General features: G+C 52.1%; 7 protein-coding genes, 2 long non-coding RNA genes and 2 other non-coding genes across 51 annotated transcripts in view; 4 read left to right on the forward strand and 7 right to left on the reverse strand.

Annotated features, from left to right (window-relative positions):
• LOC138436099 (uncharacterized) overlaps nucleotides 1-3271 on the forward strand; it is a 4636-nt gene extending 1365 nt beyond the window's left edge. The window contains exon 3 of the long non-coding RNA XR_011255332.1: nucleotides 3145-3271. This is a non-coding gene — a long non-coding RNA (uncharacterized lncRNA). The remainder of the gene's footprint in view (nucleotides 1-3144) is intronic.
• Nucleotides 3272-14903: 11632 nt separating this feature from the next.
• Nucleotides 14904-31835, forward strand: PICK1 (protein interacting with PRKCA 1). Of its 3 annotated transcripts, none has more exons than XM_069581621.1 (13): nucleotides 14904-15324; nucleotides 15477-15574; nucleotides 16945-17056; nucleotides 21282-21410; nucleotides 23472-23538; nucleotides 24526-24615; nucleotides 27079-27132; nucleotides 27513-27575; nucleotides 28320-28453; nucleotides 28845-28937; nucleotides 29728-29778; nucleotides 30419-30563; nucleotides 30982-31835. In XM_069581621.1, exons 2-13 carry the CDS (start codon nucleotides 15534-15536, stop codon nucleotides 31254-31256), a joined length of 1254 nt encoding a protein of 417 aa, XP_069437722.1. In that variant the 5' UTR covers nucleotides 14904-15324; nucleotides 15477-15533; the 3' UTR covers nucleotides 31257-31835. The 3 variants fall into 3 exon arrangements, with proteins under 3 accessions (XP_069437722.1, XP_069437723.1, XP_069437724.1); XM_069581622.1 differs by having other exon boundaries at nucleotides 14994-15173; XM_069581623.1 differs by having other exon boundaries at nucleotides 14998-15226.
• LOC138436101 (uncharacterized) lies at nucleotides 18775-25331 on the reverse strand. Of its 2 annotated transcripts, none has more exons than XR_011255334.1 (3): nucleotides 24516-25331; nucleotides 22292-22380; nucleotides 18775-20279 (listed from the first exon to the last, which is right to left on the reverse strand). It is a non-coding gene; the product is annotated as an uncharacterized lncRNA (long non-coding RNA). The 2 variants fall into 2 exon arrangements; XR_011255333.1 differs by having other exon boundaries at nucleotides 25057-25330.
• Nucleotides 31836-34232: 2397 nt separating the features above from the next.
• On the reverse strand, nucleotides 34233-38908 carry SLC16A8 (solute carrier family 16 member 8). Its single transcript, XM_069582011.1, has 4 exons — nucleotides 38695-38908; nucleotides 37856-37999; nucleotides 36774-37601; nucleotides 34233-34540 (listed from the first exon to the last, which is right to left on the reverse strand). Exons 1-4 carry the CDS (start codon nucleotides 38906-38908, stop codon nucleotides 34233-34235), a joined length of 1494 nt encoding a protein of 497 aa, XP_069438112.1.
• A 2751-nt stretch (nucleotides 38909-41659) lies between these two features.
• Nucleotides 41660-71302, reverse strand: BAIAP2L2 (BAR/IMD domain containing adaptor protein 2 like 2). Its single transcript, XM_069585977.1, has 14 exons — nucleotides 71075-71302; nucleotides 69877-69952; nucleotides 68913-68999; nucleotides 68417-68478; nucleotides 59336-59407; nucleotides 58996-59112; nucleotides 58035-58181; nucleotides 46798-46950; nucleotides 46371-46512; nucleotides 45974-46208; nucleotides 43394-43516; nucleotides 42858-43065; nucleotides 42346-42389; nucleotides 41660-42141 (listed from the first exon to the last, which is right to left on the reverse strand). The coding sequence occupies exons 1-14, from the start codon at nucleotides 71123-71125 to the stop codon at nucleotides 42066-42068; spliced, it is 1593 nt and encodes a 530-aa protein (XP_069442078.1). The 5' UTR covers nucleotides 71126-71302; the 3' UTR covers nucleotides 41660-42065.
• A 744-nt stretch (nucleotides 71303-72046) lies between these two features.
• PLA2G6 (phospholipase A2 group VI) lies at nucleotides 72047-132689 on the reverse strand. 11 transcript variants are annotated; one of them, XR_011255337.1, is made up of 18 exons: nucleotides 126762-127122; nucleotides 120480-120733; nucleotides 108515-108730; nucleotides 103119-103302; nucleotides 101377-101564; nucleotides 98766-98862; nucleotides 97437-97619; nucleotides 92884-92992; nucleotides 91704-91862; nucleotides 89867-89945; nucleotides 87902-88065; nucleotides 86173-86323; nucleotides 77132-77198; nucleotides 75393-75529; nucleotides 74874-75023; nucleotides 73585-73752; nucleotides 72982-73055; nucleotides 72047-72822 (listed from the first exon to the last, which is right to left on the reverse strand). XR_011255337.1 is itself a non-coding variant. In XM_069581626.1 (17 exons), the coding sequence occupies exons 2-17, from the start codon at nucleotides 120686-120688 to the stop codon at nucleotides 72678-72680; spliced, it is 2418 nt and encodes an 805-aa protein (XP_069437727.1). In that variant the 5' UTR covers nucleotides 120689-120733; nucleotides 132615-132689; the 3' UTR covers nucleotides 72047-72677. The 11 variants fall into 11 exon arrangements, 6 of the variants coding, with proteins under 6 accessions (XP_069437727.1, XP_069437726.1, XP_069437725.1 ...); XR_011255336.1 differs by having other exon boundaries at nucleotides 74874-75028; XR_011255335.1 differs by lacking the exon at nucleotides 77132-77198.
• On the forward strand, nucleotides 94982-95055 carry TRNAG-CCC (transfer RNA glycine (anticodon CCC)). The gene has a single exon. It is a non-coding gene; the product is annotated as a tRNA-Gly (tRNA).
• A 10921-nt stretch (nucleotides 132690-143610) lies between the features above and the next one.
• On the forward strand, nucleotides 143611-152855 carry MAFF (MAF bZIP transcription factor F). Its single transcript, XM_069585983.1, has 3 exons — nucleotides 143611-143935; nucleotides 150371-150436; nucleotides 151027-152855. The coding sequence occupies exons 2-3, from the start codon at nucleotides 150401-150403 to the stop codon at nucleotides 151489-151491; spliced, it is 501 nt and encodes a 166-aa protein (XP_069442084.1). The 5' UTR covers nucleotides 143611-143935; nucleotides 150371-150400; the 3' UTR covers nucleotides 151492-152855.
• A 1652-nt stretch (nucleotides 152856-154507) lies between these two features.
• TMEM184B (transmembrane protein 184B) lies at nucleotides 154508-209392 on the reverse strand. Of its 5 annotated transcripts, XM_069585979.1 has the most exons (11): nucleotides 209174-209392; nucleotides 205428-205468; nucleotides 178594-178843; nucleotides 176896-177061; nucleotides 165143-165233; nucleotides 164594-164669; nucleotides 161603-161694; nucleotides 160637-160806; nucleotides 159985-160179; nucleotides 157912-157932; nucleotides 154508-156877 (listed from the first exon to the last, which is right to left on the reverse strand). In XM_069585979.1, exons 3-11 carry the CDS (start codon nucleotides 178783-178785, stop codon nucleotides 156636-156638), a joined length of 1245 nt encoding a protein of 414 aa, XP_069442080.1. In that variant the 5' UTR covers nucleotides 178786-178843; nucleotides 205428-205468; nucleotides 209174-209392; the 3' UTR covers nucleotides 154508-156635. The 5 variants fall into 5 exon arrangements, with proteins under 5 accessions (XP_069442080.1, XP_069442082.1, XP_069442079.1 ...); XM_069585981.1 differs by lacking the exon at nucleotides 157912-157932; XM_069585978.1 differs by lacking the exons at nucleotides 205428-205468; nucleotides 209174-209392 and adding an exon at nucleotides 204763-204914.
• Nucleotides 209393-222295: 12903 nt separating this feature from the next.
• Nucleotides 222296-260530, reverse strand: CSNK1E (casein kinase 1 epsilon). 24 transcript variants are annotated; one of them, XM_069585992.1, is made up of 12 exons: nucleotides 260441-260507; nucleotides 245196-245280; nucleotides 235516-235626; nucleotides 235236-235384; nucleotides 233585-233813; nucleotides 232801-232971; nucleotides 231509-231657; nucleotides 228257-228317; nucleotides 227302-227494; nucleotides 227031-227170; nucleotides 226407-226472; nucleotides 222296-225283 (listed from the first exon to the last, which is right to left on the reverse strand). In XM_069585992.1, the coding sequence occupies exons 2-11, from the start codon at nucleotides 245269-245271 to the stop codon at nucleotides 226456-226458; spliced, it is 1296 nt and encodes a 431-aa protein (XP_069442093.1). In that variant the 5' UTR covers nucleotides 245272-245280; nucleotides 260441-260507; the 3' UTR covers nucleotides 222296-225283; nucleotides 226407-226455. The 24 variants fall into 24 exon arrangements, with proteins under 24 accessions (XP_069442093.1, XP_069442095.1, XP_069442090.1 ...); XM_069585994.1 differs by lacking the exon at nucleotides 260441-260507 and adding an exon at nucleotides 248757-249086 and having other exon boundaries at nucleotides 222296-225115; XM_069585989.1 differs by lacking the exon at nucleotides 260441-260507 and adding an exon at nucleotides 248757-249086.
• A 2822-nt stretch (nucleotides 260531-263352) lies between these two features.
• On the reverse strand, nucleotides 263353-263424 carry TRNAW-CCA (transfer RNA tryptophan (anticodon CCA)). The gene has a single exon. It is a non-coding gene; the product is annotated as a tRNA-Trp (tRNA).
• Nucleotides 263425-281954: the final 18530 nt, after the last annotated feature.

Below are 281954 nucleotides of genomic sequence, written 5' to 3' on the forward strand. Positions count from 1 at the left end.
TCCCTGGAGGAGGGTATGGCAATCCACTCCAGTATTCTTGTCTGGAGAGTCCCATGGACAGAGGAGCCTGGAGTGCTATAGTCCATAGGGTAGCAAAGAGTCAGACATGACTAAAGTGACTTAGCAAGGTAAGTCACTAACGTGACTCAGCTCAGTAACTGATCCACAGTAGGGTCTCGATAAATGTTTTCCATCAATATATGATTACCAACGTGATTGCCACTGGAGGCAGTGGTTGACCCCAGCTGTGGGACCTTGGGCCTCAGTTTCCTTATTTGTAAAATGAGGGTAACAGCATCTGCCTCCTGGGAATGTCGTGATGGTTAAAGAAAGCAGGGCATGCGAGGGCTCCCTCGGTGTCCTGCACATGGTCAGCCTGTCATGACTGGCACAGGAGGTGCTGTGGGCAAGGTGGAGGTGGGGACCGGGCTCAGGAGCAGTGGAGTCACCTAGGGGAGAGAGTAATATTAACAGCAACAATAATGCTTATATATTAGACACAGTCTTCATATATTTTATTCATACAGTCCTCAAGACAAGCGATTGGCGAAGGCATTCTTTTATAGGACATTTTTATTTTATCATCTACCGAGGGACAGTGAGGCCTGGCGTGCTGCAGTCTACAGGGTTGCAAAGAGTCGGACATAACTTGGTGACTGAACAACAACGATTTTATTGTCCAGGAATCTGAGGCTTAGACAGGTGAGGTGACTTGCCTGAGGCTCCTTGGCCAGTGAGTGGGGGACAGAACTGCATTGGACACAAAAGCCCAGCATTAGACATCAGAGCCCAGCTCGTGACCACTAAGCTGGAGATGGAGGCAGGTCGGGGTGACCACCAGGGGAGGGAGAGTGGGGAGGACACAGTCGGACTGATGGGCCAGGTGGGGAGGGGTGCCCCTTGTGTCTGGTCTGACTAGGTGGACGGTCATTCCATTTCCTGAGTGAGGGGCACGGCATGGGAAGGACAGGCTGGCTTGGGGAGGAAGGAAATGCTCAGTCTGAGAGGCTGTTGGGATGTCTGGGTGGGGATGCCAGGGAGGTCTGGCGTCTAGGCTGGGGGTCTGGATGAGGGGGAAATGAGCTCACAGGGCAAGTGGAAGGCATGTGGGTGGGCGGAGGAGCCCAGGCCCTGGAGATGATGTCGATAGCAGACTTTATACAGCGTCTACTCTGCATCAAACATGATCCTAAGTCCAGGTGTTATTTAAATTCTCACCAAACCCCGTGAGGAGGAACCATCACCGCCCCTGCTTTATAGAGGGGGAAACAGGGCAAGAGTTTGGTCTAGAATGTCCAGAGCAGGTACCTCTGTAGAGACAGAAAGTAAACTATGGTTACCTAGGGCTAGGGAATTGAAAAATGATGGCTGAAGGGTACAGGGTTTCCTTCTGGGGGTGATGAAAATGTTCTGAAATGATAGCGCTGATGATGGTTGTACAGCTCTATAAATACACTAAAAAACACTGAATTGTGCACTTTAAAAATGTGACTTGTGCAGGACGTGAGTTACACATCAATAGAGCGGGCTTCCTGGTGGCTCAGTCGGTAACGAATCCGCCTGCAACACAGGAGATCTGGGTGCGATCTCTGGGTTGGGGAGATCCCCTGGAGAAGGAAATGGCAACCAATTCCAGTATGCTTGCCTGGGAAATCCCATGGACAGAGGTGCCTGGAGGGCTACAGTCCATGGGGTCACAAGAGCTGGACACGACTGAGCAACTAAACCACCGCCAAAGCTGAGGGAACCAGCTGTGTAGCACAGAGAGCTCAGCTTGGTGTGGGAGGGAGGGGATGTACGTATACATAGAGCTTTGTTACGCAGCAGAAACTCACATAACCCTGCAAAACAATTATACTCCAGAAGGAGAATCCGGTGATACACACAAAAAAAGCTGAGAGAGAAAAAGACACTCAGCAGGAGGAGGAGGCAGGGCTTGGAGGGGCAGGGGAGCTTCGGGAGCTGGAAGGAGGACAGAGGGGCAGGGAAGCCCGGGCGTGGGGCAGAGGCAGTTTGGGTGAGAAGTTTGGACGAGAAGCTGGAGAAGGATGCCGTCTGCAGCACTGATTTACTCCCAGTGGTCCGGGGCTGACACCTGGACATTCTTTGGCGTTAGTCAGTCCAGGTTCCCTGGTGACCTGGTCCACACTTGCGGGGGACCCAGCCCTGTGGGTGGATGGGCCCTTTTGGGAGAGATCTCAGAGAAGCAAGGAGTGTTTTTAGACCTGGACATCCAGGCCCCTGGATGGAGATTTCTCCACCTCAGGAAGCAGCTGACCTTCCACCAGCAGGTTTTGGAGGCTCGCTGCCCTTGACTTTGGGGGTGGAGGTTGGGGAGGGCTGAGGGTGGGAAAATGCCTCGGTTGGGTCTTCCTGGAGGAGTGAGAGCCCCAATCAACAGCTCACCTGGAAGCCTCATACCTCAGCCTTTCCCATAAGAGGGCTCCAGTGTCTGCTGGGAGACCAGGAGGCCGAGAGGGTGCGAAGTGAAGGCTGGGGTGCAGTGGTACCCCTCCCTTTCGACACTGATGGTGGTCACCAGCAGGAAGACACTCAGGCCTCCTGACTGAGAAGGGGGGATCCAAACGGCCCCAGTGCCCAGAGCTGCGACTGGCCCGTGGTCCCAGCCATGGGTGGAGGTGCCTGGAGAGGCTCCGGGGTCCCCTGGGTGTGAGCGGGGCGTGGGGTATCTGAAGAGCAGGCGAGGCAGTGGCTGTGGGCAGGCCACCGCGCCCCTTCTGTGTTGGGGTCCATTCAGCACTGCTGCATCCCCACCCCCGACTCTAGACCTCAGGCCTTGTCTCTCTGATGCAGGAGGCCGGCAGGGAGACCAGGCCAGCCCTGCGTTCGGGACCTCCGTGGGGCCTGGCTCCCATGAGGGAGGCGGAGCGCCTGTCATTGTCTCAGGAGACTGAGGCTCGGAGGGGCCTTGCTGGAGTCCTCCCACCCCCATCAGGCACTTCTCCTTGGGGAGCCCCTCACGGGCCCACTCGGTGTCTATTTCTTCTCCTTTTTGATGTGACTGTGATACCTTAGAGCTTTGATTTCCTAGATCAGAGCAGAATAAGAGAAGATCATTAGAAACATGCAGGGGCAGGAATTCCCTAGTGGCCCAGTGACTAAGACTCTGTGCTTTCAATGCAGGGGGCCCAGGTTCGATCCCTGGTCAAGGAAGTAGATGCCATGTGCCACAACTAAAGCTCCCGCGCGCTGCAATGAAGATCAAAGATCCTGTGTGGGGCAACTGAGACCCAGTGCAGTCAAAAATAAATATTTAAAAAGAAGAAATATACAGGGAGAAAGAGAAATGGTTGCAAAAATCTAAACATTTGCTAAGAGGGTTTGTGGTAAAGACTACGGACTTCCCTCATAGCTCAGTTGGTAAAGAATCTGCCTGCAGTGCAGGAGACCCGTGTTTGATTCCTGGGTTGGGAAGAGGGGGAGGCTGAATTTGTAGGACATTTTGTTAAAGCAAACTAGGTATAAATAAGGACTTATGCCCACAGATGTCTACTGCAACTGGCCACCACCTCAGTGCTCAGCAGTCCCTTGGAGCTTGTTGAAATGAATTATAGCACTTCCTATGACAGAATATGATGTAGCCAGTAAATATGACACTTAGCAAAAAATTGTAATTACATAGGAAACACTTCGGTATAACATAAAATCAGGATATAAAATACGTGCCTGTATGTTACATCAATAAAAAGAAAAAAGAAAAAACTAAATGCCGTGAGCTTGACTTCATTTAAAGACATATAAGGAGAAAGTAGAAAGAAAACACCCCCAAATTCTAACCTTATTTATTTCTGGCTGGTGATTTTTAAATTTTTAGTACTTGTTCTTTATTTTATTTCCAAATTTCTACACTAAATACGTTCAAGTTTTAAAGTTATTTGAAATGAAAGCAAAAAGTGTATCTTGTATTTAAGAGAAAGTCTCATTTCTCTGAAAAAATGTTTATGTGGATGTGTAAGTTCTTCGAGTGTATTTTATACTCTCTGTTCTTCAGTTTGAGGCATCAAAACGCAGAGACATCACTTTGCCGACAATGGTCTGTATAGTCAAAGCTATGGTTTTTCCAGTAGTCATGTACGGATGTGAGAGTTGAACCATAAAGAGAATTGAGTGCCGAAAAATTGATGCTTTCAAACATCAAGAGTGGTGCTGAAGAGTCCCTTGGACAGTAAGGAGATCAAACCAGTCAATCTGAAAGGAAATCAACTCTGAATATTCATTGGAAGGACTGATGCTGAAGCTGAAGCTCCAATAATTTGGGCACCTGATATGAAGAAAGACTCATTGGAAAAGACCCCGATGCTGGGAAAGATTGAGGGCAGGAGGAAAAGAGGGAACCGGGGATGAGATGGTTGGATGGCATCACCGACTCAATGGACACGAGTGTGAGCAACCTCAGGGAGATAGTGAGGGACAGGGAAGCCTGATGCGCTGCAGTCCATGGGGTTGCAAAGAGTCGGACATGACTTAGTGACTGAGCAACAAAAGGAGCTTGAACCAGGAGAGCATTTGACAACAAGTAACAGAAGATCCCACTAACAGAGACAGGGTTACTTTTTTCCTGTAACAGGAAGTCCCCGTTAGGCCAGCCGGGACTGATGTGGTCCAGTGATGCTGCGGCAGAAACAGACCTCCTGTTGTCCACCCTGAAATTGATGCTGGATAACCTCAGGCAGACGGGGCAGCCCAGGGCAGAGTGTGTTTGTGGGAGGCTATGCCAGAGGAAGAGATCTGCCCAAGGTCACACTGCTGCTCAGTGAGCTGAATGACCAAAGGATGGATGGTTGCCAAGAAGGCAGGATTAGAACCTGGCTGTTAGCTTCTCCACACTGCCAAGTCTAGCCATCTGGGCATGTGAGGCCCCAGAAAATCCGGCCCTGCTGACCCTCCTGCTTAGCACCGAACTGCTGCGGCTCACACGCCCCTACCCGTTTACTCTGTGCTTTTGCTCACGCTCTTCCCTCTGCCTGGATGCCTTTCCCCGCTGTCCTTGCCTTCCTTGGTGTAACTTCTACTCACTCTTTGAAAATCAGCCTCCAGCATCATTTCCTCCTGGAGGCCTTCCTGACTGCCTGGCTGGGCTAGTGGTCCCTTTTCTGCACCCACAGGGTTCTGTGCTTGCTGCATTTACCACACTTATATTTCTCTGTACCCGTGATGACTCCCCTCTTCTCAGCCTCTGAGCCCCTTGAGGGCAGACTGTCTAATTAATCTCAGCATCAACCTGGCCCCAGTCCAGGCACATTTGAGCAGAAAGTCCTAGGACCGGTTATCTCTCTGCTCCCACGGGAGCCTTGACAAGTCATAACCTCATTTCCCTGCCCCAGATGTCAAGGAGCTGGATTTCACCAGATCCCTTCTGAGACACAGTCATCCACAAGACAGGCAGGGCTGGCACGGGATGGCCTGTGTTGGGTGCCTGAGATCCAGTGAAGCAAAGGGCCCTGGGACAGGACGCCCACTCTGGCCACCTGCAGCGCCTGATGGGCAGGCCAGAGTGGAGAGTGCATTCTGGGCCTCCACAGACCAGGCCCCACCAAAGAGAATGGCCCAGTGACCCCACAGCAGGGAAGGCGGCCCCCAGCCATTATCAAAGGCCAGCAGGGCCCTCTCCCTCAGAGGATGACTGGGAGGGGGAGGGGATCTCCCTGGGGCTGCTAAGGCTGGGCCACTGCCACTGACAGGCCAGCCATCCGTCAGCCCTGAGCACAATGCCACCATTAACCCCTGCCCCCTGCCCCCTTCCAGCCACTTCCTCTGGAGGGCTTTCTCCCTCCCCATGGAGAAAGGGATGGAAGATTTCCCTTAAGCCTTCTTCTTCAATGAGGGGCCCAGGCGCGTAGACCCCTTGGCTGGATTCCCCTTGGGGAATCTCAGCTCCATGTCCCTCCCAAAGCTTGAGGCCCCAGGTTTCCAGGCTGTCTCGTTCAAGTGGCGCCTCTGTCTTCTGCCCCCCGCGGGAGCACTCCCCGAGCTAAAGCAGTGTGTCTGGGGAGGGACAGAGGGGGACCCTGAGAGAGTGACAGGGACAGGGTCCGAGATTCTGAGAGACACACATTAGACTTGGGGATGGTTCCTTTCTATTTACACAGAACATTCAAAGGAAACGTTACAGACCATTTCCCGCTTGTGAAATTCAATGCGAGAGCCCTAAGTAAGATATTAGCAAAACAAATCTGGCAAGGAGTAAAAAGGATATATACCGCATAACAGAATTTGGTTTATCCTAGAAAGGTAATGCTGGTTTTACATTTTAAAGTCTATAATTTCATTCATCACACTAATAAGGGAGAAAACTCATGATCGTCTCAGCACTGGCACTAAATCTCAACATCGACTTTCAATAAAAATGTCTTTGCAAACTCGGGATAGAAAGGAACTTCCTTAAACTGATAAAAAAATTACCTGCAAAAGCAGCACAAGCATTGTTCTTAAAGGGGCAATAGATACACTCACTAAGTCAGGGACAAGTTGGCTCATCCATACATCTAGTCAACACTGTACTTGAGGTCCTAGCTGGGGCAGTAAGACATGAAAAAGCAAAAACAACAAGATACAAGGATTGGATAAGAAAAGTAAAACTGGGATTTTTTTCAGGTGATATGATTGTCTATATAGAGAATCCAAAATAATCCAGAGGCAAATTATTAGAACTATGAAGGAAATTTCACAGCTAGAAATAGGGTATTCCTATATCAAATCAATATCAAAAAACAACTGAAGCTACAACATGTGGATGGATGAACCCTGAAAACACGAAGCTAAATGAAAGAAGCCAGACACAAAAGGCCAATGATTCCATTGATATGAAATGCCTGGAGTAGGCACACCCATAGCAACAGAAAGTAGATTAAGTTGCCAGGGACGGGAGATGAGGAGTGACTGCTAACAGATATAGGTTTCATGAAAATATTCAGGAATTTGATAGAGGTGATGGTTGTGCAACCTCGTGACTACATACTGACTTATACACTTCAAAATGGTGAATTTTTTGGTGTGTAAATCATATCAACAAAAATAATTGCTTTATAAACAACAGAGCAAAGAAAATATAATTTTAAAAAATCCTCCATTTAACGATAATTAACAAAGATGAAATATAACAAAATATTTACAGAGATGAGCATAAAATATTACCGAGGTATAACCACCCTGGAAAATAGTTTGGTAGTTTTTTAAAAAACAAGATGTCCATCAATCATATAACCCCACTTCTGGGCATTTATTATAAAGAAACAAAAACTCATATCCATGGGACTTCCCTGGTGGTCCAGTGGTTAAGACTCCATACTTCCAACGCAGGGGGGACAGGTTTGATCCCTGATCAGGAAACTAAGTTCTCACATGCTACATGGCACAGTCAAAACAAACAAAGACAATGCCACCCCAAAACTCACATCCTCAATAACATGTGTACATGACTGTACACAGCCACTTTGTTGGTAGTAGCTAAAAACTGGAAGCAACCGAAGTGCCTTTCAGTAAGTGAATGGTTAAACAGACTGGTACGTCCATATCACAGAATACTACTTGGCAACAAAAAGGAATTAACAGCCAATACATGTGATGATCTGGATGGTGCTCGAGGGAATTACATTGAGTGAAAGGAATCTGTCTCGAAAGGTTGTGGTTTCATTACTGTGATGTTCTCAAAATGACCACAGCATAGAGATGGAGCACAGATTAGTGGCTGGAGGAGATGGGCAGGGATATAAGGGTTGCTATAAACGAGTAACATGAGGGGTCTTGTGGGACAGTATTCTGTATCTTGATCATGGTGGTGACTATATGAATCCATACAGGTGATGAAACTGCATGGACCTACACACACATGCACACGCACACTCACACACAAGAATACAAGGAAAATTAGTGAAATTTTAACAAGGTCTGTGGATGGTACCAGCGTCAATTTCCTGCTTTGATAAAGTGTCATGGTTATATAAGATGTCACCATGGGGGGGAACTATACTATTTTTGCAACTTCTTGTCAATCTATAATTATTTAAAAAGGAAAAGAGACCAAAAAAACCATTACGGGAAGACATTCATGAAGACCCCTAAAGAGTAGCTGGAAAAAAAATGAATAGAGGGATGGGAGTGGACAGGGTTATGGCTGGAGATACAGCAGTTGCAAGATTTAACTGATAAAGCTTGGTGCTGGATGCAAAAGAGCTTCATCATTCTTTTTTCTCTAATCTTGTGCATTTGAAATTTTACTTAATAAAAAGTAAAATAAAGAAACTGAAATAAACGCAGAGAGACAGCCACAAACTTGCATAAGGAGGTTCAATGTCTTAAGACTGTCAGCTCTTCCCAAATTAATGTCTAGATTCAATTCAGTCTGGATCAAACCCCGACAGGGTTTTGGTGGTGCCTGTCAAGAGGATTCTAAAAGCTGTAAGAAAAAAGAAAATGAAAGCAGTAAGAAAGGGCAAAGCACTCAGAATAGCTGAGATACTCCTGAAGAATAAGGTAGGGGTGCTTGCTGACTGCTGCTGCTGCTGCTAAGTCGCTTCAGTCGTGTCCAACTCTGTGAGAGCCCAGAGACGGCAGCCCACCAGGCTCCCTCGTCCCTGGGATTCTCCAGACAAGAACACTGGAGTGGGTTGCCATTTCCTTCTCCAATGCATGAAAGTGAATTTGCTCAGTCGTGTCCGACTCCTAGTGACCCCATGGACTGCAGCCTACCAGGCTCCTCCGTCCATGGGATTTGCCAGGCAAGAGTACTGGAGTGGGTTGCCACTGCCTTCTCCGGCTTGCTGACTAGCCAGGCTTATTAGAAAAGCTCTAGCAATTTGGCCAGTGTGGTATTTATTGGTGCAAGACAGACAGCTAGACTGATGGGAGAGAACAGAGAGCCTGACACAGACCTGACATGTATGGAGATGGAGGGCGGGGTTGGGGGAGGGCAGGTCAGAGGGGCAAGCAGGGAGAAGACAGTCACAGCTGAGTCACGTGCCGTCCCCACACCTTCCCGTGGCGCTGGCTTTGCTCTTAGCATCCTGAGATGCCATTTCACACCTGGTGGAACTCCACGAGGGCCAGGGATGCCTAAGGTCCCACGCTCTTCCCAAAGCGGGGTCCTACCTGGCCTCCCAGCCCTGTATCTGAACCCTGCGCCCTCATGCAGGAACTGGTAATCTATATCACCTCTAGAGGTGTTTTTGGATCTGCATGGGAATTAACTTCCCACTTGTTGAGTCTGAGAACCCCTGGCCTGGTGAAAGAGAGAAACAGAGCAAAAGTCAGTCCCTTGGCAGCCAGCGTGCCGAGCTACCAGGGGTGGAGAACAATCAGGCACTGTCTGCCCCCCGCCGCCCCCTCAGGGCTCCCACCAGCTTTCATCACTGACCTAACCCGGGAGGCAGAGCACTAGGTGGGGGGAGACAGCAGGGAGGTCAGGGGTCGGCCCATTACATGCCAAGAAGAGCCAGGAAGAGAGCTGCTTTGCTGGGAGAACTCAGGGCCCCGTGGCAGCCCACATCCTACCACTAGCCAACTGGAGGAGGCAGCTGAGAAGAGAGGAGAGAGGTGCCCAAGGAATGGAGGCCATGGTGCCATCAAAGCTGGAGAAAGTCCTCTGGAAGGATGCAAATGCCTGGAGCAGGCTGACTCCCTCCTCACCCATGGCTGCCCTGATGGGAGAGGGTTTCCTGTCCCTGGGGGGATCTGGCCCCCAGCAGATGGCTTCCCAGTAAAGCAGCCCCTGCACCCTGTTCCCCACCCCCACGTGCTTCAGACTCAAGGAGGGGAAGGCAATGCCACCCCTCCCATCTCCCCACCAATGCCAGGACTCCCTGGTTCCCTCAATCTGCTGCAGCTGGCAGCCCATGCCCTCCAGCACACAGATCTAACTGCTCTGTCCCTCCTTGGCTAGGTTCCCATGGCCCCCCAGTGCTAGGCTGATAGGGTCTGGGGTCCTGACTCTAAAATTGGAGGCCTCTATGATCTCTGACCACTGCCTGGTCTCTGGGTTCCTGCTCTGGGTGACACAGCGATTCATTCCTTCACCGGGTCTTCACTGAATGTACTACATGCTGGGTGCTGATGATAGAGGCGTGGCCTAAACAGGCCAGGTTCCTGCCCTCCAGGAACTTGCAGCTTGGGAAAAAAAGACAAGAAGCCAGTTGACAAGCAAACACATGGGTAAACCAAAGTGTGCTATGGGTCCAGGCGGGAGACGAGCTGGTGTTCTGAAAGAGACGAGCAGAGGGCTGTGGCTTAGTTGGCGCCCCTGGAGGGCTTCCTGGAGAAACTAACAGGGACATAGAGATACGGATGAAATGAGGGAGTGAGCATACCTGGGGGAAGAATGTTCCAGACAGAGGGAACTACAGGAGTAAAGGCCCTGAGGTGGAAACATTCCAGCACGTTCCAGAACACAAGCCGCCAGAGGCTCTGGAACAGAATGTGAAAAGGGAGAAGCAGCCAGACCCAGCTCTCTAGGTAAGGACCGGAGGTTTATTCTGTGATGGGAACACCTTGGAGGGGTGTGGGCAAGGAGAGTTCTGGTCATGGACTGAAATTTGAAATCAACACTTGGGCTCTTATGATACACATTTTACCCTTTTTAAGACTCAGAGAGGTCAAGGGACATTTCCAGGGTTACACAGCTGCCGTGGAGCCAGTGCTCTGTCCTGCCCACCCATCAGCTCCCACGAGTCTGCAGTCAAGCCCTTCCTACTGGGCTCTCCTTTTATTTTGGGGACCCATTCCGCGCTCTGAAGTAGGTGATGTCACTGGGACCAATGCCTGCCTCTCCCACTCATGTGAGCTCTGGCAGGGCAGGACCTTGCTGTTCTTGTCCCCTGATGTGGAGATGCCCAATATATGTTGGCTATTAGTAATACTGCAATCATCTGTTTGCTTTTAAAACCCATCCTCTAAATCTCTATGCTGCTGATGAACGGAATCCAATTCCACCCACCCCTGGTTCCCTGACCTTTCCACGGGCCCGTGATGCCAGCGGTGAGTCAGTGAGGAGTCAGGCCTTGGAGCTGGGGCCATGGCAACACTGAGGAGTGGGCACGTCGGGCACAGCTCAGCACCCATCCCCCACAGACTACAACGACTGCCCAGCCAGCCCTGAGCCAGGCGGGGCAGTGATACTGACAGGGGTGGCAGAATGGGGGTTCTGGTTCCCCAGGAAGTTTTTCTCCAAATGGCCACTGGGTGACAGCACTTCCCCAGGAATATGAGGTGGTTCAGTTCAGTTCAGTTCAGTTGCTCAATCGTGTCCCACTCTTTGAGACTCCACGGACTGCAGTACGCCAGGCCTCCCTGTCCATCACCAACTCCCGGAGCTTGTTCAAACTCTTGTCCATCAAGTTGGTGATGCCATCCAACCATTTCCTCCTCTGTTGTCCCTTTCTCCTCCTCCAATGGGGTTGTTGGGGGTAGGCTTTTCCCCGATTGAATCTGAGGCTCAGAACTTGAAAAACAGAATCATGGAGGAGATCTAGGCCCAGAGAGGACTTGCCTTGAGTCACACCGCTTTCAGTGGCCGGGCTGGGCCAGGGGTCACCCACCTACCTGGATGATCTCTGGAATAGCAGGAGAGGGACAGGGAGTTCCCGTCCTCTTGGCAGGACTTGGCGGTGGTCTCATCACGCCTGTCACTGCGCTCACTTGCCTGTCTCCCCCGCCACACTGTGATTCTCTGAGAGTGGGGGACTGTGCCTTGCACCCCCTGCCGCCTGCACCAGCTATGTCCTCTGCCTGGGTCACTCTCCCGCTTTTCTCCACCTGGGTCCCGCCAGCATCTCCTTCAGCACTCAGCTGTCAGTTCCTCCAGGAACCCTTCACTGGCCTTTGGCCAGGGCAGAAGCCCCTCTAGATGGCGAGGCCCGCAGGGTAGGGATTGGTGGTGTAGCTGAATAGACCCACCCTAAGGATGTACAGACAGTCCATTCTGAGCCTGTGACATGGTGGTCCTCAAACTGCAGGAGGCACTGAAGCCACCCACAGAGCTTTGTGAAATGCAGCCTTCAGGGTCCCCTCTTCCCTGGGGACAGAGCCTGGGAGCCTGTATATGACATATTTCCCAGGCGAGTCTGATGCAGGGGTCTGAGCAACCTTCTGAAGGAGTTGGGCAAAATGATCATGAGGAAAAACAATAAAAACCTCTGATGTCTGTGCCAAGTGAATCACTCCTAAGGCATTTTCAAGCTCGTTTCTTGCTTTTTCATCTTCATTGCTTCTATCTCGGGTGGGGGGGTCATCATCCCCATTCCCCAGGCATCGTCTCAGAGCCAAAGGTTGGTGTGCCTGAGAACTCCAAGCTCAGAAACCACAGACTCAGATCTGAGTTGGGACCATCTTGGGCTGGGAGAGCTGTGGTCTGTGGTAAAGCTTCTGTGTGTGGATGCTGCTGCTTGTTAAAAACACACATTTCAAATGCAGGACCTAGACTCAATCTGGCGATTCCAGCCCTGTGGAGGAAGCTTGGCCACTGCCACCATCCAGGTTCAGGCCCTTCTCATCGCTCTCCCTCTCTGCCCATCCCAGCCTTCTCCTACAGGGCCCAAAGAACACCCCATCTCATAGGAAAAACCACAGCTACGATTATGGCACGTCGCCTGCAGCCAAGTGCTGTGCCAGGCTCTGCGGGAGATACAGAGAAGGACAAGATCTGCCCCCAGGGACTTCCTGTCCAGCTGGAAAGACAAGAAGTGCTTACTATGGCGATGGAACAAGGTACTCACACTTTCTTTCCGTTCAAATGAATTCGTGGTCCCACCCTGACCCCATGGATTGGCTGGAACAGGTTCCCAAGCTGTATGGTCAGACCCAGGAGAGCCATCCACTGATAAATAAAAAGTGAATCATTGTATTTTCACAGGAACATGTATTACAAATCACCCTGATTTTCTTTTTCAAGTTTGTCACAGTGACACCTGTTGTTGGCCTCTTGGCATCCTATGGAAGGGGGGATGTGCCAGGGACAATAAAGTCAGGACAGAAAAGGAACTCAGGAAGAAGAGACATAGGGAGAAGAAGTTTATGGTTTGTCAAGACAGGAACCCTAAGCCCCAATTTTAAAGGAGAATAGAACTCCCCAGGCAAAATTCAAACATGTGATAAGTGAATCAACACAGAATTGACTCAGGGAAGCCATGAAGGGATTTCACAAGATGACACACAGTTAATTGCCAAGTGAATGATCCAAATAACAACTGTTTCAGGGGCTCAGAAAAAGAGACAAGATCTGTGAGCCAGGACTGTCTGGTAAGGCTGTCTGCGACAGGTGGATTAGAGCTGGGCCTGGGAGACAGGGAAGTCGAGGAAGAAAAGAGAGGAGGCTAGGCATTTTGTCCTCCCTTGGGAAGAGGGACTGGAGTGGGCTGGCCAGGGGCGGGGTGGGGGCTCAAGAGACTTGAGTGACATCTGTGTCATGCGAATTGCTTCCAAAGCACTCACATCGGTTTCTCCTTTAAAAATATATTTATTTTTCTCTATTTGGCTGCGTACGGTCTTAGTTGTGGCACATGGGATCTAGTTCCCTGACCAGGGATTGAACTCAGGCCCCCTGTATTGGGAGTGCAGAGTCTTAGCCACTGGACCACCAGGGTATTCCCTGTTTCTCCTTTTTATCTTGACCTTACAAGCACTTTTGGGAGAACCACTGTCCCCAGTCTACAGATATCTGAACTCAGACTCAGGCAGTGACTTGCCCAAGATCCCCCAGCTTCAAGATGGCAGCATCTGGGAATGAGCTAGGGCTACTGTGAGGTGGAAGAGCCACAATCCACATTAAATAATCTGGCTTTGGAGACTGCTCATTTTTAGAATAGAAATTCTGGCCTGCAAATAGGACTTGGAAATACCAGCCCTAGCTCTGCTACCAACCACCTGGGAGACAAGGGGCAGTGTCTCTCTGAGCCTCAGTTTCCTTACCTACACAATGTAGCTGACAGTACTTGCTCTTCTCTCATAGGATCAAGGTGAACTTTGAAATCCTGTGAAAGTAATCTTAATGGCGGAGCCAAGGGTACATGGAAAAGTTGTTGCTATTGTGGTACTCTGCACAACTGCCAACACTCATAGCTCCTGAAGGAGAGGGTGGGGCTCCCATCAGGGCATAGGATATGTGGATAATCATTTCTGCATCTCTCCTTCCTCCACTGCCCCTGGAGGAATCTGGACTGGCCTGGTCCCATGCTTCCTGGATGAGGCAGATGCTAGGGCTGGGGCTCTGGGAGTCCCAACCCCTCCAGGGAACTTACTATACACAATACTGCAGCAGAGGTTGGTGGGGAGAGGAGATTTGGACTTGTAGGCTGCGAAGCACTGATGGCATTTTCAGAACCTCAGGTACACAAGGGCTGTGACCTTCAGTGTGATCCCAAGGGGGCAGCTCCTCAGGACTAAGGAAGGAGAGGGAGTGTGAGGCGTCTTTTACTAAATATCATAGAAAGCATCTGGCCCGGTGCTTTTAGTTTGCATTTGGAGAAAGGAGGTTTGTAAAGGGAAAGGAAGGGAATCCAATCTGTCCGTAGCAGAGCCACTGACCAGAGGTGTGCAGGTGTTAGAAGGCGCTGGACTAGGTGGCAGGCGTCTCAGGGTTGAGATCTGGATCTTATTGCAACTGTAGAAGGCTCTGGACAAAATCTCTTCCCCTTACTGGCACTTAGTTTCCTGGCCTGCAAAACTCAGATTAGATTGGCATCTCGAAGGATCCTTCCAGCCAGGACAGTCATTCTAGTTGAGGAGTCACAGCACCCTAACACGGGGTGCTGAAAATGTCAAAGGGAACCTGTCGAGGTTTGTAGTCCACTGAATTTCACTGGAGGTCTCCCCGCCTGAGGATGCGGCCGTTGCCACGGCAACCAGCCAGGCGTCTTGGTCCCCTGCGTCCCGCTAAGGAAGCTGGGAAGAACCCTGCCCTTACCAAGATGGCGGCGGCCATAGGGCAAGGGGCGGGGTTGAGCGCCGTCGGCCTCTCCAGACCTTTACTCTGTTTCCGCTTTTTCATGCTAAGGGGGAGCTTCCGTCAATACTTATTCTCTTTCCTGGTTCTGGGAGCCCTGGGAGGCTGGGAGGGAAGGGTTGCTTGCAGGGATCGCGGCAAATACCCAGGGCAGGAAGGCGGGACTTCCGCGTCCCGTCGGAAGTGACGCGACAGTCGCGGCCGCGGACAGGTGGAACGGCAGGTGCGCTCAGGTGCCAGCCTGGCCCGGACCCGGCTGTGGGACTGACGCTTCCGGTGAGCTACAGAGGCAGCTCCTGAGGGCCTGGAGACCCGTGGGGCGGGCTCTGGGATCTGAGCCCCCAGCCCTGGCCTGGAGTCCCCCTCTGTACCTAGTAAGAATCACTTACCCACCCCCCACCGGGACAATCCCCCATCGTCCGGAGGGGAGGAGGAGGGCCTGGCTCTCGCTGATAGCCGGGGTTGGGGTTGGTATTTAGGCACTTTGGTTTCCTAAGCCCTGCCCTCTTTTCTCATCCCGATCCAGTTCCCCATTCCCCTGCCGAGCTGGGCAGTTAGCCAGCCCACTGAAACTCTCGGAACCATGTTTGCAGACTTGGATTATGACATCGAGGAGGATAAACTGTGAGTATGTTGTTACCCCAAGTCCCACGAGTGCAGGAACCCCAGATCCCCCTAAATCCCTAGACTTTCGAGTTCCACAGACCCTTGCTTCTCAGCGTAAGCTTAGAAGCTGCAGTGAATCCTGCCCTTCCAGAAGCTCACCATCTGTAGGAGGCTGTGGACATATTGAAGTATAATTGCAATTCAGGGCCACAAGGGCCCTGATGGAGAATGACATGGCTACAAGGAGAACCCAGCCAGCTGAGCAGTGCCTCTGCTAGGGTATTCAGGGAAGGCGTCACAGAAGAGGTGGCAATTGAGCTAGGTTTTGAAGGATGAATAAGAATTTCATAAATACACCTTCCTTCCCAGCATAAATGATTAGTAGGGCAGACTTTTTTAAAATTAAGTTAGTTTTCTTGTTAGAATTGGAGAAGGAAATGGCAGCCCACTCCAGTATTCTTGCCTGGAGAATCCCATAGACAGAGGAGCCTGGCAGGCTACAGTCCATGGGGTTGCAAAGAGTCGGACACGACTGAGCAACTTCACTTTCTTTCTTTCTGTCACAGAATTGAGCTAGGTTTTGAAGGATGGATAGGAATATCATAAACATACCTTCCTTCCCAACATAAATGATTAGTGGGAGAGATTTTCAAAAATTAAGTTAGTCTCCTTATTAGAATGTATCCTCCCTCAGAGCAAGGACTGAATGCAGTGCCTTTCTGTGTCCTCAGCACTGACGGTGCTCAACATCAGCAGGTTGTTAGCAAATGTTTGTCGAGTGAAGAAGAGAATAAATGAGAGTATTTGCCATAAAACATAAATAAGTGCTAATGTATAGTGAAAATTGAGAGGTAATTGAGTATAACAATTGAGAGATGGGTGATGCATAGGTTAACAGGAGAAGGCTTCCTGGAGGTGGTGGCCTGTGATTTATGTAGCTGAGAAGGTGACAAGAATAGTCTGACTCAACTCTTAGAGGGAGAATGAAGAACAGGGATAGGGACCTATTTTTTTGAGTACTTACTCTTGGCTGAGTTGGTGTTAAGTGGCTTCCATGTACTTTTAAAATGGCCATTTTTTTTTAATCAAATGATTTTATGAATGAGGAAACTGAGATGCAGAGAGGGTGACTTGCTTATTCGAGACACACAGCTGATAAATGGCCAAGTTGGGGTTTGATCCTCCATTAGCATGGATCCAAGAGCTCTGCGGTGTTCCAGCACAAAATGACAAAATGCTGTCTTTTTGGCCAAATGAGAAAGAGCTTCCCTCTGTAGCACGTGCAGCACTGGGAGGCTCTTGGGGGTTTTGGAGGGCCTGCCTCCACCCCCATCTCCTCCAGTCATTCTTTGTCCAGGACACTCAACTGCACGTGCTTCTCTTTCCAGCGGAATCCCTACTGTGCCTGGGAAGGTGACCCTGCAGAAGGATGCTCAGAACCTGATCGGGATCAGCATTGGAGGAGGAGCCCAGTACTGTCCCTGCCTGTATATTGTTCAGGTATTGAGTGCTTTGGAGGCAGGAGGGAGGTGCTGGAGGGGGCGAGCCACCTCCCTACTTGGACATGACAAAGGTTCATTCCTCCACTCTGTAAAGCTGGCTCTTTATTCTCTTCAGAGTGGCTTCCCTGAATACCCCCTCTCAGTAGGTCTGCCCTTGTTTTCCTGTCATTTCAATCTGTTTTTTTTCCTTCTCAGCAGTTACCACCATCTGTACTCTCATGGATTTGCTCACTAATTCTGTATCTAGCCACTTTTCCAGACTCTCTGCACTATGAAGGCAGGATCCCAGTTTGCTTGTTCACTGCAGTCAGCATCTCATACAATGCCTGGCAAATAGTGGACCTTCAGTAACAGTGTTGCCAATGAATCAACAAAACCATCAACCTTTAGTACTAACACAAGTGTGAAGCATAGTAGAAAGCCTAAAAGACTGTGAATGGCCTGAGTTTAAATGCAAGCTTCCCTGCTTATTAACTTGTTTACCTTTCTGGGCCTCAGTTTTGTTACCTGGAAATTGGGGATGTAAAATGCGTAGGTCTGAGGATCTTTGGGTTGCTGTGAAGAATGAACTCAACGATGACATCCCACAGTTTCTGGCCCTTAAGCAGCACTCCCTCAATGGCAGCTGTTACTATTTTTATGACAGTTCACTCTCCCAGATGATCTGCCAGCGGCACTTTACAAGTTTGTGGTCCTTATTGCACAGGAGCTGCCCTGGTGATGTTCTGTCATCTGTGACTCGCAAGTGGGGACTGGCCTCCTTTACTGTGGGGCTGGTCAGTCAGTGATCTCTCTAGTCTTGGAAGGAAGCTTGCTCCCCTAGACATCAACTTGACCTGGACTCTGCTCTGTTCTAACCTTCTCAGCTAAGTAGCCATTGGTGGCAGACGAGAAACATCAGTCTCTCTGAGGATCTTGCAAAAGAGTCACTTCTAAGGCCTTGAAGATGGAGATTCCCTGGATCTGGTCTTGCCCACTCAGAATGTGGCCTTTACAAGCCCTTTGGCCTCCTCTGACCCAGGAGGTGTTGGGGAGGCCTCCCCCAGGCCTGACCTCCTCGAAATCTGCCTGTTCGGCCTCCTGTGCCACCTCCCCCTCCATCCCCGCCCCCTGCTGAGGGCCAGGTTTGTCCTTAGTGTGAACTGTGATTATAAATAGTAGAATTGATTTTTTCAAAATTCAGTTTTATTTTTAATCAAAGACTCTCTGACTTGCTTTTAACAAGTCAAGAGTACTAAAAGGCCAATGTCAAATAAGCAATTCCCTGCTCTACCCCATCTTGCCGCCCTTCCCCCTCCCCAGGCCTGCCTCCACCCAATCCCAGAAGCAACACTGCTTCCCACCCTTTTAGCTGTAGATTCAGGTTGGAGGTCCCATTTTTTCTCAGTAAGATGCTTATCCTGTTACTTCTTGATCTGTCCCTTGTAAACATCTATCAGCTTCTCTCAGCCAAGGAGACAAGAATTTAACTTTCTTCCCAAACCACTGTTTCCTCCCACTCCATCTTCCTAGCACGGTGACCTTGTCAGTTTTGGTCCAGTCTGTGTCAGTGCAATAGGTATCATGTTTGGGGAATATTTCCTAAGGGCCTGGCCAGGGTATCTTGCAGACACTAGAGTTAAAGCAAGAAAACAGAGGCCCTCCTCTCCACCCCACCCAGAGAGCTCAGAGCACAGTAAGGTGCATTCTAGGTACCGAGCTTAATGGTCTTCTGTGTACTTTTTCAAAAAATATTTTTATTATGGTGAAATTCACGTAGCATACAATAGTGGTTTTAAAGTATAACCACTCAGTGCTATTTTAGTGCGCTCATGGAATACAGCTACCATCTCTGGTTTCAGAACTGTCTCATCACCCAGACAACCACCCGTGCCCTTGAGTGATCATGTCACATTGACGTTCATTCACGTTGCAGCCCATTTCAGTACTTCCTTCTTTTCAGGGCTGAATAGCATCCCACTGGATGGATAGACCACCATTTGTTTACCCATTCATCTGTTCATGGACATTTGTGTTGTTTGTACCTTTTGGATGTTGCGAATAACACTGCTATAAACATTCATGTCCAGTTTCTGTGTGGACATATGTTTCCATTTCTTTTGGATATAAATCTAGAGCGGAATTTCTAGGTCATATGCTAACTCTGTGTTTAATTTTTTGAGAAAGCCTGTGATTCTTTTCTTAACTCAATCTTCTTTTTTTAAAACAAGTAATTTCTTTTTTTTTCCTTTTTTTTCCATTTGCATTCTCCTTGTGTTTTCAGTACATTTACCGCAAACATTTCCCATCATCTTTCTGTCCTCCACCGCTGGTCTTTCCTCTTTGAACCACCCCTTCCCTCTCCTTTAGTGGACTGGATTCCCTCATCTCCAGGATCCCTCTTTCTTGGCTTACTTCCCCACATTGGTGGAGCATGTTTCCTGTAGCTTTCCGAGAAAGGCTGCTAGGGCGGTCAATTTTTTGAGAACTTGTGTCTCTGTAAGGGTCTCGTTCTGTTTTTTGTGGTTGTTATTCTCATATTCATTTCAGTTGACACGTGAGTGGGTCAAATTCAAGAATGAACATCAAGGTTGAAAATAATTTTCACTTAGAAATTGGCTGGTGTCATTTCATTGTCTTTTTGCCATCAGCATAGTTGTCCTGTCTAGTGATGCCAGTCTTACTTGTGAGCCTTTATTTGCAGTAACGTGTTTTACTGTTGGCCCATCAGAACTCCTGGGCACTTCTCTTCGTCCCTGGCATTCTGAAGCATCGTGACAACGGCTCTTGGCATGATCCTTTCTCTATCTGTCGAGCTGGAACCTCAAGGGGCAGGTTCATTGGAAACCCCATGTCTTTCTCTTCTGCATCTCACATATTATCCCTGATGCTGTCCTGCTTTCTGTTCTCGCTTTTGGACTCCTGTTGGTTAAACTCTGAGCTTCCTATTGGTTAAACACTGGGCTTCCTGTTGGTTAAACTCTGGGCTTCCTATTGGTTAGACTCTGGGCTTCCTCCATTGATCTTTTAGTATTCCTTTTCTTGTTTTCTGACCATCTCTTTTTTGCTTCCCACTGCTTGGTTTCCAAAGTTCCTTTGGCATTCTCCATTTCAATTATGTTTTGTGTTTTCCTGTTTCCGAAATGATCCTTTTACATCATCGTGTTCTTGTTTTTCAGGTCTCTGTGAGGATGTTAATTGCAGTTTTCTTTTTATTTTCATGTTATATAAGATGAATATATCTGAAATATGTTTATATTATATAAATATTTCATGTTACATAAATATTAGAATATTTCATATTATTCCATTTATTTTCATAATCTTTCATATGGTTGCCCCTGTTCTGTTCCTGTTTCCTGTGGTTCTTTTTTCTATTTAAATGTTTTGGTGTTTTTCACATGGGACACTTTTTCAAGGGCCCAGTACTCCCCGCCCGTCTTTGTATCTAAGAGCGAGCCCTCACAGTCACGACGGGTCTCACAGTTCTGTGTCGTGGCAGAGTCAGCTAGTGGGTTCCGCAGCGGGGCGTCAGCCAGTCTTCCAGCGCCCACAGAGAGAGGCCTTTCCTGCGGAGCTGTTGGGTGGGGGGGGGCCCTGGGGTGGGGCCCCCGCCAGGCTCCTGAGGCTCCAGGCTCCAGGTAAGCCTGGCTGCCGGTGTTTTGGGGCCCCACAGGGACTATGGGGCTGTGGGACTCAGCACACACTTTTGTCGCCTGCTCATCCTGAGTGTCTCCTCCTGTCTCTGTCCTTTTAACAGACACATTCAGCCACATTGAGCCAGTGAGCACAGAACCCCCTGGATGGGGTCACTTGGGGAGAAGGGGCTCGTGTGTGTGAGGGCCCTTGCTCCTTGGGGACTGCAGTGAGGTTGCAGGAATTGATCAGTGGTGCTCTGGCACCCAGTCAGCTCCGAGCAGCGTTGTTGGAAAATCTAAACAAATGACTTTGGAGGAACAAAGCCTCCAGTGGGTGTGTAAGGTTGGGTGCAGTTGATATCAGAAAAGGGACGTCTTATCAGTCACATTTACTTCCTGCCCTCCTTCCCTTTCCCCCAAGAAGGTGGGTCATTCATATCTGGCTGTTGGGGCTGTTCTCTCGCCTTGCCCTTCTCCTCGCCACGTAAGGGACAGAGTAGAGACCAGGACAGGGCTGGTGCTGGTTGGGGTGGAGGGCATACCCGCCTGCGCCAGCTTTCTTCCCAGCTTTCCTTTCCTCCCGTCCATCCCCTTCCACACCCACAGGTGTTTGACAACACACCCGCCGCACTGGATGGCACTGTGGCAGCTGGCGATGAGATCACAGGGGTCAATGGCAGGTCAATCAAAGGGAAAACTAAGGTGGAGGTGGCCAAGATGATTCAGGAAGTGAAGGTAAGGCTGCGGCGGCAGTGGGGACACTGGCCCTTTTGAGACCTCCAGCCTGCCCGAGGCCTCGGTGGGCCTGCAGGGGGCCTGGCCCTCACCTAGCTCCCTCCTCGGCACCTCGGGATCTGTCACATCCCAGCCCCTCCAGTTTCCCCCAGGTTCATTTGGGAGATGCTGACTACCTCCAGGACTTGTGCTGGGCCCTGGTGAGACAGCGGGCACCACGACTCAAAGGTCCTGCCCTCGAGCTCCCAGGGGAGCTGCCAGACTCAGAACCACACCTCGGGGTGAGCCAGCGTGTCCCCAGTCAGGGCTGGAGCTGAAGCTAGAAGTCCATGGTGCACCTGCCCGGGTCGGTAGATACCCAGAAAGCGTCCTCTGAGCCATGCTGGGCCCAAGAGGGTGTGAGAGGGAAAAAGGCACCCCACCTACCGTTCCCTGTAGGAATTTGCAGTCCTGTGGGTCCTCCTGGTCTTGCACATCACCCCGGGGACCCCTCTGGGCACCAGGGCAGCTCCGTGTCCAGCTGCTGGCGTCCTGTTCAGCAGGCCAGACTGCACTGCCTGTTTCCTGATTCCCCCATCCTGCTCTAGGCCAAGGCCTCTCCCTACAGAGCCCCTCTCTCCTGCCACGCCCAAAAGCATGCAGCCCTTCTGCCATGTTTTTGGAGATTTTTGCTGCTGGCAGCTATTGCAAAACCAAAACAGTGAAGGTGCAAAGCCGCAGGATGATCTAACGCTCTGAGAGTCAAGCATCCGGCTGCCCGCTGAGCTCGGTTGAGTGTTTGGGCTCCCTCACCCCATCCAGCCAGACCTCTCCTCACTTCCCTCCCATCCTCTGTGTCTTAAAGGCCTGGTACCAGCATCCCTGACAGTCCGTCTTCTTACCTTAGCCCCGGACCCACGGCTTCCACTCTCTCCCCTTTGTTCTCCTCTTCTGCTCCGCCTGGTGTGAAGTTTACTGCCTTGGGCATTTCCTGTTGGGCAGAGGAGCGCATCATGGGAGGTGGTGGGCCATGTTTCATTCTGATATGGAGCTGGGGTGCGTGTGCCCCCCTCTCTGGATCCCTTTTCTCATTTCCCCTGTCTCTACCCACCAGAACCCTCCTTGTCCTCCCGAGCCTGTCTCACGCCAGCCTCTCACATTACCCATGAGAATAGGAGCTCTTGGCAGGTGCGCGTGGCCTTGCCATTGCCTGGGGACTCCCCAGCCCCCACGTTTGGCAGACATCTGGGCACCCATCTCACCAGTGCCCTGCAGGAGGGAAGGAGCTGCTTGTGGTCGCACGGCTGGAGCAGAGCCCAGATCTGGTCCCACCTTGGTGCTCCTTCCTCCCCTACAGCCGTGCTCCGTGGCGGCCCTGAGCACCCTGCCAGGCAGCCTTCTGCACGCTCCCACCCCCTGACTCATGGCCTCAGTTCACTCTGGTTTCCCTTCAGGATGCAGCTTTAAAATCCTGTTTTGTATCTGAATGAATTCAGCCCCCAGCTCAAGGGTCTTAGGATTTCAAGCATGAGACTGACCACGGTGGCCTCACGTGGTCAGGGCAGCCTTCTCTAGGGAGGCCGGCTATTTCTCGTCCAGTCACTGGACTGCGATTGGTGTAATTCCGCGAATTGCATCGGCCTCTCCTGCTGGCCTCGGGCTCTGGGGGGCTGCGGCCACCCTCGTACCTGCTCCCCAGCACCCCCAGCACCTGACACAGAGAAAATGCTCGGACGTGTTTGTGGGGCGAATGGCAGGACTCCTGAGAAGGGGGCTGGTTTAGAAGACCCTCTCAGAGGACAGGAAAGTGGCCTGGCAGAGGTCTGCACTGTGGCCGTGGCATGGGGGAGGGCAGGGGCACGCAGTGTCACAGACCGCCCGGCTGTGAGCTCTGTGACCCCAGGGACCCTGTCTGCCCTGTCCCTGCCGATTTTCTGGGGCCTGGTGGGTGGAGAGAGGAGGAGGAACCCTTTCCCCGTGCTCAGGATTCTTTGATGACCACAGATACCAGGGCAAACAGGCCTACTCAGAGAAGGGGCTGGGGCCCAGGGGCTCCGTCACAGCTCTGCTGTCCTCTTCCAGGGGGAGGTGACCATCCACTACAACAAGCTGCAGGCGGACCCCAAGCAGGGCATGTCCCTGGACATTGGTAAGCAGTGCTGGGGCAGTGGCGTCCAGGGGCTCTGCAAGCCCCCGTTCTGTCTCCTTGTGAAGTGCATCAGTGGTCACGTGGCTGTGCCCTCTGACCCTCCGACCAAGCCAATCCAAAGCAGCTGGGAGGACCCAGGGGTGCTCCCCGGAACCCGTCTCTGGTTTCTCCCTGCCTAATGGTTCACTCCCCTACCTCCCTCGACCGCCTGCTCTGGTGCCTTCATGCCGTAGGGCAGCCCTCCAGCTCACTAGGCCCAGTCCCTCACCACTCTGAAAGGGGAGGGCAGCCTAGCCCTGCCTGGTACCGCCTGCCCACCTGCACACCCCACTCAACCCTGGCCTCTTCTGCCCACCTGCTGCCAGAAAGCCTTAGGGTCTGGATAGGCCCTCAGGTTCGGGGCAGAGGGCAGTCCTGCTGCCCACAGCATACCCTGGGACATATTACCTCCTGCTCGGGGGCTGGGCCTTGGCTCTGTAGATGCTTCCAGGCTCAGGAGCCAGATGGTAGCTTCGAGGTCCTCTGGACCAGCCACCTCATTGCACATCAGAGCCCGGGACCCAGGGAGGCGCTGTGCCCCCAGGTGAAAGCCCACCCAGATCTCTTGGCTCTGGGGCCCAGCACCCTTTTCCTCCACCCTTGGGCCACAGTTGCCTTCTGGTTTTTAAGAAAAGAGGCCAGTGTCAGGCCTAGGCAGCTCTGGACTTCAGTGGGAGTCGATAGCCACTTTGAGTGCCAGACCCTCAATTAAGTGCCTTACATACTTATTGTTTCCAGGCTCCCAACACCTCTCTCAAGTAGAGAGTGAAAAGGGCAGGGAGCCCAGAAAGCCCATAACCCCCCGCCAGGACCCTCCCTACTTCATAGTCACCCCCACCCCAAACCCCAATTCCGGCCCTGCTGTTGCTCCCAGTGAGTCGTGATGGAGCAGGATTGGCCCTGGGGGCCCAGACTCCACCTCATGAGTCCTTTCTCACCTGGTCCCAGTGCTGAAGAAGGTGAAGCATCGGCTGGTCGAGAACATGAGCTCGGGGACGGCAGATGCTCTGGGTCTGAGCCGGGCCATCCTGTGCAATGGTGAGCCCCCTTCTCCCAGCCCCACCACTGGTCCCAGGGGACTCAGGCCCAGGCCTCCGGGGGTCGGGTGCCACGGCTGCCCACCAGACCTGTATGTGTCCCCCTGGCCTGGGCCGGGCCTCTGCTGGTGGGGCCAATACTCACCATCTCTCTGCCTCCCTGGAGGTCTCCCCAAGCTCCCACAGATCACCCACAGTGCACAGTGAAGGCCTCTTACAGCCCGTGTCCCCCCGCTTTCCAGCAGGGGTTCACAGACAGGCCCAAGTCACAGATGAGAGACTCCTGGTGGGGAGGTGCCTCCTGCCAAGCTCCCCAAGCTGGTGCCTTCGCCACTGCCCCCCAGCTGCTCTCACACAGCCAGGCCTCCCCCACCCCAGCCCCAGTTCTACCCTGTGCCCTCTCGTCACCCCAGCACGTCCTGGCTGCTCCCGGGCTGCTTACCCGGCCCCCCGCCTCTCTCCAGGAGGTGGTGCTGCTGCCCAGCAATTCCTGCTCAGACCTGGAGGTGGCTGCGCTCGCCTCCCGCAGCGGGAAAACTGAGTACATGCACATTCACACCCACACATGCCTGTGCACACACAACTCTCTCCCCACACGCTCACACCCACCCATGCGTGTGCACACGCGCTCTCCCCGGGGGGTGGGGGGGAACCAGTGAAACACTCAGTCCCGCTCCCGCCGTCACCAGCCCAAGTTTATAAATAGCAGCAGCTCTCTGTGTACGTGTGGGGACAGATATAAATACCCATATAAATTGTAGGCTCAGCTGGGCGCACTGGGCTTTATTGGCTGGGACATCGGGGGTGGGGTCTGAGCTTGTTCCAGAGGGTGTACAAAAGTGGCGGCTGCTATTTCCAGCTTCTTGGTGCCTATAAATCCCTGTTACTGTAGTTACCATGCGTCGAGATGAAATTAGAACTGGTTGTTGTGTTTTTTCCCCCCCAAACCTTGCAATTTCCCCAGCCTTAAATAGGGTTTCTAAAATTGAAGCTGTCATGATGTCCCATGACCCAGCTAAAAACAACAGCACGGCGCTTACGTGGCTCCTTCACTGCCAGGCTGGCCGGGCGCCAGGGTGCTGGGGCGCTGGGGCCTGGAGGCCAGCCCAGTGGCTGAAGCCTCTGAAGACCTCTAAGGAGCGCCCCACCAACCCCTAGAACCCAAACCCTCCTCCCTGACAGCCTGACACACGCTGCATTCTCTGCCCAGATTTAAGAATCCAGACCTGGCTTCTACAACCCTTCCTCTCCTCCCACTCAGAAAACCCTGGCCCAGGTCAGCACAGGAAACTGAGGGGGCAGAGGGCACTCTGGCCTGCACAGCCCTCGCTGCGCACCTTTAGGCAAGTTGCTTTACCTGTCTGAACCTTGGTTTTCCCTATAAGATGGGGGAAGTAATCTGCCCCAAAAAGCTCATGTGGAGAAAGGACTGAGCTGGGTGGAGGGCTCCAGTGAGGCCAGGCTCTGTCTTAGGAGGCCCTGGGCCAGGCAGCCACCAGCATGGACCCTGTCCCACACTTGCTGCCCGTGCTCCTGGTGGGGAGGTGGGTGTGGGCCTCACCCTTATCAGAGTGGAGGAGGGTGGTGATCACTGCTGGCCGGAGCCCCGCCCCACCCTGATCTGGAATGTAGCCCCGGCCCTGGTCATCCACTTGTTCCTATCTTGAGCCCTGGAGGTGAGGCAGCTGCCCCCATCCCTCACCTGGCAGCCCTTACTGCCCCTGCCAGCCGTGGCCTGGCCACTGTCACCGCTAGACCAGGAGCCTGGAAAGCACCACTCAGATTTCATTCACCAAGGTCATTCCCTGGCCCAACACAGGGTCTGGCACATAGTGGGTGCAGGATAAACACCTGTGAAGCCAGTGAAGACGATCGCCAAGGCCCACTCCAGTGCAAGCTCTTCCTCAAAGCCCTTCCTGCCTTTCTCTCCCCTCCCAGATTGCTGTCCCTTCTGAGCTGCCAGGTGGTGGCGGGCTGCCTTGAGCCTACCTTAAGAGTTACTGTCATGCATCCCATCTCTCCCACTTGTCTCTGACTGCCTTGCTTCCTGGCCGTTGGCAAGGCGTGTGTTGGAAGTTCTGGCCAGGTCCTTGACTGCTAGGCAGGGGCTTGCCTTCCACCGGCCTTGGGCAGCTACCCTTGGGCATGGCCTTGGGGAGGGCCCAATCCGGTTTTCACTCCTCACTTCTGGAAGCACCCGCATCCTTGTCACCATGTCCCAGCCTCCTGGGGTGGTGCTTATCACAGCCTCCTGAGGGTCGCCCTGCTGTCCCGCCTTGTCTGGGTATACTGGGCTCGTCATAAAACACCTGTGAGCCCAGCCGCCCTGAGGTGCCCAGTCCCCATCCCTGGGACCCTGTCCTGTGCTGTTCCTGGTTCTTTGGGGGCCACCTCGCCTCTCCCAAGCCTGGCTCCAGTGATCCCTGGGTCTCTCCCCTCACCCCTGGCTCTCTGATCCCCACAGATGGGCTCGTCAAGAGGCTGGAGGAGCTGGAGCGGACCGCCGAGCTGTATAAAGGTGGGCAGGCACACCCTCCCGCCAGCAGCCCTGGGTGGGTGGGGTACTGCACCAGAAGTGCCTGGCCCGGGTTCTCCCCGAGGTGGAGCTCTGGAGCCCTGCTCTAAACGTGATGGCAGTGAGGGGCAGGGTGCCAGCCACACAATTCTAGGACCGTAGTCATTAAAAATTCTTAAGAAAATCTAAAGACCTGCTTTTTCTGATTATAAAAGTAACATGTGCCCATAAAAAAGAACGGCACACGTAAACCGAGTGAGAAAAGCCTGAACCTCAAGGACAGTGTGGGCCTCGGGTGGGGTGGGGGTTTGGAGGCCGTGTCCTGGACCAGTGTCATCCCCACCGTGTGGTCCTGTCCCTCTCATTTTGGGTCTTTCCCACAGGGATGACAGAACACACCAAGAACCTTCTCCGGGCCTTTTACGAGCTGTCACAGACGCACCGGGGTAAGGACGCCCTGAACCTGCTGCATGACCCTGGAAAAAACCCTGCACTCTGGGCTCAGCACCTCCCTACACCCAACGGGGAGGGTGAGGGCGAACTTCTCTCTGGGGCTTTTCTGCTGCCCAAGCTCAAGCAGACCCTGCAGCATCTGACAGATGTCATGTCAGATTTGGGGGTGTGATGGTGATGGGGCCAGCGGGGAGCCTCTCGACCAGCTAAGCTTCTGTGGGGTGCAGAAGTTCCCCGTGCAGGCTCTGTCCTGTCTATACTGCTGCTTACAATGTACAAGGCCTTTTCTTATTCCCGATCATGTTTCCTACACGTTTGTTAGCTTCAGTTAATCCCATTTTACAGCTGGGAAGACAAAGCCCAGGTAGAAGAAGCAGTAACCCAGCTCCTTAGGTGCAGGGTTGGCCTTAGGACCAGATTCCTAGACCAGTACTCTGCTCCCAGACAGTTTCACCTACTCCACTTTGACCCTGTCTTCCTCGCATGGTCTGGTCACTTCAGGAACCAGGTCAGCTCCTTGGATGTAGACCCACCTTCCTTGGGGGTACAGGTCCAGCTCTTAGGGGTGTAGATCCACCTTTCTTGAGGTTTAGACCCACCTCCCTGGGATGTAGACCACCAGCAGACCTCAACCTCTGACCCGCCACGCCCCCCACCATGCTTCTCCCCCACAAATCCCTGGCTTCTCCGTTAAGGGGTCAAGTAGGGGCGGCCTTCAGAACAAACTTGTCACGCAGCCTTTGGGGACGTGTTCTCTGTGATCGGGGTGCGGGAGCCTCAGCCCGCTGCGAGTGAGGCTTTTGTGAAGTTCGCCGATGCCCACCGCAGCATCGAGAAGTTTGGCATCCGGCTCCTGAAGACGATTAAGCCGGTAGGTCACGTGGAGCGTGCGTGGGTCCGTAGGTGAGCGGGGAGGAGCAGTGTGGCCAGCGGAGAGTGTCTTGTTCTGGAGGCGGAGCACCTAGGGGCTGGTTTGGGGGTGGGCTGCTACAGCTGACCGTGGCTGAGTCCTTCTTCCTCCACGACCTCAGCACTGACCTCCAGGCTGGTTTCTGGCCCTGACCCCACCAGAGTTACAACTTGCCCTTGGCCTGGGCTGTCTCCTCCTCAGAATGGACAGGGCAGTCGGGGATCTCCCTTCGGCTCTGACATCTGAGTCCACTAGAAGGGTGGACGCACCAGTGCCATTCCTTGTCGCCCTCTCCAGCTTTCACCCGCCCTTGCCCAGGGGGCCTGAGCGTCCACCCCACCTCCTCTTCCAGATGCTGGCAGACCTGAACACGTACCTCAACAAAGCCATCCCGGACACTCGCCTCACCATCAAGAAGTACCTGGACGTGAAGTTCGAGTACCTGGTAAGTGGGCCCCGGCCTCCTGGGGGGGCGGTGGTGTGGGCCCGGCCTGCTGGGGTCAGAGCCCACCTGGAGGTTTGTTCCTCTTCAGTCGGCCGCTTGACGGCCAGCGGGTCAGGGCCGGGACCTTGGTGACACCTGACTGGGGACGTGGCGCCAGGGCCCTAGGGAGGTGTTCGGGGCTCAGGCAGCAGCCTAGGCCCTGCCTTGACTCTTCAGAGGAGCTCTGGGGTGGGTGGCGCCCTTGCTCGGGACCCACTCTGACCCCATGGGAATTTTCTTCAGTCACCCTTTAACAGTGGATCAGTCTAGCTCACTGGTTGTAACGTGGATTTTCATGAGTCTTATGATCAAATGGTAATTCTGCGGTCAAAGGAGTTGAGGAAAAATACTCCACTGAGCAGGCCCAGGTCCTTTGCTTCAGGACTTGTCAGAGCCTTCGATAGACCCATGTGTAACGTGGGTCTTCAGGGGCTTCCTCAAGTTCTTTGGATCCTGAATCCTTTAGCCCAGAGCATCTGTTGGGACTTGGGTGTAAACGCTGGGCTCTCGGGCCCTTTCCATTGTCCCTGATGAGTGCCCTCACCACCCTGAGCCTCCAGGGCAAGGGCCAGCCTCTCCCCACACGTCTCAGCTCTTTCCAGCTCAGGGTGTGCAGGGCCCACAAGGCCTGGCACGGCTGCTCCTCTGGGTGGCCGAGGGCTCCAGGGGGGCCTGGGAGGAACTGGGGCCATCAGGGTGCGCACCCAGGTGGTGCAGCCCCCCTGACAGCCTGGCCTCACCCGCCCCACAGTCCTACTGCCTGAAGGTCAAGGAGATGGACGACGAGGAGTACAGCTGCATTGTGAGTGGGGTGGGGGAGCACGGCCCTGGTCCTGGAGTGGCTCGGGGTGCACACACCTCTCCCTGCCCGCCTCACAGAGCCCCAAGAGCGTCCTGGGCCTGCCAGGGACTCGGGGTGGGGCGGGCCTGCCTAGGAGAGGCCTGGGGACTTGGCCAGGCTCCTGTTTGTGCAGATCTGGGGGCTGTCCTTCCGTCCCTCCCTGTGGCCTCTGCAGGCCTCCCAAGTGCTGGCCATTTTTGCCATGGAACCATCCCCACTGCCTGCTCCCAGACCAGCTGCCCTCTAGACTTGGTGAGGCTCCTGCAGGAAAAAAAAAAAAATGCCCTTCCTCTCACTCCTGAGAGCCGGGTTTTTTTCACTTGCTACTTTGTAATATTTTTGATAGCAGGGTCCATCTGTGACTCAACACTCATTTAACGTGGCAAGAGTCTGGGGTTTTTTTTTGTTTTTGTTTTCACAAAGCTATCCCTAAGCACTGCTAGCAACTGCAGGCGTCTCAGAAACGGGGAACGGTGGCAGCTTTGAAAAGTGCCGTGTGGTGTGGGGGTTGCGAACTGGCGGGTTCTCTGCAGCCTCTCTGCCGCCACCCCCGACCCCTGCCGCCTGCCCAGGGTCCCTGACGTGCTTCCCCCGGGCCCAGGCCCTCGGGGAACCCCTGTACCGCGTGAGCACAGGCAACTACGAGTACCGCCTGATCCTGCGCTGCCGTCAGGAGGCCCGCGCCCGCTTCTCCCAGATGCGCAAAGACGTGTTGGAAAAGATGGAGCTGCTCGACCAGAAGCATGGTGAGGGGCTGCGAGGCCCCCCGACACCATCCTCCTCCCCATTTCAGAGAGGTCCAGCACTCACCCAAGCTCCCAGGGACAGCCCATGGCAGACTGGCTCTGAGTCAGACCCGAGATGGGAGCGTCCCAGAGCCTGGCCAGGGTGGGACTGGCCGTGTCCCGTGGACTCCTTGGGGTGTAGTCCCACCATCCCCAAGCCCTACCCCACCCTGGCAGTTCTCTTCTACTCCCTGAACTGGGAGCGGGGAGGCCTGGGTACTGTGCAGGGCTGGGCAGCCCTGGCTGGCCTGGCCCCCTCCGAGGGTGCCAGGGGGCAGTGAGGTGCATGAAAGGGAAGCCCAAGGGTGGCGGAGTCGGTGGGGCCCTGTGTGCAGGCAGCCTGGCCCACCGGCGCTGTCTGCCGCCCCTTGCGCCCCAGTCCAGGACATCGTGTTCCAGCTGCAGCGCTTCGTGTCCACCATGTCCAAGTACTACAACGACTGCTACTCGGTGCTGCGTGGCGCCGACGTCTTCCCCATCGAGGTGGACCTGGCTCACACCACGCTGGCCTACGGCCTCAGCCAGGATGAGTTCACGGATGGCGAGGACGAGGAGGACGAAGACGAGGAGGACACGGCAGCCGGGGAGCCGCCCAGGGATTCGCGAGGGGCTGCCGGGCCCCTGGACAAGGGCGGGAGCTGGTGTAACTCCTGAGTGCCCCCTCGGGGTGTGGGTCCGGGGGGCAGGGTGAGCGGGAGGACGCAGCTCGGGAGCGGGGGCAGGGCCACCGCACGACAGGGTGTGCAGCGCATAAAGGCCTGCTGGCTTGGGGCGCGTGCCTCCCTGCTGCTCTGTCCTGCACGGCGAACCCGGGTTGCCCGCCCAGGATGAGCTCTGGGGCCGTGGCCTGGGCCCTCGGCCCTGGCCCCCTCCCTCTCCACCCCTCACCTCCACCCCCAGCTCCCCAGCCAGCCAGAGAGCTTAGTCTCCCGACCTGCCTTAGGAAGGAGAGAGAGGGCAGAAAGGAAGAGGGGTCGGAGGTGGCAGGATTCCAGGATTCGTTGCTCGTGGGCACCTCCGCCGGCCCCACCCCGAGCCTGCCAGGAGTCGGGGGGCCGCGGGTGGCCAGCCGAGCTGGGGCCCGCGTTGCACCCTCGCCTCTCTTTAGGCTGGCCCCACCCCCGTCCACACTCACCTCGGCAGCCTTTATTTATTTTATTCCCCTGGCTCAGCCACTTCCCTGGGGAGGCCTGGGCACTGGGCCTGTATTGAATAAACACAAACCCAGATGGAGCCAGGCTCTTTGCAGTGGCCTCAGACCCTCTCTCCCCTCGATGTCCCCTCTTCTGCTGCCCTGATCACGGAGAGGGGCAACACCATTGGAGAGGGGCTCACCAACATTGCCGTTATGGCACTGACTCCTCACAGCAGTTCTTTGGATGAACACTGCTGTCCCCATGTACAGATGGGAAACTGAGGCCGAGAAGAGACTTGCTCAAGGCCCCTTGGTGTATGGGGAAGAAGTGAGATTTGGACTCAGAGCTGTCAAGTTCAGAAGACTCCACTTTCCCCACTGCCTCCCAGGCTTTCTGCTCTGTGGAGCCTTTTATATCCTCTCTCCTCTGTGACCCTTGAACTAAACTTTTTTTGGGAAAAGACGGGACAGATACTGGGTCAGGCAGATCCAAGGCCCCAAATGAGGAGAGAGTTAAGGGTGCCTTGGCCATTCCAGGCCACCTGTTCTGCCAGGGCCAAAGGGGAGGGACCCAGTGGGTGGTGCCACGCTAGTACTCCATGTCTTTGCTTCTGGACAGCTCTGGCCCACACCTATGATCCTAGTGGGATTATTAATAGTGACCCTTGTCACCATCAGTGTGTCCCTGTTTGGAAAATGAAATTTGTGCTCATCCGGAGAACAGGAGGGGTGCAAGAGGCTGTGAGAGGTGGGTAGAGCCCACAGTGGCCAAGGAGGGGGTGGTTTCCTGCTTATTAGGTTTGCATGTGTGGGTCTCGGGCAGAGATGCCAATGGGATCCTCAGGCAGGATTGGGAGCTTGGAGAGGGGGACTAGCTGTCACTGTGTGTGCTCCCTTCGAGCCATCAGACTGCATCACCTCTCTGAAGGGTCAGCCAGCAGGGAGGCCAAGGGCACAGACGAGCTGGCAGCCTAGGTTTGAGGCACAGCTCCTGTGACCCTGAGCTACCTCCTAACCTCCTGGGCCTCAGTTTCCCTACCTGTGAGTGTGGCTAGTGAGGGTACCTTCCTCCTTGGGTCCTTAGGAGGATGAGTTAACCTTTGTGAAGAGCATAGCATGGTGCCTGGCACAGTCAGGGCTATATTCATTAAATAAGATGTAGTCACTGCTCTAGTGGCTCGGGGAAACCGCAGACACAGTGTCAGTCAGCCGGGTATGTGCTGGGGTTTTCCCGGGGCATGGATGGAAAATGAGACCAGTGGGGAGGGCTCACCAGGGGGATGGGTTCTCCTGCGGAGTGTGGATGAATGGAGTCATAGGCCCTGGTCACCTGATTTGGAGGGAGGGAAGCAAAAAAAGGGGTGTCCCATTTGTGGGAAGAGGGTGAACATGTAAGGGAAAATACATCCCTAAACCTTCCTAGTCAGGGTGAGACCTGGAGCTCCCCGCACTGGACTCCCTGTACCACTGACCGGGCGGATGGGGGGGACTTCCCTAGTGGTTCAGTGGTTAAGAATCCACCTTGCAATGCAGACGGCCATGGCCGGGGTTCAATCCCTGGTCAGGGAACTAAGATCCCACTGTGCTGTGGAACAACTAACCCCACAAGCCCGCAGCTGCTGAGCCCCTGCAGCACCACTGGAGAGCTGGTGCGCCACAACCAGCAAATTAAAGATCTGGCGCGATGCAAGGAAGACCACCACCTCCGACAACTAAGACCCAACCGCAGTCAAGTTAAAAAAAAGAGTGCCATTGAGGAGCTCTCTCTAGGACTCCTGGGAAGCTGGGGAAGGGAGGCCAGCAGCCATGTGTCCACAGGGACACGTGTCCAGAGCAAAGGCCCCAGGAAACCCGAGTTTATCCCCTAGAGAGAGGAGGCCGGGTCTCTAGAGAGAGGGTCCCTTTTAGAAAGGTGAGGGGGCAAGGTAGGTGCCATCCCTCGACCCTCAGCCCCAGCTCTCCCAGCCACAAGATGGAGTTATGGAGCCACATAAGCTTGCCTACACACAGGGGAGCCGGGATCCAGCCCCGGCCCACTGCTCTGGGACGTGTGCGCCCGTTCTCTGCCTTGGGCCCCTCCAGTGGCACTTGCTGGCCGGGCTTCAGTGCGCAGGGCCGGGATCGAGGACACCTTCCCCTGCCATCCTCCACCTCTGCCACTCCATCCCCAGTGCCCGCCAGCTCCCATCAGAGGCCCCCGGGGGAGAATCTCTCAGACTCCCTCCTGGCCCCCCGCCCCCCACCCCCAGGGAGCAGCCAGAGATGCAGAAACAGAACTCTTTGTCAGCTCAGTTTTATGAACTTCAGATTCACACAGGCCGTGCAACAGCAGCTTCACTGGCAGGACCAGGGCCACCCAGGGCAGTTGAGAGGGGCAGCTCCCCTCATGGACCCCCAGAGGTGACCCCCAGGAGCAGCCCCCCACCCCACCCGGTGTGGGGGCTGAGAGGGGAAGCCCCATTTCCGAAGTTCCTGCCACCCGGCGCTACACAGACTCAAGAGTCCAGCCCTGGCTCCGTCTTCACCTCGGGTTGCAAAGGCCCAGTGCCTGGGCTTGGCACCTCCACGGCCTCGAGGCCACCGGGCTCCTTGGTGCCGGCGGGCGGGAGGTCAGAGTCCACTTCGGCCTCAGCCTCCTCCTCGTCGCCGGCCCCGCCCTCGGTGCCTGGGCTGGGTGGGCCGTCCCTGGGGCGGCGCAGGCAACAGTAGGTGGCCACAGCCATGAAGATCCCCGCCAGGGCCACCTCGGAGCCTGCCAGGTAGAAGATGATCTCGTAGTTCTTGAGCGCGTCCACCAGGCGGCCTGCGGGGAGGGTGGATGGCAGGTGAGGGCAGGCAGGGGAGCCCACCCTTCACACACGCGCACACAGGCACGCACACACGCAGTGGTCTTGGTGGGGCTCACACACACACACGCCCCAGTCTTTGTTTCAGATGGCAGAAATCCATGACGGTTCTGCCATTTGAGACCTTAAAACTGTCACTTCACCTCCCTGGATCTCAATTTCTTAAGTGATACGGGGATTCTCCAGTGGCTCAGGGGTAAAGAATCTGCCTACAATGCAGGAAACAGGCAAGTAAAGAATCTGCCTGCAATGCAGGGTTCAAGCCCTGGGTCAGGAAGATCCCCTGGAGAAGGAAATGGCAACCCACTCCAGTACTGTTGCCTGGAGAATCCCATGGACAGAGAAGCCTGGTGGGCTACAGCGCATGGGATCGCGAAAGAGTCAGACATGACTGAAGTGACAGAGCACATGGGGCTTGAGGTGAGGCAGCACTGCATAAGGGCCCTCCTGTTCCCCAGATCCAAACTCCACATGTGCCCTGGAACTGGCCCAGCTGGGGATATTTGACCTAGGAGTTGGGAGAGTACAGGGCTCAGCCTGGGGGCCCCAACTATTGCTTTTCCCACCTAACTGCCTTGGTCTTCAGGGGCCAGGTTCAGCTCTCTCCCAACCTCCCAGGCCACCCCCCCCCCTCCCAGGGGGCCCCATGTAACTCAGACTGAGCTATCATCAGCATGGGACTGGAGGCAGAGTTTGTGGAGAGATTACTCCTATTCTCTGTATTTTTCCAAGCTATCACAGGTACATGTTACTTTCATACTTGACAAAATCTTTTTTATACCCCCAGACACACTGCATGGCTTGCAGCATGCTAGTTCCCTGACCAGGGTTCGAACCCAGATTCCCCACAGTGAAAGTGCAGAGTCCTAACCACCAGACTGCCAAGGAATTCCCTCAGGAAAATCTTTAAATTCCAAGTATTTCCCCTAAAGTGTGGCTCTTCAGATGCCTCGCTCTCTCAGGGGCCTCCTTGTGGCAGTCCACAGCAGGTTGTGACCCTCTCCGTATGCATCTCAGTGGCCTCAGGAGGTTCCCTGGCGGTCCTCAAGCCAGCTGCCCACCCTGTGCCCCTCTGAGCAGTACCCTAAACTTGCCTTCCTGACCCTAGCCCAGCAGCCAGTCCCACCCCACACGCAGTCCTCACCTTCTTCTCACCCCAAATACCTTCTCTACCTATTAGATCCACCCCAGCGTCACACAAGAAAATGAAAGATGAGTCTCTGAGCCTCTGGCTGGTTTTATAACTTTTGGTGGTGGGCTCGGGGGCTGTTCACATGGCTTCAGGAGCTTTGTGGTTCCCACTGGGTCAAGTGAATTGGCAAAATCTGATGAAGGTGCTTAGCTAGCCTGGGCCATCTCAGCTGCAGCCTGGGTCCCAGCAAAGGTGGCCCCTGTCGTGGCTCCATCCTGGAGCCTGTGACCTCAGCTCTCTCCTGCTCACGGGCAGGCTTCCTGACATTTCAGGGATAACCTGACCACCCAGGAAGACCCTAGGAACTCCCCCCTCCACCCTTCTGATCCTAGTTCCTGCCTTACTTGAATAGGGACAGTGTCCCCCAGACAAACCCTGTGTCCTCTCCTGTGGGGTCCTGCCCTGTCCTGAAAGGCCACGCTCATGCCCACCCTGCAGGAAGCCTTACCCTACCACCTCATCAGGATGACTTCCTATGTGAGTGTAGAGCACCCAGCAGGCAGTGTGCACAGTGGAAGACCCCAGCGCCCTGCCCGCTGTGAACTCTGCTCCTGGTCCCCCAAGGACACTCCCTATTCCAGTCACCCCTAGAGGCTGGGGAGACTAAACACTCAGATGTAGTATTTCAGAGGTGTGGGCGTTAAGCACTGGGCAGGCTCAGATCTGATTCTGGGACTGGCAACTTGAACTTGGCCTCTGTGCCTCTCTGCAGGAGAATAAGCACCTGCACTTCACAAGGCCTTTGTGCCATCTGCTGGAGACCACTCACATTGGGTTCTTCCTGGCACATTTCCTGGCTTTTCCGGCCCTACCCTGAGCGGGTGGTGCAGCTTGGAGGGGAGACTAGTTGGCCATGGGAAGGGGAGTGTAACCGGGCTGTCTCTCCGGAAGGGTCCCTTCCCCTGCCTCGTCCCAGGATGTTCTATCCAGGATAAGGGTGGGGGGGCTTCCCTCGGACCCCGGGGCACTAGGCCACCCTCTCCTCCGAAGGGGCGCACCGGCAGAGGGCGGTCCGATGAGCACAGCCACAGCCTCGAGGAGGAGGACCAGGCCCAGGGCACTGGGGAATCGGGGCGCGCCCACAGCCGCCATGAGCACCTCGAACTGCAGGGCGCCCACCATGCCGTAGGAGAGGCCGAAGGCGATGCAGAAGGCGACAAGGGCGCCGTAGCTGCGCGCCCGCGCGCTGCTCAGGTCCGTGAGCCCGTTGGCCATGAGGGCCAGGCTGAAGAGGTAGGCGACGTGTGGCCGCAGGCGCGCCAGGCCGGCTAGGGCGCCGCACGCCGGCCGCGCCACGATGTCGACGAAGCCCACGATGGAGAGCAGGAAGGCAGCTTCGGAGTCGGGCACGCCCGCGTCCTTGGCGTAGTTCACCAACAGGATGGCGGGCACGAAGAGCCCGAGCGCCATCAGGAACTTGGTGACGGCGTACACCGCGAAGGCGCGGTCGGCGCACACGGTCACGTCCAGCAGGCGCCGGCGGGTCCGACCGCCAGAGGGCGCCTCGCGCACGCGCGGCCCCGCGCGGTGCGCCTCCGCCTCACCCGGCGCGTCTCCTGCGCTGTCCCTGCGCGGCCGCGGGCCGGGCCCCGGGGGCGGCCGCATGACGGCGCCGCACGCGCAGCAGTTCAGCAGGAGGCCGCCCAGCAGCAGGAAGCCGCCGCGCCAGCCGAAGTGCTCGAGCAGCTGCTGGCCGAGCGGCGACAGCGCCGACAGGAACACCGGGCTGCCGGCCGCCGCCAGCCCGTTGGCCAGAGGCCGCCGCCGCTCGAAGTACAGCCCCAGCATGATGAGCGATGGCTGGAAGTTGAGGGCCAGGCCCAAGCCTGCGGGCGAGGCAGTGCTGTGCCGGTCTTTCCGAGGGCGCTCCCAGCCCAGCCCCCAGCGGGAAGCAGGCGCGAGCACCCCCCAGACACACACCCCTGCCCCAGGGCGGACAGACCAAGGGATGGGGTGAACTGAGCCGAGGGACAAGGACCGCTCCTCACGCGGAAACTGAGGACAAGAAAGTCTGGTGGCAAGGCCTCCTGATCCCACGCGCAACCCCATCCCCAAGGAGGGAAGCGGTGGGCACCCTCACCTGTGAGCACCCCAGCTGTCAGGTATAGCTCCAGGAGGCGCGTGGCGAAGGATGCTAGGATCATGCCGGCCGAGGCCAACAGCCCACCCACCAGCATCACCGGCCGACATCCAAAGCGGGTCACAAGGATGCTGGACACCGGGCCTATGGGCAAAGCAGGGTCACCAATCGGGCTGGACCCCTCTCTGGTAGACACTCCAGGCTTTGTACCTCCCAGCCTTAAGAGATGACTTGAAGGGATGAGGTCACTCGCCCCCAGTTCAGGGAGTGCAGGGGCTTAGCCAAAGTCACATAGCTTGGCTGGGACACACCAAAGAGATCCCTATGGGGGAACACAAAGGGTGGAGCCTATACGGGTCCCCTGCCCTCCTGACAACATGGACGGTAAATAGCAGAAGGGGCTTCATTCCCTTATGAGCTCCCTTCCTCCCCAGGCTTCCCCAACCCCTCACCTCCATCATCCACACGGCTTTGCTAGGATAACTCCAGCATCGCCCCCATCCCCACCCAGGTGGTTTAGGGCTTTGGGGTGGGAATCTTATTTAGATCTCAGGTTCCCCACCTGTAACATAGGCGGGTTTGGGTCTTTTGACAGAAATGGAGGGGCCCTTCCAGCTGGCCAAGCTTGCCAGATCAGCCACCTGGGGGTGGGCTCCACCGCCTGGAGCCCACCTCCTCCCCTCTCTGGTGCTAACGCTTCCACAGGAAGGCAGGGGTTTCCATGCCCTCCCCGAGAGGTCTGGGGGATGCTCAAGGGGTCAGATGTCTCCTGGTCCCTGATCCCGATCCTCAGTCCTGGGCTTGGGGGAGAGGGGAGGTGTCCGAAAGGGGGCGCGGACCTGTGCCATAGAGCATGGCGAGCATAATGGAGGACACCCAGGCTGTGTCGCTGTAGCCCGCGCCGAAGTCGCGCATAAGCGCGCGGAAGAAGACGCTCACGGCCTTGGGGAAGCCATAGGCGAAACCCGTGATCACGAAGCAGGCGCCCAGCACGGCCCAGCCCCAGCCCCCGTCTGGGGGGCCGGGGCCCCGCCGGGGACCGCTAGCGCCCATCGCTGCCGTCTCTGGTGGAAGAGAGGGGACAAGAGGGTGTGGCGAGGGTCTGTAGCCCAGACAAGAAAGGCGGATGGAGACCCAGGGTGGGGAAACTGAGGTACGGGAGGAACAGGTGAGCCCTGCTCAGAGAATGGAGCCAGGAGCGGAAACCGAGGTAGAACCTCATCCCAAGCCTCCCCTCCTTCAAGGGACGGGAAGAATGAGGGGAGGGTAATAGAGTCGTTCCCACCTGAGTCTTGACTTCAGGAAAACTCCCTCTGGAGGGCACTGCTTGTCCCTCAGGACCTAGCAATGTCAGAAAAAGGGGGTTCGGGTGAGTGGGAGAGGGCGACCACCAGTGTGTGACTGGAGGCATGTGTGGGGACCGAAGATGTCCCTAGTGTGCACATGTGAGGGTCTCAGGACAAAGGAACAGACACGGTGGAGCGGGAGACTAGTGCCAGCGGCAAAATGGGTGGAGCTCACTTTCCTCCTTGGCCAGGGGGTATGTTCTTAATTCCTCTCAGTGATCTGAATGTCTACTGTCGTTTAGAACATTATGGAGGAAAAATCAAAACACGCGGTAACAACATCAGCCTTGTCTCAGAAGCCAAGGGAGCGGAGTTCCAATTCATCCCAGCTTAGCCAGGGATTTGCTCTGTGATTTGGGCCAGTCCCCTCCCCTTGACTGAGGCCTCAGTTTTCCCACCTGTAAGATGGGTGACTGATCATCCCAGGTCAGCCGGGGATCTTGGTCGGGGAGGTGGTCAGATCTCTGGCTCCACTGGACAGATGGGAACCTTTGAGGAGGCACTGGAAGAGAGACCCTATCCCTCCAAACCCTTAGCAGCCCCCCATCCCCTCCACAATCCCCGAGCTCCACCCAAGGAGTCACACAGCAGCCCCAGGTGCCTATGTAACAGACCAGGAGGGGGCTCTGGATGGCCCAGTCCAAGCTGGGGGCAGAAGCCTCCCTCCCTTCTGCAACCCCTCTGTGTTGGGATCTCCTTCCTGACCTTGGGTAATGCCAAGGTGTCCAGGACTCTGCTCCCCACCCAGGACCAACTTCTGGCTTTTCCTGTGTCAGCTCCTCACCACAGGTGCAGCCACTTGAGCACCAAGACAAGAGGTGGTCCCGGGCAGCCCTCCCCCCACTCTTACCTGAGCTGTCCCTTGGGTTTGGGTATCCAGCCTCACATCTTCTGAGGCCTGCAGGAAGGGGCCAGCCCACCGGCTCCCCTGTGAAAGCCTAGCCAGGTGGGGGCTGCCTCCCAGGCTTCCTGCAGATCAGCGCTGGCTGGACTCTGGCAGCTCACTCCCCCAAGCCTGGGGCTTAGTGCTCCCCCACCCCCATCCCCTCTAAGAGGCTTTCTGCTGGGAGCTGGGAGGGGAGAAGGGACAGGGCAGCAGCCGACGTACAAGGCCAGGCTGCCCTCCATGGTGGGGCTCCCTGTCCCAGGCCCATCCAGGGAGAGCTAGATAGGTGGGTCCCCTCATCTCCTGGAGCCTTGGGCAGAAGACACACAGGGCCCTGCCCTGTGGGGTCCTTGTGGTACAAGGGGCACAGCCCTGCCCTGGAGAGGCCCCACCAGCCCTAATCACCTCAACTCCTTGCCTGCCCCCCACCCCCAGGCCACATTCCAGGAGGGGCCTCTGTGGCTTTCCCCTGGATAAGACTAATCTAGGCTGGATAGCCTGGGATGTGAGGGGGTGGGGGGTGGGGCCAGAACAAAGGGTGCTGTGTCCCAGGGTGCCAGAAGGTGACTTGCTGGTGGTCCCAGGCCTCAGTGACTGCCACCCCTCCCTCTCTGGGGGACTCACAGCAGAAATGAGCCTGGGCAGAGATGGGCGATATAGCCTGTAGGAGTTAGGGCAGAACTAAAGACTTGCTTGGGCTTCCCTGGTGGCTCAGCGGTAAAGAATCTGCCTGCCAAAGGAGGAGAAAGATTCGATCCCTGTTTCGGGAAGATCCCCTGGAGGAGGAAATGGCAACCCACTCCAATATTCTTGCCTGGGAAATCCCATAGACAGAGGAGCCAGGAGGGCTACAGGTCATGGGGTTGGAGTCGGACAGGACTGAGCAACTGAGCATGAGCTCAAGTCTTGCTTAAAAGGAGGGATGTGAGGGGCTGGGAGTGAGCGAGGGCTCCCCACCGTTAGGACCTTCTGGACTTCCCAGTGCGAGGTCTCCATCCCAACCTGCCCCTGTGCACTTCAGTCACTCAGTCGTGTCTGACTGTTTGTGACCCCATGTACCACAGCATGCCAGGCTTCCCTGTCCATCACCATCTCCCGCAGCTTGCTCAGACTAATGTCCATCAAGTCGATGGTGCCATCCAACCATCCCATCCTCTGTCATCCCCTTCTCCTCCAGCGTTCAATCTTTTCTAGCATCAGGGTCTTTTCAAGGAGTCAGTTCTTCACATCAGATGGCCAAAGTATTGGAGCTTCAGCTTCAGCATCAGTCCTTCCAGTGAACACCCAGGACTGATTTCCTTTAGGATGGACTGGTTGGATCTCCTTGCAGTCCGAGGGACTCTCAAGTGTGTTCTCCAACACCACAGTTCAAAAGCATCAATTCTTTGGTGCTCAGCTTTCTTTATGGTCCAACTCTCACATCCATACATGACCACAGGAAAAACTGTAGCTTTGACTAGATGGACCTTTGTTGGCAAAGTAATGTCTCAGCTTTTTGATATGCTGTCTAGGTTGGTCATGGTCAACCTGCCCCACCCTGTCCCCTAAATCAGACTCTGCCAGGCCAGCTGATGTGTTGTACTTGCTTTATTTCTCACCATTTACAAAAGTTAAACAGGGAGCTATGTGGGGTGGGAGAGGGGGTGTGCAAGGGGCTTCTCCCCACTGGGACAGAGCGGGGGGAGAGTTTGAGGGGGCACAAGGTAGGCCTCTGGGGAGAGTCCGGAGTCCCTAGAGGGGAAGAAATGGTTCTGTTCCCTAATTCCGCCTGCTTTCGTTTGAAGGGCCTAGACCCTAGGCCAGTGCCCTTGGAACTGCTCAGGCTGGGGTGTGGTTTGGGGAGGGGCAGTCACCCCCCGGTACCAGGGCCCCGGCTCCTTGGATCCACTGCTGCTGCTTCCGCTGCCGCCAGCTCCAGGCAAGCTGGGCAGGTGTGGGTGGCGGGGACGACCTCAGACTCCAGGTGGAGGAAGGCGCCTCAGCGGATGAGGGGCGCCGAGCGGTCATTGGTGATGGTAGGACGCAGTTTTACAGTAGCAAAGGGGTTCGTACCCCTAACAGGGGTGGGGGGAGAGGAGGGAGTGAGAAGGGCCAGGTGCCCAACTGGCTGGGGATCCAGGGGAGGCTTCTGGGCATCTGAGCCAGGCGTCCGCCCCTACCTCCTGTGCCCATGGGGTCACCTCCACTCAGGCCCACCGTGTCTCCCCCACAGCCCTCTGCCGAGCCCAGCCCCCTCTGACACTCGCTCGGGGACTCACCGAGGGAAGAGCTCTGGGGGTTGCTGCTCCCAGGACGCAAGTTTCTGCAGTGAGGGGGAGGGAGGATCGGGTTTGGTGGGGAAGGAGCAAGCGAGCCCCCCACCCAGCTCCCCACTCCAGCAGGGCAGAGGACTGGCCCAGAGGCCCCTCCAGTGCCAAGCTCCTGTGAGATGAGGTCAAGCATTTGAAAACACAAAATGCTGTGGGTGTTAGACTCAAGCAGCCTCTGGGCCAAGTGCCGTCTCCCAGAACTAACACTGCCCGAGAGTGGGGAGCTTCTCCAGTGCTCCCATCTGGACCCTGGGGCTCCCCTCTGCTAGATGAATCTTTCCCTGCCACCCTCCACCCCAGACTCAAGAAGCCCATTCTGTCCTTCCCTGCACAGATGGGCAGGCTGAGGCTGGGCTGGGAGGGCCCCTTCCAGCCAGCCAAGGGGTGGCAGGGAGGGTTGCCTGGTGTCCCTGCCCACTGGCCCACTGCCGGGTTGAGCGCAGGCTGCGAGAGGGGCCCACCTTGGCGTCACTGGCCACCCCCATGCTGCCCACACTACTCCGGCGGCTGCTGGACAAGGGTGTAGGCGCAGGGCTGGGGGTGCGACTCGGGACGCGGCTTGGGGTTCGGGAGCGGGACTGGCCATCCCAGTAGTCTGAAGATGCTGTGGAGTTGCCCGGCCGGTCCAGGAGGTCATCAAGACTGTGGCTACCCCGGAGCGGGTAGGACCTGAGTCCAGAGAAAGGAGGGAAGAGAAGGTGGTCAAGGGTTCAGGCCCTGCTGCATCCAATCCCATCTGCTGGGCCCCTGAGCACCCTACATCCTCTTCCCTTGCCCCTGGGTGAAAGGAGACTGTCGGCTTGGAGGCAGTCCTGAGAGGAGCCAGAGGGACGGACAATGAGCTCCAACCTGTAGCGAGATGGGGTCGCCCTTTCTCCAGGGGCCAAAGGAGGCTGGGCCCACTCAGGACCGCAGCTCAGAGATGCCCTCCCTGGTGGGTGGGGCCACTGCCCCCGCCACCCCCTGAAGCCCCTGCCCCACCTCTGACCAGCGGTACCTGGAAGGCAGCTCATTCACAGGGCTCCTGGGGTTCATGGAGGTCACTGGGTTCAAGGGGTTCATGGGATTCATGGGCAGCTCTTCCAAAGGCTTCACATAGGCCTCAGGGAACCAGCCGCTCCTGTGGGGTGGAAGCAAAAGGCCCAAGAGCAGTGATCAAAATATCACTTCTAAGAAGGGTCAACTGTTACTGGGCACTGCTGTGTGCCAGGCTTGGCTCAGAGTAACTCATTTCATTCTTTGAAGGAAGTCTTTGCCATCACTCAAAGCCACCCGTCCAGACTCATGGGTCCTACCAGGGGCTGGGGTGCCTTAGAGAGGGGAGCTGGAGATCTGAGAAGGAAAGCATTGTATCTGAGAACATGGAGCGACAGTTTCATTCCCTACTCACTGAGCACCCACTACACGAGGGCCCATGGAGAGCCAGACGCAGTCCCTGCTCCCCTGGGGCTCCCAGCCCAGCAGGAGACAGATCCACAAACAGATGATTACAAGGGTGATGCCCAGGGGAGAGGGTGGGCTGGGGTGGGGACCAGGCAGCTGTGGGAGCCCAGAGGAAGGAGCACCGGAGCCAGGGGTGCCTGACTGGTAACCCTCCACCCTGGGCCCCCTGGTTCCGGTGACTCCGGGCACCCTGCCCGTGGAGTCTTTGTCTGATTGGAAGCTCATTACTGCACCTTCAGAGCAGCCAGGGTCAAAGGAGAGACACTATGATCGATGTTCCCTAGCCTTTTCAGATTCCACGGAATCCATTAGATTTTTGCAGAACACCTGGGCAAGTGTTCTCCAAAGAGCCACTGTAGAAGCCCCACCTCAAACCTGATCAACAACATTCTCACCTAAAGGTAACCGGAAGCTATTTCAACTCAAACTGACAGAATAACACCATTTTCAGAACGTTTTAGTTCTCTTTTCACCATAATATGCCTACTGGTGAAACTTGCCATTGTTTTCCCTAACCTGAATCACAGAAAGAATAATGATGTCCCAGGACTGTGATTTGAGGCCTCTGATCTAAAAATCAGACCTCTGATTTTTTAATTAATTAATTTTAATTGGAGACTAATTACTTCACAATATTGCAGTGGTTTTTGCCATACATCGACATGAACCAGCCATGGGTGTACATGTGTCCCCCATCCTGAACCCCCCTCCCCATCCCATCCCTCAGGGTTGTCCCCGTGCACCAGCTTTGAGTGCCCTGTTTCACACATAGAACTCGGACTGGTGATCTGTTTCACATACGGTAATACACATGTTTCAATGCTATTCTCTCAAATCATCCCATCCCACAGAGTCCCAAAGTCTGTTCTTTATATCTGTGTCTCTTTTGTTGTCTCACATATAGGGTCATCGTTACCATCTTTCTCAATTCCATATATATGCGTTAATATACTGTTCTAGGTGGTTTTATAATCAGGTCTTTCCAGGAGGTTGGCTACATGCCTGTTTAGGGAACTTTCAGGGCGGCACCCTGCTGCCCTCTGATGTGGGTCTGCAAAGCAGGTGTCTTTTCCACCACCTGTGTTCTTGGTCACGTCTCTACCCATTGGCTCCTCCTTCTGTTCCTTATCCATGCAGTCATCTGCCATCCACCCATCTATCCACACAATCATGCTGTCCAAGCGTCACTCATCCATGAGGGCAACCAGCCCAGGACCGCCAATCCACTAACCCATCCATCAGCACTTGCCCACTGCCCACCTCTCTGTCAATCCACTCACACACCTCTCCAATTAGTCTAGACTTGTACCCCCCATCTGTTCATCTTCCCGTGCCCCCTTGCATCTGCCCATCTGCTCATAGGAACAAGCATCCACCTGCCCACAACACCCTCATCCAGTAACCATCTACTAACCCACGTGGTGAGCGCCCTCACACGCACCTGCTGACTCCTCTGTGGATGTTCCATTCATTCATCCCCTCTTCTTATCCTCACTTATTCCTCTCTCCTTAGCATGAGTGGGCCTGGGCACCACACAGTCTCGCTCATAACACCCTGTTGGTGGGGCACTGCATGGCTGCAGCGAGCTCCCACCTTCCCTCTTTTCTCTGGCAGAAACAGTGGTCCCTGCTCTCCTCCAGGCTTGCAGTGATTGCAGTGTACTCCCCCGACTCTACTGCGGGTGCCGAAAGCAGCCCCCGTTTATGCTCTCTAAGGATTTCCCCCCTGCCTGACTGCGAGGGGGTGAGCACACTCAGCTTGCAAGGTCCCAGCATCTCCCCTGCACCTGGCCCACCTCCCCGTCCAGTCTCTTCTCAGACCTTGGCTCACTTTGAGGTGCACGGTAGGTGCTCAAGCAGTAAGGTTTCGTAGTGTTCCCATTTGTGAGAGAACCTTCCCCTTCCCCATCCTCTACCATCCTCTCAAGGGCCACCACCCTGAACTTGGTAAAGAGGTTCTTTCTTCCCTGCCAGAAGGGATGAGGAAAATAGGGTGGGACGAGGAGAGGGATGGGAAAAGGGGAGAGCTGTCCGAGGCCTCAGGGACAGCCTCTATCCTGGAAGACTCGGAGCTGGAACCCAGGCCATCCAGTCCTCCTTCCAACCCACCCTGCGCCCCGGGGCTCCCACTCACGAGGATGAGCCCTCCAGCTTGCCATAGAGCCAGCCGTTCTGGGCTTCGGGCACCAGCACCTCCACGACGTCTCCGGCCGAGAAGCGCAGCAGCGTGTGGTTGGCGCCCTCCGAGTGCGAGACCAGGGCGCGGACTCTCCGGGCGCCACCGCCGCCGCCCCCACCGACCCCACCGCCCGGGCGCTCGCCGAAGGAGTTGGAGCGGGAGCGCTGGGTGCTGCTGCTGTAGAGCGAGGCTGCCGGAGGGGCGGGAGAGCGCCGCGCCACGTGGGTGGGAAGTCCTCCCTGGCGTCTACCCTCGATCCCTCCTGCTGCAGCGCAACCTCAGTTCCTCTTCCCGGCCCCAGGTCCCCAGCCCGGGACCCCGGCCCTCCCTCTGCGCTCCGGGGGCTACTCACAGGCGGACGGCGTCCGGGGCAGGGACCGGCGGTGGTCTGGCTCCAGCTGGGACGCGGACCTCGCCTCGGCGGGCTCGGGGCCGTAGGAGCCGGAGCCGTGCCGGCTGCGGGGGGAGCCGAACTCTCCCAGGGCCCTCTGGGGCTGCGAGGGGAGACGGGCAGGGGAGGGTGGGGCGGGGAGGGGCGGGGCCGCGGCGCCCTAGTCCAGCCCCCACCCCCAGTCCCAGGCGTCGGCGGCGTAGGGGTTGTCGGGCCGCCGGCCGAGCCACCACGGGGGCGCGGAGGCCGCGCCGGGGCGGAAGGAGCGGCGGAGGGGCGCTGCGTAGACCGGCCCCCTCGGGGGCGGGAGGAGGCTCCAGACGGCGGGCCTCGGGCCCCAGGGTCCCGCGGAGGGTGCCGGGGGCGGCGGGGGCGCCCAGGGCCTCACCATGTCCAGGCGGGTGGGCGTCAGGCGGCCCGAGGGGTAGGGCGGCCCCAGCACGGGGCCCAGCAGGCCCGGGGAGTGGGCGCGCGACGGGCTGCGGCTGGCCTCCGACTGCTCCTTCCACAGCAGCACGCGGTTCTGGAGCATCCCCCGGGCCTGGCCAGGGGGGGACGCGAGGGTCAGCGAGGTCTGAGCAGCCAGCCCCCAGACCGCCCAGGGGACCGAAGAGTGGCACCCTCGACCTGGAAACTCGGGCCCTGCAAGCTGAGGGTGGCCGGGATTTCTAGCTGGAAGGAACCAGAGATCGCAGTGGTCACTCTGGGGTCACACACCGTCCAGGCCTCCCGGTCCTTTGTCGAAGGCTCTTCAGTTTTCCTGGAGGAGCCTCCCCTGGCCCCTCTCTCAGTCTGTGTGCGTTGAGTGGGGCTCCGCCTCGATCTGATCCCGGGGTAGGGGTACAATACAGGTTTGACCACTTAGGTTGCACCAAGACTTCCCTGGTGGCTCAGACGGTTAAGTGTCTGCCTACAATGCGGGAGACCCAGGTTCCATCCCTGGGTTGGGAAGATCCCCTGGAGAATATGGCACCCCACCCCAGTATTCTTGCCTGGAAAATCCCATGGACCAGAGGAGCCTGGTAGGCTACAGTCCACCGGGTCGCAAACAGTCGGACACAACTGAGCGACTTCACTTTCACTTCATCCTCCTGGCTACGGAGATGGAGTCAGGGATGGGCACCTACCCAAAAACTGTGCCCGAACAACCAGTCCCAGGACTTGCCCTGGAATAATCTGGAAAATTTTATTCTCTCACCTGATGGAGTTTGCTATGTATCAAGAGAGGGTGAAGGCAGAGGAAATTTCAGCTAAGCAACAGAGAGGGGCAAATTTCTGATGACAGCTTGTGTACTCCTGGATCCAACTATACCTGAAAGGCTTGAACTTCCCAGTGACTAATAAACACTTTTGTGTAAGCCAGCTTGAGTAGTTGTCTAGAAGAAGCCTTTCAAACAGTTCTTCCAGTAAGCATCCCTTTTCTAGTATCCCAAATACATAGGCATCTAACTCTGTTTGAATACCTTCAAGGACAAGAAACTCAGCAGCTGACCACATAGTCCATAAAAACGTGGGATAGGGGAGGGCTTTAAATGTTAGACCTGCTGTGCTTATTAACCATGTTTTAAACTTTCTGTATTTTATGTTTTGACATCCTCTGTGTGTGTGTGTGTGTGTGTGTGTGTGCTCAATCACCCAGTCATGTCCGAATCTTTGCCACCCCATGGACTGTAGTGCGCTAGGCTCTCTGTCCATGGAATTTTCCAGTCAGGAATACTGGAACGAGTTGCCAGACAATGCTTTGACATCCTGGGCCTTGCTAATTCTGAAAAGACTGCACCTCACAAGGCTAGATAATTCCTAGAGATAGTAAACAATTTGAGGACTCTTTTCATCAGCCTATCAAAACTCCATATCCTGGGATTTCCCTTTGGTTAAGATGCCACACTTCCACTGCAGGGGGCACTGGTTACATTCCTGGTCCGGGGAACTAAAATCTCATGTGCTGGGTGGTGCAGTAAAAAAAAAAAAAAAAAAAAAACACAAAGAAATGAAAAAGCCTGCATCCTCAATTATCTCCTTCTAACACACAACAACCCAGAGAGCATATTCAAAAGCAGAGACATTACTTTGCCAACAAAGGTCCATCTAGTCAAGGTTATGGTTTTTCCAGTGGTCATGTATTGATGTGAGAGTTGGACTGTAAAGAAAGCTGAGCACCGAAGAATTGATGCTTTTGAATTGTGGTGTTGGAGAAGACTCTTGAGAGTCCCTTGGACTGCAAGGAGATCCAACCAGTCCATTCTAAAGGAGGATCAGCCCTGGGTGTTCTTTGGAAGGAATGATGCTAAAGCTGAAACTCCAGTACTTTGGCCACCTCATGCGAAGAGTTGACCTGTTAGAAAAGACTCTGATGCTGGGAGGGATTGGGGGCAAGAGGAGAAGGGGACGACAGAGGATGAGATGGCCGGATGGCATCACTGACTCGACGGACGCGAGTCTGAGTGAACTCTGGGAGTTGGTGATGGACAGGGAGGCCTGGCGTGCTGCGATTCATGGGGTCGCAAAGAGTCGGACACGACTGAGCAACTGAACTGAACTGAACTGAACTGAACACACACCAAGCCAGTATTTCGCCTGCCCTAAGTCATCCAAGCCAGGTACTGGACAACTAGAGACAACTCCTACAGCCCAGAGCTCACTGAAATCATTCAAATCATCTAGTCCTAAACCTGCTGACCCTGCTTTGCCCATCCCTTCTCACAGAAACCATAATCAAGGTTCTGAGCCATGCTTTCCCTTGGCTCCTTCTGCCTCTTGACCAAACCCTGGTGCTACCCCAACTTGGCCCTGCATGTCGTGGCATGGCCCTTTCCCTTGGGAAGTGTGATATGTAATAAAACTTCTCTCATTGGCATGGATCTCTCTGTGTGGTCACTCAGGTCATCCTAGGTACAATCAGAACCCCCTGCTCTCCAGTTATAAATGTCTCTCCAAACATTCGCTCCCACAAGGCCAAGTTCAGGACTGTCGCCTTAAGAAAAATAAAAGCTTCTCTTTGGGGACCTCCCTGGTGGTCCAGTGGCTAAGACTCTGTGCTTCCAATGCAAGGGGTCAGAGTTCAACTTTGGTCAGGGAACTAGATCCCACCAGTGGCAACCAAGGGCTTTCCCGGTGGCACTAGTGGTAAAGAACCCACTTGCCAATGCAGGAGATGTAAGAGACTTGGGTTTGATCCCTAGGTCTGGAAAAACCCCTGGAGGAGGGCACGGCAACACACTCCAGTATTCTTGTCTGGAGAATCCCATGGACCAAGGAGCCTGGTGGGCTTATAGTCCATAGGGTTGCAGAGTCGGAAACGAGTGAAGCGACTTAGCATGCACACCACAAACCGAGAGTTCGCATGCCAAAACTAAAGATCCCACGTGCCACAACTAAGACCTGGAATGGCCAAATTTTAAAAAATAAAAAACAAGCTTCCCTTTGTTGAGCATCAACTCTGTGCCAGGCCCAGGGTTAAAGGCTTTACCAAATGGCAACCCACTCCAGTATTCTTGCCTGGAGAATCCCAGGGACGGAGGAACCTGGTGGGCTACAGTCCAAGGGGTCGCAAAGAGTCGGACACGACTGAGCGACTTCACTTTCACTTCACTTTCCATTATCTTAGGACTTCCCTGGTGGCTCAGGCGGTAAAGCATCTGTCTACAAGGCAGGAGACCCAGGTTCGATCCCTGGGTCAGGAAGATCCCCTGGAGAAGGAAATGGCTATCCACTCCAGTACTATTGCCTGGAAAATCCCATGGACAGAGGAGCCTGGTAGGCTACAGTCCATGGAGTGGCAAAGAGTCAGACACGACTGAGTGACTTCACTTTCACTGTCCATTATCTTACTAGATTCTCCCAATGGCCTGAGGGGTAGGTGTCATTATTACAAAAGAAGATGCTGAGGGTCAGAGCACTTAATGACTGTCTCAAGGTCTCACATCCAGTAAGAAATGGAGTGGCTTGTACTTACTTGTCTATCCCGAGGAAGCTCCCTGTGACTGTACTTTTCAATGATTGTTCCCTTCAGTCTGGCCCAGTTGCTGAAAATCTGATCTCAGGCAGCAAAACAGAGCTCCCGTCACAGGCACAACTAGTTCAGTTGGTCACTAGGTGTCCACCCCCTCTTTGCCTTGCATAATTAATTAGCAAAACAACAGAAAGACAAATTGCCAAAGGCCTTTGTACACTTGTTTCGGAGGCAGTAAGCAAAGCAAGAGCATACAATTTTGCTTACCATAAGGAAGGGTTTTTGTCCAATCTGAGAGCACCTGCCAGGGTACTAGGGGAGTCTCAGAATCTTGGCCTGGACAAGACTCAACTTGACCGGCTCCCCTCAGCCCTGCATTTAGACAGTTTAGTCAGTGGTTGGGAAGAAACATAGAGGAGACCATGGGAGAATTAAAAAAATCATAACAGAGAGCAAAAGCCATTCTAAGTATGAGACAACTCCCCTAAACATAGAAGACGGGTAAATCGAACTAAAAATAATTTTTTAACATGGCAAAACTCACAATAAGCTAAATCAAGTGATCAATGACAAATTGGGAAAATGTCACCAAGAAAAGGTTACTTTCAGTAACATATCAAGAGTTCCTATAAATTCATGAGAAAAATGGAAGAGAAGATGCTGACCTGTCACAGTAAAGGAAATCAAATGGCTCTGAAACATGAAAAGATGTCAATCTCACTTATAAGACAAGTGTAATGTAAAGCTACACCGAGATACCATTTTAACCTTTCTGACTAGTGAAGACCACTGTTGTCAAGGAAATTGGGAATTTCCGCCCTTGCTGGTGGAAATATAAATTGGTATAGCCAATGTTTCCATTCCTGGACACACTAATCCCGTTTCTAGGTACTTATCCTAGAGATCTACTTGCACAATTGCGATAAACCCAGGGTATAAAGGCGTGTTATTGATTAGACTTGGGCTAAGCAAGGGCTGATCACTGGAGACAGGAGAAAGACCCCTTATTGAGCTTTGACACCTAGAGTTCTTTCAACTCTTGTGCATTCTGCATATAGAAATAGTTAGCAGGTACATATTTATATTTAACTGTCTTAGGAGTTAGATCTTGTATGTCCTAAAGCCCAGCTGGCTCAGAAAACATGCTACGTATTCCCCCATACCTACGGGAAGTCTGGTTCATTCAATCAACTGCTTCCTCCTGAGAGGTGATCACTCAGCAGGAAGCAGCCAATGGAGAGGTCAGCTCTCCTCTTAACGCTGGAGTTAACTGTTCAGAATACAGGCAGAAAGAGGAGTTTCCTTCCAAAGAAGATATATACACGGCCAACAAGTAGGTTGGATCATCGAAAAAGCAGGAGACTTACAGAAAAACATCGGCTTCATTGATTACGCCAAAGCTTTTGACTGTGTAGATCATAACAAACTGGAAAGTTCTTCAAGAGATGGGAAAACCAGACCACCTGACCTGCCTCCTGAGAAATCTGTATGCAGGCCAAGAAGCAACAGTTAGAACTGAACATGGAACAACAGACTGGTTCCAAATTGGGAAATGAGTATGTCAAGGCTGTATATTGTCACCCTGCTTATTTAACCTATATTCAGAGTACATCACGAGAAATGCGGGGCTGGATGAAGCACAAGCTGGAATCAAGATTGCAGGGAGAAATATCAATAACCTCAGATATGCAGATGACACCACCCTGATGGCAGAAAGCAAAGAAGAACTAAAGAGCCTCTTGATGAAGTGAAAAAGGAGAGTGAAAAAGCTGGGTTAAAACTCAACACCCCAAAAATGAAGATCATGGCATCTGGTCCCAACACTTCATGGCAGATAGATGAGGAAACAATAGAAACAGTGACAGACTTTATTTTTTTTTGGGGGGGGGAGGGGTGTGGGCTCCAAAATCGCTTCTTATGGTGACTGCAGCCATGAAACTAAAAGACACTTGCTCTTTGGAAGAAAAGCTATGACCAGCCTAGACAGCATATTCAAAAGCAGAGACATTACTTTGCCAACAAAGGTCCATCTAGTCAAATCTATGGTTTTTCCAGTAGTCATGTGTGGATGTGAGAGTTGGAATATAAAGACAGCTGAGTGCTGAAGAATTTATGCTTTTGAACTGTGGTGTTGGAGAAGACTCTTGAGAGTCCCTTGGACTGCAAGGAGATCAAACCAGTCCATCCTAAAGGAAATCAGTCCTGAATTTTCATTGGAAGGGACTGATGCTGAAGCTGAAACTCCAATACTTTGGCTAGCTTATGCAAAGAACTGACTCCTTGGAAAAGACCCCGAAGGCAGGAGGAGAAGGGGACTACAGGGGATGCGACGGTTGGACGGCACCACCAGCTTGATGGACATGAGTTTGAGCAAGCTCTGGGAGTTGGTGACAGACAGGGAAACCTGGCAGGCTGCAGTCCATGGGATCACAAAGAGTCAGACACGACTGAGCGACTGAACTGAACAAGTACGTGAAAGATACTCTGCATTGTCAGCCATCAGGGAAGTGCAGATCAAAACCACAGTGAGATACCACTCCACACTTACTAGGATGGCTATAATCAAAAAGCCCCAGGGGCTTCCCTGGTGGCCCACTGGTTAAGAATCTGCCTGCCAATGCAGTAGGACACAGGTTTGATCCCTGCTCTGGGAAGATCCCACATGCCATAGCGTCCATGCTCCGCAACAAGATAAACCACCCAAAGAGAAGCCCGTGCGCTGCGGTGAGGAGTAGCACCCACTCAATGTTACTAGAGAAAGCCAGCCTGCAGCAGCGAAGACCCAGAACAGTCCTAAATAAATAAATAAATAATTTTTTTTTAAAAAGTGCCAACAAGTGTTCGCAAGGATGTGGACAAATTAGAAACCTCATAAACTGCTGGTAAGAATATAAAATGGTAAGAGAATCTGGAAGTTCCTCTAGAGTTCCTTAAACAGAGTTACCATATGACCCAGAAATTCCATTCCTATATACCCATGAGAAATGAAAAACACACATCCACAGAAAAACTTTTACCTGGATACCCATAGCAGCATCATTCATAACAACCAAACGGCAGAAACAAGCCAGCTGTCCATCAACTGATGGATGGATAAATAAATGTGGTATATGCAGATGATGGGATCCTACTTGGCAGTGAAATGGACTGGTGTATGGATACAAGCTCCAACACCGATGGACTTGAAAACATGATGCTTGGTGACAGAAGCCAGCCGCAGAGGGCCAGATATTGCATGATTCCTTTCATATGATCTTCCCAACCCAGGAATCAAACCCGGGTCTCCAGCATTGCAGGCAGATTCTTTAGCAGCTGAGCTGCCAGGAAACCACGAAATGGCCAGAAGAGGTGAATCTATGGAGACAGAAGGTAGACTGATGGTTGCTTAAGGCAAGGGGAAATGGCAGGATTGAGAAACGACCAGGAAGGGGGACCGGGGTTCTTTAAGGCGTAATTAAATGCTCTGAACTTGAATGTGATGGGACTTCCCTGGTGGCCCAGTGGCTAAGACTCTGCACTCCCAAAGATACTGCATGCCACAAGCATGACCCGATGCAGCCAAATAAATAAATATTAAACCAAAAACCCTTGTGGCATGGATGCACAACTCTGTGAATATACTACACCATTGAACTATATGCATTAAATGGGTGACATGCATGGTGTGTGAATTATATCTCAATAAAACTGTTGAAAGGAAGAAGGGACTTCTTGGTGGTTCAGCAGCTAAGACTCTGCACTCCCAGTGTAGGGGGCCCAGGTTCAATCCTTGATCAGTTCAGTTCAGTCACTCAGTTGTGTCCAACTCTTTGCAACCCCATGGACTGCAGCACGCCAGGCCTCCCTGTCCATCGCCAGCTCCCAGAGTTTACTCAAACTCATGTCCATTGAGTTGGTGATGCCATCTAACCACCTTATCCTCTGTCATCCCCTTCTCCTCCCGCTTTCAATCTTTCTCAGCATCATGGTCTTTTCAAATGAGTCAGCTCTTCCCATCAGGTGGCCAAAGTGTTGGAGCTTCAGCTTTAGCATCAGTCCTTCCAATGAAAATTCAGGACTGATATCCCTTAGGATGGACTGGTTAGATCTCCTTGCAGTCCAAGGGACTCTCAAGAGTCTTCTCCAACACCACAGTTCAAAAGCATCAATTCTTCTGCACCCAGCTTTCTTTATAGTCCAACTCTCATATCCGTATGTGACTACTGGAAAAACCATAGCCTTGACTAGACAGACCTTTATTGGCAGAGTAATGTCTCTTCCTTTTAATATGCTGTCTATTTGGTCATAACTTTCCCTCCAAAGAGCAAGCGTCTTTTAATTTCATGGCCGCAGTCACCATCTGCAGTGATTTTGGAGCCTAAAAAACAAAGTCTGCCACTATTTCAACTGTTTTATCATCTATTTGCCATGAAGTGATGGGGCCAGATGCCATGATCTTCATTTTCTGAATGTTGAACTTTAAGCCAACTTTTTCACTCTCCTCTTTACTTTCATCAAGAGGCTCTTTAGTTCCTTACTTTTTGCCATAAGGGTGGTGTCATCTGCATATCTGAGGTTATCGATATTTCTCCCGGCAATCTTGATTCTAGCTTGTGTTTCTTCCAGTCCAGCGTTTCTCATGATGTACTCTGCATATAAGTTAAATAAGCAGGGTGACAATATACAGCCTTGACATACTCCTTTTCCTATTTGGAACTAGTCTGTTGTTCCATGTCCAGTTCTAACTGTTGCTTCCTGACCTGCATACAGATTTCTCAAGAGGCAGGTCAGGTGGTCTGGTATTCCCATCTCTTTCAGAAGTTTCCACCATTTATTGTGATCCACACAGTCAAAGGCTTTGGCATAGTCAATAAAGCAGAAATAGATGTTTTTCTGGAACTCTCTTGCTTTTTCGATGATCCAGCAGATGTTGGCAATTTGATCTCTGGTTCCTCTGCCTTTTCTAAAACCAGCTTGAACATCTGGTAGTTCATGGTTCACATATTGTCGAAGCCTGGCTTGGAGAATTTTGAGCATTACTTTACTAGCGTGTGAGATGAGTGCAATTGTGTGGTAGCTGGACATTCTTTGGCATTGCCTTTCTTTCAGATTAGAATGAAAACTGACCTTTTCCAGTCCTGTGGCCACTGCTGAGTTTTCCAAATTTGCTGGCGTATTGAGTGCAGCACTTTCATAGCATCATCTTTTAGGATTTGAAATAGCTCAGCTGGAATGCCATCACCTCCACTAGCTTTGTTGATAGTGATGTTTCCTAAGGCCCACTTGAGTTCACATTCCAAGATGTCTGGCTCTAGATTAGTGATCACACCATTGTGATTATCTAGGTCATGAAGATCTTTTTTGTACAGTTCTTCGGTGTATTCTTGCCAGCTCTTCTTAATATCTTCTGCTTCTGTTAGGTCCATACCATTTCTGTCCTTTATCGAGCCCATCTTTACATGAAATTTTCCCTTGGCATCTCTAATTTTCTTGAAGAGATCTCTAGTCTTTCCCATTCTGTTGTTTTCCTCTATTTCGTTGCATTGATCACTCAGGAAGTCTTTCTTATCTCTCCTTGCTATTCTTTGGAACTCTGCATTCAAATGAGTGTATCTTTCCTTTTCTCCTTTGCTTTTTGCTTCTCTTCTTTTCACAGCTATTTGTAAGGCCTCCTCAGACAGCCATTTTGCTTTTTTGCATTTCTTTTTCTTGGGGATGGTCTTGATCCCTGTCTCCTGTACAGTGTCAAGAACCTCCATCCATAGTTCATCAGACACTCTGCCTATCAGATCTAATCCCTTAAATCTATTTGTCACTTCCACTATATAATCATAAGGGATTTGATTTAGGTCATGCCTGAATGGTCTAGTGGTTTTCCCTACTTTCTTCAATTAAGTCTGAATTTGGCAATAAGGACTTCATGATCTGAGCCACAGTCAGCTCCTGGTCTTGTTTTTGATGACTGTATAGATCTTCTCCATCTTTTGGCTGCAAAGAATATAATCAATCTAATTTCAGTGTTGACCATCTGGTGATGTCCATGTGTAGAGTTTTCTCTTGTGTTGTTGGAAGAGGGTGTTTGCTATGACCAGTGTGTTCTCTTGGCAAAACACTGGTAGCCTTTGCCCTGCTTCATTCTGTACTCCAAGGCCAAATTTGCCTGTTACTCCAGGTATTTCTTGATTTCCTACTTTTGCATTCCAGTCCCCTGTAATGAAAAGGACATCTTTTTTGGGTGTTAGTTCTAGAAGGTCTTTTAGGTCTTCATAGAACTGTTCAACTTCAGCTCTTCAGCATTAGTGGTTGGGGCATAGACTTGGATTACCGTGAAATTGAATAGTTTGCCTTGGAAACGAACAGAGATCATTCTATCGTTTTTGAGACTGCATCCAAGTACTGCATTTCAGCCTCTTTTGTTGACTATGATGGCTACTCCATTTCTTCTAAGGGATTCCTGCCCACAGTAATAGATACAATGGTCATCTGAGTTAAATTCACCCATTCCAGTCCATTTTAGTTCGCTGATACCTAAAATGTCCACATTCACCCTTGCCATCTCCTGTTTGACCACTTCCAATTTGCCTTGATTCATGGACCTGACATTCCAGGTTCCTGTGCAATATTACTCTTTACAGCTTCGGATCTTGCTTCCATCGCCAGTCGTCTGTGATGGATGCACTGGCGAAGGAAGCAATCCTTGATCAGGGAACGATTAATAGATCTCACATGCTGCAACTAAGAGGTCACACGCCACAACTAAAGATTCCGCGGGCCCCAACTAAGACCCGGAGCAGCCAAATAAATACATAAACAAATATTTTTAAAAGAGGAGGAAGCAGCAGCTCATCCCCAGAGGATCACTCAATGAGAGGAGGGATATGGGAGAAGGCCCAGCCCTGAGTCGAGGGCTGGGTGTGGTGGTGACAGCTGAGGATGTCAGCCAGGGTGGGAATTAGTCACTGGATCCATTCACGCCTCCTACCTCCGCTCAGCGCCAGAGGGCCCCTGGGCTCAGAACCAGAGACTCAGAGAGGGCCTGGCAAGGTGAGGACGCTGAGGTGGAGAGGCGGGAAGTGGCTGCTGGCTGCTGGGGGCAGCTGACCGCAAGGAGTCGGGTCTCCTGAATGGTAGCCTTTGTTTTCATCTTTGGAGGGAAGAGAGCAGGGGCAGCAGGCCCTAATCCCACTGGGCTCCTGCCTATGCCAAGCTCCATCCTTGTGCCAACCTTCTGCAGGGGCAATTATTTCCCTTCTTTTCCAGATAAGAAAATAAGACTCAGGTCTGAAATCACTTGCCCGAATTGGCAGCCAGCGTGCAGTATTTGGGAGACTAAAGAAGAATACAGGGAAATGGAAAGAGAAATTAAACAAGGCCACAGAGAAATCGGGACTTCCCTGATGCCCTAGTGGCTGACTCTGAGCTTCCAATGCAGGGGGCACAGGTTCAATCCCTGGTCGGGGAACTAAGATTCTGCCATGCAGTGCGGCAAACAAACAAAAAGACAGTAAATGAGTGACCATCTGATGATACAAATAAAGAAAAAGAGTAAATAGATGAAATAAATATCTAATCTCTACATAGTGGAAGGAAAGAAGGGGACGGGGAGAGAGGGAGGGGAATTCCTGTGCACAGCCGGCTCACAGAGAGCACAGCCCCTAGAAGGTTCCATTAGTGCTTCCCCAGCCCCAGCTCACCCGGCCAAAAAACTGCAGGAAGGTGTTGGAAAGCAGCAGGTGCTTCTCGGCCAGGAAGCGGTAGCGCCGCTTCTCCTCCAGCTCGGCGGCCCGCTGACTCTCAGACACGAAGGCCTGCATCTGCGCGTGCAGCCGGTTCACGCTCTCCTGGGGGAAAGGGGATTCAGGGATGGGTCCCTCATCCAGCCCCGAGTGCCAGCTGTCTGAGGCCTCCCTCTCCGTTGTGAACCAGCCACCTCCTCCTGGAGGCCTTCCATGAGCACCCAGCCCCCACTCTCACTTCGGAGCCTGCCCTCTCCTGTGAGTCTGGGCTCTGCCTGCCCTCCAGCCCGAGGGCACTTCTCCCAGGTCAGGCTGGTGTCTGAGCCACCCCTCTGTCCCCAGAACCGAGCACAGGGCTGAGCCCAGAAGTGAGGCCTAGGAAAGCCAGTTTAATGAAAATGCACATTAATGGATTAATAACCCCCTGCTTGGGAGGAAAGATTCCAAAGAGGAGAGAGATGAGCTTAGTAAAGGAGCCAGGAGAGGAGGCAGGAGAGGAGATGAGGTCTTGGAGATGGAGGCCAGGCATGGGGCCCTGACCTAGGGAGGAGGGGCTGGGCTTAGCCTGGGGCAGGAGGTGCGTGTGCGGGGGAGAGTGACAGGGCTGCTGGTGGGTCACGCCTTTGCACCGTGATTAGGGGCGGCGTGACTGAGGACCTCAGGTTTTCCCAGTGAACTAGGAGAAGGCGGGGAAGCCGAGGGAATGCGAGGGGGGCCACACAGTGACTAGGCAAGGAGCGGTGCTGACAGTGTCCCTGGGACCAGGGATGCCCGCCAGGGGCCGGCTGGCCCCTCCAGCTATGCTCACCACTCAGGGTGGGGCAAACCACGCTCGTGGAGTAGGGCCGGTGCTGGTGGGGGAGCTCGGGTGGGTGTCGCGGATCCCCGAGAAGCCCAGGGTCGTCCCTAGCCCCTGCACCTTCATCTCCCGTGCGTTCTTGTCCCTCTTGCGCTCCATTCGCCACAGCTGGGACATGCTCTTCTCCAGGCTGGCGGCTCGGTGGCGGTACTCCATCTCGTAGTGCTGGCGGCTGTCCTTGGATGGGGTGGAGAGAGGAGGGAGACCCCCATGTCAAAGGGCTCAAGGCACCTGGCCTGTGGGCCAGAGCACTGGACAGGGGCAGGGCTCTCAGCTGGGAACGTGTACAACCTGGGGCCAGTCAGTGCCCAGCACTGGCTCAGTGTGCCCATCTGTCAAGCGGGGAGAGGCAGGCCTGCTGGCGATGGGCCGGGGGTGCCAGGGTGGGTGCCAGACTCACTCTGATGAACTGCATGTCCAGCTTGGTGTTCTTCTCTATGTGCTGCAGGAGGTCTCCATGGAAGGTCTGCACCTGTGTGGAGTGCAGGGTGGGGTTGATCAGGGCGACCCAATCATCCCCCGGCCCCTGTGTTCCACTGACCACTCTGCTCCTGACACACCGGGCTCCTGACGAACCATCAGAGAAACGGGTATAACAAGAAACCTGGTTGGATGCAGGATTAAACAATTAGACATACAAAATATTTAATGCAGTACCTGGCTTGAAACACACCCTCCATAAATGTGTGATACCTTCCGTTTCTCCGTGCCTTGATTACGCCTACCAATTTTCAAATACCAGCTTCCCTACCGCCTCTGCTGGGAGGCCCTCCTGACTCCTTAGGCAGAATCCACTACTCTTGCATTTTGTTTCTAAAATCTGTACAACTTCTTTGGTAATGACCAAATTTCATTCCTCCAGCTGTAGGATGGAATTTGTTGCTGGGCCCCTGGTCACAGCCCGATTTGTGGGAGCAGCAGGAACCAGGTATGTCCCGTCTCTGTATTCCTGGCACTGTGGGGTGAGCGTGGCCCAGCAAAAGTGCTCACAACTGTTCACAGGAGTGGCAGCTTCCCATGGCAGGTGACCAGGAGGACCAGGAGGGTTACTGGGCTCAGGCTCAGAAGAGCTTCATTCTAGAAGTTTTAGTTCTTCCTCCAATTTGCTCTGTAACTTTGGATGAGCTGCTGTCCCTCTCTGGGCCTCTGTTTCCCCACCTGTAATGGGAAATTTTGGCCAGATGCTCGCTAGGGTCCAGCTCTAGAACCCAATGAACTTGAATTCTGTGAGCCTTGGTGATCAGCTGGCATGTTCCCCTTTGTCCCTATCAGCGCTCCCTGGGTCACTCAGTGTTGTTGGGACATTGCACCTAAATCTTCCCAGCTGCTCCCTTTGTTCTCAGGTTCAGACTGACCACTGCCACCTCGGGGGACCCTTCCACCTCTGCTCAGCCTTCTCTGTCTTCCCGGCCTTTCCCTGGGGAACCCCTGCTCAGGAACCCTCGGTGGATCCTGCCTCCTGCCCCAGGGGTCCCCAGGCTATACTGTAGGAGCTCTGTCCCTCAGGAATGCTGATAATCAGAAAGGCCAGCAAATTATAAAAGTTATCAGTGTTTCTTCCACAATTGTTTCTGAAATCTTGTTAACCAGTCTTTAAGGGAGCTTGGGTGTGACCTCCTTGGGTCTGACCAGGCCTTACATCCCTGATTGTGGCTGTCAGTGTGTGTGCTGGGGGTGGGAGTATTTCAAGCTGCTCTGAGTCCCTGTTTCTGCCCCAGGGGGGCCCTTTTTTGCTGGATCCAGGCAATAAGGAAGGGAGACTTCCGATCTGTACCTGTGGGACGTCCCAGGTCAAGGTTTCTGCTCAAACACAAGATGTATGTTCCTGAAAATTCCCACATCTGGCAAAATCACCCAATATACAAACACGGCTTATGGAAGATGCAGGGTTGGGGCAGACCCTCGAAACCCTGGCAACCAGAGCACTAATAGAGACAGCGAATGGTACTGGAGGGATGAACTTGAACCACACCAAAGGCCATGGAAAAGATTAAAAATGCACGAAACCAACAGAAAGGACACACCGGCAACACCTTAATTACTGCAGAGCTGGCATGCTGAGGCAATACAGGAGGCGGTGGGTCTGCCACCATGGTGAGCATGGGAGGTGGTGACATCTGCTCCCAGCTTAGAGTCCCAGGAGGCTCGGAGCTCTTGCTCTCCCCAGGGAGGCCTGGGTTCAGGAGCTCTTTTACAATGTTCTTAAAATACAGCTTAAAGGGCTCTTGCTGTCACTGCAGTGACAAGTTGGGGGCTTTCCCCTTCTTATTTCTGTTAGCGCTGTTCCCTTCCTCAATGCTTAGGAGACATCACTTCTGAATAAGCCACTCCCATGTCATAGGATACAGCTCCTTCTGCTTCTAGTCATGTAGGAACTGAGTCACACCACAGAAATGAGTGTTAGGGCAGGACAGGTAGATTGCAATTCTTCCCATTACCAGGGCTTGGCTGTGATCACCGAGCGTGTAGAGGACACAGACCCAGGATGCCTCAGTCAGACAGGGCGCAGGCACCACTGGGTTAATGGAAAGTCATCATCAAGCTCCTAAAGAAATGGATCTAATAAGAAGTTTGATCCTTGAAGACACCTTTGAGCTCTTGCTCTTGGGGAACCAGAGGGCTGCCTATAATTAAGCAGGTGCCTTCTGAAACAAGGAAGTTGCCTACTCCAGCACGTGCTGAGAATTCCCAGCAAATCTAACAGAGACTGCGGTCCCTGCTCCCCTCCCCATGGGACACGCTCCATTAGCAGGTCCTGTGAGCTCCTCCGTACAGAAGATGAGAGCAGACCCGCTGTCATGAAAGTGCCCTGTAAGTTCCACGTGTCGAGGCAGTCCAGCAACTGAATCCATCGATACAGGAAAAACCCCTTTCAAAGAACTGTCTCTGTGGGCTGACCACAACTTTCCTCCTCCCATTTTCTCTTGAACACCCTCCATCAGGTTACGGCCCCACCAACTACACCCACAAGAGTGCTGTCAAAATCACCAGGATTCCATCCGCATCACTAAGTCCCATGATCAATTTTCAGGACTCACCCAACTTCTCCTGTCGTCATCATCAGACACGGCTGACCACTCCCTCTTCCTGAGACACCTTCCTCCCTCAGCTTGCAGTCCTCCCCCCTCCTTGTTTCCCTTGCATTGCCCCCTGACTGCTCTTCTCCATCTTTTTCTGATTCCCCCTCATCTCTCTGTTCCCCGAAGGTTGAGTTGCCCTGGGGCTCAGGCCGTGGGCCTCTTCCCTTCCCTGTCTACATGGTGACCTCATGCGGTCCCCAGGCTGCCGACTCCCAGATATATATCCCTGCTCAGACCTTCCCCAAAATTCCAGTCTCATCTGTATGTTATCTGGGCTCCATTCAGCCAAGAGGAAGAGACCAATACTGAAGATAAGCTACAAAGGTATTAACATGCTGCTGCTGCTAAGTCGCATAACATACAGATAAGAGTCCCTGAGAAAGAAATGCAAAGAAAGAGCAAAAAATTTTCCAAAAACCTGTAATTAAAGAAAAAAGATATCAAACTACATATTGAAAGAGTGCACATAACAAAGAATATTGTCCCAGACTGACCAATATCAAGATATATTCTGGAAAAATAACTAGACTTGAAGAAAAAGAAAAAAATTGGGGTCACCCTGCTTATTTAACTTATATTCAAAGTACATCATGAGAAACGCTGGGCTGGAAGAAACACAAGCTGGAATCAAGATTGCCAGGAGAAATATCAATAACCTCAGATATGCATTTGACACCACCCTTATGGCAGAAAGTGAAGAGGAACTAAAGAGCCTCTTGATTAAAGTGAAAAAGGAGAGTGAAAAAGTTGGCTTAAAGCTCAACATTCAGAAAACTAAGATCATGGCATCTGGTCCCATCACTTCATGGGAAATAGATGGGGAAACAGTGGAAACAGTGTCAGACTTTATTTTGGGGGGCTCCAAAATCACTGCAGATGGTGATTGCAGCCATGAAATTAAAAGACGCTTACTCTTTGGAAGGAAAGTTATGACCAACCTAGACAGCATGTTGAAAAGCAGAGACATTACTTTGCCAGCAAAGGTCCGCCTAGTCAAGGCTATGGTTTTTCCAGTGCATGTATTGATATGAGAGTTGGACTGTGAAGAAAGCTGAGCACCGAAGAATTGATGCTTTTGAACTGTGGTGCTGGAGAAGACTCTTGTGAGTCCCTTGGACTACAAGGAGATCAACCAGTCCATTCTAAAGATCAGTCCTGGGTGTTCTTTGGAAGGAAAGATGCTAAAGCTGAAACTCCAGTACTTTGGCCACCTCATGCAAAGAGTTGACTCATTGGAAAAGACTCTGATGCTGGGAGGGATTGGGGGCAGGAGGAGAAGGGGACGACCGAGGATGAGATGGCTGGATGGCATCACGGACTCGATGGACGTGAGTCTGACTGAACTCTGGGAGTTGGTGATGGACAGGGAGGCCTGGCGTGCTGCGATTCATGGGGTCGCAAAGAGTCGGACACGACTGAGCGACTGAACTGAACTGAACTGAAGGCAAAAAAGATGGTTGGATGGCATCACTCATGACTCATGACTCAGCGGACACAAGTTTGAGCAAACTACGGGAGATAGGAGAAGACAGGGAAGCCTGGTGGGCTGCAGTTCGTGGGTTTGCAAAGAGTCAGACACAGTTTAGCGACTGAACAACAACAACAAAGGTGAAAAAAGCAAATGATTTGCAATGGAGAATATAGATTATTAGACTTCTCAGTGGCAACATTCAAGATGCAAGATAAAGAAAGAAGGAGAAAGTAAGAAAGGGGAGGAGGAAGAGAGTGAGTGAAAGAGGAAAGAACGAAGGAAGGTGAGGCAAGGACTATATATCCAGCAAAACTGACTTCCCCCAGGACAAGGAGAGCAGCTGTTATCTTGGTGTCACAACTCAGAACATTGTTCACATGAGCCCTCCCCATGGGGACAATCAGAAAGCAAGACCAAAACACCAGTCAAAACATGGACATGGGGTTGGAGGTGAATATTAAAAGTATAGCTACTTGTAAACAAGGGTCAGTGAGGGTGAAAGGGGAGCAGGCATGGTGCAGCGGCTCTGGGTCCCGACAGTGTGGACAGAGCACGGCTGCAGATATGGCGCTTTTCACACGTTGAAGATTTATGGCAACTTTATGTCAAGCAAGTCTACTGGCGCCATCTTTCCAACAGCATCCACTCACTGCACGTCTCTGCGTCACACGTCAGTAATTCTCTCAATAGTTCAAACTTTTTTTTATTATTGTCACAATCTGTTAAGGTGATCTATGATCAGTGATCTTTGAGGTTACTCTCACAAAAAATTGTGACTTGCTGAAGGCTCAGATGATGGCTAACATTTTTAGCAACAAAGTACTTTTAAATTAAGGTATGTACATTGGGTTTTTTTTTTAACATAATACTATTGCACACTTAATAGACTACAGTGTTGTGCAAACATAATTTTTATATGCACTGGGAAACCAAAAAATGTGACTCACTTTATTGTGGCATTTGCTTTTTTGCAGTGGTCTGGAACAGAACCCACAATGTCGCCAGAGCATGCCTTTGAAAGTAGGGGACGGGGGAGGCTGCGGAGAGCAAATGTAAAACAGACTTTAACCGTTTTCAGAAATCATATTGGTGGTGGTAGAATTAGTTTCATTATTCAGCGACTGTTGTGTCTATGTAGCATGTGGTATAGCAAACGGTAACTGTGGGATATTCTTCTTCTTTCTTTTTCTGTGTGCTTGGGAATCGGGACTTTTGGAGGGAGGGCACACTGTCAGCCTGCAGGATCTTAGTTCTCTGACCAGGGATTGAATCTACACCCTCAGCAATGAAAGCATGGAGTGCTAACCAACGGATTGCGAGAGAATTCCTGAGTATCAGGACTCTTGATGTGGAACAAAAGAGATACCAGTGGAATAGAGAAGAGGTTAACTAAAACCCGGTGCTAAATCTGCATTGGAAGTGTCAGCATTAATTATGAAGATTTCTATCTTTATATATATACGTGTGTATATATATGTGGTTTGTACAAATGTATATATGTATCTATGTATGCATGCATCTGTGTATGTATCTAGGCGTATGTATCTTATCTATTATATACACATATGTTTTTATATATAGCATTGGCCACTGAAAAAGTCTAGGAACAGTGATGAACCCAGTAGCAATGGGTACCCCTAGTGAGCCGATAATGGTCTTGAATATCACTTTCCACTAAAAGCAGAAAAAATTTTAAAGAGGCTTCATGGAGAGATGACTGATTCCATTTGTAGAGCAGCAGAAGTACCAGATGAGAACTATCTTGTCAGGCTAGGCAGCGAGGAAACCGTCAGAACCGTGAGGGTTGTGCCAAAGAATTCACGTGCCAGACTAAAGAGGCTTCTGCTGGTCAAAGAGGGGACACTGTCAACTTCAATGAAATAATGATTGCAAAGGAGTAAAACACATCCCCTCCAGGCATGCCAGACGGATGGAACCTGAGTCTGAGCCATCCTCTGGATCCAGAGGACAAAGCAACAGCTGAGCTGCACCAGGAATGCCCAGAAAACCAAGTCAAAAGGCCCCAATGGATAAAATGGAAGGAAAAGAAAGGGATGGTGGAGGAAACACTGGATTAAAAGAGACTCAAGAACGTATTTTAAAAGAGAGAGAGCAAGACAAGTTCTCATGTCTGGGGACATAGGACTGGATGATCGGTTATGAAGAAACCCAAGGCAGTGTCAGACCAGCGGTCATTTTTGGAGGAAGAGAGGGTCTGCGATTTGATGGGGGCCCATGGAGGGGCTTCAGGGAGGCTGACAAAGTTCCCGACCAGGATGGGAGTTCCAAAGGCGGCCCGCTTGATAATGATTCACTGAGCTCGAATTTGTTCCGTGACATTTTTTGTGCCGGTATTTTATTTTATTTTATTTTCTGGCCACAAGCCATGTGGGATCTTAGTTCCCTGATCAGGGATCAAGCCCGTGCCCCCAGCATTGGAAGCAGAGTCTTACCCCTGGACCACCAGGGAAGTCCTGTGCCTGCATTTTAGTTTACAATAAAAAAAAGGTTTGGTTTTAAAATAAAAAACAGTCCTGTCATTCCTCTGCTCAGCACACTCAGAGGCATGGCCAGAGGTCCGACAAGGTCCACAGGGCCTGGCCCCTTTAGCCAGGGGTCATCTTGGCCCTGGCCCTTGATGCCTCCACTCCAGCCGTGCGGGCTTCGTCAAGCCTTCCTGTGTGCTGACCCCTCTGCCCAGAACACTTCCCGCAGTTGTCTCCCTGCTCACTCCCTACCTCCTTCAGGTCTCTTCACAACGTCAGCTCTCTAGTGCTGTTGTCTTGAATATCTGATAAAAATCACATCCCTCCAACACTTTCTACTCCCTATGGAGGTTCTCTTGTCCCCCATAGCGCATTTTGCATCTAACCCATCACACATATGCTCACTTATTTGTCCTGGGTTTTGTCTGGTTCCCCCTTGGGGAGAGCAGGGGGTTTTATCTGCTGTATCCCCCCCGCAGTGCCAGGCACAGGGCAATGAATTGCTGTCAAATGAATGAGCCCGAGGGGGAGACGGCCTCTGGTGTGCTGGGCCAATGTGGCTCTGGCCAGGGGCCCTGCCCTGTTGTCACAGCCAAGACACCGGTACCCAAAGAGGGCAGCTATCTTTACAGAGTGGGCCTGGGTGACGCTGGTCTCTATCCAGCCCAGGTGTGCCACGAGTGTCATGACAAGCCATCAGACACAAGGAGAGGAAGCCACAGGCTGCCAGGGTGGTCCGTGCTCTGTAACTCCCCACCCAAGCCCGGGAGATGACACAGGCTTAGCACTAAGCCTCAAGGTGTCCCGGAAATGGGCCAGGGATATGGTTTTATCGAGTGGAGGTGGGTGCTTGTTTTCTGCTGATGAAACTCTTCCCAATTTCGCCATGGCTATCAAACTGGTGAGTATTTTATGGTGTCCCCAAATTGCACCCAGACATCCAGCGTTTTCCCACGCACATGTTTGGGAGCCATGCAGTCACGGTTAGTTGAAATTTCCTTCTGAGCTTCCCAAGGCCCTTCACTGCCATCCCCAGCTCTCTTCTGCCGATGCCACGCTCTGTGCCATGCTCGGCCCACAGCGCCCCCAGAAGGCCCTCTCTTCTCCTCTCCCTCTGGCCCAGCTCTGCTCCCTTTTCAGAGCTTGTTCTCTCCTTCCCAGGCAGCGAAGCCCTGCTCGGTGCCAGGCCCCTGTCCCAGGCCTTGGAGCCACAGAGAAGACCACATTCCAGCCCTGGCACAACTCCCAGTCTTGGCAGGGGTAAAGACAGGGCATCAGTTGTGCTTCAAATCATAGCTAAGGTACATAGAGGGCTACAGGTGCCAGGGTCAGTAATTTATACTTATACTTAATCCTCATAAGAATACTATGAGGCAGTTTCGATTATCTCCATTTCACAGACAGATAAACTGAGGCACTGAGGTTAAGCAGCTTGTCCAAGGTCTCAAAGCCAGCAACTAGCAGAGCTGGGCTTTGAACCCAGGTGCTCTGGCGCAGAGCTGGTTTTCTTCACCACCACTTGCTAAGAACGGACGTGTGTGTTCTCGCTCAGTCATGTCTAACTGTTTGCAACCCCAAGGACTGTAGCCCGCCAGGCTCCTCTGTCCATGGGATTTCCCAGGCAAGAATACTGGAGTGGGTTGCCATTTCCTCCGCCAGGGGATCTTCCTGACTCAGGGATGGAACCTGCGTCTCCTGCCTTGAAGGCAGATTCTTTACTACTTGAGCCGTCAGGGAAGCATAAGAACAGATAGAAGCATCTGTTGGAGTCAGAGGAGAGGTATCAGGAAAGACTCCCTGGAGGAGGGGACGACGGTGCTGGCCGGCAAGGGTAGGGGTGAGTGAGTCCTCAGCTGGAGGACAGTGTCACAGCAGCCTGCGGTGGGAACACCAGGCTGTGTCTGCAAGAGGGCAGCTCTTCAGAGGGTCTGGGCTGTGACTGGGCTACCAGGGAGGCTGCCGGATCAGCAGGGCCAGGAATCCCTTACCAAGTGGCTGAGTTTAGTTCTGCGGGTGGCAGGGGTGCGGAAACGTTTTCTCCTGGGAGTGATAAGGTCAGATCACTGGCTGTTCCCTGGAACAGTGGAGGGAAGGGTTGGGGAGGGCGGTAGGGGCAGGGCCCTGGGCCTGACGCACCTGGGTGACTGGCCTCTCTCTTCCTGGCTCCTCCACTCACTCTGGAATCTCGAGTGAATGACTAGATCTGACTGAGTTTCCTCCTCTGTGAAATGGAGATGGAAATGCACCCGCCTCCTAGGTCACTGATGTGCAGGTGAACGTGCCCAGCAGAGCCTGGCCCTGGCAGGTGCGCCCAAGGGCAGCTGCAGTTGTCATGTTACCAGAGTCCTCTCTGAGAAACAGCGTGGAGGTTGGGCCCTTGTCCTCCATGGAACGCCGCCCACTCTCCCGAGTGACCCCTCTGGGCCGCGGAGTCTGAGACTCACCACCACCTCCAGGTCAGAGTTCAAGTGCCGCTGGGTGTCGGACATCTGCACCAAGATCTCACCTGGAGGCATGGAGGGCAGCGGCCTCAGCTGAGGGCTTGTCTCATCACCCTGCTTCCCACCAGAAGGGCCTGCCCAAGCTGGGTTTGGGACCAAAGTCCAGGGATTTCCCACACGACTCTGGGACTCTGGCAGCACCTGTCCTACCCTGGAGAACTCCTACAGGGAGGGGTGAGGAGGGGCATGGGTTCCAGAGGACAGTCTGGGAGCTGGGCCCTTGGGCCGCAAGGCCTGTGCCTTTGGGGAGGACTTCCTGGAAGAGCCAGGCTGTAAAAGGAACCCTCTCTGGGACCTGAGAATAGGGGGCAAGGCAGGCCCTCGGCCTGAGGGGAGGCGCCCAGGAGGCAGAGCCTGGGCAACAGGAGGAGGTGGGCGGTGAGGCGTGTCCCCCAGGCCCCAGAGGTCAGCACAGCATAGGGGAAGGGGCATGCCTCACCCAGAATCTGCGAGGTGGAGCTCTGCAGGGCCTGCTCCCCAATCTTCTGGATGGCGTTGAAGTACACCTCGGCCGCCTCGGACAGAGCTGCACGGAGACGGGGCGGCGTCCAGCCGCAGCCCTGCTCTGTGAGCTCCCACTCCCCATTCTGGAGGGCTCTCCTTTGGTCAGGAGAGTTGAGGGGGGGCTCTGGGTGGGGGGTGGGTGGAAGACGGAAGGGGTGCCTGGGCCATGTGTGTGTGTGTGTGTGTGTGTGTGTGTGTGTGTGTGTGTGTGGAGAAGTAGAGTTGGCCAGAGAAGCAGCGGGGCTGGGGGGGAGGGGGGGGCCTCTCCCTGGGGGGCAGGACCTGAGCCCGTCTGTCGTGGGTAGGGGTGCAGGCATCTGTGTGTGTCAGAAGGCGGGTGTGGGCAGGGGTGTTGGGAGGCTCAGGCGTAGAGGCTCAAAGTGGTGAGGTGGCATGGGTTCGGGTCGCTGGTGCAAGGACTTTGAAGTCTTAAAAAGCAGGGAGGGGTTGGGTGACCCTCAGCCCTGGGTGTGTCCCCGGCTTGTCCATCTGCTCCAGAGCTCAAAACCCTCTGCTGATTAGCACTGGGGGTGGGGGCGGGGATGTCGGGAAATGGTGGCGATGGGAGCTCTTTGTACAGGCGCTGAGTGAGGGGCGAGGTTTGGCTGTAGGTGAGTGGATGGGGGCTGGTCAGGGTGTCAGACTGGGGGTGCCAAGGTGGTCTGAGTATGGCAGTGGGCTCAACAGCTGAAGTGTGTGTGGTTGGGGTTCTGTGAGCCCGCAGGACTGGGCACTGCATCTCTGGGAGCATCTAGGGGGCACATGAAGGTGTGGGAGGGGTCTCCGGCCTCAGGGCATGAGGGTGACCGTGATGCACGGGAATGTGTAGGGACGACAATCGCGGGGGTGCGAAGGTTACAGTGGAGGGTGCGATCACGTGGGTGGGGCCGGGCACTCACCGTGGAAGGCCCGGAGGTAGTTGTTCCCCAGGTACACCAGGTTCTCCAGGGCGGGGTTGAACTGCTCCAGGATGCTCTGGAGTCCGAGGGCAGGGGGAGGGAGGGGAGGGGAGCAGAAGATGGAATGAAGGATGGGCCTCAGGATCAGGTGCCCCTTAGCCCCAGTGAGAAGCCTGACTTGGGGGAGCCCGCTTAGAACCCTGGAGTCACCCAGAATCCTAGCTCTCGGCTGCAAGGGCCTCAGAGGCCAGGATCCAGGCCAACGTCCCCTTGGTCATCTCCTGCTCACCACCTGCCCAGTGGGCCCTTGCGTCTAGAAGGTTCTCCTCCCACTGGGCTGAAGCCTACGGTCTGTCACTGTGCCCAGCTGGGCATGGCTCAAGCTGCCCTGAGTCCAGGACCTGTGGGCCGCTGACAGCTGTCTCTGGGGCAGAGGCAGAGCTCGCCCTGCTCAGAGTAGAGCCCCTCGGGGGCCAGGCTACAGCTGGGTCAAGTGGGCCACCACCTGGCCAGTGGAGAGCGCCCTGCGTGATGAATTTAAGACTTGGGTCTTGATTCCAATCCCAGCAGGCCCTCTTCCTCCCTTGATGACTTTGAGCAAGGTGTTTCACCTCTCTGGCCTCATTTTTCTTATCTGTCAAATGGAGTGATTATTTTCTACTCCACTGGTGGTGTGTTGTGAGGTTTACACATTGCAAGGGTCCCATACGCAAGAGGTGCTCAATAAATGTCTATGGAGACTGCAGCAACCTCTGTGGAGGGGGGTAGGAAGTTTGAGTGTGAGGCTCAGAAACCAGAGAGAGACAGAGAGGCAAAGAGAGGGAGACCTAGACAGAAAGAGACAAAGAGAGAGACTCCTCCACCCTGGGGGTCCAGGTGGCTCTTTGGGTCCCCTGCTTCCAGCTTAGGCCACCCTGGGTCCTGTCCTGCTGCGTCCAGTGTTTGGGAATTGGGGCTCCAGTTGAGTGCTATCTCAGCAGGCCTGTCACTCATGGGATGAACCCCTGTTCTGGGAGGCTCAGGTTGGGGCTAGAGTGGCCAACTGCCCTCAGGGGTCCCCACCCCCAGACCCACAGCTCAGCCCAGCCTGGTTCTGGGCCTTCTTCCCCAGAAAAAGCTGCTGCCCCGCTCACCCTGTCTTCCAGAGCCGGCTGAACTTCGAGCCCTGGGAGGGGGCCCGGACCGGGCACACACTCACCTTGTAGATGGCCATGGTGGACCTGTAGAACTGGTCCATCTCGGGGGCCATGGAGCAGGTGTGCCCGGGCACTGAGCAGGAGGCGTTGGCAGGGCTGGGAGTGCTGGGGGTCGGTACCCTCCGATGGCCACTGCTCGGCGGGCAGCGAAGGAGGCAGCAGAGTGGGACCCAGCGAGGGAGGGCCGGCCGAGGAGGAGGTGGCAGCTTAATTATTCACCAGCCAGGGATGTCAGAATGCGATCTGGGGTGTAACCAGACCCGGCGGGGAAGGCATCCTGTGACGCTGGTGGGTTCATGTGACCTGCCCTTCAATTATTTACCCCTGAGCCGCGGACCAGTGGGCACGCGTGGATGGTCACTCTCTCAGGTCACCGCCTCCAGGAAGAGCCTTGCCCGGGCCAGCAGGGACCCGTGCTCATGGGGGGCCCCCCTGCCCTACCACCCGTCTACCCTGGGCAGGGCTCACCCTACTGGGCTCGAGCTGTGCAGTGACCAGCCTGGACCCTCCCTGCAGGTGGAACACACCCACATCTCTTCACTGTTCTCAGCCCCTTCTCTTCCCCGAGTCCCCAAGGGCCCCGAGGCTCCCACCTGGGCTGCCGTCTGCACCTCCTTCCTCCACATGCTGGAGACAGGGCAGCACAGACCTGGGAGTCACATGGGCCCGAGGGCACAGCTGCTCCCTCGCTGTGTGACGATGCCCGAGCACCTTGCCCTCTCTGGGTCTCAGCCCCTCTTCTAGCAAGTGGGGCTCTCCCTTGCCTTCCACTGTGGGCCAGGCGGGCCTGGCTGCCGCCTCTGAACACCCTCAAGGCTGGTTTTGGGGAGACTTAAAGGGAAGAGGGGTCCCCGCCCTGGGGAGCCTGAGAAACAAAGCTTCTGTCCTGGCGTGGACCCAGGCGGACGATGGTCAAGGCCGAGGGGGGCTGGTGGGTGGGGGACACTCACACCACTCACACATACAACACAGGCCAACGGGAATCAAACCGTTTATTTCACAGTTAGGGGCTGTCCCCTGGAGCCCGCTCTACACATAAACCACTTCCTGGTGGGAGGAATAACTGAAGTCACAGGAGTGACCTTTGAGAGCCACAGAGAGCTCGTGGGTGGGGTGGATCTGAGCAGGAGGATGGCTGGGGTGTGCGGAGGGGCAAAGTTGACTGGGACACCCCACTCCAGGGTTCCCTCCTGAAGGGGTGGTGACGGCCCATTTCTCGAGCCCCACCCCAGGGGAGAGGGCCGAGGGTGGAAGGGGTCGTGCAGCCCCAGGGACCAGGAGGAGCCTGAGGCCCTCGGGGAGGCCAGGGTTGGGCACAGGCCCCGGCACCCTTAGTGTCTCACCCGCCAAGGCAAGGGGCCCGAGGGCCGTCCTTGGCAGTCAGGGAGTGGCCGGAGTGAGGCTCAAGGCTTTCTAAGCCTGGAGTGACACAAAGTGCCAGGAGGTAAGGACCGAGGGGAGAGAGGCCTGAGGACCTGCCTCAGGCTGGAAGCCCGGCACCCCCGGGCCGGGTCTGTGGACCCAGAGCTGCCTGGGCCCGGCTCTGCCCAGCGGCGGCGTGGTGGTGGTGGGGGAGCCGGAGGGGGGTTTGGGGGCCTGGCAGCCTCACGGCGAGAGCAGCAGCTGGACGAGCTTCTGGAACTGCTCCCGATGCTCGTAGATATAGACCTCAGTCTCCCAGAGGGCGTTGACCAGCACCGTGTCGTTGACCTCGTCTAGCATGATGTCCGTCCCCAGCTGGGGGTTCAATCTGTCCAGGGTAAGGAGGAGGGGTCACGACTCCAGGACACTCAGCCTGGGTCGAGGGACGAGAGGTAGGACTGGGGTGGGCTTGGGAAACAGAGCGGCCTCTCGGGGAAAGGGACAGTCCAGCCTGGGGGCTGGGGGCTGGGGCCAGCCGAGCCCTCACCTGAAGTACTGGATGCCGACCATCTCGCACCAGGCCCGGGCCCGGTCCACGGCCCGCCCATCTGGATCTGTGCACTGGTGAGAAGAGGCCCCTGTGAGTGTTCAGCCCACGCAGCACCCACAGCCCCTGCCCAGGCTCCCAGGTCCCAGGGCGGCTTAGCTGCCAATCAGCAGGGTGACTCTGGACAAATCCCACTGCTCTGTCTTGCAGTGCCTGTTCCAGCTACGCAATCAGAGTGGCACGGGCTGTGGCGGGACAGGGGCTCAGCAGGGTCTGGGGTCGGTGAGCGTGGAGGGGCTGAGTGGACAGGCCTCCATCTCCCGGCCCCAGTAGCTTTTGTCCATCTGACATTTTGGGCTTCCACATGGGCCGTGCGTGAAGGAAAGAATCCTCAGCTAAACAATAACTGAAAACCCCGCTGCAGGTGGTCACCGAGGGTCCTGCCAGCTCTGAGACTCTGTACTGGGGATCCCCCCTCCTCTGAGCTGGCTAAGGAGGGTCCACAGAGCCCTGCCATCTCCCTGACACCCAGGGTTCCCACAGGAAGCCTCATCCTGGGGCTGAGACCCCGAGGGGAGTGGGCTGGGGAGAGGCCATACTCACACAGTCCACCACCATCCTGCCCAGTTCCTTGGCCCCAAACACAGTCTTGGCCAGTTCCCAGGGGTTGCTGGGTCGGAAGACATCCACACAGGTCACAGGCACCTGCGGGGACCTCCCTGTCCCCAAGGAGACGACAACGGACAGCTTCTTCACCTTGTTGTCCTGACCCTGTGGGAGCAGGACAGGTCAGAGAGGGCCTTCCCCTTGGTGGACCTTTCCATGGATGGGGACACCCAGGGGTAGGGGATGGGGGACAGAACTCCGATGGCAGAAGCACAGCTTCTCCTTTGCTTTGCTTCTTCTTTGCTCCTCCTCTCCTTTGCTTCGGAACAAGTTCGGCTGCCAATCTTCTGGGCGACCTTGGTGACCCACCTACCCAAGCTCCTCATCCACCAAGACAGGTGATGTCTGAGGACCCTTCTCCATCTCACAGTCTCTCAGCGATTCCCTCTCTCTCCCTGCCCTTCTTCATCTGGCCTCTAGAGGGCACTCGTCTCTCTGCAGCGTGGGGCTGCCTCTGGGGCTTGGTGCTGACCGCAGTGACAACCACAGCCAGTAGGGATATAGGACACTCACGGTCAAGCACTGTGCTAAACCCTTTGCAGATAAGAGCCCGTGGAAGCCTCACAACAGTCCCAGGCAGTGGCTGAAGTGAAGCATGGGCAGAGCCAGGCCCCACGCTGCCTCTCCTAACATGCTGGGCCTTGCCTGCCTCTGCACTAAGCTCCTTGGGCTAAGGGCCGCTTCTTTTCCTCCGGATCACTTAATCTGCACTGTCCCCTCCCCAAAGGCCTTGGGATGGACTTCCTTTCTCCGTGAGCCCTTTCTGAGCCCCCAGGCCTCTGGGGGCGGGGGATGCTCCTGGGCCCTGCACCATTCTCTGTCATAAGCATTTGAAACACTTAGATGGACGTTTGCTTGTTTAGGGACTGTCTTCCCTAAATGTGAGCACCCCAAGGGCAAGTGTGTGTCTCCAGGCCGGGCAGTGTGGCTAGGCCTGTGACTGGCATGGACCGGTCCTCCCCACAAACAGCAGATGCTGTTAGCTGATCATTAACACCCTTCACCACCTGGTCTGGACTACACCTCAGAATCCCTCTTAGCACAGCGCTTTGGGCAGACACCAAGCAGGTTCAAGAGTGAGATAAAATTGCTGTCAAGGGCACGGATGAATGATCACATGAATAAAAGACATTTGCTCTCCCAGGAGTCAGTCCTTAGTAAGATTTGCAGAAACAAAGTGCCATGGGCAGTCACGTCCAGCTCCCCCAACCTATGGTGGCTCTCACCTTGCGGATCAAGTCCTGGTTGTACTCATGGATCTCAGTCATGGCGTCTAGCGTGGGGTTGTTGGCCAGCAGCCCACCATCCAGGAAGCGCCCGTTGGGCCGGAAGTAGGTGGGGGCTGCCCCACTGCTTCGGGCTGCCCGCCACACCAGCTGCTCTGGGGGTAGGGGAGGAGGGGGTTCAGTGGCACAAGAGATGCTGCATTTCAAATCTCAGGGGGTGTGTGTGTGTATGTGTGTGTGTGTACATGTCATGCTGTGTGAAGAGGAGAGGCTGGGGACGCTTCAGAAACAGGATGGACAGGCCATACTTGGTGGAAGGTGGGGTGCAGCCCGCCTGAAGCCTGATGGCTCCCCAGCTCTGCCTGCCCTCAGCTGATACACTCAGGAGGGCAAACCAGGGCAATGGGCGGGATGGTGGTGGGCTGGGGGTGCCTGGCAGCCAGGCTGTGTCTCCCACCCACCACCCTGCAGCCTCTCAGGCCAATCACTTCCCACAGATGCATCAAACATGGTTTTCACCTGAAGGATGCGTTGGAGGCTTGAGGTTAATGTTCTGGCTGAATCGAGGCTCCCGAACACACTCTGGAGCCTCATAATTCCGGAAGAGATGGAGTTCAGCCGGCTGCCGGTCGGACAGCGTCCCTGTGAGCATCACCCTGGAGAAACAAGGAGCAGGACGCTGAAGCCACCGACCCACCCATCCTTGACAATCCACCCTTGGCAATCCTTATCCAAACTGCCCATGTACTAATCCTTAAACCCAGCGTTTCAACTTCTGGAAACGCATCCTAAGATGCTCCCAGACATGTGGGAGACGGGCATACACTAGGCTATTAATGACCTTAAAGCAAATAGCTGGAAACAACCCAATGTCCATCAGCAGAAGGGTTCAATACACCGAGGTTCAGTGGGTCTGTGTTGCTGGAGAGCAGCTGAGGTAGTGCTGCATGACTAATGGGTGGTCAGCACCAAGATTTGTGTTTAAGTGGAAAAGCAAGGTTCAGGGCAGTGTGTATGTGTGTGTGTGTGTGTGTGTGTGTGTGTGTCTGTGTGCAATGGCTTCAGTTGTGTCCAACTCTGGATCCCCGTGGACTAGCCCGCCAGGCTCCTCTGTCCCTGGGATTCTCCAGGCAAGAATACTGGAGTGGGTTGCCATGCCCTCCTCCAGGGGACCTTCCCAACCCAGGGATCAAACCCGTGTCTCCTGCATTGGCAGGCAGGTTCTTTACAACTAGCACCACCTGTGAAGGCCACATGTAATATGCCACTACTTGTTTAAAAACAAACCCCAAAAGACCCCATGTACCTATTTGCTCCCTTCCCACCTCTAGAGGGTCAGACAGTAACTCTGGAAGGACCCGTGTAACAATGACCTGCCTCTGGGGCACGGGACTGCTTGGGGGCTGCAACTCCCAGACTGGAGTCAGGGGAGAATTTTCAGAGTGCCATCTCTGATACTTCATCAGTGTTCTACCATGCAAGTCTCCAGTCTATTAAAGAAGACTCCTAACTGTCTCAAGAGACAGACATTCTTAAGTACTGAGGGGAGAGCAGACTGACACAACCCCCTGGAAACTAGCATGTATTCAGACCTTTACAAATGTCCTGGCTCTTTGATTTGGGAATTCCATTCTCGAAAATTTAGCCTAAAAGAATAATCTTAGTTACCATGAAAGCTCTTTGTTTAAGGCTATTCAGGCAGTGTAATTTATTACAGTGAAAAATGAACAGTCTACATGGAAAGGATAGGAGGGAGTGTCTAAACAATGGAATGTTTTGCAGCCATTTCAAATGGCTACCAAGGAGTTCAGTCTAACACCGAAATGTATTTTTTACATTGAAAAATATAAAGAAAAGGGAACAAAAAAAAAACCTCTCTGCATAGGAAAATAAGATTCGTTTTACACTTTGAAGAATCTTGTGGAAAGGTTATTCGAAAATTTCTCCCACTGAACAAAAAAATAATGTTGGAAAAATTTTTTTTAAAATTAAATCTTAAAAGCATAGAAGATCTGACAAGACAGAAAGGAAAGACCAGGATAAACTAAGGATAAGCAAAAACCCAGAGAGGTGAAAGGAGCAGAAACCCAGCTTTGACCTGAAGGCAGACACCAAACTGTCCATCTGAACTTCAGTTGAACCGCTGATGGTCTCACTCGGCCAGGTGGACAGAAGTCAAAATCCAGGGTTCACCAAAGGTTAGGGATCTAATGGAAGACCCTCCCCACATTAGATTGCAACCCCAAAGGACTACCCACCTGGATGAGGGTAAACCAAAAATAAACCTGCCTCCTTCCCACTCCTGGAAGCTGTGAGTAAAGTTGCCTGGCATTGAACAAAGGAAGGAGAAAAAAAAAATCCCTGAAAATGTGTAACCACAAACGAATCCTCCTGCAGATCTGTAGATTAAATTCACACCACCTGGGGGAGGGGGCAGTTCCAAAACCTTCATGCCAAGGATTTAGTTACAGTGGCCCTAGATGGTACTGTACATGGGTACCTGGAAGATACCACATAAGAGAGAAGATACCTCATTCTAAGCTCCATAGAATCTGCACATATTATATCTCAACACTAAGGAATACCACACAGTTTCAAAAATGATGAAGAGGGGGAACATCATGAAATAAAACACCATGGATGAGAATAAGCATAAACCAACACAGACAGCAAAACATACCCATATAGACAGCAGTTATTTGAATCCTGAGACAAAGATTATAAATCAGCTATGCTTATAATATTGAAAGACATCAAAGACAAGCTTGATAATATTTTCAGAGAACAGAAAACTACAAGTAATGACCTACAAGATTTGAAGATAAACCAAACAGTACTTCTAGAAATTAAATAAACACTTGAATTATTAAATGGAAAATCAGATAATGTTAAAGAGAGAATTAGTGAACTGGAAAATAGGTAAGAAATTAACCAGAATCCAACACAGATAAAATGAAAGAATATAGAGAAGCAGTTAAAAGACATGAAAGAGAGAAAAGCTCTAACATGTTTTATTGGAGTTCCAGAAGGAGAGGCGAGAGAAATTTAGGCAGAGGCAAGGTTGAACAGAACTGGGGAAAGCCAGCAATCCAAAGATTCAAGAAGGCCAAGAAATCCAATGCAGGATAAATTAGAAGGAATTCATATCTAGATACAGCATAGTACAACTGTAGAGCACCAAAAACAAATAAACACATAAATAAAAGCACCCAAAGGAAAAAGACTACTTACTTTCAAAGGAGTAAGAGTTAAGCTGAAATTGACTTTACAAATGCAACAATGGATGCTAAAAGATATAGAATGCTATCTTGCATGTTCTTCAAGAAAATCACCAGCCTAGAATTCTATACTCAACAAGAATAAGAGAGAAAGGAAAGAATTATCAATTGATGAGGGTGAAATAAAATCAGTTTTAAATGATGAGGATGAAAAACACCCATTTTCAAACAACTCTGATGGTGGAGAATTCACTACCAGCGGACCATCTCTATGGGAAAACCAAAAGAAAGTACTTTAGGCAGAAGGAAGGTGGTTGCAGGAAAGACTGTAAAGCAAAGATGTGATACACATACATGCACACAGATATGCACACTCATATACAGACACACATACATACCCAGCGTGTGCTAAAGCCAGCTCATACCAGCTTGTGAGACCTATTGCTAAATCTCATGGGCTGGTTGTCAAACTGTTGGTAGCCTGAAATCAACCACAGTGGGAGTATCTTCACCATGGGAATTGGCAAACAATACAAACCAGGGCTTTCCCCTGCTAAGAGATCGAGTTTACCAGTGCACCACCGCTGCTGCTGCTGCTGCTGCTGAGTCGCTTCAGTCGTGTCCAACTCTGTGCGACCCCATAGATGGCAGCCCATTAGGCTCCCCCGTCCCTGGGGTTCTCCAGGCAAGAACACTGGAGTGGGTTGCCATTTCCTTCTCCAATGCATGAAAGTGAAAAGTGAAAGCGAAGTCGCTCAGTCATGTCCAACTCTTCGTGACCCCATGGACTGCAGCCCACCAGGCTCCCCCGTCCCTGGGATTCTTCAGGCAAGAACACTGGAGTGGGTTGCCATTTCCTTCTCCAATGCATGAAAGTGAAAAGGGAAAGTGAAGTCGCTCTGTCATGTCCGACTCTTCGTGACTCCATGGACTGCAGCCCACCAGGCTCCTCTGCCCATGGGATTTTCCAGGCAAGAGCACTGGAGTGGGGAGTGCACCACTAGATTAATATAAATAAACATCAACTTCAAAAAACAGTATCTTGTGAAATTTTTTTAAAAAGATAGATTTAAAATACAGAAAAGTCACTATAAATAAGATAGGGGAAAGAAAATAGAATTAAACATTTAAGAATCCTTCATTATCTGAGGGTGCGGGTAATGGTATCAATTAAATTTAGACTTTTATACTACACACTGAAAAAAAAAAAAGCAACCAGAAATGAGTGCATAAATTTCAAACTATTGAGGTTGGGGTACAGTGTAATGATTAAAACTATTCAGTAAATCCAAAAGAAGGCAAGAAACGTAGAACAAAATAGGATGGCATATGTCATCCCCAAAATATGAGTAATTATGTCAATATAAATGGATCAACCATATAAACTATTAGATTAACTATATGAAGGTTCTGATAGTCAAACCAAACAGCTAAATCAGACAACTAATTAGATAACTTAAATATACTACTATGCAATAAAATCTATAAATAGACAACGCACAGATAAGATAAAGAACAAATCCAACTATATAAGATACTTGCAAGAAAGACATCTAAAACCGAAGGATCAAGAAGGTTGAATTAAAGCATGAGCACAGATACACCATGCAAATATAACCATGAAAGTATAACTAATAGGCAAAATAAACTTTAAGGCGAAAAGCAGTCTTAGAGACAAAGAAAGCTACTTCCAATCACCGGAAAGAGTCATAAAATTTTAAATTTATATGTACTTAATCACACAGTCTTCCTAGTTCAAGCTGGTTTTAGAAAAGGCAGAGGAACCAGAGATCAAATTGCCAACATCCGCTGGATCATGGAAAAAGCAAGAGAGTTCCAGAAAAACATCTATTTCTGCTTTATTGACTATGCCAAAGCCTTTGACTGTGTGGATCACAATAAACTGTGGAAAATTCTGAAAGAGATGGGCATACCAGACCACCTGGCCTGCCTCTTGAGAAATGTGTATGCAGGTCAGGAAGCAACAGTTAGAACTGGACATGGAACAACAGACTGGTTCCAAATAGGAAAAGGAGTGCGTCAAGGCTGTATATTGTCACCCTGCTTATTTAACTTATATGCAGAGTACATCATGAGAAACGCTGGGCTGGAAGAAGCACAAGCTGGAATCAAAATTGCTGGGAGAAATATCAATAACCTCAGATATGCAGATGACACCACCCTTATGGCAGAAAGTGAAGAGGAACTCAAAAGCCTCTTGGTGAAAGTGAAAGAGGAGAGTGAAAAAGTTGGCCTAAGGCTCAACATTCAGAAAATGAAGATCATGGCATCTGGTCCCATTACTTCATGGGAAATAGATGGGGAAACAGTGGAAACAGGGGCAGACTTTATTTTGGGGGGCTCCAAAATCACTGCAGATGGTGACTGCAGTCATGAAATTAAAAGACGCTTACTCCTTGGAAGAAAAGTTATGACCAACCTAGATAGCATATTCAAAAGCAGAGACATTACTTTGCCGACTAAGGTCCGTCTAGTCAAGGCTATGGTTTTTCCAGTAGTCATGTACGGATGTGAGAGTTGGACTGTGAAGAAGGCTGAGCACAGAAGAATTGATGCTTTTGATCTGTGGTGTTGGAGAAGACTCTTGAGAGTCCCTTGGACTTCAAGGAGATCCAACCAGTCCATTCTGAAGGAGATCAGCCCTGGGATTTCTTTGGAAGGACTGATGCTAAAGCTGAAACTCCAGTACTTTGGCCACCTCATGCGAAGAGTTGACGCATTGGAAAAGACTCTGATGCTGGGAGGGATTGGGGGCAGGAGGAGAAGGGGATGACAGAGGATGAGATGGCTGGATGGCATCACGGACTCGATGGACGTGAGTCTGAGTGAACTCTGGGAGTTGGTGATGGACAGGGAGGCCTGTCGTGCTGCGATTCATGGGGTCGCAAAGAGTCGGACACGACTGAGCGACTGAACTGAACTGAACTGAATCACACAGTCTCAAAATATTAATGTAAAAGTTGACAGAAAAGTCAAAAGACAAATTCCCAGACTGGAAGATTTTATCTTTCTCAGTAACTGACAGAAGAAGTGGACAGAAACTTTAGTACAGATACAGAAGATTTGAAACTTTTAAATGAATGTTGCTAGCCAGCATGACTTAATCCACATGGATAGATACTGGCATTCAACAAATGAAAAATCCATATTCTTTTAAATTATTCATGGGGCATCTATAAAAGTTGAATGTAGAAGGCCAAGAATCAAGTCTCAATAATTTCAAAGGACCAAAATCAAACAGAGCATGTCCTCTGACTACAAAGCAATGAATAATAAAGAGATAACTTGTAAATTCCTAAGTTTATAAACTGAGAAATGCCATTTATTAATAATAATCACAATGCTTAAAGAACAATAGTAAAAATTAGAAAATATTTTGAACTGAATAATCATATTCTAAATGTGCCTATGGGATACAATTAAAGAAGGAAAATGTTTATTTCTCTTTTTTGGTTTTTGGCTGTGCAGCACAGCTTATGGGATCTTAGTTCCCCAACCGGGGATCGAACCCATGCCCCCTGCAGTGGAAGTGTATAGCCCTAACCACTGGATCGCCAGGGAATTCTACGGAGGAAAATGTTTAGATTTACAAACACGCACACGTATAATATGCATACTTATATAGTACAAGAGAAAAAAAGGCCAAAAAATCAATGAGTAAGACACTTATTTCAAGAAGTTCAAAAAAAAAGCCAAATAAACTTTAAAAAAGTACAAGAAGGAATAAATATACGTACAGAAATTAATGAAACAGAAAACGTATATATAATAGAGAACCAACAAATAGCCCAAAGTTACTTTTTTGAAATACTAATCCAATTGAAAAGCTTGTAGTAGCAAGACTGATAACAGGAAAAATGGAGGTGTAAATCATCAGGAATGAAGAGGGCCGTAACAACATGCTGCAGACATTAAAGATAATAAGAGAATTTTTGGACAACTCTATGCCAACAAATTTGAAGATGTATATGAAATGAACATATTCCTAGAAAAACGTAACTTAACCAAAACTAACTCAAAAAGACATTTGGAAACCCTGAATAGTCTTATAAACATTAAAGAAATTGAAAGCAGAGATGGATATGGTTATGACTGAGCGACTTTCACACACACACACATACACCCCCCCAGGTGTGCAGCAGCATTATTCACAGTAGCTAATAGATGGAAACAAACCAGATGTCCATCAAAAGATGAATGGATAAACAAAATGTGGTCTATAAATGCAACAAAATACTATTCAGTCTTTAAGGAAAAGGAAATTCTGTCACATGCTGTAATATGTATGAACCTTGAAGATATTATGCTAAGTGAAATAAGCCCGTTTTAAAAAGACAGACACTGTATGGTCCCAGTTACATGACATACTTAGAGGAGTCACCTTATGCAGACAGAAAATAGAATGGTAGATGACCGGGGCTGGGGAAGGGGAGGAATGGGGAGCTGCTCTTTAATGGGTACAGAGTTTCAGTTTTACAAAAAGAAAGAGTTCAGGAGATTAGCTGCAGGACAATGTGAATATACTTATCACTACTGAGCTGAAAAGTGGTTATAGGGGAAAAATGATTAAGAGTTAATTTTATGTTATATGTATCTCGCCACAATTAAAATTAAAAAAATAAACAAATGGTATTTCTAAGTACCAGTCACAATTAGAAAATGAAATGTTTAAAAATGCATAATTTACAGTAGCACAAAATATATGCAGGTACCTAAGAATAACACATGTGCCAAGATCGCTATAGATAAAATTTTAAAACTGTACTAAGAAACTAAAAATAAATGGAATGTTTTCCTATATTCTCTAATTGGAAGACTCAGCGTTTTAATGTGTCAATTCTCCCCTAAATAAGTTTACAACAAATTATTATATCTAAAATAAGCAACAGGATCCCACTGTATAGCGCAGGGAACTATATTCAATATCCTGAAATAAACCATAATGGCAAAGAATGTGTGGGGGTGGGCGTGTGTGGCTGAATCACTTTGCCGTGTGTCAGAAGCTAACGAGACGCTGTAGAGCAGTAGCAGCGCAGCCTTTCAGTCCTGACTCTGTGCAACCCCACGGACTGTGGCCCGCCAGGCTTCTCTGTCCGAGCGATTCTCCGGGCAAGAATACTGGAGTGGGCTGCCATTCCCTTCTCCAGGGGACCTTCCCGGCCCAGGGACTGAACCTGGATCTCCCGCATTGCAGGCAGATTCTTTACCATCTGAGAGAAGCCCCAACTATACTTCAGTAAAAAAGTAATCACACAGACTCAGTGTAAGCACAAGAAAAATCCCAACAGGATTTGCTTTCCTGTAGAATTTGACAGTCTGATTCCACTGATACAGTTTCTGTGGAAGTGCAAACAGCAACAAGTAAGCTGTATCCTACACAGCACTCCCACGTGCTAGGCGCTTTTCTTATAAACATAACGTTTTTACTTGTCATGAAAGCCCCAGGAAGCAGGTAGTATATTATTCCCATTTTTGAGAAAAGGAAACATCAGAGTCCATGCTCTTAACCACTTCTCTAAAGAGCCTCCAAGAAGAGCCCTGAAGAAGGACAAGGTGGGAAGCCCTGCTATAAACCTGCTGTAGAATTAGGACTCCCTGGTCAAAGACAGACCCAAGAAGGATCCTAGACCCTTGGTTCAGAAGCAAGGCCTTCAATATGGAGGGAAAGACAGACTTTTCACCAATGAGGCTGGGTAAACTGCTTGTTCATGTGGAAAACAAGAAATTGGATCTCTCCTGATATAAAAATCAATTCCAGGTTGCTAAAAGACCTAAATTAATAAAAGACTTTAATTGATAAAAGGCAGAATGAGGGAGCTTCATGACTGGACCCAGGAGACAAACTTCCTGCTTCCAGTTAGAAAGGGTTATTAAATGGACAGGAAAAGCACAAGCCATAAAAAGTAAAATATTTATAAATTCTACTGCATTAAGAACATCTGTTGATCAACAAAACATTGTAGGGAAAGTGAAAAGACAAGCCTAGAATGGGAGATTCCAAATCCATGTGTCCATCAAAGGCCTAGGTTTCAAAATATAAAAAAGATAATTAGGAAGCCTCACAACCCCCAAATCACCCAACTCAACTGTGCCAAAAATGAGTAAAACACTTGAACAGGAACTTTACAAAAGAAGAAATCCAGATGGCCTTTAAACACATGAAAAGGTGTTCAACATCACTAATCAGAAAAATGAAAATTCAAACCAACAGAGACAGCACCTCATACCCCTCCCCCAGTTTATAAAGATATAAACATTAACAAAGATAAATTGCTTTGACAATCATCATTGTTAGCAAGAATGCAGAGCACCATGCGTGCATGCTAAGTCACTTCAGTCGTGTCTGACTCTTTGCGACCCTATGGAGTAGCCCACCAGGCTCCTCTGTCCATGGTATTCTCCAGACAAGAATACTGGAGTGGGTTGCCATGCCCTCCTCCAGGGGATCTTCCCAACCCAGAATTTCGAACCCAAGTCTCTTACGTCTCCTGCATCGGCAAGCAGGTTCTTTACCCGTAGCGCCACCTGGCAAGCCCATGCAGAGCACCAGGAACTCTCAAACATGCCTAAGGGGAGTGGAAACAGAGACCGACACTTTGAAAAGCCACGGAGCAGAATCAAAGGGTTGAGGCCATGCCCCCTCCAAGACTTGGCAGCTCTACTCCTAGGCATGTGCCCCACAGGGTCAGAAAGCAAGGCCCAAAATGTCCACTGAAGACTCAAGAGGTCCTAACAGGAAAGAACCCAAGGGCCCATCAAAGGTGCCTGGAGAAATAAACCGTGGGGGTGTCGCCACATGAGCAGCAAGAATGAGTGAAGCGCAGAGCTTCCCCCATCAGCAGGCGCCAGGCTGGCCGCTGCGGCACTGAGGAAAGGAGGGATAAAACGCAAAACGGTTCCATCCAAACCCAGACAGGCAGGACTGAACCATGCTGGGGGCTGCACTCAGGTGCCGGACCTGGGGAGAAAATCCGGTAAATCCAGTTCACACCAGTTAAGATAGCGGTTACCCTCGTGGGGGGTGGGGAGAAGCAGCTGTGATGGGGCAGGGCACACATTTTGGGCTTGGCTGGTGGTCATACATGGGTGTCTGCTTTAGATTTATTTACAGAACTGTTTAATGTACTTTTCTAAATGTTCTATTTCACCATAAAACAGAAAAAAAATGTCTAGGATAAAATATACAAAAAACATTTTTCAAAACATTATCTTTCAGTTAATAAATCATGGATGATATATTTCCTCTTCTTTTTACTTTCTGTATCTTCCAAATTTTCTTAAAAGACTATGCATTATTCTTAAATAGAGGAAAAAAAACAGCTTTATTATGAAAAGAAATCCTCCTAACCCTCCAGAGCTTGCTCACACCTCACTTCCTCCAGGAAGCCCTCCCTGACCACTTTGTCCACAGTCTTTTCTCCCCCTCTTGGTCCCACAGAGACTCAGTTGCCGAACACTTTTCAGGGGTCCGCTCTGGGGCAGGCATTGTGCTAGATGCTGGGACTACGGAAAAACAAGACAGTCACATTCCTGCTTCAGGGAGCTCACAGTCTGGCAGGCAAACGTGGCATGAGGCAGAAAATCAAGTAATTCCAGGATGGAAATAAATACTACAAAGAAGTGGTACTGAAGGTTCTTCTGGAACCTCTTAAGCACATGGTACTTTGCGTGGTTGCCTTTTTTTTAGGTCAGTTATCTCCCAATCAGATCATAAGCCTTCCCACCTGATGGCTGCATCACCGCATCACACACACACACACACACACACACACGCGCACACACGCACACATGCACACACACGCACGCACACAGAGCCATGCTCAGCAAGTATGTGTGTGATGGACGAGAATCAACCGGCTCTGACGCAGGGATGTGCTGTGTGGATGGAAAAACATCAGACATGGGCGGAAGGTGTTCCCTACCTGTGTTCTCCAGGATCCCCCCACCCCTCCCTGCTCAGCTTTAATCAGACCAGGGCAGGGAGCCTTCTGCCCCAGGAAGGGCCAAAAGGGGTGCATGGCTGGCACCAAAGCCGCCCACGTCCCACCCAGGAGGCTTACTTGGGCTTCTTGACGTCCGTCATCTTGGTGTGCTCTCCAAACTCCCGCTTCAGGAACTCCTCCAGGGGCCCCGACTCGTAGGGCCGAGAGCCCCGGAAAACCTCATCCTTCATGCGAAAGTACACACCACGCATGTAGGCCATGGACTTGCCTAGGAACGAGCAGGGCGGAGGTGGGGAGAAGATGCAAGGGCTGCCCCGACAGAGGGCCTGGGCACAGGGACCGGGGGTGGGAGGGGGCACCGACTGAGCCGAGGCTGCTGGGACCCTCCTCTGCAACTTCCCACACAGGCAGAAATCCCCTTCAGCGGCCCCACAGCTCGGTACTTAATTTTATATTCATAACTTGTGTTTTTTTCTTTAATGATGGGCCCCAAAAGTGTAAAAGCTTATAAATCTAGATCCACCCCATTTGCCACAGAATAGAAGGACCGGCCCTGTCCCGTGAGAACAGACAGTGTCCTGGGGCAGGCTGCACCTCATGGGACAAGGAAACCGCTAAGCACCCCTCAGTTAGGCCAGGGGTGTGCAAGCAGGGGGCTACGGAGGTGGGGGCTTCTGCCCACTGGAGAGGATGACTGCCCACTGAGAGGCGACTTCTCAGATACCTCCCATAGCCCCTGGTAGCCCGAAGACCCTGGATGGGGGATAAACATCCCCTGAAGAAGGACGTGACCCTCTCTGGAGGAGAAGCAAGGACCTGCGCCCTCTGCCCCACCCCCAGACCTCATGACCCTCCTGCCTCAGGCAGAGGTCAGCCCTGAACTGGCCCTTATCTCAGGGAAAACCAGAGAAGGGACCTGGGGCCCCAGAGGTCAGGAAGAGAGGTCCCAGCAGCCGCTGCCTGACAACCCTCCTCTTCCTGGAGCTTCATGGACGCTGCTCTAGGCCACCTCCTGGGCTGGCCGTGTCCCCTGTCCCCCAACACCCTGGATGGCCGGGCCACAGCCTCCTCTCACAGTGAACGCCTAATGCCTGGGGGCTCCCTGAGGTGGGGCGTGCTCCGTCCTGACCCCTGGCACCAAGCACAGGCCTGGCCGATGTCAAGGAGGGGAGGGTCCTCTCCTGGTGCCTTCAGGTCTGGAGGATGAGTTGGAGGTCCTGGAACCCAACTCGGGCAGGGATGCTGAGATAATTCCCGAGGGGTGGTAGCTGGCTCCGAGAGGGCCCCCTATAGGCAGCATCGCGCAGCCAGACAGCAGCTCCATGAAGGAGACATAGTGTGAGTTGAGACAAGGCCGACCCCGAGGTCTGTCCAGCAAGCAAAGTGCCCCCGTGACCTCAGTGAAGCTACAGGGCGAGCAGATGGCCTGCAGCCTTGGGATGTGCTGGACTGGGAGCCCTAGGGACTCCTAGGCCAGCACCCCCTGGGGTGGGCCACGTGACTTAGGGCCACCCCTCTCCCAGCGCCTCCATGTCCCTGGGGTAAAGTGAAGTGTGCAGACCACGGCGCTGGTATTCGTGACTCAAGGTGGCTCCTAACACTGAAAGAGAGGAGAACCAGCTCTGTCCTCTGGGCTAGGCGGGCATCACTGTGGCCCACCCTCAGCCCTTCTCCTTCCAGCCTCAGACCCCAACACCCTCTGTGCAACCCCCTAACCTGAAAGAGGGCTCTCGGGTCCTCCCCACCTCCATGAACTCTGCAAAGCTCTGAAAACAAACTCAGCCAAATCCAAGGGCAGGTCTCAGCCCCACCCCATCCTGCCCCGCGGCCCAGGGGCGGCCCTCACTGTGCAGGATGGCCAGGGCCAGGATGCCCCCGGTGCTGGTCCCCGCCACCCAGTCGAAGAGGTCCTTGGTGGCGATGCCCGAGGCCTTCTCGATTGCGATGAGCAGCTGGATGATGACGAGGCCTTTCACGCCCCCTCCGTCCAGGCAGAGCAGGTGGTCGTGGCTGTGGTGGGAACAGCAGTGGGAGAGAAGAGGGTCCCATTACAGCCAGCACTTTGCAGGCCGTGTCCCTGAGCATCTGCCCGGTGGCAGCAGCTTGAGCCCTGGAGACCAAGCCCTGGAGCTCATGTGCTACTGGGGCTTGGGGGTGGGGGCCAGGGGTGGGCAGCACAGTCAGTCCAGGGACAAACACGGGACTTCAGGAGACCAGAGGTGCAACAAAGAAGAGGATCCAGGCAGGTAAGGGCAGGTAAGGGTGGGGGGACGGGTGGTGTAAGCCCTTCTGGCCAGGTACCACCTCAGCAGACACCTGGGTCTGTCTCCCCCACAGCTGGTAAATGTGGGAGCCTATGACCCCTGCCTCCGGGCTCCCTCATCTTTTCCTGGACAAGCTGCCCAGCTTTGCAGCAAGCCCGAAACGTGGCAGAACAAGCTGTGCTGTTGCTGGAGGCCTGTGGGGCCCTTGACTAGGGAGGCTGGAGAAAAAGGGCAAGAGACCCTTCTGAAGATGTAGGGTTGGCAACAGAGGGATCAACCGGGAGGAAACAGGGCTAAGCTGTGCGGCTCTCAGACCTTCGCGGGGAGGGCCCCACAGGCCTGTCCTGACTCTCTCCTCACTCCTCCTCTGGGGGAAGGGGAGGCTCTCAGGGCCGTGCAGACTCCCCTGGCCCTGCTGGAGCATCTGCACCCTCCCTCCTCTCACTGGAAGGGACCTGTTGGTCTTCCCTGGGGTACCCCTCAGCCCCTGCACTGGTGGGGGGGTGTGTGTGTAGGGGTGCAAGGAGGGAAGCGTGAGAAGGCTGCTAGAGCAGGCGCACTCCCAGGGTGCACGTTCCAGGGTGGCTGAGGAAACGAATGCACTACAGCTTGAGGGGAAGCCGACCATTCAGAGGTGAGGTGGAACCACCGATATGGCCCCCCGGTCCGGGAGCTGGGGCTGCCTCTGCTTCCAGGAGGGAAGGGCCTTCCCTGCAGGGGCGGGCACATGGGTGCGGCTAGGAGAGAGCCCGCAGGGAGCAGAAAGGGCATGGACTGCGGAAGCCCCGGCTGCTCTGACACTGACTCTGTGTAACCTTGAGCAAGTGACTTCCCCTCACATTCTGCATCTGCCAAGCAAGGTTACTAATGAGTGCCTCCCGAGGAAGGCAGTTAGGAACACAGGAAAGTAAAAAAAATAAAAACAAAAACAGAGAACAGAGAACAGATAAACCACCTCTGTTATTAAAGGGAAGGGTGGAGAGAGCACAGCCGAAAGGAGGCATGTTTGTCCTGGGAACTCGCTGAGCTGGCGGGCATGGGTTCTGACAACTGTGGTCACCAGGGACTGTCCGCGGGGACAGGGTCTGGGCCTCTCTTAGCACCCATCACCCCGGCCTGCCTCCTAGCATGGGCCTGGGTGGACAGCAGGGGCTTGGGATGCCAGCTGTACTCCTACTGGCTGTTGGAGGGAGGGAGGGTAGGGAGCAGGTGGAATCAGAAGGAAGCAGGCTCAGCACCGTGCCGCTAAGGGCTCTCTCCAGAGGAGATCTGGGCCAGCTCCCCCGACGACCCGGGACAGCGGCGGGGAGAGAAGGGACGGGGCCGCAGCCAGCTCCATCGAGTGACCGGCAGCCTGCAGGGCGATTGATGAAGTAGACCCAGGCTCTCTGAAGACTCAGTCTCTTTGCTGTGAACTGCAGAGGGCGCAAGCCACCTCACAGAGCCAGATGCAGACTAGACAACAGCCCCAAGCCCGCTGGGCGGCCCACCAGAGGCCTCGCACATGTGCACCGTCCCCCACGCCCCGCCCTGTCCCCAACACTCACGTCCGCTTCTCGTCCCTCATGGAGCTCAGGATGAAGGCTGGCTTCCGGGCCCGGGAGATCTGCGTGATGTCCTGCAGTTCTGCGGGGCACAGGGCAGGGTGGGCAGGGCCCAAGCAGGTGCTGGTCTCCCACCCCACCTCCCCTTTTGGGGGCAAACCTGGAGCTGTGCCCTCACCCCTCTGTCCCTGGCAGGAACATCTGCCTCCCACTCCCTGCAAGGGCTCTTCATCGCAGAATACAACTGGCCCCTTGGGGAGCAGTGGGCTTGGAACACGGAGGGGAGCCCACCGCTCTGGGCATGGCCCCCCACCCTGCCTGGCAAGCTCTCGATTTTCCTGTATTTTCCCCCCAGAGCCCCGAAGCACAAGCACCCCTGCCCTGTGTGCTGTGTGTCCACTTCACAGAGCGTTTCTTCATGCATGCCAGCCGGTGCTGCGGACAACCACCTTCTCCAGAATCCTTATCCCCGATTTACGGATGAGGCTCGTTTAGCCAAAAGGGCTGAGTCGGGACATTTCCCGGGGTTTGACTCCCTGAAGGAAGAGAGATAGCCCGACTGCTTCCCAGACACCTCTTGTTCTGATCCCAGGTCTGGAAACCCTCAGAGGCCTCAGAGCGGTGCCCTTACCCACAGCATGCATGTTTTGCCTGGGTCCAAGGCCCACCCCATGCCCAACAAATGCATTAGCTGCTCTTCTGACAAGCAGCCTGGCCCTGCAAGGCCTCATCATCCGGATTCTGACAGGCTGTCCCACCACTGTGCATGGAGTCTTAGAAGCAGCGAAGCAGGACAGCAGGCTTCCAGGCAATGTGTCTCCCCCTCACCAGGGCAAGGGGCCAGAGTGGACAAGATAAGCACAAGCCTAGCCAAGAGAGGTGGTGGACAGAGCGCCAGGGAGCGGGACGTGCGGCTGAGACAAAGGAGAAGAGGGGACTAGAGCTGCATCTAACTCAGGGCACAGCGGGCCCTGCGGCTCCTCTAGGCCCAGGGCATTACCCATCTGATGCCGCGCCCCAGGCCCACCATCCGGCCTGGCTTGGGTGACTGATTGCCTGTAAAATTGAGAGAGAATGATGGGGGGTGCGGGGCGGGGAGGAGGGGCCGTTGGGGAGAGAGGCAGAGCCAGAGGGACTAACTGTGGCTGCCCGCTCTGCCCTGTCCTGAGTTCAGGGTTGGCCAGGCTATCCTGTCTAAAGATGCTGGTGTCTGATTCCCCAAGAGTTTAAGAATAGTGCTGGCTTGTGAAGGATCGGTCCCTGGCTGCCTTGTTCAGGGAACCCCCACTCCTAAACAATCCAGGGTTCAGGGTGGGCCAGGCCCACAGGAAGCCCAGAGAAGGTCTCTGCCTCCTTGGGAGCCGTCTCCTTGGATACCGAGGATGCACAGGGGCAGATGCTAATTGCCTGGCCAGTAGGTCACTGAAGGGGCTGGAAGAGGAGCACGGAGGCCCCGGGCCTGATGGAGACGCAGCAGCATGGTAGAAAGGCTCCTGGTAGAAGCCAGAGAACCCCCAACAGCTCTGAGTCCCCAAGAGCACTCCTCGCTGCCCGCCTGAGCTCCCAGGACAGAGAGAGGTCAACAAAGCGCCCACCTTATAGGTGTCCAAGGAACCCTGTCAAGGAAGCGGACCACAGGCCATTAGCCAGGGACCCCACCAGTCTCCGGACTCTATGTGTTGCTGGCTGTCCCCCAAGGCTGACAAATGCTGCCCATTGCCCCTTGCTTCCTTTAATAACCTCTTCCCTGGGCCCCAGGGTTTCTTTCTTTCAGGACTGCCTGACCCAGGGACCTAGGAACCAGGTGGAGAGGAGGGGGCATGGGAGGGGCCAGGCCTACCTAGGTTGTTTAAGCTGATCGGTGGGGGATGAGATCTTTCCATGGAGAAGGAGGGAGCTGCCGCGGAGCACTGCTCCGTCGAGAACCCTTGCGTGAGTGGGAAGCGGTAGTCGGCCCCCACAGTTCTCAGCAGAGTGAGGAGCGCCTTCCTGGTGACGACTTGTCATGTGTGGGGAGGGGGAGATGGCACAGGATCAGAAACTGACCAGATGCAAATGAGAGGTCCGTTCTGCACCTGATCCCCTATCCCAGGCCACCTGGGGGGTAGGGGGTGCCCAAGAGCCCACCCCACCCTGACACAGTGTGCGCACTCTAATCTGTTATACTCAAAACAGCTTCTGGGGTCTCGAACTTGGAACATGGATGAGAAGGTTGGTGTTTGAGGAACCCCCTCTTTCCCTTCTACGCCAGTCAAGAAAGCAGGATTCCCACCTCCATATTGAGCAATTCTCAAGGCTTTTTGAGCTCAACAGGGATGAACCAGCCAGTGGGTGTCTACTCCCACCTACCGGACGGGGTCACTGAAAAGGCACATGCGCACGCATGCACGCTTGCTGGCACGCACTACGAGGTATCACCCACAGCAGCCTCCACAGCTCCCCAGAACCTTCCAGAGGGCTCCAGGCGGCTGGTAAGGAGGATCTGCTCTTTCCAGCCCAGCAGCCAAGGCTCGCCAAGTATGCAGGCAGTGCAAACACCGTGCCAGTGTGCAAGGGGGGCACACGTGTCATGCAGCACATGCCAGGGTGCAAGGGGGCACACATGTCATGCACATGCCTGTGCACAAGCAGGGGTGGGGGGCAAACGTGCCATATAGCAATGCACCAGCCTGAGGCTGTTCTTACAAGTGATCCCATCAGTGAATTCTCCAAGAGTGGGGAAGAGTAGGCTCCCACTGCCTTCCCCACCCCCACCCCAAGTCTCGGCACCCTGAGGTGGTGGGGGAGTCACAGGGAAGAGGACACTGGTTCGGCAAGCCCCTGGGGGCCTCAGTCAGGGCCCTTGTCCTTGGGAACTGGAAGCTTCCCCTCGGGGCCTCCCAGGTGCTCCTAGGTGCTCCCTGCAGGGAACAGTTGGGGGTGGGGGTGGACAGAATGCAGGCACCTGATGGCTAGGACCTCCCTCCTCCCTGCACACCCCTCCATCCCCCAACTCTGGTCCCAGAGTGCAGAGCACATACGTTTGCTGATCTTGGAGGCTATGAACGCAGGGGTTTCTCCAAAGTCGTTTGGGGTGTCCACCTCTGCACCAAACACGATGAGGGCCTTGATCATCTCTATGTTGTCTTTCTGTTGGGGATGGGGCGGGGGAGGTGAAATCAGCAACAGCCCAGGGACTCGTGGAGAGAAAGGACCTTGGCCTCTTCACCCCACAACCCATCACCTCGGGGGGCCTCTCACCAGGATGGGAAGAGACACTGAAACCCTTCTGACCACCCGCAGTCAATCCCATATTGCAAAGTCTACAGTTGGAAGGCCAGTGCCCTGACAAATAGGCTTATGAGTATCCCCGTAGGTGAGAATCTAAGAACCCAGGTAGAAACTGGAATGATATCCCCCTCCCCCAGCCTGCCAGCTCCTTCTCAAAGGAAGCAATGCATCTATGACCCCTGACCCCAGAGACATGGGGACACTGAAGGGTCAGCTGCTGATCGCTTGCAGGAATAGCAGGAAAGCGTGATCAAGGAAAGGCCCCCCACTCAGTCCAGGGGGGTGGGTTGAGTCAGGAAGAAACTGAGTACAAGTCTTCCCTGATGGCAGCCCCCTCCCCAGAGCACATGCAGTGAACGTCTGGAGGTGGGGCAGCGGGGCTAGCTGGGCACAGTTCCCAGGACACACCAACAGGCCGGCTGCCAGGAGACCTGAGCGCTGGACTTACGTCTCTCTCTTGGGGTGGATTCCCTTGCCTAAAGCATGAAGAGATGTGTCTATAATGCTGTTTTCCAAATGGCTGTTCACACCCCATTAGGAGGCATATGGGCACAGGTAAATGTGTGTTTCAACTATTAGTTATGTATTCCTTCTTTGGTTACCTTTTATTTGTGGCCCTGGTTTACCACTATCGGTTTGCTGCTGCTGCTAAGTCGCTTCCGTCGTGTCCGACTCTGTGAGACTCTATAGACAGCAGCCCACCAGGCTCCTCCATCCCTGGGATTCTCCAGGCAAGAATACTGGAGTGGGTTGCCATTTCCTTCTCCAATAAGTATAGGTTTAAGTAAGTTTGAAAGCAAGCCAGGGCTTCTCTGGTAGCTCAGTGGTAAAGTGTCTGCCTACAACGTGGGAGACCCGGGTTCGATTCCTGGGTCGGGAAGATCCCCTGGAGAAGGAAATGGCAACCAGTATTCTTGCCTGGAAAATCCCATAGACCAAGGAGCCTGGTAGGCTACAGTCCATGGGATCGCAAACAGTTGGACACGACTGAGGGACTTCATTTTCTTTCAAAGTGACTAAGCAGCAGCAGCAAAAGCAAGGCAACTTCAAGCAATGATTAAGTACATAACTGTAAAAGCGGTTCGTGGATCTGCCAGAAGCTGCACAGATGGAATGCAGGGGATGCAAGTATGGAAGCAGCAGCCTAGGTCAGCACTTCTCAAGGTAGGAACTGTGGACCCCCATGAACATGGAGACCCTTTAGAGGGTTCCAGAGCTTAGAACTATTTCATAGAAATATCAAGATGCTGTTTGACTTTATGCAGTGGCTGATTTTTATATAGTTGTTTGTTTTCTTTTTGGCTTAGCTGTGGCATGGGGGATCTTTCAGTGGTGATGAGCACACTCTTAGGCTTCCCAGGTGGCTCAGCTAAGAATCCATCTGCTAATGCAAGAGACGTGAGTTCAATCCCTAGACTGGGAAGATCCCCCGGAGAAGGAAAAGGCAATCCACTCCAGTATTCTCCCCTGGGAAATCCCAAGGACAAAGGAGCCTGGTGGGCTACAGTCCATGGGGTCACAAAAGAGTCAGACACGATTTAGCAACTAAACAACAAGAACAGCATGCAGACTGTTATTCGCATCATGTGGGATCTAGTTCCTTGGCCAGGGATCAAACCCCGGGCCCCCTGTATTGGGAACTCAGGCATCTTAGCCACTGGACCACCAGGGAAGTCCCACGGCTGACTTTTGTACCAATGGTGTAGAAACATCTAGGGATAAAACTCCTGGTGCCTTAAGCACGAAGCAAAGCAGTGCCCACAGACTAACTGTTGTCATGGTTTTCTTCTCTGCCACGTGCTCAAGTGAAAAGTGGATTCATTCATTAGAAAGCCAGCTTCGGGGGACTCCCTTGGTGGTCCAGTGGTTAAGACTCTGAACTCCCAATTCAGGGGACACAGGTTCAATCCCTGGTTAGGGAACTAAGATCCCACATGCTGCTAGGTATGGCCAAAAAAAAAAAAAAAAAAAGCCAGTCCCTTGATGAAGCACTAAGAAATGTTACTCTTACTACATTCCTACACTGGTGTTTTCAGTGTCATAAAATGGAGAGTGTGCACACAGCGTGTCTGTAGCATAACCAAGTATGATGGTTGTCTCGGGAAAATTCCCATGTGACTGACTGAGTCGTGAGCGGAACAAGCTGCTTGTTCTTCATGAAACACTTTTCACTTGAGAAACGACTGGCAGGCAAACCATGATTGTTCAGCTTGGGGTATCTAGGAGACATTTTCTCAAAAATGAATGCAGTGTGCTGTCACTTCAAGAAAAACAGCTGGCAGTATTTTGTGCCAGTGATAAAACTCAAGCTTTCAAACAAAAACTGGAATTCTAGAAAACTGGTATACACCATGATGGGCTCCAGTGGTTTCCCCAAATTTAGAAACTGTTCTGATGAAACCTTAGTGATATTTACAAATGTGGGGGGGTGTTGACTGTATGATGAATCGAGTCAACATTTGGAAGCTGGGCATACTCAGAGAACTAGTATTTTCCAAAGATGACACGGAATTGTGCATAGGTTAAAAGATCCACGCAAAGTGCAAGAGATGCCAATAGATTTGACTGTCACAAAGTGTGAAAAGTCTAAGGAGATGGCTTCAGAGTGTCCACTGTACTCAACTTGTCAGAAACTACCCCTTGTCAAGTTTTGGTGCAGACCATGAATCTGAGCAAACTGGGAGATAGTGAAGGACAGGGAAGCCTGGTGTGCTGCAGTCCATGGGGTCTCAAAGAGTCAGACACAACTTAGCGATTGAACAACAACAAAGAATATCCACAATTATCTGGAAAGGTACAGTTAACCTATATTTTCCAACTATAAACACATCTATGTGAGGCCAGACTTTCTTCATATTTTTAACACATTCAACAACATACCACAACAGAATAAATGCAGCAGAAGACAGGAAAATCCATGCCTTCTCTGAAGCCAGGCATTAAAAAGATTTACAAAAATATAAAACAATACCAACTGTTTTCTATTATTCTCTGTTTCAGAAAATAAAGTTGATTTTCCATAAATATGTTACTTACAATAGCATGGGCTTGGTAAATCATTCTTGTTGTTTTTTTTTTTAATTTAAAAAATTATTTTTCTTTCTTTTCTTCTTTGGCTGTACCAGGTCTTAGCTGCGGCATGCGGGACCTTTGATCCTTGTTGCAGCACACAGAATCTTTAGTTGCGGCATGTGGGATCTAGTTCCTTGACCAAGGGTCCTGCTTTGGCAGCACAGTCTCAGCTACTGGACGGCCAGGGCAGTCCTAATCATCGTTATTTTTAAATGAATTCATCAGTATCTTGAAAATCCCTCATTTGTAATTTTTAATATGGTCAATATGGATAGATCAAATTCAAATAAACAAAGTCTGTGAGATTCTCAATAGTTTTTAAGAGTATAAAAGACAGACCAAAAAGTTTGAGAACTGTTCAACTACATAATTCAAAGGGCCCATTCAGTGCTAAAAATGTTCACAGTTCTATTTATAGTTTCAGTCTTTTGGGCAACATCCCCTCTACAATTATGACCTTTGGTATAAAACAGGATGTCTTTGAATTTGTCCTAAATCTACTTCTTTTAGAGTCCCAGAGAGATTTCCTAGTTTATGACTCTAAGACAAGTTGAACAGAATTATGGGTACCTATGGTTTATGAATTACGGGTACAATCACACACACACACACGCACACACACACACATCTGTAACAAATAACACTCCCTCCCCTGCATTTAATATGTTCACGCTGTAGTTTTCTAACCTCACTGCAGGCGCTTTAAGGGCAGAAACTGTGCTCTATGATAAACCAACAAAGGTGACCAGTGCCTGCCATGGGCCACCAAGATGTGTAAGCAGGCCTGCCCTCCAGAAGCTTGGAGCCTTCCAGGGAAATAAGAGTAACATGCAGATGAAGTCTGCCCTGATGATGCCGGGATGAGGAAGAACATCCTGGGCGTGCTCACTCTGTGCCGGGTCTTACATGCGCTGCTTAGACATCCCTCATAGAGTCACAGGGTGTCTACCACTGAATCCACTCAACACCTCTGCCAGGCGGGTACAGACACCTCCATCCTCCAGATGAGGAAGTCAAGTCTGGCAGGGTTGATGTGAGTTGCCCAGGGCACAGTCAGTAGCCAGGGCTATATTTTCCCCTCTCACTGTGTCCAGATGTCACATGGAGGCATGGGAATGAGAGGTGCCGGAGCGCAGAGGAAGCAGTTTTTATTCTGGACTCAGAGGGGGACCTGCCCTGGCCTGGGTGGTCACCTGACCCCTGCCGCATGGGCAGCCAACCTGGGGCTCACCGACATGGCCAAGTGCAGCGGGGTGTTGCCGTGCTCGCCTCGGGCATCAGCGTTGGCCCCATGGGTCAGCAGCACCATGACACAGTCGAAGCGGTTGCGCATGACGGCCACGTGCAGGGCTGTGTTCCCTGCGGAGCTGGTGCCGTTCACGTCGCAACCCCGTTTCAGCAGCAGGCGGGCCATCTATGGAGAGAAGAGTCCCAGCCCCGGTCAGCTGGGCGGCTGGAGCGGCTGTGGCCTGTGGCACCTGATGGCACCTGGGCACAGCCACGTCCTCGGGCCTCTGGAAAGCTCCAGCAGCAGGAAGAGCCCAGGTGGCAGGAAGCCCCAGACCTTGCCTTCCACACCCCTCGGGAACTAGGGGACCAAAGACTGAAGACATGGTGACTTGAAAGGGGCTTCTGGGTCCTTTCCTGGAGCTCACAGGACCCCATCCTTCCCTGCAACGGTTCCTCTGTGCCCTGCCCCAGGGCTGCCCTGCTCACTATGACCCTGCCTGGGACCCTGCAGAGGTGTGACTCCCTCTCTCGGTGCCTTGGCAACGCGCACCCCTGCTCACCGACAGTCCTGTGGGGCCTGGTCTCTGGAACCTGACAGACCTGAGCCCAAAGCTCAGCCTTCTTCCTTCATCCCCACTGTCTAAGCTGGGAAAGGCCACTGCACCCCTCTGCACCTCAGCTTCCTCTGCTGTGAAAATGGGGGTGCGAGTTCCCACCTCACAGAGTGAACAAAAGCCCTACAGGAGGGCCTGGCTTGGTGTCTAGCTCCCGGCATGAAGGTGCCCACAGTGGCTGGCAGGCTCCTTCCTCCTGGCACGTCGCATTTGCAAGCAGGCCATGACCTTTGAGGGCACCCAGTGCACTGCTGGGCTGTGCTTCCTGGAGATGAGAGATCAGAGGCCTCCATCCTCTCAGGGGGTCAGAGTCTGGCTCAGGGACAGGCCTCAGAGGAGATGCTCGGCCAGGCTCTCTGAAGAAGTTAGAGGCACTGCCATCACCACCACCATCCACCATCTTTGATTTGCAAGGTACTTGACAATTTATGAAGAAATCTTCTCATGCACTGCTTTGCTGACTTCATGACACCTCCAAAGGCAGGCCATGGACTCCCAGTTCACACATGAGGAGACCACGGAGGGGATACTGCCACCATGCAAGGCCAGGATGTCACCTCTCCTTAGGCTTACCCGCCTGGTGGGCCCACTGCAAGATCAATCCCCTGAGTGTCATCCTCAGAGGCCTCTCAGGAACCCCTTCCTGTTGGCAGCCAAGGAACCAACCTTGGGACCCTCAACCCTGCCCACCCAGCTCATCCTTAGACCCTGCCTACCTCTGCATTCTTGGCCCAGTGGAGGGGGCTGGCTCCATAGCGGGGGTCTTTGCTGTGAATCTGGCTGCTGTCCATGCTGACAATCATTTCAGCACACCTGGGGAGAGAGAAGCCATGTGGGAATAAGAAGGCTGGCGGGGGCAACCTGATGTTGAAAGAGGTCATGACTTCATCAACTGGTGAGGGAAAGCTCCTGCAAACAGAGTTGCAACAAAACCAACCAGCATGCATGTTGTGGCATTTCAATGGTATCCTGAGTCCCTCAAGGCATATATCAGGCCCCCTCCTCCAGGAAGCCTTCCTTGATGACTTCAGTCAGCAATGATCTCTCTCATTGGTGCTGGCTGCAGTGTTAGACAGGCTTGAGGTTAAGCCCCAGCTTCCTGCTGGTGACCTCTGGAAAGTGGCCCAGCCTGTCTGCAACATGGGAATGGTCCTAACAGGATGGGATGAGGAATAAAGGAGGATAAAAGGGTAAAAGATATTCCAGCACCTGGGCCTGGGCCTGGCACACGGCGGCTCTCCATCCTCCCCCCGCCTCCCTGGTGTTTCAAGCAGGGACTGCACCCTGTAGGAGGCGGTAGGCAGGTGGTTAAGAGTACAGCTTTCCACTCCTAGACTCATCGGCAGAAGAACTGAAAACAGGGGCTTCAGTAGACACATGCCACTGCTGACCGCAGCACTATTCCCAATGGCAAAAAGGTGGAAACAGCCTAAGTCCCCACGGACAGACGAATGGCTAAGCAGAATGTGGGACAGATTAATACTATGGAGGACTACTCTGCCTGAAAAAGGAGGGGCGTTTTGATACCTGCGATGACACTAATGAAGCTTGAAAACATTAGGCAAAGTGGAACTGGAGCTTCACAGACCCAGCTCTCTACGAAGCTCAGCTGAGTTGATGCCAACAGCAGAGGGGCCTCCAGATTAGGGCTGGGATGGAATCAGTCCCAGTAACCCTAACACTTGTGATTCTCAGAGTGCAACTGCTGGGGCTGCCATGTGGTGGCAGAGGGATGTGCCTCCTGGGGGTCCTAGAGGCGTATGGCTGCGTGCAAGGCACACTGAGGGATGAGACAACTGGTTGTCTTATGTGCAACAATCCACGCTGGAGGCTTGGGATGTAGCTGCGGGTGTCAGAGGAGGAAGCAACCTGGACAGTGTCTTGGAAGTAACCTAGAACAAGCAGGTTCCTGGGGCCAGTAGGGTGGCTAAAGTCAAGCTGGAGTGGGGCTGCCATGCCAGCCCTTGGGTATGGGAGAGCAGCACCCGTCACATGTGCCCATTTGGATCAGCAACTTGGTAACCTGGTGACTAAGGGGAGGGTGTTAGGGTTGTCTCCAACCATCTGGTCAGGTCTTTCTGAAAGTACTAGTTTGTCTTGGCTGTGCAAGTTGAGAATCAAGGAAAGGAGGGTTTGCTGAGCTTGGACCAGACCTTCGAGGGGACAGCAAGGCCCTTCAGAGGCCAGCAAGGTGGGTGCAAACCCCAGAGGAAGGAAGACTCTGAAGGAGAATGAGAGTGCCTGCCTTCCACCCGAGGGGGGCCTCTCCCCGTTCTTTCTCAATGCTTATCTAGCACTGAGGTAGATGGAAGGTACTGGAAGGTACTGTGTGACTCCTGTGTACCCTTGTCTTGGACTTTCTCTCATCCATCTCTGTAAGGCCAGTGCTTAGCACAGTGCCTGGGACTGACTCATTCACTCGTTCATTCATTCCAGACACTGTACCTTCTTGGTAAGATTTTGAAACAGTCATCTCTCTTACCCCACCCCACCCCCCAACATGCACCCCCCACCACACACACACACACACCAACCATGGAGAATTCTCTTGAGACTGGGCTCTCTAGGGCTGGGGAGAAAGGAATGAATGAATGGTGTAGGGATTCCGCCGGCAGCTAAGACGCCATGTGTCCAGTGCAAGGGGCACAGGTTCAATCCCTGGTCGGGGAACTAAGGTCCTACAAGCCACATGGCACAATCATAAATAAATAAAACAGCTAAATTCTTTAAAAAAAAAAAAAGAGTGGTCCAGAGCTACCCAAGACAAGGGCCTGGCACCTGGGTCTCAGCCATGCCACCAGCCAGGAAGGAAGGATGCATGAGGCGGATGAGATCTGGGGCCACTATGCCAAACGTTCCTAGGCTTCCAGCTGGGAGCAGAAGCCGTAGCGCCCTGTAGTCGTGAAGGTGCTGTTCAGATCAGACTGAAGGGCTTGGATGGAAGAGGATCCATCCACCCTCCTTCAGGGCAGGGGGGCCTCCTACACTGGGGCATCCCCTGGAGAGCAGGAAAGGGGAACCCCCTGAAAAGTTTAAGATTGTTTTTCTCCAGTTTGGTAGAGGGAGGTACCTGTTCAGAAATTCAGGTGCATCACTGAACAACTGTGGAAGTCCTATTCCTGCAAGGTGGAGCTGCTGGACTGAGATTCACACACTCCCACCACTCCCCATTTATCAGATAGTCATACTTTCTTTGTGCCAGGGCAGCCCTTGGCACACGGCTCTGACACACATCTAAGGAGAGGGGGCCGCTGCTCGCCTGGGTGGGAGAACTGGCCGTGCAGACAAGAGGCCCAGTGGACCGTGCAGGGCAGGGCAGGGTCTTACCCTTTTTGGGAGAACTTCATGGCCGTGTGGATGGGGTAGCCGCCGGGTCCCATGATGTTGCAGCGAGCGTTGCACAACAGCAGCACACGGACCATCTCCTGCTTCCCCAGCTGGCAGGCCAGGTGCAGCGGGGTCAGCCCCTGGTTGTTCACCTGGTTCAGGCCACTGGACGCGTTCTTCCCTAGGAGCTGACGGCAAGACCGTGGGGTAGGCAGGAGAGTCAAACACAGCGAGGCCCCCAACCCGTCCCTCCCCTAACACCCACCACCGTGGCCGTCCCTCTCTGGGGCTTCAGGGGAAGGGAAGAACCCTGTGAGACTCGGTGAGAACTCAGCCAAGAACTTTGAGAGAAGCAACAGAGAAAGGAGGCTCCAGGGGCAGGAAGAAGCTGGCTGTGCCGGTGTTGGCTGAGGCGCTGGTCTGGCCCGACTGTGGCATGCATGAAAATTTTCTCAATCAGGAAACTTAAAAGCAGGTTGTATCTGGATGGGCACTAGGGGTCTGGGTGGGAGTAAAAGACTTGCTTTTCACTGCATATCCTTCTATCCTGCCTGAATATCGTTTTGCTCTGTGTAGGTATGATTTCTTTAAAAGAAAACAAAACAAGATAGCAGTATTCGTAAGACAACTGCAAGGCTTTTATTTCCTTGGTTGTGGCTGAAAGTTGTCTGCCTGAGGTTAATTATGACCCCTGTGGACCCTTGTGATTGGCTGGGTCTGAGAACAGGCTGGGGACCCAGCAGGGAAGCTGAGGTGCTGGCATCCAGGCCTGACTCAAGGGCAGTTCTGCCGCTCACAGCTCTGTGGTCCTCCCTGGGCACATTTCTTAACTTCAATGAACCTCGGTCTCCTTGGTGAGGAGAGGACAAGAGCCCCCATCCACAGAGAATTAACTAGAACACATATAACACTGAGTACAGGGCCAGATACAAGGCCAGCAATGAAGGACGGGCACTGATAAGAGTGTGTCCCACCCTCTGCTTGGAGCCCGGCTCCACGTGGCACTGTGCTGGGCCCACAGTGGGGTCCCTAAGGGTGAAGTTCAACAGTGGGTGAAGAATTCCCTTCCCTCTGAGCACTAATCATAAGACAGGAATCCACATTTTCTGGAATAATGTGGTTCCATTCTAATGCCAAGGGCAGAGAGAAGGATATAACTTTGGAAGAATCTTCTAATTCTGGGCAATAAAACATAGCCCAGTAGTCTGTCTCTTCTCTCTGATATAGCAGGTAGCTTTTTCGTCACTTGATCTACTCGCCCACAACTTTTATTTTTTATTTTTCTGCACAGCTAATCAAAACTTTAACAGAAGGAGTCTCTCTGGCACAAATGCCTACAGCAGCCTGAAGGAGTTTTATTTGCTTGAGTTCCTGTAAAAAGCTAAGCCCCAGGTCCTGCTGGAGCATAGGCACCTCGAGGCAGGAGCTGAAATGCATTCACCCAGCCCAGGGGTCAGGCCTATGGCGGGTGTTTGGGATAAACTGATGGGCGGGTCTGGACTTCGAGATCAGTTTGCTGGGCTGGAGGACTTTCCCTGGGTCATTGGACCAAAGGGGTCAAGAATGTGTCTCCGTGACAAGCTTGTAGAGGAAAGGTAGGGTGTGGGGTAGACCCACCACAGAGGAGCTCAGGCCTCAAGGATCAAGGTGGGAGCAGTGACACCTGAGCCCAGGGTCCCCAAGACAGCCGTGGGCCCCATAAGGTGGCCAGCGCCAGTCGCCCTGTCCCCACACCTGCTCACCTGCAGCACTTGGGAATTGTCACTCTGGACCGCGTAGTGGAACGCGGTCTCTCCGCTGTTGTCGGTGGCGTCCATGTTGGCGCGGCAGTGCTGCACAAGCTCCGCCAGGACCTCGGTGTCGCCCTTGCGGCAGGCCAGGTGCAGAGGCGTGCAGCCCTCCTCATTCTCCTTGTTATTTGCGCAGCTGCAGGGGAGGGAGGGCTGGGGCATGAGGGGTGTGGCGCCAAGTGGGTGGGGTGCTGAGGAAGCCAAGGGCACACTCAAAGGAGGTGGGCGAGGAGTCCAAGAGCGTGCATGCCCTGCTCGAGCTGTCTGGTTCAAACCCAGGGCTGAGTCACTGAGTTATTGTATCAGATGTCATTTTCTCCTCCATTTTTAGTTCCGTGTGCACACCTGTATGAGGGATGTGCCCGAAAGCCACCTCAGCCTGAAGTGAGCAGTGGGGTGGCGTAGAAAGAATCACAGAAGGCAGAAATCTCACCAACCTTGGGCAATTCACTTAAGCTTTTTCTAGGCATCAAAAACCTTATCTACAAAACTGTAAAAAAATAAAACCTGCCAGGCCTGCTGTAGGAAACGGATAGAACTATTATGAGATGAAACACCATGATGTCCGGGAACAGGCTGGTTAAGCTGTAAAGGACAGTGAAGGGTTTTGAGCTTTGGGGCTGGGAGCGGAAGCAAGCTGTCTGAGGCGGAAAACTGGAGGCATGGCCACCTCAGGGCAGGATGGCGAGCTGGAGTCCGCTGGCTGGCACGGGGCCCTCACCAGGGCTACCCACTGACACGTGTTGGCCGAATGGAGGTATGAACGAAAGTGTTGCAGCTTTAGAAGGGCAACCAGGCCTCTGGAAGGAGACACCAAGGAACTGGAGCCTCGTCAGCTGAGTGACCTTACAAGACACATAACCCCCGAACCCAAAACAATAAAGTAAATGGTAATGGGATCATACTTATCAATAATTACCTTAAACGTAAATGGGTTGAACGCCCCAACCAAAAGACAAAGACTGGCTGAATGGATACAAAAACAAGACCCCTCTATATGCTGCTTACAAGAGACCCACCTCAAAACAAGGGACACATACAGACTGAAAGTGAAGGGCTGGAAAAAGATATACCACGCAAATAGAGACCAAAAGAAAGCAGGAGTGACAATACTCATACCCAATAAAATAGACTTTAAAACAAAGGCTGTGAAAAGAGACAAAGAAGGCCACTACATAATGATCAAAGGAACAATCCAAGAAGAAGATATAACAATTATAAATATATATGCACCCACTATAGGAGCACCGCAATATGTAAGACAAATGCTAACAAGTATGAAAGGGGAAATCAACAATAACACAATAATAGTGGGAGACTTTAATACCCCACTCACACCTATGGACAGATCAACTAAACAGAAAATTAACAAAGAAACGCAAACTTTAAATGATACATTAGATCAGTTAGACCTAATTGATATCTATAGGACATTTCACCCCAAAACAATGAATTTCACCTTTTTCTCAAGTGCTCATGGAACCTTCTCCAGGATAGATCACATCCTGGGCCATAAATCTAAACTTGAAAAATTCAAAAAAATCGAAATCATTCCAAGCATCTTTTCTGACCATAATGCATTAAGATTAGATCTCAATTACAGGAGAAAAACTATTAAAAATTCCAACATATGGAGGATGAACAACACACTTCTGAATAACCAACAAATCACAGAAGAAATCAAAAAAGAAATCAAAATATGCATAGAAACTAATGAAAATGAAAACACAACAACCCAAAACCTGTGGGACACTATAAAAGCAGTGCTAAGAGGAAAGTTCATAGCAATACAGGCATACCTCAAGAAACAAGAAAAAAGTCAAATAAATAACCTAACTCTACAACTAAAGCAACTAGAAAAGGAAGAGTTAGAGAACCCCAGAGTTAGTAGAAGGAAAGAAATCTTAAAAATTAGGGCAGAAATAAATGCAAAAGAAACAAAAGAGACCATAGCAAAAATCAACAAAGCCAAAAGCTGGTTCTTTGAAAGGATAAATAAAATTGACAAACCATTAGCCAGACTCATCAAGAAGCAAAGAGAGAAAAATCAAATCAATAAAATTAGAAATGAAAATGGAGAGATCACAACAGACAACACAGAAATACAAAGGATCATAAGAGACTACTATCAGCAGTTGTATGCCAATAAAATGGACAACGTGGAAGAAATGGACAAATTCTTAGAAAAGTACAATTTTCCAAAACTGAACCAGGAAGAAATAGAAAATCTTAACAGACCCATCACAAGCACGGAAATTGAAACTGTAATCAGAAATCTTCCAGCAAACAAAAGCCCAGGTCCAGACGGCTTCACAGCTGAATTCTACCAAAAATTTCGAGAAGAGCTAACACCTATCCTCCTCAAACTCTTCCAGAAAATTGCAGAGGAAGGTAAACTTCCAAACTCATTCTATGAGGCCACCATCACCCTAATACCAAAACCTGACAAAGATGTCACAAAAAAACTACAGGCCAATATCACTGATGAACATAGATGCAAAAATCCTCAACAAAATTCTAGCAATCAGAATCCAACAACACATTAAAAAGATCATACACCATGACCAAGTGGGCTTTATCCCAGGGATGCAAGGATTCTTCAATATCCGCAAATCAATCAATGTAATTCACCACATTAACAAATTGAAAAATAAAAACCATATGATTATCTCAATAGATGCAGAGAAGGCCTTTGACAAAATTCAACATCCATTTATGATAAAAACTCTCCAGAAAGCAGGAATAGAAGGAACATACCTCAACATAATAAAAGCTATCTATGACAAACCCACAGCAAACATTATCCTCAATGGTGAAAAATTGAAAGCATTTCCCCTAAAGTCAGGAACAAGACAAGGGTGTCCACTTTCACCGCTACTATTCAACATAGTTCTGGAAGTTTTGGCCACAGCAATCAGAGCAGAAAAAGAAATAAAAGGAATCCAAATTGGAAAAGAAGAAGTAAAACTCTCACTGTTTGCAGATGACATGATCCTCTACATGGAAAACCCTAAAGACTCCACCAGAAAATTACTAGAGCTAATCAATGAATATAGTAAAGTTGCAGGATATAAAATCAACATACAGAAATCCCTTGCATTCCTATACACAAATAATGAGAAAGTAGAAAAAGAAATTAAGGAAACAATTCCATTCACCATTGCAACGAAAAGAATAAAATACTTAGGAATATATCTACCTAAAGAAACTAAAGACCTGTATATAGAAAACTATAAAACACTGATGAAAGAAATCAAAGAGGACACTAATAGATGGAGAAATATACCATGTTCATGGATCGGAAGAATCAATATAGTGAAAATGAGTATACTACCCAAAGCAATTTACAAATTCAATGCAATCCCTATCAAGCTACCAGCCACATTTTTCACAGAACTAGAACAAATAATTTCAGGATTTGTATGGAAATACAAAAAACCTCGAATAGCCAAAGCAATCTTGAGAAAGAAGAATGGAACTGGAGGAATCAACTTGCCTGACTTCAGGCTCTACTACAAAGCCACAGTCATCAAGACAGTATGGTACTGGCACAAAGACAGACATATAGATCAATGGAACAAAATAGAAAGCCCAGAGATAAATCCACACACATATGGACACCTTATCTTTGACAAAGGAGGCAAGAATATACAATGGAATAAAGACAATCTCTTTAACAAGTGGTGCTGGGAAAACTGGTCAACCACTTGTAAAAGAATGAAACTAGATCACTTTCTAACACCGCACACAAAAATAAACTCAAAATGGATTAAAGATCTAAATGTAAGATCAGAAACTATAAAACCCCTAGAGGAGAACATAGGCAAAACACTCTCAGACATAAATCACAGCAGGATCCTCTATGATCCACCTCCCAGAATTCTGGAAATAAAAGCAAAAATAAACAAATGGGATCTAATTAAAATTAAAAGCTTCTGCACAACAAAGGAAAATATAAGCAAGGTGAAAAGACAGCCTTCTGAATGGGAGAAAATAATAGCAAATGAAGCAACTGACAAACAACTAATCTCAAAAATATACAAGCAACTTATGCAGCTCAATTCCAGAAAAATAAACGACCCAATCAAAAAATGGGCCAAAGAACTAAATAGACATTTCTCCAAAGAAGACATACGGATGGCTAACAAACACATGAAAAGATGCTCAACATCACTCATTATTAGAGAAATGCAAATCAAAACCACAATGAGGTACCACTTCACACCAGTCAGAATGGCTGCAATCCAAAAATCTGCAAGCAATAAATGCTGGAGAGGGTGTGGAGAAAAGGGAACCCTCCTACACTGTTGGTGGGAATGCAAACTAGTACAGCCACTATGGAGAACAGTGTGGAGATTCCTTAAAAAATTGCAAATAGAACTACCTTATGACCCAGCAATCCCACTTCTGGGCATACACACCGAGGAAACCAGAATTGAAAGAGACACATGTACCCCAATGTTCATCGCAGCACTGTTTATAATAGCCAGGACATGGAAACAACCTAGATGTCCATCAGCGGATGAATGGATAAGAAAGCTGTGGTACATATACACAATGGAGTATTACTCAGCCGTTAAAAAGAATTCATTTGAATCAGTTCTGATGAGATGGATGAAACTGGAGCCGATTATACAGAGTGAAGTAAGCCAGAAAGAAAAACACCAATAAGTATACTAACAGATATATATGGAATTTAGGAAGATGGCAATGACGACCCTGTATGCAAGACAGGGAAAGAGACACAGATGTGTATAATGGACTTTTGGACTCAGAGGAAGAGGGAGAGGGTGGGATGATTCGGGAGAATGACATTCTAACATGTATACTATCATGTAAGAATTGAATCGCCAGTCTATGTCTGACGTAGGATGCAGCATGCTTGGGGCTGGTGCATGGGGATGACCCAGAGAGATGTTATGGGGAGGGAGGTGGGAGGGGGGGTTCATGTTTGGGAACGCATGTAAGAATTAAAGATTAAAAAAATAATAATAAAGTATTTGAGAAACAGTCAAAAAAAAAAAAAAAAGACACATAACCTCTCACTGGAGTGACACTACCTCATGGGCATGTCGAGAGGATTCAAGTTCATGGGGTGTCGAAAACAGCAACCAGGGACCTGGCACCTGGTAGCCACTCCAGAAACATTACAGTGCTCTCTCTGACTTCAGTGAGCATTCCTCCGCTCCAACCCAGAGGCAGTGCTGCCCCCCTTTTAAGTCAAACGTTCTGGGTCACCTCTGATGCTATGGAGGGGAACTGAGGCAGGACTCAGAACTCCCCATCCCCACTCCCAGTGTCTCCAGGGTCCTGCCTTCCCGCCCCACCTGGTCAGGTCCCCAGCCCACCTGATGATGCGGCTGTGATGGAAGCACTCTCGGATGCCCAACTCCACGGCCAGGTGGGCCACCGACCAGCTGGGGTGGCTGCGGATAAGGTCGGTCAGCTGCTGCAGGACCTCAGCTTGCAGGATGTGGGTGGAGCTCTCGTAGAAGGGTGGCAGCTGGGAAGAATACTGCTGGAAGTTCACCAGGGCGTCAGCCTCTATCTCCAGCTGGAAGAGTCTGAGGAGCCAGGGCAGAGGAGGAAGACGTGAAAATGAGCCAGGAGAGGCCCTCAGCCCATGCCCTTGGTGGAATCTGAGGACTTGCGTCCCCTCCAACAGGCCCCTGCCTGCTTCCAGGTGTGGACTGACCTGCTCCAGCTGGACTCTCCTTCCTCCCACACACACCCTTACATGGAGGTGGTGCTTCTTTTTTATCTGAAAAGATTTCCTGTCTTTTCTTTCTTTTTTTAAAAAAATAACATCACACATATTTCCACAAGCACTGCTGCATATCCACGGCCCAGCATGTAATCAAAACTCACCAGGCACATGAGGAGATAAGAAAATATGAAAGAAAACCAACAGCAACAATATACAACAGAAACAGATCTATAAATAGGGGTGGGGTGGGGCTGCAAACCCTGAAGCTATCTGACACAGACAAAATAACTGTAATAATATTCAAGAGGGCAAAACAGACAATTTCGGCAAATCACCTTAAACTATCAAAAACAAGAACCAACCAAGTGGAAATGGAAGAACTGACAAATACAATAGCCCAAATTAAGAGCCCAGTGGCTAGGTAGAAGAGCAGATTGGACAACGCTGAAGAGAGAATTAGTGAAAAGGAAGACAGGTCAGAAGAGAGTAAACAGAATAAAGCATGGAGAGATAAATCTTGGAAAATACAGTTAAATAGATAAAAGACATAGAAACCCCATGGCCAGAGGAGCCTGGCAGGCTACAATCTGTGGGGTCACAAAGTCAGACATGACTGAGCGACTAAGCACAGAGGATAGATAATGAAAAGGTCTAGCACACAGATGGGTGGAGCCACAAAAATGGGATAGAAAGAGAATTATGTAAGACCTTTCTGGTGGTACGGTGGATAAGAATCTGCCTGTCAATGCAGGGGACATGGGCCCAGTCCCTGGTCGGAGAGGATTCTTCATGCTGCGGAGCAGCTACGCCTATGTGCCACAATTACCGAGCCTGCGCTCTGGAGCCCGTGAGCTGCAACTGCTGAGCCTCTGTGCCGCGACTTCTGGAGCCCATGCACTAGAACCTGTGCCTCACAAGAGAAGCCGCCACAGTGAGAAGCCCACTCGCCACAACCAGACAGTGGCAGCCGCCCTCTGCAATGAGAGAGACCCAGTGCAACCAAAACCAAAACTAGTCAACCAACTTTTCAAAAAAGAAAGAGAACTGTACAGAAACCACACTTGAAGAGTTCATTATTCCATCAATTTAAAATATCCTATATATATATAGGATATAAAATATCCTATATCCTAAATTATTAATCTACCCCCCTCACCAAATCCACACTCACACTCCACCCTGAGCCACTGAGCAGTGTCTTTATTCTTTAATCTTCCCTGGTGGCTCAGATGGTAAAGGATCTGCCAGCAATGCAGGAGACCCAATTTTGATCCCTGGGTCAGGAAGATCCCCTGGAGAAGGGAATGGCTACCCACACCAGTATTCTTGCCTGGAGAATTCCATGGACAGAGGAGCCTGGTGTGCTACAGCCCATGGGACTGCAAGAAGTCAGACACAACTGAGCAACTTTCTTTCACTTTTTACCCTTTAAATTGGCTTTGTAACTGCTTTACAAAGACAGTATGATGGAAGTTATGCTATCCTAGTTTCTAGGCTTTCAGAGACTGGAAGCCTCTATCTCTTTTTTCTTGGTACTCAATCATCACACTGCAGGGAAGCTGAAGCACCTATGGGGATGACTCAGCCCTGGAACCTTAACCCTGAATGAACTCCCAGTCAACAGCCAGCACCAACTTGCCAGTTGTCACTCATCTTAGAACTGGATCACGCAGTCAAGTCACCCCATGTAATGCCATGTATTGAGTTGGCCAAAAAGTTCATTTGGGTTCAAACGTACTTTTTGGCCAACCCAATAGAATCAAACTGAGACTTTCCCACTAAGGTGTGCTCAACTCACAGATGTGTGGGCTAAATAACAATGGCACCCCACTCCAGTACTCTTGCCTGGAAAATCCCATGGGCAGAGGAGCCTGGTAGGCTGCAGTCCATGGGGTCGTGAAGAGTCGGACACGACTGAGCGACTGAACTGGACTGAACTGAACTGAAGACCCCTTTATTGTTCTGGAAGATGTCAAAGTACCAATTATAGTTCTGTAAGGTCAAGGATCATCGAAAAAGCAAGAGAGTTCCAAAAACACATCTATTTCTGCTTTATTGACTATGCCAAAGCCTTTGGCTATGTGGATCACAATAAACTGTGGAAAATTATGAAACAGATGGGAATACCAGACCACCTGACCTGCCTCTTGAGAAATCTGTATGTAGGTTAGGAAGCAACAGTTAGAACTGGACATGGAACAACAGATTGCCACATAGGAAAAGGAATACATCAAGGCTGTATATTGTCACCATGCTTATTTAACGTATATGCAGAGCATATCATGAGAAATGCTGGGCTGGATAAAGCACAACCTGGAATCAAGATTGCTGGGAGAAATATCAGTAACCTCAGATATACAGATGACACTACCCTTATGGCAGAAAGTGAAGAACTAAAGAGCCTCTTGATGAAAGTGAAAGAGGAGAGTGAAAAGGTTGGCTTAAAGCTCAACATTCAGAAAACTAAGATTATGGCATCCGGTTCCATTACTTCATGGCAAATAGATGGAGAAACAGTGGAAACAGGGGCAGACTTTATTTTTGGGGGCTCCAAAATCACTGCAGATGGTGACTGCAGCCATGAAATCAAATGACGTTTACTCCTTGGAAGAAAAGTTTTGACCAACCTAGATAGCATATTAAAAAACAGAGACATTACTTTGCCAACAAAGGTCCATCTAGTCAAGGCTATGGTTTTTCCAGTAGTCATGTATGGATGTGAGAGTTGGGCTATAAAGAAAGCTGAGTGCAGGAGAATTGATGCTTTTGAACTGTGGTGTTAGAGAAGACTCTTGAGAGTCCCTCAGACTGCAAGGAGATCCAACCAGTCCATCCTAAAGGAAATCAGTCCTGAATGTTCTTTGGAAGGACTGATGTTAAAGCTGAAGCTCCAATACTTTGGCCATCTGATGCGAAGAGCTGACTCATTTCAAAAGACACTGATGCTGGGAAAGGTTGAAGGTGAGAGGAGAAGGGGATGACAAAGGATGGGATGGTTGTATGGCATCACCAACTCAAAGGACATGAGTCTGAGTAAACTCTGGGAGTTGGTGATGGACAGGGAGTCCTGGCATGCTGCAGTCCATGGGGTCGCAAAGAGTCGGATACGACTGAGCAACTGAAGTGAACTGAACTGAAGGTCAAGGATGTATGTTACAATCTATAGGGTTCTATCAAGATTTGTGAAGGGTTTCAGATTTTACCCTAGTTGCAAACTAACAAGTGAGTCTAACACAGTTTCATGGATGCTGGCAGAAGACTCAAGATTCCTGGATCAAAGACAAAGGACAACGTATTATTCACAGCAATAGCATTTGTGCCAGAGGATCAGCATTTGTGCCAATTCTCTGGGATCCATTTCCCAGAGGGTGACATGAAGAAGGTCAGGTGACACCTGCTCATGTTGCCTTAGAAGAGAGAAGAAACCCTGAGTGCAGGGAACTTGAATCTGTTAAAAATCATCAATGAGAACATCTGTCTAAGCTTTGCTCTGGAGGAAAATATTATCTTGATTACACAGTAGAGTAAGCAAGCCTACACTTTGCTCTAGAAAAAGACCCTGCCTCTATCTTCCACGGCTGTTCACAAGACAAACATCCTTGTGAAGAAAGTGTGGAACAAAGGGAGTCAGAGGCTCTGCTTGTAAGATGTACAGAAACACAAAAGGCCCATGGAGAACTACCTCCCTAAAGATATCATTAAAAGATAATAATAGAGTATAGATTTCCAAGCTAATAGAGATGGGTAAAATGGAATAAGAAGAAGAAAACATTCAATCATGAATTGCAAAAGCACTACGCTAAGTGAAAAAAGGCAGATTCACAAGACTACAGGCTGTATGATTAAAATGAAAGCTCTCAGAAAGTGGGAATAAAAAGGAGCATTCACAATGCCACAGAACAACACACGGAACCAACAAAGGTGTGTATCTGGGTATTACTTTTGAATCCTGCAACTTTACTAAATTCATAGATTAGCTCTAGTAATTTTTCTAGGGTGTGTATCTGGAATCATGCTCATCCTCTTGCTCAGTCACTAAGACACATCTGACTCTTACAACCCCGTGGACTGTAGCCCACCAGGCTCCTCTGTCCATGGGATTTCCCAGACAAGAATACTGGAGTGGGTGGCCATTTCCTTCTTCAGGGAATCTTCCTGATCCAAGAATCGAACTCACATCTCCTGCGTGTCCTGCATTGGTAGGCGGATACTTTACCACTTACTCCACACAAGTGGTAAAGAATCCACACAGTCTTGAAATACAGACATACAAAATACCCCTGCCAAAACGCTGTAAGGAAAAGAACTTTATGTTTTAAATGCGTAAGACAACCGAGCAGGTAGTTGCCCAAAGAGGACTGCCAAATGGTCAGTCAACATATTTAAGGGGCTCAACTGCATATGCATCAAGAAAAGGCAAATTAAAACCACAGTTACGTACTACTACAGATCCAATGGATCAGAGGACGTGACGTAACAGGAAATCTCACTTGCTACTGGTCAAACATGAGATGAGCATTACTCATGGACGTTAAGAATATGTACTGTGTCGACCCAGCGATTCCAGTCCTGGATAGATGCCCAGCAGAAATACAGGCATGTATGCACCAAAACCAGAGACAACCCAAATATCTGCTAATACCAGCAAATGCATAAAGTTAGGCTGTAGCTATACAATGGGATTCCACGGCACTGAGAAGGACTGACACAGTAATGCGCAAAACGCAAACCTCCAGGCAAATGCTGGTCAAAGGAGCCAGACACAAAAGCAGTTCTAGAAGTCAGATTAATGATTATCTTGGGAGGGTGGGGAAGAGGGGCTTCCGGGGTGCTGCAATGTTCTCCTTCTTGACAAGGGTGGTGTGACTTGTCACAAATACCTCAGTAACCATCACTCCTGGGTATATATCCAAAGAAAATGGAAGCACTAATTCAAAAAGATACATGTGCACCAAGGCTCGTGGCAGCATTATTTACAATTGCCAAGTTATGGAAGAAACCTACATGTGCACCGACAGATGGACAATGGAATACGACTCAGCCATAGAAAAGGATGAAATTCTGCCCTTTGCAACAAGGGTGGAGCTATAAAGTATTATGCTTAGTGATATAAGTCAGAGAAAGACAAACATAAGACATTATCACTTATCTACGGAATCTAAGACATAAAACAAACAAATGTATGTATCAAAACAGAAACAGATTTACGGATGCAGAGAACAAACTATTGGTTACCACTGGGGAGCATGCAGAGAGGAGGGGCAAAATAGGGGAAGGGGATTAAGGGATACAGAAAACTACATTTAGGGACCTCCACCGTGGTCCAGTGGTTAAGAATTTCTCTTGCATTGCAGTGGACACAGGTTTCATCCCTGGTCGGGGAACTAAGATCCCACATGCCATGGGGCAACTAAGCCCCCATGCCAGAACTAAGACCTAGTGTGGCTAAATAAATAAATACTTAAAAAAAATTATGTATAAAATAGATGGCAACAAGGATATATTATACAGCACAGGGAAATAAAGTCACTGTTTTATAATAACTTTAAATGGATTATAGTCTATAAATATACTGAACCACTATGTCATAAACCTGAAACTGTAAATCAACTAGACTTTAAAAAAAAAAAAAAAAAAACCAGAACATAAAAAAACAAAGAGAACAAACAGAAGGAGAGGAAATGATGGTGAAATATGTCAGAGGAAAACTGCCTGAATGCGGGCCGTGCCTGAGGGGGAACCTGGAGTTAAGGAGATTTTTTTTTTTAAAGCTTATTTGTACAGTGATAGGAAATATCTAGTAAAGAGGGGGGAATTATGTGGGAGAGAGAGGAAAGAACTGGTGAACTGATGTCCTGACGCGGAGAGGGGATGACCTGGAGGCGGGAAGGGGCTCGGTCAGACGCACGGCTGGTGAGTCTCGAGTCACGACGGGGAAGGGCCTGGATGCGGGTACAGGTTGGAGGCAACGGGGTGGAGGGAGCTCTTCTTCTCTTCCCCTGGTTTCTGCTTTCTCGGTGAGACAGAAGCCAGGTCATCAGACCACGAAGAGGAGGGACTGGAGGTGGAGGAGGGAGGACCAGATGCGCCTTCCAAGAGAACCAGAGAGTTTCTTTATTAATTTGGAGGCACTAGGTCTTAGTCGTGGCATGGGGGCTTGGTTATCTCATGGCATCCCAACCAGGGATGGAACCGGTGTCCTCTGCATTGCAAGGCAGATTCTTAACCACTGGACCACTAGGAAAGTCCCTATATGTAGGCTTGCCAAACGCACAGGCTCACATCCAGCCCATCCACCCTGAGAGCTCAAAGTGAGAGCGGTCAGTGTGGAGGGGTGTTCCGCCAGCCACGGTGGAGAACTGGAATTAACTTGTGTTGGGGTTTTGCCAAGTAAACGTGATGAACGGAGAGGACAACAGGAAAGCAGAGTGTATGTAAGTGAGTGAAGACAATGTGCTGCGGGGCTTACTCTAGGTAAGGAGTGAAATTTGGAAAACTCAGCAGTGGCCACAGGACTGGAAAAGGTCAGTTTTCATTCCAATCCCAAAGAAAGGCAATGCCAAAGAATGCTCAAACTACTGCACAGTTGCACTCATCTCACACACTAGTAAAGTAATGCTCAAAATTCTCCAAGCCAGGCTTCAACAGTACGGGAACTGTAAACTTCCAGATGTTCAAGCTGGTTTTAGAAAAGGCAGAGGAACCAGAGATCCAACTGCCAACATCCACTGGATCATCGAAAAAGCAAGAAAGTTCTAGAAAAAGATCTACTTCTGCTTTATTGACTATACCAAAGCCTTTAACTCTGTAGACCACAACAAACTCTAGAAAATTCTGAAAGTGATGGGACTACCAGACCACCTGACCTGCCTCTTGAGAAACCTGTATGCAGGTCAGGAAGCAACAGTTCGAACTAGACATGGAACAACAGACTAGTTCCAACTTGGGAAAAGAGTACGTCAAGGCTGTATATTGTCACCCTGCTTATTTAACTTACATTCAGAGTACGTCATGAGAAACGCTGGGCTGCATAAAACACAAACTGGAGTCAAGATTGCCAGAAGAAATATCAAAAACTTCAGATATGCAGATGACATGAACCTTATAGCAGAAAGCAAAGAACTAAACAGCCTCTTGATGAAAGTGAAAGAGGAGAGTGAAAAAGTTGGCTTAAAATTCAACATTCAGAAAACTAGGATCATGGCATCCGGTCCCACCGTTTCATGGCAAATAGAAGGGGAAACAGTGACAGACTATTTTTGGGGGCTCCAAAATCACTGCAGATAGTGACTTCAGCCATGAAATTAAAAGATGCTTGATCCTTGGAAGAAAAGTTATGACAAACCTAGACGGCATATTAAAAAGCAGAGACATTACTTTGCCAACAAAGGTCCATCTAGTCAAGGCTATGGTTTTTCCAGTAGTCATGTATGGATGTGAGAGTTGGACCATAAAGAAAGCTGAGTGCCGAAGAATTTATGCTTTTGAACTGTGGTGTTGGAGAAGACTCTTGAGAGTCCCTTGGATTGCAAGGAGATCCAACCAGTCCATCCTAAAGGAAATCAGTCCTGAGTGTTCACTGGAAGGACTGATGTTGAAGCTGAAACTCCAATACTTTAGCCAGTTGATGTGAAGAACTGACTCCATTTGAAAAGATCCTGATGCTGGAAAAGATTGAGGGCAGGAGGAGACAGGGATGACAGAGGATGGCATGACAAAGGATGACAGGTTGGATGGCATCACTGACTCAATGGACATGAGTTTGAGTAAACTCGAGGAGTTGGGGATGGGACAGGGAGGCCTGGTGTGCTGCAGTCCATGGAGTTGCAAAGAGTCAGACATGACTGAGCAACTGAACTGAACTGAAATGAAGGAGTGAAATTCACAATAGGCGTGGGGACGGTAAAAAGGCGGCAGGGTCATTGCCTCATCTGCAAGGGGACACCAGGCATTCAGAATACCAGAGGGAAGGAGCAGATAAGTAGGAGGCAGAGGTCAGAAAGTGGGATGTTTGGCGTTTGTATCTATGGAAGAGCTGCTGTTACTGGTGATGACTGGGCTCAGGCAACGGCTGTGCGGTCAGGCATCACGAGCCCTGGGTGTTAGGCGTGGCACCCTATGAATGAAACAGTCACCAAGAGTCAAGCCAGGAGCAGTGATGGCACGAGGCAGGTCCGAGCCATGGGCTCACGTCTTCGAGGATCTGGGGGAGATGCCTGCCGCCAGGGGAAAGAGTGGATGTTAGCCTAGGATGCGGTGCACTTCACGACTGAGGGGCGAAGAGCACGCGACCCCACCTCCAGACCCAGTGGGAGGGAACCTGGGAGGGAAAACTCTTGGGAGGCCTGCAGAGAAGCAGTGCCCTCAGGTGGAGTCAGGTCCAGGTTAGAACAAGGAGGTGAAAGAAAGATCTGGAGAAAAGGGGAGGATCTGGCACACCCATGGGGCAGTGTCTTTTCTCTCTTCTAGAACTGAGCCTGCAGACTAAAGCACCCTGGCATCAGCGTGGGGAAGCCTCTGCTTTGGTGGAAGCGGCCTGTGGATAAGAGGGCCCCTTATCCAGAGGGCCTGGGATTCAGGAAATGGCAGGCAAATGCATGGACATGCATTTAGCAGGGGAACAGGGAACCCTGAGATTCTCAAGGGGGTCCTGGACTGAAAAATGGCCAAGAACCATTGGGTTAGAGGGTTTCTAACTCTCTCCCTTCTTCCTCCCTCGGTGACTTTGCTCTGATGCGCTCTTAGGCCTTCTGTTGAAATCTTCCTCACCCGCATGGGCCAGCTCTAACCCAAGCACCCCAGAGAAGCCTTTCCCATCTCTCCTGCATGTACAATTTGACCTTCAGTGGTCATGGGCTGGTCCATCCATCCAACCAAAGTTGACTGCTGTGTAGGTGTTCAGTCATGTTCAACTCCTTGCAACCCCACGGACTGTAGCCCGCCAGGCTCCTCTGGCCATGGGATTCTCCAGGCAAGAATCCTGGAGTGGGTTGCCATTTCTTTCTTCAAGGCGTATATACAGAAACCAGGGAAAGGTAGACGGTAGGTACACTGAAGCCACGCACACTTTGCATCACCTCTTCTGAGATGGTAACAGTGTTAAATGTTGTTCTTATTGTAACCTTCATTCAGAGACAGACTGCAAAGTTTCATACGGATGGCTGTAGTTCAGCAGACCTCCGAGGACAGAGCCCCAGGGTTTAAACACCTGCCAAGTACTGGATACTAGCTGAGCGCTAACAGAAATGACTCAGACCCAGGCCCTGTCCTTCCGGAGTCTGTGGGCTGGTGGGGGAGACAGATGGGCAATCTAAAACAAGAGGGGCAGACAGAAATTCAGGCAGTGGTGAGGGAGAAGAGAAGGGTAAGCACAGGCTCACACAGCAGGTGCCCGAGAGTTGTGGGCCAAGGAGTATGGGGAGAGCACCAGGGCAAAGAGAAAAGCCAGGGCAAAGAGAAAGTAGAGAGGTGAGGTCTGTGCAGGGAACGAGTCTCACATGAGCCTGTTAGGACACTCAGTCCACTGAATGCAGGTCCTACTCCACCTCTCCTGGCTACTGACCTGGCCTCGGTGGAGACAGGGTATGGGCTGAATTGACAGTGAATGGGTAAACCCCAGGGTGTGTGTCCAGGCAAAGTCCCAGCACAAAGGGCCTCAAAAGTCAACCCCTAGGGGCCAACCCCTAGGGGGAAGTCAACCCCCTTCCCTGGTGGTCCAGTGGCTAAGACGTCATGCTCCCAGTTCAGGGACTCTGGGTTCGATCCCTGGTCAGGGAACTAGATCCTACATGTAGCAATCAAGAGTTCACATGCCGCAACTAAGACACAGTGCAGCCAAATAAATAATTAGAAAGAAAAAAACTCAGTCCCCTTTTGAGAAGAGAAGCTCACGTGTCACATGCGCTTTGCTCATTCCTCCCAGGATTCCAGGGAAGTGCAGCCCTGCTTCTGCTGAGATACCAGTGGGAGGCTGGCGGGGCTCATCAAGGACCATATGTCACAAGTCAATGTCAGCAGCGAATGATTAACTCACACCAGGAAGAGAAGCATGGACGTTATCACAATGTACACGGCAGTGCTACAGGTGACCGCCGCAGGGCTTACCCCAGAAGAGCCAGACGCCTGGCCCATATGCCAGGCTGGGGGCCCAGGATGGGCCCGGGGGGAGCTGGACACTGACCCCCGCAGCTCATCCCACTGCAAAGGGGCCTGCCTGGATGAAAAGGAAGAGGTCCTCGAGCTAGAATGACTGGGTCTGAAGCCCGGCTCTGCTTTCCAGCGGCTTTGTGACTTCATCAAGTTACTGAAATTCTCCGAGCTGTGTTTCCTCCTCTGTAAGGAGGGGTCAGTGACAGCCCTGCCTCAGGGGACGGCCATGAAGGTGAAGGGAGCTGAGAGTCAGACCAGTGCCTCACACACACTAATATAATGCAAAACTATCAGAGCTGCATCTATACCAGCCAGCATCCAGCTGTCCGTCCATAGGGATGCTGCAGGACTCCCAGGCCTTTGGAAATAAAACCTGAGGATTCATGTAGAAGACCCCAACCCCCTGTCCCATCCCGGAGCTCTGCAGCTATAGAATAGGAGCACCTCCACCTGGACGCAGGGCCTTGACAGCCGCATCCCACACATTTAAGTACTTTGGCCATCATTGAAAGCCCTCCAGCAAGGAAAGGAGGAGACTTAAAAGACAGAACCTTGACCCCCTGAAGAGGAAGTCCAGTACCCCGAGCCTGCTCTCCACAAAGTGCAGGGTGTTCAGAGCAGTGGGGTGGACCCCCACCGCCACGCAATGACGACCCCCAGTGAGAAGCCTAGGGTCAGGCACAGCAGGCCCTCGCTGCAGCCCTCACTCCCGGTCACTCCCAGGCCTTGGCATCCCCATTTCCGCAGCTCTTCGGGACCCCAGCTCCAGCATTCCACCCTCTAACCTCCACTTCCCACCTCCCAGCTCACTCCCTGGATCACAAGACAACTTGCCAGGTGAAACCAATGAAGAAGGGCCATCAGCACCAGCCCAACTCAATGCTAGTCTGCCGAGCTCCCCCAAGTTCCTTGCCTTCTGGGTCCTTGGCCTCTCCTGTCCCCTTTTCTCAACTGGCTCTGCATCTGCTCGGTTCCCTCAGCCCTGTCCTGGCTTCCTACCCTTTCCTCTAGCCCACAGAGGGGGCCCAGCATGCCCTGAGAAGCACAGGTGTCCACCCCTTCCAGGCTGCCCCCAACAAACCTCGGCCAACCAGCCCCTACAAGCACAGTCATGCCTTAACGACCCAGGACTACCGGCGATCCCTGGACCTTTCCCGATGTGACTTTCTCCACTTCCTCATCCTTCCTCCCTCCCTCCATCCACGTGGGTCAAGCCTCAGGGCAGGAAAACAGTCGTCCAGCTCCAGTCCCTGCTGCCAGGACCCTGATGGGCTGGAAGTTATCCAGGCCAGGAAGTCCCTCCCTCCTTTCTAAGAGCGGCCACCCCACCCATCACAGACCCCTCAGATGGTGACTGGAAGAAGCTGCTGTGGGTCAGGGGACCTCCAGGCTGAGACCTGGGAGGAGTTAACGGAGCAAAGTGGGGGTGGGGGAGGGGGCGACTGACCATTACCCACCGGAATCCGCTCTGAGGGTTCCTGGGGTTGACCAGGATGCAGTCCCACGTGCGGTTGGAAGAGTTCTGGAACAGAATCAGCTGCCCTTCCTCTCGGACCCGGCGGCGCGAATGGTAGTCCTCAACGGCCACCTCCTTCACCCGGAATGGGTTCACGAACAAGTTGGTGACGCTGCTGAGGGTGTTGACCAGGCGGCCGAAGAACTGCATCCTCTGGGGGGCCGGTGGGGTGGCCCCACCACCTTCCCCCTCAGTCTGGAAGAAAACGGAGTCTTGGGTCAGCCGGGCGCGGTCTCCCATGCCCACCTCACCACGCGTGGCAGCTTCCTGCATGGGCACCCCGCTGGCTCCCCACCAGCGCTGTCCCCTGGATCTGGGCCTGGAGGGACCTGGAAAGAAGGTGGGGGAAAGAAAGAGAAACAGCACTGAGTGGGACGGAAGGGAGGCTGATGGAAAGTTCCAGAGCTGCCACTGTGCACAAGCGAATAGTGCTGTCCTGCCCCCGACCCAGTTTCCCCAACAGAGACTCAGTTTCCTCATCTGCGGTGCGGGGCGGCCACGATCAGAGAAGGCGGCAGACATGAACACACATGACAAGCAACACTTCCCTGTGCAAAGGGGGGCGGGGCGGTTCTCACTCTGCAAAGTATGGAATCCACTTTTGGGAACTCAAAGAGCTCGGCATGGCTCATTTCAAGTCCACAAACAAAACCAGTGTCACCTCTCTACTGGATGCCACAAGGGGACCAGAGTCACCTCACACTCCATCGGGGCCATATATCTCAGATCTTCGGTGGGGACTTCCCTGCCAGTCTGGTGGTTAAGACTAAGCACTTCCGCTTCAGGGGACACAGGTTTGATCCCTGGTCAGGGTAGTTAAGATCCCACATGCCACGAGGTGCAGCCAGAAAATAAAATAAGAAATAAAACCTTCCGTGTCTGCTATCTCAGGCTTCCCTTGGAGTTCTGAGAGAACACCAAAGCACGCTCCTCAGAAATGCGCGTGACCATAAGACGCAGAAACAGTGACACAGGTTTGGGTGGAAATTTTGTTTCATACTCATAGGGTCCCAACTGTCTGGCATGGAAATTGGTCTCAGTTTGGATGACAGAATTAGATTTTAGTTCCCAGAAAAAACACCCTACCCTCCTCAGGCAGTGCCACCAAATCTGGGTGGCAACTGGCTGGAGGCCGCCCTCTGCCTCTGTACTAGGATGCCACCTAGCAAAAGGGCGGGTGAGATGTAGGACATAGTGTGGGAGTCTTGGAGAAGAGTGGACACTCTGGTCTACGTGCAGACGGAGGACCAACCGCAGGCATGAAAGGAAGAGTAAGAGGCCTACAAAGAATCATCAAAAAAGGGAGGCCGGGTCAATAATAATCACCACATCAGGAGACACTAAGCACTGAAGAGGTAGTAGGCCCTGAGCTAAGTAAGCACTTAGTGGTCTTATTTAATTCTCACAAACTATATGAGGCAGATGGCCCAGGCACAGAGTGCAACTCTGGAGCAAAGCTGCATTCAAATCCTGTCCTCACCACCGACCCTGGGTACGTTACTCACCCTCTCTAAGTCAGTTTCCTCAACCACAACATGTGGACCACAACAGTGCCTAATAATAGAACCTCAGTTCAGTTACTCAGTTGTGTCCAACTCTTTGGGACCCCATGGACTGCAGCACACCAGGCTTCCCTGTCCACCAGAGCTTGCTCAAACTCATGTCCATTGAGTCACTGATGCCATCCAACCATCTCATCCTCTGCCATCCCCTTCTCCTCCCACCTCCAATCTTTCTCAGCATCAGGGTCTTTTCCAGTGAGTCAGTTCTTCACATCAGGTGGCCAAAGTATTGGAGCTTCAGCTTCGGCATCAGTCCTTCCAATGAATATTCAGGACTGATTTCCTTTAGGATCTCCTTGCAGTCCAAGGGACTCTCAAGAGTCTTCTCCAACACCACAGATCAAAAGCATCAGTTCTTCAGCACTCAGCTTTCTTTATGATCTAACTCTCACATCCATATATGACTACTGAAGAAACCATAGCTTTGACTACATAGACCTTTGTTGGCAGCGAAATGTCTCTACTTTTTAATATGCTGTCTAGGTTTGTCATAGCTTTTCTTCCAAGAAGTAAGCGTCTTTTAATTTCATGGCTGCAGTCACCATCTGCAGAGATTTTGGAGCCCAAGAAAATAAAGTCTGTCACAGTTTCTATTGTTTCCCCATCTATTTGCTTGGTGATGGACAGGGAGGCCTGGCGTGCTGCGATTCATGGGGTCGCAAAGAGTCGGACACAACTGAGCGATTGAACTGAACTGATAGGACCAGATGCCATGATCTTCATATTTTGAATGTTGAGTTTTAAGCCAGCTTTTTCATTCTCCTCTTTCACTTTCATCAAGAGGCTCTTTAGTTCCTCTTCACTTTCTGCCATAGGGTGGTGTCACCTGCATATCTGAGGTTATTGATATTTCTCTCTGCACTCTAGATTCCAGCTTGTGCTTCATCCAGCCCAGCATTTCTCATGATGTACTCTGCATATAAGTTAAATAAGCAGGGTGACAATATTCAGCCTAGATGTACTCCTTTCCCAGTTTGGAACCTGTCCTTTGTTCCATGTCAGATTTTAACTGTCTCTTCTTGACCTGTATACAGACTTCTCAGGATTGCAGGTCAGGTGGTCTGGTATTCCCATCTCCTTGAGAATTTTCCAGTTTGTTGTAATCCACACAGTCAGAGGCTTTAGCATAGTCAATGAAGCAGAAATAGATGTTTTTCTGGAACTCTCTTGCTTTTTGATGACCCAACAGATGTTGACAATTTGATCTCTGGTTCCTCTGCCTTTTCTAAAACCAGCTTGAACATCTCAATTCTCAGTTCACGTACCACTGAAGCCTCACTTGAAGAATTGTGAGCATTACTTTGCTAGCATGTGAGATGAGTGCAATTGTGCAGTACTTTGAACATTCTTTGGCATTGACTTTCTTTGGAATTGGAATGAAAACTGACCTTTTCCAGTCCTGTGGCCACTGCTGAGTTTTTCAAATTTGCTAGCATATTAAGGGCAGCACTTTCACAGCATCATCTTTTAGGATTTGAAATAGCTCAGCTGGAATTCCATCCCCTTCTCTAGCTTTGTTTATAGTGATGCTTTCTTAGACCCACTTGACTTCGCACTCCAGGATGTCTGGCTCTAGGTGAGTGACCACATCATCATGGTTTTCTAGGTCATTAAAATCTTTTTTGTATAGTTCTTCTACATAGTCTTGCCACCTCTTCTTAATGTCTTCAACTTCTGTTAGGTCCTTACTATTTCAGTCCTTTATTATGCCCATCTTTGCATGAAATGTTCCCTTGGTATCTCTAATTTTCTTAAAGAGATCTCTAGTCTTTTCCATTCTATTGTTTTCTTTTATCTCTTTGCACTGATCACTTAGGAAGGCTTTCTCATCTCTCCTTGTTATTGTTTGGAACTCTGAATTCAGATGGATATATCTTTCCTTTTCTCCTTTGCCTTTCGCTTCTCTTCTTTTCTCAGCTATTTGTAAGGGGTCCCCAGACAGCCATTTTGCCTTTTTGTATTTTTTTCTTGGGGTTGGTTCTGATCACTGTCTCCTGTACAATGTTACACACCTTCGTCCATAGTTCTTCAGGCACTCTGTCTGTCAGATCTAATCCTTTGAATCTATTTGTCACTTCCACTGCATAATCATAAGGGATTTGATTTAGCTCATACCTGAATGGTCTAGTGGTTTTCCCTACTTTCTTCAACTTAAGTCTGAATTTGGCAATAAGGAGTTCATGATCTGAGCCACAGTCAGCTCCCGGTCTTAACACAGAACCTGGCAGGTAGTAAATATTCAGCACTAGCCCTCTTTAGTTCCATCACCCTTCTTTTACAGATAAGGAAACTGAGGCTTACAGAACATGATTAAAGAGCTTTGAAAAGACTGTAAAGTTTTGTAACGTCTTTCCTTTTAAGATGTGTGAGCAGACTGTGAGTCAGTTTCTTCTCCTTTAACCCAAGGACAACACTCCCCTCTCCTATGTTGTGAGGATTAAATGAGCACCTTGTGAGAATGCTTAGACCTATCCTATGTCAGGATCCTTCTTTCTTCCACACTTGGGAGTTGAAAGGACAGAGGAGCTGGGGCACCTACAGCCAGGGGAGCGGAGCGGGACACTAAGGACAGCCAAGGGGACTGGATTCCAAAAAAAGAATCCCCAAAACGTAGCACACAGCACACGCATCAAAGTGCATCATAATAAGTTTTGTTTTGACACAAAATGGAAGCAACTTCAGTATCCAGCATTAGGGGAACTGTAAATTACGACACGTTTACCCTAGAGACACCATGTGGTCAGTAAAAGCTGCCACTGTGAAGGTCATAACAACTCAGGAAAAGCACGTGTTGTTGTCATAGGCTCAGTCCACCCCACTGTGCTCTTCAGGGCTGCAAGCTCGACCTGCGAAGCCCCTGCCTCCCCCTGCAGCCTGTCCCTGTCGGTCCCCGCTGTCGGCTCCAAACTGCACACGATTCCAGAAAACAATGTTTCACACCATCTCACCTGTCTGCATTGCTTCGTCTATCTAGGATATCTTTTGTCTCCGTTTCTAGCTGGAACACTTCATAACACAAACCACATCAAGCACATGTGTGCCTCTTTCTGTCCTCTGGCCCCGTTCCAGGACCTCGGCATATATTAATCATTTTCATCTGCACCAGCACCTGTGAAATTGCTACCACTGTTATCCTCATTCTACACATGAGACAAGCAAGAGACAGCGAGGTAAAGGCCCAAGGTCACACAGCTAGTAGGTGGAGGAGGGAAGCCCAGTTGGACAGGCTCTGGAGACTGAGTTTCTTAAGGGCAAGTACTGGGTCTTTTCACTTCTAGACAGTCAACCGTAACACAAGACTCAGCCCAGAGAAAGTGTGTTAAGATACAACTTCACTGAGTAAAAATTACGCAGAACAAACAAACAAAATTGATAGAAAACATACCAAATACTAAGGGCAGATGAGAGTATTAGGCTTACGGACAATCTCCCCCGCCTTTTCTCCAAATGGAAAAAAAAAAAAAAAAGAGTCTATTTTTTAAAGAAAGTAGGAGTATAGGCAGAGCCCCTGGGGCCTGCGTCTGGGGAGACGGAGGGAATGTGGGGGTCAGGCCTGGCTTAGAGCAGCTGCATAGCTTCCCAGAAGGCAGGCCGAGCGCCAGGAGTGGGGCTCACTTCTGGTGAGAAGGGAGTGGGGGAGTTAGGAGCACCCAGCAGTCAGGGCCCACCTGGGTTAAGGAGGAGAGTCACCGTGGAGGTCAAGCTGAACGGAGGGAAGATGCCCCACCCCCAAGGAGAGCCCCCGTCCTCAGGGTCCCAGGGTCGGTGGCAAGGGTGTCCCCCTACACACACTGACAGCAGCCTGGCCCCACAAAGGACAGACTTGGCCCTCCTCCAGTCTTCCAGGGTAGGCGTGAGGATGAAATGACACAGCGGAGGGAAAGTGGGACGCCGGCCACCGTGGGCACACAAACAGTGGCCACTGTCATCACGAGGTGGAAGAGAGGAAATGGAACACCCGGGGCCACATCCTGGCCCGATCGCAACAGGCCGGCCTCATTTCTGTCTCTTTCTTCCCGTCCCCACCACCTCTGACCCCAGAGCCCTGGTTCCTTCCGGTACGGCTGCAGGGACGGGCACTGGGCTGGGGAGCAGCTGCCAGTCTGTGTGTGGGGGACCCATGTGCACCCCCTCATCTCAACCTACCACCCACATCCCCAACCCCCCCCCGAACTGCCCTCCCCACCATCTTCCCCTGCCCCAGAGCCTGCTTTCAAGACAGGGCTGTCAGACAAGTAAATAAATCCCTCTTGACCTTCAAGACTCACTTTACCTGCCACCTCCTCTAAGAAACACACCTGGCGCCTCCCTTCCTCCCAGCCCTGGGTACCTTCCCCCGCGCCCTACCCCACCCAGTGCATGCCCAGTGACCACTTCTCCTGAGATGGTGATAGAGAATCTGCGGGCTGGGGGGCCATCTCCTCCTTTAAATTGGTTTATCCAAGCACCTAGCATACTGTTCCTGCCTCACAGTCGGCATTTCATGAATGTTTGGTGGATGAATGAGAAGAAATGAATGAACCACTTGGAGGTTGGGGGTGGGGTGGGGGACCCAGTCCCTCTGTGGCACCCCTCCATCCTCTCTTCTCCCCGCACAGTGGTAAAAGACCACGCACCCCACCTCTCGCCCATTCTGACCACAAAAACCTTCAGAAGCTCACCCTGGCACCAGGGGAACCTTGATGGGGCATCTGCTGGGCTTGCATCTGGAAAATTCGGTGTTTGAAGCTGAGCTCATTCATACTCCAAGCAAGGAAATGCGTCAAGCTTGCTGCTGGACCAGAGAAGCAGGGCAGCGGTCTGGGAGGTGCGTGCCAGGAGCCCCGAGGCGCCCCGGCCAGGAAGCTGACCTCACGGGACTGGCCACATGGGGGCTTCCGGAAGCACACGTGGAACTGCTCGAGTTGGAAATCGGGCTTTGCGAGCCCTGGCTGCTTATGACAGGATGTCCCGTGATTGGGACAACTGGCACAGGACAGCCTCCTGTGTGGCCGATGTCACCCCAACGCCCTGCTCTGGCTGGATGGTAGGAGGACGCAGGGTCGGATCAGAGCACCCCGCCTGTCCTGACCCCCATGAACTTCCTTCCTGCAGCACTCACCATCTGCGCCTCCCAGCGCACGAGTGCACCACCGCACGCCAGCCCACGGCATGTACTCTCACGGGATCACCTCACTTTATGGCTGGCAGGGGCTTTTCACGTCTGTTAGCTGCCTCGGAGCTCACAAACACCCATGAGACAGGGGTAGTGCCATCAGGATCCCTGTCTGGCCATACTGGGTAACAAGGCCCAGGGAAAGGAAATGGGAGGTGCTGCCTGGTGGCTGGACTCATGCCTTCTTCCTCGGACTCAGGGCCCCCACGCAGCGCACAAGCACTCAGCTAGCACACGAGGAAAGATGGGATGAAGACAGGCATCAGATCAAATGTCATTGCCACCTCCCACCAGAGCCTCTGGACCTCCAAGGCCGCCTCCAAACAAAATGTCCCTCCAAGGACATCCCAGGCAGTCCAGTGTGAAGAATCCACCTTCCAACAGAAGGGATGTGGGTTCAAACCCTGGTCAGGGACTAACTTAAGATCCCACATGCCTCAGAGCACCACCCTAGAGAGCCCAGGCACTGCAAAGAAAGATCCCGCTGCAACTAAGACCTGACGCAATCAAATAAATAAATATATATTTTTAAAAATTCCCTCCAAATGTTCCCCCTGACTCCAGCTCACTCCAGACTCTTCCATAAGCCATCAAGGAATAGCGGAGGGCTGGCTCCCCTCACCTTGCACCCAGCACCCACCCTTTCATCCAGTGCTGAGTACCAGACACCCCACCAAGTTTTGAGATAACGAGCATTCCTCAAAACACTCATAAGAGAAGGTATGCTTCTCCCCAGGTCACACACAGCAAGCTGAGGCAAGGAGGTGATGTAATTTTCCAAAATCTGAACCTAATTCTTTGGAATCCACAGCCCCAGCTCGTAGTCCTAGAGCTGCCTTCAGGAGAAAGCCTGAATAGAACACGGCTGAGCGAGGTTTGATGCACAGAGCCCTGTGCGCCAAAAGCTGAGGTCCTCATGGAACAGTGCGCTACCATTCATAAGACCCAAAGCAAAACTGCCTTTCCAGAATGGAAAAGGTATCTTCATCCAATCTGTTTAGCTGGACAGCAAACAGCTAGAAGCAAACTGCCCAGAGCTGCTGCTGGAGCTCCCGGCACCAGAAACCCCCAGGACCTCAGGAGGTCTTTGGGCTGGTGGCGTGGTACAGGGTGACCCCTCTTACGATTCACTCTGCCTATATTTACTGAGGACCTATTCTGTGGCAGGCATTGTTACAACTGCCAAGAACACACTAGTGAACAAAACAGACACAATCCCTGCCTTCTGAGAACTTCTGTTTAGAGAGGAGAGGGGGGCAACAGAGGTTGAGATGGTTGGATGCATCACTGACATAAGTTTGAGCAAACTCCAAGAGATTGTGATGGACAGGGAGGCCTGGTGTGCTGCAGTCCTCTGCAGGCGTCGCAAAGAGTCAGACATGACTTAGCAACAGAAAAACAACATAATGAAGAAGATAAACAGGCAAAATATAGACATACTGAATTCAGAATACTGATTAGATGCCAAGAAGAAAAATAAATGAGCGAAGGAAGATAGGACGCATCCAGGTGGGGGTTAAAACTTTAGATAGGGTGAACCAATCCTCACCAAGAACTTGACTGTGAATAAAGACTTAAAAGAAATGGGAGCAAAAGTCATATGGATATATAGGTGAAGAGTGTTCCAGGCAGAGGGAAGAGCATGTGCAAAGGCCCTGGGGCTGGACTATGCCTGGTGAGTTCCAGGAATAGCAAGGAGGCCAGTAAGGTCAAAGAGGTGACAGATGGCCAGGCAGGTACAGTGAAAGGAGAAGCTGTTACAGGGCTTGGAGCTAAGGAGTGACATTAATTCTGGCTGGATGTGGGGGGCAGAGAGGCATCAAGGATAGTCTTACAGTTTTAGGCAGAGCAACTGAAAGAATACTGCCATTTCCCAAAGACGGAAAGTGCATGATAGGGACAGATTTTGGTGGAGGGTGAGGGACGGGATGAAAGGTATGGATTGTTGTCGTTCAGTCGCTCAGTCATGTCACTCTTGCAACCTTATGGACTGTAGCCCGCCAGGCTCCTCTGTCCATGGGATTTCCCAGGCAAAAATACCTGAAAGAGTTGCCATTCCTTCTCCAGATCTTCCTGACCCAGGGATCAAACCTGTGTCTCCTGCATTGGCAGGTAGATTATTTACCACTGAGCCCCACCAGGAAAGCCTGAAGGGAATGGATGGTGGTGGTGGTTTAGTTGCTAAGTCATATCTGACTATTGCCAGATATTACCCCAGCCTGCCAGGCTCCTCTGTCAATGGGATTTTCCAGGCAAGAATACTGGAGTGGGTTACCATTTCCTTCTCCAGGGGATCTTCCCAACCTGGGGAGTGAACCCGGGGATTGAACTGCAGGCAGATTCTTTACCGACTGAGCTACCAGGGAGGGGATGGACAGCTGAAGCTTAATACTAAATACTTGAAAGGCCTAAGTTTAAGACGCTGACAGAGCAACTATGTATGTGTCAATCATTTAGGGGAAATGTCTGTACTGGGCTAGAGATATAAATTGGGAGTTGGAGTCAGAGTAGAAACAGTACTTAAAGCTATGTCACTGAATGAGATCAGCAAAAAAAATGAGAATGGACAAAAACAGGGAAGAGAACATTTAAGGCATAGAACAATTAAAATGCTCTCCCAGAAGTCACACTCTCCAAAGCGAAGCTCGTCTCAACATCACTAGATGCAAATCAAAACAACAATGAGGTACCATCTCACACCATTCAGAATGGCTACCATCAAAAAAATCTACAAACAATAAATGTATGTAGAAAAGTCCCACATTGTCGACTGGAGTGTAAACTGGTGCAGCCACTATGGAGAACAGTATGGTGTTTCCTTAGAAAACTAAAAACAGAACTAATATGATCAGCAATCCCACTCCTAGACACATAACTGGAGAAAGCTACATAATTCAAAAAGATACACGCATCCCAATGTTCACTGCAGCACTATTTACAATAGCCAGGTCATGGAAGCAACCTAAATGTCCATCAACAAAGGAGTGGAAAAAGATGATATGGTACATATATATACAATGGAATAGTATTACTCCACCATAAAAAAGAACAAAGTAAAGCCATTTGCAGCAAGACGGATGGACCTAGAGACTGTATACTAAGTAAGTTAGGCAGAGAAAGACAAATGTCATATGATATCATTTATATGTACAATTGTTTAAAAAGGGCGGTACAAAGAAACTTATTTACAAGACAGAGGTAGAATCACAGATGTAGAAAACAAACTTACAGTTACCACTGTTAAGGGGAGGGGAGGGATAAACTGGGAGATTGAGATTGACATAAACACACTACTATATATAAAATAGACAACTGATAAGGACCTACTGCATAGCAGAGGGAACTCTATTCAATACTCTTAAAAAAGACTGGAGATATATATATATATATTTATAACTGATTCACTCTGCTTTACACTTGAAACTAACACAACATTTTAATCAACTACGCATGCATGCATGCTAAGTCACTTCAGTCGTATCGGACTCTTTGTGACCCTAGGGACTGTAGCCCACCAGGCTCCTTTGGCCATGGGATTCTCCAGGAAGAAATACTGGAGTGGGTTGCCATGTTCTCCCCCCAGGGGATCTTCTTGACCAGGGATCAAACCCACGTTTCTTGTGTCTCCTGCACTGGCGGGTTCTTTACCACTAGTGCCATCTGGGAAGCCCAAAAATCAACTATACTCCAATACAAATTAAAAAAAAAAAGTGAAGCTCATAACACAATGTCTCCCCTTCACCACAGCTCCCCCTTTCTCCCTACACACGCCCAGTAGATATGTGTAAACACACACACAGCATTTAAATTCCCCTTTCCTCTATCTCTTGGTGATGTCATTCTGCTGAGAAGGAAATTCCCTTTGGAGGTTACTATCATTTAACAAGAAAGCAGCCCACAGAAGGGAGAAAAAGTGCCCTGGGCACTGAGACAACAGTAGGGACCCTTTCAGAGCAGAGCAATCACCCCGACTCTGGTGTTATATAAAGTACTATATTCAGACTTCAGCTCCAACCACATCAATCAGTGTGAATCAGGCAGCTCAATTGCCCAGTCTTCCTTATTATGTTAAATGGGAATAACATTGGCTAGAAGGTAGCCTAGAACATAGTACACAGTCCACTAATACTTGTCAAATAACTGAGGAATGAATGAATAAACAGTGAAAGAGCCTGACTCATGGCAGATGGTCAATAAACCTGCCAAATGCTAAATGAAAGACTTGTCTTTCCCTCCTTGATTTTTCATTCCATCCCTTCCCCTTTTCTGCTGATGACACAACAGCAAACCCATGCATTTGTACAGGGCCATGCTGTTTACAAAGCTTTGCCTTCTACATTTTCTCAAATTTTGAACCTTATGGCAGGTTTAGGAGGGCAAGAAATACAATTCCCTGTCACAGATGAGGCAACTGAGACTCAGACAGGAAACAGCCTACAAACTCCAGGAAATTTTTAAGGCAGGGACAATAACAAAAACACTGCATTCGGCCCCAGGGTGGAGCATCTGTGTTGCCAAACCAAACCTGCCTGACATCCTGTTGGCTGGGTAAGAGGGCAGGTGAGGGAAAGACAGAAGTTTAGAGGAAGGGAAGGTATTTGTTTTCAGGGTCATGTGAGTAGTCCATTAAAAAAAAAAGGCACAGATCCCTGTTCCACACCCACTGGCCTGCCTGTTGCAGTCACATGGTCACAAAGGTCACACACTTTCCGTCACCAGCTTCCAAGTCACCGGTGGGCACAGGTTTGGGGGATAGGGAGAACTCTGGGGTAACAGGCTAGGGGAAAGGAGGGAGCATGCGGGGAAAGCAGGCAGGGATGAAGTCTGGAGGCACACACGAGACAATAAGCAGGGAACAGCAGGAGGTCAGAAAGGGGGCTGCATGATGGAGCACAGGGAGAGACAGATACAGAAGAGAGGTGAAGTGGGGAATCGGGTAGGAACACACCGAGGCGGACAGATCAGAGCACTTAGAAAGGCACAGGAAGGAAACTGGGGACAGTGAATGGGAACCAAGCTGAAAACTGGGAGCACTAAGAGACACTGAGAGTTGAGGGAGGAAGGGAAGGGGTTGATTCAGGCAGGAAGTGAGGGATAGAGGACAGAAGCACAGGGAAGACGCACTGAGAGGGGGTACCCAGTCACAGGATGGGAGTTGGGGACGGTCGGGCATCAAAGGATGGAAGCTGGAGGCACTAAGGGGACAATCATGGTTAATGGAGGACAGGCCTCAGAATCGGTGAACAAAGCGGGGGGCTCTAAGGACTGTCCCGATGGAGCCCAAGGAGTCTGGGGCGTAGAGGAGGTTTGGGAAAGGGCCCCCCCTCCCTGGCCCCGCCTTCCCAGCGCCGTCACTCACCTCGGCTGACTCAGCACTTCGGCTTCCTTCCACTTCCGCAAACAGACGGGCCCAGGCCACGTGACAACCCGGCCACTGCCCTCCGCCAATCACCGAGGCCTGTGCTTCGCGAGAGCAAGGCGGGGGGCGGGTCTCCGCCATGTTTTATAACTGCCCAATGGAAGGGGCTCCCATCGCCGAGGGAGGCCGGGCTTTGAGCTGGAGCCAATCCTCGGCGGCGGGGCGTGGCCACGTCTGTGAGAGGAAGGTCCGCGTGACGGCTCCGGGGCAGACATGTTAATGTTGGGCGAGAGGCTCAGTGTTCTCCACCCTACGCCTCCTGAAACGATCAGAGGCCTGAAGGCTGAACGTGACTTAAACTACGGCTCGTAAAGATAAAAATAAAACCAGCAAAGGTGTGCAGGGCATAACAAGCAGGATACTGCTTTGATCTTGCCATGTTCCTCCAAGCTAAGATTGCCAAATTTAGCAAATGGATTAAATTTGGGTGTATAAGCAAAACAATGCTAGGTGTAGTTATGCTTAAAAAATTGTTCCTTGGTTGTTCCTGGCAGCGCTGCCCCAAGACAATCTGAGGAAATATCTCAGCGCTTTTAGTAGAAACTTGGGCAAATGAAAGCTATAATAAACCCAGACAGCATATTAGAAAGCAGAGACATTACTTTGCCACCAAAGGTTTGTCTAGTCAAGGCTATGTTTTTTCCAGTAGTCATGTATGAATGTGAGAGTTGGACCATAAAGAAACCTGAGCACCGAAGAATTGATGCTTTTGAACTGTGGTGTTGGAGAAGACTCTTGAGAGTCCCTTGGACCCCAAGGAGATCCTAAAGGAAATCAGTCCTGAATATTCATTGGAAGGACTGATGCCAAAGCTGAAGCTCCAATACTTTGGCCACCTGATGGGAAGAACTGACTCACTGGAAAAGACCCTGATGCTGGGAAAGATTGAAGCCTGAAGGAGACGGGGACAACAGAGGATAAGATGGTTGGATGGCATCAGCATCTCGAATGGACATGAGTTTGAGCAAGCTCCCTGAGTTGGTGATGGACAGGGAAGCCTGGCATTGGAACCATGGGGATGCAAAGAGTTGAACATGACTGAGCGACTGAACTGAGCTGGGCAGATGACTTGGTCTCTGCGAACTCCTCATCTGAGAAGTGAGCACAGGGTTATAATGATGACTAGAAATAAGTAAGACCCGGTGCCTGCACAGTACTGGGATTTCAATAAATGACAGTTGTTATGATTAGTAATGCTGAGAATGCTTTAAAAAGAAGGGAGGAGACTGGAGTTTAGTCACAGTTCTGCTTCTGACTGAATAGATCATGTCTCCTCTCCAGCCTGCCAGGCATAGTTGGACAAGTTTTCTTCCCTAGATCAACTCTAGATCGAGATAAATTCTCCAAACTGCTCTCTGTTGGCATGGGAAAAGTGATTGCTGTTTGATATTCCCTGTGAATAGAAAAATATTTCTGCCTGTCTGTCCCAAGATATTAGTTCCTGGACTGGGGGCTGCGAATGCAATGGGGACAATATTTGGTTAAGAATCCAGACAAGTTAATAAGACTAAGGACAGTAACTACTATTTGTACAGAGCTTTACCAGTTACAAAGTAACATGACTTCATATCCATCATCTGGAGGATATAGTTACTCTTGTTCCTATTTCAGAGGTGAAGAAACTGGTCTCTTAAACTAGGTTAAAATTTTGTTCAGAAGTGTTAGCTTTGAGTTGAGAGAATGGGAAGAAGACTCAGAATTCTCAATAAAAATATCTTGCCCTCCACACCCCAAACATTGACGTTAAAATGATGGTTATCAGGGAGTTTGCAAAAGGTTGGGTGTTCCACCTACTGCTGAGCAATCTGACCTGAGAAACCTCATAGGTTCAACAGGATGGGTCCCATTCTTCAGCAAATATGCTCCTGTACTCAAGGTGAGTCTACAAGGCAGGTTTGGCAACACAGACAGCTGAATCTGAAATGCAGAAAAGGGAAAGAGAGAGAGATCAGTCATCCAGATCAATCTTCAGAAACACTCTAAGATCCACTAAAGAAATTAATAAAATAGAGTTGAAAGAAAGTAATAAATAGAAAAAAATGATAGAATATGTTCAACGCCTGATGAAATTGAGTGCCCCTCCCATAAGGTATTTTGGTGAAAACTGTTAAATGAGTGGATTTAGCAAGAGATGAAGAATAAGGAGTTAGTAGGTAGCATTGAGTGAGCAAGCAGTGGAAAGGGAGGGGCTAGTAATATGGAACCCTTTGGGCTTCTGCTGGATTTTGCATTGGAGCAGTTCAAGTCAAAGAGCTTCTCTGAGGGGCTGACTAGGTGCAGCTAAAATCACCCCAGAACCCAAGGGGTCGACCGAGTACCCTACCTCAGGTTGAAATTAACTAGCATGCTCACAGTGCAGTTTTACACTTTTAGCTTGTTTGATCCTCACAACAATCCTGAGAAATAATCCTATTATCTCTAATAGACGGAGAAACCAAGATTCTGTGCGGGGAGATGATTGACAGAGTTGCATGTGCATAAGAAGCAGATCTAGAATCAAGACCTGTCTTGACTTTTCTTTCCCTAAACTGTAGGAGGACCCACTGTGTGTCACGCAGTGTTCTTGGTGCTGAGGAAATCATAGCAAAAACAGTAGACTAAAATCCCTGCTCTCACAGTGAGCACAGTTGCAGGGAAAGATAGACAATGATCAAGCGACAGAAGTCAGGCATAAGAGTGTGTTTTGCCAAAATCTTTGGGTGAAGTGTCATGATATTAGCATCTTTCCGAAAACCTAGTGTGTTGAATCTGGGGTTTGTACATGAGTGCCTTTGTACTTTTCCTTCCATTTTCTGTGTGTTAGAACATTTTTATAATTAAAGAGTTGGGAAAAAATACAGTATGTTAGAGGGTGACAAATGCTATGGGGTAAAGGCAAGGAGGGGAGACAGAGAGGATTAGAGTTTTAGAAGAGTGGCCAGGGAAGGCCTGATTGAGAAAGGAAACATTTAAATGAAAGCCTAAGGGAGGGATTTCTGTGGTGGTCCAGTGATTAAGACTCAGTGCTCCCAATGCAAGGGACCTTGGTTCGATCCCTGGTCAGGGAACTAGATCCTGCATGGTTCAACTAAGACCTGAGTGCAGCCAAATAGTTCAGTTCAGTCGCTCAGTCATGTCTTACTCTTTGCAACCCCATGGACTGCAGCATGCCAGGCTTCCCTGTCCATCACAAATTCCCGGAGCTTGCTTAAACTCATGTCCAAGTAAATAATGCCAAATTAATGAATGTGTAAAACAAAAACCTGAATGAGATGAGGGAGCAAGCCCTGTAATAATCCAGGAGAGAATGTTCTAGATGGAGGGAGCAGCAAGAGCAAAGGCCTTGAGGCAGAAGTTTCCCACATTCTACAAGGTGTAGCCCCTCCCCCCCAAAAAAACACAGAACAGCAACTTGGAGGGAAAAGAGCCATCACAGAGTGAGGTGCGGACAGCCATCCCCATTGTGAGGACAGGAACCTGAGTCCACCTGGGGGTTATTCTGGAAGCTCGATGAAGAAAGTGGGATCTCTCATATTCAGAGAAATGTAAATTTAAATAAGACAATGTCATTTGCCTAGAAAATTCAGTTCAGTCGCTCAGTCGTGTCCAACTCTTTGAGACCCCCATGGACTGCAGCATGCCAGGTTTCCCTGTCCATCACCAACTCAGGGAGCTTGCTCAAACTCATGTCCATCAAGTCACTGATGCCATCCAACCATCTCATCCTCTGTTGTCCCCTTCTCCTCCCTCCTTCAATCTTTCCCAGCATCAGGGTCTTTTCCAGTGAGTCAGTTCTTCCCATCAGGTGGCCAAAGTATTGGAGCTTCAGCTTCGGCATCAGTCCTTCCAATGAATATTCAGGACTGATTTCCTTTAGGATCTCCTTGGGGTCCAAGGGACTCTCAAGAGTCTTCTCCAACACCACAGTTCAAAAGCGTCAATTCTTCGGTGCTCAGCTTTCTTTATGGTCCAACTCTCACATTCATACATGACTACTGGAAAAACCATAGCTTTGACTAGACAGACTTTTGTTGGCAAAGTAATGTCTCTACTTTTTAATATGCTGTCTAGGTTGGTCATAGCTTTTCTTCCAAGGAGCGAACGTCTTTTAATTTCATGGCTGCAGTCACCATCTGCAGTGATTTTGGAGCCCAAGAAAATAGTCTGTCACTGTTTCCGTTGTTTCCCCATCTATCTGCCATGAAGTTATGGGACCGGATGCCATGATCTTCAGCTTTTGAATGTTGAGTTTTAAGCCAACTTTTTTATTCTCCTCTTTCACTTTCATCAACAGGCTCTTTATTTCCTCTTTGCTTTCTGCCTTAAGAGTGGTGTTATCTGCATATCTGAGGTTATTGATATTTCTCTCTACAATCTTGATTCCAGCCTGTGCTTCATCCAGCCCAGCATTTTGAATGATATACTCTGCATATAAGTTAAATAAGCAGTGTGACAATATACAGCCTTGACATACTCCTTTCCCAATTTGGAACTAGTCTGTTGTTCCATGTCCGGTTCTAACTGTTGCTTCTTGACCTGCATACAGATTTCTCAGGAGGCAGATCAGGTGGTCTGGTATTCCCATCTCTTAAATAATTTTCCACAGTTTGTTGTGATCCACACAGTCAGAGGCTTTAGCGTAGTCAATAAAGCAGTAGATGTCTTTCTGGAACTCTTGCTTTTTCGATGATCCAAGGATGTCAGCAATTTGATCTCTGGTTCCTCTGCCTTTTCTAAATCTAGCTTGAATATATGGAAGTTCTCAGTTCACAAACTGTTGCAGCTTTGCTTAAAGAATTCTGAGCATTACTTTGCTAGTGTGTGAGATGAGTGCCATTGTGCGGTAGTTTGAACATTCTTTGGCATTGCCTTTCTTTGGGATTGGAATGAAAACTGACCTTTTCCAGTCCTGTGGCCACTGCTGAGTTTTCCAAATTTGCTGGCATATTGAGTGCAGCACTTTAACAGCATCATCTTCTGGGATTTGAAATAGCTCAACAGGAATTCCATCACCTCCACTAGCTTTGTTCATAGTGATGCTTCCTGAGGCCCTCTAGATACTCCAGAGTATCTAGCAGAACTTAAAAAATGAAAACATGCTGTACTGGTGAAGTGGCATTGAAACGCTCATATTCACAGAGGTGGTGAGAGTCTATTCACTGGCATGTTCTGAGCAAGTGGCATTGCCTCTCTAAGCTTCAGTTTCCTCATCTGCACAGTGGGGACAAGAAAGACACCTCATAGCATTTGTGAGATAAAAGATCCACAGAGGAAATGTCTCATAAACAGGACAACAACAGCTATTATGATTATCTGGATTTGTTCAAAGTCATTTTTCTCTTTGTTGGCTTTCTTGGTGTCTCAGAGAGTAAAGAATCTGCAGTGTGGGAGACCTAGGTTCGATCCCTGAGTTGGGAAGATCCCCTGGAGGAGAGCGTGGCAACCCACTTCAGTATTCTTGCCTGGAGAATCTCCATGGACAGAGCAGCCTGGTGGGGGTCCATGGGGTCACAAAGAGTCGGACATGACTGAGCAGCTAAGCACACACAGACAATCTGTTGCCCAGACCCAGGACCCCTGCAGACAGCAGCCCAGTGTAGGGACACCATCTGTCAGGCCTGCCCAGTTTTCTTATGATTTAACAGTAGGAGGGAAAAAGAGGGGGAGGATTCCTCCCACAGGAGGAGTGGTCCATGTGAAACAGCTCATCTCTCTCCGGCAAAGCCCAAGGTTTTTCCTGACAGGGGCAGCGGCAGAGAGGTTGGCCCCTGAGTCAGATCAACCTGAGTTCAAGTTCTTCTCTTGCCAGGGACTAGCTGTGTGATAATGGGCAAGATTCCTCACCTCTCTGGGTTTCAATTTCCTCACCTGCAACATAAGTGATGATAATACCTAACTTCTAAGATGGGGAGAAGGGGTTAAGGGGATCAGGCACACCACACCCGGCAATGGGGGGACTCCCAAAGCATTTGGTGAACCCATAAACCTGATGGGGTTGACCATTTCTGTACCACATTCCACCTCATTGGAGAAGGATACTGTAGGAAGGAGACATTGAAATTATGAAGACACTAAAATGTGATAAAAGTACAGATAATTTTTTTGATGATTGGTTTGTTTAGCAGTAGAAGAAGAGATATGCTATGGGAAAATAGATATCATGTAAATAGGTCTTAGGCATTTAGCGCAGTGTCTGGCTCAAAGGAGGCATCTCATAAGCATAATAGACATAGTAGAGTCAGAAGTAATAAGCAGTGGGACTTCCCTGGTGGTCCAGCGGCTTAGACTGCACACTCTCAATGCAGGGGGCCCGGAGTTCGATCCCTGTTCAGGGAACCAGTTCCCAGTTCCGAACTAGATCCCAAATGCCACAACTAAGACCCAGCACAGCCAAATAAATAAATATTTTAAAAAGAAGAAGAAAAAGAAGTGATAAGCAGTAGTAAGAAACTGGTACAAGGCATCTGAGGGGCTGCCCAGGTGGCTCAGTGGTAAGAAATCCGCCTGCCAGTGAAGGAGATGCAGGAGATTTGGGTTTGATCCCTAGGTCAGGAAGACCCTCTGGAGGAAGAAATGGCAATCCACTCCAGTATTCTTGCCGGGATAATTCCATGGACAGAGGAGCCTGGTGGGCTACAGTCCATTCAGTCACAAAGAGTTGGATGTGACTGAGTGAGTGAGCATACATACAATGTACACATGGAGTATGTGATGGGTGGAGGAGCCGGGACAAGATAGGTACCTGAAGGAGCTGGAAGGGATGCCTCTGCTGATCACTCCCACCAGGTAGAGGGATCCGTGGGAAATGTGGGACCTGGCCCAACTGATGGAGCCACCCTGCAAATCAAGGAAGGAAGGCCCGAGGGCCCAGGGTCAGGAGCTCATGGGGGCCTGGAAATCAAACCTCAGGGCAAGAAGGGTCTCCAGAAAACACCCAAGAAGGGAAAACTTAAAGCCAGCCCGGGTCTCCTCCATGGCAGCCTGGCTTCTGATGGTTTATAAGGCAGGACACACTGCAGAGTTAAGTTTCATCTGAAGAAAGTTCACTGTGGTTTGAGGTTGTTGAGAAACCACTGATCTGATTCTACACTCTCACTCTGCAGGTGGGAAAGACAGGCTGGGAGGAAGGAATACCCCACTCTGGGGTAGCCAGGGGTGGTTCCGAGCTACAGCCCCTGGCTTGGGTCGAGCTTGGTTTCTGAGCTTCTGCTGTTAGGCACAGCACCCATTGTGGGCCGGGGCCCCGCCAGGACCTGCTGCAGTGCTGTTTGGTGGTTTGGACCAGGCAGGTGAGCAGAGACCAGCTGGGCCGGTTGGAGGTCTGCTGGGCCTTGCTGGCAAAGGGCGGCTCCCTCTCTAGGCACAGGCCATAAGGCTCCTTCCTGTTGACAGGAGGAGGGGTCTCCGGGCAGGGTGAGGTGCCCACTGGCTTTGCATCACTCACCTGAGGGAGAAGCAGTTTCTCAGAGGGAGTGTCCTAGGGGACTCCAGAGAACTCTTCTCTCTCTAACCCAGTATTTATTTACTGATCTCTTACTGAGTACTAGGCACTGCGCCCAGTGCTTCTCAGTGTGAACCCAATAAATTGTTTCATAAGCCACAGAGCAGGCACTATTATCAACAGTGAACCTAGTTTATAAAGGAGTCAGAGAGTGGTTAAGTCACTTAGTTGGTCGGGGTGGGGGGGGGGGGTGGTGGTGAGGCTGGGATTTGAGCCCACAGGCTGACTTGAGAGCCCCTACTTAGAACAAGCAAAGAAACAAAATCCTACTTTTTTAATTAAAACAAACATTGCAGGAACAATATCTAATTTCTATATGCTCTTCACCCAGATTCCTCAGTTGTTAATATTTTATCACATTTTATCTATAATCCACCCTCCCACTCCATTTGATAGTAAATTGCAGACAGATGCCCCTTACCTCTGAACACGTCAGTGTCTTGTTTTTTAATATTTTGTTTATGTATTTGTTTGGCTACGCCAGGTTTGAGTTGAAGCATATGGGTTTTTTCTAAGTTGTGGCATGTGAGCTCTTAGTTGCAGCATGTATGTAGGCCCTAGTTCCCTGACCAGGGATCAAACATGGGCCCCAGCATCGAGAGTGTGGAGTTTTAGCCACTGGACCACCAGGGAAGTCCCTATCTTGCTTTTCCCTTGAAGATGGAGCTTTCTCTTCTCTTTATTTATTTATTCATATTATATGGACTCATGGATTCTTCTCTTATTCAGCAAGTCTTAACCCATGTTTACTGTTATTTCTTCTGATGCTTAAATTGTCCCAAATTTGGCCGTTAGGGACCACTTTAAGCCAGAGAGCTCCCACTTTTAAATATGACATTGCACCATGTCCCTTGACCTTGACCAGAGAGGGAGCCACATCTGCAGGGAGCAGTCCCTGCTGGGTAGCTCCTGAAGCTTTGGCCCCCTAGTGCAGGCAGGCAGGAGATGGGAGAATTTAGGCTTCGTGGTGTCTAGGAGTGTTGTGCAGATCCACAGGGGGTTCATTCATTAGTCAAACACCTACTATGGCCTCAGCTTTTGAAAACTCATTGAAAATGGAGGGTAGAGAAAAAAGACAATCACAATTGTGCTGTTTCTAAAACTGAGAACTTTGGTCCTCCAAGAGGTAATGTGAATGGCTCTCTTAGCTATGTAGATATAAGGCTAGGGAAAATTTTTGAGGGGAATACTTTGCCAGACATAGCTGCTACAACATTTGCTACAACAGTTGGCCTAGTGGGCCAACTTACATATGAAACCCAGGCCTTTGGGAGGTAAGGGATAGCTGTCACAATCCCAGGTGGACCAGCGCTCATAGGTGAGGAAGCAAAGCAAGAGCTCTGAGATCAAGGGAAGGGGGAGCCTTGCTGGTGGCCACAGAAAGACCTCCCAGTTGGGAAGGTCCTTGGTCCTTCTTGTAAAATAATGTAGGTGCTGTGATGTCCGTTTCACAGAACTGATGGCTCCTGGAGCAGCAGCAGGCACTTCAGGCAATGGAAACACCATAAGCAAAGGAAAAGAAGGAACTGGGACACCCCTCTATTTTGCCCCCAAAGCCACCTCTTTTGGGGTGGTTGAATACATCCCTGAATGTATTCATCCCTGAATACAGGCCCTGAACACATCCCCTACATTTATACTGGGCCTCACCCAGCTGGGCAGAATCCCAAATGTTTAGACCAAGAATTAGGTCTAGATTCAAACTCCCGTTCTTGTACGTCCTGGCTGGGTGACTTTAGAAAGTCACTTGACCTCTCTGAGCCTTCACTCATTTATTTCCTCAACAAGTATTTACTGAGGGCTTGCTTATGTGCCGAGCACTGCTCTAGGCAAAAGATCTGCAGTAGTCAGGAAGATAGACAAGTCTCTACCTTCATGAAACTTACAGTCTGGTTATAATAAGCAAATATATAAGCAAGATAATAACCTATGGAGATATTTGTTGTTCAATCGCTAGGTCATGTCCAACTCTTAGTGACCCCATGAACTGCATCACACCAGGCTTCCCTGTCCTTCACTATCACCCAGAGTTTGCTCAGATTCATGTCCATTAAGTCGATAGTGCCATTCAACCATCTCATCCTCTGTTGTCCCCTTCCCCTCCTGCCCTCAAACTTCCTCAGCATCAGGGTCTTTTCTAATGAGTCGACTCTTTGCATCAAGTGGCCAAAGTACTGAAGCTTCAGCATCAGTCCTGCCAATGAATACAGGGTTGATTTCCTTTAGGACTGACTGGTTTGATCTCCTTGCCCTCCAAGGGGCTTTCAAGAGTCTTTTCCAACATCACAGTTCAAAAGCATCAATTTTTTGGTACTCAGCCTTCTTTATGGTCCGACTCTCACATCCATACATAACTACTGGAAAAACCATAGCTTTGACTAGATGGGCCCTTGTCAGCACATATTAAGCTAATATTAACATGGAGATATTAAGCTAATATAAAAAACAAATTTCAGAGATGGTGGCTCCTTTAGCCAGGGCTGTCAGGAAAGACCTCTCTAAGGCCATGACATTTGAGCTGACCTGAAAGATGAGAAAGAGCCAGGCAGTGAACAGAAGAGGAAACAGCAAGTGCGAAGGACTTGTGGCAGGAATGAGCTTGGTGTGTTAAATGAACAGTAAAAAGGGCAGTGTGACTGGAGAGGAGCGGGGTGAGACGAGAGTGACGGAGGTGAGGCTAGGCAGAGACCCGATGGCTTAGGGCCCTGTAGACCAAAGGGAGGAGTATAGTTTATATTATAAATGCAAAGGAAAATCTTTGAGAGTGTTAAGCCAAAGGGTGGAAGAGTGTTAAACAAGCAGAATATAGTCTGGTGTGTGAAAAAAGCTTTTAGGGATAAAGTGAGGACGTTATCAGGAGACTGGCCGTGGTCCAGCTGAGTTAATGGTCCCTGGACCAGGTGGCAGAAATGGAGGTGGCCAGAAGTGGTCAGATGCAGGGTGGTGTTGGAGGTGGAGCCAGTGATTCATGAAGTGAGGAGAAAGGAAAGGTACGGAGCAAAGCTCCGAGGTCTGGGGTTTGAACAGCTGAGATGGAGATACTGGGTGTGTATGTTGCTGAGCTAGGGTTGATGCTCAGGAGTGGGATCTTGGCCGTGCAGGGCATGGGGGCCCCATCTGGTACCCACGTGGAGGCGCTGAGTGGGCAGTTGGATACAGTCTGGAACTCAAAAAGAAGCAGTTCCCTCTGGAAATACAAAATCTGGAGCTCCTGAGCCTACAGATGGCATTTAAAACCACGAGACTAGATGAGATCATCGAGGCAGAGGGTGTAGGTCGAAAGGAGAAGAGGCCCACGACTGTGGACTGTAAAATGAGGCAAATGACACCTTCACCCGCGCGGCTCCGGTGAGATGTCGCGTGAAAGCCCGCAGTCAGCGCTCTAACCGGGATTGAGAATTCTGAGGGGCGGGGCCTGGGGCGGGGCGGGGCCTATCCTGGGCGGAGCCGGTCGGGGGCGGGGCTGGGGAGTCGGGAGGCTGCTCTGGGGCCGGGGGGCGGCCGGGGCGGTGACGTCACCGTATGACTGGGTTTTTATGAATGAAAGGAATCCTGTGAGTGAGTAATTCCGGGAAGCTCGCCTTACAACTCGGCGCGGCCCCCAGCGCTGCCCGCCCCACAACAAAACTCGGCGCGTCGCTCAGGCAATCCCGGCTCTGAGCGACCCGCGGTCGGGACCGGAGGGGGAGGCTGACCGAGGCGCGGGCCGAGGAGAGCAGCTCAGACGGCAGCGGGACCCCGTGCGTGCCAGGGACGCCAGGCGAAGCAGGAGGAGAGGCGGGTGAGGGTCGCGGGACGAGTGCGCAGGGCCAGGGGGCGGCAGGGTCTCCGCGCTCCTGGAACGTGCCTGGGGCGGGGCCCCGGGCCCGACTCAGTCGGTGCTACCGTGGATCCCTCGCCTGGACTGCTGGCTTGGGAGGGTGTCGAGGTGGGGGTGGTGGGGGGGGGCGGAGGTCCTGTGAGACCGAGACGCGGCCGAAACGAACTTGGCGGGGTGCGGTGTTAATGGGCCCCTTTTGGGGGCGCGGGCCGAGAGGCGGTGAAGTCAGGCAGGAAGGGGCAGCGCGGGCTGGCGAGCGTCAGCGTCCGCCCAGGCGGGGCCGGGGGCGGTGTGTGCAAGTACGTGACTCGGTGAGAACAGTCCCTGGACCGATGCCCGCAGGCCGAGCGTGCGCGGTTTGTTTACGTCCGAGGGCGGGCGTGCGTGTGTGTTCCCTGGCCAGCGTCCTGGGTATCCTGCCCGGTGCGTGCTTGCGCCGAGTACCTTGGGGAATGTGAGTGTGTGTGTGTGTGTGTGTGTGTGTGTGTGTGTGTGTGTGTGAACGCTCCCAGGCGGAGCCTGTATAACCAGCGGACCGTACCTCCGAAAGAGTGTGACCACAAGAATAAAAGAAGAAGCGAGAGAAATGGCCCAGTCCGTAGTCACAAGGGTCTGGGAAATCTCTCCCGGGTTGTCCCTTTCCCACCAGCCGGTGGCCGCCAGGCCCTCGCTCTCCCCGGAGTTTCCCAGGACCGCAGCCACGTGACTGCGGTGTTTGTCCCCCACCCAGAGCCGGCGCCTTCAGCCACGGGGTGGGGCAAAATATCAAAGATCCCACCGGGCTTCCCTGGGGAACAAGGTGAAGGGGCCACCCCTGGCTCCATCACCCCGGTGGGTCTGGCAACAAAGTAGGCTGGTGTCCAGGTCCTTGTCCCCAGGTTTTCTGGCTGCCTGGGGAAGACAGACCCTCCCCTCGGACTCTCCTTTATCCCGGGGGCTACCCAGCCCCTCAGTCTCAGAAGAAACAGGAAGGGCGGGGGTGGGGGGAGTGTGGAGGGCCGGGAACACGGCAAAGGTTGGAGGTAGGAAGGGATATCAGGCTTCCTCTCCCTGGTGGCTACTCCTCTGGCTGGTCTGGGTTCTAGAGGCTGTACCTGCTGGATCAGGAAGGGTGAGAACCCAAGGTTGGGGTGGGGCTGGTTTCTGCCCTTCTGGTGGTTTCAGTTTACAAGTGGGGCTAATCAGACAGAGCTATCGATGACTGGACTTGAGGAGCTAGTTGAAGACTTGGGCCAGACTTGGTTAACAGGCAGCGGGACTACTTGTCTTGGTGCAGGAGGGGTTACTGTGAGAAGGCGCCTCACCCTGCCCTGCTCCTCCATCAATGCCCTGCTGAGGGATGTTGAGGGCTGGGCTGGGGCTTAGGGCTTCCTTGGTCCTATTCTGCCCTCTCTTCCTCCCACCCACAGGGCTACAGGATCATGGGGTGTGTAGGGCGAGGGCATTGAGCTGGACCAGATAATCTTTTAACTTTGGATCTCTGAGCTGCTACCACAGCTGGTAACTTCTGAGTCCCCATCTGTAGCAGCAGCTAGGCAACATTCAAGGTGGTAGAAGGGCAGTGGGCTGGTGGGGGTGTGACAGCCTCCACATACAGCCTAATTTCCAGGGGAACCATGCAAGAGAAAACAGAGCCAAGAGCCCCAGGCGGAGGCCAGGGTTGTCCAGGAATATGTGGAATATGTAAGGGAGGTAGCCACCAGGAATCAGGCAGGCAGATCTTCAAAACTGGGCAGGAAACATCCCTGAGCAGGGCTAGGGATCAGGGAACAGGAGGAAGTGGCTGACTGACTCAGTCATAGATGGAAAGCTAGTACCGAAAGGTTTAACCTCCCACTGAATCACCCCTGGACCTTCAGTAGGGCCCAGGACCCAGTGAGGGCTCCCTTGGCCCCTGTGCCTCCCTCAGTCCTAATACTTTTAGCCTGCGTTGCCATGGAGCCCACCAAGGACTAGATGCTGGGGATAAGATAGTGAACAAATCAGATCCAGAGCTGCCCTCTGGGAGCTTACAGTCAAGGAAGGAAGACAAAGTTGAGGAAAGAGCCACTAAACGTAATGCAAAACCACAGCTGAGATAGGTGGTACGAGGAGGAAGTCACTGTGATTACAAAGTACATAACACAGTTCTGACTTAGCCAGGGTAATCAAGGAAGGCTTCCCTGGGGAGATGACAGTCAGCCAGAATGTCAGATCAAGTGATAATCATCTGTGAAGACCTCAAGGGCAGGGGCTTTGATTCAGCTTTGGTCCTTCAGGGTGCAGCACCACGCCTGGGACCTAGAAGGTAGGTGCTTCTTGGGTGTTTGCTGATTGAATGAATGAATGAGCCCTGGGTCAGTGTCCTGGTAAAACTTCACAACACCTAGAGAAAAAGGCCTGGGAGCCCCAGGCAAACAAGAACTCCTGGGCACGGGCTGTAAGATTCTTGAAGCAGTTTCTCCAAAACAAGCAGATCCTGCAGGGCTCAAGTGACATCTTCTCTTACACACATGCACCCCGTGTGTCCCTTTGGGGAATGTGTGGGGATGGTAAGAGTTTGTTGTCTGCTCATTCATTTGTGGTCAGCATGGGGATCCTGGAAGAGTGTGGGGAGAGAACATGGTGGTGGCCAGAAGGGCCTACCACGTGGGCTAGAGGGGAGGCTGGCATTATAGGGTTATGAAATGGGCCGAACATGGTCAGGGTCAGTAATGATCCCTCTGACAGGGAGGAGAGCTGGTGGGGTCAGAGAGAGCAGGTGCTTTTTGTCTCGGTGCAGCTGAAAGAGGAAATGCTTAAGGGTTAGGCATGGAGCAGAGGGAGAGTCAAGGCTGATAGTCTCTGAGTTTGTGTTCTTAGGCCCCTGCCCCCAGGAAGTCTTCCCTGATTTCCCTTACCTTGCTCCAGGGCCTCTACTCTGCTGGTGATCTTGGGAGTTCCATTCCAGGCCAGAATCTGACTCTCTAAACTTTGACATTGTCAGCGCTAGGAGGTACCTTAGGCTTGGTGGTTTGGCGTGTTGGGCCCAGAGAGAGGGAGTGGTGTACCTGAAGTCACACAGCAAGTGTTAGTGGGTGGCAGACCCCCAGGCTCATACTTCCCTGTGGTGCCGGGTTCTCCCAGCTCTGCTCCCCTTCCAACAGGGAGGAGGCTCCACCAGTGCTGGCTGCCAAGGCCCAGGAAAACACATTTTTTCCTTCTGTCCTCACAGAGGAAGCAAAATGGCTCAGCAGCCAGAGGAGCCCATGCCAGCGGGTAGGCCGTCTCCAGGATGCCTCTGAGTGTACTAGGGGGGCAGGGGCGTGGCTGCTGACTGGGCAATGCAGCTGTCAATCCCCTAAGCCACGCCTCCAGGGAATGTTAGGAACCTTCAGACCCTGGAGGTCAGTGCTGCTGGCCTCAGGAAGGGAAGAAGCAGGGATAGGGGGATAAGGAGTATTCAGTTCAGTTCGGTTCAGTCGCTTAGTCATGTCCAACTCTTATCCTTCAGAGAGAGGAGTATAGTGGCTGGCTTTGAAGAAAGAGCCCTGAGCTGGGGACTCCAGGGTTCCAATCCACCATTGCCACCAAACAGCTGCTTGGTTGCTTCAGTTACAGAACAATGAGGTTGCATCAGCTGCTGTCTCAAGTCCAAGGTCTACCAGACTGGCCAAGGCTGCCTGGTGGAGGACCCCGGCCCCTTGGTTGACAGCCCAGCAGCCCCTGGTCTGAAGTTGGAGTGCTAAAAGTCTGAGGTGTGACCTTCTTGTGACTTTCCCTCTGTGACTGCCTGGCTCTGCTGAGCTAGGACGTTCCTGGGCAAACATGGGTGCCTCAGCTGACATGTAGCATGTGCTTGAGGGGCTGAGGCTAAGACAGGAGGAGAAAGAGGAAAGGAGACAAGAACAGGTTCAAAGCCTCCCTGGGGTCCCAAAGTACCTAGAATTGCAGAGAGGATGGGACCTTCAGCCATTATCTAGTATAGGGGATGGCCAGCAGTTTCCTCTTTGGCCTACTCTGGAGGGCTGTGTTGAGGAGGATTCTGAGGTTATGTCCAAGCTCAGTGGAAAACAGCGCTGTGTTGAGAAAGATTCAGGAACTGTGTCCAACCTCAGTGAGAGCAAGTGCGGTAATTGATTATTGATGTCCGTGTTAGGAGTAGAGGGAGGAATGTGGGGAGATAAACCAACCATTTGCCACTTCTGATCTTTCTAAGCCTCTTGTTTTTACACACAAACACTATGATGATTGTCCCCACTTTGAGAGGAAACCAAGGTCCAGAGAGGAAAAATGCCTTGTCCTAGGGGCCATGCCTCCAGAGTTCTGCATCGGTCAGCCACCACATATTGCTCAGCACCCAGCAGGCTCTTAGATCACCTCTCCCATCAGGCTCTCTGTGTAGCCCAGACTGCCTGGGCATCACATAACACCCCAGCCCCCTAAACAGCCAGCCAGGAGGCCTGGATATCTGGGTGACACTTGCAGGCCCAACATAGATCCTGGCACATCAGAGCTGGGTAGCCTTGGAGCCCGGCGAGTGCTTCTGTTTACAGGGGTGGGGAAACAGGGCCCAGAGAGGGTGCCCTGTGAGGACCTCACTGCGAGGAGACATGTGGTTCCATGTGGCCTCAGACCCAGGCTTTATCCGCCATTAGCTGTGTGACCCTGGGCTACTCTATTGACTTTTCTGGCCATTACCTCACAGGGTTGTTGGGAGAACTGGCGTGCTGATGGTGTGAAGGCAATCAGGATTCAGTCCTGGGACTTTTACAGGTGTTCAGAATTCCTCCTGACTTAGGAGAAGGCAGCCATTCACCTGCTGTGTGACTTCAGGCAAGAGGGGCCCCTCTCTGGTCTCCACCTCCCCTTGGGTGAAGTGAGGAGGCAGGGGCCAGACAGTCTGTAAGAGCCTTTCCTGTGTGACCCTGGCCAGCCAGGAGACACCAAGTCAAAGCGATGTCCCAGGAATTGCTACAGGCCCAACCCCTCCTGGACAGACTCAGCAATTCTAATAACCCCCCAGGTGCTCACTGACCTCTTTGTTTGCAACATTTGGTTCCATCAAAACCCTATGAGATAGGTATTGTTCACAACCTACAGATGGGAAAGTGGAGACCCAGAGGGGAGGAGTGGCTTGCCCACAGTCACACAGCCTGAAGAAAACAGAGATGCGACTCAAACCAGGCTTGACCCTTAATCCACTGTTCCTTTCCTTGTTTCCTATACCCTCCCTGGGAGCCAGTTAGGAAGACAGAATCCCTTTGTCTCCCTCCCATCCTCCTGGTATCTGTGTGCCATCCCTGCCATGCAGAAGCAGATAGAAAGGAGGAAGAATTGGAGGCAGGGCCAAGAGGTTTTTCTCTTGACGGTCTGCAGCAGATTTGGGCTTGGCACGAGGTTCAGACCTTGACAAGCTGGATGAAAGTGTCATAGGCCACCAATCCACACCTCACCAGTGCCTGCTCCCTGCCAGCCCCTGTGCTGGCAGCCTCACACCCAGAGCTGTGTGCGCCTGGTTCTTGGCTGTGGAGGTCCCTGTCTGGTGGGGAGTCAAGGAAACAGACCATTACAACATAGGGTAGAACTGCTGGGGTGGGCGGTGCTGAAAAAGTCCCAGGAGCCTGGGAGGCCTTCCTGGAGGAGGGGATGTCCATGCTCAGGACAGAAGGCTGAATAGTAGGAGTCTGCCAAATAAAGTGGGAGTGGGAGGAGAAGTGTCACAAGGTTTGGCGTGACCCAAAGGCAAGAAAGCATGGGGTGAGAGGAAGTGAAAGAAATTCCTTGTGGCCGGAGGGCAGAATCGAGGCAGGCAGTAGTGTGAAAGGAACCTGGGGGTTAGTAAACGGGGTTATATGATATGGTACAAGGGATGTTTTAGCCAGTTTTAGCCTCTCTGAGGAGAAGGCAATGGCACCCCACTCCAATACTCTTGCCTGGAAAATCCCATGGACGGAGGAGCCTGGTAGGCTGCAGTCCTTGGGGTTGCTAAGAGTCAGGCATGACTGAGCGACTTCACTTTCACTTTTCACTTTCATGCATTGGAGAAGGAAATGGCAACCCGCTCCAGTGTTCTTGCCTGGAGAATCCCAGGGACGGGGGAGCCTGGTGGGCTGCCGTCTATGGGGTCGCACAGAGTCGGACACAACTGAAGCGACTTAGCAGCAGCCTCTCTGAAGAGGTAGCACTGAGCAAAGATCTAAATGATAAGTCTTTGGGGAGATAAAAGGAAGAGAAAAGTAAAGAGAACCACAAGTGCAAAGGCCCTGAGGCTGGAATGAACCATTCAGTGGGGCCACTGTAGCTGGACCACTGGGGCCAAGGGAAGTGGTATGAGATGAATTCTAAGATAGCAGGGCCCTTGAATGCGAAGATAGTAGTGTTTGGATTTTATTCCAAGTGGGAGAAAAACTGACCTTGGTCTCCTCTCTCCCCTAGGTCTTAGCCCAGAGGGTAACTTCTGCAAACATGTCTGTGGATCCCTTATCCAGCAAAGCGCTGAAGGTGAGAAGGCAGCCCTTATTGTCTCCTGTCCTCCCCTCCCTCCCTGCCCAGGCTGAGCTCCCATCCCAGCTTCCCCTTCAGTTCCTAGAATCCCCAAGAGGGGCTCAGCAGACATCAGGCATTCATGAAGCCATTCATGGGCCTTTCCAGGCCCCGCCTGGCTGGGAACCAGCAGGCCTGGGATCTGCCATAGGCTGTGTGCCCCAGGGTAGGTCACTTCCCTCTCTAGACCTACTTTCCCATGAAGACAATGTCCACGGAACGGCTGGACTTTAAAGGTGCTTTCTTGGGTTTTTCTGGCTGAGTCCCAGCCGAGTCGCTGGGTTAGAATCCGGACTGAGCTCTAGGGTGGCTCCTTTTGTATCCAGATCCCGGTCTCACCCGGTTTCCCCTTTGGGGATTCCTGCTCCCCTTCGGAGTCTTGGAGCAAGTCCAGCCACCAGCTCAGTGTCCCTGGCGTGGAATGGGGAACACTAGCGGTGGAGGGGAAGCTGACCCCAGCACCTGCTGCGCGCCGGGTCCAGAGCTCAGGGCCCGCAGGGTAGAGTGTGACCCTGAGCCTCAGTTTCCCCACGCGCCCATGCCCGCAGATCAAGCGTGAGCTGAGCGAAAACACGCCGCACCTGTCGGACGAAGCGCTGATGGGGCTGTCTGTGCGCGAGCTGAACCGGCACCTGCGAGGGCTCTCGGCCGAGGAGGTGACGCGGCTCAAGCAGCGGCGCCGCACACTCAAGAACCGCGGCTACGCGGCCAGCTGCCGCGTGAAGCGCGTGTGCCAGAAGGAGGAGCTGCAGAAGCAGAAGTCGGAGCTGGAGCGCGAGGTGGACAAGCTGGCGCGCGAGAACGCCGCCATGCGCTTGGAGCTCGACGCGCTGCGCGGCAAGTGCGAGGCGCTGCAGGGCTTCGCGCGCTCGGTGGCCGCCGCCCGCGGGCCCGCGGCGCTGGTGGCGCCGGCCAGCGTCATCACCATCGTCAAGTCCGCCCCGAGCCCCGGCCCGGGCCCCGCCCCTGGGCCGGGCCCCGCCCCCGGCCCCGCCCCCGCCGCCTGCTCCTAGTGCTCGCCGAGACCCGCCGGTTCCACCCACGCCCATACCCCAAACCACGCCCCTCCGACCCCAGCTGCCATCCTTAAGTGCCTAAGCGCCGCCTCTGTCTCCAAGTGCCATTTCTCTGCAGCCACCAGCTCCCTCTGTGGTGAACACACGTTCCCTCCCCAGATCCTGTCTTCCTCGTGCGGTCTCTGAAACTGGGACCTAACGGCCCCTGGGAGGGGCAACTTTGGTGAGATAGGAAGTCGGGTGAGGTCGAGGTCTGGCGTTTCCTAAAAACTTCAGCCTTCTTAGTTTGGGAGGATGGGATACAAAGCTGATTAGAGAAGGGCCATCGAGGGGAAGATGGCCACCCCTCATTTTGTAACTGTTTGCTCAGATCGTGCCATCGGCCCGTCCCCACCCTCCAGGATACAAGACTAGACTTGACCCCGCATGCCTCTGGTAGGATTGTCCAGCTGGGAAGTTGATGCTCCCGCCTCTGCTTTGGGCCTGGATGCCTGGCCCTCCAGAGCTGGAAGATTCATTAGAAATCTCCTAGTGAAGCCCATTTCACAGATGGGAAAACAGGCCTCCAGCGGACCCGACAATGCCCAAGGCCACATATGCTTAGCGGTTAAGCTGGAACCATGTCTTTCCACTGCTGCCCTGAGAGTCCAGCCATGGTTGTCAGGGGGACAGTGGTCGGGGCCTGAAAAGGTGATGCAAGGGCCTCCGTGGTCTGGGAGGTAGCTCTCTGTGAGTCAGGTGAAGAGAAGTAGAGGGAAAGAGAAGGTGATACAGATGGGAGAGAGGGAAGGAGCTGGCCTGACTCTGTCCTGGGCTCTCCCTGGACCCAGGGAGCTGGCCAAAGAGAAAGGGGACAAAGGAAGTGACCACAGAGGCAGGTGGGGAGATGAGAAGACAGATCCTACAGTTCTGAACCTTGGGATAGGGGTCATTAAAAAGGGAAGGGTCCTACCTGTCCATCCTATTGGGTGGGGGCGGGTCACTGCCATTGACTGCTATTCTCCTGGGAAGTCTGGCCCCAGCCCCTCCCCTTTCCCTATTAGACAGCTGCCCCTTCCTGCTGTTTATTTATTGCACGAATCTAAGTTATTCTCCCCAGCCAGAGGCCTAGCGCCCACTGCCTGGGAAATGTGGCGTGTAGTCCTGAGCTGTACTTTATATTTTATATCTGCAAATAAAACACATTTTATCTTATATTTAGGGAAAGCCGGATAGCAAAACAACCAAAAAATGTGTTTTAAAAGAAAAGTGCCCGGCCCCCAGAATTTATTTATTTTTCTGACTTACAGTAAGCGAGTTATCCGCCTTCTGTATTTTGTAGACTTCCTGAATAAAGTCAAGTTCTCTTTTTCCACAGTTTAGAAGTACGTGTCCTGGTTTATGTGTGTTGTTTTTTTTTTTTTTTGCGGGGGTGGGTTCTGAATGAGGGCCCCAATATGAATTCTGCTTTCAGTCCCATGCAGAACCCTCTGCTGGGTAGGAGGGTTTCCTCCAATTCGCAGATGAAGAAACTGTGACCCATCATTAAATCTAGCACCTGGGCTTGCACTGGGGTAGGGTGGGTTGGTGGGGGTGAAGGGGGATGTAGGGTGGAGGTGGGAACCAGACAGGGTTTTGTCCTTCCATCTGGGTGCCTGGAGCCAGGGAGCCTCCCTGGGGAAGGCAAAGCCAGGCGAACAATGAAATGTAGGGTTAAATTCCCTGGGCATCCCGTCAGCAAATAAACAGTCCCACCCAGAGAGGAAAATTCCCCAATTTAAGAGGAATTGCACTTTCACATTGAGGTCTGACTTTCTACAGCCAAGTAAAAAATATTTTCCTCATGTTCCGGAAAGGCACAGGGAGGCAGAGAGAGAAGTGACTTCCTCCGCCCCAGCCTGCAGGCCTAGAATGCAACCCTGGGTCTCATCCTAGGCCCCAAACTCCCCGCTGTTGTTGCCGTCCAGTCACTGAGTAGTGCCGACGTTTTGTGACCCCATGGACTTCAGCATGCCAGACTTCTTTGTTAATTTAATCCGACCTGCCAGCGCTTCTGGGGCACCCTGGGAAGGAGTGTTCTGTGGTTCAGGGGTCAGGGAAATTGGGGTGTGTTTTTCTCTAGCTGTATGACCTTCGATGGCTTATGTCACCGCTTGCAGCCTCAGTTTACCCATCTGTACAACTCAAGAAGTATAAGGTCGTACGTGGGGATGCCAGGGGCTGCAAGCTTCCACAGGCAGAGTGAACGCTTACCCCAGAGCACCTGATGGCCAGGAGGAGGAGTTCCATGAGGCTGGGTATGGAGGGATGGCCGGGCTAGAAGGATGCTTCTGGAGAGGACCTGAAAGCTGGGAAACGGCCCACAGGCCCACAGGCCCACAGGCCCTTCTGCCCTCTCAGGCTGGGGTCCAGGATCCTGATGCCGAGACACAGAGCCCAAGCCCGTGGAAAGGACAGCAGGAAGGCATGCAGGGACCGAGTGGAGGGTGGCGGCTGGGAATTTCCCCGCCCGCGCCACATTCCTGAGCGCCCTGTCAGCCGGGCCAGGCCACAGAGGGCATGCAGAGGCGGCAGGGAGGTGCCAGGTGTCCGGCACATGCCCACTGCAGGGCAGGCCGTGCTCCAGGCCTCCTGCCCCAGGTCCCAGGGTGGAGGCATGACGATGGACTAGGAGGCATGAGGATCACAGGAAATTCTTTAAACCCCAGGGAGACACCTGCAGGAATGGGGCTGCTGGAGGGTGCACCCCGTTTAGCTGGTAGACTGAAGCCAGCACGAGGCACCAACCCGCCCGTTGCTGGGTGTCGAGGTGGTGGACCTAGTGACCAATGTCCCACTGGCCAGAAGAGGGGGAGACACTCTGGGGACCTGGACCCCAATTTCAGTCTGGCAATGTGACCCCCCCACCACTTATACCTGCAACTCGGACAGAAGAGGGTTTTCTAGGACACCTTTGAACCCACAACCACTAAACCCATCCCCAAACACACATACACGGGAGCTGGGGGAAAAGAAAATCTCACCCACCAGCAGAGAAGATTTCAATACAAGCTATATTATCTCATATATATATTTCTTTCTCACTGTATTTGCTCACTTCTGTCACGCATTTAAAATGTCACAGAGACCAAAATAGAGCGGCTTTCTGGTGGAACTCATGGCAGTCATACACGAGATACAAAACTAGGGGACTCTGTCTTCTCATACATCATACAATTAATTTTTCAAGTATTTTTTATGTACAAAGAGCTACTCTATTGGGAAAAAAAATAAAAATAAAAAATAAAAAGACAAGGTAGGTTACACATCCTAGGAAGGAGGGGTGGAGTGGTTGGGCACGCGTTCCCCGCCCCCATCTCCCCGAGGGCTGCTAGCTCCCTGCCATGGGGCACCTCCCGTCCACCTTGCAAGTGGCCAGGGGCCAGAGCAGGCAAAGACGGGGGTGGGGGACAGGGAGTCAACAGCCCACTTTGGCCTGGAAGGAGAATCAAATTTATGAAAGCAAATGACAGGGGCAGCCCAGAGGTTCTCCGTGGACAGCCCGCACCTACCCGCTGCCTTCCTGCACAGCTTGGTACCAGCTGGCCAGGCCCATCCAACAGGGGCCCACAAGCTGGCCTCTGTGCCCCTCAACCCCAGTGCTGGCTTGGTCACCAAAAGAGGCCGGGGAAGACTCCTGGGATGGAACCCCCTGCCCGACCTTGGCATGGTTCAGTCCAGGAGTGGCCAAAAGGTAAAGAGATGCCAAGGTCCCTCAGGGCTGGGCCCCCTTCCCCTTCCCCTCCTCCAGGCTGGTGCAGCCCACACCCGCGTGCTCTCTGGGTTTCATGTGACAGGAACTCCTGCCTGAATGAACATGCATTGTGTCCCATTATCATGAGGCTCCTCCAAAGACAGTGGCCAGTGGAAGCCCGGCCTGCCTGGGGGCTCTGGCCCTGGGAGGCTCCATGCACGTGGGCGTGGAGGTGGGTGAAGGGAGGGGGACTGGTGGTCCTGGCCACCCCTGAAGCCTGTCCAAGGGTACTTGGCCCTGCACTACAGGATCCACTGAGTGCCAGCAGCTTAACAGGGAGCCCCCCAGGGAGTGTCTGGGCCAGACTGACGGCCGGGGGCAGGGGCAGTGGGGGTGGGGGGCTTTCATATGTGACTAAGGCACAGAAGAGATGGGCTGTGGGGCCAGATGAGGCAGGATACCAGGTCCTGTGTGGATATGGGGCCAAAGAGAGGAGTCCCCCAACTCTGGGCTCCCCACCGCATGCCCCACCCCTCCCGCCTGCACTGCTCCTCCTCCGGAAGCTGGTCTGCAATGCAGAAACCAGGCCCTCCCTGTGAAACAGGAGCAAGGAGCCCCAGGGAGAGACGAGGATCCAGCAGGGGAAGGAGGGCTGGGAGCCCCTGACCCTTTGAGTAGCTTGGATGCAAGGGCTCTGCTCAAGATGCTCTCAAGAAGGACCCCTCGTGGGAGGGCAGTGTGGACTGCTGGCTCCTCAGCAGGCCCAGGGGAAGGGGCATGAGGCAGGCAGATGGGGCGGCCCCGGAGGACACCCAGGCGCCCTCCAAGGGGGGTACCCATGGCTCTTGGTGTCTGGCTCTGATCCCTGCAGCATGCCAGGCAGGCCTGGGTCGGGAGGAGGGTCTGCAGAGAGCATCTGTGCCCCCTCCTCCTGCCCAGGTGAGGCTAATCTAGCATGGGACCAGGGGGGCAGGGTTGGGAGCAGGCAGGAGCCCCGGGGAGAGAGTATTGCACGGTCTTTGGGGGAGGCGTTTACGTCTGGGGGAGGAGGGTGAGGGGCTGAGAGGTGGCAGCCGCTGGTCCACAACACAAGCATCGGGGCCTGGGCATGGCTGGTCCTCACAGGACGAGCTGCAGGGGCACGGGGAGTTGCTCCCACCATCCTCTCCCCATGGTCCAGGCGGTAGAGCCGTGGCCTTGTATAAATATTCCTGAAGGCTCCTGGGTGAGCCTGGGCCGTACCCTGGGCAGACGGCGGCGTCGGGTTGTTCCTCTTGAAGCGATATGTGAGTGTTTCTGGTCCAATAAATTAAAGGGTGATGCCAAGGCTGTGCCACCCGGCCTCCCCGCCTGGAGGTGAGGCCGGAGGCAGGGCACACCCTGCCCTGGGCCAAGGGGCCAGTCCTTCCCCCGCCAGCAGCAGCCACCCCTAGAACTCATCGTCGGAGCTGAGCAGGAGCGTCTTCTCGTTGTCGCGGGCGCCGCTGAGGCTGTGGGAACGAGAGAGGCCGTGGGCGCCCCCGCGCCAGGTGGGCCCGGGCTCCAGGGTGGACTGCTGCGTGTACTGCTGGTAGGCAGGCGAGAAGTTGTGGATGGCATCCTGCACAATGTCGTGGGGGTTCATGGTCTCCTTGAGGCTGCTGGAGATGCTCTTCATGGGGGCACAGCGGCCTGCAGGGAGGAGGCGGGAGGTAGGGTGAGGGGTTTGGGCAGCAGGGTAAGGCAGCTGGGCCCCTGCCCCTGGTCCCAAGTGTGTGTCATCTAACCAACCCCTCTTGGGACAGAGAACAGGGTCCTGGCGACGAGAAGGGATGAGCAAAGGAACGGCTCCTTTGGCTGCAGTGCACCTCTAAGGGAGATAGGGGTTGCGGGGGGTAGCCTCGGAGTGGGGAAGGGAGCTGGGGTGGAGACTGGGGTGCTGCAGGCATGAACCCAAGGACCCCAGGGAGTTGCGGGACAGGGTCTAGGCCTGTGGGATGCTCCCCTTCACTCTGGAGAGACCAAGGGCCCGCTCCACCCAAACAGGCCAACGGGGGCCTGGACCCACAGCAGAGCAGACATCCTGGCTCCGGCAGGGGGGGCCCTGCCTTGAGGTGCTTGATTGCTCAGTCATGTCTGACTCTTGGAGACCCCACGGACTGCAGCCTGCCAAGCGCCTCTGTCCATGGGATTTCCCAGGCAAGATTACTGGAGTGGGTGGCCATTTCCTTCACCAGGGGATCTGCCTGACCCAGGGATCGAATCTGCAGCTCTTATTTCTCCTGCACTGGCAGGCGGGTTCTTTATTTCTTCCTCCTAATTCCCTAACATACTGTCCTCAAGGGCTCAGGGAGGGAGCAGGGGCAGAGATGGCCCAGGCCCCCAACTGAGACGTAGGGGGCGAGCCCCACTCTGGCCTCAGTCTTCAGACCCAAATCCGCGTGCCCTTTCCCCCTTGGCGTTCTTTGCCACAGAACAGAACCAAATGCCCCAATTCCCCATCAACGAGCACTGTGCCCTCAGAATGCACAGGGCATGTTTCAGAACAATGAGAGAGAGGATGAAGCAGGCAAGCTCTACGGAGGGCAGCCCTTGGCAGGCGCTCTCCGCGCCCCAGGGGTGCTTGTGCGGGAGGAGACGGGGACACAGAGAAGGAGCTAGGGAGAGACTCATGCTGATGACAGGAGTGGCGTGCAGGACAGACGTACAGACTGAGTGGAACCTACCGTAAGGGCCGTATGTCGGCACTGCCCGAGGCCAAACCCGGGGCAAAAGCAGGGCAGGGGGAGAGGGAGGGGAGCCAGAGAAACAGAAGACAAGAGACAGCTGAGTGAACACCTCATGCCCATCACCGAGGCGGGCACCTCACCGCGTACGCTGCCCGCCCCACCCCAGGCCCCGCCCCTACCCAGCTGGCACTCAGGTGGCCCCACTGCCCCTCCAGGCCTGGGCCGGGGCAGTTCTGTCCATCTAGGAGACTGCTCCTTCAGGGCTCAGGCCTTCTTCTGCTGGGGCACCAAGAGCGGACACCCAGAATGCTGGTCGGAGTTCAACCTCTGCACCTGAGGAGGGACCCCCCACACCCCACTTCTCTTCACGCTTGGCTAGAAATCCTGAGCCCGTGTTACGTGCGTTGCCAACCTTGCAACACTTCATAGACGGGGCGTGGAGGAGAGGGTGCTTGACAGGTAGAGACCACACCACAGAGCTGGCTTTGCACTCAACTCTGATGGGGGCTGAGAGAGGCCGGGCACTGTGGTTAACAGGTGAACAACTGGCCTAGGACCCGCACAGTGGTGGGCGAGGGCGTGCAGCAGCTTCCCCAGGCTGGACTGGGGTCCTTGCTAGAGCTGGATGCCTGGCCACGCTGTTTCTGGCTGGGGGTGGATGTGTCTCGGGGCAGTGGGCGAGAAGAGAGCCCAGGTGACCGTGGAGAGCCTCTGTGGGGAGGGCCACAGAAGCAGGGCCTTAAACCATGTTAGACCTTAATGGTCTAGAAAGGGTTCTCAGCCACGGCCTCAGGCTCAAGGCACCAGGGTGACCAGGTCCCAGGGACATTGCCCTCGACACTGGGAGGGTGCTGGCCACATCTCTTCCAGCTGGTGGGAGGTGGGTGGGATGCCAGCTAGCAGCAGTGAGCCCTGGCCAGCACAGCCCCTCTGGCACTAAGTGCAGAATCCAAACCAGAAAAAAGATGGAGAATGCCCAGGCGGCAAGTGTGTTGGGTGAACGTGGTCAGGTGCACTGGAGTTGAGAGGCCTGGAGGTGATTCAGTCCACACACCTATAGCAGCCGCAGGTTTTTAAGGCCCCTTCTCAACCGGGGAAAGCACAAGACAAGTAAGGTGGGAGGGGGCCCCCTGAGGAGCCCTGCAAAGGCCAGGCCAGTGTTTCTACACTCAGCTCAGCATGCCCAGTGAGCCCATGGTGGGCACAGGTGGTGGGCCTAGGCAAGTGGGCCCTGGGCCTTCGGCCACACACGCAAGGAGCTGGCAGCAACCGACCCCATGGATAGATGTGTTAGACCAGGAGACTTCCTCCTCCCGAGACCCTCCTGTCTCCTCGAGGGGCGAGCTGGTTCAGGCATTGCCAGCCTCTTCTTCCTCGTCCCGAGCCTTACCACTCTGCCCAGCAACAGCCAGAGGCAGCCCTCAGCCCCTGCTTTTCCTGAGAGCATGTCAGAATTGCCTGGGGAGCTGTCGGCACATCCTGCTGGGCTCAACCCAAGGGCAACTACTGCAGAATCTCTGAGGGCGAGTGTCTCCAGGGCATCTTAATATACAACTGGGGTTGCCAACCGCTGTTCTCACAAAGCAAAGATTAGCAGGTGTAAAAAGAAAGCTGTTAAAAGCTATTACCATCTGAGTCTGTTTCTTAGAAATAATCAGGTTAAAAAAAAAAAGCTTTAGAGACAAGGAAATTATAGGACAAAATGGATAATGCTGTTCGATATCAGGAACCTTAGGAATCTGTTTATCCTAGGGTCTCTGTCCTGGCCTTCCCATGGAGATATTGTGCTTTATCATCTCAGGGTCTCCATACTCCAGACCTGCTGCAGACCAGTCCTCACCCCCACTGACTTCCAGGACCAGTCCTCACCCCCATCGACACCTTGTAACTAGGGGCAGGGGTGCCTGGACCTCTGTGGCCCCTTTCCTACACCGAGGGTCCCCTCCTGATCTCCTGATCCATCAATACCAGAAGGACCCTGGGAGGCAGGAGGGGCTGAGGGGCAGGGCCAGGAAGCACTCTTCCGGTTGGTGGGGGCTCGGGGGTCAACTCTAGGACCCTGGCTCATACCTTGTGCGTCCAGCCTCTTGTCGGCATAGACCTTGTAGGTGAAGGCATGCCGCAGCGCCAGAGCTGCAAAGAACATCTCCACGCAGATGATGAAGTCCTGGTAGCCAGCAGCCACGGTGCCCTCGCCCACCGACACGCGGGCCGAGTGGATCTTGGGGATGGCCCCGCACTTCTCCAGGATGGCCAGGAGCATGCCTGGAAGGGGAGGTATGGAAGGGGCGCCATGGCCGTCGAGCCCAAGACTGGATCCCCTTCTCCTTTTCCCTCCACATAGCGCCCCAGTGCCATACTCCTCTGGGAGGGTGAAAGCAGGGTGCACAGCTTCTCCTATTGGGTGGGAGTGCTGACACAAGCCGGAGCCTTGAGGAAAGTACCCCCCAGGTCCTGGCTGGACACCAACCCTGAGATCCCCCTGTCCAGGAAGCAATCCCACCAAAGCTCCTGGCTCCAGTGAAAGGCTCTGGGGGCCCAGACTTCATGCCCCACAGGTGCTCAGTGGACAGAGGTCCCTTTGAGCTCCAGCCAGGATCGCCCATGGCAACCCCGAGGCCCAGGCCCTCGGGGCACTGGGGATGGTGAGCAGGAGGCAGAGGACGAGGTTGAGGGGACAGGGAGGCACGGCTGGCCTCGCAGGGGCCGGGAGGAGGCGCACCTTGCCAGAAGGAAAGAAAGATGACAGACTTGACCATGAAGAACTTGAGGACAGGGCTGTAAGGGCTGAGCAGCTCCCGGGTGGCAAAGTAGAAGAGGAAGAGGGCGTAGAGGGCCAGGCTGACGGAGATGTTGTAGACGATGGTCACGTAGAGGTAGCCGCTGGTGACGCTGCGGGAACCGGGGACATTCTCAGGCTTGAACAGACCCTTCTGAGCAACAAGGGGCCTCCTTCCCCCTTTGCCCTGCCCGCATGCCCCTTCACATGGCTCTCAGAAGGCTCCCTGAGCAATGCTCCCCAAGCCACTGATAGAAGTGGGCAGGGCACCGGTGAGCCTTGCCACCTGCAGCTCCATTGCCCACGCTCCTGGCAGATGACTCCAGGCGGCCTTGGGGGCAGGGCCTCAGCCTGATGGTCCAAGGGACAGAACCTGGCTTGGCTCTTTTCACTTGAGCCACATTACATTCCCTCGGAGCCTCTGTTTGCTCACCGACCCCCGGGGACTGTCGTGCAGGGTTACAGGGGGTGTGTGTGCAAGCTCAGGGCCTAGACACACAGTCATGTTCACTAAACCCTCAAGTGGGGTGTGCCAATCCACGCAGAAGAGACTCGAGCTGGGGACCTCAGGGATCTGGCTCTCTCGTCCCCTCCCTGGGAATGGTCACTGTCCCTTCTTGCCCCCCCTCCCCCCAGGGGCCCCACTCTGTTGCCTGAAGGTGACAGATGTTCCTCTGTCAGAGGCAGGGCCAAGTGTGATGGCACCACTGCCAGGCTCCAGCCCTGGCAATTCAGGGGTGCAGAGAGGCGTGAGGACAGATGGAGTCAGGCTTGCCCTCCACTCAGACGACAGACACAGGCGTGGGGCCAGTCTGCGGCCACTGCTTCCCTCAGCCAGAGCCTGAGCCTCTGGGCAGAGCTGCCCACTCCTCCCCACATGCACCTTGGAGGAGGGGACCCGCCACTTACTCAAAGTCACCATCCCGGTACTTGCCGAACGCCTGGAGGACCACGGTGCTGACGGCCATGAGTGGCTTCACCACGCAGAACTGCAGGGTGGCCTGTTGGGGAGAAGGCAAGAGGCAAGGCTGAGCACACGGACCACGGAGGCAGCACCTCCTCTGGCCAGCTGGGCTGGTGCCAGAAGCCAGGGGATGGGAGAGGCCCAGTGTCCTGCCCCCGGGGGAACTGCTGTCTGCAGAAGACATGAGACAGTAATAGGGTGATGCAGCTGCGTGCGAAGACAGGAGGGTGTGAAGGAAGAATGGAGGAGACACAGAGACGGAGAGCCCACAGGAGCGACCACTGGACATGCTAGAGACGGGAGGACTGGCAGAGGGGGCAGCCAGGGTCACGAGCTCAGCCCAGGGGCAGACAGCAGACAAGGGCGAGGGGTTAAGTGCTGGTGTGAGGGTGGCAGCGGGGAGCAGGCCTCCCACTCTGGGTGGGTGAGGGCCTCCTCGTCCACCCCAGGTCTGGCCCTCTGCCCCATGCTCTGGGCCTGGGTCTAGGATTTATGTTGAGCTGGGGTTTTACTGACGATGGGGATGACCCCAAAATAGGAAGTAGCCCAAAGCCCAAGAAAGGCCTGGAGTCCCGACATGAGTCTGAATTCTGGCCTCATCAACTACCCACTGCGGAAGCTCGAGGGGGCAGTCATTCAGCCTCTGAGTGGCTGTGCGTGAAGGATGGTTGTAACCAGCCCCCTGCGGCAGGGTCGCTGTGCAGGGACTGAAGCACAAGACCACACAGGCTGCCTTTGGAGGTCTCCCACCTCTGAGCACTCAGCAGAGGCCTCTGCCACTGAAAGAAGCCCTCAGTCGAGTTTCCACAAGTCCCTCCAGAGGCCCCAGTAAATGCCAAGGGGAACTGCAGGGCCCATGTAATTATGAGAAGCACCACTCTCTAGGGGCTTCCCTGGTACCTCAGTTGGTAAAGAATCCGCCTGCAATGTGGGAGACCTGGGTTTGATTTCTGGGTCAGGAAGGTCCCCTGGAGAAGGGATAGGCTACCCACTCCAGTATTCTTGGGCTTCCCTGGTGGCTCAGTTGGTAAAGAATCCGCCTGCAATGCGGGAGACCTGGTTTGACCCTGGGTTGGGACGATCCCTTGCAGAAGGGAAAGGCTACCCACTCCAGTATTCTGGCCGGAGAATTCCATGGACTGTATAGTCCAAGGGGTTGCAAAGGGTTGGACATGACCGAGCGACTTTCACTTTACCACTCTCTAGAAACCCAATAAATGTCTGCCACAAGGTCCTGCTTGGGGAGATGGGATTAGCTTTCAAAGGCTAAGCTGGTGTGGTTCCAAATGGGGCAAGGACCTCAGAGCAGAGAAAGTAACCTGTGGAACCCTAAGTTTCTGATCTGAGAGGGGCTTGAGTGAGGTTTGCAGGGGAGCCCAGGGCGAGCTGAGCTGCAGGGCTGCCAAGATGAGAGGCGTGCATGATGGGGTTAGATGGGTGATGCCCACAAACCCCGCTGCTCCCCACCCCTTCAAGGAAGCGGGATCAGCACCTTTGGGGAAGGTCAGTAGCGTGTCCCAAATAAGCGCTGGTGCTACCCTGGCTCAGCATGGTGGGGGCTGGCTGAAGCGACAGAAGACTCAGACCCAGACAGTGGCCCTGATGACAGAGCCGCGGTGTCCTCTCTCCAAGGGGAAAGGGTGAGAGGTTTCTTTAGTTCTCGCCTCTGACTACCTGTCCCCGCCACCTCCAGGACCAGCAGCGGAACATCTGGGCCCACGAGGCTGGGGAGTAATTTCCAACAAGGCAACCAAGCTAGTGATCTGGCATCAACACTTCGTACACAATCTGATCCTCCAAGAAGAAGCTCAGAGAGTCACAGCTGGGCCAGCACTAGTAAACAAAGGCTCTGAGAGGCCCCACCCTGAAGCCGGGACAGTGTGAACTCTTTCCCTGCAGGTCCCACGGGGAGGTTTTGAATTTAGAAACACCCGAGGGAAGGAAGATCTGGAAGAACTGGAGACTGGCTGTCCAAGCAGGGCTTTGTGGGTGGGGCTGTGCACAGGGCGTGGCCCTGCCCAGGAAAGAGCAGAGAGGCCAGCCTCCAGCAGGTCTGGGGATGGGGTGTGAGTTTCATTTCCCAAGATGATGCTGCTCGATGCTGGATGGGCTGATGGGCCCTGTGGAGATGAAGCCAGGGTCCTGCCAGCGGGGCATGGTGCCTGAGGCCTTCCTGAGCAAGGGATGGCAGGCTCAGAGCCAGGGCTGTGTTAAGGGCTTTCCTTCATCTGTTCCTCAAACCATCCCTTGAGGTTAAGTATCATTATACTCATTTCAGAGAAGAGGAAACCAAAGCTCAGAGAGGTTTTGTAATTTAGCCAAAGTCACACAGTCAAGAGGAGAGGCCAGAATTCAAATTCAGACGGTCAGGGACCCAGACCCAGGCACTTGAGCACAACACCATGCTGCCTCCTCCCAGGCCACTCGAGACCACTGGGAGGGCGGATCTGGAAACTGGGAGCTGCTGGGCTGCCTGCCAAGTAGGAAATGGGGAAAGAACCAGAGGCTGCGCAGGTTTGTTCCACCGTGTTCCTCAACGCAGAAACCCTCCTGGCTCTAGCCACAGAAGATAAGTTTTCACACTGAGATTCTAGAATCGCCATGCACTTCCTCTGACTCGCACACACACATCAAGATTTGGATGAAATGAGCAAGCATCTGGGGGCACTTCCTGCCTGGGGTACCTGCCAATGCTCCTTTGAGGACACCCCGCTAGTGCTCGTGCATCCCTGACAGCACGAGGAGAGGGTGCCTCGCAGGAAATGGGGACCCCGCTGGTGGGCCGGGAGCAGGGTCCTCCTGGCCTGATGCCTGCCTCTGCTGCTCTGTCAACCAGGGGTAGCCTAGTCCCTGCAGCTGCCGCTCCAGGGCACAGACCCAGGCTCCTGGTCCCTGGCCTGCAACCTGTGACCAGCGCAGTTGTAGGAGCTACCCACCTGCTTGCAGAACCGTAGGAACCCGATGGAGTAAGTCTTTCCCCAGAGGCAGCAGGTGCCATACATACAGCTGGACCTGGAAGAGGCGAGTGGAGAAGGGCGGGTGAGCAAAGAGAGAGCTGGGACTCAGGAAAGCAGGGCGGGGGCAGGCCACCCTCACTCTCCTTCACAAGCCGGGGTGGAGCGGGGCAGGGTGGGGATCAAGCTCGGATCCTGGGCAGTCTTTGAGCCTGAGGACAAGCACTGGGAGAGACACAGCATGTGTGGCAGGAACCCTTGGGATAACAAATCAACCTGAAAGGCACTGAATGTGAAAGCTGCAAGAGGGAAAACACAGGCAAACAAGAAAGGACAGGAAGAGAAAGAGCCAGGCAGGCCCTCCCCAGAGTCCCAGTGAATGACCTCGCTCAGGAGGTGCAAGAGAGGCAGAGTAGGTCAAGGTCACAGGCAGAGATGGTCTGTGTGACCGGCTGATGCCAGGACGGCTCAGAGAACGTCAGACCCAGGAAACAGGGTGGTGGGGAGGGCTCCCAGGGACTTCATACTCACTCGATGGGCTTCCCTCTGATCTCTGACATGATGGAACTTTCCCCTCCGAGGTATTCATAGCACAGGCTCAGGAAATTATAGATGACCAAGGCTGTGAAAACAAAGTCCAGAGAAAACCACTCAGATCAACAGAACGGATAAACAGATGGTGGAATTCTAAACAGCAATGAAAGTGAATGAACCACAGTCACAGGCAGAGACTGGAGGTGGGGAGGACTGGAAGTGGCGGGGGTGGGGGGCGGACCTCAGGAATGTAAGAACCCACAGTGGATATTCCACTCGTATAATCAAACTCCGGCCCAGCTAAACCACGGTGCTCACAGACGCTGCCGGGCTCACCATAAAGAAAGGCAAGAACGTGATTACCACCAAATGCAGGATTGTGAGGGGCAAGCTGGACAGGCAGGCTGGGGGCTTGAAGAGCTGGCAGGGTGCACATTCTGGGTTTTAGCCTTATAATTGTTTACTAGTTTTATATACGTTCCTGTTTCTGTGTTACAGATCACAGTTTTATGACCAAGCAACAATTAAACATTCTCCAGAAGGATCTCAGGAGAAATTCTCAGCAAGAATGAGACAGAAAGAACCCTTATGCATTCATCAGCGTGTAGCAGCATCTTAGCCTATAGCACGATAAGCTACAACAAAACGTATGAGAGGTGCCCAAAATACAATGCAAATGTTTCGGGAAGCTGGGCCAGCGCGTTCTGAATCAGGACACAGCTTGACATCGCCCACAAAGATACAAAATCTGCAACAGCCACCAACGGGGGCTCAGTAGAAGTATGCTGTGAGTGCTATAAATACAGCACCACGTTGTAATAGGTCTCCTGGTCAGAGGACTTCTGAGGGGTCAGCAAATGAAGGCTGCGGCCTGCAGGGTGCTAGAAGTACCAGGATGTGCCGGAAGCCAGGGCACAGAGAGGAGGAGGACGCATGGAGGAGAGGTGCAGGAGGCAGACCAGGGGACGGGGCAGGGACAGGACAGGCGTCCAGCAAAGGAGTGAGGCCAAGGGGAGGGTCAAGGCAGGGTCAGGGGATAAGATCTAGGGAGACGCACCAGCAGCCCTGCAGCCAGCAGGCCCCTTCTCATCTGACCTGCCATCCGCGTGCAGCAGAAAGGCCTTCGAGGCTCCCAGAGCAGGCCCCTGGCTCAGCTCAAGGTCTTTCAACAGGTAGCCTGGTTCCTGCACACCCCTCACATTTCCTTCCCAGCAACACAAGGTGCCCCCCTCCCCTTGGCAGGGTCTTATGCCCTTCGTGCTTCTGCCCTCAGGGGTCCCACTGCCTGTGCCCTGCCCTCTGCACTCCTGGAACCATCAACCCGTCAGACATCACCCTTCCTGAGAAGTCCCTGGCCATCACCATGGGGACCTGTGCATCCCACATCCACAGAACCTGCTGATTTGCAGACACCAGGCAGCCCTTCCCCCCGGAGTGTGATCGCCGACTGGGATTAGCATGGGCCCAGCCCTTGCCATATACTAACATAGAAGCTTGACTGCCTGGAATTGGAGTACAGCAGACCCTGGCCATACGTCTGCAGGTAAATTTGGCCTTTAGCAACTTGGAAAGGGCTGTACACCCCTCAGTTGGTCTAACCTACTAAGGGTTCATGTCTGGGGCTGTGAAACAGGGGCCCAGGTGGCACCCTGTATAAACAGGACCCATAGCACCGGCCACCTATGCTGTGACGATCCCCCTAGAGACACACAGCGGAGGGTTCCCAATGTGGCTCTGCTGGGTGCCTCCCTGTGGCTCAGTTTTCTCATCTGTTAAACAGGGCCCAAAAGAGCGCCTATCAAGTTAGGAGGTGGTGGGGTTTCTGTGAGTACGCAAGGTGCTCAGGAGAGTGGCTGGCACCCTCCGCATCGGCGGTCACGGCTGTTTATCTGCCCGCCTTCCCTGGGGGCCTGCTGTCCCCTGACAAGGCTCAGCGCCCTGTATGTGGTGGGAATCTCCACTGACTGGCCTCCGGATCACTTTCCACTGATAGGAACTTTGGGCATCTGAAGGCAGGAGGTGAGGAGCATCAAGCCAAATCTGATGTCAGCCTACTAATACGGTTTTATCCAAAACCATATAAGGCCAAGAGGAGTGGACGTGTCTCTTCCAAACGGTCCAGCTATATTGTAGTCAATGGCATTTTTCCAAAGGCAGACACATCCCCAGACGCTGACACTCCTCTGCTGAGAGATGAGGGTTTTCTTCCCTCTTCTCAAATCTGGGTGAACCGGGGAGACCATAGGGGAAGCAAAGCGTTTTGACATCTGATGTTCTGGTTAGAAAAGGCTTCTTTCTTTACAACTTTTTAAAAAACTTATTTATTGGCCGTGCTGGGTCTCCACTGCTGTGCACGCTTTTCTCCAGTTGCGGCGAGCACAGGGGCTCCTCTCTGGTTGCGGCACGTGGGCTGCTCATTGCGGTGGCCTCTCTTGTTGGGGAGCACCGGCTCTAGGGCGCATGCGCTCTGGCTGCCGCAGCACACAGGCTCCAGAGCATAGGCTCAACGGCTGTGGTGCAGGGCTCAGGTGCTCCAAGGCATGTGGGAGCTTCCCAGATCAGGGATCGAAGCCACGTCCCCTGCACTGGCAGACAGATCTTTACCACCGAGCCACCAGGGAAGCCCAGAAAAGGCCTCCTTCTTCTGGTTTATCCTCTCTTGAGATGCTGGCCCTTAGACCCGGCCATCACGCCGAGAGGAAGCCCACACTGGTCCATGTGAAGAGTCCACATGAAGAGGCTCATGTGGCAGGAACCCAGGCCCCCAGCTGATACCAGCATCAACTGCCAGCAACGTGAGTAAACCAGACATCAGATGATCCATCCCCAAGCCTTCAGGTTCTCCAGCTCAGGCCCAGGTACCACGGAGCAGGGCCAAACTGTCCCCAGTGTGCTCTGTCCAAATTCCTGACCTGTAGTATTCATGGACAAAATAAACGGCTGTTTTACATGAGCCTGTTTTGGGGTAGTTGTGTATACAGCCAAGTGAGTGGAATGCACATAAAACCTCTTCTGGAGTCCCCACATCATGCCATGATCTCTCAGGCCTCCCCTTGGGGGTACATTCAGGTCGCTCTGCTAAATCCCAGAGGCAGACCCAGCTGCGACGCCACCTTGTCCTTGGCTGGTCCCCTGTCTCATCGCCATGTTCATATCACACCCCACAATCTCTGTGGATCCGCCTGCTCCTTCTAGTACAAGAAGCAGCATAAAGCGGGCAGCAAGCCAGGGACCCTGGAGCCAGACTGCCTGCGTGTCCCACCGCTTAGGCTCCACCACTTAGGAGCTGTGTGGCCAATCTCTTCAGAGCTCTGGGCCTTGGTTTCCTCATCTCTAAGCCGGGGATAACAGCTGCTCCCAGGTGGGGGCTGCGGTGAGGACGGGGCTCAGGGCTGAGAGTGTGGTGCCTTATCTCGAGGCTGGGCTCACAGAGAATACTGCGCAGTGTTACCCACTGTCTTCTGTAAACACCTTGCAGGCAGGACCCGAGGCCCACCCCCACAGCGATCAAAGGGCTTGGCACTTCCACACTCAATCAGCAAGGAAGAAACGAATGGGTGGACACAGGCCACAGCTCCAGGTGAGGCTCAGAGAGGAGGGCTATGGATGCGGCCCTCACTCAGTCCTGCGCTCAAGGTGCTCAACCTCTCACGGGCTGGGAAGCTGCACTTTCCCCAAGGTAACTGGACTTCCAGTCACCAAAGTCCAAGGGAGAGGCCACAGGGCCCAAGGTTCCTCTGCCCCTCTGTCCAGAATCACCAAACTAGGCTATCTTGCAATCCACTTCTGGGAAGAGCTTGGTGCCTGAGCTCACATCCTTTCCTGTGTTGCAACATACGTCAGCCTGCTCGTGAATTATATGGTCCAGCTCTCTGTCCATATGCAGCTCTGCATTCAACTGATGAGATCACCAAACTTCATCCATCTCTCCCAATTCAGGATTTTTGACCTTTGATCAGTGCTCTGGGGCCAGACAGTCTGTAAAATCCTGATCTGCTGATGGTTTCTGTTAAAAGAATCATTAGTGAGTAGATAATGCATCTTGGAGAAGGGAAACAAGACAGAATCTCCTGGAGATGACTCAACCAGCCCACACCAAGACCCACTGACCATCTGGACAAATCAATGCCCTTCCTAGGAAATGACAGAGCCATGCAAAATACCACCCCCACACTCCAGCATGTGTGTTTAAAATGGACAGCTCAACACACAGCCAGGGGACAAACACAGATAAGCTGGCCCTGAACGTCACAAGAGCAAAAAAGATTAACCGTGGGGGTTCTCACCTGACCACGCTTCTGACCACAGCTCCCATTCTGGTTCCCTGGAGAGACCCCAGACAAACAAGTGACCACAGGGGCCCACAGGGAGCATCCAGCATCAGAGAAAGAACGGGCTCGCTCTCTTTCTCGCTAACCCTGGACAGCCAGATACCTGGAACTTCCATCTCCATTCTAGACACCAAATCTTAAATGAACTAGAGACAAAGGCACACAATCAGAGGCAAAAGACCAGATCCAACTGCTTAGCAAACAGGGGGCACCCGAACATTCTTTCCCGCTTTTCCAGTGGCTGCTGATCATCACGGACAATAACAGATGCATGTGCTACAGCCAGGAGGGTGGGGTCCTCCCTCAGCGCCAACCCCGGACTCTGAGCCATGCGCTGGCCCTTGCTCCTCCTCCCTCTGGCTTTTCTGCCCTTTGCTGTTCCTGCTCACTGCTGCTCCTTGCCGTCCAAAAAGCTGACTCTGGTCTGTCTTCTTTGGTTTCTTCTCGTTGCCTGTCTTTATCCTGATGGGTTGAGCTCTTCTGATTCCTGGCTCTCTCAGAGCCGTGGCCAGAAAGGGCCACGACCAGCCCCGTGAGTCCTGCTGGCAGCACACTGGTCGTTGAGTCTTTGGGGGTCCTCAAGCTGGTGGTCCTCAACTGCACTCTCCCCACCTGGGAAGAAGTTTCACTTTGGACCCAAATCCAGGAATCCAAGTTCGTCCCAAATTGGAAACTGGGTGGAAGAAGCGCCATTCTTTGCTTCTCTCGTGCATGTAAAACCTCTTCCCTGAACAAGAGTTCACACTTTTGCAAGGAAGAACCTGGTCCTGTATTCCTTCCCCAAGCTTGGCCGCAGAGCAATTCCTGGACCTCAGAGACCCAGACCAGAGTCTGGCCTTTGGCAGTTACTTTCTAGGTAACAACTTGGGGCAAATTTCTTAGCCTATGTGAATTTTTTTTTCACATGTGAAACATGGGGATGATAACAGATACTCTACCAGGTAACTGAGATGAAAGAATGAGCTAACAGTAATGAAAAACCATGTGGTGAACTGTGAAGTGCTACCCAAACCCTATTAACAAGACAGTGCCCACCCAGAGCAGCCGTGGACGCGTTTCCCCATCTGAGCTTCAGCCACCCGCACCTCTCCAGCCACTGAACTCCCCAGGGTGTCTCAGAGCCATCTTTAGGGGCGACCCCTACCCCAATCAAGCACTAAATGCAGGCAAGGGGGCTGGATCCCACCGCTGCACCATCTGCCTGCCCTGTGCACCCTGGTGCTCCACTCCCAGCTCTGTAAATTCTGGCCTTTACCAGGCGGTAGACGCTCAGCGGTAAAGAATCTGCCTGCAATGCAGGAGACCCAGGTTCAATCCCTGGGTAGGGAAGATCCCTTGGAAAAGGGAATGGCAACCCACTCCAGTGTTCTTGCCTGGAAAATTCTATGGACAGAGGAGCCTGGTGGACTACAGTCTATGGAGTCACAGAGAATTGAACACAACTGAGCAACTAACACTTCCATTAGGGGCACTGGGCAAGCAACCATTTCTCCCTAGATAATGGAATCACTAGCTCCAGTTCACAGGGTTTACCTCCATTCTCCCCTGAAATGGCGCTGAAATGAGAAGGAATTGGGGGGAAAGGTATAAACCTTCAAAGGTAAGGACATGGTCCCAGAGGCAGCAGGTGCCATGAGGCAGGGGGATGTCACAAAAGCTCTGGAAGGTGTGGCGTGGCCACTGACTTGGGGACAGGAGGGAGCCAGTAAGAACCCCAGGAACCTGTGTAACCAGGCACGCCAGGCAGCTCTGATGGCTGTGGGTACAGATGTGAACACCAGCTACAAATCTCCAGGTGGTGCTCTTGGCTTTTTCCTTTCGAGACAGTTGAGATGGTTCTGCCCTCACAGAACTTGGCCCAGGTAAGGGCAGCAATGAAGAGACTTGCAGAAAATACAGACAGGATGTCTGAACACGAAGGGAAGATGTCCAGGGCCCTTTCCCAGCTATAGCTCAGCCCCTCAGCTTCCTCCTCCTAGAAGGCGATGAGAACATTATTCCCTGGGGAAAGAGGCCCAGAATCAAAGAGCCTTCATGTCCTGTCTACCCCATCACTGCCTGCAAACAGCAGAGGAGCAACCTCCCTGGTGGTCCAGTGGTTAAGATGCCCCACTGCCACTATTGGAGGTGCGGATTCAATCACTGGTCAGGGAAATAAGATCCCATATGCTGCAGTAAAAAAAAAAAAAGTAAATAAAAGGCAGAGGAAATGTCCCACGTCCTATCCATGTCCTCCACCCAACTGGGACAAGGCCCAGCAGTTTTAAGACCCATTCTTCTTTTCCACTGTTTTAGATTTCTTACTTTGGGCTCCCACGTGTACTTGGTATTTCCTTTATTTATGTATGTGCTCAGTCATGTCAGACTCTTTGCAACCCCACAGAGTGTAGCCTGCCAGGCTCCTCTGCCCCTGGGATTTCCCAAGAAAGAATACTGGAGTGGGTTGCCATTTCCTCCTCCAGGGGATCTTCCTGACTCAGGGTTCAAACCCGTGTCTCTTGCATCTCCCACACTGGGAGGCAGATTCTATACCACTGTGCCACCTGAAAAGCCCAAGCCCCATTCTCAAATATATTAAAAAAAAAAAAATAGCCAAGAACACCAGACATTTGAGGAAAGCTTCTTATTCAAAGGTCAAAGAGCAAAGTAAGCAAACAAATGGAAGAAACTCAAGAGACAGAGATAAAGTGGGGAACAGAAGAAAAATGTACTTAGCATCCCCGGAGAGAGAACAAAACCAGGAACAAGGGAGAAAGAGCAGGGGAAAGCTCCTGACATTTTACAACATGATACAGGAAACAAAACCTTCAACAGAAAGCTCAAAGGTAAAGATTTAAAACATAACCAGAAGAATTCCTGGAAAGCGGAACAAAGAAAGAGATGGAAAATGCCAAGAAGCTGTAAAGGAAATTTGAGGCTCAATGCAAAAGTGCAACGTGCTACTTAACTTACTCCAGAAAGGGATGATAAAGAGGAGGGGAAGGAATTACCAAAGAAACATTCAGGAAAATTTCCCAGAACCTTAGGATATGAGTTGTATCCACACTGAAAGAGCCCACCAGATGCCCTGTACAATGAACACCCCATCTCTTGTGAGATTTCCGAACAATGAGGATAGAGGCAAGATACTAAAGAGCTAGGAGAAAAAAAAAAAGAGTTACATACAAGCATTAAGGATCGAGCAGACTTTCCAAAAACAACACTGGGAGCTAAGAGGCGGTTAAAAACACACCTTCAAAATTCAGAGGGAGAATGATTTTCAATTCAGAAATCATATTCCCACTGAACACCAACGAACTTAAACATTATAATAAAGATATTTGCAGATAATGTTCAGATTTCAGAAAACAGAACTCCCATGCAACCTGTCTTCTCAGGAAGCCCCTGGAAGATGTGTGCTCACCAAAAAGGGCAAACCTCAGACACGGAAAAGACGGCACCCAGGGAACAGGCGGTTCACAGGAAAGACGGCAGGATTCCTGGACTGACGGTGAAGGAAAGACCCAGGACAACAGCTGAAAAGCAAGAGGCATCGAGGACAACCAGTCCAGATGGGAGTAAGGAGGGCGGGGCTCCAGGAGGATCGCCACCTGGAACACCCGGAGCTAGGAGACTGCCAGGAGGGCTTCTTGTTTTATTCAACTGAAGCGCTGGGGGGATAAATTAATGATAAGAAACAGGAAACAGCAAGCCAAAGAGGCAGACAAGTAGAAACCAGAGGGAAAACAAAGCTGAACAAGGAAACGACATCTTGGGTCATTGTGAGGCTGAGCCCTGAACAGTTACAGATGTATAATCCGCACACTGCATGCAGACGAAGAAAAATGAAGATACGATCATATTAAAAAGAGGAAGGAAAGAAAACGTGCGTATGTGTGCTGCAGCTGGAGATAGGATACCTCACTCAAAGCCTTCCTTGGACGTCCCTGGCAGTCCAGTGGTTAAGACTCTGCATTTCCACCGCAGGGGGGATGGGTTCAATCCCTGGTGGGGGAACTGAGTAAGATCCCACAAGCTGCATGGCGTGACCAAAACCAAAACCCAAAACCAAAACAAAAACTCTTCTGCAGCAGGAAGTCACTATGTAACCCTACATAAGACTGGAAAGCTAAGAAATAACCTATTTTTAGGTCACTCGAGCAAATGAAACCAGTTTAAAGAGTTGAAAGTAGGATGACTTTGAGAGTGAGGAGGAGTTGGGGCAGTTTTGTTTCAACCAAGGGCATATATTACTTCAATAAAAGTAAAATTTCAGTTGTTTTAATTTTGTTCAAAAAAAAAAAAAGCAGATGTCTTTAAGAGGCCAGACAGAGAGTCCAGCTCTGAGCCGGCCTACACAACGGGCAGGTTCTATCTGAAATAAGAGGCCCCCAGCCCAGTCGATTCGTGTCCCTTTGCGAGTTTTGGGACACTGAGGAGGAACGGTGGGAGGGAGAATGAAGGCGAAGTGGGCTTGGTTCTTTTTGAATTTTAAGAGACACAGTTCAGTTCAGTCGCTCAGTTGTGTCTCTGCGACCCCAAGAATTGCAGCACGCCACACACTCCATCATCAACTCTGCAGGGGCGGCTCCTGTGGGCAGCTGCAGATAAGAGCACCAAGAGGGAGGTGTGGAAAAGGCCAGGCCAGGGCCCGGCCCACCGACTCAGACACTGCGAGCTGGTGGACGTGGGGGCAGCCTGAACTCCACGGCAGCTGTGGCGCTGTTTGTAAACTCCTCCGGAGAGGCCAAGCGGATAATAGCGTTGCTAGGAGACACGCTTCGCAGGGCGGCCGGCTTCCTGTGAGGACCTTCGTGTGGCTGGAAGGATGGGACGGGCTGGACCTGAACAAAAGGGTTCTGGGATGGAGTAGCTGCCGACCATCTGCTGCTGCCTCTGGGGCCCAGAGTGAGATGGGCTGGAGGCCCCGGGTGGTCCCCACTTCTGCCGTGAGCCCCAGTCTTCAGGGCCCCGGAGAGAAGGGAGCCTATACTTGGCCCCACATCACACAGGATAGCCCCACCCCAGGCCCCCAGTAGGCAAGTGCTTTTTGCTTCCAAAGAAACCAGTGGGCAGAGGCTGCTCCTGGGCACCATAGCGAGGCTGGCAGCTGAACAGAAAAGGGAGCCCACCGTTGCCATCCCCAGGCTTTACCACTGCCTAGGTGCCCAGTGGTTTCCCTGGGGACTCCGCCACTTCCGGGAACATCCGGCTCTAGAGTCCCTGCCCAGCTGCCACATTCTCACCTGACAGAGCCAGGCAGGGCCTCCAGCCTGGGGACTCAGCGAGGCAGTCATGTGGGGGACTGCAAGGCGTGTAGCAGGTGTTTAAGTCTTTTCTTGTTTTGGCTGTGCCAAGCCGCACACACATTCTTATTAGTTCCCCACCCAGGGATAGAACCTGCACCCCCTGCAGTGAAGCACAGTCTTCCCTTATTCGTTCAAAAAATACAGATGGCGTGAGCACCTCTCACCTGCGGGCTCTGTCACCCGGGCTCTCGGCCCGTGTCTGCTCTCGTGGAGCTGAAAGTCCAGGCTCACACACTGTCCATGCTTAACTGCAAACAGGGGCTGGGAGCCAGAGCCACGGGAAGGCCTTTCTGAGGGGATGCTGGAGTCAGGATGAAAGAGCTCCGCTGGCACTGGAAAAACGGATGTGCTGGGCTGGGCGGGAAAGGAGGCCGGCGGTGCTGCAGGGCTGGGGGGCCCCACCGGTGCCTGCATTCTCTCCTCACGTTCAAAGACCACTTCCTGTGCCCTGCAAGTCTTCAGGGATACACAGGTTCAAAGTGAGATGAGAGGAGAGACTCTAGCTTCTTTGGGGCCAAGCATGCTGCACTCCAAGGGCCAGGGCAAAGCGGCCCCCCTGCCCCGGGGTCTGGGAAGCAGGTAACCAGTTGTGGTCAGAGCCCTGGCATAAGGAAAACCATGTTTGGTCATTCCACCCAAAACCATCAGCGCAGGTATGGGGAGGAGCCAGGAAAGCATAGAACCATTGAGAAGGGTGGGCGTCACAGCAGGGGTCTGGAGTTCAAGGGTCGTCCTTCCTCTCCCTGCTGGCCTGCCTGGGGACAGGCCGAAGCATCGCTGGCCTGCGACCTGTCCTGGGGTCTCTGGCCTCCCCTTCCTTCACCCACTCAGCACCTGGAGATTTTCTAAACTGCAGTTTCCAGTCATGTCATATTCTTGTGAATCGTCAGTAAAAAAGAAAGCCTCTGTTTCCTTCTATGCCCCCAAGGCTGTGTATGTCCCCATCCCTGCCTCCCAGGTCCATCTCCTCCAGCCACTGGCCTCTCCTCTGGCCATGGCTGGCCCCCCACTCCCCCCACAGCTCCCAGCACCCCAAAACTGGCATACGGAGATTCCTCTCTGCCCAGAATGAATACTCATCCATGCCACTGCCTGGCAGATGCTGACTCATCTCTAAGACCCTGATTCCTGCCCCACCGCTGCCCCAACCCCAGCCAGGGCCACTGGGAGAGAGCACCCCTGTCTCCTTGCGCTGACTGTTTAGGCGGCACAGATTCCTGGACGGCAGGCGGGGTGAGGGCTATCTTGCCCGGAGCCCAGCATGGGGCCTGGCTGGGTGCTTGGAGCTGGGCACAGGAGCAAGTGACGCGTCCACACCACACATGAGGACTGCCCCCTGAAAGGCAGCGAGCTCCTCCTGGGACAAAGCCCTCAGGATTAAGACACACAGGGAGGGAGGCCCAGCCCTGCCGCTACACTACCTTACCATACACCCCGAACAAGCCCCTTACCCACCTGTGCCTCACGGTACAGGGGTGCATGAAGGCTGTGTGCGGTGGTGCCCAGGCTGCCTCGCAGACCCGGGGCCACGAGGTCACCTCCAAGATTATGCAAATCGGTCAGGGATGAGCTGGGATCCACAGAGATGACACACTCCCTGGGGACCAGTGTGCATGGCTGGGTTTGGGGACCAGGTGCCTGATGCAGGAGTCGATTAACATGCATGAACTGTCCCTCCACCTCCAAGACTTTCTAAATACCTGTCCCTGGGCTGTGGAGCTAAAACACAGGTGGCCCAGCCCGCCCTGTCCCTTAACTAACTTATGGTGCAGAGGGCAGGACAGACAGGACCCTCCCTTCCACAGAAGGGAAGCCCTTTCTACCAATGAGCCACTTATTTGTTGCCCCCATCCCCACCAGAGATGCCAGCACTGAGAAAGGAGCCCTGATCCTGGGTGTCTGTACAGGTGTTTGGGGGCCGTTGTGAAGCGTCTCAGCAGGTGACAACTGGTTACACGTGTGCTGGGACCTGAAAACCTAGGGATGGAAAACCCTGAAGGGGTTCAAGAAGGGACAGGTGGCCCCTCCAGAAGGAAGCCGGGAAGAGGGTCTGCCAGCCCCCAGACAAAGTGGGGGTGCACAGCTCCCAGCTCCCCCACAACCCTCTGGCTGCCGCCCGAGCCGTCCTCACCCTCGTAGCAGTCGCGCACGGTGCCGAAGTACACGTAGTACTGGTCGTTGGTGAAGAAAAGGAGGCTGAGCCAGGAGTCGAAGGCGTAGATGGGCACGATGAAGAGGATGCGGACGATGTAGCGCTGCTCGTTGGGGCAGCTGTAGCAGCGCAGGTGCATGTAGATCTGGGGGCGGAGGGGGCCGGTCAGCCGGAGCCCCGGAGCCCACGGCCCGCCCGCTCCACGGGAGAGGAGCCCACCCGAGTCCGGCTCCGCCCTCAGCTAGCACAGGGACCACCACATAACTCAGCCCTGAGCCTCTGCATCCTTCTCTCTCCACTGTGATGACACACACTTCCCAGGTGAGGCTAGGCTATTGTAAGCATCCGACCAAGGGGTGCATGAAGCCCGCAGGCTGCGTGCGGTGGTGCCCAGGCTGCCTTGCAGACCCAGGGCCATGAGGTCACCCCCAAGATTATGCAGATCAGTCAGGGATGAGCTGGGATCCACAGTGATGACACGCTCCCTGGGGACCGGGATGTGTGCATATCTGGGTTTGGGAACCAGGTGCCTGATGCAGGAGTCGACTGACATGCATGTACTGTCCGTCCACCTCCAGGACTTTCTAAACACCTGCCCCTGGGGTGAGGAGCTAACACACAGGTGTTCAGGTGGTGGTCTACCCTGCCCTGTTGCTTAACTAACTTATGGTGCAGAGGGCGGGACAGACGGGACCTTCCCTTCCACAGAAGGTGGAAGTCTTTTCTGGCTGAGTGGCTGCAGCGACAGCTTCATTCTGGGTTTCACTTTCCCATCTGTTGAACAGGGGCAGCGCTGCCTGCCTCGCTGGCAAGTCGGGAGAATGCAATGCAGTTTTTAGAAAGCAGGGGAAAAAATAAAAGCTGCACACAAATGCCAAGAACGGCTCTAACCACGATGCCACAGTCCCAGCAGCCAGAGTCTCCCTCGTCCCAGCTCCCATGACTTCATGCTTGGCCCAGCCAAGCCCTGTGCCCGGGAGGAGGAAGATGAAGCGTTTCCCATCTGTTGTGAGCCAGCCGCCTGGGAAGCAATCGAGTTCTAGGAGGGACGGGGAACCCTGGGACCGGAACGGGCTCAGCCTCCCTCTTCATGGAGCAGCCTTCAAACCTTCTTCCTTGGGCAGCCAAGGCACGTCCCCACCCACGGCAGCCTCCCCTGGGATGGCGAGCCCGGGGGATGGGGACCTTGACTTCCATCCCAGCTCTGCCACCAACTTGTATGTGACTAGGCTAGCGTCCCCTCCCTCTTTCCTCTCTGGGTCCCAATTTTCTCATCTGCAAAGGGGTTACTGCCACTCTGTACACAGTTCCCAGGCTCCCCTATAGCTTGGGCTGGACACGTGACCAGTTCTGGCCCATGGAAGGTGGGCCTTTTTTGGTTGAGAAGGTTAAATATTCAGAGCACCTTCTACACACACCCCTCCCTGCAGTTGTCAGACAGATGGTGTCTCGCAACTGTAAGATGCTGGAGCCACAGAATGGAAACTGACTGGCACTGGGCTGGCTGAGCAGGAACCCTCCCCACCCCGGGGAAGCCCCTGAGATTCCGGGCTTATCTGTTACTGCAGTGTAGCCTGGCTTGGCCTAACTAACACTATGTTGGATGAGAAACCTCTCGGGACGACTGCCCACCTGCCCCAGAGGGCTGGGGCTTGCTGGCTCGCCTGGCCTGGGTACCTGGTGGCAGGTGATAAGCAGGGCTGTCCAAACGAAGAAGCCAGAGATGGCCTGAGCAGCGGTTGTCATCAGGAACACGGGCTGCTCCACGGCCGTGGGGCTGCCCTCAGGGATCACGGAGACGCTGGGCGAGGCTGCTGCCGTCGTGGGCGATGCTGGATCCGGGGCCAGCGCGGCCCCCCTCACGGTCATGGTGCCCGGCAGCAGGGGACTTCCTGAGAGAAAGCCTCAGAATAAATGACGAGCTGGCCTAGAAACAGGGAACCACAATGTTAGCTTCCTTCCAGTGTCAGCAGCAGCACTGGAAAAAACCTTCTAGGCTGTACATCTCCCTTCAAAATGTGACCAGACCCTGAGCATGCCTCACTCCAGCCCCTGGATTAATGGCACAGGCTCCTGACCAATCTCTCTGCTTCTTCCTTGGCCCCACCATCCACATAGAGCAGCAAGTGAACCTTCTAAGACATCAGTCAGACTGAGCCCTTCCTCTGCTCAAAACCCTCCAATGGCTCCTGTCTCCATCAGACTACAAACTGTTGTCCTTACAGAGGCCCACGGACTGCCTGATGGGCCCTCCGCACTCTCTGATCTCATGTCCATTCCCATCATGATCCTCCATTCCAGCCACACTAGCCTCCTGTGGCTCCAAAATGCCACGCCTGCTCCTGCCACAGGGCCTTTGCACAGCCTCTGCCCCGCCACACAGCAGCTGCCACACACCCTTTAGGTCTCTGTCCTGACCACCCATTCAAATATGACCAACCCTCACCCAAGGCACTTCTGACCTCTTTGCCTTATTTCTCTCCAGAGCACGCATTACCACCTGGCTCCAGCTGACAAAACTGTACATCACACACGTGTTCATTAACTGTCTGTCTCCCACACCAGACACTAGCTCCCCGAGGGCAGGGGCCCTGCTCTGCTCAGGACTGGATCTCCAGCCCTTGGAGCAGCGGTGTCCCGGTGACTGTCTGCGGGCTCCGCCCATCTTTACACTTGGGGTCTAGCAGGGTCACTCTAGCCCTGAGGCACCCTCTCTACTGGCAGGTGTATTTCCTCCGCCATTTCTCCCCAGTTTCCCTAACGGCTGACACTTGGTCCTCACCAACCAGCTGTGCTGTGCTGGACATTTTGTGGCCCTTCCCCACCTTCAAACTGCTCACCTTGTAATTTAGCTCACGGACGGCTCTTCCTAAAAGCCTGCCCTGATCCCTTTCCCCATTTAGGTACTTCCATGCATTTCACCCGCCTCTGCGGTCCTACATGACGTGCACGGCTGTCATTTGCTTGCATTTATCCTCCTAAATCCACCCACTCTTCAAGGCAAGACCACTTTTCCATCTTGGAATCCCCAGCAGCAAGCTTAGCACCAAGACCACTTATAATGTTTATTTTATCATCTGTCAATTTTCACTCCTTATTTCAAAAGGAATTTGAGGTGCGTCAGAGAGAAGCAAAGAGTAGGGTTGAGGCAGCTGACATAAAAGAAGATTCTGGGTGGGGAAAATAAAGACGGGGTGGCTGGGCCACAGGATGGCACTCACTCCAGCGTCCTGGGCAGTTACCCCGCGTGGGCTGCCATGTCGGCCCCACACTTCCTGGTAGCAGCCTCAGTACCTGGGGTAACAAATTAATAGTTTCACGCTGGAAGGAAACCATCTATTACAGGAGGAACTGTTGTTATGGTTCTCCTGGCAAGTTTAAAAACAAGGACCAATGCCAGCCTGGGGGCTGGCACCACTCTCAAAGAGTGAAGCCATTCCATCAGAAGCACCTGGAAAGCTCTAGGAGGACCAGCCACGCCCCTCTACAGACTTGCCGAGACCCACGGCCCTGATGGAGTCCCTTTCAGTGCTGCCATCTGTTGACAGGTTGGACAACACCATCCTGGGTCACAGAGCCTCCATGCAGCAAAGGCCCCTGACCAACCTGCCACGGACCAGGTGACCGTCCAACCACTGATGCAAACAGATGCGAAGGTGAGAGCAGAAAGAGCCCTGGCTGAGGCTCACATCTTAGCTCCACCATGACCAGCTGTGTGTCTGCACAGGCTCAGTGGACCCCAGAGGGTCTCCACTGCCTGACCCAGAAAACGGCCAATCCCCCACACCCAACCATCTCAGTCTGAACCCTGCGGTCAGCCCAGATGACCTCTCCCAGTGCCCTCCCCATCTGAGGCTTCTTGCCCACATCTCCCCACCCCTCGGCCCCCGTCTGAGTCACGTCTGCTCTTAGCTATATGTTTCACCCTGGAAGAGCCCCCTATGTTTCTATTTTCCCGTAAAAATAAATGATCTCTAACGCCCGACCGAGAGAAGAATCTCGATTAAAAACTCAAAACTGGAGAAGGCATCTATATAAAGAAACTCAAAATTGGAGAAGGTGTCTATATAAAGACTGGTGGCGCTTTGAAAAAGAGACACGGTGACAAGTCTAAGAATAGCTCCTGTAAGTATGGTTGCAACATTGAAAACCAGTGCCAGAAATATTTCCTAAAAGAGAAGATTTGGGTTGTAAATCATCATCTTTGTCTGTCATCCCAAATTAAATGAATAAACACAAGGAAATGGGGGGGGGGTTGTTTCAGGAAGTGCACACACGCTTCCATCTTCCCCTTCTGAGCAAGGGCTGGGTGTGTCAAAGGCTGTTTTGTCTTCAGCTAACAGCGGTGCTGACGGGACTGTGTATAGACTTCCCGAGACGGCGCAACCGCTGAGCTCTGGCCCCGCTAAGGGGTGACCCGCTAGGGCATCTATTCAGTGTGGCCGGTTTCCTGCTGGGCTTTGCTTCCTCTCCCTAGAGTGCTCTCCTTATGTAGGTCATCTAGTTCCCAAGAAGTCCACTCAGAGGGTGAGTGACTTGCCCTCAAATCAGACCCAGGACTTCAATAGAATATGTTCCAGGTGCCTACTGTCTCCCAACGGGTGCCCATGGATGAGCCGCCCCCGTGGGCTCCAGAGCCCCCTTCCAGGACGGGGGTCACGGCTGTCTCACCAGGGCCCGACTCCTAGCAGGAAGGGGAGGGAGGTACTTCCCAGGAGGGGAAGCCGTGGCCTCGGCGGGCGCTTCTGCAGCCTGACCTACCCTGGCCACGTTTCTGACCGTGTCTCGTGCTGGGGCCCCGTGATTTACAGACCACTGACTTCGTTCTCAGGCAGCCCTCACTGTTTACAAAGCATTTCCCCCCACATGATCTCATGCCTTTTCTCACAGCAACTCTGAAGTAAGTAGGACTGTCTGCATCTTAGAGATGCGGAGAACAATGTGAAACTGGGTTTTTACAGCTTCCAAGGGTACCACCAAATGACTCAAGGGCTTTCATTCTGCTGCTGCTGCTGCTAAGTTGCTTCAGTCGTGTCCGACTCTGTGCGACCCCATAGATGGCAGCCCACCAGGCTCCTCCCGTCCCTGGGATTCTCCAGGCAAGAACACTGGAGTGGGTTGCCATTTCCTTCTCCAATGCATGAAAGTGGAAAGTGAAAGTGAAGTCGCTCCGTCATGTCCAACTCTCAGCGACCCCATGTCCGACTCTCAGCGACCCCATGGACCCTCTGTCCATGGGATTGTCCAGGCAAGAGTACTGGAGTGGGGTGCTATTGCCTTTTCCCAAGGGCTTTCATGATAACCCCCAAAATAATTCCAGGGGTACTGACAAATAACTCTAGGATTTTCATAATAACCCCCAAATACTTTAGGCAGTGTTCTGACTTACAGGCGCAGGGTCCCTGGCATCGAGAGAGGCAAGTGAAGGCAGCTCTCAAGGGTCGCCCTGCTTCATGGCACTAAACCCCGCAAACTTGGGCGCTGGCAGCAGAGGTGGGCACTGAGTCCCACCCTTTCACACGTGGGACAGGGATCTTCCTGGAAAGGACCTCTGCCTGCCTGGGTCCCACAAGTGAGCAGGATCCTGGCCTGGTGACACCTCAGACCTGGGAGAAGTGGGGGTTTTGCTCCCCAGGGGAAAGGATCCTGATAGCTGCCTTTTTTCCATGCAGCCCACACACACCAGAGGAAGGAAGACACACAGATGGAGCTCAGAACCTCAGCTCTGGCAGGTGCCCTGTATGTTCTTGCTGCTAAGTCGCTTCAGTCGTGTCCGACTCTGTGCGACCCCACAGACCACAGGCCACCAGGCTCCCCATCCCTGGGATTCTCCAGGCAAGAACACTGGAATGGGTTGCCATTTCCTTCTCCAATGCATGAAAGTGAAAAGTGAAAGTCAAGTCGCTCAATCGTATCCAACTCTTAGCGACCCCATGGACTGCAGCCTACCAGGCTCCTCCGCCCATGGGATTTTCCAGGCAAGAGTACTGGAGTGGGCTGCCATTGCCTTCTCCCTGTATGTTCTTAATCGACTGAAATTACACTGCCAGGGTTGTGGTAGAGAGCCTGAGGGGAGACAATGGAGTCATCTTTCCAGCAAACACGACCTGAGGCTTCTGGACACTGTGCTGGGCGTAGAAGACCAGGTTCAAGGACGCACGGCTCCTCTACACGCCTGCTCTACGTGACTGGGGAACCTGGAGGCCTTGGCCCCACCACACTGCACAAGGGAGTGCCCACTACCCAGGGAGCCCTGAGGAAGTGCCAACCACCTTGGCGAAGGCTGGGGAGAAGGGTCGGGAAAAGCTTCAAAGTGGCAGGGGCTTTGGGCAGAGCTTCAAGGAGCATACCCAAGCTCCAGCTGTGAGGTCGCCAAGCCGAGTTCCTACTGGACTCCACCACCTGCAAGCCTGACTTCATGTCTCAGAGCTTCAGTTGCTTCATCTATAATGTTCAAGGGTAATGACATCATTGTTGGACTTGTGTAAAGTCCCATTAGTAAAGCGAGACAGAATGCAACCAAAAAATGAATATTTTGCAACTCCTAATACAAACAATGGACATAGATATGGATCATCATATCATCATTTTGTCATCAGTGGATGATAAAACCACTGGGTGAGGCTACCGGGGAATCTGATAAGGGATGGAACAAGCCACAGTCAAGGTCAATATCACTGAAGAGGGGCATGGGGAACACAGGACACACACGGCACCATCTAGGAAGGACCCTCACCCCAAAAGTGAACTGGAATCAAAGCAAGTCCCTAGAACTAACCACCAGTATCCAGGAGATACAGAGGGTAGCACAACAGATGAAATGATACCATGAGGAAGCAACAGCAAAGCCAGACCATGGGACCATCTACAGGATGAAGGACCTGGTTTCTCCCAGGAATCGATGGCTTATAAACAAAGGTGGCTGTTACTACAGAAGAGGCCAAGGAGACATTACAACTAAACGCAACGTGTGGACTTTGTTGAGTCTCTGTTAACAGACCAGTGATTTGAAAAGATATTTTTATGGATACGTGTACATGTATGACTGAGTCCCTTTGATGTCCACCTGAAACTATCACAACATTGTTAACTGGTTATACTCCATATAAAATAAGAAGTCAAAGAAAATAAAAAATAAATTAAAAATAGAAGAAGACATCTTTGAAACAGATGGCGCACAAGAATCCCTGCCAGTTTTGTTAGGTGCATGTGCTAAGCCCAACTCTTCGTGACCCTGGGGACCACTGTCCATGGGACTCTCCAGGCAAGAACGAGGCTGTGGACTGCCATTTCCTCCTCCAGGGGATCTTCCCTCCCAGGGATCGAATCTGCATCTTCTGTGCCGGCAGAGGGGTTCCTCACTGGCAGAGGGGCTCCTCACTGCTGAGCCACTTTGGAAGCCCACTTCAGGTGCACGGTAGCTTTGCAAAAATAAAAGTGTTTATCAATGGAGGAAGAATAATCGTTTCAATAAACAGTACTAGCTAGAACAACTGGATATCCAGAGACCAAAAAAAAAAAAAGAACCTTAACCTAAACCTTACACCATACACAAAAATTAATTTAAAATGGATCATGGATTTACATGCAAAGTGTAGGGACTTCCCCGGTGTCTCAATGGATAGGAATCCGCCTGCCAATGGAGGGGGCATGGGATCCCTTGTCCAGGAAGATCCCATATGCCACAGAGCAACTAAGCCCACGCACTACAACTAGCCTTACTCTAGAGACCAAGAGCTGCAACCACCGAAGTGTGTACACCCTGGAGCTCATGCTCCACAGCAAGAAAAACCACCACAAGGAGAAGCCTGGGCACCTCAACAAATACTAGCCCCCACTCACCTTGACTACAGAAAGCCCACGTAAGAAGCAACAAAAATTCAGCGCAGTCAAGACTACAAACCTTTTAGAAGACATAGGAGGAAATCTTTGAAACACAGGGCTAGGTGCAGCCTTCTTAGACTTAACACCAAAAGCATGACTCTCTAAAAGGAAAAACTGACTGGACATCACCAAAAGTAAAAACTTTCATGCTATGATTATGTGAACAGCATGAACAGACAAGCCACAGAGCAGAAGAAAATATCTTTGAGCCACACATTCAACAAATAACCAGCATCTGGAATATAAAATATAGCAGGGCTTCCCTGGTGGCTTAGAGGGTAAAGCATCTGCTTGCAATGCAGGAGACCCGGGTTCGATCCCTGGGTTGGGAAGATCCCCTGGAGAAGGAAATGGCACCCCACTCCAGTATTCTTGCCTGGAAAATCCCATGGACGAAGGAGCCTGGTGGCTGCAGTCCACGGGGTCGCACAGAGTGGGACACGACTGAGTGACGACACCTTAAGAGTGCTCAAAGCTCAACAGTAAAAAAAATTAAAAAATAAAAAATAAAACCCAAACAATTCAGTCAGAAAATTCACAAAAGATACAAACAGACACTTCACACAGAAGAAGCACGGCCAACACGTAAATGGCTGTTCAACATTAGCAATTAGGAAAACGCAAACTAAAACCACAATGAAGTATCACTCAGTTCAGTTCAGTTCAATTCAGTCGCTCCGTCGTGTCCGACTCTTTGCGAGCCCATGATTTGCAGCACGCCAGGCCTCCCTGTCCCCACATATAAATACGAAATAGTGACATCAAACGTAGGTGAGGATGCAAAGAAACTGGCTCACACATACATTCCTGGAGGCAGTATGAGAAGGTAGAGCCGCGCTGCGAGAGTCTGGCAGTTTCTTATAAAACTAACACGCACTTAACCACACAACTCAGTATCACTCTTCAACATTTATCCTAGAGAAATGAAAATGTACATTCACACAAAAACCTATACACGAAATGTTCACAGCAGCTGCCTTTGTAACTGTCAGGGAAGCATGGAAACAATGCAAATGTCCTTCTACAGGTGAAAGGTTAAACATTCAGTACATCCAGACCAGGGAACACCACTCAGCAACAAAGAGGACAAACTATCGATACAGGCAGCAGTCTAAAGGGATCTCGAGGGATTGTTTAGTGAAAACAGTCAGTCTCAAAATACCACATAGTGCCTGGTTCCATTTATGTAACATCCTCAAGACAACAAATCTATAAAGATGGAGAACAGATCAGTGGTTGACCGAGGCAGCAAGGAAAGTGGGTGCACAGATACAGGGAGGGAAACTCAGGAGTTCCCTCCAGGCGGAGAGATACTTTGTATCTTGAAGTGGTGGCGGCTACAGGAGACTACAGGTGAAAACTACAGAAAAGGACACACACAGGAAAACAGTGGAAACTGAGGAAGGTCTGTCGTCCGTGGCCTAGTTGGGCTTCCCTGGTAGCTCAGCAGTAAAGAACCCGCCTGCAATGCAGGAGATGCAGGTTTGATCCCTGGCTTGGGAAGATCCCCTGGAGAAGGAAATGGCAACCCACTCCAGTATTCTTGCCTGGAAAATCCCATGGACAGAGGAACCTGGTGGGCTACAGTCCATGGACTGTAGAGTCAGACACGATTTAGCACCTGAACAACTGCTGCCTAGTTAACAGTACCATAGGGACTTCCCTGGCGGTCCAGTGGCTAAGACTCCATGCTCCCAAGGCACCGGCCCCAGGTTCCAATCTCTGGTCAGGGCACTAGATCCCATAGGAAGCAACTAAGAGTTTTCAAGGCTCAACTAAAGATCTCACATGCTGCAACTAAGACCCAGCACAGCCAAACAAACAAATATTTTCAAAAAAACAGTACTATACTAATGTCCACATCCTGGTTTTGATATTGGCCTACAGCAATTTTGAGATGTTAGCCTTGGCGGAGGAAGGGTACATGGGGTTTTATCTACTATTTTTGCAACTTCCTATGAGCTTATAATTATTTCAAAATGTAAAAGGTTTTAAAAGGTCCTTATCAAGTAGAGATGCACATTGAACTACTTCAGGATGAAAAAGAACATGACAGCTGGGATTTTGCTCTTTGGAAAGGCGGAGAGAGACAGATGCTAACAAGACTGCCAGATGTCACTAACTTGCAGCTGAGTGACTGGCAGGTAGAAACATAGACTTCTAGGTGCTCTACTTCCCTGCGTTAGACACTTTGCATAATAAAGTTTTAGACCACAGAACAGGAGAATTTCCCACCAAATTTGTAATGAGATGGGCACTGACTCAGGAAAGCATCTCTATCAGAGATTCACCAGTTGGTTATCTTGTAGAAACACAATCAAAAAGATTTGTCAAACCTAATCACTGACCTCAACACATCTTTCTTTAACCAAAACAAAAGTTCCACTTGCCCATTTTTCCCTGTGACCACTGGCTATCAGAGATATGCTTCCCAAGGATGTTTCAAAAACATCTTTTGGTGCTATTTCAGTGGCTAAGTCATGTCCGACTCTTGTGACCCCATGGACTGCAGCTTGCCTGGCTCCTCTGTCCATGAGATTTCCCAGGCAAGAATACTGGAGTGAGTTGCCATTTCCTTCTCCTGGGGATCTTCTTGACCCAGGGATCAAACCCTCATCTCCTGCATTAGCAGGCGGGTTCTTTACCATTGAGTTAGGACGGAAGCCTAATAACATCTTTAAGCATGTTTAACATGTCCCTCACAGCAAAGGCTTGTTATCACAGTCAATGAGAAAGGAACTGCTCTTTAAAAGAAACCTCAGTTAGGGCAGAGGTTTCCAGAAAAGTATATATAAAACACTTCTCCTGTTACAAGAGTATGTCACCCAAAACAATATGCTGAAACTTAAAAAAAAAAAAAAAAAAGCTCATAACTGAGCTCCTAAAAGCCTACGTAACAGAATTTTCTAATCTGTTTAAAAATTTCCAAAGCATCTGAGTGGGTTTTGGACTCATGCGTTAAGAACTTTAAAATACCTTCCATTTAGTTTACAGGAACATCTGATTGGCCTCGGGGAGGATGGAAATGTACTAGCCAAATTTCAACAAATCCTCTGCATACTCGTGCATGGGATGAAAAAATGAGTAACCCGATTTAGAAAACAAGCCAGTGATGCGTTTCCTCTGTGTGCAGCTACGTGTCCCAGGCAGGGATCTTTTTCAGGGAGGGCAGCCATTAAAACGAAGTATCTAAACAAACTGGTCTCTCCCACAGCATCAGAGCACAGTTTCCAAAAATTAGTACATGAAGTCGGAAGGTTTTTGAACTACTAACAATTTTTAATTTTTAAAAATCATTACATCTTTAACTCATCTTCTGATTTCCAGTTTTAGTGTAGGTTTTATGATGCATGTATTGCAACAGTGTCTCTTTACAGGTTTTGTGTAAACACTAGCTTCCCCAGTGGCTCAGCAGTAAAGAATCTGCCTGCCAACACAGGAGATGCAGGAGACCTGGGTTCAGTTCCTGGGTTGGGAAGATCCCCTGCAAGAGGAAACGGCACTCAACTGAGTGACTAAGCGCATAATGTGTGTGCGTGTGTTAGTCGCTCAGTCGTGTCTGTCTCTTTGAGACTCCGTGGACTTTAGCCCACCAGGCTCCTCTGTCCATGGAATTCTCCAGGCAAGAACACTGGAGTGGGTTGCCATTTCCTTCTCCAATAATGGGGGCACATGCCCCCAGAGTTCTTCTACTGATAGGGACATGTGAGTAAAGAAAGTCTGGAGTGATGCTGTAAGCAGTGGGAAAAGCCAGTCACTGACATGGCTCCTAACTTTCTCTTCAGTCCCTCTGCTTCTGTCTCCCCGCCTCCCTCAGCCCCAGGCTGAACCAGAAGGAAAGCACCATCAAGGTCTGGTCTTGCCTCTCTCTTCCAGTAGCCCACCTACCAGCAAGGCGGCTCCAGACATGGGCCTTATTCGCCTGCCCCTGCTGCACTCGGTCGTAGGGTCTGAGTCAGGGAAGCCAGGCTGGAACCTCGGTGCCGCTACCCAGCAGTGGCTGGGCAGGTGACCGAATTGGTTTTCTGGGTGTACCATGCTGTAAGCAGGACCCTTGGGCCAAAGGAGTTTACCAACTCAAGAGCTGTTCAGATTTAAGGAAGGATTGTGGTGCTGTATTGGTTGGATGGCATCACCGACTCGATGGACATGGGTTTGGGTGGACTCCGGAAGTTGGTGATGGACAGGGAGGCCTGGCGTGCTGCGGTTCACGGGGTCGCAAAGAGTCGGACACGACTGAGCAACTGAACCGAACCGAACTGTGGTGCTGTATGGGCTCCCTGGTGGCTCAGACGGTAAAGCGTCTGCCTGCAACGCGGGAGAGCCAGGTTAGATCCCTGGGTTGGGAAGATCCCCTGGAGAAGGAAAACAGCAACCCACTTCAGTACTCTTGCCTGGAAAATTCCATGGACAGAGGAGCCTGGTAGGCTACAGTCCATGGGGTCGCAAAGAGTCAGACTTCACTTTTTTTTTCTTTCTATGAGCTTCCTAGGTGGCACTAACGGTAAAGAACCCATATGCCAGTGGAGTAGACAGAATAGACTCGGGTTCAGTCCTTGGGTCGGGAAGATCCCCTGCAGGAGGAAAGGGCAGTCCACTTCAGTATTCTTGCCTGGAGAATCCCATGGACAGAGGAGCCTGGTGGGCTACAGCCGGCCGCTAAGTCATTTCAGTTCAGTTGTGTCTGACCCTGTGCGACTCCATAGACAGCAGCCCACTGGAGTGGGTTGCCATTTCCTTCTCCAATGCACGAAAGTGAAAAGTGAAAGTGAAGCCACTCCAGTCGTGTCCGACTCTTCGCGACCCTCTGGGCTCCCGTCAGACACGACTGGAGCGACTTCAGCATGCGTGCATGGTGCTGTATATACTGCTTACGTGGTAACACCCCTAGAGGGGTCTGGGTGGCACCCCCAAATCAAACACATAGTATTTCCACAGAGAAAGGTGAGATATTTTTAAAGACCATAATTAGTCTCGCATCAATTCAGGTCAGATTTTTGCCACAAAATTAGTTTGCTGCAGACTTAGGAAGAACCTTTGGGATTTCAAGCGTTCTGGGTTCCAGAAAGGAGAAGGGACATGGCCCTGGACCATCCTCCAACGTTTTGGGGAGTGATGCTCCAGGAAGCAGGAATCAAGTGCAGTTTATGTTTTCACTTATCTTCAAACATGCCCACATCCCTCCTCCTGATCGAAATTCTCTGAGAACACATTAGGCTTTGATGGTGGGATGCAGAGGTCCAGAGCCCTTGGCAGCCAGGCCCCAGCCTCCTTCCCTGCCTCTTCCTTGAGTGCTGGCAACACAGAGTCCCTCCACATGTGGCCTGGCCCCTGTCCCAACACACCCTCCTCTCAGCCCTGGTCCTTGTGGCAAGTGACCACTTTCACTCACGAGCCATCCTCAGCATCACAGCCTCCGTGAGGGCCGGCCCACGCCCTCCCAGCCGTCTCCATGAGGTTTGTTCTGACAGTGTTCCCATCTCCCCACACCTGAGTCATCTATCTCTCAGCCTGGCACAGCACCAGATACACAGCAGGGACCCGGAAGAGAAGGATCAATCAGCTGACTGACGAATGCCAGGCATTAAGCCACATAATGCAGGCCACCGGCTTTCCGTCATGTGGTCCCTTCCTCGCCATTCAGAGTTCTGCTGAAGGACCTCGATGCTTGGCTGGAGGAAGGCATAGGCCAGGGCAAAGGATGGAGGCTGAGTCACGCTGTCTCACACATGTCTTCCAATGCGGAGAGGCCACGCCACTGAGGGCAAAGGGATTTGTCCCAAGTGCTCCATCAGAACTTAGTCCACCTGGTGTGAGCAACAAAAAGGTGAGAACCTGCCAAGATAGGGATGTTTGAACCAACTGGCACAAGATAGCAAAATGTTCTGGCTGCTTCCAGAAGAAAGAGGCTCCCAATCAAACAGGGCTAGAGGTCTCCTGGTTCAGGGACACTGGTTGAGGAACCTCTGGAGGGTGGTTTACTCTTTCTTGTCTTCTCCCCAGTCAGCCTGCAAGCCTGTGGAGGTCAGAGGTCATGTCTCATGTGCAGCTCTGATCTCTAGCACCTACCTCAGAGCCTGGATGTGGTCAGCACTCCACAGGCTTCGGCTGGATAAGGGCGGGGGAAACCAAATGAATGTTTGGGCTCTGCAACTCCTTCCAATTCTAACATCCTATGACACCTCCCACCAGCCCTGTACCAACCCCCAGGAACAACACCTCCTGTGCCACCCGCCCCCTCCTCCCTGCCTCTGTAGCTGTCACTCCTTCTATGGACCATTAGTTTGTACGTGGCATGTCCTCCCTGGCCTTTCCCATTATCTACCACAATTGGCATTAAATCTGTTCCCTTAACATCCTGAGTCGGGCTCCATGAGGGCAGGGACTAAGTGCCAAGATGAAATGTGCCTGCTGAATGACTGCTGTGGGGGCATGGTGACAAGCACACTCAGCCGGGGTGCACCCAGAGCAGGACACTGTCAGGTGAGGGGCGTCGTGTCCTGACGGGCACATGGCCTGCGGCACTCTGCAGTTGACAAAGCACTCCTGACAGCCGTGGGGAGTGGGTTTTATTGGAGTCGCAGCATCTTGGCAGGGTAACAGGGTCTTCTGGAAGGGCCTCGGGGAGCAGCAAGCCTCAAGACTGGACAGAGCTCACCTGGCAGGTGCAGAAAGCCCAGCTTCAGGGGACTGGGGGAACAGGGTCAGGCAAACCCAGCACACAAGCGAGGAGTGCTGGTTTATGAATGTCCTCCACACCTCCAATCAGCCCCTAGAAGGGCACCTGAGATCACAGGATCAGAGCACAGGGAGATGGGGGGCCCTCAAGTAAAACTCAACCAGGCCCTGGCAAGGTTTGGTGAACTACGCCACAGCTTAGCAAGCAACTTGGAGTGACGCAAATGCTCACGGCTGCTAATACAGCCCCACCCCGTCCTTCTCTGGGAAAGACATCTTCTGGCTGACTCCCGTTCTGAAGACACCCACCTTTTCCAGAAAAGCTACGGAGCTATGTATAGTCCCCAGACTCAGCCACCTGCCTTGAAACTAGGTATTTCACTGTCTCACCCAGATTTTATTCTATCATTTCACTTCATGCTTGGGCGATACCTCACTGTTTCGTGTCCCCTACAGATTTTCTGTGTGGAAGGCTATAATGGCATCCCAAAGATATTCACCTGAACTTGCAAATATTTTACCTTAAATGGCCAAAGGAACCTTGCAGGTGTGGTTAAGGCTCTTGAGATGAAGAGATTATCCCAGATTATCTGAGTAGGCCAGACAGAATCACAAGGGTCCTTACAAGAGGGGAAAAGAAAGGCTTTGAAGCTAAAGGAAGGGCCCTGAGCCAAAGAATGCAAGTGGCCTCTAGAAGCTGGAAAAGGCAAGGAAATAGATTCTCCCCCATTGAGCCTTCAGAAGGAATGGGGCCCTCCCAACGCCTTGACTTCAGAGCCGTGAATACATTTCAGACTTCTGACTGCAAAACCAGAAGAGAACAAATTCATCTTTTAAGTCACTAAGTTGCTGGCAGTTTGTGAGAGCCTCAGTGGAAACTTAATACACCTAGTTTACAGATGAGGAAAACAGGGGTCTGGAAGGCTAAGGCCATCTGCCCACGGAATCCTGGTAAAAGGCTCCTCACGCTGCCCGCACCGTCCTGTCAGGCCCCGGATTTCCAAGGGCTGTTAAAGAGCCGTGAGCTCTGGAGTCAGACAGCAGGACTTGACTTCCAGGCCCATCACGTACTCACTCTGTGTCTGTGGGCAAGTTACACAACCTCTCCTTGCTGCAGCTTCCTCAGTGGTAAGATGGGGCTGCAGCCACCCTTAGGTTCGAGAGAACTGCAGGGAATAAACAAGTTACTACACAGCACCGAGGACAGGGTCAGGAGGGCATGGCGTTATCCGTGACAACTCGCTCCCGTTTCACAGGCATTCCCTCCTTTGGCCAGGGTGGGAGGGCACCCACCCAACAGTCTCTGAGACCCGGGCCAGTCCTGTCTCCAGTGGTCAGCTCTGTTTCAAACCTTCCAAGGTCATATTTTCATTCATTAGGTTCCGATCCTAACCCTGTTGAGCTGCAGCCACGAAGTGCTTGCTCGGACGGTTGCTACACACCCATGAGCCAAGCTGGGCTGGCAACACACTCACCCGCACATCTCTGGAATATTAATACAGCCCGGGAGGGATTTCAGTTCTTTTATTTAAGATCCGTGGAGAAACTTTCACCTCCACAGAGCTCACTAGGCACCACTTGATCTGAGCATGGTTAATCTGAACTGGCCGCTGCCCCCACTTCGGCCACCGGGGGGATGACGGGTCCTCTGGTCTCCGGGGGCTGTCTGCTCCGTGAACTTCTGGGTGGCTGCCTTTTGGGGGAGGCTGACCCACATCAGAGCAGGTCAGCAGCCCTCAGCCTGGCCTTTCTCCAGAGGGGATTACAGGGAAAGAGCAGCCAGGGGCTGGGCGGTTCTGCCTGGTTAGCCTCTGGAAAGAGTATCACATGCCCTCCCGAGGGGGCAGGGTCCTGTCCCTGGGTCCCACTCCCCTGGGATCAACACAGACAAGCCAAGGCCAGTCCAGTGGCTCGGCATCTGTCCGTCTTCTCCTGGGGCCAAGTTCCCACAAATCTCTCAACAGGAAAGAAAAACCATCCAATCGTCTATCTATCCTTCACTTGGTGGTAGGGACGGGGGGTAGGTGCCGAAATGAAAGAGAACAAAGTAATCCAAAATCCTTCAGCAAGAGCTTACTTAATTCAGCCTTGTAATTAAGTTTTGTTTTCCAATACATACCAGGCCAAATTTTGACCCTTACAGTTTTCTCCCAAACTGAGAACAGATGGGCCAGTGCTCAGCCTCTCTAACTAGACTCTGTGTCCCTCTAATGAAACCACCTTTTCAGCCAGCTAAACCCAATCCAGCCCTAAGCAAATGGGTCCCCTTTGGATGAGAAACCCTGAACCTCAATAGTCCCACTGGCCCGGAAAACAGCCTGTGGAAGCTGAGACAGCTGAACCTGCCCCGACCCCTGGGACTCCTCTGGCAAGAAGTCCAGCTTCAGCCCTGGGTACCCAGTGAGAAATCCCAGCCTGAATGTCATTCATGAAAACATGTATGTACTGAGTGGGCTGAGCCAGCATTCCACCCTGGGTGCACACCCCACAGGAATCCATGTGTGTCCCACAGATAAGAACAAGACATTTCATAGCAGCCCTGTTTAAAACACCCAAAACCTGGACGCAGAGTGAATAAGCAGGGATGGTGGATCCAGGAACAGTGAGTGAGGGGCTCCAGCCCTCGGGGGTGGAAAATCCAGGCATAACTTACAGTCAGCCCTTTGCATCCACATCTGTAGATTCAACCAACCACGGATCAGGCAGCACTGTGAGCACATTTATTGAAAAAAAAATCCATGGATAAGTGGACCCACATAGTTCAAAGCCATGTTCAAGGACCAACTGTATATTGAAACAGCGTGGTCTTCCACGCCGCAGTGAGCAAGGACTGCTCTACACAACCTGGGTGACTCTTCTAAAGACATGACTCCATTTTCAAGCAAGCCAGATCCAGTCAATAGTGGTGAGGTATGAGAGTGGTTGCCTCTGAGGTTTTGACCTGGAGAAGGCCCCAGGGAGCCCCAGGAGAGGTTGGGAATGCTCTGCAGCTTGAGCTGGACAGTGATTTACACAGGTATTTACAAATGTAAAAATCATCTCACTGCACACCTACCTGTGTACTTTACTGTAGCAGGTTAATGAACATACATCTTCAAGCACCTTCTGTGTGCTAAGTCCAAAGGGTATCTCAAGCAAGGCTCTAGCCCTTAAGAGCTCACAGTCCAGTAGGGAAGAAAATATTAATACACTCAAATAACAATGCAAAGTTACCCATGACCAGTGGGGCAGGTGATGAGAGAGTTGGCCAGGGGATTGCTGGCATCACTGCTGAGTCAGGGAAAGGGGTAGAAAAAACTGATCCAATGCAGGAGTTTTGGAGGCAGCCAGACCTGTGTCCGATCCTACTTCTCACTGTGTGACTTGGACCCGATGTTTGCTCTGCTTCTTCAGCCTACGGGGGAACCACAGTGGAAAGCACAGCATTTCCTGGGTCCTTGCAAGGACCAGGGAAAGAATGCACAGAGCACTGGGCCGTGAGATTTGTTATTCCTGCCATGAGGCTGCGCCCGCCCTGTGCCAGGCACCACGGTTCACAGATGTTAAACGGGCCCTGCCCCCCTCCCCTGCCTCTTGATCCCACCACAAAGAGGGCAGCCACCACTCACCCACTCTAACAAAAGTGCAAGCATCTAACAAAACAGGGGCTGTGATGTGGACTTGGCCCTAAAGGAACCTGCAGCCCAGTGGGGAATCAGACACCTAGGACACAGTGTAAAAGGCTTAAGTGCAGCGGAGAGGAAGAGATAAAGAAACAGGGGAGGTCAGAGGGCAGAGGGAGGTGGAAGCTGAGCTGGGTCTTCAGCGGTAGATAGGATTTGGGCACGTGGAGACCGCCTGGGAGGGAGAGGCAGGCAGGCAGGCAGAGGGAACGGCGTGAGCAGCAGCACAGAGGTGGGCAGGCGAGGAGGCACATGGAAGAAAGGGCGCCCAGTCAAGTGTGGCTCAACCAGGGGCCCAATAAGCAGGGCCTGGGGCAGGGACTTCACTCATGTGTCAGAGGGGGAACCCCCGAAGATTTCAGAGGTCAGAAAATAAGCATATCAGAACAGGGATTTCAATACCAAGCTAGACAACAGCAGTGCTTCAGAGGGACCAGAGGGAGGGGGCTCCATTTCTCCAGGGCTGGGGCTAGGGGCCAGACTTCCCAAGAAACACCCAAACTTTCACATCTGGTCCCCTTCATGAGACCCAAGCTTGCATTCTTGATTAACTGATGGTCAGGGGGTCCCTTGGACAGCAAGGAGAACAAACCAGTCAATCCTAAAGGAAATCAACCCTGAATATTCACTGGGAAGGCGATACTGAAGCTGAAGTTCCAATACTTTAGCCACCTGTTGTGAAGAGCCGACTCACTGGAAAAGACCCTGATGCTAGGAAAAAGGGCAGGAGGAAAAGGTGGGGACAGAGGATGAGATGGTTGGATGGCATCACTGACTCAATGGACATGAGTCTGAACAAACTCTGGGAGATAGTGAAGGACAAGGAAGCCTGGTGTGCTGTAGCCCATGGGGTTGCAAAGAGTTGGACACGACTATAACAACTACAACAGGGGCCTGAGTGAGGACGCTGCTCCTTGACAGGGTAGCCTTGGCCTTCCTGCATGGGCAAGAGGTGAGGATACATTTCCTGTGCTTCTTGTTTATTTAATTGTATTCATTTTAAGTTTTTGAAAAAGTCACATAGTCACATGAATCGGCACTCAAAAGGTATGAGGGGTCTCCAGTGAACAGCTCCCAGGCACCACCCCGACCCCACAGGCACCCCAGTCACCGATTTTGTGTGAACCCCCAGAGACCCTGAGCACACACAGAAGCGAATGCACTTTCCACTTCCCTTCACTTTCACACAGACGGAGGCACAGCATACACACACGTCCTGCACCTGCCTCGTTCACAGAAATCTATCTGGTGATTGCTCTGTATCTGTGGATGGCAAGCAGTCTCCATCTTACTTTTCAGGGCTGCACAGTGGTCCATGGTGTGGATGGACCATAATTTGTTCCTGGCCCTCTGCGGATGGACTTTCAGGTTGCTTCCAACCGTGACTAACTGCACAGTCACTTTGTACACGTGGAATTTCATCTGTAGGGTAAATTCCTAGAAGTGCAACTGCCGGGTGAGAGCCTCAAACATCTGTAATTGTAAAAAACATTGCTGGAGACGCAGGATACATTTTAATCACTCATCCAAGAAAGAAGCCGAATTATTGAGGAAAATACTGACAACAGGTAGTCCCATGGACATCCAGATGAAGAGAGAGTAGAGAAAAGCCCCATTTTCAGCAGACAGAGAGCACTGGGTCAGGAGATGGCTCTAGACCCAGAGCAGCCCTGGCTCGCCAGCGCCCTGGTCCATGAACTCGCATTTCCTCACCTGTGAGTGAAGGGCCAGACCTGCTCAACCCCTTGGCCCTTCCTGGCACAGACAGGCTCTGGTTCCAGGGCCAGTGGGAGTACGGACGAAGACTGCAGTCACCACGACACCCGGCTTTAATTGGTCTCTCTGGGCAAAGGTGCCAGGGGAGAGGCAGGGAGACCACGAAGAAGGCCTGGTGGGGAGGGGTGGGAGTGCAGAGCCTGGGAAGGCGGGGTGCTTTCAGTCTGGCCATCCTGATCCAGTGACACGCACCTGCATGAGCTGGAGGGACACCTGAATGACATTCCATTCACTGCTGTGTCCAGCAGACCCGTTACGTAACAGCCACGGCCACCCAACCCTTGCTCATCAAGCGGCGGCCGGCAGAGGATGGAGGCGGGCCTCTGGATGCCTCATGCCCTCCCTGTGAGATAGGACAGCTGGGTAAATGCAACGGGCAGGGTGGGGCTTTCTCCCACCCCCACAAATCCAGCTCAACGACCCCCAACTGCAAATGGAAGAAGTGGTCTTCTGCCCCAGTCAAGTGGGAGATACCTCTTGGCAAACCAAAGGCAGCATTCGAGGGCCAGAAGGCTCGCCAGCCTTCCCCATTCCCAGCCTGTGCTCTGCTCCAGCAGACTGGATGGCCAGGGCCTCCTGTAAATCAAATCATCCTCAGATGCACTGAGGTTATGGCTGTCAACACTTTTCTAACCACTGCCCCATGCCTCAGCCCTTCTTTGTAAAGCAAATACATACCGCCTTGTCAAGTCCAGACTTTCATACATACTATTTGTTTAAAACCCACCGACCAACTCATGGGGAGACACACTTTTCTTCCTGGAAGCGACGCCTTGACACCTACTGTTCCAGACAAGCTCACTCCCTCTGTTCCTCCACTCACCAGCCTGGGCCTGTGCTCGGGGTGGCCCCCCGACCTGCAAAGCCTTCTTCGGCTCCTCCACCTGCCCACCGCCACTGTCCGTCAGAGCCCCAGCTCAGCTGCCCTCCTGGGGAGTCCCAGCTCCTCAGCCCACTGGCAGGCAGAGCAGAGGGCTGCCTCCTGGGGCCCCCACAGCTTCAACCAGATTCTCTATTAACACGCTTTCCAAGTCTAAGAAGCAATTCCACCTGCCAGGCTTCCCATTGGGACTGCAGGCTCTCTGGGGGTAGTGGCTGTGCTGGAGGGGCCACTCAGAGCAGCGAGGGCACAGGATTTGAAACTGAAAACCTGGGTGCTTCCTTCCACAGTTTCTTAGGCAAATTCACCCTTCTGAGCCTCAGTCTATCCATCTACAAAACGGGTGCAAAATTTTCAAGATGCCAGGGCCTTTGGGAGGATTAAATGAAATGTTGTTTGTGAAAAGTCATTCACAAACCGCAAAGCCTTAACACCAATCCCAGTGAGGATTAGGAATATTAGTACTAATTAATATAAGAACATTGATTAATACTCATTTCTTCACACACATCCCTTTACCAACACCTATCATTGTGCCTGCAGGCACCCAAAACGACTGCTCGTGGAACTCAGGTTCTCTGTTCGTTCTAGATGGAAATAAAATACACAACTGCTAGAGACATAGAGACCAAGAGCCTCTGCCAGCAGCTACAGCAGCCACCGCCATGGGGTTAGTTATTTTCACCTGGAGCTTTCCTGTAAGTGATGACCCAGAGGGCTTTGGTGAACAGCTCGCCCAGAAGGATGGAGGTACCCAGCCACCTGCCAGAAGGACAGGGCCTCCCTGGGTGCAGGCTGTCCACAGGGGCTGCAGTAGGAGAAAAATAAAGGTACCAACCTCCACACACATTTCACTCAGGATGCGGAGGCTGTCAGATCTGAAAGTCCCTTTCAGGGTGACAGATGCGGTAACTCCTAGAGGTCTCACGCCATCCCCTGCCTGGAGGTGAGGGTGGGGGACAGCCACCCTGGGACCACTCTTGGCCAGAAGCTACAGAGCCCACAGATCATGGCTCCCCAGCCAGGAGACTGAAGTCTTCCAGAAGATCGCCAAACACACTTCAGGCTGGAAAAGAAAACACGCGCGCGCGCACACACACCCCTTCTCCATCCATCTTCACGTGACGATGAAGATGGGTTCTCCCTCCAAAACAGAAACCAGGCCCCTCCTCTGGGGGGTGGGAGGAGGTTCAGAGTTTCCTAACCTAGGACCTCTTCTGGGCCCTGTGGCAGCCAGCAGGTGACAAGCAGCCCCACTGGAGGGCAAGTGACTGCACCAAGGTCAGCACCAGGCTCTTTGACTCTGGGCAGTGTTCCGCCTGCTCCTCATACCGTAGGGCCATCCAGCAAACAGGGTGGGGACCCTGTCTTTCCCACAGAAACCTTGACACAAAGCACTAGGAGGCTCTGCTTTAGCCCCTCTCCAATTCTTTCACAGCGATGGCCAGCTTTTCACGGCATGGGTAAAGGCCTGTGACCCGCTGTGATATGAACAACGAGATAACGCAGGATTATGCCTAGGAGGATTATGCCACTTTTCCACAGAGACTATTTCTTGGTTATTGGAAATCTGGGGTGATTTTTATTCTTACCCTCCACTCTCTTCTGTGCTCCAAATTTACTATAACCAACAAGTACTATTTTCAAAAGCAGAGATGCCTATTGTTTTCCATAGGCTGAAACATCACAAGCTTTCCGTGAAATGCTCATTTCGTCGTGTGTGACTTTTTAAAAACACAGTAAAGCTGGAAGTGACGCAGGTTAGGCACAAAGGCTTTCTGGGTGGGATCTTCCCTCTCTGGTTTCCGCCCCAGAAGAGAAGGAAAAGGAGGTGACTGTGGGGCTTCCTGCCTCCCAGCCCAGGCCCGAGACCTCCAGGCCATCAGACAGAGCCTGCCCTTGGGCAGACCCAAGCCTGTTCAATGTACCTATAGGTTCCTGATACAAGCTCAGTCCTAATAAACAATGTTGTTCTGACCTGTCACTTCTCAAGAACAATTCTAGCTTTATCCTGAGTGGCAATGATATTAAGCCATCCAAGTGTTGGCTTGTTCGGTCAAAAACTATTTCAGCACCTACTCTGTGCAAGGCAACATGCCAGACACTGAGCCACCATTAACCCCAAACTGGAAAAACGACCAACAAGAGAAAGGCAGGCCCATGTCACCCTTCTAAGTTCTGCCCTGGTACAGGGTTTCAGATGCACTAAAACAGCAGCGAACAGCAACGTGAACAAGTGCTGCCTAATTCCAGTGCCGCCCCTCCCAGGACTTGGGCAAAGTGGGGGCCAAGCCTGAGTCCCTGATGACAACCCAGCAGCTTAACTGCACTGAATTAAGGTACCTGAACTGCAGGCCACTTGGCAGACGGAGACAAGACAGGGAGGGAACATGAGATAACCTGAAACCTGGGGACCATCCAAATCTTCTCTCCTGGGCCCTTCACACTGTACTTCCTCCCCTTCCTGTCCTCTTGGAGCCTAGAAGATCACATTCAATTAACATTAACTGAGGGCTTACTATGTGCTGAGCCCTGATGCCAAATATGCTCTGCATATGCTGTTCCCTCTGCCTGGAACCTGCTTCCATACACACCAGGTGGCAGCTTATATGTTACCTGGTCAGAGAACAGCCTGCCCAGGCAGCAATGCCCCGATGTTCCCTCAGGGTACCCGTGACCCCTGGAGCGGTTCTCTCCCCAGATGGATACTCGGCTCCCTGCACTGACACACAGGTGTGCAACACCTCTTTCCTGAATAAACTAAACAGTTTGGAAGGTAATAATAAAAACCACTGTTTACTGAGCACGTACTATGGGCCGAGTGCTATGGGAACTCCATGCAGACATTAGAACATCGTCGGCGTATGACGGCTACACTCTTACTACTGCCCTTTCACAGATGAAGGAAATTGCATCATCTCCCCCTATTTTCAAAGAATGGGAATTAGAACCCGGTCCGCAACTTATCCAAGGCCATGCAGCTAATGAGAGTGAAGACTGAACCTCAGCTCTCAATTCGCTCTCCAGAAGGCTCGGCTGACCTCCCTCTCTCCCCAGGACTCCAAGGGGCGCTTCTTGGCCCTGTGTCCCCAGTGACCATTTCTGTCCCCTTTCTGAATCCTTAGCCTCCTCTCCCAAGGCACTCCACTCAAAAGTCATCCCTGACTCCTCCCCCAACAACCTACACCCATGGATTCCCATAGCCAACGTGGACCCCCCTATGCTGTGCTTCACCGGATGTCCTGTGCAAAGACCCTTAGTCTTTCAGCCCTGCAGGGCGGGACAGGCTGGGGCACTCAGCTGGCTACTCAACACCCAGCAAAGCGGGCGGCTAGGGAGGGCATGCCCCCCATGAACCCACGAGCAGGATCGGGCGGATAAGCCCAGCTCTCTGTGCCCACTTCCCGCTCTGTTCCTAGCCCCACCCCTGCCTGTATTTATAGCACTCATGAGCATGGGGGCCTGGACGATGCGAGATGGAGAAGAGGGCCGCCCACTTAGTCCAGATCCTCAGGGTGAGAAGTCAAGGAGGACCTGCCAGGCCCAGAACAGCCAGGAAGGACTGAAGTTCCAGCTCAGAGAGCCACCCCCACCACCAGCCACAGCAGCCAGGTCAGAACCGCCCTGACAGCAGTGGGCTCCAGAGGCCCGTCCTGCGTCACACAGGCTATCAAGACCAGAAGCTGCTGGAAGAACAGAAGGGAAAGGCCACAGGGACCAAAAGGATGCCACTGACCTGAGGGAGAGCAAAAGGAAGAAAAGCCCAGTGTCCTTGGAGTCACCTGCAGGAAGGAAGAAAGGGGGAGACGCACCAACATACTGCCCTGGAATATGCAGTTGAGGATGTTACTTCCTTTTTGAAACCTTCAGGACTCCCTGCTGGCCACTCTGGGGTCAAGTCTGAACTCCTTAGCAGGGCCTTCAAAGGTTGTCAGGCCCCGGGCCCTTGCAGCCATGTCTGGGAGGCGATGTATTTCAGGCCTTTGCACCTCTGCCCGGGGGCTCCCTCTGCCTGCAAGGTCCTCTCCCTCTCCTTGGACAGAGTATCCCTGTCCTTCCAGGCCTGGCACACCCCAGGGTTAGTGGGGAACAGCATGGGCTCCAGGGTCAGCTCCCCGAACAGTGCAGCTGTAACCTCCTAGGCTGCCTCCTCTGAAAAACGTGGAGAAAACTGTTCCTACCTAACTGGGTGGTGGGGGATGAAACGCAGTAATTCACGAAAGCACTTTGAACTGTGCCTGGCACACAGTAAGTGCTTAATAAACAAGCTGTTGTTCCCATTGTTCTCTGGCTCCGCTAGGGCCCTCTGTTTTCACCACAAGCAGAGCACTGTCTGGCATGTATCTGTTACCAGGTGGACAGCCTCAGCCAACCACTGCCTCCCAAGAGACACAACCCACGACTCAGCACAGTGCTGGGCACACAGTAGGTCTTCAGCAAGTGCTCACCACCTTTGAGGGTCCAACGGCAGACCCCCTCACCTGGAGCTTTTCCAGGGCCCAGCTGCTTCCACAGCTCACCAAATCCCCGGTCTCCAGGCCCAGCTGAGTGAGAAGGGCATTCACAGTTACTTGGTTTCAAAACAATGAAGGGCTGTCCTCTGCCTTCCCAGGCTGCTTCCACTCCAGGGAATTCACAGGGAGAAATGAGCACAGCAGGGACTGGAAATAGCACGGAGCCCCTCTCGGGGAAGAGAGCACGGCCGGCCCGCCAGGAACCAGGAGCAAAACCTCAAAGGCAGAGGAGAAAACAGCCTCCAGACAGAAGCCCGAGCTCTGCAGAACTCGGCCAACCCCAGCGAACTAGGACAAGATCACTTGCACCCATTCTGCCTTGAAGCTCTTCTTCCCACCCTCTTGGCCACCTTTAGATAGGGTTCCTGGTATAACCCACTACTACCACGTGGGAGCAACCGACAACACATCCCCCCTAGGCTGCACAAAGGAACCAAGTCGCATGGGGTTCCTGGAGGGAGCTAACAGTGCCTTCTCCACGCACACTAGCTATCAGGGCCTCGTGTCTGGACTGAGGTCACTATCTACGTCCATCTCCCAGCAGACCAGAAGCCCTCAGAGGCCAGGCACCAGGTCCCATTCATCTTTAAACCCCTGTGCCCCTAGCATAGTGCCTGGCACGCAGTAGATGCTCAGTAAGCTGTGTGTGCTCAGTTGCTAAGTCCTGTCCGACTCTTTGTGACCCTATGGACTGGAGCCTGCCAGGCTCCTCCATCCATGGGATTTTCCCAGGCAAGAATACTGGAGTGGGTTGCCATTCCATATTCCAGGGGATCTTCCTGACTCAGAAATCAAACTCACATCTCCTGTATTAGCAGGCAGATTCTTTACCCCTGAGCCACCTAGGAAGTCCCGCTAGGTTAAGTTACAAGGCAGCAAAACCTGGCAGCAAGAGAGCGGTGCTGGTTCATGGACCACTCCATCCGGGCCTCCCACAAACATGGACAAGGAGTCACGTGCTCCCTCTGGGTCTCACTCTCCACATTTGTAAAGAGGGATAACAAACAGTTCTGCATTCTCACAGCCACAGAGAGAACTAACTGGGGAAACACACATGGAAAGCACCATAGCATCAGAGGAATGCTAGTTACCTTTCCATTTCAGCTCAGCTCTCTCTGCACCTTCCCACCTCATGTTGGAGCCTTTTCTGCTGGCCATGTGCCCCCTCCCCCAGCACTGAACCTACTCTGCATTGCCTCTATTGTTTTATATCTTTCACATCATTGTGACTACCTGGTTTTAAGTTGGATTCCCCCACCGACTGGAGAGGTCCTGAATCCCAGAGGCACCATGTGTTCCGTGTTCAAAGCCTGATAAAATGGGCACACAGGCCTGAATGCAGGGCCCCTCCCACCCACAGTCCAAGCTCTGATACACACACACAGCACACTGAAAAGGAAGGGAGATAGGAAGGAATGCTGCAGATGTAACCTGTGAAGGAGTCACACCTCTGAGACCTGTGCCTCTTCGGCAGGTGTGTGAGCTTGTTTGCCTCCACGGCACAAGGGCCTCCAGGGCACTGATTGCTGCTTCTTTCCTTACATAAAGCACCAGGCAGTCAGATAAATAATACATGGCCTTTGCCTCACTCGTAGGTATCAGACGTGCAAACACCTGCTTAGTCCCAAAGTGCCCTGGGTGTGTGTGTGTAATGCCTGGCCTTACACAACTCCAGGAGGCATATATGAGTTGGGAACTGATACTCATGCCCACCTCTCAACCCTATCCTCCAGCCTTGGCCTGGAGTCCATCAGCACTAGACCCCAGCAGGGTAGTCCAGGGAGGAAACCTAGGGCAGGCATGCACACACCCTAAACCAGTCTCGGGGGTCCTTTCCCACGAAAACATCCTTGGAGCCCCAGGTCCCTGCTGGTGCCCCTCCAGACTGCAGACCTGTATGCAAGCCGTGTACACCTTCATGCACGCATCCCCGGGAGGCCTTGCCAGGCCAGCCACCATCCCAGATCACAGCTCGCCCCCCCCCCCGCGAACCCCCCCAACCCCGGCACAGGAGCTCCCCCACTCACTCGGTCGTGCCAGGCGCCAGCACACCCACCAGGCGCACACAATCCCACTTGTGAAGGGCCTGTCCAGCCCGCCTCCCCTCTTCCCCCAGCCAGCCCCACGGGCAGGTCCGATTACACTCCAGGCGCGGGCCCCGCCACGTTGGCGAGGAGGGGGCCAGGGCACACCCACGGGCGGCCCCGCGACCTCGCAGGGCGGGGAGAAGGCGCAGGGCTAGGCCGGCGGGGCCGCAGACGCCCCCTCCCTCCGCTGCCAAGACAGCCGCCTCCATCCCCTTTCCCGCCTGAGGACTTGCGGCCAAGGCGAACCGCGGGGACGACCCCCCGAGCGGGCCCCTCCAGACCGGAGCAGCTCCTCCGCTCCCGAGAGCCCTCGGCTACCTCCCCCTGCCTCGGGGCCTCCAGCGCAGCGCTGGTGGGCAGAGTACCTCAGGAGCCCATGGCGGCGGCGTGTGCGGGCGACGCGCGGCAGCTGGACTGGGAGAGCGAGGCAGGCGGACAGCACCGCGGCCCCGAAGTCTCGCCGCTGGCCGGCGCGTCCCGGGCCCAGCCGAGTGCCGCCGCGGCGCGCCTGCGCACTGAGCGCGCCGCCGGGGAGGGCGGGGCGGCGAACGCGAGGCTGAGATCACTCGCCCGGCCTTAAAGGGACCGCGGCCCCAAACCGCTGGTGGTGGGAGCGATCTCGGCTCTCCAGCGGCCGGCAAACCAGTCGAGTCGCCTTCCCCCGCCTCCATCCGACGCCCCCCAACCCCGCCCACCACTGAGCTTCTAGGGGTGCAGGGACAGAGTCGTGGGCTCCAAGCTCTGTCCTGGCACTCTCAGGCTGTATGGAACTTCACTTCTTTTAACCTTAACTCTCTCCATTTGGGCCTGTTTGAAAATGAAACAGTAACTGCTTTTTAATTGAGTGAAGGATGCAGGCGTTTGTGGAAAGAATGTCTACTGAAGTGCTGTGTGCAATAATCGAAATGAAATTGCAAAAGAGAGAAAGAGGTTTTTCTTCCCACTCCACTTAGCAGCGCTTCCGTCTTGCCCCACCTCGCTCTAGGTAGCGTAACTAGCAAATTCTTCAGATATCATTCAAACCGCTCACCTCATTTCTAAGTGCCAGGTCCACACCAAACAGCAGTTTAACTGAAAAACAGAAAATCCAATCAAGTTTGGCTTTGGTGTATTCAAGATCCCCACATTTATTTCTGTCCTCAGCCCAGACTCCTCCCCTGAACTGTGTACTCAACACCTCATCCTTGAGGTCCAATAGGAGCTCAAAGTCAACAGACCCACAACAGAACCATCTCCTCTCAAACTGCAGAGACCTGCACTCTCATAGCCTACCCACAACAGCAGTTAGCAGCTCCCCACTTCCAACACCAGCCCAGAGCTCCTGGAGTTACCCTTGGATCCTTCTTCTCAAATGCTTACCCACTAGACCAGGAAATTATGTTGGCTGCGTGCTAAGTCGCTTCAGTTGTGTCGACTATTTGCAACCCCATGGACTGTAGCCCACCAGGTTCCTCTGTACGTGAGAATCTCCAGGCAAGAATACTGGAAGGGGTTGCCATGCCCTCCTCCAGAGGATCTTCCCTACTCAGGTATTGAACCTGCGTCTCTTACGTCTCCTGCATTGGCAGGCGAGTTCTTTACCACTGGCACCACCTAGACTCTGACCTCTTCCACTTCATCTCCACTGCTACCAACCACTTTGCTTATTTTCTGTTCATAATTATTGCAATATTCTTGTTAGGGAATAAATGTTTGTATCCCCTCAGATTCACATGCTGAAATCCTAACCCCCAAATGTGATGGTGTTAGGAGTTGGGGATGGAAGGTGATTAGCTCATCTGGGTGGAGCAGAGCAACTTTTGGAGCAAACTTATATAGGATTTTAGAAAGAGACCCCAGAGAACTCTGTAGCCTGCTTTCTGCCTCCTGAGAATACAGAAAGAAGTTAGCAGACTATAACCCAAAAAAGGGCCCTCAGCAGAACCTATTATGCTGGCAGGCAGCCTGATCTTGAACTTCTAGCCTCCAGAACTATGAGGAGTAAGTGTCTCTCGTTGATAAGCCACTCAGTTTACAATAATCTGTTATAGCAGCCCAAGCTGACCAGTTGAACGGTTCTATGAAGACCTACAAGACCTTCTAGAACTAACATCCAAAATAGATGTCCTTTTCATTATAGGGGACTGGAATGCAAAAGTAGGAAGTCAAGAGATACCTGGAGTAAAAGGCAAATTTGGCCCTGGAGTACAGAATGAAGTAGGGCAAAGGCTAACAGAGTTTTGCCAAGAGAACGCACTGGTCATAGCAAACACCCTCTTCCAACAACACAAGAGAAGACTCTACACATGGACATCACCAGATGGTCAACACTGAAATCAGATTGATTATATTCTTCGCAGCCAAAGAATGGAGAAGCTCTCTACAGTAAGCAAAAATAAGACCAGGAGCTGACTGTGGCTCAGATCATGAACTCCTTATTGCCAAATTCAGACTTAAATTGAAGACAGTAGGGAAAACCACTAGACCATTCAAGTAAGACCTAAATCAAATCCCTTACAATTATACAATGGAAGTGACAAATAGATTTAAGGGATTAGATCTGATAGACAGAGTGCCTAAAGAACTATGAACATGACTATGGTTCGAGACATTGTACAGGAGGCAGTGATCAAGACCATCCCTAAGAAAAGAAATGCAAAAAGGCAAAACAGTTGTCTGAGGAGGCCTTACAAATAGCTGAGAAAAGAAGGGAAGCTTAAGGCAAAGGAGAAAAGGAAAGATATACCCATTTGTATGCAGAGCCAAAGTCTTTGACTGTGTGGATCACAACAAACTGTGGAAAATTCTTAAAGAGATGGGAACACCAGACCACCTGACCTGCCTCCTGAGAAATCTGTTTGCAGATTAAGAAGCAACAGTTAGAGCTGGACTTGGAACAATAGACTTGTTCCCAAATCGGGAAAGGAGTACATCAAGGCTGCATATTGTCACCCTGCTTATTTAACTTCTATGCAGAGTACATCATGAGAAACGCTGAGCTGGAAGAAGCACAAGCTGGAATCAAGTTTGCTGGGAGAAATATCAATAACCTCAGATACACAGATGACACCACCCTATGGCAGAAAGTAAAGAGGAACTAAAGAGCCAAAGAGCCTCTTGATGGAAGTGAAAGAGGTAAAAAAGTTGGCTTAAAACTCAACATTCAGAATACTAAGATCATGACATCCAGTCCAATCACTTCATGGAAAATAGGTGGGGAAACAATGGAAACAGTGACAGACTTTATTTTGGGGGGCTCCAAAATCACTGCAGATGGTGACTACAGCCATGAAATTAAAAGACACTTGTTCCTTAGAAGAAAAGCTATGACCAACCTAGACAGCATATTAAAAAGCAGAGATATTACTTTGCCAACAAATGTCCATCTAGTCAAAGCTATGGTTTTTCCAGTAGTCTTTACCAGTTGAGCCACAAGGAAAGCACACGGATATGAGAGTTGGACCATAAAGAAAGCTGAGTGCCGAAGAATTGATGCTTTTGAACTGTGGTGTTGAGAAGACTCTTGAGAGTCCCTTGGACTGCTAAGAGAGCCAACCAGTCCATCCTAAAGAAAATCAGTCCTCAATACTCATTGGAAGGACTGATGCTGAAGCTGAAACTCCAATACTTTGGCCACCTAATGTGAAGAACTGACTGACTGGAAAAGACCCTGATGCTGGGAAAGATTGAAGGCAGGAGGAAAAGGGAACGACGGAGGATGAGATGGTTGGATGGCATCACCCACTTGATGGACATGAGTTTGACCAAGCTCAGAGGGTTGGTAATGGACAGGGTAGCCTGGTGTGCTGCAGTCCATGGGATCGCAAAGAGTCAGACACGACTGAGCAGCTGAACTGAACCGAAGCTGGCCAGGGTGATTATGATATTTTCCTAACCTGTTTCCATTTTTCCAGGCTTTCCTGGTGCCCCAGTCTACTTCAGTGCAGGAGCCAGAAGGATTCTTTGATTTATTCTTTAAGGTTTAGTTGTTGTGTTTTTTTGTTTTATTTTTTATGTGGACCTTTTTAAAGTCTTTATTGAATTTGTTACAATATTGTTTCTTTTGTATGGCCAGGAGGCATGTTGGAGACTAGCTCCCCAACCAGGGATCAAGCCTACCTCCCTGCATTAGAAGGCGAAGTCCTAACCCCTGGACCACCAGGGAAGTCCCCAGAGGGATTCTTTTAAAAACTAACTCAGAACATAGCACTTGTTTGCTCAAAGCCTTCCCCTGGCTGCCCAATTCACTCTGAGTAAAACCTAAAGACGTTACAGATCCCTGCTGAGTTTTGCCTTGCTTTGTCTAACATTCCACCCACCCAGTCATGTCCGACCTCATCTCCTCTGTTTCTTTCCCTCTATGCTGACCCCTTGCTGTTTCTAGAACAAATGAACCCTTGGCCTCAAATCCTTTGCCCTGGGCTCTTCCCCACTGCTGGGACTGCTGGGACTGCTGTTCCCTCAGATACCTATTGCTGTTCCCCAGTGGCTCAACAGTAAAGAATCCGCCTGCAATGCAGAAGATGTGCCAGGTTCGATTCCTGGGTCAGAAAGATGCCCTGGAGGAGGGCATGGCAACCCACTCCAGTGTTCTTGCCTGGAGAATCCCATGGACAGAGGAGCCTGGCAGGCTGTATAGTCCATGGGGTTGCAAAAGAGTTGTACACGACTTAGTGACTGAATACACACGCAGATACCTGACTGCCCCCTCCTTCACTTCCTTCTAGGGTTTAGTGACACATTCCCCACTCAGGAAGCCTGCCTTGACCACCCTAGTAAAATTGGCAAACTCCTTACCTGCAAGTCCTGATTCCCCCTTTTCATGCTCTAGTTTTCCCCACATCACTTAATTTCTATCATAACATAGTTTGCCTGTTTTACTGTTTGTCTTCAACCTGTAAAACATAAATTCTAGAAGAACAAAGATTTTGTCCTTGTTGTGTCCTGATATAATCCCAGTACTTAGTACTAGGGCTGGTATAGACAACATGCTTTAAGAATATTTGTAGCAGGAACAGAGATCATCTAGAGAAAGTCTTCTAGGCAAATTCCTTCCCAGCCCCCAGGTAGGAAGTTGCTCAGGGCTTTCCCAGCACACAAACAACATTTATCATCAGTTGCATCATCTTCACTTGCTCATGACTTCCTGATTCTCTCTCCCTGCACATGAAGCCCTCCAGGGCAAAGTCCTTGTCTCAGTTATCACCATATCTTATGCTCAGCACAGAAACCTAGAAAACAGACACATCTGGCGTCAGACCAAGCCACACCCTTATTCAAGTTCTTAGTCCCTGTTCACCAAGGGCAATCTTTGAGTTTCAATTTACAGAGGCCCCAGGCTGGCAGGAGCAGAGGCAGGTGGTGGGTATTTTTAGGTCTGGGTTGTTCAGACAGGGGCTCACACACAGAAAGTCACCTGGCCTGACTGACATGGCAGGTTGGCAGCAGGTGGCACTGGGAGCCCTCACTGTTTTCTCCTTGTCTTTCCTCATCCTCTCCCCAGGCTGTCTAATATAGAAGATAAATGTTTCCCTGCTCTGTCACCTCCTCACTCCTTGCAAATTTTCATTCACCCTGGCTCAAAGATGTCGCTCACATCAGTCCCCTCGCCCTTTCATGCCCAGGGCCACTGTCCTAGTTCAGGTCCCCTTGGTGTGTGTTAGTTGCTCACCATGTCTGATTCTTTGTGACGCCATGGACTGTAGTCTGCCAGGCTCCTCTGTCCATGGAGTTCTCCAGGCTAGAATACTGGGTAGGTTGCCATTTCCTTCTCCAGGGGAGCCCCTTAGTTCTGGACAATAATAACAGTTCCCCAGCTCACCAGACACCTTTATCCCTGCGCACTGGCTACAGGAGGAGTCTTTTTCCACCTCCAGCAACCAGCTACTCTTCCTTCAAAGGCCAATTCAGATGTCATCTTTTGGTTCTTTCTAGATCCCCACCTCCCCCACCCTCCCTTCCCCCATTCTGTTTTAATTAGCTTCTCCCCAACAAGAAAAAAAATCACAAATGATTTGAAACGCATCACAGAATAGTTAGGTAACTATGGTAGATCCATGGCCCTAGTGGTCAACAACCCGCCTGCCAGTGCAGGAGATGTAGAAGACTGGAGTTTGGTCCCTGGGTGGGGAAGATCCCCCGGAGAAGGACACGGCAACCCACGCCAGTATTCTTGCCTGGAGAATCCCATGAGCAGAAGGGCAGAGGGACCTGGTAGGCTACATTCAGTGGGATCACAAGGAGTCAGAGACAGCTGAAGCAACTTAGCACGCAGGTACACACACAATGATATATATTGTGTAGATATCAGAACAGCCTCTACACATTACAGATAACAAGCGGACAATGATTAGGAAGACTACTCATCTTCCTAATAAATTTGTAATAAATTTGTAATAAAAAGTAATAAATTTGCATGGCAGCCTGATCTGAACTCTGTAGTTTAAAAAAAATAATAAGTCTTAGAAGAAAGATTTGAAGGAAATAAAACAAAATGTTAGTAGTGGATTCTCCTAAGTAGCAGGATTATGAATATTAACTATCTTCTCTCCCCTCTTCCTTCTCTCTCTTTTACTTGTTTAATTTTTGTTTGCATTTTCCAAAACGTGTTTGCAAAAAGCGTGCAATGTTTTCAAAGTAAGACAACAGGTTGTTTAAAGAAATGATTTGTTGTTCCCTCCCTTCTATTTGCATCATTTCAGCTGAATGCATCTGGCTTCCTGCCCCCCCTCCCCCTCCCCCCCCACCCCCCCCCCCCCCCCCGACTAAGGGCCTCTCATGGGTAATGGGGACCAGGTTGGATTACCTCTGATCCCAAATCCACTCCTAGCATCTGCTGGAGAGTACAGAGGAAAGAGGCAGGGCCTCAGTGGTGCTAGCTGATGAGTGGCCTAGAGCCCAGGGCACTTCAGATACACTTACCTGCAGTCTCTGCATCTCCCGCTTGCCCCCAAGGATGCTGTGGGAGCTCTGGCCAAGTGCTCTGGAGAGGCAGTGTGGTGTGGCAGGCAGAGCACAGGGCCAGCTCCACTTACTTCCTAGCGGTATGGTCTTAGGCAGGTGGCTTTGCCTCTCTGAGGCTCAGTTTCCCCATCACACAAAAGTGTTGACACAGAATTTTGCTCATGGCTGACAAGAATGCTACAGTCTATGGCATGGGGCTGCTGAAGCCCCAACTAACTTATTACCCGAATTGGATCCATTTGGTTGCAGCGGATTAAAAGCCAATTCAAACTAACTTTAGGAAAAAAAAAGAAAGAAAGAGAATTTAAGTGCTCACTTAATTAGAAAGTGTGAGGCACAGCTGGATGTGAGGCTTCACACACCTTCATTAGCTCACTATTTCTCTCATTCTTCTGTGGGGGGTTGTGTGTGAGGGGCTTGTTCCCAGGTAGTCTTTTCTCTCTACAACAGATTACCTTTCCTTTTGTGGCTGTTCAGTCGCTCAGTCATTTCTGACTCTTTGTGACCCCATGGACTGCAGCATGCCAGGCTACCCTGTCCTTTACTATCTTCCAGAGCTTGCTCAAACTCATGTCCATTGAGTCAGTAGTGCCATCCAACCATCTCATCCTCTGTTGTCCCCTTCTTCTCCTGCCCTCAATCTTTCCCAGCATCAGAGTATTTTCTAATGAGTCGGCTCTTCCCATCAGGTGGCCAAAGTATTGGAGTTTCAGCTTCAGCAACAGTCCTTCCGATGAATATTCAGGGCTGATTTCCTCTAGGACTGACTGGTTTGTTCCCCGTGCTGTCCAGGGACTCTCAAGGGGCTTCTCCCAGCACCATAGCATCCTCTTCAGTCCTCAGCCTTCTTTATGGTCCAGCTCTCACGTCCATACATGACTACTGGAAAAACCATAATACCTTTCCCAAGAATTCCAAAAATTCTGTTCCATAATTGCCTCTGATTGGCCCATCTTGGATCACTTTCCCATCTCTGAGCCAGTCACTGGAGCCAGGAACTGCAGCACTCCAATTGGCCAATCCTAGGTCAATGGCCGTTTGGTGATGTCCAAGTGTAAAGTCATCTCTTGTGTTGTTGAAAAAGCGTATTTGCTATGACCAATGCATTCTCTTGGCAGAATTCTGTTAGCCTTTGTCCTGCTTTATTTTGTACTTCAAAGCCAAACTTGCATGTTACTCCTACTTTTGCATTCCAAACCCCTATGATGAACAGGACATCATTTTTTGGTGTTAGTTCTAGGAGGTCTTCTAGGTCTTCATGGAAATGATCAACTTTAGCTTCTTCGACATAAGTGGTTGGTGCATAGACTTGGATTACTGTGATATTGAATAGTTTGCCTTGGAAACGAATTGAGATCATTCTGTCATTTTTAAGGTTGCACCCAAGTACTGCATTTTGGACTCTTTCATTGATTAAGCAACAGTTTAAACCCTGTGTGGAACAACTGACTGATTCAGAATTGAGAAAGGAGTACGACAAGGCTGTTTGTTGTCACCCTGTTTATTTAACTTCTATGCAGAGCACATCATATGAAATGCCGGGCTGGATGAGTTCCAAGCTGGAATCAAGATTGCCAGGTGAGATATCAACAACCTCAGATATGCAGATGATATCATTCTAATGGCAGAAAGCTAGGAGGAACTAAAGAGCCTTTTGTTAAGGGTGAAGGAAGAGAGTATAAAAGTTGGCTTAAAACTCAGTATTAAAGACACTAAGATCATGGCATCCGGTCCCATCACTTCATGGCAAATAGATGGGGAAAAGGAGGAAGCAGGGACAGATTTACTCTTTTTAGGCTCTAAAGTCACTGCAGATGGTGACTGCAGCCATGAGATTAGAAGGCGATCGCTTCTTGGCAGGAAAGCTATGGCAAACCTAGACGGTGTGCTAAGAAGCAAAGACATCACTTTGCTGACAAAAGTCCCTATAGTTAGTTAAGGCTATGGTCCTTCCAGTAGTCATGTACAGATGTGAGAGTTGGATCATAAAGAAGGCTGAGTGCCAAAGAATTGGTGCTTTCGAACTGTGATGCTGGAGAAGACTCTTGAGAGCCCCTTGAAAAGCAAGGAGATCAAGCCAGTCATTCTTAAAGGAAATCAACCCTGCATATTCATTGGAAGCACTGATGCTGAAGCTCCAGCACTTTGGCCACCTGATGCGAAGAGCTGACTCACTGGAAAATACTCTGATGTTAAGAAAGATTGAGGGCAAGAGGAGAAGAGAGCAACAGAGGATGAGATGGTTGAATGGCATCATCAACTCAATGGACACGAGTTTGAGCAAACTCTGGGAGAGGATGAAGGACAGGGAAGCCTGGTGTGTTGCAGTGCATGGGATTGCAAAAGAGTCAGGTATGATTTGTCAGCTGAGCAACAACAACCATACCGTCATTTCAGGGCTGATGTGAAGATGAAATAACACAAGGAAGGCTGTTAGCACTGGGCCTGACATGCTGTAAGGACTCACAAAGTATTGCATTTATTTACTTATCTATTTTTAGGCCATGCCAAGCTTGTGGCTCAGCTGGTAAAGAATCTGCCTGCAATGCGGGAGACCTGGGTTTGATCCCTAGGTTGGGAAGATCCCCTGGAGAAGGAAAAGGCTCCCCACTCCTGTATTCTGGCCTAGAGAATTCCATGGACTATATATAGTCCATGGAGTCGAAAAGAGTCAGACACAACTGAGCGACTCACTTTTCACTTAAGCCAACAAGCGAGATCTTAGTTCCCTGACCAGGGATTGAACCCTAGCCCCTGCATTGACCATGAGGAGTCTTAACCTCTGGACTGCCAGAGAAGTCCTCAAGAAAGTGCTGTGTTTGTTTGTTTGTTTGTTTTTAAGTCACATTTGACTCTTTGCAACCCCATGGACTATATAGTCCATGGAATTCTCTAGGTCAGAATACTGGAGTGGATAGCCTTTCCCTTCTCCAGGGGATCTTCCCATCCCAGGATTTGAACCCAGGTCTCCTGCATTGCAGGCAGATTCTTTACCAGCTGAGCCACAGAGGAAGCCTGGAAGTGCTATTTTTAATATCTATAAATATAACTAGCAAGAAGTCCTTTCCTGAAATTCCTGTTTGCAACTGAAAACATAAACAGGCCCAACTGGGTCCATTTTGATGACCCTGCTTCAAACTCTGGCATCAGTGATTCTGTCCACAGCAACCACTTTGTGTCCGGCGTCAGGGCCTTTTTATTGTTCTCATCACCTGGACCGCACTTCTTCTCACACCCTTTTCCTTCCCTAGTTAATTTCTGCCCCTCCGTCAGGTCCCTGATAAAACATCAGTTCCCCTGGATATGTCATTAAGTAGAGAAAAGAAAATATCATACAGAACAGTACTAACTATATCATTTATGCAAATGTATGTGTGTACATCTATTTGTGTGAGGTTTAAAATGCATAGTAGTTACTGAAGCTGTGCTCTATAGCCCAGGTGAGAGCCTGCACGTGGCAGCTACTGAAGCCAACACACCGAGCTCCCCAACAAGACAAGCCATCACGGTGAGAAGCCCGCCAACTGCAAGTGAAGAGTAACCCCCGCTCACCACAACTACAGAGATGCCACACACACCACAAAGACCCAGCACAGCCAAAAATACATGCTTTCTAAAAAGTACATAAAAAAATAGGGGATGCCCTGGTGGTCCGGTGGTTAGGGACTCTGGAGCTTTCACTGCAGAGGGTGTGGGTTCAATCCCTGGCTGGGGAACTAAGATCTGTCAAGCTGTGCAGTGTAGCTAAAAAAAAATAAAATGAATAAAAATAAATAAAATGCATAGTAATTTTCTGGAATGCAGAAGAACGGCCCCTCCCATGAACAGAGGGCAAACAAGGACTGGGTGTTAGTCATCTTTGCTCAGAACCCGACACACCAGGCCATCATATTCATCACCACTGCTATGCACTAAGCAGTTGCTATGTGGCAGGCAATGTACTAAGCTCTTCATTATCTCAATAAGCAGCAGTGGTGACTGCCATTTGGCCGATGAGGAAACTGAGGCATAGAGACGCATCATTACCTGGCCAAAGTCACACCTGAGCCGCCCAGCACACAGGGAGACCTAGTGGTCCCAGGTTTATTAAATGAACCCGGGACCCACACCAGTCCCACAGGGAACTAGGAAAAATCAACTGGCAAGACAAAATGCTTCTGACTTCACCAAGACTTTCCTGTTGGGATAGTGACCATCAGCAAGTGGAACAAGGCCATTCCTGCCATCCAAGTTGTGTGTGTGTGTGTGTGCATGCACGTGTGCGTGTGTGTGTGTGAATCAGAGATGTAGCTGGTGATGGATTTATGGGTTGCTGTGAAAAGAGCCTGAGTTGGAGACACAGAGAAAAACTTCCTCTTTCTGCCTGTCTGTCACACGCGCACACACAGACTTACACATCTGGGCCTCCAACAAAGGTGAGATGAGTCCCACTTCAAGCTTACCTAGCCAAAACCAACAAGCAAATGAAAACAAAGAGAAGGATTTACTGCCAGTTTCCTTGGAATCACTAGGAACTTGTTTCAGGTTCTCCACAAAATCCCAGGTTGCTGCCAACTATCCCGAGCACTGCGATCGGGAAAGGGAGGTTCTGCCACAGGTCAGGGACATGCAGGAGCTGGGGAGGCTGGGTTCAGGGTTTCCCAGGAAAGACTTTAATAAGAGGGAAGCGTCCAGAGTAGGCCTGGTGGCCCAGTCTCAGATCTGCTGTGACTCAGTAAACCTGAATGGGATGACTTCAGAGGGGCGGCACCTTAATCATAGGTGCTTTGAAGATGCAGGGATGAAAGGCCTTGGGAGGCATAATTACAGGAGATGCCATTCTCTCAGGGGCCTGCAGGAGCCCAAGTCACCATCTGCAGAGATATGTTGTGGGGGTCCCCAGTGGGGCCTTCTTAAAGGGGCAGCACCCCAGGGCTGGGCTCTCTGTTCCCTTCACTGCAGCTGCTGGCTAGACGGTTCTTCCATCCTATCAGCATCCCCTGCACGGGCAGTGCAGCCTCTGCGAAGCCAGGTTCCAGCTCTGCAGCTTCCTGCACCTCAATAGGCAACAGGACACAGCCTCACATGGAACAGTTGGGAGGACAGACAGGAAGATGCTGTTGGTGTCTCAGGGCTAGGGTGGAGGGAAGAATGAAGGGAGCAGGCCAGAGGAAGAGGAGGAGGGGAAGGTGGCTCTCAGTCACCATGGCAACACATCCCCAGCTCATCAGACCCCTTCTCCATCACCCAGCCATGCACAGCCCGGAAAGCTGGCCCCAGACAAGTGTGGCTTGAGCGAGAGAGGAGATGTCTAGTGATTGGGCAGCTGGAGGCTGGAGCTTGGAATGTGTTTACTCTTCTGAACGATTAGACGGGTTCCTGTGGGCGCCTGTGTTGCAGGCTTTGGGAACAAGGATGTGACGTGGAGGCCTCAGCCTTCTTAGCTGTAACTATTCCCATCTCCGTTTCCGAAATAGAGCAGGGATGGGGGAGGGGGAGGCAAGGAAATGAGAGAGAATACAGGAGGGGATGGCTTGGCTTAGCCTCCTTGGCTAAAGTCAGGCTGGAGTGACTCCTACTGGAGCTGATGGCAGGGGTCTGCCCGATCCACTTCCCCATGGGAGGCCCTGGCTTTTGGCAGAGGTGGGTGTCAGGGGGTGTGGGGGGCATCAGAAGGTAGGTGGGAAAGGGGAGAAGGAGAGAGGCTGCCACAGGGCAGCCCCGTGGCGCCAGCGGCTTGTGTTTTACGGCAGGGAGTGACTGAACCAAGTTCAGAGGAAGCCAAATCCTTCCTTCTGTACCAGATCATTTTCTGCAGGGGTCTCCTCGGTCTCCTCCCCTCCTTCCTCCTCCAGACCTTCTGCCATCCGGTCTTCAGTCCCCTTCCTCCAGCGATCTTTGGCCTCCAAACAAGAGCAGGCCTCCTGGATCCTCAAAACCATCTCCTTCCACACCTCAACCCCAGTCGCCTCCCCTCCACTCTTCCCCACACCCCCTCAGATAAACGGTCACCTGTTGACTTTTGTTGGAGCGGTTACACTATGTGTGCATGAGGGGCAAAGTTGCAGGGGTGGGAAGGGGCATGAGGGAACTTGTTGGCGGGTCGACATTGCCCACATCTGTTTCAGGTAGTGATTACACAGGTACATAGAAACAGGTAAAAAGCTATGGATCCCTGTACACTTTAGATGTGTGCGTTTTTCTGTGCATACGTTATACTTCAATTCTTAGAAAAGGAAAAGAAGATCTAGGGGGAAACGGTCAGTGGGAAGCTTGCGTTTTGCCAGCCCCCTTTCCTCTGCTCTGTTCGCTTTCAGCTCGCTGAGCCCACCCTCTTCCCTGAAGCCCCGCCCCAGCCGGGCTCCTCTCTCCCTGGCCCCGCCTCCTTGGTTTCCAAGCTGCGAAGGTTTCCAAGCCCCGAAGGTCTGCCCTGTCCGCGTTCTGGCTTTCTGTCAGTGGTCCTGCGATGCTCCCAGGCTCCCACGTAGATCACCTCAGAGCCTCCGACTCCTCCCTCTCTTTCAGTCGACTAAGAATAGACCGGTTCTGAAAAGGGTTCAGTCATCCTTGCCTTCTGGATGTCTGCTGCCTGGATTGTAACCATAGCTCCCTAACTCCTCTCCCTGCCTCCTTTCTCCATCCTCCAATCTCCCTGCCCACTGTTGCCAAATTCATATCCCTCAAGTTCACAGCCGTCGTGGCTCTTCTCTAATCGTTGGTTCCCCACGGTGCAGACGCTGGTGGATGGAAGTCAGGCCAGTGGGTTCTGGCCTCTGCCTCCTCCATCCTTGTTGGCTGTGTATCTCCTCCCTCCCCCTTTGTGCTTGGATCTCTGAGTGTATATCGACCTCGTTCATACCTCTGGGCCTTTGTACATGCTGTTTCCTCTGGTGGGAATGACTGTCCCCACCTCATCCCTCCTCCCCACCCCCCAGGCCACCACCACCCAGTAAATTACTCACATTTCAAGGCTCAGATCAGGTATCTTTGAACACCTTCCTGACACACCCCCTCCCTCCTTTGTCCCTAGTTCACACTGCGTATCTCACACTGGATTTTGGATTGGGATAAGCCATTGGTTAACTTGAGTCTTTCCTCTGACTTGGGCCCTTGGAAGCCAAAGTCACACCTCGTCTTTGCAGTGTGCAGTAACCATTACTGAGCACTTATGCAGCACCGGGCTAGAGTGAAGGTTAGGAGCTTGGGGCACTGTGTCTCTGTGTCCTCATGCATTCAGCGAGCATCAGAGTACACCAGCCTCCTAGGATGCTTGTGAGCAGACAGGGTGGGAACAGGGCCTGGCACCAGGAACCTCCTCAGCCCTTATGAGCATCTGTGGTTTTATTTAATCTTACAACCTCTGAAGCAGGTAATAGCACCTCCACTTTACAGGAGAGGAAACCCCACGTCACAGAGGGACCAAGCCAGCCCTCTGGGTTCCACTCTGTGCTCTCCACCCCTCACCCTGCACTCCACTCCCCCTCAGCCCAGCACCGGCACCCACAAGCCCCAGTGTTTGTTGCATGAACAAAAATGATTCACCAAGTGGCATGTTGCCCCCTCCAATCTGGGCAAAATTTCCGAGCAATTGTTTGGCGTACTTTATAAAAATAAACTGTTTGCCTGCTTGACGCATCCTGGTCACTCCCTGGCCTCAGCTTAAATATCACTTCCTCAGAGGCTGTCAGCCACCACCCCCTCTCATATACATTAGCTCCCTGAATAAGAAACACAGGAAAGAGAAACCAGACACCAGTGATGATTGTGGGTAGGAACACAGTGGAGGGGGGCAGGGATGGTAATGACTCTCTATAACTCGACTTTTATTTATTTTTGATTTTTGGCTGCACCCTATGGCATGTGGGACCTTAGCTCCCAGGCCAGAGATTGAACCTACACCCCCTGCATTGGAAGGTGGAGTTTTAACCACTGGACTACGGGGAAGTCCCATAACTTGACTTATACAGCTTGATGTTCATATATGTAATAGCTCAAAAAAAAAAATTAAACCAAAAGAGAGGGGGGACACTAACTCATTATTAAAATTAATTACCACACAGAACACAGAAAAGAATGACTTCAAGTTACATCCAGGCACTGTGCTCTGACCACATTTCCTCAGAATATACTCTAAGGGAGAAAAAAAGTCTGTTAAAAACTCTTTACCCCATAGGTATTGGGCTTCCCAAATCAACCCTGAATATTCAATGGAAGGACTGATGCTGAAGCTGAAACGCCAATACTTTGGCCAACTGATGTGAAGAATTGACTCACTGGAAAAGACCCTGATGCTGGGAAAGCTTGAAGGCGGGAGAAGGGGACAGCAGAGGATGAGATGGTTGGATGACATCACTGACGCAATGGAGGTGAGTTTGAGTAAGCTCTGGGAGTTGGTGATGGACAGGGAGGCCTGGTGTGCTGCAGTCCATGAGGTTGCAAAGAGTTGGACACGACTGAGCAACTGAACGAGTGGCTCAAAGGGAAAGAATCTGCCTGCTAATGCAGGAGACTCAGGTTCGATCTCTGGGTGGGGAAGAGCCCCTGGAGAAAGAAATGGCAAGGCACTCCAGTATTCTTGCCTGGAGTATCCCATGGACAGAGGAGCCTGGTGGGCTACAGTCCACAGGGTCACAGAATCAGACTTAACAACTAACACACCATATACTTTTAGTGTGTGCGTGTCACTCGCTCAGTTGTGTCTGACTCTTCGTGACCCCATAGACTGTAGCCCACCAGGCTCCTCTGTCCACCGGATTTGCCAGGCAAGAATATTGGTAACACAAATGGCAAGGAGAGGGTTGCCATTTCCTTCTCCAGGGGATCGTCCCAACCCAGGGATCAAACCCGTGTCTCCCACATTGCTGGCAGATTCCTTACCACCTGAGCCACCAGGGAAACCAAAACTTACATATATTGTTAGGTACAGCAAATAAGCACATTAGTATTAGCAGGAACTGAAACTTTCACTGCAAAAAAATATATAAATTAAAAGTTCTTTTTTTAAAAAAAGATTAGCTCCTTGTATTTCCCCTCAGGGACCACAGTTGCTAACTTCACACCTACTGTTTGAAGTCATATGGGAGGGGCTGAGAGTGACCCTGCTCCAAGGCAGGTCTCCATGTGGTTCACTGCCTGCAAAGCAGGACCCTCTGGCGTTTCCTAGTGGGTTTGTATGGTCAAAGCTATGGTTTTTCCAGTAGTCACGTATGGATGTGAGAAAGTGAAAGTGTCTCAGTCACATCAGGCTCTTTGTGACCCCATGGGTATATAGTCCATGGAATCCTCCAGGCCAGAATACTGGAGTGGGTAGCCTTTCTCTTCTCCAGAGGATCCCAACCCAGGGATGGAACCCAGGTCTCCCACATTGCAGGCAGATTCCTTACGAGTTGAGCCGCAAGGGAAGACCATGGATGTGAGAGTTGGACCATAAAGAAAGCTGAGCACTGAAGAATTGATGCTTTTGGACTCTGGTGTTGGAGAAGACTCTTGAGAGTTCCTTGGACTGAAAGGAAATCAAACCAGTCAATCCTAAAGGAAATTAATCCTGAATATTCATTGAAAGGACTGATGTTGAAGCTGAAGCTCTAACACTTTGGCCACCTGATGCAAAGAACTGACTCATTAGAAAAGACCTTGATGCTGGGAAAGATTGAAGGCAGTAGGAGGAGAGGACAGAGGATGAGATGGTTGGATGGCATCACCAACTCAATGATGATATGAGTTTGAGCAAGCTCTGGGAGTTGGTGATGGATAAGGTAGCCTGGTGTGCCTCAGTCCTTGGGGTCGCAGAGTCCAACAAAACTAAGCGACTGAACTGGACACTGAGGAATTAAGCCTTCCCTGGTGTCTTAGATGGTAAGGAATCTGCCTGCAATGCAGGAGACCCAGGTTCGATCCCTGTGTTGAGAAAATCCCCTGGAGAAGGAAATGGCAACCCATTTCCTTGGTATTCTTGCCTGGAAATCCCATGGACAGAGGAGCCTGGCAGGCTACAGTCTATGGGGTCGCAGAGAGTCAATACATGACTGAGTAACACACACACACAGGCACTAAGGACCCACCTGTTCCTCAGTCTCACAGGAAGGTCCAGCAGGAGACCCTTCACTAGGGCTGAGCCAGACTGTGGAATGCCAGCACTGGAAGAGACCTTAATTATGAGGATTTTGAGCGATGCCCAAGACTTACAAGGGGCCTCTCAGAGCCCTCCATCCCCTCCCCAGGTTGAGTTCTTGCCTGTGGGTAGAGATCATGGTAACAGAGGCTCTTGGGTTAATGAATAAGTAGGACAGTAATGTGTGCTGGGTAAACATGGACTGCTAGACCAATTCTTGGATAAGCTGGTCAGACAAAGGCCACTAAGGCTGAGGGCTGTTTCTTTATCAGAGCTTGGGCTTGGCTGAATAGACTGCCCAGAGTCATCTATGGCACAACTGTCTTCACAGTGTTCCTTCATCTGAAGGCAGAGAGGTTAATACCTAACTCAGGATTAATGGATAACTCAGAATTGTGGATAAGATAATGCTGTGAAGAGTGCTTTGAACTCTCCCTACTCAGCATCACCTGGAACGTGTTAGGATGTGGACTCTCAGGCCCATTCCAGCCCTCCTGAGTCAGAAGCTGCATTGTAACAAGTTCCCCAGGTGGTTTGTGTGTAGTTTTTTTCTTTTTTGAAATTCATCTGTGTCAGATAATGCCACACAATATGCCAGCAAATTTGGAAAACTCAGCAGTGGCCTCAGGGTTGGAAAAGGACAATTTTCATTCCAATCCCAAAGAAAGGGAATGCCAAAGAATGTTCAAACTACTGCACAATTGCACTCATCTCACAAGCTAGCAAAGTAATGCTCAAAATTCTCCAAGCTAGGCTTTAATGGTACACGAACCAAGAACTTCCAGATGTTCAAGCTGGATTTAGAAAACTCAGAGGAACCAGAGATCAAATTGCCAACATCCGCTGCATCATCAAAAAAGCAAGAGTTTCAGAAAAACATCTACTTCTGCTTTATTGACTATACCAAAGCCTTTGACTGTGTGGATCACAACAAACTGTGGAAAATTCTTCAAGAGATGGGATTACCAGACCACCGTATGTGCCTCCTGAGAAATCTGTATGCAGGTCAAGAAGCAACAGTTAGAACCGGACATGGAACAGACTGGTTCCAAATCGGGAAAGGAGTACATCAAGGCTGTATATTGTCACCCTGCCTGTTTAACTTATATGCAGAGTACATCATGAGAAATGCCAGGCTGGATAAAGCACAAGATGGAATCAAGATCACTGGGAGAAATATCAATAACCTCAGATATGCCGATGACACCACCCTTATGGCAGAAAGTGAAGAGGAACTAAAGAGCCTCTTGATGAAAGAGGAGAGTGAAAAAGTTGGCTTAAAACTGAACATTCAGAAAACTAACATCATGGCATTCTGTCCCATCACTTCATGTCAAATAGATGGGGAAACAATGGAAACGGTGACAGATTTTATTTTGGGGAGGCTCCAAAATCACTGCAGATGGTGACTGTAGCCATGATATCAAATGATGCTTGCTCCTTGGAAGAAAAGCTATGACCAACCTAGACAGCATATTAAAAAGCAGAGACATTACTTTGCCAACAAAGGTCCATGTAGTCAAAGCTATGGTTTTTCCAGCGGTCATGTATGGATGTGAGAGTTGGAGTATAAAGAAAGCTGAGTGCTGAAGAATTGATGTTTTTGAACTGTGGTGTTGGAGAAGACTCTTGAGAGTCCCTTGGACTGCAAGGAGATCCAACCAGTCCATTCTAAAGGAGATCAGTCCTGAATATTCACTGGAAGGACTGATGCTGAAGCTGAGGCTCCAATACTTTGGCCACCTGATGTGAAGAACTGACTTTCTGGAAAAGACCCTGATGCTGGGAAAGACTGAAGGCACGAGGAGAAGGGGACAATAAAGGATGAGATGGCTGGATGGCATCACTGACTCGATGATGACATGAGTTTGAGCAGGCTCCGGGAGTTGGTGATGGACGGGGAAGGCTGGTGTGTTGCAGTCCATGGGGTCGCAAAGAGTTGGATACGAGTGACTGAACTGACTTGACCGGCTGTGTTGGGGCTTAGTTGCAGTACACAGGATCTTTCATGCAGTGCATGGACTCCCAAGCTGTGGCACACAGGATTCAGAGCTCATGGGCTTCAGTATTTTCGGCTCCGTGGCATGGGGGATCTTAGCTCCCTAACCGGGGATTGATCCCGGGTCCCCTGCGCTGCAAGGCAGGTTTTATCTATTTGCTTCCTGGCTGCGCTGGGTTTGCACCGCTGCTCGGGCTTTGCTCTAGTTGTGGTGTGTAGGCTTCCCACTGCAGTTGCTTCTCTTGCTGCAGAGCACGGGCTCTATAGGTGTTCAGGCTTCAAAGTTGCAGCCCCTGGACTCTAGGGCACAGGCTCAACAGTTGTGGCTCACGGGTTTCAGTCGCTCCTAGGTATGTGAGATCTTCCTGGAACCAGGGATCAAACCTGTGCTTCCTGCATTGACACGCTGATTCTCAACCACTGAGCCACCACGGACGCCCATGCAAGGCAGATTCTTAACCACTGCACCACCAGGAACGTCCCTGTGTGTAGTTTTTGAAGCAAAGGGTTGAAAACAGCCCCAGGGAGGTACCAAGCGCTGCTCGAGTGTCCCCAGCCATACCCGGTTTGCCAGGTCTGCTGGGGAGAAGCTCCCAGAGCAAAGAGGTGGACCAAGGGCTTCCCAGGTCACTTTATCCTTTTCTACTTTATTACTTCAAATTAACAACCACAATAAAGCTCAAAAAAGTCCAATATTTACACAGGAAAAAAGTACAAAATTCCCCCCAAAGTTCTTCAGTATTTTTTTTTCAGTTTTTTAAATTACAAAGTAATAAAAAGCTTTGCTCTTTAATTAAAAAAAAGAAGAAAGAATAAAAGGGGAAACAGAGGTAAATAAATTAGGAAATACACACACGGAAAAAAAACAAACAAAAATAAAGTAAAAAAGGGTTAACTAGGTGGGATGGATAAATCCAGTGCCCAGCGCTGAACCCCAGGATCCTCCTGACAGAGACAGACACTGGGCAGGGGGAACCCAGGTGAGTGTCAGAACCAGGGAATTAATTCATAACCCAGGAGCCAGATGCTTTCTGGAAGTAGTCTCCACGGATTCTGTCCCAACACCAGAAAGGGGGGACCACAGGCCGAGGACAGTCTCAGGGATCAGTGGTGGCAAAGACCATCTGTGCCCTTCTTGAGGGACATGGAGGTCACTGCCCACTCACACGTCCTTGTCAGGGGCATAAGAACAGAAAAGTTGGCCTGGCAGGCGGGCGGGACACCTGCTGTCCTGGGAGACCGAGGTCAGATACATACACACATGCCCACGAGGACTCTCAGCCCCACCGCCTCACCACCCCACTCCTCAAGGTCTCTGCGGGGAGGCAGAGAAGGGACCCTCACTGGCGAAAGCCCAACACAGAAAGTGGGTGACCTGCATCTCGGGGGTGGGGGGTGGGGACTGCACTGATCTCCTGAGGTCCCCAGGCTCATGAACACCCAGCGGGACCTGCCTCTGACCAGCCGATCCATTCCTCCCAGTGCCTCGGGCCACTTCCTGAGAGCCTGTGAGGACCTGCTGCAGCTCCAGTGCAGTAATGTCCCTCCCGGCCAAGTCAGGCGGCGGCTAGGTGGGGCCGTGGCGTCCGGTGAGTGTAGTCTGCTATCTGGGAGCCTCTGGCAGCCTGGAGGTTGTGGGCAGCGGGGAACGTGAGGGACAGGATTCTCTGTGCTGAGGGTATCCCATCTTCTTGCCATCGGCAAATTAAAAAAAAGAAAAAAAAAATCGAAACAGAATCCATCGTTGGTTTTGTGCTGGGTTTTTTTCTTTTTGTTCTTTTGAGTGGTTTCTTTTCCCCATCTTTTTGTTTTTTTTTTGTTTTTTTTGTTTTTTAAAGAAAATACAGTGAAGACACTAGAAAGGGGGAGAGAGAAGACAGATCAGGTGGGCATCTGCCCCGGTCACCCACCCGCCAGCCACCTTCCGCTCCGGTCTCCCTGGCCCCAAGGCTCTGAGTCAGTCCCTCTCTATAGCACACAGTGTGCTCCAGCGGCTCAGTCATGTCCGACTGTTTGTGACGCCATGGACTGTAGCCCGCCAGGCTCCTCCATCCATGGGGATTCTCTGGGCAAGAACACTGGAGTGGGTGGCCATGCCCTCCTCGAGGGTCTACCCAACCCAGGGACTGAACCCCAGGTCTCCCGCACTGCAGGCGGATTCTTTACCATCTGAGTCACAGTAGGTGCTCCATTTCCACAGAAAAGACACAGAATCACTTTCTCTCCTCTCTTTTGGTGAACAGCCACCCTCCAGCTATACAAGCACCCCACCCTGCCATGAACGGGGCTGGTTCCTGGGCGTGAGGCTGACAAAGGTAAAGCCCGAATGCTGGCCCAGAGCGACCTGCGGAATCCAAAGCAGGTCCACAAAGCAAGCCATACGCAGCTGGTGTGAGGTCAAGCCTGTGAGATGTGAGCTGCTGCTAGCCACGTGTACTCTCCCCAGGGAGCTCAGACTACCCCTCCCCGACACACACACACCCCCCCCAAGTTAGTCCTTGCCCCATCTGCCTTCCAGATGGGGCCCCAGTGAACTGAGCTGTAACACCCCGCCTCAAAGCCTCGTGCAACTGCAGGTCCCATCAAGGCTCATACTGACCAGAGGGCGCCCCCGGCCCCTGGCCCCGGGGCTGCGGAGGTCACCAAGGGCCTTCTCGGAGAGGAGGTAAACTCCTGACTCCAAGGCTCTACTCTGAGTGGTTTGCATGAATGAAGCGTAATGGCCCAGAGGCTGAGACCGGGGCTGAAGCCCTGGGGAAGGTCACAGGGTGGGCCCTCGTGTTCCATCCCTACTACCAACTCCCCAGAACAGTTAGGGCAGCATGGGGATGGAAGGCTGGCCCCACACAAAGAAAGGGCTTTCCGGCAGAAATTAGCTGGTGTGGCCCGGGCCTGCTCAGAGCACAACCAGGGGTTCCTCCAGGGACCGTGGGGGTCTAGACCCGGCTGGGCTGTGACTGCAGCAGACGTCGACTCACCTAAGCAAATACTGGTCCGATGGGGGCTCCTCCTCATTTCCCGAGGTGGTCAAATGGCACGCTTGTCTGGGGGGAAGGGAGGCAGAAGGGTGGGAGGGGCTGAGCTGCTGGCAGGATAACCGGCAAGTCTCTCCCCACTGCGGAGTTCTACCCCGCCAGGCCCCTCACGCAAAAAGAGTGAGTGTGTGATCTCAAGCACCCCGGATGTTCACATCTTGTAGACAAGCACGCTGCTCCGGGAGGCCCAGCAGCCGCTCAAGGCCATGGGCTTCCCAGCTCTTGACCTGTCCTGCTGGGGTGCCACCACCACCTCCGGAGGCCTAGAGCGGCTCTCCCGCCCACCTCTGCCAGACCCCTTCCCCGGGGATCCTCCCTTCCGCACCTTCCTAGTCCACACATGGCCCCTGAGTGGGGGCCACCCGATGGGGTCTGGCCACCCCTCCATCCTGTGCTGACTGGGGATGGCAGGGGCGTGCTGATGGCAGGGACCACGAGCCCCTCTGCTGTGAGCTCCCTGCTACCCACCCGGGCTGCGGCCCCTGGCAGAGGGCTGGGTCTTGACTCCCACTGCCTTGCTGAGGCAGTGGTGAGGCCCAGAAGGGGCTGGGGGCAAGGGCAGCTCACCTGTGACGCTGAAATCCGGGAGACCTCTTGCCGCCCAGTGAGGTCGGAGGACGAGACGTTGGCGGGCGCACCTCTGTGTAGCCTCATGCTCACCTTCCTCTCTCTGTCGACCCGTGAGATCGCTCTGGGAGAAGTATTGCCTGGAAGGCAAGGTGGGGGTAGGGGGAGGGGGAGGAGGGAGAGGGAAGCTGCCCTCAGCACCAGGCCCCTGGCTGCCCTGCACCCCCCCGCCCTGGAGCCCCCCCGCCTGCTGCCCAAGGTGCTCGCTCACCAGCTTGCTGGATACGGGAGGCAGGGGTGGAAGCCACAGGCTCGGCTGCACTGCGGAGCCGGTTGGCGGCGGCCCCCGTGGGCGGGCCAGGGGGCAGGGCCCGGGTCGCCGACCCCCGGAGCTGCCCCATCCTCTCCTCTCGCTCGTGTTCTCGCCGCTCCCGGTCCACGTCCTCGGGGTTTCGGGCTGCACCCTGTGGGCATGATACGAGAGCCCTGGTCAACCCTGCAGGGTCGGGGTGCTCCAGGATCCGGCACTCCATCAGGGTAAGAGCAGGGGAGGCAGGCTGGGGCGGGTGTATGTCTTAGAAACCCTCTGGTCCCACCGCCTCCCCACAAAGCAGGCAGCCTGAGAGACCCGGAGATGCCCCCTGATCACACCGCACAGAGAAAACACAAAGCCACACAACTGCCCAGGAGAAAGCTCGACCTGGGGGGCAGAGGGAGGTCGCTCTGTCCTGGTCTCGTGGGGCCTGGAGTCACAGCTGGGAGGACTGATGCCCCAGGATGCCCAACCAACCTAGGTTCCCCCCCCCGCCCCCATGTACAGAAGGCTCCCTGCTGCTTCCAAACACAGCAGGGCAGGTGCTCAGAGGCCGAGAAAAGAGTTACAAGGCGAGCTGAAGGCAGGGCCAGGACTCAAACCAGGCCTCTCAGGGCCCAGTTAGGGGGATCTTTTCAAAGGGCTGCTCCTCCCCTGGACCTGGCAATGGTTTCACAACTAAGAGGCCCAAGGGACCCACACAGATGCTGCCTTGCTTGGGATGGGAGCTGGAGAAGGCATGGACTAGATGCCCCGTGGAAGAAAGAGGCCCAGCAGGCAGACGGGGGCAGAAGAGGTACATGAGCCCCTGTTGGGGGCTCTGCCCTCTGGCCACTGCCACCCCCAATGCAGGAGGAAAGGAGAAAGGCCCAGAGAGAGGAGCGCGGCATGGGGGCGGCAGCGGCCGCGTTACCTAGTTGGTCCTGGGGTCGTCCACAGGGAAGGGCAGGGGGCTGGCATGAGGGGGGCCGCATCTGTAGAGGAGAGAGCTGCAGGCTGAGTTGAGGGGGCGGGGGCGGCCTGCTCATGGGCCACAGGCTCCTACAACCCTGTCTCTCCCAGAGAACCGGCCGAGAAGGCCTGACTGTCCTTCAGAAATCGGGTGGGGGCTGGCTCTGGACTTCAGAGCAACTCCAGGAGCTAGCGGCTGGGGGATGAGAGGATCCTTGGATCCTACAGAAGAACCAGGGCCCAGAGAGGCCTCAGGAGGCCTGGGGCCGCACAGCTCAGGGCAGAGCTGGGTTATGTCCCAGTCTTGTTCTGCTCCCCATGCTCCCAGAGGACTCGGGCAGAACATTCTAGAGATGTACGTTCTCCGTCCTCCCACCCTCAAGCCTGTCCAGGGAGGCCAGGAAGCACCAGGGCGCCACCGCCTGACCCCCGGTCCTCACCCCGGGCTCCCACCCACTCAGTGAACAGATGGGGAGAGAGAACAACTAAGCCAGAAGCAGGGCCAAACCTGTTACAAGAGCTGCCACGCCCAATCATTAAACATCCCTCGGGGAGGGGGCGCATCCACCCTGCAAGGCAGGTCTGAACTCACTCTCTGGTGGGGGGACACTGAGGCTCAGTGAAGTCAAGTGACTCCCCAGAGGTGCCCAGCCCAGGGGCTGTGGCTGAGCAGAGGGCTGGAGCCCTCGCCCTCCACAGGCTCAGGCCCACAGTGGCCCAGCAGCAGGAGGAGCTGAGTCACTCATCCCGTTTTCCATCCAACCCAAGTGACGCCTCAAGAAATGCACACCAGGGAGGTCTCTTGGCTTTTATTTGCCCATGAGAAGACACAAAAAGTCAATGTCCAAGTCACACGAGCCTTCCCCTGTGTCGTGCAGACCCCTGCCCTTGGCAGTGTCAAAGTTTCCACCTGGCTGGCTGGTTAGACTTCAGAATACAGTGGTTCTGTGCAGCTTCCAGGCTCCAGGTATCCGGGGACTCCAGGGCCCTGACGCTGAACAATACGGCATTGCCCCTCCAAGGAGGGAAGTTCTCAGTCAAGGACAGGATCCTTCCCATGGAAGAGTTTGCAGCCCTCGGTGCCCAGCATGGTGTCCAGTCTGCTGGTAGGTGCTGGTGAAGGCTTATTGCAGGCAGGGCAGGAGGGGTGATGTGGAAGGAGCTTGGCCTTGAGGTGAAAACATGGAAGGTCCCCAGGGCATGTCCACAGATCCTTCCGCCAAGGGCAGCTGGAGGTGGTCAAGCTCACCATGGTGGGGACGGGGTCAGAGGTGCCCAGTCATCCAGTCCGATGGCCCTCAAGTCAGAGATTGGTGCGGGAGGTTGGCATCTCTGCTCAGCTTTTGGCTCCAGAGCCTGCCTTGACGGGAACTCCAGGGAAGGGTCAGGGTGCCAGCAAAGGGTGCAGAGAGTGCTCCCGGCCTGGCTTGAGGCGAGGTCTTATAGGCTGGATGGTCCCATGAGAGGCTCTTTGAGGAGCCATCTGGAGCTGCAGGTGCCCCTGGACTTTCTGCGATGACGGATGTGTTCACATCCACCTTGACAGGTGTGGCAGCCACGAGCTGGCCACCTGTGGCTCCTAAGAACTTTAAATATAGCAAACGCCAACTGAGGAAGTATGTTTTCAGCTTTAATTAACTTTAATGAAATATCAGCCACATGTAGCCAGTGGCTACCACATTGGCGGGCACAGGCCGACTTTGCAAAATCCATTCTTGGAGATGTACTAAGAGCAAGGGCCAAACTTGACCCCGAACCAGACTCACGAACACCTCTGTACAAGGGTGAGAGGGTGTGCACAGTGCCCTAAGCAGCGCCCTGGGGTGAGAGCTGTGCTCCTAGCCAGAAGGTCTGCAGTGATGGCTGCCACTGCCCATCTCCCACCCCTGGGGCCCTCCAGCCTGTGGGACATTTTCATCCTCCGCCCAATCTCCGCCCTGCTCCTTAGGCCACTGTCTGAGAGTCAGAGAGAGCGCCAACCAGAGACCAACCGCCGATCCCAGGGTCCTGGAGAACAAGGCCTTGTCCTGAGCATCCGGCAGAAGGGTGCCCACCAAGAAAAGAGGCAGTCAGGAGGACACGCACTCCAGGTAGGGGCGTTTAATGAGTTCACGTTCAATACAGAGGCTGCCGGCGGGGTCTGGCCAAGGCTGTTCCTGGGGTCCACTGCCACCAGGCCCTCCAGGGCAAGGAACATCGTGTCTCTTTCAGGCTCTGTTCATCAGGCAGCTGATTCGTCCCCAAGAATCTCACGGCAGGGGCTCCTCCGCATGCCCTCTCCACTCTACCCCCACCACGTCAAGGGATGTCTCCTCGGGCCTGGCCCCGATGGGCTTGGGCACACCCGGTGATATCAGAACTGGGGCCCTGCAGTCCAGACCACAGGCCAGTAGTTTTGGGGGGGCAGCTCCTCCACCTCCTCCACGGGCCTATGTGGAGGGCCCTGGGTGCCCAGGGGCGCCGGGCACCTGGAAGGGACAGAGAGAGCACAGCGGAGGCTCAGCCTCTTGGGCTCCCCCACCCTGCCAAGCGGTAAGTCTCGGAGAAGTCAGATCCTGGAGGCGCTTACCAGTACACGGGTGGGTTCGCCGGCCCGGCACAGGGACAGGGGCGGGGGCTGGGCAGTGCAACAGCTTCGCTGTCGCGGGGCTGAGCCTGGCTCGAGGAAGCCCCCTTCTCCAGAAGAGACGTGAAACAAGACACAGGATGTCACAGATTCCGGAGTCCCAGGCCCAGCGGACGAACACTTCTCCCCACCCCACCCCCACGACTCTTAAGAGAGAGAGAGAAGAGAGATGCCTAGCAAGACCCAGTGTGCCACAATCAGGGGGAAGGAAGCCACAATGAAGGGGTCCAGGCTGGCCAAGGGGGACTCAGCGAAGGCCGCCAGCTGGCACGCGCAGGGCACCAAGAGCAAGACGCTGCAGGCCAGGATCAAGACAGTGGGGGGGCCCACCAGTGCCATCCGGGCCCTGCTCACCCAGGCGTCCAGGACGCCCAGGCGGGCCCTCCTGGGTCCACTGGGAGGCAGCGCCCCACCTGGGCCCCGCTGACTGCGGCGGCACAGGCCGTCTGCACGGATGAGGCTGGAGTGGGGGTCACGTGCGCCGTCCGGCTCGCAGCTCCCTGCTTCCGGGAGCCCCGCCCACCACAGGGTCACGCTGGCCCTCCCGGCCCAGGCCGCCACGCCCGCCTCAGCCTGCAGGAGACTCACGAATTTGAGCATGTTCCAGTCGAAGACGTAGTCGTAGGAGAAGCCCTGCCGGTGGAAGAGGTTGCGGAAGAGCTGGCGCAGGTAGGAGTAGTCGGGCTTGTCGTCGAACCGCAGCGAACGGCAGAAGTTGAGGTATGTGGAGAACTCGGCTGGTGCGGGGGGCGGGGGGACAGAAGGTGCCGTCGTGAGGCCTGCGCTCCCAGGGCCCCCCGGACGGCGCTGTCCTACCCAGCCCCCGCCCCTACAAACGCTCGGGACCCAAGAGGGGTCAAGATGACATCCTCCCTACCACGGTCCGTGAGCCCCAAAGACAGTCAAGAACTCGCTGGAAATTCTAAGCCACAGGAGGAAAACTTGGCTTTCCTCCCCTGAAAATCAGAGGCAAGAGGAGGGCCCTTGTGAGACGATAGAGCACACACACACACAGGTTCCTCTCCCGGGGCTCCTAAAGCCCGTGTAATTTCCTAAGTGGTGAGAGTGTGAGGAGCATCCTGTCCAGACTTCAGCGGAGGAGATTCCAGGTGGCTCCCGGATGGCAGCAGGTCAGCAGAAAGACCAAGCCATGATCAGAAGCTTGGAATTCCCCGGGGCCCACCCGTACCCACTTCCCTAGAGAAGGGAGCGGGGCTGGGAACGGAGTTAATGGTCGTCACGACGATGGGATGAAGCCTCCATAAATACTGCAACAGCATGGGGTCTGGAGGACTTCCTGGTTGGTGACCACATCCCCAGCTCCACTCAGGAAAGAAGCTCCTGCATTCGGGACCCTCCCAGACCTCACTCTACATGTCTCTCTTCAACTGGCTGCTTGTCGGCATCCTTTATCACATCCTTTCATAAACTGGTTAAAACGTATTTCCTCGACTTTGGTGAGCCCAATTAACCGACTCCAAAGAGGGAAAACTCAGATTTATAGCCAGCTGATCAGGAGCACAGGCAGCAACCTGGACTCATGACTGGCATCTGAAGTGTGGCAGTAACAGCCTCATAGGATCGAGCTCTTAACTGCAGGGTCTGACGCTTCCTCCAGGGAGGTAGTGTCGGAAGTGAGTTAAAACGGAGGACACCCAGCTAGTGTCCAGTGTTGGTCCCGACACTCAGCCCTTGCGAGGAGAGGCAGGAGTGTGGGCTGGGGACACGAGCTGAGCCTGAACAACAACAGAGCCACGAGTGACGGATGTTGTGGCGCCGGGCAGTGGTGGCCCAGGACAGGCTCTGTGTGGCCTCGCTGGGCCCTCAGAAGGGGCCTTGGGGACCGCGGGCTAAGCACATTGCCCCAGCGGGCTACTCACAGGGGTAGCCTTTACAGAGGACCTCGATGGGCGTCGACATCTTCTTCTCGCTGATCCGCTCGTACTTCTGGCGCTTGGTGGCCGCTTTGAGGCCCTGCCAGGGCAGGGAGCCCAGGTTGAAGTACATGAGAACGTAGCCCAGACTCTCCAGGTCGTCTCGACGGCTTTGCTCTGCGGAGTCAAGGACAAGGTGAGGGGCAGGGTCCACCTGGGCTCCTGGCGGATGGGGCCAGGACCCCTTTCTCCAGGACCTGCTCTTTGATTGGGGCGAACAACCCACCCTGTGCACTCAGCACGAGCCTATCCCACCCCACCACAGGCTGGCTTGCTGCACTATTACCCCTCCTACAGAGCAGGGGCTTGAGGCTGGGCTCTGCTTACTCAACCTGGGCCTAGTGTCCCCAGCTCAGGCTCTCATTCATTTAGCCACTATGCAGCAGGCACCGCGGGGCCTCCCTGCCCAGCCCACCCTGTGGATAAGGCACAAGCACTGGCATCAGACAGGGCTGGGCCAGACCTGACTCTAACGCTTGCTAAGCAGCACGACCCTAAGTGCCTGTGCCACATGGTGAGCCTGCAATTCCCACCTGGAAAAATGGGGACACGTCCTCGCCCACCAAGGCTGCTGTGGGGATGACTAAGGCACGAGATAAAGAGTGCTTCTTGCGAAGGAGAAGACCTGCCTGTGTGACCAGCCAAGGAATAAACCCAGGCTACAGAAGGAAGCCAAGGTCCTGGCGGGCAGCCCATAGGTACCCTCTGCCCCCAGGCCTCGCGCACTCACCGATGCCCAGGTGGGTGTTGATGGAGGCGTAGCGGGCAGTGCCAGTCAAGTTCTTGTTTTCCCGGTAGGGGATGTGCTGATGGGTGCGGGCGTCCCGGTACTTCTTGGCCAGGCCGAAGTCAATGATGTACACCAAGTTGCCCTTCTTCCCCAGCCCCATGAGGAAGTTGTCAGGCTTGACGTCCCGGTGGATGAAGTTCTTGGAGTGGATGTACTCAATGCGGCTGATCTGGGGGAGGGGAGAGAGAGTCACTCAGCAAGTGCTGAGGCAAGGGGAGCAGGCCTCGTCAGATGCTCGGAGCCAGGCCTAGACTGGGGGTTGAGGCCCTACAAATGGAAAACACAGCCATGGTCCCTGCCAAAGGATGGGGACCCCTGCCAAGGGCAGGGAGGCAAGGTCAGTCTGCAACCACGATGTACGATGATTTCAAAGGCGCAGGTCAGGGAAGGCTTCCTGGAGGAAGTGACAGTAGAGAGAAACTCTGATGGAGGGGTTCCCTGGGTTAGATGTGACACAGGAAAGAAAGCAAGGCGGGAAAGTGAATGGCAAGATCTAGAAGGGAGCCCAGAAAGGCATTCAGGCCTCGTCTGCCTGGCTGTACACCCTCAGGGTATGGAAGAGGCCCTTAAGGAACCAGAGAGGCATTTCAGAGGTTGTTCTGCCAACCAGACTGGGGGGAACAGGAGCACATGGAACCCTAAACTTGGTAGGTAGGGGTGACAGAGATGAAGCACACAGGCAGGATTTAACCCTTGGCTTCTGGAGGATACCAAAGTCAGGGAGACACAGAGGACCTTCCTTTCCTTTCAACAATGTGTTAGAAACACATGTTAATAAGCACATACACAATCTGTCTTCCGGCAGGTTGGCCCCTCCCTGGGTCTCAAGCTTCTGAATATTTCCTAAACTCAAAAAACCTAGACTTTTTTGAGTCTCACGTCCTGAGAGAATCTGACAACCTTCTCTGCACACACACATTTAACCTAAAATTGGAGGATGTCTGTGGACTTTCTGCAGGGCAGACACAGACACAGATCCTGGGGAACAAGATCTCCGTGTTCCATTCCAGGGCCAGGATTTTGGGGCTTTTTTTTCTTGCTGTGCCACGCAGTATTGTGGGATCTTTGTTCCCTGACCCGGGATTGAACCTGTGCCTCCTGCATTGAAAGCAGAGTCTTAACCACTAGACCACCAGGAAAGTCCCCTGGGCCAGGATCCTGTGCTTTACCTTTTTTTTTTTTAATTTTTCTCCCTTGAATTTATATAAGGATTAAGGACGCAAGAAATGTCTGTCCATGGGCACTGGGGCCAGGGGGTGTCCCAGGTGACCCCACAAATGGGAGCCACTCCTGAGGAGACGAGGCCCAGCAGCTCACCTATGGCCACTGCATGGGAACAGGCCCGAGGTCTGGGTGACCACAGGCTTCACAGTCACCCAAGGGAAGAGTCCCAGGCCTCCCGTGGGAGCCCAGCTGAGCAGGTCTGGAGTGGAAACTGGCAGTCTATGTTTTAATACCCACCCCCCAGCCATGGCTGATGGTCAAGGTCCCCTGGTCCCGGTCCCACGTCGCTGTCACTGCTTTCTGCTCCAGCATCCTCCGGCTGGGTACCCAGTGCCCCCCGGCCTGAGGGAGAGGTTGGGGGACTCACCATCTGGTCAGCCAGGAGCAGCACGGTCTTGAGGCTGAACTTGCGGGAGCAGAAGTTGAAGAGGTCCTCGAGGCTGGGCCCCAGCAGCTCCATGACCATCACGTTGTAGTCCCCCTCGGCCCCGCACCACTTGATGGATGGGATCCCCACTGTGCGGAGGTGGGGCAGTCAGGCGCCGTCACTCCCCAGCCCACCAGTACCTGGGCCCCTCCCCATGCAAGTGCGCAAGGCACAGACGCAGAGCTCCCACCCCGACGCCCACCGCCCCTCCGGCCCTCACCTCCCCCCTGCATCATCTTGTAGAATTTGCTCTCGATGTGCAGCTGGGGGTGCTTCGTCTTCACACACTCCAGCTTGATGGCGACTTCTTCACCAGAGGCGATATTGGCACCTGCAGGGGCAGAGGGACCCGGGTCACACTCAGCTGGCCAGGCAGCCCTAGGCCAGGACCACTCCGTGTCTGCCCCTGAGCAGCTCGGTATCCCGAGAAGAGGAAGAGGCTGGAAAGGTGGCGGAGGCCCCAGGCTGTATCCAGGGGAAGCAGAGGGACAGAGGGGCACAGAGCAGCTCCCTGACCCAGCCTGGGCATGAAGGGAGAACCAGAACTGCAGCATGTGCTGCTGGAAGGAGGGAAGGGCTGTGGACCATGCAGAGAACTGGAGGCTGGGGCAGCAGGCAACCGGATGTGAGGGGGTCAGGGCGGGGCCAAGAAACGTTCCCAGACCAGTCAGGCAAGCTGTGTCCTGCAGAGTGGAGCCACTGAGGACTCCTGAGCTGGAGACAGGTGCCGTCAGTGGGGCGTGGAGCCGAGGAGGAGAGCAGGCAGAGACGCAGCGCCGTCTCAAGAAAGATCCCAACCCAAGCTGCAACGGGCCTCAGTTTCCCCACCTGCAGGCACAGGCAAGCTGGGCTGGAGGGCTGGGGGCTAAGCTGAGAGGCCGGCTCCTGCTGGGAGCCAAGCGGAACTAGAGCTGCCATCACTAAACGGTGCAGTCTCAGCACAGAGACAACACAGAACGTCCGGAGGAGGAGACAGCCACTGGGAGAAGGGAGGGCAGGATAAAGCCAGGACCTCAAACCGGGGATGCCCGAGATGGGGCTCCACAACAAACATGCTTGGAACAGCTGGCAATCTGAGGAGAGACAACACAGCTCACGCCACGCACCACAAGTCCCGATAGAGCAGAAGATCACACGGGGGGAAAAAAGATCGGAGTGCAAGTTGGCTCAACCACTTTGGAGGCCAGGTTGGTCTCTGTCTGGTAAAGCTGAACACACACAGACCCTCGGCCAAACCAGGCCACTCCCAAGGGTACACCCTTCAGGACCGCGACCGCCGGGAGGCCAAGCAAGGACCTTTGCACAGCAGCAAAGGACCACAACGTCCAGGGCCAGAAATCAGCCACGAGGTGGGGCAGGCGCCCAGGGACGCCACAGACAGGGAGAGCCAGCACGACGGCTGCGGGGGTGGCTCTCTGCATCCGAACCTTCCCTGAGCAGAGGGCAAGGAGCAGTACCGCTGACAAGGCCAGAAGGTGGAGACAGCCGAGAGCCCATGAGCGCAGGCGTGGACCACCACTCTGTCTGTCCCTAAAAAACGAGCAGGGCACTGACACAGGCTGCGACGTCGACGAACCTCACAAATACGGCGCACGGTGGATCAGCCACACTCCAATGCCCAGAACAGGGGAACCCACGGAGACAAAGGTTAGACTGGTGGCTACCAGGGACTGGGGGCAGGGGGAAGCAGGACAGGCCACAGGGCAGGCTACCCTGCTTAACAGGTGCAGGGTTTTCTTCTGGGTGATGAAAATGCTTTGGAACTAGACAGGGATGGTGGTCACACACACTGGGATTGTACTAGAGTCAGTGAAGTTGCTCAGCTCAGTCGTGTCCGACTCTGCGATTCCATGGACTGTAGCCTACCAAGCTCCGCCATCCATGGAATTCTCCAGGCAAGAATACTGGAGTGGGTAGCCATTTCCTTCTCCAGGGGATCTTCCCGACCCAGGGATCAAACCCAGGTCTCCTGCACTGCAGGCAGACGCTTTACCATCTGAGCCACCAGGGAAGCCCCTGAGACTGTACTAAGTGCCACTAAATGGTATACTTTCAAAATGGTTAATTGTATATCATCTGAATTTCACCTCAATTTCAGGGGAAAAAAAAAAAGAGGAAGGAAGAGACAGAAGGATGCAAGCGCAATCTTGACTATTTCTATCTCAAAACATTCCTCACTGAAACATATATAGTTTAGGGATATAAACGTAATTAAACTCTTCAACAAAAGGGAATAACTTAAAATGTAAAATTCAGACGGTCCTTACCTATGTGTGGAAGCAAAGGGCAGGATGGGGTGTGGTTACCTCTGTGTGCGGGGAAGCAGAGGGCAGGATGGGGTGGGGTACTAGGGGTCTTCAGGGTGACAGAGCTGTCTTCTTCCAGTTAGTGGTGAGAAGAGTGCCTTAAACCGTGCCCATGTTTTATACATTTAATTTAAAAAATAAAACAATGAGATGTTACAGGAAGGGAGCATTGCTTTTAATTTAGGGATAGGCAAGGTTTCCCAAAGAAAGGCAACGCCAAAGAATGTTCAAACTACCGCACAACTGCACTCATCTCACACACTAGCAAAGTAATGCTCAATATTCTCCAAGCCAGGCTTCAACAGTATGTGAACCAAGAACTTCCAGATGTTCAAACTGGATTTAGAAAAGGCAGAGAAACCAGAGATCAAATAGCCAACATCTGCTGGATCATCAAAAAAGCAAGACAATTCCAGAAAAACATCTACTACTGCATTATTGACTACGCCAAAGCCTTTGACTGTGTGGATCTCAACAAACTGCGGGAAATTCTTCCAGAGATGGGAATTTCCAGACCACCTGACCTGTCTCCTGAGAAATCTGTAAGCAGGTCAGGAAGCAACAGTTAAAAGTGTACATGGAACAACAGACTGGTTCCAAATCGGGAAAGGAGTACATGAAGACTGTATACTGTCACCCTGCTTATTTAACTTATATGCAGAGGACATCATGAGGAGCGCTGGGCTGGAAGAAGCACAAGAAGGAATCAAAATTGCCGGGAGAAATATCAATAACCTCAGATATGCAGATGACATGACCCTTATGGCAGAAAGTGAAGAATTAAAGAGCCTCTTGATGAAAGTGAAAGAGGAGAGTGAAAAGCTGGGTTAAAACTCAACATTCAGAAAACTAAGATCATGGCATCCGGTCCCATCACTTCACAGCAAATAGATGGGGAAACTTTGGTTGGGCTCCAAAACCACTGCGAATGGTGGCTAGAGCCAGAAAATTAAGACAGTTGCTCCCTGGAAGAAAAGCTATGACCAACCTGACAACATATTAAAAAGCAGAGAGATTATTTTGCCAACAAAGGTCTGTCTAGTCAAAGCTATGGTTTTTCCAGTAGTCATGTATGGATGTGAGAGTTGGACCATAAAGCTGAGTGCCAAAGAATTGATGCTTTTGACCTGTGGTGTTGAAGAAGACTCTGGAGAGTCTCTTGGACTGCAAGGAGATCCAACCAGTCCATCCTAAAGGAGATCAGTCCTGAATATTCATTGGAAGGACTGATGCTGAAGCTGAAACTCCAATACTTCGGCCACCTGATGTGAAGAACTGAAGGTTTTGACAAGACCCTGATGCTGGGAAAGACTGAAGGCAGGAGGAGAAGGGGATGAAAAAGGATGAGATGGTTGGATGACATCACCAACTCGATAGACATGAGTTTGAGTACGTTCTGCGGGTTGGTGATGGATAGGGAAGGATGGTGTGCTGCAGTCCATGGGGTCGCAAAGAGTGGGATACAACTGAGCAACTGAACTGAACTGAAAGGTTTTTTATCCCTGACTTAAAATCCAGAAGCCATTAAAAAAAACAGTCTCCCTCCCCTCGAAAAGAGCAATCCCTTCCCCATGGCAAAAACCCCAGAAACAAAGTCCAAAGACTTACAGTACATACTCGTAACTTTTATCAATGGCAAAGAACTAACATCACACTTATACTGAGCGCCTACAAATGAGCAGGAAAGAGACCAACAACTCCACAGAAAATAGGCTGAAGGAGTCAAACACACACTTCACAGTAAAAGAAATTATTAGTATAAAAATGGCTTACTCATGAAGACACCCAACCTCCTGTAAGAGAAAATCTAAGTTAATATCCTGAAAGACCAAGTCCATGTAAGCTGGCCTGCATTGCAGGGGCAGGGGGCTCCCCTCCCCAGCAGGCAGGCCCCATATGAACTGGGGAAGCCAGGCTGCAGGGCTGCCTGGCTCCCTCCAGCTTCCACTTGGGGGAGATTAGTCGACACACGCACACACAGGGCAAAACAGGCCTGGATGGGGCTGTGGGCTGTAGGCTGTTTGCAACAGTGAAAGCTTGGAAACAACCCAAATGTCCAGTGCGGGGCCTGGTTAAATAAAGAAAGGCCCATCCATAAAGCGGAACACAATGGAGAAAGAATGAGGAAGCTCTCTGGGTGCAGAAGTGGAAAGATCTCAAAGATATAGGAAGTGAAAAGGCGAAGTATAGAACAGTATGTGTTCTATGCTCGAGGACACAATATGTATCTGTGTTTGGTTGTATCTGCATAAAGAAACACTGAAAAGAAACATGAGAAATCCACAAGGCTGGAGCAGGGCAGGAAAGGGAAAGGACATTTCTCTGATACTAACTTATATGTTGCCCTGGTTTTTTTTTTTTTTTCCAAAACCTTTGTTAAAATTCACATAAAGTGTACAATTCAGTGGGTTTTTTTTTGTACATTCACAAGGTTATGCAACCGAGGCCACAATCAATTTTAGAATACTTTCACCATCCTCAAAACATCCGTATCTCTTAGTAGTTACTCCCCACCTCCCCCAGCAACTCCCCCAATCTAGGCACCCACGGAGGCACTTTCCGTCTCTATGGATATGCCTACTCCTGCCACTTCATACAAATGGAATCATACAATACGTGATCTTTCGTAACTGGCTTCTTTCACTTAGCATGATTTTGTATTTTGGACTTCGGTTGTGTGTATTTTCATTTCTGAATCATACAAAGTTAAAATTTAAAAAATAAAGCAGATCCCCAAATTCAGTGCGCAATGGGAAGAGACAAAGCACTTTGCAAACTCTAAGGTGCTTCTGAAACATCAACACTCATCTCTGGGGAAAGCCTCGCATGTTTCTGGGGCACAGTAAGGATGCGGCAGTAGGGGCTGGGGCTCACTGCAGTCTACCAGCCTAGCAGTGGCAGGAAAGGCTGCACAGGCTCCTGCGGTGTGAGGAGGACCGGGCCAGGGTGGTCACCGCACGTGCAAAGGCCCAGCGGGAGTGGGGTGCAGTGAGCTCTGGGTGGTTCTGGTGCAGCTGGCTGGTGCTCGAGGGGGCTGAAGCAGACAGCGGAAGAGGTGAGCGGGGAGGAGACAGGAAGGGTCTCAAGTGCCACAGTCCTAGGCATCAGCTTGAGCCTCTGGGGACCACGCCTGGCTGCCTTATTATGGGGTCCTGTGATTCTGTGGTGGGGCCATCCTGCGCACTGCAGAGTGCTCTCCAGCATTCCTGACTCTACACACCAGCTGCCAGCAGTCCCCCCCACCCTGAGCCAAAACAACCAAAACTGCTTCCAGGCCTTGCCAAACGTCTCCTGTGTGACAAAATCTGGCAGTCCCACCCCTTGTTGGGACCACTGGTGTATCAGGAAGGACAGGAGAGGACTTGAAGTTGGGGGCTATCTGCACGGAGGCTGCTGCAACTGTCCAGACGATGGTGGCCCCGCTCAGGCAGGGGGCAGGGACTGGGCGATGCAGGGCCTTCAGCACTTATGATTCAGCAGATTGTGCCGAGAGCAGAGGTGCAGGGGGAACGCCCCTCCCCGAGATGGGGGTGGAGTGAAGGGGAGGGGCCTTTGGGCCCTGTGGGCTCTTACACACCACCCTGCAAGTACTACTGCTTTTATCTCTATTTGACACGTGTGGAAACTGAGACACCAAAGGTCAATCAATGAGCAAATGCTGCACAGCATCCCTGAGCAGGGACCTAAGCTGTTAGGCACAGGCATCTGACTCCCACTGCTGCCAAGCTGCCTCCGGGTCCCACCACCCCCACCAGATCCCCGCACTGCCCCTAAACTCTTACCAGGAAGTCACAAGTCCTCTCTCTGACCTCCCTTCCTTCTCACAGCTGTGGACCTGAGGTTCAGATAGGTTAAGTAACTGGCCTGAGGTCACACAAAACCGGCTGGGGCAGAGCCAGGATCTGAAACTTCATCTCTGGAGCTGCTGCTTTTTTCTTGATTCAATTCCCTAGCATCTCATTCATCACTCAACAGACACACACTGAGCCCTGAGCCGGCCCCGCCTTGGAGCTCAGCTCACCTTCTGTGGCAATGACAATGGATAACTTTGACTAGGCACAAAGTGCCAGGCGGGGGCAGCAGAGGGGGCCCCTTGGTTGAATACAGCAGTTCTGCAGGGAGGTGGGGCAGGAATGAAACACTCAGGAAAACAAATTTGGACACAGAGAAGGGCTTGGCCCGGGCTAGCCCTTGAGGGTCTGGGACCTTGGCAAGTTCTAGGTGGGGAAGAGGATGACCAATCTCACGTGGGGGCTCCCTCAGACACTGGCACAATCAGGGACCTGGCTGGACAGAAGGTGGGGATGAAGCACCCCCCACAATCACCCACTGCAGCACGCCATCCCCTCCCCATTTAGAACTGAGGCCCAGAGACTAAGAGGTCTGGAGAGTTCCTGAGGGCAGTCGGTCAGCGGCTGGTAGAGTTGGTGGCACAAGCTTGGCCACCTCCGGACCCCATGCAGCCAAGGTGAGGCCCTAGCAAAGCGGGCCACCCCTGCTGGCCAGCCCCCTTCAATGCCAAGGGCGAGGGAGGAGGGACCTGAAGAGGACCACTACAGGCGGGGAAGCCACATCCACAAATGTGCTTGCCCTCGGTCAATCCTGGAAAGCAGGGCCCGGAGGCCGCGCCCAGCCCCACCTGCAGAGGCCATCTGGAGTCAGGCCCAGGCGCCAGCACCAGCGACGAGAATGTGGCCAGAGCTCTGAACAAAGGGAACCAGCAAGGCCAGCTGGGCAGGCCCTACAATCCCTGTCACCCCCACGCCAGCGAGAGGGGCCCAGGAAGGAGCTGGCAGGACACTGCACCAGGCCGGGATCCCCACGGCCTGTGCACCGGCGAAGGCTGGACAGTCAGCAGAGAACTGGCTCCTGCCCCTACCCCCCGCTCAGGCCCAAGAGGACCCAGCTCCTCTGATGGTAGCAAATTCTAACCAAGACTGAGGGCTGAGGGACGCCACAGGAAAGCACCACTGCTGGGCTGAGTGCATGCAGAGGGTCTGTGTGCCGTGATCTCACTGCTTCTCGCCACCCTGGAGGCCCCACGACCCCATCTTGTCCAAGGGCACCCAGCGAGGAAAAGAAAGGCCAGTGCCCAGAGCCCGGGAGAATTTACTCCAAAGTAAACTGGAGGAGTGAACTCGGACCTAAACTTTAAAATGAGCTAGATGAACACTGGGAATTAAGGCTTCCCTTGGTGGCTCACATGGTGAGGAATCTGCCTCCAATGCGGGGGACACAGGTTTGGCCCCTGGGTTGGGGAGATCCTCTAGAGAAGGAAATGGCAACCCACTCTAGTATTCTTGCCTGAAAATCCCATGGACAGAGGGGCCTGGCGGGCTATAGTCTATGGGGTCGCAGAGAGTCAGACACAACCGAGCAAGTCACACAGATGATTACTGGATAAACAGAAGTCCTGTCCCAGGGAGGACCAGGAACACTGGCTTTCTGAATCCCTTGGGTTGCCCTCCGTCTCGGGGCCTCAGTTTCCCTTCTGCAAAGAGAAGGCCTGGGACCCAGTGTTGTCTAGAAGCAGGTGTGAATCAGCCAAAAGTCGCCTTAAACCAACGGCTCCAGGCTTCAGTCCTGAGCCCGAAGCTGCCACGATAAGAGGATCCTCTATATCCACCCCAATTTCACAAACAGGAAGGAGATGGGGTACCTCCCTCTTTCCCAGATGAGAATGCTGAGGCTCAGAGAGAGAAAATGACTTATCCCAGGTGACAAAGCCCATGAGAAATAGACCAGGGACCTGAACTTGCCCCCCACATCCCGACCTTCTTCTCCCCTGCCACAAGTGAGGCCACTCCACAGGCCTCTGCGTGTCACAGCATCATTTCCTCATTCCTTCATTTCAGAGGCTTTCACTGAACCCCCACGTGCTGAGCCCTGGGGCAAAAGCATGGACGTGAGCCAGTGCCCCTCCCCCACCGCCACAGGAGCTCGGAGTGGCAGACCAAACCTTTCCATCAGCTCCTGCTTGCACTGTCCCCGCCCCCTCTGCCCTGGGCTCTGCGGTGTTTACAGGAGGGTGGTCTGCTAGGTGTCTGACCATGCCGTGCACATCCGGCTGGCACTTGCCAGCCTACAAGATGCTCTCCTCATGTGCCTCCTGGAGTCCTTGGACAGCCAGGCGGCAGCATCACACAAACCTGCAGCATCGCACAAACCTGCACGACCACACCAGGCCAGCTCTGGCGGCTCCGTCCCACGTTCTGTCCTCTACACTCTCACTCCTTGGAGAGCTGTGGGTAGAAAGTCTGCCTTTTCTAGCTGTTTCTTCTTTTCTTTTCTGGCCACACCACTTGGCCCACGGGATCTCAGTGCCCTGAGCAGGGACCAAAACTGCGCCCGTGATAGTGAAGCATGGAGTCCTAACCCCTGGACCACTGGAGAGTGCCTTGTCTTTTCTAGTTTTGGAGAGAAGTCTTGGTGGCCAACCCGACCGTTCCACCCTGCCTCGATCTGTAAAGCGGGAACAGCTCGGCACTGTCCCCAGAGGCCGCTGTAAGCAGAGACCACATTCGCACAGGGCTCCCAGCACAAGCACTGCCGGAAGAACGTGGGCATACATGTCTCCCCTGACCTTGATGGGGGAGCAGTGGCTCACTGAGAAGCAGATCTCATATCCCAAGAGGGCAGGGACCCAGACCACTGGTAAGAGAAACCCTCTGAGGTCTGAAGCAACAAGCCAGGCACACTGACCTGTCAGCTTCCTCCGCTCGGGACAGAACTGACCGACGACTCTTTTTCCAGGAGGGAAACTGAAGCACAGATGCTGCCAAGAGCACAGGGACAGCGGCCGGGAGAAACCCCAGGGGCTGCCACCTCGCTCTAACAACTCCCACTCCCAATCAACCAACACAGTCTCTCTCTCTGGACCAACAACTGCCAAGGAAGGGTCGTGCCTCCTGACTTCGCCCCCTGCCCCGATCCAGGGCCGCTGAGAAAGTGGCATTCTCCGGGGTCAAGGGCAGGAATGAGATGTCAGTGATTTACTCAATCAAGAACACGAGACCATGCTCAGCCTTTCAACAGGAAGCACATCCGGGGAGAGAGACTCTAAAAGGTTAAGACCACCACCGCCTCACCCTCGCCCCCGCAGTTACTGGGGAGCCTGCATCATTCCAAAGTCTTCCTGGGCTGAATTCCAGGCGGCCAGACCACAGGGCGAGGCGGGTCAAGCGGGGGAAGCAACAGTGGCCCAGGCCACTTCTGTCCACCAGCATCCTTCTTCCCAGGAGACAAGACAGGGGTGCTAACCCAGCCTCGGCTTTCCCACGCCCAGCTGGAAACCCAGGTCATCTGCAGCTAGAAACCGGGAGTTAAAAATACCTCCCACAGCCCGGACGGCAGCACTGACATCCCGGACGCCCACCCTCCTGCCCTGACTGAGGAGGAGTCCCTTCCTTGGCCTGCCTCACCCGCAGGCTGCAGCTTCCCTCCCCACCTGGGATGGTTCTGGGACAAACGACCAAAACACGGTACCAGAGTCAGGTTCTAGCTTCAGAGCGTAAAACCTTGGCATCTTTCCTCTGAGTCCCCAGGGCTGTCCCAGGGGCTCCAGACCCACTGAGCTGGAGCCAGAAACACTCACCTAGGTAGATGTCTCCAAAGGACCCGCTCCCAATCTTCCGGCCCAGGCGGTACTTATTCCCCACACGCAGCTCCATGGTTCACTCCTGCAGAGGGAAGGAGAAACACAGGGTCAGAGAGGAGGGGAGCTGGGAAGGGGATGAGCCCCCAGACCCCACCCCTCCCCCATCAAAAAGGTCTGGCAAAGCCACAAGAAAAAACTCGGGACACTGCGATCTCCATCCAGGCTGGCCTGGAAGGGATTTGGCCTCACTTTGCCTGAGGGCAACCACATGTCAGCTAGCCCAACAGCCTCCACAGGTGGTGAGGCTACCAGAACAGGTGTCAGTGTAGCTAGGCAGAAGAAGGGAGTTGGAGACAGGTTGCAGGAAGAAAGAGCAAGTTCCTTGGGGGACATGCATTTGGGGACCCTCCAATAGGAGTCTCTCAGGGCAGGCTAGTCACAATGGGCAAAGACCCTGAAAGGAAAATCAAGGACAGAGCGGGTGATGGGGAGGGCAGATGCAGAAGCTGATCACCTTGGGGCTGCTGCCATGGCAACCACCAGCTAATTCCAACCTCCAGGGAAAGGAGGACAGAGTGAATGGAGGGTCCTCAAAGGAGTTCCTCAGATCCCTTAGGATGTGGAAATGATGGGGTCCTGGTGACCCCATTCCCACCCCAGGTTTCCAGCACCAAGAACTGAAGGCCAGGTCTCCACAGCCTGGACAGGTCTTCCCAGAAGTAGACTCTGCAAGTTTGCACTGGGCCCCACAAAGAGAGGTCTCCCCAATTCAGGAGGAAGGTCGGAAAGGGGCCCCCTGAACATCCAGCTTCTGGTCTTCTCCCTCTCTCAACCTCGCAACACCAAGAACCGCAACAGGACTCTGCACGGCCTTCTATGGATAGACAAAGAGTTTGGGGCTGGCTTTCTTCAAGATGAGGAGGGTCTCCTAAGAGAGCCCTGCAGAGCAACCAAGGGGACCAAAGCCAAGTTTTGAGCCACCCATCAGCTTCTGTGGGGTGGGAGGAGGTCTGGGGGGAAGTGCCGATCTGAGCACTTCCCTCCCTGTTGTGCCCCACGCTGGGTGTCCAAGCTCTTTGAACAGCAGGGACCACCCTGGGAGGGACCCCTCTGCTCTGGCCTGGGGCAAAGGTCTGGGCACTCTCAAGGTTCTGGCCAGCAGAGGAGGAAACTCCAAGGCTGGGAGGTGAGGTCTTGCTTTGCGGGGCGGGGCGGGGGGTGCCTATGAAATAAGGAGAGGGTTGTGTGGGGGTCCCCTAAAATCACAGAGTGTCTACAAGACAGCCAGTGTAGACAGCTAGGAAGACGGGCCGCTCTCTACAGACAGGGAACTCAGGCGCAGGGAGGTCACGCAGCCTGCCCACCTCCCCTCCAGCAGCAAGTCTCCTCCCCTAAGGCCCAGACAGGGCTCCTGCTGCCCTACCTGGCGGCCTCCCACCCACCTGCTCATGCCAGGGCCAGGAGGCCGCACAGGAAGGGGGAAAAACGGCACAGAGTCTCGGCCCCTTCCCCACATCAAGGACTATCTGGAAAGCCAGACCCACCTGGGAGGGGAGGTGGGAGGAGAGCTTTCTTCCACGAGGTCGTGGTCACTCTCTGCCCCCCGGGGTGGAGGCGAAGAGCTGACAGCTCCTGCCCAGGAGAGACGTCCACCCCAGTGCCAGTTCCCAGGGAGCCGCTGCTAGCCCTTCAGCAGTGGTCACAAGGAAGGAGCCTCCACCCCGCGCCGGCCAAACTCCGGGCTCTCCACCAAGGGCCTCTGCCCACACACCCCAGCCAGTCTCAGCGGAGGTGCCAGGGCAGCCAGGAGAACCCACTCCACATTTGCAGGAAACTCACTTGCCACACACCTCACACACACACTGTCCTGTGTGGACACTTCAAAGGAAGAAAGAAACGCAGACATGTACCGGGAGCCCCGCTGCGGGGAGGGCATGGGGCGGGGAGTGGGGTGGGGGGAACGCGGGTGTGTACACACACAAACACCGCCACCCCCCCACTCCGTTTTCCGCCAACGCCAATTCAGAGACCACACATGGCAACCGGGAAAGCCGCAGGTTCGGAAAGGAACATAAATACACCCGCATCCTATATTACATAAATACCCACGCCGGGTTATATAAATACCCGTGCCCTCCCGTCTGGGTGTCTTACATAAATACACTGCACATGACCCCCCCAGCCCCTCCCCACTCACCCGGCTGTCGGCAGAGAAGGGGAGAAGAGAGGGTGCAAACCACTAGCCCTGCAGGCAACCCACCCCCACCCCCCACCCAGCTCTGTGCCACCACCCAGACCTGCCAGTGTTGCTCCTACACCCCAGGGGCCAGGGCCTCAAGAAGAGCCTAGAGTGTCCCAGCACTGTCCCCAAAAAGCCTCCCAGAGAGCAGAAAGACTTGAGGCGGGAATGGGAGAGGCCTTCTAGTTCTTTGCTGCTTCTTTTTGGGGGGAGGAAGGGGGGCTGGCGCTGGAATAAATGAAAGGGATAAAAAAGGCAGACGTGAAGATTCCAGAGTTTCAACTGGTTAAGAAAAATGAGGCAAACTACCAAGCTGAATGGCACATGGGCAGTTTTCTTACTCCCTGCCCACCTCCCTCCCTGGATCATTAAAATAAAAATTGGAGGGACATCCCAACCAGCCAGCCAAAGGAGCCCCAAGACACAGGCATTTATTGAACGGGTGCAACTTAAGACACTGGGGATCCCCTGGCCGTGTCCCCAAATCCTTCTCCCCAAGGAAGGCTGATCCAAGAATATATGCAAGAAAACTAAGAGAAAAAGTTGGGGAGGGGGCTCACCCCACTTTGAGTTTGGGTGTGAAGAGCTTGGGAATCCACTCTCTAAAGACACCCGGGCACAAACATAGTTTTCTCTTCCACGGGGACTTGCAAAACATGGATTTCTCACACGCAGAAATGGGAGAATCCGATCTGATAAATAACCCCCACCCCTTTCTTTCTCTCCACAAAGGAAAACAAGAGTCGGTGGCTGGGTGACCACACACCCCATCACCCCAGGGCCCCCAAGCGCCCCCATCCAACACGCGGGAGCAGCCCTGCTGACCCCCAGGTCTGGAGCACTCGAGCCAGGAGCGGAGGGGTGGGGGGCGCTGCTGATGGGCTGGTGAAGCCTACCGAAGCCCAGGGTTTGGCCGAGAATCCCGAATCAACAGAATCGGGTGTCCCCGGCATCCCAGTCCCGGACCCCCCCTCCTCCGTCAGCGTCCTCAAATCGCAGCCGGGGGTGGCCGCCTCGGCCGGCCGGGGCCTTGAAGGGTCCAGCTGGGGAGAGAGAGGCGAGCCGGACTAGGGGTGGGGGAGCTCCCCTGGGCAAGCCTGCAAAATAGTCACCCTCCTCTCCTTCTCGTCCCCAGCCGCGCCTTTGTCCTCGCCGGGCCGAGCGGGCGGCGCCCGGGCAGCACCCCCATACCCGAGTGCGAACGCGTGTGTGTCCGCCCTCTCCCCCCTCCCGCTCGCGCAAAAACAAAGAGGCGGAGGGAGCCCCGTTTCCCCCCAGGTTTGCGCCCCTTCGCCAGCCCGCGGCCCCCCAATATTTACCCCGCCGGGAAGGCACCGGTGCCGGGCCGCTGCTCGGGGGGCTGCCGCAGGCGGGGGCGCCCCGCCGGGGCGGATGCCGGAGGATTTGCAGAGCCGTCCGCCGCGCCAGCCTCTCCCGGCCCAGCCGCTGCCGCCGCCGCCGCCGCCGCGCCGCCGCGCTCCGCTCCGCTCGCCCCGGCCGGGTTCAGGATCTGGCTCTCAGCAGCGCCTCCGCCGCCGCCGCCGCCACCTCCCTCCTCCGGGCCCTCCTGCCCGACCGCCCCCGCCGCCGGCTCGCGCGCTCCCGCCCGGCGCGCACCCGCCGGCTCCCATTGAGCCCCGGGCCCGCCCGCTGATGTCATCCCCGACCCGCCGCCGCCGCCCCGGAGGATTTAAAGGGCCCGCGCCCCCCTTGCTCCCGGGGACGCTGGGGGCCCGCAGCCGGGAAACACGGTTCCCCCAACCAGCCTCGCGAGGAGCGCCTTCCAGGAACGGGGTCTTCCGTGTGGGGCCAGGAAGCGCACACCACTGATCCAGTGGGGGGCACAGGTGGAAAAACCTGGGTGGTGGTGGGGAGGAAAAGCTGGGGTCTTCTAGCCCCAGACCGTCCTCTCCCCTCTGTCGGGTTCTGTCTCCTCTCATACCCTAGCAGTGGGCCCCTCCGAAGGCCGGTGTTTATGTGAGTTACTGCAAAAGGAGATTGTTTAGAGTTGAGGGCTTACTCCGCCTCGGGGCTCGCTGCTGAGCACGCAAGCCAGGTTGACTCAGGGGCCAACTATTTGACAAGATAGCAAGAGATGGAGGGACATTGACAAAAGGCCCAGAGAGGCAGCCAAGGCTGTGCTGCTTTCTCCCCTCGATAGAAAAAATCAAAAACAACCTTTCTCTTCTGCTTTCTTCCTCTTCCAGCAGCTCAAACCCGAGAGCACAGAGCTGACCTCAAACCCAATCCTGTCTTCACACGTTTAATGACTGGACCCCACATAGGAACGGCCTGGCACGGGTTGGTTCCTGCCTTCCCTGCCCTGGAACCAACACTTGAGTCAGGGTCCCCCAAGTGATGCACATTTAGCCAAGTTGCCTCCCAGCTCTGGGCTCAGGTTTCCTCATCTGCACCCCTCCCAAGGCCACCAAGAATTAATTAAGGCTTCCTACTGGCTTCCAGAGCAAGGGATGAAAGGTTCCAGGGCAGAGTTATTATCACAATGATATTTACACTATACCATGCAAAGCTCCAAATTATGACACACAACCATTCATGCACACAACTCTGGCTGTGGACACACAAAGTGCTGGAGTGCGCTGCATCCAGTCCCAGAAGCATGGCTGGTGGGAAGAGTCACGTCAATAATAATCGCATCTTCCTTCGAGCCTGAAGACTTAGTCACACAGTCTCCAAACTGGCCGGAGCCCCACAGACTGGGTTCTTTCAGAGCCCAGGAAACCGCAGTCCAGAGAGGGGAAGGGGTTGGCCCAGGGCCACGCAGCCCAAAATGTCTCTGTTCTCCCACTGGGCCCTGGGAAACTGAGTCTATCACAATCTTGCTTCCAAGAGCAGGAGAGTGAGGACAAGTCTTCCAGGAGAGGTCTGGGGCATTCAACTGGGGACCTGCCCTCAGTGCCACTTTTGCCAGAGGAGAGGGTCACCAGCCAAAAGTGGTAGGCTTTGCCTGGCCTGCGTGGTGTTTTTTGTTGTTGTTTCTGTTGCTTTGTTAACTGATTCTCAGAGTTTTAAAATGGAAAGATTTGGGACTTCCCTGGTGGTCCAGTGGTTAAGACTCCATGCTCCCAATGCAGGGGGCACAGGTTCAATCCCTGGTTGGGTAGATCCCACATGCTGCAATGAAAGCTCCCACACACAGCAACCAAGACCTGGCACAGCTAAATAAGTGAATACATTTTTTTAAAAGGGAAAGATTTTAGATGACAGGTCTGCATTCCCTACTTCTCTTGAAGTACCGGGAGAACTGCCACTCTGGGCCCAAACTCACCCTGGGCCCTGGCCACACTTAGCTGGCCTGGGTGGCAGCCACCCACTTTGGTCACCGCTCAAGGGCCCTGGTTTCCTAATGTCAGCTTTGTTTTGCCCATTTTGATGACTCCCTCATCTCCTGGAGGCCCCCAAGTGTGACCTGTCCTAGCAGCCAGCCACCAGGCTTGGCTACTAAGGCCCTTCCGTTGTCATCTCTTTCCAACCCACTCTCATCAACCCTGAATCCTGCTTCCAGAGCCCAGGGAGGCCAACCCTGCCTGTAACTACAGGTTCTCCTGAGTAAGACAAGGTGCCAGGCCTGGGTCCCCAGACAGAGGGCCTCCCCTGGCACTACTAAGCAGGGTAGCTACGCCACTGTCCTCTCCATCCCCGCCAACCATCCCATGCTTCCTACACGGCCCTGTTTCCCAGCCCTCTTTCTTCAAGAAGGGACTGATAATCCCCCACCCCCACCAGCACATACTATCTTATTTAACCCTCTCAATACTCAATAGAGGAGATGGAATCCTCCTCTGTCTTTTCCCTGGTTCAGAGAGAAATCTGAGGCTCCTCACCTTTGCCTCCAGGTACACATTAACTAGGGGTTTCCCTAGTAGCTCAGATGGTAAAGCATCCGCCTGTAATGCAGGAGACACAGGTTTGATCCCTGGGTCAGAAAGATCCTTGGGAGAAGTAAATGGCAACCCATTCCACTATTCTTGCCTGAGAATCCCATGGACAGAGGAGCCTGGTGGGCTACAGTCCACGGGGTCGCCAAGAGTTGGGCATGACTGAACAACTCACACACACACACACACATTAACAGTCAGATGTCCCAGCTTCCCCTCCCAGTCTTGTCACATGTCCCCTCCCATTCCAAAACTTGCAACTGACCTCCCTCCACACACACACACACACACACACACACACACACACACACACACACACACCACTGCCTATCCTGGTAACCAGTCTTCAGACCCACTCCTTGCCTCGAGGCCTGCCCCCAGCCTCTCCCTCCTTCCCCACCCAGTCTCTCCCTTGGAAGAATGCTCCCCACAACCCCTTCCAATTAGCTGTTCAGTGGGCTCAACTTCTCCTCCCTCCTTCTCCCTTCTGACACCACCCATGAGTCCTTTTAAAGAACTTTGCCTCTCAGCTCTCAGGGGAAAACTGAGGGGACGAAAAACCCAGCCAAGGTGGGGAGGTGATTCAAAGGGAAGGAAAACTTACCGAGTTCTGTCTAGCAGCCTTTGGGCCTGAGGCTGGGTTCCAGACTGGATTCTCAATGATTCTTCCCAGGATTTAACTCCCAACTTTAAAGCCCAAGGGTGTGTCAGGCTGGAGTTCCCCTAGCCCCCCTCCCTCCCTTCCCCTTACTAACCCACCCACCCAGAAGATGCAATCAGGCCTGGGACAATAGGTGTCAGTGAAGAGCTAATCACTGAGTCCAGCTCTGGGTTTCAGCTCCTCTTTACTGGGTCAGGGGCAGCCATTCCTGAGAGTTTGAGCTGATTTTTCTGGTAACCCAGAGCACTGGGCTGGGAAGACTGTGGCGCCCAGTGATGAGAAGAAAGATTTTAGTATGACCCCCGAGGCACCTGCAACCTGAATCTTGGGGCAGGGGGAGGTCACGGTAGACTTACCACGCAGCAGGGAGGATCCTTAAAATGACCCTACCTAGGACTTCCTGGTGGTCCAGTGGTTAAGACTTAAGAGCTTGCAATGCAAGGGATGATGGTTTGATCCCTGGTTAGGGAACTGAAACCCCACATGCTGTGCTGTGTGGCCGAGAAAACATTGAAAAAGTGAATTATGGGGGCTTCCCTGGTGGCTCAGTGGTAAAGAATACACCTGCCAATGAAGGAGACACAGTTTGATCCCCGATCTGGGAAGATCCCACACGCTGCAGAGCAACCAAGCCTGTGCACCACAACTTCTGAGCCTGCGCTCTAGAGCCGGGAAGCCGCAGCTACTGAAGCCCAGCGTCCCTGCGCTCTACCAGAGAAGTCACTTCAATGAGAAGCCCACACCCCGCAACTAGAGACTAACCCTCCCTCTCTGCAACTAGAGGAAGGCCCACACAGCAAGGAAGACCCAGCACATCCAACAACAAATAAATAAATAAAACTGTTTTTAAAAAATGAATTAAAAAAAAAAAGAACCATTAAAAAAAAATGACCCTACACAATCTGTCCCAAAGCCTCAGGATCTCAGGCCTGGCTCTCCAGCTGCCAAGGACATGTTTCCTGCAGGGATCAGCCTCCCTTGCTCAGGTCAGGACCTTCAAGTCTCTTGCACAGGGAGGCCTTCCAGTCCTGATGTAAGATCCACCCCCCAACCCCACCCCTCCTCCAGACACTGCCTCCCTCTCCGTCTCCTTTTCTGCTTCATTTTGTTTCCTGGCACTTTGTTGTCCAGTCACTAAGTTGTATCTGATTCTTTGCGATCCCATGGACTGCAGTACACCAGGCTTCCCTGTCCTTCACCATCTCCCAGAGCTCGCTCAAACTCATGTCCATTGAGTTGGTGATGCCATCTAGCCATCTCATCCTCTGTCGCCCCCTTCTCCTCCTGCCCTCAATCTTTCCCAGGATCAGGGTCTTTCTCAGCGAGTCCTGGCACTTATCACTATCTACCTTATTCTATATGGTATTTATTTGATGTGGGTTTTTTTTTTGGTCTGCCTCCCCCACTGGAATATCAAAAGGCAGAGAGTTAAAGCTCTCTGGGGGCATCACTAGGTCACCAGGATCAAGACTAATGTCCTTCTGGCACACAGGAGGGATTTAACAAATACATGCTGAAGGAGTGAATGGCTGGATTGTGAAAGGGTGCCCTTCACTAGCTCTGAGAATACACTAAGAGCTATCACTTACTGGGCACCTACTGTGTGCCAGGCCCTCCCTGAGCCCTGTTACCTGCATTCAATCTTCACGTGTATCCTCCGCAGAAATAGTGGCCTGGCAGAGCCTATGCTCTTAACCACCTTGCCCAGGCTGGTGAAGAACACAGCTCCGGGACAGGACCCGGGCCCCCTCCATCAGACCACTAAGCCCCTCTACCGGAGAATCAATTCTGGGACCCAGTGGAGAGACAGGGGGCCTCATGGGGCTCACTTACTCCACCTCCATCATTTCACAGGCAGAGAGCCTGGGGCTCGGGGAATCTGGCTCAAGGTCACAGAGGGAGTCTGAGACAGTAGCCCACAGTGGTTAAAAAGCTGACTTTGGTACTTTTGAACTGTGTGACCCTAGGAAGATTCCTTTCACTCTCTGAGCCTCATTTGTAAAGTGGGGATAATACAGATGGGCATGCTCAGAAACAACTTAGTGCAGAAAAAGTCCCAAATAAGAGGAAGATGCTGATGCTATTGATTGCTCTGAGGAGCAGTTAGGGAGCAAACAGGCCTGTCCTGGATTCCTTCTTTCCTTACCTTACCTCCTCCTAGAGGGGCCGCCACCAGTCCCTTCGGGGTGAGTGGGCTGGAAGGATGCAGGCCTACCTGGGCCCAGGTGAGCCACTGGCCCTGCCCACTCTGTCTACACCTGTGTTCTTGGTTCCAGGAGAAGTTCATCTGGGGTCTTCCTATTTGTGTCTTTCCTGAGATCCCCGAGGGTCAGTGGCCCATGTAGGCTCTGCTCTCAGAGGTTGTCCTCAGGCATGCTAGCCTGAAAATGCTGCCTTATTCCATTCACCCTGGCCTTTTGCCCCAGACCCTTCCAAGATGTTCCTCTCACCCCCCGGCTGCTGCTACAGTGCTGCCCTGCCCTGGCCTGCCCTCTCCAGGTTCCACTGCTTTTCCACGCTGCTTCTGGGTGACCTCACCACATCGTCATGACTAGTCAGGTCATTCCGGCAGTGATTCCTCCCTCCTCTGCCAGCTTCAGCCAAGAGGCAGCAGGGCAGGGCAGCAAGAAGCCTGGACCAGGGCCAGGAGGCCTGAACTTCAGTGGGACCTTGGAGAATTCACAGCCCCCCTCCAGAGGGCTGGACAAGGAGACCTGTAAGGCTCTTTCTTCAGTCCTCCTGTCCGTAAACTCAAGGCTGGACCGGATGGGGAATGGCCTACACACTCCACATCCAGGCACTCTGTTAAGAAATACCTGAGGTCACACACATCTGGGCCTAGTGGGAAAGGGTTCTCTTCCCATCACCACCCCCATATTCAAAACACGTGCACTTCCTGTCAGCTCTGCCTCCCAACTGTGTTCTGAACCTGGCTTGAATTACTTGGACCCTACACTGGTCTGTTAATGCTGAAGTTGTGTCCCTCTGCTACTGAAAATACATCACAGAAATCCATGTTCTCTCCCAGGCCTGCCACGATCTGGCCCCAGTTTGCCTTTCAGGTCTCACCCTGAAACTCTCTCCTCGTCTTTCCTTTTTGTCACACCTCAGGGCCCCTTACCCTCCGCTCCTTCTGCCTACAATGATCTCGCCCACCCAGGTCTTTGATGAGTGCCTCCTACTCGTGATTCAACACTCAACTCAAAAGTCACCTCCTCACGGAGGCCTTCCTTGATCACACAATCTAAAGCAGGCCGCCTTGTCCTCCAGCTCTCTTTGCTGGATCACCCTGACTTTATTGTCTTTATGGAACTTGCTGGAGGCCGAACACACAAGCTTGTTTATTTTTAATGCTGGTGAATATAATCTCCTAGAGAAAGGACCCCTCCTGTAGCTGCTCCTGTGGGCCCTCAGTTGGTATTGGGTGTCCATAAATACTTGTGCAATGAGCGAACTCTGCCCGGGTGTGTGGTCGTGGGGGTGGAGGCGGGGCCAGGCACTTTCCATCCCTGGGCCAGATGTGGCCTGACAGCCTCCCCTCAGGGACAGGCCTGTGGTCTCTCCTCACCCGCTCCCTGCCTTCTTGTGGTGGGCTCTTGCCCGCCCTTCGGCAGGGGCACACCCTCTCTCAGCATTTCCTATGCTGCTGTCTTCTTAAGGGAAATCAACTCCCAGAGGAGTTAGGAATGTCTGCCCACGTGTCCCAAAGGCACAGTGAGCACTAAAAATACCCCAGCATCACCAAAGGACCACATCCCCCTGCCTCTAGCCCCACCCCCCACCCCCATCCACTTCCTTCCGACAACTCAGCCTGTCCCCTGGCCGCCCCTCTGAACAAGGCATAACCTCCCTTGTTCACACTGCTGTTGACTCTCTCCAAAACTCACACCTTCCATCCTCTGGGAATCCAAGGAATCCCATCCCCAGGATACACAACCACTCATTAGCCAGGCCACGAGAATTACGATGATTGCCATGGCTAATAATCCCAATTCCCACAGCACTTCTCAACTCAGCATAGTTGCTGCGACTCATCATGTCTTCACCGTGTCACATGTCTGTCCAGAAACATTTCCTGATGCCAGCTTCTCTCTGGGCCTGAGAGATGCTCACCGGACCCTGTTCGCCAGGGGTTGAAAATCCGCTGGGGGGAGTCTAGGTACATCAAAGGAAAAAGATAGACTAACAATGCAGACAGAGCCACGTGGCCTGCGGTCGGCAGAGGCACCAAACGACCGCCAGCCGTCCCCTCGCCCTCCATTGGGGTGTTCTATGAGATGTACTATGAGATGTACAACCTGGGTTTTCTTAACTTCAAGTGAGGTGCTGCACACATACGGCATCCAGACAAGTCCCTGAGTCCCCTTCTAAGCACACTGAGCCCCAGCCCTTTCAGTGACTCAGGAGTTGCCACTGGGGAGGGTCGGGGGAGGTGGGACTTGAAAGTGGGTAGGATTTGAGGGTGGAGAGGAGACAGAAGCTAAAAAAGAACAGCCCAGGTGAATGCCCTATGGAAGGAACCTCAGATATTTTGGGGTTGGGGAGCCAACCAGTCAAATGGCACCCAGTCAAATCTCCCTCTGGGGAGAAGGTTGGAAAGAAAGGTGGAGGGCAGCAGGGTCTCCAAACCAAAACAGCTAAATAGGGGATTTATCCACTGTTAGCTCAGAGCAGCTTCCAGTTTTACACATGGGTGAAGAGGGAGGAGTTGAACTAGCAAACTGACATTTATTGGATATACAACGTGCCAGGGGCTGCACTAGCACTCATGATTGAACCTTGTTGAAGTCTACAATCCTGGGAGCTGGAGATGTTCCACAGCTCAAAACTCTGAGAGTCCAGGAGAATCTGACCTAATGTTCATAAAGGCTATGAAAGGCTCAGTTTACCTTCTCAGATCCACTCTGGAGCCTCACCCTATCCTCGGGGACTGGGCCCCAGTCTGCCTTTGTCTCCCTCGGGCCAACTTGGACCTGTCCATGTATCTCAGGCTCCCACTGAATGAGTCTGCTCACCCACTCTGGAAGCATCCAGGGGATTCTAGGGCCCACTAAGGTGGTTATGTCCAAAGTAGATACTTGTTCATGCAGTGATCCATTGGGGTGTGGGAAGAGAAAAAATGGAATTTGTATTCTTATTCACCTTAGCCTTCTAAACATTCTATTTTATTTTTATTTATTTATTTTTGGCCATGCTGGGTGGCTTGTGGGATCTTAGTTCCCTGACCCAGCGATTGAACCTAAGCCCTTGACAATGAAAGTGTGGAGTTCTAACCACTGGATCACCAGGGAATCCCCTAAGTATTCTAATTTAATGTTTTTTTTATAATGCATGCATTGGGGCTTCCCCAGTGGCTTAGCAGTAAAGAATCCGCTTGTAAATCAGGAGCTTCAGGAGACACGGGTTCGATCCCTGGGTCAGGAAGATCCCCTGGAGGAGGGCAACCCACTCCAGTATTCTTGCCTGGAGAATCCCATGGACAAAGGAGCCTGGTGGGCTACAGTCCATGGGGTCACAAAGAGTCAGACACGACTGAAGAAACAGTGTGCACAGCACACACACACACATTAACACAGATTATATATATATATATATACACACACACTTAAGTTGTAACAATCAGACATACATTTAAATACAAAAGTCATGTTCAAAATTATCTGTACAGACTGGGTATGCAGCCAAAGTCTGCATTCGTGTTTAGGACCCCTGCAATGAGTTCTCACTTGAGAGGCAGTGATGGTACAGACCCTGCTTCAACTAGTTGGATTCAAGTCCTCCATCAGCTACTTCTGGGCTATGTGGCAGGGTGAGTTTATAGAACCTTCCTAAGCTTCATTTCATCATCTCAGGGATTGGTATGGTAATAGCACTCAAGTGGATTAAAAGAGGTGATGGACCAAAAGTCTATAGCCAGAGTCTGACACATATTGATATGTGCAGTTATTACCAACTCAGTTACAGGAAGCAGAGCCAGGCTTGGTCTGGGCCTTGGGATGGGCCCTGCTCTGATGGAGTGTGTCAGTTGCAGGAGACTCAGAGCCCAGAATGAGTCATTAGAAATCAGTGTGAGCAGGGTTAAGGACATCAGCAGGATATCAACATCCCAGAAAGCCCTGATAGTCCAGGCAAAAGATGACAACAGGTGTGCATCAATCAGACACCATTGTAGGCTAAAGAGGCAGCAGTAACGGGAACAAGCACTTGAGTTAGCATGGCCAGGATTCTCCATGTGGGTAATTTATTTAACTTTTTGTGCCTCAGTTTCACCATCTGTAAAATGGGAACAATAAGGTGACAATTTCATAGTATGGCTCAAAAGCACTTAGAACAAGAGGCTGGCAAACGAGGCTCTCAACAAGTATCAGTGCTTATCTGTGAATTGGAAGGTGACTTCCCCGATTCTGCTTCAGAACATCAGAGATCCCTGACACCCTCGTTACTGTCCTGGAGTGACAGGCCTGGCAGAAACAGACAGCCTCAAGGGAATTCCCCTAATGGTCCAGTGGCTAGGACTCTGCGTCTCTACTGCCAGGCCCTGGGGGATTTGATTCCTGATCAGGGAACTAAGATCTCGAAAGCTCTGCAGCTTGGCCAAAACAGAATAAAGAAAAGAGAGAGCCTCAGAGGATTGTAGACCCTCCATACAAGATTTTCTTAGTCCTCAGGGGTTCCTGCCAGGGTTCAGAGTCCTTCTCCTCCAGTGGGAACAGGCTGTCAGGGCACATTACGGGAGGGCCAAATTAGAAACACAGAACAGAACGTCCCAGGTCAGGAAACATGATTTGCAGAGTATGGATTGATTTCCCACTCTAACTGAAGTGTGGCCACAGCCTAGTGCAGCTGACAAGTTCCCAGCTCCCAGCCCCCTGAAGATGGCTAGGGGTCAAGAAGATGAGGGGCTCAGAGTGAGGGTGTATGACCAGAGATAGACTATGTCCCTGAAAGCGGAAGGAGGCCCTGGCTAGCTGTGGATAGGCAGGCCTGGCAGGGCAGTGGGTACTGTGTAGGTAGGTGAGGAGTCATTCTCCCCAGTTGACAGATGAGAAAATGGAGGCTCGCAGAACAGAGACATCTGTTTTTTCTAAGCACAACTTAGCCTGGTATAAGTGCAGCTGGTGACTCAGCCCTGACCTCTTCCTCTTCCTACACTGAGTAGTCTCCGGTGTGGAGGCCCCTGAGGGTATTAGGAGCCTGGGACTCCACACGTACTCTGTTACTGCTGCCTGTGTGGATCCTGAACAAATCACCTGTGCTCGAGCCTCAGTTTCCTTACCTGTACAAGGGGCTGATGACTAAGCTCCACCTCTGCCCACTCTACTTTTCTTCCAATCTGCTCACTCTGAACTCTTTCCAGAAGCTGAGAAGTTGAACCCAAGGAGTTGAACCTATGAATCCATTGTGAGGCTGGAGGTTGCCAGCAGGGCCTTAGGGGCCCTGTCTGTGCCTGTCCCAAACACAGTGGATGGCCATGCTCATCTTTCCCAGACCCAGAGGCCTCTCCATTCTGGGGTTTTTCCCAAGAACCCATCCTCCCTCCCCAACTCTTCCTCTACTCCACTCATTGAGCAGTTTTCACTCGTCCAAATCTCTCCTCCAAACTCACAAACAAGTGGACCCTTTTTCTGTCACAACCATGGGAGCTGGGTGGGAGATGGGGATTGTCTACATACATTAGCTCACTTAATCCTCACAATACCCTGGGGAAACACATTTATGTAGCCATTTCCCGGACGTGGAAACTGATGCTTAGAGAGAGCAAAGATCTTTCCCAAGATTCCCTTGTTGAAGGCCTACTTGACCTAGAGCCCATGTTCTTTCTATTATACGTCTCTGTCCCCCCCTTCAAATCCTTCCTCCAAGTGTTCAGAATGGTAACCAACTACGGCCCATCCTTCAAATGTAACATGATGCGGTAAATAATGATTATACATACTGGAATGACTAATAACAACACAAGAAAATGCATATGGCACGATGTCGAGAGGAGAAGATGCAAAAACTGTAAATACACTATGATAAAGTTACATCACAATGATTGCCTCTAGAAAAAAGATGGAAAGGAAATGCATCAAAACAGCCACAGTTGTTTTGCTCGTGTGTTAGTACCATGGGTGATCTCTTTCCTACTTTTATCCAGTTGCCAGTCAATCAGCGTCTGTTACTTTTACAACAAAGAAAAGATATCGTGTAAAAAAATAATAATTTGTGGTTGAAATATTTGGAAATCTGCTGTTTCCCCGTCAGCTTCCCCTCCTTCAAATCCCTCCAAAGTCTACGTTTTCAATACAACGTGACTATAAACAAGAGATAGGTAGCAGTTTGGGGAGAAACCAGTACCTCCTCATACGCCGGACCAGGCTCTTTTCTGCGTCCAGTGAGGACTCCCACCCCAGACCCTCCTCTCAGGAGCCCCCCGGTTGGAGCTCCTGCGGACGCTCACCTGACACTCGCGGGCTGGCCTCCAATGCGAGATGCGCACACCTGTACCTCCAGGTGAGGACTCCGCGAGGGCGCCGCGCGCAGGAAGGAGGGAGCCGGCCAGGGGCGGGGCCGTGACGTCACCAGATCGGTCCCGCCCCCGACTTCCCTGCCACTCCCCCGCTTCCAGGCCCGCGGGGATTCGTGATTCTCGTGTTTGCGGGGTGAGGTGCTGGGGACACTTCCCCCGACACGCACACCTCATTCGGACTGGGCCCCCAGCCATCTATCAGCGGTGCCTCCAAAGTGCGACCCTCGGGGGTGGGCGGACTGAGAGGGGAGGTCCCACCACCACCCCCAAATCCCTGCTTACACAGAGCTGCTGAGTTCTCAGATTTCGGGTTCACATCACCTGGGGTAAGGAATGATCGGAGGGACGGGGGTAGCCTGTGATTCCCCCCGAGTATTTTCTTCATTTCCTACCCCCCTCTCTATACTACCCTCTGACCCCACCTCCTGCTAAGGGTGTGCGTGAACGGCCAAGAAGGGTGATTCCAGCCCTTGGGTATCGGGAAATTACCTGCCATCTGACATCCATAGTCAGGAACTGTTTCCATCTTCTTCGTATCAGAGCCTGTTTATATTTGGCAAAGTTCAGGGTTGAAAATTCTAGCAAAACGGTGACAAAAATCAAGAGCACCACCGGGTTCACCTCTCCAGGCCTTTTGAAAATGTGCTGGCCCTTGGGCTCCGCGTTTTCATTCTGAAAATCTATCTTGAGGAAGACGTTCGGGCATACATGTCCCCTGTGGTGTTCTTTATTGTGGTGAACTTGGAACCAGCCCAGGTGTCCAACTCCCGGGTCAGGTGAAGAGCACACACACACAATCAAATATTATGCAACCATCGAAGAGTTATGTTTACAAACAGCTAAGCAGACAAGGAAATATGTTAAAATAGTATGAGAATAAAAGCAGGCTGTAAGTGAGTGGTGACAGCAGGCTTAGTTGTACTTTAAAGTCAAGCACAATTTCCTGCATGGGAAAGAACCTTTAAAGAAAAAGTTCCCTGTGGTTATTTCTGGGTAGGAGCACTATGAAGCTTGTTTTTTTATCCTTGTTTCCTGTATTTCCATCTAATAGGATCATTTCACTTTTATAAAGTCCCTCTATCTCTTAAATAGTTCCCATTAATTGAGCACTTCCTATAATTGAGAATGAGCCCCTTTCAAGCAATCCTTGCAAGAGTCCTGAAGAAGCAATTAGTAGCCTCTCCCTCCCACCAGGAAGCCCCGAGGCTAGGGAGACACTGGTAGGACCCTGGGGGTGGGGTGAGAGGTGGGGGCACAGACACGGCTTCTGGGAGACCAAGCTCTGAGGCTGACAGCTCAGATATTTCAGCCTCCTCAGTTAATTTTATAGCCTTAATGTATTCTTCTGATTATAAAAGCAACATCTATGTTTTACAGAAAATTGAGAGTAAGCAAAATGTAGAGAAGAAAAGTCAATCCTTTCACCGCCTTATCATTTATTATGGAAATTTTAAATAATACTAAAAAGTAAAGGGGATATAGTATAATCAATCCGTATACCCAATACTCATTTTCAACAAATGCCAACATTTTTTACTCTTGTTTTATCTACCCCCCCCACGTTAAAAAAATTATTGGCATATAGTTGATTTACAATGTTGTATTAGTTTTAGGTGTACAGCAAAGTGAATCAGTTATGTGTATATAGATATATCCACTCTTTTAAAAAATTATTTTCCCATACATGCCATTACAGAGTACTGAGTAGAGTTCCCTGTACTATACAGTAGGGACTGATTAGTTACTTATTTTATATATAGTAATACATATGTGTCAATCCCAACCGCACACGCATTTTTTAAAAGAAAAATACAGAGATCATATTTCACCTATAAATACTTTGATAATTCTCTCTAACAGATAAGGACTTTGTTAAAAGACAGAACATAGGCCCACACACAACTATTATAACATCTGTCGAAAATAATACCATTTATTTTGTTAGATCATTTAACATGCAGTCCATGTCCAAATTTCCCTAATCTTCAAAGTATCTTTTTATAGTTGGTTTGCTTGAATCAGGATCCACACAAGACCCACATATTATATATGATGGATAAATCTTTTAAATCTCTTTCTTTCATTGAGATGTAATTCACATATCATAAAATTCACCGTTTAGAAGGTGTACAATTTGATGGCTTTCCGTAGGTTCACAGGGTTTGGCAACTACTACTTTATCCCTGTCTAAGCCCTAAAACTTTTATCATCCTAGAAAAAGAAACCCCATACCCACCAGCGGTCACTCCCCATTTCTGTGCTCTTCCAGCCCCTGGTGACCACTCAGCCACTTTTGTCTTTTGCCTACTTTGCTTATTTTACATAAATGGGATCACATGATATGCGACCTTTTGTGTCTGGCTTCACTTGGCATCATGCTTTCAAGTTTCTACCATGTGGCCACATGTATCCATCCTTGTCATGGCGGAATAATAGTCCAGACCAAGTTTTCCACCATCTAGAATTGGTTGACTGCATCCCTGTGGTGTCTTTCAACATGCTCCACTATCCTCTATGTTTCTCGTAAACTGGTAATTAGATGTAGATTCTAAAAACTGAAGGCTTGTTTCTTTTCATTAATTAATTTTTATTTATTTATTTGTTTTTGGCCATGTAGCATGTGGGATCTTAATTCCCCAACCAGGGATTGAACCCAGGCCCCTGACATCAGAAGGCAGAGTCTTAACCACTGAACCACCAAGGAAGTCCCTAGTAAGTAAAGTCACTCAGTTGTGTCTGACACTTTGTGACCCCGTGGACTGCAGCCCACCAGGCTCCTCAGTCCGTGGGATTCTCCAGGCAAGCATACTGGAGTGGGTTGCCATTTCCTTCTCCAGGGGATCTTCCCGACCCGGGGATCGAACCCAGGTCTCCTGCATTGGAGGCAGACACTTTAACCTCTGAGCCACCAGGGAAGCCCTAGGAAGTCCCTGGAGGATTGATTTGATTTGGATTCAATGATCCTCTCAAGAATGTTTCATGGATTATGTTGTATCCCTCCCAGTGCATCAGAGAAGGAGCCACAGGCTGGGGTGTCCCACCATTTAGCAATGCTAAGGTTGATCCGTGGCTTTAGGAGTCATTAACTCATCCTTCTGTTTTAGAGTTCTCCACCAAACTTCTACCGAGTGATTTTTAGCTTCCATTGATGACCATGAAGTCAGTCTGCTAGTTTATGCTACAGTTTATAGATAAAGAAACTAGGCTGGGAGAAGTGTTATGTCCAGATCACAGGGTTAGTGACAACCAATAGCTCGCACATATTGGACCTTACTATATGCCTGGCACTGTGCTGAGCATTTTACATGAACTGACCCATTTAATCCTCTCAGCAATCCTTTGTTGGCTTTATATTCTGATCTTCCCTTTCAAATCAGGAAACTAAGGCCCAAAACTGTGCCCTTGGTAAAATTCGGTACTTCATCTCAGAAGATACTAAAAGACAGAGAAGTGGGAAAAAAATAGTGTTGGACTTCCCTGATGGTCCAGTGGTTAGGACTCCATGCTTCCACCTCAGGGAACATGGGTTTGATCTCTGCTCTGGGAACTAAGATCCCATATGCCATATGGCACACGCTCCCCCTCAAAAAAATTCAACATAAATAAATAAATACATTTTTTTTAAAGCACTGTTTTTTCTTGCTCTGGTAAATATAGGCATAGACAAAGTGATCAGAACTATAGAGAAAAAATTTTTTTTTAATTTTAAAGAAAGAAAAAAGAGAACAAAAGATGGGACTTCTCTGGCGGTCCACTGGTTAAGACTGGATGCTTTCACTGCTGTGGGCCTGGGTTCGATTCTGGTTCAGGGACCTGAGATCCCACAAGCTGTGCAGTTGCAGCAGAACAAAACAAAAAGAACCATAGAGTCATGGAGTCTCCCCAGAGGAAGCATCACTAAGCTGGGCCTTCAAGCATGTGTAGGAGTTTGTTGTGGAGACTAAAGGCCGAGGAATGAGCCCACCACTGTGAATAAGGCCTGAGGTGTGATTTGGGCTGTGGCCTACGACTCCATTCCTCACTGTGGACCTATGATCACAAATGTCTGCCCTGGGCAAGAGGGAATAGAGGGAGGGTGTGGCTTGGCCCGTCATGTACTGAGAGTATGCAGATGTTATTACACAGTGAACAGTGCCAAGAGCCCTGGACCAGGAGTCTGATGATGAGTGTTCAGTGGACCATGAAGCCTGACTGCTGTTCCCAGGTAGTGTCCCCTGCCCTCAAAGGCCTAAGGAAGCCTGCTGAAACTTGACCTGGGGGTCATTAGCTTCTATCCCAGAAAGGAGAAAGTCTTACCTCATCCTCAGCTCCAGCTCCAAGGGATCCCACCCACACCCCTGCCCCCAGCTCAGACCCCTGGGCCACTGAGTGAAAAGAACCTCCAGCAAATTCTAGTTCAAAGTGTTCATTGTAATATATATGTCTTTGCTTCTATGTGCATAGACTATCTCTGGAAGTTTCCAGAAGAAAAATGTTTACGGATCACCCTTTCTTTAATATACGAAGAACACCTAGAAATCGGTAAGAAAAAAACCCCAAACAATATAACATAAAAATGACTAAGAATACGGAAAGACTGTTCACAGAAAAGGAAATGCAAAGATTTCAGAAACTTAGAAAAGATGGCAGCCTCATTCAAACTAAGAAAATGCAAATTAAAGCTACACAGAGATTCCCATCAGGTTGGGAAAGATACAGAATTTTGTTAACACACTGATGACAAGGCTCTGGGGAAACAGACCGCTTCATCCCTAGGAGAGTAAAGAAGTACAGTCCTGGAGGAGAGCAATGATGACTCTCATCAAAATGATGACTGCACATTTCCTGTGCCCTCAGAATTCCAAATCCAGGTATTTACCTTACTATTGTCACGCAGGAGGGAATTAGCTTATGAAACGGTTTGTTAGGGGACTTTCCTGGTGGTCCAATGGTTAAAACTTCACCTTCCAGCGCAGGAGGTGTGGGTTCCATCCCTGATTGGAGAGCTAAGATCCTACATGCTTGGAGGCCATAAAAATCAAAACCAAAAACAGAAGCAATATTGTAACAAATTCAGTTATTGTTGTTGTTCAGTTGCTAAGTTGAACCTCACTCTTTGTGACCCCGCGGTACACCAAGCTCCTCTGTCCTTCACTATCTCCCAGAGTGTACTCAGATTCATGTCCCTTGAGTCAGTGATGCTATCTAACCATCTGATCCTCTGCCACCTCCTTCTGCTTTTGCCTTCAATCTTTCCCAGCAACAGGATCTTTTCCAATGAGTCGGTTCTTTGCATCAAGTGGCCAAAGTATTGGAGCTTCAACTTTGCATCAGTCCTTCCAAAAAATTCAATAAAGACTTTTTAAAAAATGGTCTACGTGAAAAAAAAAAGAGGGGGTTGTTTATATCTGTGAATGTGTGTGTGTGTTGGGAATTTATGCCCATCAGTAAGGAGCTGAGCCTGGCAGGCTGAAGTCCATGGGGTCACAACAGAGTCGGTCATGACTTAGCAACTCTAACAACAAAATAGATCATAGAACATTCATCCAATGGACCATAATGAGGTCATATAAATGAATGAGGAAGTATTTTTATGCATAAATGGGGAAAGATCTATTAATACATGAAGTATTGTTCAGTAGGAAAAAAACAAAACAAGTTTCTGAGAAGAGTATGTAGTTTGTTATTGTGTAAAAAGACAGCAAGGAGAAAGAATGTGCATTTGTCTTTTTCTATCTATCTATCCATCATCTTTTTTTAGCCATGATTTGAGATGTGTGGGGTCTTAGTTCCTTGACCAGGAATCGAACCCATGCCCCCTTGCAGTGGGAGCACAGGGTCTTAACCACTGGACCGTCAGGGAAGTCCCTGTATGTATATTATATGAGTATCTCTGGCCAGCAATATTTGAGGCCGATGCTGTTGGGGGCTTCTCCAGGAGAAGAAATGGTGGCTGTGGGAAAAGGCATGGGAGGGAGGCTTTTTCTATATCCTCCTTGGCAACTTTGGCATTTTGATTCATGTGAAAATATTTTCCATTCCAAAAACTACATTAAATTAAAAATTTAAGAATCCATTTTACAGAAAGGGAAACTCCATGGGTCAACAGAGTTTGCATGTTCCTCTCCTACAATGCCCCCGGTGAAGAAGGGAATAAGGGGAAAAGGGTGCTCTCGCCTTGGTTTCCTGTTTTAATCTTCACAGCTACCTCCCCATTTTTCAGATGTGAATACTGAGGCTTAGAGCTGGAGAAAGACTCCCTGAGGGCACAAGGCTGGGGTGCATGGGGCAGCCAACATCCTGCTCATATCTATGGCTCCTGCCCTTCCACTGACCGTCCCAACACCATGTCACCCCAGCTGGCCAGTAGGCGTGACGAATTTCTCATTTAACTGGTGCCGGCCATCTTCATCCCGAACTTTCTGGTTGTTTGACCAAAGTGGCCTATTGTTCGCCTGAATTACACTTTATTTAAAAAAAAGAAAGAAGGAAAGAAAAGGATAAGCTGTTTGCATGAGCAGTCATAGGACTGGAATGACTCCGGGCTAGATTTATCAGGGATTTGACTGGACTGGCCTGTTTATTAAATTATTTGAGAGTTTACTTTAAATTTAGCAGCATTTGGATTCACTGACTTTTTGAATAGGCCTGCATTTGGAAAGAAATTCAATTAAGTGGTTCTCTGACTCAATTAATGGGATTCTTTTTCTGATTGAATTATGGCAGTTTCTTTCAAGACTTGATTTGCTTCCTCTCTGAGGCTTTTTGAGACCTTACTAGGGAGTTCTGGGGGAGATGGAGACTCTGACCACTGCAGGTTCACTCTGGGCAGCGCTGCTTACTCTGGGACCCCTCTGGGACCCCCCCCCCCCCACATCCCCCTCCCACTTGACAGCAGTCACGCCACCTTGTTTGGCTCCCTGGTTCACACTGGTGATGGGAAGGGTTTCGAGAACTGTTAGCCCATCAGGCTCTCAGCTCTTTGGGGACAGAGTCTGTGGATTCACCTGGTCCCAGTACTTGGCACTGGTCTTGGTGCCTCAGGCCAATCAGGAATAGATGATTCAACAGAAGGGACCCCAGGTGTTCTGACTCTAAGGCCACAGGACACAAGCCTCCCTCCGACTTAGGTCTTCTGAGAGAAGGGGGGGGCTTTCTAACCCAACCTACAATGGGGTTATATCCGAAAGCCGCCCACTGCTCCAATCTCATTCCAGCCAGCATCTAATGTCCACTAACACAGATCTCTAAAGTGCGCCACCCTCTCCAGTTTACAAAGAGCTCCCCACCCCCTCTTTTCAATCTCAGAGGAATGCATTGAGATGTGGGTTCTTCTCCCTTTAGCCCTGACATCCTGGGGCTCAGAGAGGGGCAGGGTCTTGCCTAAAATCACACAGCCAGCGGGTAGGGGATGTCAGGACTCCAGGCTCCTGGAGGGCAGGGCTGAGGTCAGGAGGTGTGCAGGGCAGAGGAGAGACTGTAGAGACAGTTTGAAGTGTAGAGGGAGGAGGGCTGGGGAGGTCTGCGGAGCCCAAGGCTTGAGCTGTGAGATGAGGCAGTAGAAGGTCAGGGAAGATTCCACAAAGTCCTGGGAGGTGAGGAGGTGACTGGCAGTCGTGGGAGGAAGAAATGGATGTGGACTCACCCGTTCTACCATCAGTAGACCTGCCAGGGCTAGCCCTGGGCTGGGCCTGGGAGGCGGGCAGGGGCCTGGCAGGACACTGCCACCCGCCAGTCTCAGAAGGGGCACGGGCTGCCACAACGAGGCGCAGGGGGATAAGTGTCCCTCACCCTGGAGAATGAGAAAAGCTCCCAAGGAGGGAGAGGGCAGCTTGGCCTGGGTGGGTAGTCGGCGAGGAAGAGGGAGAGGAGTTTGCCTGGCAGGGAAATGTTAATCCTGCTGGCCAAGGCTTATCGGTGCCTGGCCATGTGCCCGGCTCGGGCTCTGATCTACGTGCTTTCCATAGGCTGCCCCGGCCCTCGTGCCAACCTGGGAGCGGGTGCTGTTAGCATCCCCAGTTAATGGCTGGAGAACTCTGGTGTTGAGGGCCATGATTTGCTCAAGGGCACATGATTGGAAAGAGCCAGAGCTGGCTTTGAACCCGGGCAGGAAGGCTCCTGAGCCTGGTTCCTAAAACTGCACGGCCTCGCAGCATGCGGGATCACTGGGGGTGAGTAAACTGCAGGTGAGAAGACTAGAGTTTGAGCACCCCCACCCCTGTGCACTCACACCTGTGCAAGCGTGACCTCTCTGAGCCGCCACTTCAGATGGGGAAAGAATTCTGCCCTGAAGCTTAAGGAGCTAGAGCCCTATGCCGAGCACACACCGGATCCTCAGTAAAGTGGGGTCCCCTCCCTCCCTTGCACCCCTGAGGAGGTCGGGGACAAAGACTCACAGGGGCTTCCCTCCGCCCCCTCCCAGGGGTCTGAAAAGGTCTTCTTGTCCAGCCCACTGTGTGTACAGAGAGCAAGCTTGTCTCCAGCCAGAGATGGGCCCTCCAGAGAAGGAAATTCTTTCAACTTCTTGATGATGACGGGGATGATGGTGGTAATGAAGATGATGGTAGTGATGAAGAGCATGATGGCGGCAGGGGTGGAGCTCTGGCCCCTCCCTGGCATTCTAACAGCCCAGGGCGGGTTCAGCTAAGTGCTGGGCATAGCTTGGGGTGTGGGGGAGGGGGCAGTGTGTGAGCACCTAGAAAACTCCACCATGGGGATGATGGCCTTGGCCCTGTCAATAAGGTCATGGCCCTTGATGATTCTGCCTGCCCCGCCCTTAAGGCTCTCAGATGGAGCGAGTTCCATGGAACTGACTTCCCAGGAGGCCACATTTCCTAGAAGGCTGTAACCAGAGTCCATAGAGGAGAGACACTTGCCTGAAGGTCACAAAGCAAATCTCAGGGCAGAAACTCAGGGCTCCTGCCACTTAACTCTCTACCAGTCACTTGCTCCCACTGAGTTAAGAGGGTGGACAGGAGAGCTGCTTTATACCAATCCCTCAGCACATTCCACCCGAGCCCCTTCTGTGCGCTGGCACCAGGAAGGGCCTGGAGTTAGTGGAGACTCAGCCCTGCCCTGTGGGTCTCCAGGGAAGGTTCCCCAGTGAGCCAGACAGGAGGCACTCAGAAGGGGAAGCCAGGTCACCCCTGGAGGACGGGGGAGGGTGCTCCTGGGGGAGGAGTGCAAGGGCATGGGATGAGGGCGGGAGCAGGACTTCCAGAACCGGGAAGGTGGGCGCTGGGTACAAGGTCTGGTGCAACCCCCAGAGGAGTGATGGCAGAGGTCTCCTGGGGCCAGGAGCCTTGAGTGCCAGACCAAAGCTTCTGGATACTATCTTGCAGACTGTGGGAGTCCCAGGAGGTTTTTAGAAGACTGACCTGAGGGTCTTCTCAGAGGGCATAGCTGTGTGTGATAGCTGAGGCGGGAGGTCCGTAAAATGCTAGGATTCCCTGAATTCAGTTACACATTTTTTTTTTTTTAATGAAAATTGAAAGAAAAAAAAAAAAAAAAGCTGTTCCCCTTGCTGATTTCTGGGGTCACATGGGGAAGCAGCTTGCAGGGTCCCTGTAGGAGACAGGTCAGACCCTAGCTTCCGTGCTAGGGCTGGGAGCCAAGCTGACCTGGCTTCAAACCCCAGTCTGTGCTCCTTCCTGGTGGCCGGGGCTCAGGGCTCATGTCTACCTGGTATGGCACCGCTTCTCAGAGCAGCTGGAACATCCAGTGAGGCAAGGTCTGGGCCAGGCTCCAGGCAGAGTCTCAGCAGATATCCCCTCTGCCCTCCTCTCCTGTTCTGAGGCGGGTAGGGGGCAGCTCAGAGGTATAGCCAGCCCGGAGAGAGGGAGGTTCAAGTCCTGGCCGCACCTCTGACCCACTCTGAACATCAGTATCTTCTTCAGCCTGCCCGGGCTGCCATCTGTGCTCTTGAGAAGGGCCATGCTCAGGGGCTGCGGAGGCCACCCCTGGCTTCCTCCTCCCTCTTGAGGGAGACGGAAGGCCCTGGGTTAGGTTGGCCCCGAAGTGACATTTCTAAGAGGGTCACGTGGAAACAAGTCCTGGCAGCCGGGTCAGGCTCCTGGTGCAGACCCTCAGGAGGCAGTGAATGGGGGCTGTTCGCCGAGTCCAGGAACTTCCGCGTTACCTGTGAAGCCTCCCCTTTCTCTGGCTGTACACACAGTGAGCTGCCAATTCTTGTTCTGTTTAATTTTTTTCAAGTCAAGGTGAGGGGTAGGAGTGGGGCCGCTAGGTTCTTAAACCTCCAGGGGGTCAGTGGAGAGAGCGCTGGGCAGAGAGGGAGGCTCAGCTGCCCTGTCCTGGCGACAGCAGACAGATCCCCTTCTCTCTGGGGACCGGCTGCACACAGGGATCTCCAAAGGCGAGGCGCTGCGCTTGGAGTCAGGAGTGACCTCGGGGCCCTCGCCTCCCTCTCCTGGCTCCTTTTCCCCACCTGGGCCTGAGAGGTTTTGCTCAGACGAAGACAAGACTGCTCTGAGCAGGGATGCCAGGCATAAAAGGAGCTCTCCATTTGTCACTGAATCTCGCTCAGGGATTGAAAGTGAAAGTTGCTCAATCCTGTCTGACTCTGCGACCCCGTGGACTATACAGTCCATGCAATTCTCCAGGCCAGAATACTGGAGTGGGTAGCCTTTCCCTTCTCCAGGGGATCTTCCCAACCCAGGGATCCAACCCATGTCTACCACTTTGATCCAACCCAAGTCGACCTCATCGCTGGCAGATTCTTTACCAGCTGAGCTACCAGGGAAGCCCTGAGCTCAGGGATGAAAGTGAAAGTGAAAGTGAAGTTGCTCAGTCCTGTCTGACTCTTTGCAACCTCGTGGACTGTCGCCCACCAGGCTCCTCCATCCATGGGATTCTCCAGGCAAGAATACTGGAGTGGGTTGCCATTCCCTTCTCCAGGGGATCTTCCTGACCCAAGGATCGAACCCAGGTCCCCCGCATTGTGGGCAGATACTTTAACCTCTAAGCCACCAGGGAAGCCCCGAGTTCAGGGATTACCAGGGTCAAAAACGCCCTTGCAGGGGTTTCCTTGTGGCACAATGGGTAAGACTCGGCTCCCAGAACAGGGGGTCTGGGTCCGGTCCCTGGTCGGGAACTAGATCCTGAATGAAAAGCAAATAAGCAGGCTTCATGCCACAACTAAGACCCAGGGTAGTCAAATAAGTAAATAAATAGACAATATAGATTCTTTTTTTTTTTTTTTAAGGCCCTTGCAGATGGCATAGTCCATTTGCTTGATGGGAAAAGTGAGGCTCCGTAGATCTTCTGGGTCCGCGGGGGGAGTCAGGGCCAGGCCAGACCCAAGTCCACGTCCCCTCCACCCCACGACCCGCCTTTCCCCTCGCCCACCCCCGGAAGCTTTCTCTCTAGCCTCATCTCAGCTGCCTCCCCGCGCTAGAACTCGGGCGGCGGGCAGGAGCGCGGCACAGAGGGCGCTCACCTGCTGCCCTCAAGTGGCCGCCTTGGGCGCTGCAGGCGGGTCGCGGTGGTGCTGCTCGGTCTGGGTCAGGCGGAGAGCGGGTGCTCATTGGGGCCAAGCCTAGGGCGACGCGAGGGCCATGGGCAGAGAGAAAATAGGCCCTGACCGCCCTGAAACTCCCGGGACTGAGACTGCGACCCCGAGAAGGGCCCTGAACACGTTCACGTACAACTGGGAAACTAGGGATGCTTCTGAGAGGCGATGTCATTTGAACCAGTGGCCCCGAGGGCCGGTGACCCATCTCTCTGCCTTGGAGGGGTCCATCAAGAATCTGCCTGATTGGTGTGCTGGCCTGAAAATCATGAGGCTTTGCAACCAGAGAGGGTTCCCAGGACTCAGTGGCTCACACTAAGGCTCTGGCTGGGGCGCACTCTTGAAGAGCTTGCAGCTTTGTGAGAGAGGAAGCCACCTGAGCTCTTTGCTGGGAGAAGCTACGGAACTTCATGACTGTGTTCGAGGGCAAGGAAGGGGCAACGTCCAGGGGCAGCTCAGGACTCTGGTCCAGGAGATGGGGGTTGTGGGACTGGGTGCCTGAGAGAAGGCCAGATGGGGGTACTGAGCTGTTGGGGCCTTCTGAGCTGGAGGAGTTGGGGAAGCCGGGGGAGGAGCCCAGGATGGACTGTAATCACAGACGTCCTTCCTGTGACAGGTGAGGTAATCTACCCATTTGACAGATGAGATCATTGAGGCCTAGAGCGAGGAGGAGAGAGATCAGATCAGCCAGGATTGCTGGGTGCTGAGTGTCTGAGCTACAGGAACTCAGCTATCCCAGCCCCACCATGGCCCTGGATCTTTACCTTCCAGAGATCCAGGATCTTGGGGAAGAGTCCCAAGGAGAGGACAGGGGAGGCTCAGAGCCCCTGTGGAGACAAATAGTCGGCCGCTGATACCCTGTGTAGCCTTGAGTACATCTCTTCACCTCCCCAAGTCTCAGCTCTGTGTGTACCCAGTCACTCAGTTGTGTCCGACTCTGTGCAACCCTGTGGACTGTGCTGTGGCCTGCCGGGCTTCTCTGTCCGTGGGACTCTCCAGGTAAAAATACTGGAGTGAGTTGCCATGCCCTCCTCCAGGGAATCTTCCCTAAACAGGGATCAAACCTGTGTCTCATACTTCTCCTGCATTTGCAGATGGGTAGGGCTTCCCTCATAGCTCAGTTGGTAAAGAATCCGCCTGCAATGCAGGAGATCCTGGTTTGATTTCCTGGTCAAGAAGATCCACTGGAGAAGGGATAGGCTACCCACTCCAGTATTCTTGGGCTTCCCTTGTGGCTCAGCTGGTAAAGAATCCGACTGTAAATGTGGGAGACCTGCGTTCGATCCCTGGGTTGGGAAGATCCCCTAGAGAAGGGAAAGGCTACCCACTCCAGTATTCTGGCCTGGAGAATTCCATGGACTGTATAGTCTGTGGGGTTGCAAAGAGTCGGACACGACTGAGCAACTTTCACTTCTTTACCACTAGCGCCACCTGGGAAGCCTGTCTCAGCTGCTCACCTGTGAAATGATGTGAAATAGCTTCCTTTAGAAGGGGTTGGGAAGATTTAGATTTTAAGAGGTATGACGGTGCCAGAGCAAGCGGCAGCTGGCTTGTAAGCCTGGCAGGAAATGAGCACCGCTCCCTTTCCCCTTCTGATTGGAACAGCCTGGAGGAGGCTTGCCTTGAAGGTAAGGACGGATTCAGAGAGATCCAGAGTGAGCCGTTTAACTCCCCTACCACCAGGGTCCCTGAGCACTGGACCAAAAGATGCTGTACTTACAGCTGCTCTCTCAGGCCCCAGAGGCCCCCGAACCCCAGCCTGGAGAGATCTCTGCCTGAGACAGAAGAGAGATAACAAAGCCCCCTTCCCACCCTCAATTCCTTCCTATTGGCCCGGCGCCCAGCCTGTCTATGCTGGAAAAGTCTCCCTGTTCCCGTTGTGTCTGCTCCTGGCAAGGACTTGTCTTCTGGAAGGAAACAAGCATTTATTAAAGAGGCTGCTCTGTCCCCATCATTACTGTTCCCCCCCCCCCTTTTTTAAATCTTTTGGTCCACCCCACATGGCACATGGAATCCTATTTCCCCAACCAGGGATCGAACCCGCACCCCCTGCATTGGAAGCGTGGGGTCTTAACGACTGGACCACCAAGTCCCTCCCCTCATTACTCTTGACACACAGCATCACTGCCCTGAGCACCAGGTACCTTTACTATCTGATACATTTGGGGATGTGGAGGCTCAGGGAGGGAGGGTCTTGTTGAAACAGGCATCTTGACTACTGATGTGGGAGCTAACCATTGGGCAATGCTGCCTTGGCGAATGGCTCCCCATCTTGTTTGAGCTCCTAGGGGCAGGGCGGTGCCTGGCATGGGCCCTGTAGGCTCTTAGTGAAGTTTGAGTGAGTGAACAGAGATGCGAGTGAGTGACAGTTTGGTCTGTGAATGACCCAGAGACATCACCTTATGACTCCCAAGATGCTGTGGATCTGAAAGGTCAGAGGGACTCACCTGAGACTGTGTGGGCTAGCTTCCAGAAGGACACAGAGGAACTGCTACTGGTGCTTACCTCTGGGTGTGGGGGTGGAGCGTGAGGAGAGAAGGAGGTTTACTTTTCTGTTTGAATGCTTATCTTCGCTCTTATAATGTGCGTATATTACAATGTGTTATGATTATAATGCACTACGCACATGTTGAATGCCCGAGTTCAGAAGTAAATAGTCACCAGGGGAGCCACTTAGATATGTTAGACGCTTGGGCTGCAACTCCAAAGGATGCAAGCCGTGGGTCTAGGTGGCGGGGGACTCGGATAAGTTCCCCAGGTGATTCTGTTACAGGTGGCCCTGGACCACACTACGGGAACAAAATCACCAGCCGGGCCCTCTTCCACTGGCCACCAGCCGGGCTAGTTTGCATGGTCTTTTGCGTATATTTGCATGACGTCTCTGGTTCCAAATGAAACCCGCGTCAGCCCTCACTCTGAGGGAAGCCGGGAAGCCTCTTCCCTCCCCACCTCGTTCCCCCTTTGCTGCTCCCATCCTCAGACCTGGCCAGCCTGGGCAGGCACCTTCCTCCTTATCCCCTGTTCACCAGCCAAATATGTTATTCTTTTGCCCCATCCCCACATTCTCCCCGTCCCCAAGGCCTGGTGCACACACACTCCCCAGAAGCCTTCCCCATCCCCAGCTGAGTCTGTTTCCAGTCCCCCACTATCTCCCTCCTCTGAAATCCAGAATACTCGTTCCCTCTCTTATGTGCGTTTCTGCGTACCGACCATTCATGGTGGGCCCAGGCCTGGGTCAGGCCCTTCACCCGTCTCATCCCCACCCAGTCCTCCTGAGATCCTGTGAGACCAGACCCTTGAGGCCCGTCTTACAGATGAGGAAACTGAGCCTTAGGGAAATCGAATGACTCACCAGAAAGTGCCCGCTCCTCCCATCCCACGGACCTGCCTCCTGAAATGCCCTTGTGGTGTACTCACGCTTCTCATGGCATGGCAACCCACTCCAGTATTCTAGCCTGGAGAAACCCCATGGACAAAGGATCCTGGGGGGCTACAATCCACGGGGTTGCAAAGAGGCGGACACAACTGAGCGACTAAGCACGCGTGTTAACTGTATTTGGGTGTTGTCTTGTTTCTGTTGCTTTTCATTGGGTCTTTGATATCAGCTGGGTCATACACACTGTAAAACCATGCAAACAACCAAGAAATATTAGAATAAAATATGAATCCGCCCCCACCCCCACCTCAGCACGTCGCTGAGCTGCTGTGAACGATCTGGTATCCCCTTCCAACTTTCGTGTGTTTACATACAGATGTGATATAGATATAGGGATACCATTTTTATTGTAACATATGCTTGTGAAAGATAAACAATTAAAGAAAAACAATGCAGGCACCCATGTGAAAGTGAAAGTCGCTCAGTCGTGTCCATCTCTTTGAGATCCTATGGACTGTATAGTCTATGGAATACTCCAGGCCAGAATACTGGAGTGGGTAGCCTTTCCCTTCTCCAGGGAATCTTCCCAACCCAGGGATCCAACCCAGGTCTCCCACATTGCAGGCAGATTATTTACCAGCTGAGCCACAAGGGAAGCCCAAGAATACTGGAGTGGGTAGCCTATCCCTTCTCCAGTGGGTCTTCTCAACCCAGGAATTGAACCGGGGTCTTCTGTATTGCAGGTGGATTCTTTACCAACTGAGCTATGAGGGAAGCCGAGACACCTATGTAGTCACCACCCATAAACATTGCCGGCACCTTAGAAACGCACCTTTGTGCCCCTTGGAAGGTGCACACGCCTTCCTCTTCTGACTTTCCTTACAGGTTGGTCACATATACATGTGCTCTTACGTAACAAAATTATAACTGTTCAACTATTGTGTGTGTAACACGTTCAACTTTATCAGGCAAGGCTCAACTATTTTCTGAGGAGACTAAACCAATTTTTACTCCCACCCAAAGGGAAAGAGAGTCCCCACTGAGCCATATCCTTGCCAAAGGTGGAACTGTTCAGCTTTGTAATTTTTGCCAAGCTAGTAGGAGTAAAATTCCAACTTGTTATTGGCTTTAATTTAATGCCCCTGTTTGCTAATGATATTTAATACCTTCTTAGATGTCTTCCATATCCTTAGTGTCTCTTTTATCTTCTTGATATATCAGCCATTGAAAGAGTTGTGATAAAAATGTCTAATTTTATTCAATGCAATCCCTATCGAGCTACCAGCCACATTTTTCACAGAACTAGAACAAATAATTTCAAGATTTGTATGGAAATACAAAAAACCTCGAATAGCCAAAGCAATCTTGAGAAAGAAGAATGGAACTGGAGGAATCAACTTGCCTGACTTCAGGCTCTACTACAAAGCCACAGTCATCAAGACAGTATAGTACTGGCACAAAGACAGACATATAGATCAATGGAACAAAATAGAAAGCCCAGAGATAAATCCACACACATATGGACACCTTATCTTTGACAAAGGAGGCAAGAATATACAATGGAGTAAAGACAATCTCTTTAACAAGTGGTGCTGGGAAAACTGGTCAACCACTTGTAAAAGAATGAAACTAGATCACTTTCTAACACCGCACACAAAAATAAACTCAAAATGGATTAAAGATCTAAATGTAAGATCAGAAACTATAAAACTCCTAGAGGAGAACATAGGCAAAACACTCTCAGACATAAATCACAGCAGGATCCTCTATGATCCACCTCCCAGAATTCTGGAAATAAAAGCAAAAATAAACAAATGGGATCTAATTAAAATTAAAAGCTTCTGCACAACAAAGGAAAATATAAGCAAGGTGAAAAGACAGCCTTCTGAATGGGAGAAAATAATAGCAAATGAAGCAACTGACAAACAACTAATCTCAAAAATATACAAGCAACTTATGCAGCTCAATTCCAGAAAAATAAACGACCCAATCAAAAAATGGGCCAAAGAACTAAATAGATTTCTCCAAAGAAGACATACGGATGGCTAACAAACACATGAAAAGATGCTCAACATCACTCATTATTAGAGAAATGCAAATCAAAACCACAATGAGGTACCACTTCACACCAGTCAGAATGGCTGCAATCCAAAAATCTGCAAGCAATAAATGCTGGAGAGGGTGTGGAGAAAAGGGAACCCTCCTACACTGTTGGTGGGAATGCAAACTAGTACAGCCACTACGGAGAACAGTGTGGAGATTCCTTAAAAAATTGCAAATAGAACTACCTTATGACCCAGCAATCCCACTTCTGGGCATACACACCGAGGAAACCAGAATTGAAAGAGACACATGTACCCCAATGTTCATCGCAGCACTGTTTATAATAGCCAGGACATGGAAACAACCTAGATGTCCATCAGCAGATGAATGGATAAGAAAGCTGTGGTACATATACACAATGGAGTATTACTCAGCCGTTAAAAAGAATTCATTTGAATCAGTTCTGATGAGATGGATGAAACTGGAGCCAATTATACAGAGTGAAGTAAGCCAGAAAGAAAAACACCAATACAGTATACTAACACATATATATGGAATTTAGGAAGATGGCAATGACGACCCTGTATGCAAGACAGGAAAAAAGACACAATGTGTATTACGGACTTTTGGACTCAGAGGGAGAGGGAGAGGGTGGGATGATTTGGGAGAATGGCATTCTAACATGTATACTATCATGCAAGAATTGAATCACCAGTCTATGTCTGACGCAGGGTGCAGCATGCTTGGGGCTGGTGCATGGGGATGACCCAGAGAGATGTTGTGGGGAGGGAGGTGGGAGGGGGGTTCATGTTTGGGAACGCATGTAAGAATTAAAGATTTTAAAATTTTAAAAATAAAAAACTAAAAAAAAAAGTCTAATTTTGATAATGGATTTGTTTAATTCTCTTTGCCTTGTTTTATACATTTTGAGGTTGTGTTATCAGGTATGTAAGAATGTAGAATTGTTACATCTTCTTGGAGTTAAATATTCCTTGTTTCTAATAATGCTTTCATCTTGACTGTCTAAATAATAATAAATCTTTTGATTTTGGTCTTTTTACAGGTAAAGAAGGACTATTCACTTCCCTTTTTCTTCTTATCTGGGCCAGATCACTTCCAAACTACCTCTCTCTTCTTAGTGAGAGGTGATTTGACTTCTTATTTTGAAAATATTCATATTATGGAAAATTTTTGACATATACCAAAGTACAGAATTTATAAAATGATTTCTCATGTAACCATCAATCAGTTTAGACATGTACCAAATCAACATAAATATTTATCCCCACCAGCTGGCCATCCCATATTATTTTAAAGCAAGTCTCATATGTCATATAAATTAATGCTTAAATATTTGTATATATATCTTTAAAAGGACTTAAAAAAACCCAAGTCCCATTATCATCCTGTAACAATAATTTCCTAACATCATCAAATATAATTTTTTAGTTTGTTTGAGTCAAGACCCAAATAAGGACTGTGAAAGCCTGTCATTGGTCAATGTCTCCTAACTCTCATTCAATTTATAGGTTCCCACTGTCTTTTATTTTTCTTGCAACTTGTTTGTTGAAGAAATCAGGCCACTTATCCTTTATATAAAAATATTTTGTTTGATGGGGTTATATAGGTAATGTTCTTTAGCAATATATATTGGACATATTTTTTCTCAGAACATGTAAGTCAATTTTGGGTTTTTAACTGATGTTCAAAACTCCATAGTTACTGTTTTTTGAAAATGTCTTATCTCCTCTACTTACCTACTGTATGTACTGGATGAGATAATGCACAGGACAGACATTTTATGAGCACCTACTCCATGGGAACACCAGACCCCCTGACCTGCCTCCTGAGAAACCTGTATGCAGGTCAGGAAGCAACAGTGAGAAGTGGACGTGGAACAACAGACTGGTTCCAAATCGGGAAAGGAGTACAACAAGGCTGTATATTGTCACCATACTTATTTAACTTACATGCAGAGCACATCACGAGAAATACCGGGCTGGATGAAGCAGAAGCTGGAATCAAGATTGCCAGGAGAAATATCAGATATGCAGATGACACCACCCTTATGGAAGAAAGTGAAGAAGAAGTAAAGAGCCTCTTGATGAAAGTGAAAGAGGAGAGTGAAAAAGTTGGCTTAAATCTCAACATTCAGAAAACTAAGATCATGGCATCTGGTCCCATCACTTCATGGGAAATAGATGGGAAAACAATGGAAACAGTGACAAACTTTATTTTTGGGCTCCAAAATCACTGCAGATGGTGACTACAGCCATGAAATTAAAAGACGCTTTCTCCTTGGAAGAAAAGCTATGACCAACCTAGACAGCATGTTAAAATGCAGAGAGGTTACTTGCCAACAAAGGTCCATCTAATCAAAGCTATGGTTTTTCATGTAGTCATGTATCAATGTGAGAGTTGGACTATTAAGAAAGCCGAGCGCTGAAGAACTGATGCTTTAGAACTGTGGTGTTGGAGAAGACTCTTGAGAGTCCCTTGGACTGCAAGGAGATCCAACCAGTCCATCCTAAAGAGAGTCAGTCCTGAATATGCATTGGAAGGACTGATGCTGAAGCTGAAACTTCAATACTTTTGGCCACCTGATCCAAATAACTGACTCACTGGAAAAGACCCTGATGTTGGGAAAGATTGAAGGCGGGAGGAGAAGGAGACGACAGAGGATGAGGTGGTTGGATGGCATCACCGACTCAATGGACATGAGTTTGAATTAACTCTGGGAGTTGGTGATGGACAGGGAGGCCTGGCGTGCTGCAGTCCATGGGGTTGCAAAGAGTAGGACACGACTGAGTGACTGAACTGAATTGAACTCTGTGTCATGCCCTATGCCAGATTCTGAGAAATATAACCACGAACAAGCCAGAAGCTAGGCCTGGAGCTTAAACTAAAGTTTTGGTGGTCTGCAGAACCCCTGACGAGACTTTGTTAACATGCAGGTCCCCGGGTCCCATCCCAGACAGGGTGTCAGGGGTCTAATGTGGGACACCGGAATGGGCACTTTTCATCAAGTGCTGTCCTGTGGAAATAAGTGAAAGTATCCGTTGCTCAGTCCTGTCCAACTGAGTTGAGAAGTGTCAAGGACACTGTGGGTCGTGGCGACTACACGGGACAGCGCAGTCGTGACCTAGGCTGGATGCCCGGGGCCACAGGGGGAGCGACGCTGGACTGGATAACGACTGCGAAGAGCACTTAGCAGATTCTGGTGCCCCAAACAAAGTATGCGCACAGACACCTGAGCTCAGATCCCGCCTCCAGGCTTCCGCCCCTTCCTCGCTGCTTGACCTTGACAGTGGAAGCTTCACCTCCAGGGCGTAAACCTCTGAGCCTAGAATGGGCGAATAGTCCTTCCTCGCGATGGTGGAGGAGGGTGTAATGAGCCGGTGTGCGGCTCCCTCTCAGTGTTGGTGAAAAGGAGGCGTCAAGGATGTGGACAGGTTTGGAGATGGAGAGAGGGCAGAGCAGGACTCCAGGGAGAGACCCGGGGAGCGATGGGCGGGGACTCCCCCACCGTGGGGACTGGAGTGAGGGTTCAAGTTCGCCGGGTGCACTCAGACTGCAGTCCCTGAGGCCACCACGGGGCGGCGCTGTGGGACAGGGACCCTGGGATGGCGCAGAGACCCCTGGGGCTGGCATGGGGCCAGCGAAGAGGAGAGAACTAGGTATTAGTAATCACTTCCCCGGGGGGGGGGGGAGGGGGGGGCGGCAGGATGGGATCGTTCTGGTTCCCTCTGCAGCAGGAGGGGAAACTGAGGAGAGGACCAGTTCCTTCCCTCACCTTTTGAAAGTCAACCAGCAGCTGCTGTGATGGAAGGAACTCGGGCTTGAGAGTATTGGTGACGTCCGGGCTCTGACCCGTCCAAGAACCTTGAATCGCAGGCTGTTTAAGCTGCCAGGGCTGTTTTAACACCTGTAAGACAATACAGGTGTGATGCCGGTACCTCCCAGCGGAGAAGCAGGGCCACTGCGGGTGGTGGCTAGAAAGGGGCTTTGCCATCTACCTGGTAGGGATCCAGGGTCAACACCTGCACAGGGATTAAAAGGTGAACTTCAAAGGCTGAGAGTAAAAAGAACTGCAACGAGCTAAGTGCTTAATCTCCTCTCCTTTCTCATGATAGCCCATGAGGTCGGTACTACTATAGCACCCATGTTACAGATGAGAAAGCTGAGTCTCAGAGACGTGGTGTGGCTTGTCTGGGGTTACACAGCCAGCGGGGCCTGTCTCCTGACTCCGGGTTCTGTGCCCACATCTGACCAGACATTAGCTGAGGCTGGAGAGGGAGGACCTCTTCCTGCCCAGCTGTTGCCCTTCATCTCTGGTTCCTGGCTTCCTTCCTCCCTTCTCAGCCTCTCTGGCCTCGCCTTCCCCCTCCCCCACCCCAGGGCACCAGTCTGGTGACTAAAACAAGGAGCCTCTCTGTGCCCACAACTCATGTCCACCAGTCAGAGGGGTCCATGCCCCTGGCCGCAGTGGTGGCCTCAGAGGTGGGCGTGTGTCTCAAGCC

Source organism: Ovis canadensis, chromosome 3, assembly GCF_042477335.2.
Source record: "Ovis canadensis isolate MfBH-ARS-UI-01 breed Bighorn chromosome 3, ARS-UI_OviCan_v2, whole genome shotgun sequence".
NCBI lineage: Eukaryota > Metazoa > Chordata > Mammalia > Artiodactyla > Bovidae > Ovis > Ovis canadensis.

Bases quoted from the DNA above. Each gene is read 5' to 3' on its own strand.
- PICK1 (XM_069581621.1), top strand. From the start codon at position 15,534: ATGTTTGCAGACTTGGATTATGACATCGAGGAGGATAAACT. The intron at 28,454-28,844 runs GTAGGTCACGTG...CTCCTCTTCCAG, and splicing joins TCCTGAAGACGATTAAGCCG to ATGCTGGCAGACCTGAACAC. The intron at 29,779-30,418 runs GTGAGTGGGGTG...CCCCGGGCCCAG, and splicing joins ACGAGGAGTACAGCTGCATT to GCCCTCGGGGAACCCCTGTA.
- SLC16A8 (XM_069582011.1), bottom strand. From the start codon at position 38,908: ATGGGCGCTAGCGGTCCCCGGCGGGGCCCCGGCCCCCCAGACGGGGGC. The intron at 38,000-38,694 runs GTCCGCGCCCCC...CTTTGCCCATAG, and splicing joins CGCCATGCTCTATGGCACAG to GCCCGGTGTCCAGCATCCTT. The intron at 37,602-37,855 runs GTGAGGGTGCCC...CCTCGCCCGCAG, and splicing joins GACAGCTGGGGTGCTCACAG to GCTTGGGCCTGGCCCTCAAC.
- BAIAP2L2 (XM_069585977.1), bottom strand. From the start codon at position 71,125: ATGGCCCCCGAGATGGACCAGTTCTACAGGTCCACCATGGCCATCTAC. The intron at 69,953-71,074 runs GTGAGTGTGTGC...CTCGGACTCCAG, and splicing joins CCACCATGGCCATCTACAAG to AGCATCCTGGAGCAGTTCAA. The intron at 46,951-58,034 runs GTGAGCTGGGGC...CCCCCTGGCCAG, and splicing joins TCCTGCAGTTTTTTGGCCGG to GCCCGGGGGATGCTCCAGAA.
- PLA2G6 (XM_069581624.1), bottom strand. From the start codon at position 126,842: ATGAATGAGCTCAGCTTCAAACACCGAATTTTCCAGATGCAAGCCCAG. The intron at 101,565-103,118 runs GTGAGCAGGTGT...TCTTGCCGTCAG, and splicing joins ACAATTCCCAAGTGCTGCAG to CTCCTAGGGAAGAACGCGTC. The intron at 73,056-73,584 runs GTGAGTATGGCC...TCTTCTCACCAG, and splicing joins GCAGGATGGTGGTGGACTGT to TGCACAGATCCAGATGGGCG.
- MAFF (XM_069585983.1), top strand. From the start codon at position 150,401: ATGTCTGTGGATCCCTTATCCAGCAAAGCGCTGAAG. The intron at 150,437-151,026 runs GTGAGAAGGCAG...CCATGCCCGCAG, and splicing joins TATCCAGCAAAGCGCTGAAG to ATCAAGCGTGAGCTGAGCGA.
- TMEM184B (XM_069585979.1), bottom strand. From the start codon at position 178,785: ATGACCGTGAGGGGGGCCGCGCTGGCCCCGGATCCAGCATCGCCCACG. The intron at 160,807-161,602 runs GTAAGTGGCGGG...CGGTTCCCGCAG, and splicing joins TACCGGGATGGTGACTTTGA to CGTCACCAGCGGCTACCTCT. The intron at 156,878-157,911 runs GTAGGTTCCACT...TCCTCCCTGCAG, and splicing joins GCCGACATACGGCCCTTACG to GCCGCTGTGCCCCCATGAAG.
- CSNK1E (XM_069585988.1), bottom strand. From the start codon at position 245,271: ATGGAGCTGCGTGTGGGGAATAAGTACCGCCTGGGCCGGAAGATTGGG. The intron at 235,627-245,195 runs GTGAGTGTTTCT...CTGCCCCTGCAG, and splicing joins CTTTGGAGACATCTACCTAG to GTGCCAATATCGCCTCTGGT. The intron at 235,385-235,515 runs GTGAGGGCCGGA...ACCTCCGCACAG, and splicing joins CAAGATGATGCAGGGGGGAG to TGGGGATCCCATCCATCAAG.